The sequence below is a fragment of the Mytilus edulis genome, chromosome 3 (genome assembly GCF_963676685.1).
Source record: "Mytilus edulis chromosome 3, xbMytEdul2.2, whole genome shotgun sequence".
NCBI lineage: Eukaryota > Metazoa > Mollusca > Bivalvia > Mytilida > Mytilidae > Mytilus > Mytilus edulis.
The window spans coordinates 78,979,437-79,222,884 of NC_092346.1; the positions used below are offsets into that span (position 1 = coordinate 78,979,437).

General features: G+C 31.6%; 6 protein-coding genes across 11 annotated transcripts; 2 read left to right on the plus strand and 4 right to left on the minus strand.

The window, feature by feature from the left end:
* The first annotated feature begins 5,561 nt into the window (after window positions 1–5,561).
* On the plus strand, window positions 5,562–11,112 carry LOC139517541 (mannose-P-dolichol utilization defect 1 protein-like). The gene is made up of 5 exons (XM_071308736.1): window positions 5,562–5,710; window positions 6,688–6,753; window positions 8,778–8,910; window positions 9,845–10,049; window positions 10,776–11,112. Exons 1-5 carry the CDS (start codon window positions 5,611–5,613, stop codon window positions 10,995–10,997), a joined length of 726 nt encoding a protein of 241 aa, XP_071164837.1. The 5' UTR covers window positions 5,562–5,610; the 3' UTR covers window positions 10,998–11,112.
* Window positions 11,113–13,745: 2,633 nt separating this feature from the next.
* Window positions 13,746–39,134, minus strand: LOC139517542 (putative uncharacterized protein DDB_G0274535). The gene is made up of 3 exons (XM_071308737.1): window positions 38,969–39,134; window positions 26,151–26,223; window positions 13,746–17,191 (listed from the first exon to the last, which is right to left on the minus strand). Exons 2-3 carry the CDS (start codon window positions 26,188–26,190, stop codon window positions 15,996–15,998), a joined length of 1,236 nt encoding a protein of 411 aa, XP_071164838.1. The 5' UTR covers window positions 26,191–26,223; window positions 38,969–39,134; the 3' UTR covers window positions 13,746–15,995.
* A 20,556-nt stretch (window positions 39,135–59,690) lies between these two features.
* On the minus strand, window positions 59,691–73,835 carry LOC139517543 (mannose-6-phosphate isomerase-like). Its single transcript, XM_071308738.1, has 8 exons — window positions 73,753–73,835; window positions 71,818–71,945; window positions 68,781–68,981; window positions 68,083–68,224; window positions 66,977–67,162; window positions 65,659–65,832; window positions 65,163–65,380; window positions 59,691–64,345 (listed from the first exon to the last, which is right to left on the minus strand). The coding sequence occupies exons 1-8, from the start codon at window positions 73,769–73,771 to the stop codon at window positions 64,130–64,132; spliced, it is 1,284 nt and encodes a 427-aa protein (XP_071164839.1). The 5' UTR covers window positions 73,772–73,835; the 3' UTR covers window positions 59,691–64,129.
* Window positions 73,836–79,731: 5,896 nt separating this feature from the next.
* Window positions 79,732–103,100, minus strand: LOC139517544 (mannose-6-phosphate isomerase-like). Of its 2 annotated transcripts, XM_071308739.1 has the most exons (8): window positions 102,774–103,100; window positions 100,337–100,476; window positions 95,603–95,803; window positions 95,158–95,296; window positions 94,844–95,029; window positions 84,498–84,671; window positions 83,923–84,137; window positions 79,732–81,675 (listed from the first exon to the last, which is right to left on the minus strand). In XM_071308739.1, exons 1-8 carry the CDS (start codon window positions 102,787–102,789, stop codon window positions 81,427–81,429), a joined length of 1,320 nt encoding a protein of 439 aa, XP_071164840.1. In that variant the 5' UTR covers window positions 102,790–103,100; the 3' UTR covers window positions 79,732–81,426. The 2 variants fall into 2 exon arrangements, with proteins under 2 accessions (XP_071164840.1, XP_071164842.1); XM_071308741.1 differs by lacking the exon at window positions 100,337–100,476 and having other exon boundaries at window positions 102,774–102,940.
* Window positions 103,101–110,066: 6,966 nt separating this feature from the next.
* Window positions 110,067–124,222, minus strand: LOC139517545 (uncharacterized). Its single transcript, XM_071308742.1, has 3 exons — window positions 124,105–124,222; window positions 111,962–112,126; window positions 110,067–110,663 (listed from the first exon to the last, which is right to left on the minus strand). The coding sequence occupies exons 2-3, from the start codon at window positions 112,123–112,125 to the stop codon at window positions 110,126–110,128; spliced, it is 702 nt and encodes a 233-aa protein (XP_071164843.1). The 5' UTR covers window position 112,126; window positions 124,105–124,222; the 3' UTR covers window positions 110,067–110,125.
* Window positions 124,223–130,780: 6,558 nt separating this feature from the next.
* LOC139517546 (disks large homolog 1-like) lies at window positions 130,781–235,938 on the plus strand. 5 transcript variants are annotated; one of them, XM_071308743.1, is made up of 26 exons: window positions 130,807–131,044; window positions 133,094–133,225; window positions 133,680–133,813; window positions 134,524–134,682; window positions 151,547–151,579; window positions 156,220–156,255; window positions 160,683–160,730; window positions 161,542–161,666; window positions 181,038–181,140; window positions 184,671–184,737; window positions 185,591–185,727; window positions 188,100–188,235; window positions 189,234–189,378; window positions 212,345–212,501; window positions 212,991–213,093; window positions 213,491–213,593; window positions 214,190–214,366; window positions 214,783–214,855; window positions 215,387–215,501; window positions 218,312–218,338; window positions 222,847–222,894; window positions 223,915–224,016; window positions 226,997–227,169; window positions 230,882–230,991; window positions 231,731–231,822; window positions 232,287–235,938. In XM_071308743.1, the coding sequence occupies exons 1-26, from the start codon at window positions 131,026–131,028 to the stop codon at window positions 232,391–232,393; spliced, it is 2,661 nt and encodes an 886-aa protein (XP_071164844.1). In that variant the 5' UTR covers window positions 130,807–131,025; the 3' UTR covers window positions 232,394–235,938. The 5 variants fall into 5 exon arrangements, with proteins under 5 accessions (XP_071164846.1, XP_071164847.1, XP_071164844.1 ...); XM_071308745.1 differs by lacking the exon at window positions 156,220–156,255 and having other exon boundaries at window positions 130,781–131,044; XM_071308744.1 differs by lacking the exon at window positions 218,312–218,338.
* The last annotated feature ends 7,510 nt before the right edge of the window (window positions 235,939–243,448 follow it).

Here is a 243,448-nt window from a genome sequence, read left to right on the forward strand (position 1 = left end):
CGGTCAACCAACTCGTGATGGCGTCCGTAAAATTACGAAGGGATGATTTCAACTTCACCATTTGAAACTCTTGGTTTAATAGCTTCCTTGTGAGCAGTAACCCTCTATCAAGAAAATCATGATAGGAAATGCAAGCACGGGAATATCGTATCAATTGGGAGATATATACCCCGTATGCAGGTGCTGCTGGAATGTTGCTACTGAGAAATGGAAAGTTCACAATTGGAAAGCTGAAATCATCTCTTTTGTCGTAAAGTTTTGTTTTCAATATGGGGAATGCACCATTAACCAATTTATTTTATTAAAAAAAATTGAAAACAACACGTTTAATAATGTCATTCATGCGTCCGAACCAATTTTCTGGATTTACATCCATCAGGAACGCTCAAAGCCAAACATTTGAAATCCGAGGATGTATATGTACCGAAACCGTTGAAGAGCTATATCTGTCAAAAATACCTAAAATAAACAGCCAAATTCATCTAAAGTCAACTGTGCCTCAGGAGGTTGAAACCTTAGTTTCTTAATAATTTCAAAATTTATAAACGGACAAATTTAGAAAGGTTTGTTAAATCAACGTACTGACTAATGAGCTGATGATACCCTGGGGGACTGATAGTCCAGCAGCAGAGGTATTGACCCAGTGATGTGGAAAATTGAAAACAACACGTTTAATAATGTCATGCGTCCGAAGCTCACTGATCTTTTATTTTATTTTTTCACTTGGATGTAACATAAAATAAAAGAGGTATGAAATAGATATCAACCAAAAGATATTTTGAGGTTAATAAACAGTTTTCAAAAATCGACTTGGTTTATACAATATATAAATCGCTCAAAGTCTAAGAAAAGCTGTTACTATATTTATTAGAGACTATCATCACTTAAATCTTCATAAAGAAAAGCATTAAAATATATGATAAATGAGAGCCATCGAAGGTTTTGCTTTGAGTGTCCCTGATGAGTATATATATAATACTACATATCATCAATACGAAAAACGCTTATTATTATCCTGGTATCTTTCCCGCTGGGAACGGACCTTTCGATCTTCAGCACCCGATGCGAGCAATACACTCCTCACAGGATCAACGAGGTGGTTCATTTATGATTACATGTAAAACTTGCTGGTTAGATCATTTTCCAGATTAAAACTCTAATTTGATCTAAACAATGCTCAATTCGTCGAAGGCTGCAAAAAGAGGGACGAAAGATACCAAAGGGATAGTCAAACTCATAAATCTAAACAAACTGACAACGCCATGGCTAAAAATGAAAAAAGACAAACAGAAAAACAATAGTACACATGACACAACATAGAAAACTAAAGAATAAACAACACGAACCCCACCAAAAAATAGGGGTGATCTCAAGTGCTCCGGAAGGGTAAGCAGATCCTGCTCCACATGTGGCACCCGTCGTGTTGTTTATGTGATTAAAAATCCGGTAAATAGTCTAATTCGGTAGGTCAATAGTAGAATTCTATGTTGTGAAAAAAAGTGAACTTGCATGAGAAAAGGCAGGCATCGGTTTAATGACATTAGCAATAACACATATCTGATACTGCACCTTGACTATCTAGACTATCTATCAATCTATTATGTTTTTGTAATGAGCTTACCTGTGAAATGTTAGCAATAACACGGTTACATTGATATGACATGAACCCTGCTTTGTATCAAACGGAAAACGTAGTAAGGATTTTTAACGTACTATCCCAATAGGCAGAAACCCTGCAGGAAAATATATAATTTATTGGACCTTTTATTCGAACTCTGGATTTGTATTTCTTGAATTTCTTCAATGCGCTGTTTGTGTAGAAACCGCAAATGCATATGCCATTGATTTGTCCCGACATGTAGTACAGAGGCACCCCGGTATCCTCATCCTTTAATTGGAACAAACTGATGTATTATTCATGTATCGGATATCACAAACCATATGAAGTTTGTTTATATTTTGATAAAATATGTTTAGACTAGCACTTGTATTGCACTAATGTAAGCCCTATTTCTCTTCTTAGCCCTTTTTTTTTGGCATATAATATCTTTTCTGTATACTTTAGAGTTTGCGATGTGCAATGATCATCGCGGTTAAACTATGAAACAGCTTGTACATGTTATATGATTAGAAATAAAGTCTTGGAAAAAATTTATTCATCAAGGATATTAAAGGAAATTCTGCTTACAAACGAATAGCTGCCATAGAGGTAAACAATTTTGTGTTTTTTTTTTTTAAATAGAAAAATCAACAAACTGTTATAGATCAAGCAATGCTTGCAAGCACATCATAAAGTCCTTTAAACATTTTCCATAGGCATATAGACCCTTGTTGTACGTATAATATTTTTCTCTTATACATTCTATGCGCAACAATTAAACATAACATATTGTAGACACAACGAAATCAAAGTTTGAGAAACAAGAACAATCCAAATAAACATGTTTACATAGTAAACGTTCAAGTACAATTTATCCGGAGAGGTTTCAGAGACCAAGGTTGTACTGTTTATCTTGTCGTCTGTCTAGACCTGATACTAGGCGAGTTTATTTGTTATAAAGTGGCATTACAATGTTCAAGGTTGACAAAACATGTACAATGTATATCATACGATTATACATCACTATTAAACTTCATAAAGACAAATTGAACTTCGGACTTCCTAATTTAAACATCTCATTCATTAGATACTCACATTCAAGTAAATAGTAGTTATCTCAGGCGAAGATCATAAATATTACTAAAGTATGTATATTACAAGTACTATATATTAAGCATATGTCTGTAGTCCTAACTTCGTATCTTTCATGAAAATGACACTTAATAATGTGGAAGCGCTTTTCTGGATTTATCGCTACTAGTATTAAGAAAAATACAAAAACCAAGGATCTTTGAATATATGAGTACGTCAAAAGCTTCATGACCAAAATTAACATGACAAGAAAATATAAATTCACAGTTCGCGACTTATTTCTTGACTTTCATCCCAATTCGCCTGAGATGATAACTGCAACCGAAATTTCGCCGAATTGCGACTTAGTTAAAATCAGCTTATAATGGAGAATTATGATTTTTTGCATGATATCTTTTGAATAATTTGCCCAGCTTTTACCAGGCTTGATTTAATCCTCATGGGATGAAAAAGATCTCTTTTAAGGTCACCTGGTCAAAAGTTAAGATCACCACAATTGATAGACCAAACATGCACAAAATGTTTTGTTTCGGGATGATATCATTTTAAATTATATGTCAAACCATTACAAAACGTATATTGAGAATTACCCATGGAAATACAAGACTCCTATTTATTGTTTTGCAACAAGGTCGTAGATTAATATCAGAGTGCCTAAACCCACCGATGTTTTTGGTAAATGTTGTTTTTTGTTTCAGATGATTTCTTTTTGGTCAGTAGATCATGTCCATGATAATCATATGTCTGTTCTATGTTCCTTTAGAGTTTCAACCAAAGATGAAGAACTGGATCTTCTATCACTGTATTGGATACCTAAACTACATAAGTGTCCTTACAAACAACAAAATATTGTTGGGTCTTCCGAGTGCTCCACGTGTTTTTCAACAAACTATCGGAATTCCAATGGGAACCAATTGTGCCCCTCTTCTTGTCAACTTGTTTCTTTATTATCATCATGAGGCTGACTTCATACAGGAACTTCTTAGGAAGAGAGATAAGAAGTTAGCAGCATCCTTTAACTTTATGTTCCGCTATGTAGATGATGTTCTTTCACTAAATAATACAAAATTTGGTGACTATGTCGAATCTATCCCATCGAACTAGAGATAAAGGGTACTACATATACAGTTAAGTCTGTCTCATCTCTTGACTTACATCAAGAAATTGACAATGAGGGTCGGTTGAAAACAAAACTTTACGACAAAAGGGATGATTTCAGATTCCCAATTGTGAACTTTCCATTTCTATGTACCAACATTCCAGCAGCACCTGCATACGGATTATATATCTCCCAATTGATACGATATTCCTTGGCCATTTTTCCTATCATGATTTTCTTGATAGAGGAAAGCTATTAAACCAAGAGTTCCAAATGGTGCAGTTGAAAACATCCCTTCGTAAATTTTACGGACGCCATCACGAGTTGGTTGACCGTTATGGAATAACCGTTTCACAGAAGATATCGGATATGTTCCTTCCGCAGCGCCTGCATACGGAGTATATACCTCCCATTTGATACGATATTCCAAGGCTTGTATTTCCTATCATGATTTCCTTGATAGAGGATTGCTGCTCACAAGGAAACTATTAAACCAAGAGTTCCAAATGGTGAAGTTGAAATCATCCCTTCGTAAATTTTACGGACGCCATCGCGAGTTGGTTGACCGTTATGGAATAACCGTTTCACAAATGATATCGGATATGTTCCTTATGTCGTTACTACAATACCCGTTTCTTTCACGATTGTTACCTACCGAATTAGACTTTTTACCGGATTTGTAATAACATAAGCAACACGACGGGTGCCACATGTGCAGCATGATCTGCTTACCCTCCCGGAGCACATGAGATCACCCCCATTTTTAGGTGGGGTTCGTGTTGCTTAGTCTTTAGTTTTCTATGTTTTGTCTTCTGTACTTTTATTTGTCGATTGATGCTCATTTATGTCCTAAATAAGGGCTTGAAAGTAATAGTACAATGTATTTCAAAACAATCGTAAGATCTTAAGTCAGGAGAGAGGCGAAAGATACCAGACGTTTTGTTTTTCTTTTATTCGAGCGTCACTGATGAGTCTTTGGTAGACGAAACGTGTCTGGTGCAAATAAAAAAATTCAATTCTGGTATCTATGATGATTTTATGGACTGTCGCATTCAAACTTATATGTCGAAAATAAACAGATAACGTCATGGCTAAAAAAAGAAAAAAAGACCAATAGACCAACAATAGTACACAAAACACTACATAGAAAACTAAAGACTGGGCAACACGAACCACACCAATAATGTATAATTGTCCCAAATGTTCAGAAGCAGTTCAATAACTCGTTGATAATGAAATTATTTTCGCAAATTTTCGATTTTCTATCATTTGACATACATTTCCCTGCTGCTTCTCTCCAAAAACTCAAAGATGATTTTAAAAATTCACGAAGGTCGTATCTGTAGATTTTCGCACAAATGCTGCTTCTGTTATTTTTCATCAGTTTGCAGCAACTAATTACATTTCAATTATTGACTAATGTTATGCCAAGTTTTATTATATTATTAATGAAATCGATATTGTAACAAAATATATTATTTGTAATATTATGTTATTATGTAATGCGATATTGATTGTTAGAAATTATACTATTTGTTATTTAATGTTATTATTTAATGTGACATTGTTCAAAAATATATTATTAGGAGGTGAAAGTTTTGTTTTTATTTACCTCTGACATTTATGTTGACTTGCGTGTTTTATACATGGTCAGACGTGGTTATCAAAAAAGATGCACTCGGTGATAGCCTCATGGCGTGATTAATATTATCATTGTTTACATTGTCCCTGTTTATTCATTATATATATATATATATATGATATTATATATATAAGATAATTCATTATTACTAGATTCAGTTGAGAAACATCATAAGAAATGGGTGGATGGGATTTAACAACAACTTTGCCATCTGGGAATCCTGATCATTATTTTCAATGTTTTCAAGAGTTGGTTGAACGTCATCGGCTCCCACAACGTGAGTAGATTTGTTTTAAATATTTAAAACCATTTTAAATTCTGAATTCAGGTGAAACATAGTTATATTATAATGATATAGATAAATATCGCAATGTTTTATTTGAGTTTTATACAATCCTATTGAAACGGGGGACAATTTAAAAAAAATAGTAAAACGCATAAACCATAAACCATAAACATACTAATCTATTCTTATTGGAACTAAAGAGTCTCCAAAGATCTTTATCGTTAATCTTGCTTTAATTTGTATCCTCAAGAATAAAATGTTTTAAAGAATAATCTTTATGTTTAACATTTTTTAAAGAAAAAATATTTCAACGACATCATTGAGTCGTTGATGTTTTACTATTTATCACATTTTCCAAAAGGTGTTTGTAACCTGTTCTTTTTCCTGAAATTATGAAATTAATATCAATTCTACACAGCTGAATTTTTAAGATTTAAAAAAATCTAATAAAGCTTTGCATTTTAGTGACATTTCTGTCATTCTAGTGGGATCAGATTTTTAACCAAATTTCTTAAAATGGTCATAAATCAGAAAAATCAGTTAAAAAGGCTTTACTCATCAGATGATTATGAATTTTTTAAAGTTGCCATTTTTGTCAAATATGATCTTACCACCTTTCATTGTATTGCAGTAACATTAAATATATTTATCTAAAACTGTTATTTGAAAACTTAAACTTATACAGAAGGAAGAATAAAGCAACTTATGTATAATACGTCAAATATTTCTGTAACATTGAAGTATTGTAAACAAACTAAAATGACTATGACAAAATACAAGGGTTAATGTACAGAATTGTTGATGTACACTTAATGTATAAATAGATTCATCAGCATAATGAGTAGGTCAAAACTATTTCCTATATACTTAAACTAATATGGAAATGAACGATCTTGTTTAGAAGCCATTTTCATTCAATATTTCGTATAAAATGTTAACAGATATTCATACTAAAGATACTATTACAGGGCAATGTATGCTGACTCTAGTGACGACATTTTTTGGATATTTCCTCATTGGAACAGTTACGATCAGTAAGTAACAATAACATCATTCATTATTATGGTGGCCCAATAAGAATTATATTTTTAATTTTTTTTTGAAAATTGAGATGAATTTTTCGTTTGTGTGGGATGCCCTGTGTTTTCTTAAATTTGTAGGCTTCTTGTGTGCAAAAGAACTATTGAAATAACTCAATGATTCTTAAGAAGATTATCTTTCCTACCCAACACTCCTTCTGTTTTTAAATAACTGTTTGAATTAACCAACGATCTGCGAGGTCGACCGCTTTGAAGAGCTCACACAATGTTATGTTTAATTTGTTCTCATCTTGATTTGAATGAAGTCTTTGCCACTGGAAACTCAGTGGGTGTTTTACTTCCATAATGACATGAATTATAATAACATTATTTTCTTTTATCAAATAATGTTTATTTTGTTCCAAGGGAATAATACATATGCATGCATACCCTATGAATACTTATAACCAACTTCGATTGTAATCTGCATTATGAATGACTGAAAGGAAATTCTAGTCAAAAATTGAACGACCGGACTGACGACAAATCGGGATTTATATCGAGTAACGTATATATATATATATAGACTTCACATATTTTCCACTTTGCAGATTTTATAGTAAAGAACATGCAGTGACGTTAACTCTTTGGTTTTTTTATAGATATTCATAGATGCAAATCTACAAATGTAGGTCGTTAATTTCGGGTAATTTATTAAATGAATATTTGGTGACATTTTATTTTCTGAATGTAATAAATTATTGACTTCTCATTTTTTACTTTTCCTGAGTTTCTTCATCTATAATTCATTTTTCCTTATTATTATCGAAGCATAAATTTATGGCTCACTGGGAATATACATTAATTTTCATTTAAAAAAAGGATTACTTTCAAGCACAATAGTGCTTTAACTAAATGAAACTATGATATTCGTAGAAGAAACAAGAAACGGCATATAAGTCGTCCAAGCCATTGAACCTGATTATTTTTCGTTTCGCTTAAATGAAGCATTAAATGATTGTCTTTTTCGGATCATATTAAAATGCATTGAAATATGACACAGTAATATCATATTTTGTGAATAAAAAAATAGGAGTGGATGTTAATCTAATATCATATAAGTGCATTTATAGATTAGACAAAAAACGAGAGTGAGCATGAACTCCAAATACCATAAAAACAGATACGTTGACATCTGACGTTAATCAATTAATCAAACAAACAAGTAAAGCCTCTCTTACCTTACACCTTAATTCCAAAGTCGCATCAAGTAGTAAGGGAACATACCACAAACATCATAACACCGGATATGATGTCAGAATGTAATAAGTTGACATGTTAGATCTTTTTAGTTAGTTTTGAAAACTGAGACACTATGAAAAGGGCAACCAATTCATGGTTGTGACTAAGTATCTTTCAGATTAATGTGTTTGCTTTTCTCTTTGTTCACTTTATCTTGATATTTATTTAGTGGAGATTGAAATTAGCAAAACAGGGGGATGTTTTGGGATCTCTTTCAACTGTGATATGCTATCACATAGGGCGTGGGTAGATGGTATTTAATACTTATGAACGACAGCTGACAAAAGGAAAACCAAAACGAAAGTATTTACTATATATCATAGTTACCTAAACCAATTTCAAAACACTTAACAATTTTGTTGCATCTTTTGTATTTTTAGTTTAATGTCCGCAAGGCTACTAGTATATGAGATATATGAACTCACTAACAAGAATGATGGGCTAGTTATGGTATACATGTCTTATAACAAATAATTTCATTTTATTATCAACATTAAGACAAGGATTCTCATTAATATATATATAACATCCATTGCGGTAGACCAACAAGACTGAGTTGATCATTGATAAGAAGTACATTGTAGACAACCAGTTGGCAAATGCAAATAAAATTGTAAATATCCCATTCTAAATCGAGGACCGATCACCATAAATGCATGTTGTTTAACTGAAAGAAGAACAATTAAAAACATCTTCTTGGGTTTTCCTATTTTTAACTTATCATATTTTTCTTACAGGTCAGATTCCACAAATACTTAAAATACTCAGAAGAAGGAACGCAAGTGGTGTTAGCTTTGTTAGTATAATTTTGATGTTGCAAGCATCCTCATCGAAAGTTGCATATTGCGTTCAGCAGAACTTCACATTCAGGTATATATATCGTTCTTACAGGTCATGTACACTGCATATATGAAGTGTTGTTGTTATTAAAAAATACAGTTTTTCGTTTTTTACATTGTTGTTTTGTTTTTTAAATTGACAAGTCATGGGAGAACATTTAATATCGATTTTACGGATGCTAATGATTAGGGACACCTACAACAGTTCTTATCAACTACATTGTTTGTATTTTGTTTAATCATATCTTGTGGGGACTAATCTAACAAAAAAGAAAACAAGCAAGCAAAAACAAAAGAATATATAAAATCTATAAAGTTTTATTACAATTTATTACAAAGGAAATCTATGTTTATATTGAACATAAATATAAGTATACAATTCACTAGACATTCAGCAAAATTGTAGATTTCTGAGAAGGAATTTGAACCATATATCATATTGCAAAATTTATAAGCCTTTAATTTCAATTTGGAATATATAATGTTTCCAGTTAAGCCTGACAGTACCAAAGTTCTATCAATTTAATAATTAAATCATTATCGATTTCATTTTAGCCGTTTGAAACCTAACAAAATTATTCAATTTTTTTATTAGTTTAAAGATATTTATTTATAATGGATTCGGAAACAAGTTTTGCTCCTTATATTAATCCCTTTCCACTTTCCGGGTGCGAGTGCTGCCTTGTAATGGCATTAGCCTACTCTTTTCGAAATCTACAAGGGTGTCTTTTACGTGCAAGAGATATGGCTCTCTATAAACACGGGTCAGCCATTTATCGTCCCCTTCCGATGGACTATCATCGTTTCCTCAAGACCATACTCGCAAATGGTGTCAAGGGAGAGCCGAACATTCAGTCCCTGAAACCTCACCCTGGAACGGGAATCGAACCAGGAACCTTTGTGTTAGTAATTTTTTTTTATTAAAACCAAAGGGTTATGTTTCTATTTCGTTATGGTTTTTTCAGTGCGTGGGGAGAAAATCTAGTTCTAATGGTAGAAATGGTTGTATTGGTCCTGCTTCTACTAAGTTACAATGACAGACCTATCAGCGCAGTGTGTTTTATGCTATTCTATACTCTCATAATGTTAACACTTATTATACCACTGGTGCCAACGAAATGCATAACGTATTTAAACATTTGCAGTATACCTGTTTTAAGTATAAGCAGGGTATGTATAATTAGTCATTCGTTATTAGTACTAATATATGATCAAATGAAGGAAAAATTGTAAGAAGCAAAGGTTTTGTCCAAAACTTAAAGTAACTTCGGTTTATCTTATATTCATCATATGTGTCTGAAGAAAATTCAATGAACTTGACAAATAAAATAAGCCTTTTTTAATGCATAACAAACAGTATGAAATTAAAAAAAAATGAAACCATCTGTCAAATTTGCCTGCGTAGATGCAACACTAGCTGTAGGGGAAATCTATAATGGTATGAACAGCTAAAATGTATCATTTGAAACATTCCAATACCGAGGAACTGGATGAAAAATGACAAAAGTACTAACAGCATAAATACCAAAATAGACAATCAGACGTTTACAAAACAAAACACAGAAAACAAAAGACACACATGACATTAAAACCTATTTTTTTCATATCATGAATATAAAACCAATAAACCAATACATGTCGAGAACACAGGAAACAATCATGAATTTAGAATTAATTCTTACAAGGCTATATACGAAGGTTATTGAAAGGACACATAAGTTTATGTGTTGCCCTTGGTTTTGTTTTTAACCTGGATTTGTTTTTCTCTCAATTGATTTATTACTTTTGAACAGCAGTATACTTCTGTTGACTTTATTTTTGACATGAATATATTTATGTTTTGTATCGCTATATTTTGATGCATAATTAATAGCAATTGTTGATTTTTTTTTATAGATAATTCAGATATACACCAATCACAAAAACCATGACACCGGACAGTTATCCGGAACATCGTCATTTCTTTGTGTTTTCCAAAGTTTTGGAAGAATATCAACATCTATTTTATTGACACGTGACTGGATTCTTATATTAACCTTTGTTCAGCTATTGATATCGAACTTGATTTTGACATTGCAAGTAATATATTACAGAAGGAAAAACAGAAAATTAAAGTGATGTGAACCTGTGAACTTGATAATTCAATACTAATGTGTTCCTTTGATATATTCTTGTTAATCTTTTCTTTGTTATGCTTTTTTGAATAAAAAAAAGTAATAGTTGTTTTAAAATGTTTGTGCGTTATTTGTTTTTACCTGACAGCTACTGACACAAATAATGCCAAATATCTATTGTTCTACTGGACAAACAAAACCCAGTATTCATCCGATAGCATTTTTAAGGTTATGTTTACTCATCATTTTCTTCGGGACATTTCTTTTCCAAGTCTGGTATATGGCGGTTGTTTTCAATTTTTCTGTTTATTAATACAATCGGATGTTTGTTTCGTCAGGTATTATGGACTACTTCGCTTTTTAGTTCCCTTGGAGTCTGATATTGTTGTAAATACTCTTTACAAATGACACATTTTTGTTTCCTAGAAAATGAACCTAAATAGTAAACTTTGTTCATTGCTAATGGAAAAACTGAATGTTTACAATATTCCAATAACAACAATATCAGGTATTGAAAACTACATTATGACAAGCACTTTATACTATAACAACATGTTAGTTTAAGCTATTTAAGATGCCCTCGATTCCACTAAAAACATCAGTTGTCCACAAATCATTACAATGCATATAATGTAGAATGCTTAAAATTGAAGCCATGTAATTATTCTGTGTTATGTCAATTGTTTAACGATTCCCAGTTATCTGCAACTATATTAAACATATATTATACACGATCATTCTACCTGTAACCACAACAAATATGGACATAACAGTATAAGTGTAATCGTTCATAAAAGGTATGGAATGCACTATCATAAAGTATGTCAGTGTTTTTTTTGTATGTGTGGCTTTATTTAAGAAACAACAGGAGTGAACAGTGTATTTTTTTCAATTTTGGAAACTCTTATGCTGTGTTTCAGGGAAAAGACTCGTGGAATTAATAAGTTGGGCACCAAATTTTGAAGTAACACATTATTTAATGCTTTAAAGTTACCATGTTCTGAGGGCTACCTATAAATTATTATATGCTCGCAAGTAATTTATTAGTCGTACTTTCTAAGTGCCAGATCTAGATCCATGCTTTCATATTCGTACTTCTTATGTGCTTATTACAGATACAGGCTTTCTTATTCGAACTTTCTAAGTGCTTGTTCTAAATCCATGATTTCTTATTCGAACTTTCCAAGTGCTTGTTTTAGATCCATGCTTTCTTAGTCGTAATTCCTATGTGCTTGTTCTAGATCAATGCTTTCTTATTCGAACTTTCTAAGTGCTTGTTCTAGATCCATGCTTTCTTATTCGAACTTTCTAAGTGCTTGTTCTAGATCCATGCTTTCTTAGTCGATATTTCTAAGTGCTTGTTCTAGAACCATGCTTTCTTAGTCGAACTTTGTAAGTGCTTGTTCTAGATCCATGCTTTCTTAGTCGAACTTTCTAAGTGCTTGTCATAGATCCATGCTTTCTTAGTCGTAATTCCTATGTGCTTGTTCTAGATCAATGCTTTCTTATTCGAACTTTCTAAGTGCTTGTTCTAGATCCATGCTTTCTTATTCGAACTTTCTAAGTGCTTGTTCTAGTTCCATGTTTTCTTAGTCGATCTTTCTAAGTGCTTGTTTATAGATCCATGCTTTCTCAGTCTTACTTACTAGGGGCTTGTTCTAGATCCATTCTTTCTTCTTCGAACTTTTTAAGTGCTTGTTCTAGATCCATGCTTTCTTAGTTGTACTTCCTATGTGCTTGTTCTAGATCCATGCTTTCTAATTCGAACTTTCTAAGTGCTTATTCTAGATACAACCTTCCTTAGTCGTACTTCATAAGTCATGCTTTCCTAATTGTATACTTGTATTAATACTATAATAGATTAAAATATTACTTTAACCTTTCATATATATCTAATGATAAAATATCAGCCAGGATTGAGTATACACATGTACATGTACACCAATGAACAGAATTTCTTATATCTCATCTGGAATATCTTTCCTGGTGAAATGTTATCAAACAACGAAAATTGTATACTTGCATTAATACTATGATAGACTAAAATATTACTTCAAGCTAAGCTAAGCTTTCATATATATCTAATGATTCAATATCGGCCAGGATTGAGTATACGCATGTACACCAATGTACAGAATTTCTTATATCTCATCTAAAATATCTTATATCAATCCTGGTGAAATGTTATCAAACAACGACAATTATGTGGATCGAATCGACTATACAAGCAGATTCATCAAAATGTCACAAAATTCATCAAATTTAAACTCATATAGAAATGTTATAGCATGAAACTTTGAACTTGGCCTTAAGTCAACAGGGTTTTCCTCCTTTAGTAGACATTTCATTATTAACCACAAAATTGGTAACATTTTATTGGTGGAAGGAAGGAACTATATGTAAAACCATTAATCTATTGTAGCATTGTGAAACTGAATTTTTAAATACTGACATAAACAATAAAAGTAGTCAAAGATAAAAATAAATGGTTCATATTTGATGGCGATTGAAGATTTATTTTGTCTTTCTTATGGTAAGTGTTTCTGTGTTCTTTACTTTTAATATATGAACATCACATCCATAGACGATATTTTTATCTGGAAAACGTTTTAGTTATAGTTCTAATCGTAATTTTTAGAAACGGACATGGTGATCACTGGAATGAAACCCAGACTAACAGAAAAACACCTACTTCAAATGTTATCAGCAGACTTTGATATGAACATAGCTGGGCTAAAATAAAACAAACCCATATCGAATATTTTGTTTATTATAGAAACAAAACAATATTAATGTATCACAGCAATTGCTCCTGGTATATTGTATGCCTATATATTGTGCATTTCGTGTGTATGTGTCATATAATTTCTGACCACTTTCACCATTAGGTGCAGATTTAAAATAGAATTAAATAAAATTAAAATATACATTAATTTGCATATTCTATCCATACGTATTTACAGGTGTCTACAGAAATGATTTTAAAGAAAATGTAATAATCATGTGCCTTAATATGTCACTTTCTTATTTAGACCAAATACTTTCATTAATCTTCTGCGATTATAGACTATCCAGAATGGCATACTGAATATGGTAAAGGTTTGGACTAACTATTTACCTTTAATATTTACTAATTATCTAACATTCTTTCATGAAACCTAAATAATACTTACTATTTCTATCATTATCAGTATTATTGTTATAATCGTGATATTATCTTTAAAAAAAACAGATAGAGTTATCTTCAAGAATTGCGCATGGTTATAATCAATAAAATTTTCAGATGGAATAAGTGAAACAAACCCACACACCCTCATTACTTTAAAAGATAGTAACCTACAAATTGAACAAATGCATAATAACAGCGTTCAACAGGTTGGTGATTGCAATTTAACAGAGATTGTGAGTAAACTGCTAGCTCAAATTTAAATAAGTGTACAATATGATGAGTATTTACTGCGTTAACATACATGTATACATTAAAGTGAACAAAATTGAACAAAACGGAACAACAGAAATGAATATATAAGCGTGAGTCCCATATAAGAGAGGTGTTTGCCTTCTGTAAATGTACAGTAACGCAAAATAAAACAGATTGAACAATTATAATAGTATTATCATTGTTTGAATCCGGATTGTTTAGGATTTGTGAAACATGTTGTCTGGTCATGTCATCAAGTATCATATTAATGTTATAATGGGGTTAGTTTCAAGAATTAGATTACAGTATTATTAAGAAAGCAATGTTTCACTAGAACGATATTTGTAAGTGGATTTGAAAAAAAACTTGAGTTCTTGCCGTATTTCCTAAGATTTTGATGCAGTTCGTGTTTTCAGTTGTGTATCGTATACTGTTGTTACTTTTGTGGTCTTCTGTTCTTTTGCCATGGTTTTGTCAGTCTATTTTTGACTTATGAGTTTTGATGTCCTTTGGTAATTTTCTACCTCTCGTTTGTTACATCAGTGATATGATTTGATATTCAAAACGGTTTTAAACTTACAAGATGTTAAGTGGTCGTTTATTTTAGAATCTGTACAGCAAAAGGAGACAACATAAAACAACAAGTTTGGCCAATATAATTGCAAAATTAGAAAAATCCTTTAATCGATTCAAATATTTATATCAATGCTATTGATTCATTGACAACATAACATCTAGCAATTTTGTTATAATATGATATAAACAAAAGAGCTAGATATACATCGACATTTGTATTTGAAATTTACTTGTGGGAAAGGCTGTAGCTCATATAAGATATAAGAATGAAAATGTTAAAATGAAACAATAATCATTACGTTAGTTTTTCCGTTTCCCCCGAAATGCTAGTAGTTTCTAGATCTGTTCCATACACGTAAAACACGTAAAATTTCTTTTTGGCTAAGAAAATATTTCAATAGACTTGGGCCAACGTTCAGTTTGGAGTTCATGTTATTTCCAAGTGGTTTCTTAGCGTTTTCATACTAAATATGGATTTATTAGTTTATTAACTACTCTCGCCTCTATTCATATGTGCCTACTTAATGTAAAAAAAATAGTTTGAAAACAAGCATGAATAATTGTAAAACATGTATTATTCGACCCTAGAATACTTTTGAAAAAAGATGCAATTACAGTATGACTATGTTCAATACTCATTACACAGTTACAAATCAAGATTAAGCATCGGCGATTAAACAATAAAGAATACTAAAAGTGGAAGAATTAAATTTTTTGAAATACAAAAAAATTCAGTATGCATAAAATATTATACACTATAACAGTTTTGGCGACTACATGGACATCTTCGTTTTAACTGACTTCGTATTCCTGCCAACTCTGGAACGCCATATTGATATGGGATTGTCACCGAGATATTATGTTTAATTTTATTGAGTGTTTATTATATACCAAACACTGAAATTCAGAACAAATGCTAGCTCGAAGTTGAATCAGTAGACACTTAAGCAATAGTGTGAGGAATATCATTTTCTTGTGAAAACTGTTCAATGAAAACGTTTAGTGCTAGCCATTAAAAACTTTGTATTTAGCCTTTTTGAATCTTTTTCTTATAGGAGCTGCATTTTCATCTTCGTCTGGAATAATATCTGGCATATGTTTTTTGTCTTTATAATATTGTAGTATTTCTCCTATAGCTTCAGCTGATAATGCAGTGAATTTTCTATCCATTTTTGAATATCTTTTCGTAACATCAGGCAAAGTCGTTTTCTCGTGAAATGCAGCGCTAGATCGTGTACCATTCGATTTTCTATCTAAACTTTTATTGCTCCGTACAGTTGATGTTGATTTAAAACTGTCCCGTCTCTGAATATTCTTTACTTGTATTTCTCTTGTCGTTGGTAAGGGTTTTATCACTACATGTTGCTGATCAGAGTTATTGTTATTTGATTCTTCAGGAACGACCCTATTGTCCTTTAGATTTTCGTTCATTTTTATTTTCTTTGCGACATGTTCTTTTTTCAAATTTTCTTTATTAACTATTACCGAATCATGTTTTATAGTATTACCATTTGTATCTGAATTTGATGTGTCATCGGCAACAGCATTTGGAACATTGCTATTATTTGATTTGACGTCATCGGCAAAGGTAGAGCTCGATGAATTTTTGGATTGCGGTTCTACATCATACTTGTTTGCATTTTGTACATCTGTCATAAAACTAGTTTCCCTGTGTTTGATTGGAACGGCATTTACCGCTTTGACCTCAGGACTATTTTCTACATCTTCTAGTGGTGTATCATTTCGGTTTATATCGCCTGACATTTCCAATGCAATTGGGCTGTTTGCAACACCATTATCCTTCGCTGACTTGTTCAAATCACTACTATGTCCATCAACACTATTTGATGTTGAAGCTTTGTTTTCTTCGTTTTCTTCCTGGTTTTCAAGTAGCTCATTTTCTTTTTTTCTTTCTTCGGCTTTTTTCTTTTTTAGATGCTTCCTACATCTATCACAAAAGTAAAGACCACAACATGTGCTGATTATAAGGACGAACAGTGGAAACACTAAATACATGGCTTTATTATTTGGATCATCATAGAATTTTTCGATCGCACTCCTTCCATCATCTGAAGAAGTATTATTGGCCGATCTCTTATGACGTAATAATACGTGGAGTAATGCATCTTTATTATATAGTTCAGAGGTATCGTTTTCGATAAAAGATGCATCAGCCATCATGGGAAAAGATCTGACAAAACCTAAAAAAATATATAAATATAAACTAATTTTGCTACAACAAACAGTAATAGATAGTTAACAAATTATATGTGAATCTAAAATCAGAAGATACAGTGTTTTACATTCACACTTATGATATTTAATTTGAATTGCAATCTGCATGGTTTCTTGAAAAAAAAATGCATCTAAGATACCAGGATACTTTGGAATGTAAACTCGATGCCAAAGACTTTGGAAATAAACTCGAGGACACATTCGAACAAATAGAAAAAGATGCGATGGGGAAAACACTTTATAAATCAGGTGCATCCAGTGGCCTTTTCTTAATTTACATTCACTAACGCTTAAAGCAAAACAAAATAAATTCATGTATGATTATTAACTTTAGGAACTATATGAGCAATATGGACTTAAAATTGATAACTTTGCCTGAATGAGATATAATCTCAGTTTTTGAATAATTTGAAATTTAATCAACGAAGAATTATAAGAAGGCTATAAATCATGCAAGCTGCGACACGTTGATATCTGAGTTGAGGATACTGCGGGTTTCTCAACAGTTATGTTGCAATTTTCATTTTTATATAGTTATATTAAAGTTAAAATTCTACCGATCGTCAGAGGATCATTTGATTCCATTTTTAACTAATCTTTGATGACGTTTTTAATACCTTCATCTGAAGTTTTTGTAGTCTTCAGTTATTTTATGATTTTCTTAGATTTCAATTGATGGAACTTTAGCAATATTTTCAACTTCACGGAATGTTTCCGAGTCTGCGGCACAACATCAATATAACAAAAAGTCATTCAAGAAACTTGTCAGGCTTTTATGTTGGTTAGCCAGCCGCGTGTTGCTCAGTATTGTAACTTTTTGTGAATATTTTAAATTATTAAAATACCACATGGAGTTAATGTGATGCATACGTTACAAATGACAATTGTATATTAAATTCGAAAAATAGATGAATTAGGTAGTCCTGTTCGATGTCATGTGTAACGTATGCATCACATTAACTCCATGTGGTATTTTAATATCATAATTTCTACATCGTGTTAGCTTATTGGTTGTGTCGATTCTGTAGATGAAACTTTTCCTGTTTATTTTATATGCAAACCAATTTGGATGCTTACATTTACTGTTAATACATCATACAAAAAGTTGTATTGCATATACAGGTACTGTGGAATCTTTTCAGAGTATGGTCCAACAACATTATATATCATTGATAAGTTCTGTAAATTTGTTCACCACAAAACTGTTCAAATTATTCAAAACAATGACAATTTGTTTCCCAAATCATAGATGGCCAGATTTGACTCATTTTATGAATTTTTAATTATATATTTCTGTTTTTTTTTCAAATTTTTTAATTGTTTCATTTCAAATAACGAACCTGGTATCCTTGAATACTTTTTCTATAACAAAAAAAAGAAGAAGAAAATATGGACAGTGTCAAGGTAAGAAGATAATGAAACAAAGCTTCAATTCATGATCAATCATATAGTAATAAATTAACAGTATTAAGGCTAATTGAAGGAAGTCATTGTTTTTCTTTTTTTCGTCATGGTTAGTGAAGCGTTACTGTTTTTACTCCATTATAATATTAACATTTAAATCGATGACATTTTATTAACCTGTAAATTACCTGACATAGAAATCGACGCAAATCGCCGTGAAATTTACAAATATATACTTTCTCATTAACAAGTTACTGTCAGAAAAGATGCATTGTATCAGATTAATGCTCCCATATAAAAGTGATTTCAAGTAGAAATCGGACATTATTTTGAATTGATTAGTTGTTTTTGTTGCTTATTTTCATCAGTGAAGACATAAAGAATGTCGCAATTATCAATTAATGACGCATTTTCTTGGAAATATACTTCTGTTTTTCTGCAAAACCTCTGGATTGAAATGATCTTATGGTATTTCATTGTTATAAATTATTCATATAAAGACACAAAAAATAATTGTTGTACTAAAACTTGTCATTTAAAAAAAAAATCTAATTTCGAGTAAAAGTTTTTAGCAGCGAGAATGGTATTAACTTGTTGGCTATACATCAATTATAGCAACAAGTTAAAACAAAAACACACCAGCAACAGCAGTATGAATACGATGGGAAACAAAATTTCATTCATTTAAACTGTTAAGTGAATGTATGAATGATAGGCAGAAAAGCGAACATCGAAAGAACAATTCATCAGGATATATGCTAACACTGTGTTTCATTCAAATGAATTTGTTAGGGCATTGAATCGATATTTTTGGCGAAGTCTCAATTCGCTTAGATGTCAATATTCGTGTATTGTTTATACACTGTGTCTAAACCACACCGGCAAAATTTGTTCGGACTCGATGGTATCTAACATCCGGCACAATGACGGAACATTAATAGACAGAAGAAAGCTAGGTTTCTCCTTATTTTCTTATTTTTTTTATGATATCGAAGAATATATATACATATACAACTATTTTCTATTGTGAGATGCAATATTTTCTACAACCGTTCTATATTAACGGAGAAATAAGTCAAAATGCATGTCAAAATGACGAATTGAGTGAACCTTGCCTCGAAATTGTTTAATTTCTCGTTAAATTGTTCACATTGTACGGAAAGAAAGGTACGGGAAGATAGATATTGACACGGAGATTGCAAATTTAGTTATTATGAGCATCTCCATAATTGTATCTCTGTGTATGGAACGAAAGTAATGGGTCATGTCAAAATGGAACTGGCCGGTTTCGTCAATGTATACAACCCGGTTTCGTCATAGATTTCAAAATGCATAACCCGGTTTGGTCAAATAAAAAAAATCATAACCGCATTACATTATAATTGATTATTTAACTTCAGCGTTCAAAAGGAATTTTGTGGGTCGTTGGAAAACAAGTTCGTTCACCGGACAACGGCTTATTATTTATATGAGTCTCAGATTCAAATAAATAATAAGCAAAAACTTGAATTCCTACTGTTATAGAACACAAATATTTTAATTTACTTTGCATTCCGAAATTTTTTAACAGCATATTGAGATTAAAGTTCTCTAAATATGCGTTTTCTATATGAGTTATGGGAAAATATGTTGAACATGTTTAAACTTGAAATTTTACGGTCTTAAAAATCGAAACACACAATTGATATGTGATTTTCTCGCACAAAAGGATGGACACCTTTATAAGTAATCTAATCATTCTATGTATGTAATCTTTTCTAAAATCGTTAAAAATAAATCTTCTTAAGGATAAACGTTGATAATAAGACAACTGTATATGCATGCATAATCGACATAGAAAATGAATGTAGGATTACAACTACCATGCATTAAAATAATTTTTTTTATCCCTTATTGTAACTATACTGCTATGTCCAAATTAGTATAATAGTCTCAGGTCATCGACAAAATTCAATAATAATTATTTTGTTAACATTACTAAAAAAAAACGAGTCTGTACTGTCGCCATTGTGTTATGATGATCGTACACTGACGTTGGTCAATATATTTTGACAATATATACGGACAGACGGATTCAGTTTATTTCAAAGTGGACGTAATTCGAACAACTTTTACATACCGCCGAGCGTAGCGAGTCGAACAATATTTTGATTATTTTTTGCTTAACAAAATCGTTAAATACAGGAATCAATATAGTTTTGGCAACCAAAAGTGGGGTCGGGGCGTGCAACCTATACGTCATCTAGATTCGCCACTTATCTTATAAAGTGTATACCGAATTAAAATATTGTAAGAAATGAGAAAACAGGGACACCCGGGAAATCGGATTATGTGAGTTGGATTATGTTTATTATAATGAATGCCGAATATCAAGTTCTTTTTATCGATTTCTATACATTTTTTTCAAATATTTAGCAAAAATGATAAGGCAGACAAATATACAAATAAATCGACTTGGCCGATATCCTAATAAAACTTATTGACCTTTAATTACGAGTTTTTTTTCTTCATTTCTTTGCGTTTTTACACGCCCGTCCCAATTTTGACAGGACGTATTATTGTATACACCCGTCTGTCCGTCCGTCCTTCCATCCGTCCGTTCCTCCATCTATCAGTCATTCGGTCCGTCCGTCTGTCCGTCTATCTATCCGTCTGTCCAGCATATCCATGTTTCACCGTAACTTCAGGACAGCTTATCTTAATAAAAAAAAACAGATTATTTAAAAATGTCTATCAACATGAAAAGTTCATACAAATTCCAAGCGACAACAACCCGACCATAGAGCAGAAAACAGCCGAAGGCCACAATGGGTCTTCAATGAAGCGAGAAACTCCCGCATCCGGTGGCGTCCTTTAGCTGGCCCCTTAATAAATATTTATACTAGTTCAGTGATAGTGGACTTCATAGTAAACTGCGAATACATGTATATTTATTATATTTAAGGGATAATTTTAACTATGATACAAGTTTTGGCACACATCGCGCATTTACTATACAGGCTCTGTCATCGGACGAGTTAAGGTTTTTTCATCATTTTTGATTATTTGTACTTTTGTTGTACTGTTTGTGTCAGCGACAACCCTTTGACTCAGTCCATTCCCGAATCACACGCTTGTAATTCCATGGTTGTCTTTGGTTGCTTTATACCATATGCGTTTTGAACATAAAATAGGCAGGTAGTTTTCTTGTTTGAATTGTTTTACATTTATAATTTAGGGCCCTGTTATAGTTTGCTTTCATGCAGTTTGTGTGTTTTTCTCATTGTTTAAGGCATACGCTGACCTAAACTTGATTAATTCAACATAGAATGAAATTCAAAACAGTGTAGCTGTGGCCATTGATTGACACATTAAATTCATCCATTGACTGGGACAATTTACATGAACGTTTGTCTGTAACGACCACTGTTCACGACGTAACCACGATAGACATTTAAACTGTGGGATCACCAAAGGTTTCTTAACGCCTTTAATTATAAAATAATTCGAAAAGTTAATCCGGAATAACCTTTATGTTTTGATTTATATAATATATATAAATTAAAACATCGTGTTATTTCTGATTAATTTTTCGAATTACTTTATTTATGTGTTGAGAACCTTTGGTGACCCCATAGTTTAAGTGTCTTTAAAAAGTACATAGTGAGCAGGGGTCGTTACATACAAACGTTCACCTAAATTTTCCCAGTCAATCAATAAATTTAATGTGTCAATCAATGGCCACAGCTACACTGTTTTGAATTTCATTCTATGTGTTGTGTCTAAAAGAAAGTTGTCTCATTGTCAATGTTTATGGGTTAAGTGGTTACCGTCACTTCTTCTTAATAAGACCTAGATATAAATGACGGTCATGTTTTGCAAACCAACTTTTATTCACATTGAAAATACAAAACTGTCAGATATTGTTTTCGAAAGTTATCTTGAAGTTTCAATTGAATTTGAACTGTACAAACAATGAATTTCATTTTGAACTGTAAAAATAATGTGAAAAACATGCCTATGAAAATAAATGTGCCTACCAGAAACGGGGAGAAAGTTACAAATCTCACTGCTACATTGTATGTTATGGATGCTTAAGTGTAAAAACTCTCTTTAGTGCGCAATTAACACAGTATATATAGTAGCAGAAAATCTGGAAGGACTGCATGCATGATTAATTTGTGCAGAACAGTATAGACTATAGTCGGTTTGGGACTGTTCGTCAATGATTGAATGCATAAATGTATTAATAATTGATAGTAAATATTGTAAACTAAGTGTATATAATATAGTATAGTAAATTAGAATTATGGCACAATCAAACTGACACATCCTTTTATTTTTCATCTTTACATACTAATATTTTAAACAAAGAAAATATAATAATATTACAAAATAATTAGATACCAGTGTTTGCTATTCAGTATTTATATTCCATTTAAAATTAGTTTGAAGTTAAGTGAAATAAGGGATACGCCTTTCATTAGGAAAATGTGTATAATCATAATTAACTATGTCCAAAAGTGCCCGTTTAAAATAGATTTTAACACGCCAAGTTTACTTTACAATAAATATATATTTAAATTCTCGAAAGACAATGTTTAGATCCGTGCCAAAGTTTCTATTCATAAATTGTTTGTTAAAAAAAACCAAAAAAAAAACCGGGTGATATATATAGACGAAACCGGGTGATTGTGTAGTAACAACATTGACGAAACCGGTTTATTTTAATTTGACATGACCCTTTTCTTTCGTTCCATACACAGAAATACAATTATTGAGATGCTCATAATAACTAAATTTGCAATCTCCGTGTCAATATCTATCTTCCCGTACCTTTCTTTCCGTACAATGTGAACAATTTAACGAGAAATTAAACAATTTCGAGGCAAGGTTCACTCAATTCGTCATTTTGACATGCATTTTGACTTATTTCTCCGTTAATATAGAACGGTTGTAGAAAATATTGCATCTCAGAATAGAAAATAGTAATATATGTATATATATTCTTCGATATCATAAAAAAAAACAAGAAAATAAGGAGAAACCTAGCTTTCTTCTGTCTAGTAATGTTCCGTCATTGTGCCGGATGTTAGATACCATCGATCCGAACAAATTTTGCCGGTGTGGTTTAGACACAGTGTTATATTCAGAAGAGGTTATAATCTAAAATTTTAGATTTTTTTCCAAATTAACTTAAAAAGTAAACATATTTTAGGTTATGTGTTATTGTTCCCTGGTATCTTCCGCCTTTTGTGTTAACACTTCAACACACTAAAAACATTTTAATAATAAAAGATAAATACCACTGCAACATAGTACAGACAGACAGATGTTTAATAAAATATTAATGTTAACATGCATCTATTATTACATGCATAGAATAGTAGCAAAACATGAAAAGATGCAAAAACAAATAATGGCTAAAAATGTTGCAATTCTTTGAGGACAATTGACAAGTTATTACTATGCAATTTAAATTTTAGATCCATAAATTATTCATATGTTTTATCAAACATGCTGATACAATATCATTAGATCTGAGATAATCATTTCATCTTCGGTCTCAGTGGGAACAATATATTTATGTGCTGTCATGATATAAATCGTTATGTAATTCACAGTCACCTTTGAAGATTTTAGACTTTTTTCAATTTAAATTATCCTAATAGACAACATATGATTTGCTTTAAAAACCGGTCTATGTTATAGATTATTTAGGGACTTTTCCTGGGCTTCGTTCAACCTGCTCTTATTTCCAGGCTTTATATAACGTTCTAAGTTAGTTCACGGATCGCGATTTCGCAAGTGAGTGTTCGTGTCATTAACAGCATAATATTCAGATAGTTTCTGAATATTACACTTTGCAAACTTGGTTTAATCCGCGATTTTCCTCATAAGGAGATGCCTCCACCAAGTCCGGAATATGACAATTGTTTTCCATGTTTTGGGACTTTCCGTTTTGAATTTCCATTTGAGTTGGGTTTTTTTTTTCTTAGTCAAACAAGAATTTTTAAGCTTTTAATTATAGTAGATTTGTGAATTAAATCCAATCTGGTTGCCCTGTTTACCAATGCGGCATGCAGAAGCTAATAGTCCCTAGATTCATACACAGAGTGACTATAGAAATACAAGCCATAATTTTACAAAACCCCTTTGGTTCCTTTTAAATAATACTACACAAAAATCCTTGTAATGCCTTTCTCAATATTTGAGTATATGTAACTTTGATAATTTGTTCTTTCCGTCGACTTTTATTAGTTCAGAAGTTTTCAATTTAATCAATTTGAATATCAATTTTTAGGTCAAAAATAAAAACTCACAAATTTGATAATTGTGATTACAGAGGACCAAATGAAAAAGAAAATTGTTTATTTGCATGACTTTTCTTAACCTTAGATAGAGATTCATTCTTGTTGAAATTGGCCTCCAAACGTTTACATTTTTATTTTTGGGGGTTAAAAACGTAGAATAAGAAAAAAAATCTTAAAAAAATAGGAAGCTCTTAAAGTTACCGGCAATGTTTGTACGTATATATATTAAATTTATCAAAATCTTGGAACGATCGGTCAACTTCCATAGAATATTTTCTCGTTGATCTATTTTTAATGAAAAATACAAGTAAGGGCTGCGTTTCAATTGAAAATCAAATCTTTTAAAATTTTAAAATTTGACTAATCTGAAATACTAGTCTTTTACACCGATTTTATTTACTTTTTAATTTTTTTAATTATTCGTTTTGAAATAGAACTTTGAGTATTTTTTTCTGTGCTGCAAAATGCCGCCATGTACAAGGTATTTTAAATCTGACTTATCGGAAACATTAGTCTTTTACACCGATTTCTTTTTCCTTTTGTTATCAGTTATTTATTTATTAATGGAGTCATTTCCATTCTATGCTGCAAAATGCAGCAATGAAGAAGATAGTGACCTTTTTATAAGGTATTATGTTGTTGGTTTTACATCAATAACATTTTAAGCATATGTCAAATGACGACCACACCGTTTATCTTAGCTTTTTAACCCTACGAATAAATTGATTTAGCTAATAACGAATATTATTTTTTCCTCTCTCTGAAAACTGAAATAGTCTCTTTTTTTTAATCAATTATGACTTATATGTTTTATTTTAAAACTGTAATATTTCTCATCAATATTTAATTTTTAATTTATAGTGCATGTTATGCTTATTCCATTTAAACACCAGAACGTGTTCTGTTGGTGGATTTAAGATAACAAAATTCATTCCATCGGTATGGGTTCAGATTTCAGAGCCTTGCTAAAGTACACAATTGCACTTTCAATGACAATTTAAAGTGTTACAAAGAAAAATAAGAAACACCAGTATACAAAAGGATCAAATTTTTCCTGAAGTAAATTTCATCTAAAAACATTATGAATTTCCGGAAATACGCATGTTAATTTAATAAAAATGACACGACTCTTTTATAATAATATCGAAATAAAAGAGCTCAAGTCATTATCAATCGATATTCAATTCTCACTCGTTATGATACATATAGATATAACACTAATACTCACAAAACAAAACACTAAATACTATGAAAACTTTAAGTTCCATGACCGCTGCTATTTACTCTCTTCTTTTCATCAGCTAAAAAGAAAACACAAATATTATTTTAAACATTAACAATCCCAGGTATTTAAGCTACAAAACCTTTAGTGTCGCCCTGTCAATCTCATTATACAGATTTTCAATAATTGAAAACATTTAAATCTGTGACAAAAATATCCATTCTAAATTGACGTAAAAAACTGAATTTTAAACGAGAACTGTAAATTCCAACTTCTTCCAAAAAAAATATGCTTTTGCGTCGCTGAAATACTACAAAAGAAATGATACTCTAAACGAATAGTGCCTTTATATCTGCTCTTCGTTATACCGCGACAAAGAACAACATACCGCATGTGTATATCCGATAGGCAACTTAAGTGATGTGATAAGCTTTGATAGTGTTCTCATACATTGATATAAAGTAGCAGTTGTGTTTGGTCCGGCTTGTCGGGTACAAGTAACATTTCGTAGCTGGTTAACATCTATATCAACTTGACCCTACATAATAAAAAACACCGTACACATACTGTCAAAATAGTCATATTGTCTGGAAAAGCTATACAAATGGTTTCGAATATCAATTGGCATTTGCTTTGAATATGCGTACACTTGTTTTTGTCATTCGTGCGTCGCTTTTGTGGTACATGAAAAAAACCGTCAGGGCTAGTAAGCGTTGATGTGTGTACAATTCTTGCCCGATTTTTATGAAAATTCATTCCAATCAAAACTACAGTATTGACATGCTAGAGACACATTGATTATATTGAACATTGCATTGTTAGCACCTTTACACATACATTTCCTGTCGATTTTTATGAAGTTTAAATCAAAGGCTTATATCAGCAAGGTCTTGGAAGAGTGCCGACAAACTGTTCTTACATGAAATATAAATATATGAAGAAAAAAACTTTTTTTTAGCTATCTCGTGCATGCCGAAACTCATTGCAAAATGTTCATTTGATAGTAAATAGATTATTTTAAGTTATTGCCCACAGGCAGATAAAATATGTTTACTATTTCATTCTTTTCATTTTATTTTAAAATATTAACTTTTAAAACTCAATAAAAAGAGTTGGATAAATGTTTGTTTAAAAGTAGCCCATACTGTCCAAATGCATATATAGTCCAGTTCTAGACCGTATTAGAATACTCATATGGTCCGACTGTACGCGTACGGTCCAAATACCCATATTGTCTTAACATACACTTTGCCATTAATCCTACAGTACCTGATCAAAGTTATCTACAGTTTTTAAAGATGGGCAACACATTTCTTATATCAAGGCCACCAACGTAAGTATCAATAAATATAACCAATATCTCCCCCCTCTCTCTCTCTCTCTCTCTCTTTTTTCTCTCTCTCTCTCTCTCTCTCTCTCTCTCTCTCTCTCTCTCTCTCTCTCTCTCTCTCTCTCTCTCTCTCTCTCTCTCTCTCTCTCTCTCTCTCTCTCTCAATAATAAATAAAGAAACATTTTTAGATACTCTTTTTACAACACCAATACATTTTACACGGTTACACGGTTTTGAAAAGCAGGTCAAGAATATGACAGTTGTTTTCCATTCGTTTGATGTTTTAGCTGTTGATTTTGACATTTGATAAACTTTCGTTTTGAATTTTCCCTGGAATTTTTTGTTATTCTATTTTTTCATAGGTAAATTTAATTTCAGTTTCAACACGACAACATGATGTTGGAATGATCAACATGTTTTTAATGAAGTTTTACATTTAAATCAATCAAAGTTTATTGTTTAAATGTTCTGATCTGATCAATATGTATACCAATTAGCGAGACATTTGAGTATCGAATAGATTTTTTTTTTAGAATATCGAAACGATGGACTAGTTCTCTCGCATTTCATTTTTCAATGAACCAGTCAGTATTCAATTTAATAAGATCAAAATTTATGTTTCTAAATTAAAAATTAAATATATATTAATTAAAAGCACATGTAACATGTGTAAATAATCATCAAATATAATACGTTATAGAACGGTTATGAACTGGCAATACTGTACTGTATTCAAATCCAGTTATACCTTATTGCGTGATTTTTAGGTTTGTGTTAAGAAAATATACTTAACCAACGTGAAGCATAGATCAAACAATTTAACTATCATATCATCACAATCTAAATTTTGATTTAAACCATTTGTCCTGTTTTGATTGAGATTTAAGCCGTATTTTGGTTTATAAATGATCCTGTGGGAAATTTGTGATTATTTGAATTCATCTAAAGTGCGTTATTATTTAGTTATTGTCTTTTTATTGATGTTTAAATGTATCATTTTCAATACTTGAATTGTCTGTGGAAATTATCTGTATAATAATTTTTAATCTTTTCTGTTATTGATTTAAAGAGTTGGCTTTAGTTATTAATTCAGTCGATCCGTCTTCCCAATATTTCGTCCTAGTCTTCAAACTTTTATTTAATTTCTTGATAAAAGGAAAGGGGAGGTGCCATCTTTTATTTTATATGTTCATAATTATAAATATACTGTAAACAAAATTTGGAATTTCAGAAGTACTAAGGCTTTCTACCTCAGGAATAGATAACCTTAGCTGCATAACTTTTAGAAATTTTGGTCCTCAATGCTCTTCAACTTCGTACTTTATTTGGCCTTTGAACATTTTTTGATTCGAGCGTCACTGATGAGTCTATTGTAGACGAAACGCGCGTCTGGGCGTCTGGCGTAAAAACTATTTTTTTAGTCCTGTTTAAATCTATGATGAGTTTATTTACAACGACTGGGTCGATGCCACTGCTGGTGGAGATTTATTTCCCCGAAGGCATCACAAACCCAGTAGTCAGCACTTCTGTGTTGACTTGAGTTATCATTGATATGTTCATAATTATAAATTTACTGTAAACAAAATTCGGAATTTTAGAAATGCTAAGGCTTTTTTACCTCAGGAATAGATTACCTTAGCTGTATTTGGCAAAACTTTTAGGAATTTTGGTCCTCAATGCTCTTCAACTTCGTGCTTTTTTGGGGCCTTTTAAACATTTTTTATTCGAGCGTCACTGAAGAGTCTTTTGTAGACGAAACGCGCGTCTGGCGTAAATATAATTTTTTAGTCCTGGTATCTATGATGAGTTTATTTTCATTTTTAGTGATTTGCTTCTTTATGATAAAGATGACATGTGTTAAAGAAATAAACAATATATGTTATTAGAAAATATTCGGTATGAAGTCTAGATTAATGTTTTGACTAACAGCAGTTCCATTCAGAGTTTATTTCTGTGCATGTTTCAAAGCTACTCATGTTAAAAAAATATATATATCATTTGATTTTAGTAGATATTTTTTAATTGTTTTAAACTTAAACTATTTATTAATCCCGTTTAAATCATTTGTAATCATAATGAAACATACTGAAATAGAGGCGAAAGATACCAAAGGGACATTCAAACTCATAAGTCGAAAATAACTGACAACGCCATGGCTAAAAAAAACCAAACAATAAACAGAACACAAAACAAACATGGAACACGAAAGACTGATCAACACGAAACCCATCAAAACCTGGGATTGATTGCAGGTGCTCCGGAAGTACAACCCCGTTGATATGTCTAATTCGGTAGGTCACTTTTGGGATAGGGGCCGATATTGCACTTATGACAATTGGAAAATTTCCGTCGTCAACTGTGAAACAGATATTCCAGAACGGCCAACCAGCGCGTGAGGACACCCGTAAAATGTGATATTATTTTCTCTATTAAAGATGTATCTTGTAGCGGGTTTATTAATTGTTATATAATGGCTTTTCAGGGTCTGTTTTGGAATTTGCTCGATTTGCTCGATACAGCCATTCCACAAGGCGGAATTCGTTTGTTTGGTGAGGAAAAATACATGAGCCTTCATAATTGATATGTTGTGTTGTTATGTCAAAAGCTAACTGTAATTTTAAGAAGTTGATTGACATATAATTTCTTCATATTTTCTCTTGACGTAATGGAAAAGAGTAACTCCGACTGTCAGATATAATATATTAAAGTGTTTCACGAAATATTCTCTTTGGTATGTTTGAAATTGAAGCTTCGTTGTTTAAAGTATGTTCCAGGGTTGATATTCTCAGGGTATAATTTTGTTGACTTTTAATTTGGTTTTTTTCGAGGTTTTTTTTCGCAATTCTTTTTTGTACATATTTTCGTTGGTGTATTTGGTGTTGTCCGATTCTTTTCGACTTACGAGTTTCAATATCCATTTTGGTATCTTTCGCCTCTCTTTTATTGCGGTGCACAATGCGTTTATAATCATTTTGACAATATTCGGTAGTAACTTCTATATTCGGATTAAAAACTCACTTTTGATTTATTAAAAACATTTCATTTCATTTCATTTACGTTATGTTTAACAGGAAATTGAAACAAATTATTAATTCAAAGCGATTTTTTACCTTCGCAAACTGAAAGTTTATTTTTCATGCCTTAAATATATATTTCATGTTCAAAAAAGAGTATTTGAACTATTCCGAGATTTATGCATTGAATATTATGCTGATTACTTTTTTTAATTAATAAACATAAAACCTTAAAATCATGGGAAATGGTACGGTAGATTTATTTTTCCTGGTATAAATTCAAATAAAAAATTAGAAGAATTTGAATTCCATCGGGTTTACTAAAACAATTGTATGATTCTCCGTCAAGCAAGACAGATTGATAAAGTAACAATGTAAAAAGCCCACCACAAAAAATAGATAGTTCTGTGTGTCAATCCACCATTTTCTACATTTGAAAATGCCTGTACCAAGTCAGGAATATGACATATGTTGTCTATTCATTTGATGTGTTTTATCATTTGATTTTGTCATTTGATTAGGGACTTTCCGTTTTGAATTTGCTTCGGAGTTCAGTTTTTTTGTGATTTTCCTTCTTTTTTTGTCAACTGTGTATTTTCTTCTTTCATTTACATATGAATCAACAATGTAAACATAATTTGAAAATTGGTTATTTTTTCGTGTAATTTCTATCTACACCAATTTAGATAAACTTCATTCGTGCCTACACTTGCAACCACCACAGGTTGCATTTCTGTAAATATTGACAATTCAATTTCCTATAGGAACTCCTTTTACGGCTAAAACTGTACCACTTTTACTATGAAGTTTTGAAAAACAATCAACAGAACACAAAACAAACATGGAACACGAAAGACTGATCAACACGAAACCCATCAAAACCTGGGATTGATTGCAGGTGCTCCGGAAGTACAACCCCGTTGATATGTCTAATTAGGTAGGTCACTTTTGGGATAGGGGCCGATATTGCACTTATGACAATTGGAAAATTTCCGTCGTCAACTGTGAAACAGATATTCCAGAACGGCCAACCAGCGCGTGAGAACACCCGTAAAATGTGATATTATTTTCTCTATTAAAGATGTATCTTGTAGCGGGTTTTTTAATTGTTATATAATGGCGTTTCAGGGTCTGTTTTGGAATTTGCTCGATTTGCTCGATACGGCCATTCCACAAGGCGGAATTCGTTTGTTTGGTGAGGAAAAATACATGAGCCTTCATAATTGATATGTTGTGTTGTTATGCCAAAAGCTAACTGTAATTTTAAGAAGTTGATTAACATATAATTTTTTTTTGTCAACTGTGTATTTTCTTCTTTCATTTACATATGAATCAACAATGTAAACATAATTTGAAAATTGGTTATTTTTTCGTGTAATTTCTATCTACACCAATTTGGATGAACTTCATTCGTGCCTACACTTGCAACCACCACAGGTTGCATTTCTGTAAATATTGACAATTCAATTTCCTATAGGAACTCCTTTTACGGCTAAAACTGTACCACTTTTACTATGAAGGTTTGAAAAAAATCTTATCTTAGAATTGAAAGTTCATAAGCACTACAATATTTTTCAAAGGTCAAAATATAGGGCTGTACGGCATATTTTCAACGTTTGTATGCCCTGAACTTTTCAGAGTTTAAACTAACACTAATTTTCTTAACTACCCCTACTTCGAATATTTACTGTTAACATTCCTAAGTTATGTCTCTATGAGATGGAACACAGAGAGCATAACTGGGAACCAGTATGTAAACAAATTAATTTTCTATGAATATTTTAAATCTTCCCAAAAGAGGCGTGGTTTGAGAAACAGCTGTATTTACAAAGGGCAACCTACAGAGAAACCTTTCCGATATTGATTAAACAAGGAATGTATTTGAGCCTTTCAATTACGAATATGATAACCTTATTTCATCCACTGGGACATATATACTGTTTCAAAATTTGATAGGAAACTATTAACCTACCCGATGGTTTGATTTTCAGTTATTGTATGTACAAAATCTAATCAATATCCTATTCCCCATTAATCTGTATCACATACCAAATGTATGTCACAATTAATCTTAAATGATATTCTTCACTTTAAAAGGGGAAACCAATTAATAATTCATTATCATTGATATATTTATCAATTTACTAATGGTGTTTAAGAATTTTAAAGATGAAATATTAAACATCATTCTTTTACTTCAAACCTTCTGACCGAAAAAAGATAAATGCAATTCTCATATTGTCAAAATAGAAGACCAATAGTCATTATCTGATGATTGTGTATCATAGATTCGAAAGTTTACATAAGTAAAGTTCGTGAGAAACTTTATTTTATTTAAGGAACTTACAGACGTTTACAAAAAGAAGCTTTACGAGTTGTATTGTATTGTAACAAAAAGAAAAATTTACATCTGCTACATATACATATGAATTAGAACAGTTAAAGATGTTTAATTTTAGAACGCAAAGAACAGTTGTATATATTTAAGTTTATGAATAGTGTTGAATGATTTGTAAATAGAACATTTGATTCCAATATCAAACCGGTAACGGACCTACTACATATTAATGTATAAATCCAATAACAAAAACAACTTATTCATATGTTGTGTACCAGTTTTATAAAATTGTTTAAAAGACTGGTTGTCTTTTTTTATTTTTTTTGCCATGGCGTTGTCATGTTTTTATAAGTCGACTTATGAGGTTGAATGTCCCTTTTAGTATCGTTTGCCTCTCTTATCAATTACCAAAACAAAATCTAGTAGTGACTCAATATTGTTGCCTTTTCAATTTTCTTTTCCACTTTTATCATTATTGAAGCTACATGTATATTGTGCTTTTATCTTAAAGAATGTTTTGTTTAACATTAAAAACGTATTTATGGACAAAGATTAAACCAGCGACTTCAAACTAAATAACAGAATCATAATTTTACCTTAATATTGACTGGGGGGTCGAGCAACAGAAGTAAGTAAATGTTGGTATTGCTTTCATTTTCCTACGTGTGCATTTAAAGAAGCAGATTGAATTTGTCACTGGAACTGTAATGCATTTGAAACTCATTAAGGTTTTATGAGTCATATGTGAATATCATTTTGTAACGAATCAGAAAAAAATATGGTTTGTAATGTTATACTGGCTGTTACTGTAACAACTGTCGGTGAAATTATAAAAACAACACGGTTTATAAGTTAATATTTTAACTGCTCTTCTTATTCGGTTGAAAGTATTGGATATAACAAAACTATGTTTGTTTGAAATGAATCATTGTTTTACATCTGAACTATTATCTTATTGTAAATAAATGTATTTGTTATCATTATATTGCTATTTTCCTAAATCACTTTTATTTATTTTCTAAAGATACTCTTTTTGAAAAATCCGGTTTATAAGCTGTTAATTGGTTTATTTTTTTTTTGGCTTTTCAAATAGCTTGGGCTTGTTGAAATACGCATCCAGAAAAGTTAGTACCATCAATATAATTACGATTAGCAAATAACCTGCGCAAATTATACAATTCAATTCAATTCAATATTTTATTTACGTCTCACCTTATGTATAAAATTACACAATACATTTATAAATAAAGGCAACAGTAGTATACCGCTGTTCAAAACTCATAAATCCAGGGACAAAAAACAAAATCGGGGGAAACGCATTAAATATAAGAGGAGAACAACGACATAACACCGAAACGTAACACACACAGAAACGGACCAAGCATCAGACAAAACACCACGAGAATAACAAATATAACATGAAAACCAAATACATGAATTAGGGATAGACAAGTACCGTGCCACGTCTGATCTCAATATCTCAAAAATAAGAGAAAACACAAACGACTCAACTTAAAATGCAACACACACAGAAACGAACAATAATATAACAATGGCCATCTTCCTGACTTGGTACAGGACACTTTTAAAGGGGAATAAAAGTGGTGGGTTGAACCTGGTTTTGTGGCATGCCAAACCTCGCACTTTAATGGCAAAGTTAAATATAACATCGAAATGACAACATAATATTACAGGACTACAATACAAACAAATAGGAGAACACATTAGACAAAGAAAAACATGATTAATAGATAACAAAAAGCATAAGGTTTAAAATTCAATACGCCAAAAACGCGCCTTGTCCACACAGGACTTACAAGTGACGCCCAGATATAAAAGATCGAAAGAGAAAAAAGTACAAAGTTGTACAGCACTGGAGATAAAAAGTTGAAAAGGTTTCGCCAAATACGGCATTGCTTTTATGCCCGGGATAAGAACATTCTTATTATATAGAACAATTCATGCTATTGCAAACAGTAAATTTTATCAAATGAATATGAAAGAGATATACACAAAGAAACTAAAGTATTAACTAATTACAGAAAAGATACATTTTGTATACATAAGCCAATCTGTACAGATTTATGAGAGACGATAATCACTTAAAAGAATATGTATATGTACATAATAAATATTAAACCTAAATGGTAAAATTATACAACAAAAGTATTTAATTATTATACATAATAATAAAGACAAATAAAATTTAATTTTGTATTGGGAGAAAAGACTAAAGATATCGTACATTTTCTTACAGAGTATAAACTATGTTTAAAGTAACTCTGCTGTAATTTTCTACGATTTTGAATTAGTTTTGTGTTGCCTTTTTTTTAATTTTCTAGTTTTATAGTTGTGGAATTATCGTTTTCTGTTCGTCTGTTTTCTTTTGCCATGGTATAATCTGTTTTCTTCCTGACAAATTTTTGACTCATTGAGAGGATTTTGAAAATCATTGCGGTAATGATGCGTTTAACGAACATAACACTGACACGTTAAGGTCTACAGAACATTTGTCACTGATGTATTGATAGGTAAGTGTATCATACCATTAGGAGGAATGGATATCGTACATATAATTATTTTTTAGAAAATAACACACATGCAAAAACATAGCATAACTTTTCATGATGAAGAAAATGCTATTCAATCACTCACTTAAAAAAGGTGCGAAGGATAGACATTAAATCCCGTCTCCTCTACATTAGCAAAATTTATAAAATAGTTTGTATTTCTTATTATGTCAATTTGAAATTTCAAAGTTTATGTTTATATACTATTATTATATTCTAATTTTTATATACAACATAGGCAATATAATAAAATAGGTGATATTTTGCTTTTACGATAACATAGTTTACTGGTAAAAGTTCCAGGTCAAGTTCCAGTTCACATTAAAGGAGCTTGAAGTTTTTCTGCTTTTGCGTATTTCATTCAACATTTCTTTTCTTGAATTGTAAAAATGATAGAAACAATCAATAGACATCATGGCACCTTTACAAATTTCCTTTCGAATATCCCGAGCTACATTTAAGTGTTATATGACACATGAAAACGCGTGGTGTTGTTATTAACGCATTGGATAGATGCTAAATTTAAAAAAAAAGAGATTTGAGACAATATGATGACATTATTGACGCATGCAAGTGATTTAAGGAAGTAATTTACAATGTTTGATCGTGATATGCATGTTTTGTTGGAATGATTCTTAATTAAAATGAAAGCAAATAACGTTAAGTTAATCTTTCTAATGTCACATTTCCGTAGTGTGTCTATTCCAGTTGGAAAGTAATACATTCATTTTCGGATCAAAAGGAAAAAGGTTCAATTTAAATTTGCTGATACATATCTAATACTATGATAAGGTTACTAAGGAAAAACCGATGTAACATGTCTAAGCCAGTGTACAGTGTTATAGTTAAGTGCAGATGTCTCGTAGTTTACAATTATTACAGATTTTCAGGACTGTAGCTGACATGATATCACATACATTTAAGCTTATGCATTTATACTAGGTATCGTATATGTTTCACTCAGAAGTATTACATGTAAGGTAGATCGAGAAATCGGGAACAGTAATGTTCGTCGTATAATATTTAAAAATGTAGTACATGTATTATGAATGTGTGGCCAAATATAATTAATGGGTCATCGTATTTTCCTGGTCACTAATACGTGAGAGCAACTTAACAACAAAAGATAATAAAGTGCAATATCTTAATAAATTCGGTACAAATTTAAAGTTACTTTAGCTGGCCAAACATTTTTTCCGTAATATCAAACAGCTTAATGTATCAAATAAAGGCAACAGTAGTATACCGATGTTCAAAAGTCATCAATTGATTGAGAAAAATGAGAGAGAAAAATCCGGGTTACAAACAAAAACCGAGGGAAACAATATATAAACATATTGTTTTGGCAAAATATCAAACAAACCTTGAAAATGAACAATATACCACTCTTTCATAATGTCTAGTCTTAATTTCTTTTATTTCTATATCGATGCAATACTTCTTTCCAATAATCAACATCATATATGGGGATTTACTTTTGTTTAAAAATAAAAGCCATCACTTAAAGTAGATCGCCTTGGAACTATACTTAACAACTAACGAAATGCACCACCATTAATTCAATTTATTTTTAGTGAAAATTCTATAGCTTAAAAAAAAATGATTGAAATGAGTCCAAATGTTACCACTGCATTTCTGAAGTCATGAACATCAAATTCTGTGAACATTTTATGTTTTGTGAAAGCAAATGTTGTGTGTAATCTTTTACACCTTAGACAATGACTTTGATTATCAATTGTTTCATCGAATTAATATCGAATAATTATTTACCTTTGTTTTTACTTTTGCGATTGTAATTTACATTGTGACAATAAAAATGTCGATGACAAACGAAGATTAATCTGTTATCTCTTCATAAATTTCAAGGTTTTGTTTTTAAATTAATAGATTTATACAAATCTGTAGCTAAGCAGAATATTGTTTTATCAATATACTTATGTTATGATGGGTGCTTTGTTTATGTTGTGAAAGTTTTGAAAATGATAAATAAGGAAAATTCAGTACAACTTCATAGCTTTCCACCAATAAATATTAATTAAACAAACTATTATTATATATAACAAAATTTATCTGAAATGCCAATAGATAGAACTACTAGGTAAAGCTTGAAATCCACAAGATACATTCTGCAGATAAAATGAGTTGGCGGCTCATTTTATAACATCTTTTACTAAATTAAAAATGCAAGTAAACTCATTATATTGTAACTCATGCCACTGTAATACATGTGCTTAGGTGTGTTTTTAAGTTTTATGTCACAACTTGAGGCCTATAGAAGAGCAGCTTATATTATACTTTCATTAGTATTTGTGTTAAATTTGGGTTACTGTTTTTGTAATTAATGCTCAATTTGTTTTCGTATGTTATATTACGGCTTTTGTGCTTTATAGTAGTACTGTTTATAACTTTTAACTAAATTCACAGTATTTGTCTAAACCCCCAAAAGAGCTTATGTTCGTGTAACCAGAGAAATCAAAATAAGATTATGTGTGACTGCCAATGTCTTATTTCCACCAAGGCATATGAATTAACGTGAACTTTATATTAGCCATAACCAGATATACCCATATTAACATTCAAGTCAGTACCATTCTCCTTCCCTTTGTTCGACAATTTATATAAAATTATTATTTATATATTCTTATACATTTAATAATCAATGCACTAGTCAAAATAGTACTTATATACTCAAAGAAAAAAGTCCTACACAGAAAAATACAATTTAGTGCAGAATGGGATTATGAACTTCAGTACTCGTGATATTATACAATGCTGAATAAAAAGTCGCTTTGGTTACTTTTGATCTGTAATTAAGTAGCTGTAGTTGAAGCCCTTTGAGTCGCAGTGTTTGCCAGTATGAAATACTTCGGTGTAATATTACTACATTGTGGCAAAAATGATTCATCGTCTTCTGCATAGTTTATTGATGGTAAATTTAGTTTAATGTTAGCAAAAGGACAAGAGCGGTAATAATTTTTAGACTGATAATTACAAAATTATAATATAAATAAAATAGAATATAGTTTTATTCAACCCGTTTATGGACAATTGGAATTCAAATGTTTCCAAACAGTGTTAATTTACTAACTGTAAATAAATTCCTCATAAATATACCTGTCTAAAAATCTGATACGCCGAGCACGCGTTGCGCCTACAAAGAACTCGTCAGTGACGCTCATATAAAAAAAGTAAAAAAAAGTTATATTACTGGAAGGCAAAGTACAAACGAATATTTCAATTTACAAAAGATGTATTTGATGAACGTCCATAAAATGTTAAATGAGGAAAAGTAAAATAAGAATGTCTCTGACAACAACTTATTTGGAAACGGTAATTAATTTTGCTCCTATCAAACACTTAGTGTTACTTTGACAATTCTGTGCAATTCTCTACTTCGATATATAACAATTACAAGGAAAAATGTGTAAGTAGACTATTATTCTTTATATCAATATATTTGGGATATAGTCTGATTTCTGTGGAAAAACCTTGAAAAAAAGACAATAATAAAATGAGATCAATGATGTCAATGTAAACATTCCATTTGTTAATTAAAAGTATATATACTTACAAGTATTGGACAATTTTTTCACTGTTATGTTATATCCATCAGTATCAAAGTCCCATTCTCGATGACTAAATTTATCGTGGTAGATATGATCCCAGGAAATCCAGGTAAAGTTGTTATACTTGTTTCCACAGTGACATCTCGAATGACGGTATTAATTATAAATGATGTCAATGTATAATGACAATCAACACCGTTTGAACATCGACAAATTTGTTTTACTGAAAATTTTAAATATCCATCAGGATGCAAATTTTAAGAGATAATTTAATTTTTAATGAACTTTGTGTGGTGCATGTTGTAAACATTAATAAATAAAGAAGCCAGTTTCACGATACAACATATAAAAGAAAATAACAAAGGTCTTGAGTATCAAAAACACAATTCACAGAGCGAGTAGGAATATACCAAAAAAATCTCTAAAACCAAGATCCGGGAGGAATAGAACAAAAGCCCTCTCTAAAAACAACTAAGAATGAAATACAAAAATAAATCTTCTTTAGAATCTACAGAGCATGTCGGAATATATAAAACAAATCCTCTAAAAACCAAGAGCCGGGAGGAATATGACAAAAGCCCTCTCTAAAACTGCTACGAATGAACTAATAAAATAAAACTCCTTTGGAATCTACAGAGCATGTCGGAATATAACAAAACTCCTCTAAAATCTAGAGCCCGGAGGAATACATGCATAATAAAAACCCTCTTTAAAATCTACGATGCATTAATGAATATTATAACGAATATACAATGCATATAGGAATATTACATTTATTATCCATTCGTTCGATTTTCCCATTTGATTAGGGACTTTCCTTTTTGTATTTTTCTTGGGATTTCGGTATTTTTGTGATTTTACTTTTTAGAACCTATAAAGAATATAAGGTCATTTAAAATCTACAGAGCCTGAAAAAATATACTAAAGTTTCTCTACAGAGCATAAAGAGTCAATAAAGATCCTTCAAACGCTACAGAGCAGGCAGTTTTAACAAGGACTCTTTAGAATCTATAGACACGGTAGAAATATAAAACATAACCGTTAGAATCTACTGAGAAAGAATTAATATCAAAGAGATCAAAAGAAATCTACAGTGAATACTTATGTAAAACAAAGATACTCTTTCAATCAGTTTAATTGAAGTCTGGAGCTGGCATGTCAGTTAACTGCTAGTAGTCTGTTGTTATTTATGTATTATTGTCATTTTGTTTATTTTCTTTGGTTACACCTTCTAACATCAGACTCGGACTTCTCTTGAACTGAATTTTAATATGCGTATTGTTATGCGTTTACTTTTCTACATTGGTTAGAGGTATAGGGGGGGGTTTAGATCTCTGTTTAACCCCGCCTAATTTTTGCGCCTGTCCCAAGTCAGGAGCCTCTGGCCTTTGTTAGTCTTGTATTATTTTTAATTTTAGTTTCTTGTGTACAATTTGGAGTTTAGTATGGCGTTCATTATCACTGAACTAGTATATATATTGTTTAGGGGTCAGCTGAAGGACGCCTCCGGATGCTGGAATTTCTCGCTGCATAGGAAACCTGTTGGCGGCCTTCTGCTGTTGTCTGTTCTTCTATGGTCGGATTGTTGTCTCTTTGACACATTCCCCATTTCCATTCTCAATTTTATACTCTATGGAGCTTAATGTAATATATCAAAAATATATTTACATCAACTGATGATGAAGAAATACAAAAACGATCCTTTAAAATATAAAGAGCATAATGATATTAAATAAAGATACACTACAATCTACAGGGCTAAGTGTAATATATCAAAAATACATTAGCATTTACCGAGGATGAAAAAATACTATACAAAATCCTGTAGAATCTACAGGGCATAATGATACTAAATAAAGATACAGTAGAATCTACAGAGCTAAGTGTAATATATCAAAAATACACTGACATCTACAGAGGATGAAAAATTACAAAAATGATATTCTTTAGAATCTACAAAGAAGAATGATATTAAACAAAGATACACTTCAATCTACAGAGCTAAGTGTAATATATCAAAAATACACTAGCATCTAGCGAGGATGAAGAAATACAAAAAATATCCTTTAAAATCTACAGAGAATAATGATATTAAGCAAAGACACACTACAATCTACAGAGCTAAGTGTTGTATATAAAAAATATACTAGCATATACTGAGGATGAACAAATACAAAAAAAGATCCTTTAGAATCGAAAAAGCATTATGATATAAAACAAAGATAAACTTGAATCTACAGAGCAAGTGTAATATATCAAAAATAAAGTATCATCTACTGAAGATGAAGAAATACAAAAACGATCCTATAGAATATACAGAGCATAATGATATTACATAAATATATACTAGAATCTACAGAGCTTAGTGTGATAGATAAAAAATACACTAGCATTAACCGAGGATGAAAAAATACAAAGACAAGATCCTTTAGATTCTACAGAGCATACTGATATAAAACAAAGATACCCTGAAAGTGTAATGTATCAAAAATACACTGGCATCCACTAAGGATGTAGAAATACAAAAGAGATCCTTTAGAATCTACAGAGCATACTGAAGAAAGATACACTAGTTCTCAAATTAAAATAAGAACGATAAGTTAAAATTTACCGGGCATTATGAAACATAACAAACATTCTCTAGAATACTTTATATTTAAGAGGACCGTTTGTATACTTTTCTTGCATGAATGAATATATCAAAGACCTTTAAAATTCTACTACGCGTTTGGCAAACTGCTATATATACAATGCAAGTTTTCCGATAAAATGTTACGAAAAGGTATATTCACGACGCTGAGGTTGACAAATTACACTTTAAATGTGAGGACTGTGTCGAAACACAAAAGAGATTACCTGTGTATACATTGAATATTCTTTAAAAACTGCATTGATACTTTTGGAGGCAATTCCGCTGTATGGAACGAATATTCAGAAACATTTTTACTATAAGAAATATAAGAAATAGATATTAATAAATTCCATAATATTTTTAAGAAACTCTAATGCAAAAGATGGGGGGGGGGCGGTCATGTAAATGCAACCGAGACACGGGGTACATGCGTGTGCAAATATTTCGGGCGAGCCCTTGCAAAATTGATAGAAGTTGCAAATAATCTTAAGTATTATAGTCTGCTTCACAAATACCTGCTCGTGAATATATGTAACGGTCATTTTTATATAGGTATGAAAAGCACACAAAGAAGTGTATGTATTTTGATCCAGTTGTTTGCCACCTAAATTTTTATCTGACGGGGTCTGTTTTAAAACACATAGACATGAGTTTTATACAATTTCAACTAGAATCATGTTGCATTCTAGTTTAGAAAATTTATACTCCCGGTCACATAGCTTCGAGGGCATGACTTTTCTTCCTTTATTTCCTTCTAACTTTGTCTTAATTTAAACAGTTTCAGCTCAATTTGTATTTTCTTTATAAGGTGTTTGTGATTGATTGATTATTGATTGCATAACGTTCAGTGGCAAATATTTAATGCCTGTTTAGAACGATAAGAGGTTTGTGTAAAATATGACTCACTACTTATCAGTTGAACATTCCCGCAGAGTTTCAAAAGCATTACATAATGACTTTGCATTTACACCTTAACACCACCTTATGCAGATATTTTGTATTTTACAAATTCCTGGTAAGTTTGGTTGAAATTCGCCAACCGTTTGATAAGAAAATGACAATAGGAAAATTAACACCGATGGCCGATGGGTCTTTCCTCTATATAAGCTAACAATGCTAGGGGTTTCCTAAAATAATAGTTATTCGTGTTTATAGATGTGTACTAACCAGTTGGTTTGTTTTAGGGACAGGGAGGGGGATAGGATTAGATTTGAAAAAGGCATCAACTAAGAGCTAAACAACGAGCAGAAAGAAGAAAATGTAAAAAAAAAAATGAATTTGCGTATATCAGAGTGGCGGGTATATGTCGAACACGATAGAGGCGCTTCAAAACTTTCAGAGTCAATGGAAGCTTATGGCGACACCCGAGAGAAGAAATCAATCAGACAATAGAGCGTTGTGTGGGATTAATAAAGCCATACTTTAAACTTTTTCATGAACTGTAATACAACAATACAATTATTATCTAACTGGCTTACTATGTATATATAATCAATTTAGAATGTAATGAACTTGTATAAGTCTCAGCCCCCCTTTTTCTATCCCACCCACTATTGCACGCGTACAACTTTCAAGTCGTATGATAGTCAACAATATCACAAAAGCAAATGTCATAATATTAGGATGTTACGTAAATGTGATTTGAATTCACCAAGACGCACATGATTTAATTTTTATCTATAATCAATGTTTTGACACCGTCCCCAAGTTTAAAGTGTAATTGGTCAACCTCAGCGACGAGAATATACCTTTTCGTAACATGTCTAATTCTTTGTTTTTGTTAAAGGGTCAAAGTAAATATTTGTCAAAAGTTTAAGAACATGACACGAGCCAAATCAATTTAAATCCAGGTGTTTGGTACCACCTGAAATCCAAATAAGATAAATGATTATAACAAAAAATGTACAGAGGATAAAAAAAAACATAACAAAGATCTTCTCAAGTCTACAGAGGATAAAGGAATATACCAAAATTTCTCTAGAATCTACATAGAATAGGGAAACAAAACAACATCTTCTAGAATTTTCAGAAAATGAAGGGAAGCAAAACATCTGTTAATCTAATAAAACAAAACCCACTATAAACATGAAGAACTGATATGAGAAGAAAAGAATTCACTTCATAAAATGTTGTCCTGTTTATAAGTGTCATCAAGTCAGGAATATGACAGCTGTTATCCATTTGTTTTATGTGTTTGCGCTTTTGATTTTGCCATTTGATTAAGGACCTTCCGCTATGAAATTTCCAAGAAGTTTGCTATTTTTGTTAAAAAAAAATTCATAGGTAAATCGAATTTGAGTTTCAACACGACAACATGATGTTGGAAGGATCAACATGTTTTTAATGAAGTTTTACATTAAAATCAATCAAAGTTAATTGTTAAAAATGTTCTGATCTGAATTTGCATTATAAGTGATGGTTGCATAACAGGAGACGATAACCCTGTCGACAAAGCAGGTCTTGCTCTCTTGTTTTGGAGACCATGCAATTCCCTGGTTTTCTGTTTGTAACCTTGATTTGTGTCTTCCCAATTTAAAAATCGGTTCACTACTGTTGCCGTAATTTGAAACTAAAAGAAATTAGATTGAAACACATGAAATCAGTCGTGTGACAATCTTAAGCACATCTATACAAAGTCAGGATACGAATTGAAATGTTTTTTTCAAGCACATAATGGCTTATGAGACCTCGAACGGACAATTATTATCTCTTTGCAGCAGAACCATTAGGGAGACAAAGCAAACTAACTGATGGATGTATAAACATTGCCTTGATGAAACCATTCAAAGAATTGAAATTGTTGATATTGAAAAACACACTTCATAATGAGAAGGTATCACAAAGCGTGTTTTTTTGGTTTTTTTGTCTATTGAATTCTAAAAAGGAATAAAAAAAACATTATCAATCTATCCATAGACCTAAGTTTATTGTTATGTTCCTTTTTGAATTTTGTTTTACAAGTTTGCGTTCGAGCTTTAACCTGCTAGCAGGGTATGAAATACTGCAAACACGAATGAAAAAGACTCATCCCTAAAACTTGATGTCAATATTAAGATATTAACAAAAGCGTTGTCATATATATTTTGTATGATGTTTGAAATTTGTGTAAAATATCTGTTTTAAGGGGTTGTCTCGTAATAATCTTATCCAAAACTAATGTGAAAATACACATTAAAGTAAAATATGTCATGTTTATAACCTATTACTACGCGTGACTATCCTGCACCAAAGTCTCAAGATTATATCAACCTTTAAATTTTGTTTTAAATAAAAATAATGTTTTCTACTTGCCATATTTGGAACCACCTTTTTGGTTCTTAATGATCTTCAACTTTGCTGAAGATCTAGCAATTGTGTGGTTAGTTCAGAACCCCAGTGTATAAGAAATTAACATTTGGTGCAGTGCAATTCAAACTTAGTGTTTTTAAAGAATTTTAAAACAATTAAGTAGATGTCACGTTTCTCGAAGGTTCATCCACGAGAGTATGACCAGCCTAGTAGTCATCAAGTAGTCATTAAATATTAATGATTCGGTCATTTTCTGTAAATTAAATGTAAAATCAATCATGAAAATCTTCCGAAACACTACGTTTTCTTCCCCAGACATAGTCAGGTTTGGAACATGTTAACTTTTTTTTATTAAAGGTTGCATATGTGTAAATATTGATAATGTAATTTCCCATAGAAACTCCTTTTACAGGTAAAACTGTACATCTTTTACTATGAAGTTTTGAAAAAAATCTTATCCTAGAATTGAAAGTTCATATGCGCCACAATTTTTTTCAAAGGTCAAAATATAGGGCTGTGCGGCATATTTTCAACGTTTATATGCCCTGAACTTCTCAGAGTTTAAACTAACACTAATTGTCTTAACTACCCCTACCTCGAATAAAAGGTTACCACAAATTTCAATGTAAACAATATGCACATGTCTATTTACTGGTAACATTCCCTATGTGAGATGGAACACAGAGAGCATAACTGGGAACCAGTATGTAAACAAAATTAATTTTCTATGAATATTCAGGTTCTCCCCAAAAGAGGCGTGTTTTGAGAAACAGCTGTATTTACAGAGTGCAACCTATACAGACATTTATTCAAATAGAAAACTCTTTAAAATCAGTTTTTCTCACATTAATACTCATTTATCAGAATTATAGTCTTAAGGAAATCACTGTGTATACTCTAAGTTTTTCTTTACTATACATTTTATACCCCCTCCCCTGTTTCATTTTTTTAAAGAATTTGAAAACAAGACTTTAATTATTGCCAACTTACCCTATTTGCATATTTTCTTATAAAAATGCCTAGAACCTGTTTAAACCTGTCTTGATAACATATTGAAAGTATATCAGAATACTATAAATGTTATGGTTAGCAGTCAATCATTACAACATTCAAGATTATATAAAGTATCCAATCCAGCCTCTTTCTCCAGTCAACATCTTACTGTATGCCTATTTGTCAATTAAAGAACACATTTTCTGCCTCAAATGGTCAATTTAGAATTCTTGTCACAACGGTATTATCTGTAACCATATATCTGACAAAATTTAGCTAATATATATACTAGAAGTGATCAAACAAAGCCATATGGGCAATAGTTGTATGTATGCAGACACCAGTCTGAGATATAAATTCACTTAAAATGTTGTAGAGATTACTGCTAACATCTGATTTTTGCATAACTTCCAAGCATAGTTATTGTTTTCTATATTGCAAGAACTTTAAAATCATAAAATCATAGCATTTACAAGTTAACTTATTTGTTTTATGACCCAGTGGGGTAGGCAATTTTCTATGTTTTTTGCCCCTTGGGCCTCAAATTTCTAAATCATTCTGCTGTTTCTAGCAATTTGGAATATTTAGTACATATTCAGAATAGAATACACTATTGTAAGTTTTCTTGAGATATTTTTGTTTTTCTAGCTTGTATTTATTATGCCGAGGTGACAAAAAAGCAGATTTAGGTGTTGCGGATTACTTTTGGGTTATCGAAAGGAAACAAATACCCCATAAATAATATTCAGGAAGGATCTATGAGTTTCAATGACGGCGAAGAGTAAATATAAGCACTTCTTAACAATTTAACTTACAAATATTATGAATTAGTTTTGTATCCAGAACTTTGAGTAAACTATGCATACTGTAAACTGTGAATGTATGCTGAGTCATCATATTTAAGGCCCAGAATTCTACCAATTTTCATCAAATATTTATAAAACTTCATATTTGAGTTAATTTCTTTAAAATCTGTGAAATAAAGCAAATTTGGTTAAATTCTGAATGTTCCCCTTTTTATAGGTTGCATTTCTGTAAATATTGACAATGCAATTTCCCATAGGAACTCCTTTTACAGCTAAAACTGTACCACTTTTACTATGAAGTTTTGAAAAAAATCTTATCCTAGAATTGAAAGCTCATATGCACCACAATTTTTTTCAAAGGTCAAAATATAGGGCTGTGCGGCATATGTTCAACGTTTATATGCCCTGAACTTCTCAGAGTTTAAACTAACACAAATTTTCTTAACTACCCCTACCTCAAATGAAAGGTTACCATAGATTTTAATGTAAATAATATGCACATGTTTATTTACTGGTAACATTCCCAAGTTATGTCTCTGTGAGATGGAACACAGAGAGCATAACTGGGTACCAGTATGTAAACAAAATTAATTTTCTATGAATATTCAAGATCTCCCCAAAAGAGGCGTGTTTTGAGAAACAGCTATATTTACAGAGTGCAACCTAAAGTAGCACTGATGAATCTCGGATAGACGAAATATGCATATTGCGCAATAAATCATACACCTTGTATCTTTGATGGGTGTTTACAACAACTACCCCATTGCCACCGTAATGTACGTTTTGTTCCCAAAGATATTACCAGCCTAGTATGCAGTACTCCTGTGTTGGCAATATATATCATATTCTGTAATATATATAGTTATTGGAATCTCATTAAAGAATTAAAAGAAGACATTTCGGATGGTCCAGAAAATTCTATTCAAAGTAATGTCTGGTTTTCATATTTTCAATCTTTAAATTTTAACTCTGATAAATTTAAAGACAGATTAGTAAAAAAGTAAAAAATTTAGAAAAAAATCCAACTTTTTGTGAATTAGATTACAAAATAACCCTAAAAGAAATTTTGGATGCTATAAATAAACTAAAGAATAATAAAGCTGCAGGATTGGATGGTATTCCAAATGAGATATTAAAATCAGGGGGAAGTATATTTGCACCTGTTTTGCAAAAACTTTTTTAATTTAGTATTCTGCTCTGGAACATACCCTTGCAATTGGGCATTATTTTATTTATGTCCAATTTTTAAAGCAGGGAGTCCTAGTAAACCTGAAAAAAGAGTAGAACATCTGATCATATGTTTGTTTTAAGGTGGTACCTTACACTACAGGGAGATAACTCTGTAAAGTCAGCTAAACGTTTTAATTACGTTGTGTTGTAAAAGCAATATTAAGCTTCTCAATGATCAAAATTGGCGTTTATCAAATTGCTATATAACCAGTGTAATTCTTCTGACAAAACGGTTGGTTCAAAATTTTTGAAATTTTTATATTTTTGTTAAAGGGTCAAAGTAAATACTTTGACAAAATTTTATGAAAATTAAACGAGCCAAACTAATTTTAGTGAAAGTGTTGGGTATCACCTTAAAACCCATATTAGACAAATATACTAACAAAAAAGGGGGGGGGGGTCTATGCTTGCTTTGTGGACTTTAAAAAGACTTTCGACGGGGTCATACACTGTGGTATTAAATATAAATTATTGGAAAATAACATATCTGGAAAATTTTATACTATTTTAAAAGATATGTACAGCAAAAATGAAATGTCTGTCAAAGTGGGCAATGTATTAACACAATCTTTCAGTTCACTAGTTGGGGTAAGACAAGGGGATGTTCTAAGTCCAAACTTATTTAAGCTTTTCATTAACGATCTGCCTCCAAAATTTGAGCCAAGTCCAGATGCTGTTGATATCAATGGGCGTAGAATTGATTGTCTTATGTACGCTGATGACATTATTGTATTATCAAACACTAAAAAAGGTCTTCAAAACCGACTTGATATATTGCATACGTATTGCATTGACTGATGTCTAGATGTAAACTTGTCCAAAACAAAAGTTTTAATTTTTAACAAGCCTGAAACAATTTTGAAGGAATCATTTTATTTAGATAAAGAGGCTATAGAACGTGTTAATAAATGTAAATATTTAGGGATAGTCTTTACTTCTAGTGGTATTTTTTTTCAACAGGGGAAAGAAGAGCTATTCAAAAAATCCTTAAAGGCAAAATTTAAATTACAAAAATCCATGTCGGCTTGTAATCCAAGTATTGATACTGCAATTCATTTATATGATCACACAATAAAACCAATTTTATTATATTGTAGTGAAATTTGGGGTTCATTTAAAATTAACTCTGCTGCTTGCAAGAAAAAAGTGATTATCTATTTGAATTAATCTACATAAACGATTATTTGGAAAATCACATTTCAGATATTTAAAGTATATTCTTGGTGTAACTAAGAAAGCCTCAAATTTAGCAGTGTTTTCAGAGGTTGCAAGATTTCCTCTTTATTTTTCTGTCATTATATCTATGGTAAAATATGTACACAGGCTTAACAAGTTGGACATTAACATTCCAGCAGCACCTGCATACGGGGTATATATCTCCCAATTGATACGATATTCCCGTGCTTGCATTTCCTATCATGATTTTCTTGATAGAGGTTTGCTGCTCACAAGGAAGCTATTAAACCAAGAGTTCCAAATGGTGAAGTTGAGATCATCCCTTCGTAAATTTTACGGATGCCATCACGAGTTGGTTGACCGTTATGGAATAAACGTTTCACAAATGATATCGGATATGTTCCTTACGTCGTAACTACAATCCCCTTCCCTTTCATGAATATGACCTACCGAATTAGACTATTTACCGGATTTGTAATCACATAAGCAACACGACGGGTGCCACATGTGGAGCAGGATCTGCCTACCCTTCCGGAGCACCTGAGATCACCCCTAGTTTTTGGTGGGGTTCGTGTTGTTTATTCTTTAGTTTTCTATGTTGTGTCATGTGTACTATTGTTTTTCTGTTCGTCTTTTTCATTTTTAGCCATGGCGTTGTCAGTTTGTTTTAGATTTATGAGTTTGACTGTACCTTTGGTATCTGTCGTCCCTCTTTTGGACAAAGGATTACTTTATGATGCTTATGTTTGTAATAAAATTTTAGATGCAGAAAACATTAATTGTTGGTATTCATCTATGAAATATATACTTCAATCACTTGATATACAAAATTTAGATACAAAGCTCAATAAATTAATTAAATTTGTAAAAAGGTAAACTTTGTAATAGTTTTAAAACATTTTGGTTGGTCAAAAGATCTGAAACCTTATCACAAGGTAATAGTAAATTAGAAAATTATTTCAACCTCAAGACTGACTTTGTAAAGGAGGCTTATTTATCAATTAAAGATTTTAGTATAAGAAGAGATATATGTAAAATGAGAATAAGTGCTCATGATCTTAGAATTGAGAAAGATAGATATAGTAAAAAAATACATAGAGAGAACTCAACGGCTATGTCATCACTGCTTATCACATGGATCAAATTCTATTGAAGATGAGACCCATTTTACAGTAAATTGTCCATTATATGATGTACAGAGGAAATTATTATTTGATAAAGTTATCACTTGTTGTACTAATTTTAAAGAACTACCTAATGATAAGAAATATTTCTGGCTGTTCACAAATGAGCATTTACCAACTCTCATGTGCCTAGGAAATTACATTATTAAAGGTTTAGAAATAAGATCCAGATGTAAACAAAATATATGAAATAATTTGATATTTTATTGTTATAAGATTTGATATAATAGTTATATAAAACACATGTTCATGTTGTGTTAGTCTCTGATCCTGTCCATAACGTTATAGTATGGTATTAGTTTCTGTTTTGCTTTTTCCAATCATATTGTGTTGTAAAATGATGCCCTTTATGGGTTCTTGATTAGATTAATAAAATTCTTATCTTCTTATCTTATCTTCTTATACGCTCGAAACGCTAAGGTTTACTATCCAGAGCAGTCAGATTTGGAACGACCCCTAATTTTAGATCCTTTTGTTTTAAACAAAGCGCTTTTTTATATACTGAATGCAGAGGGTGAATATAACAATAACAAGTTCCATCCCTTCACTTTGGGAGGTCCCAATTCAAGAACCCTATCAATTGGTGTTTTTATTTGTAATTTATTTAATGTTTTCTTGATTAAGAATTTTTATTTCAGTCCGTGTTCAATTCATGTACAAAATTTCTAAATTTGGATCTAATTGATAGAGCTTGGTATATTGAAAAGACGCTTGTCTGTTTTTGAAGACAATATGTCTTTCTTTTAAGTGGTGGTGTCCTTTACGAACTTCACTTTCAACAAGTAATTACAATTAGCATTTAAGAGCTTGGCATAGGGTACGTGCAAGTGAATGGAATATGACAGTTGTGATCTATTCGTTCCGTTTGTTGATACAGTCTTATGTTTGAATTTATTCGTTTTTATTGACTCACCTTTTTGAATTTACCTTGTAGTTCAGTATTTTTGTTTTAATTTTTTAAAGACTGTATATTGACCTTTAGCCGTTTTATGTATATTTCGGTTGATGTCTCATTTACGTTTCCCTAACACTCCCTTTCCTTCTAATACCATTCTACCATTTATATATCCTGGATTCAATGCTAATTAAAAGTTCATAAATATTTTTTATTTAATTTATTTAATATTGCACTATGTTTATGGAGTGAAGTGTGGCGTGGCGGGATGCAGCCACGTGTTGCTATCATAATCTAGGATTAAGAATGATGTATTTTAGAGAGATATTGTCTCAGAGCTTAGGGGCACTCATTGACTTCGACAAGTATATTACTTAAAGAAATTATAACATACACTCATTGAAGTAATCCGGCTATTGTTCAATGAATTTTATTTTGATTTCCTAATAAAAAAAAATCAATCAATGGCTGATTCAGTTTTATTTTCTTGTATTATTTAAAAAATCACGGAGTTTTTAATCTTCGAACATTTATATTTTTATCAATTCTTTTATATATGGCTTACGATTGTTTTAAATGTGATTTCATTATATTTAGTTAATTCCATTAGGAAAATGCGGAGATCTTTCTCGGTTATCGTTAGGATCACCGTTTATATGTGTTATTTTGTCTTTTTTAAATGTACTTATTTAACTACGAAAATCACTTAAGAAAATTCTGTTTAAAATAAAAAATTCTTGTTTCTTCCTGTAAGTTGCTTAAACGATAGTGTTTAAAGTCATGCGAGTCTACAACATGACAGGTCGTGAGTAAATTAACAAGACCTTATAAGATTGCAATGAAAACACAGTTCTTTAAAGGGCAAAAATACTATGATATGATTGATACCATGAACAATCACACATTGGATAAGCACATTAAGATATGGCGGAATAAAAATAGTCTTCCTTTTTATACATATATCTTGTTAAAATTACAAAATGTATATCTAGATTGATGGTTTATTGTAGAACATATGTATGGTGGGAATTTTTGACGGGAGGCGATACTGATATGTTCCAATCAATATTAGCTTGCATAGATGAATCAGACAAAAAGAGACACATGTCTATTGTCATAGTTTTCAAAGGTACCAGGCTTATAATTTGATACGCCAGACGCGCGTTTAGTCTACATTAGAATTATCAGTGACGCTCAGATCAAAATAGTTAAAAAGCCAAACAAGTACAAAGTTGGAGAGCATTGATGACCCAAAATTCCAAAAAGACGTGCCAAATACGGCTTTGGTAATATATGCCTGGGATAAGAAAATCCTCAGTATTTCGAATAAATTCACTCTTTTGTTACAGTAAATTTATAAAAATTGTCATATAATTGAAATTCATGTCAACACCGAAGTGCTGACTTATGGGCGGTTATACCCTCGGGCAAAGACTTCCTTCAGGTTGATATAGAAATACTGACCTTTTACTTTATAATGTCAACCGGATTACTTTTTAGTTTTCTTATAGTACCTCTAAGGTCAGCGATGAAAACACTGCAATAAACTAAATCATACTATAATCACAATTTTCAGGGCGATAATGAAATGAATCGTTTTACGTAGTCGTTCCTGTCGACTCTATTTGCACACAAACATTGTTTTTACATTTAAATATATTGATAGTCATTTTGATATTCATCGACAAATTTTACCGAAGGTATCACCAGCCCAGTTGGCAGCACTTCCAATATTAAAATGAATTATCATTGGTATGGTCATAATAAGTAATTAATTGTTTACAAAACTTTGATTTTTTTTTAATGCAAAGGGTTTTCTACCTCGGGAATAGATTACTTTAGGTGTATTTGGCAAAACTTAATTATTTTGTTGTCCTCAATGCTCTTTAAAAAGTAAAATCACAAAAATACTGAACTTAGAGGAAAATCAATTCGGAAAGTCCATAATCACATGGCAAAATCAAAAAACAAAACGTATCAACAACGAATGGACAGGAACTGTCATATTCCTTTAACCTCGTACTTTATTTGGCCTTTTTAACTTTTTTGATTCGAGGGTCACTTATAAGTCTCTTGTAAACAAAACGCGCTTCCGGCGTAAATACAAAATTCCAATGCTGGTATCTATGATGAGTTCATTTGGAACATTTCAAAAGACATTAAATTTAGTTTAATTAAAAATAAAATATGATTCTCATTTTTTACAATAACACATTTCTATGGATTAAGAATTTACCTGGGGAAAAAAAGACAAACAATAGATATTCAAGAATAACGGTTATGTACTATACATATCGTTCTGACACCATATAGACAAAAACACGTGTTTTGGCAGTCACTTAACATATTTTATTACTTACTGCTATATTAAGAAACGTGTCAATCCTTTATATTTAATGATATAATCTCATGAATTGACCAAACCTTAAATATACACCCTACAATATAAGAAGTAAGATCACCGTACTATGAATTCGTCAGCTGACACTTCTTGGAAAGAATTTATAAAAGGAATGCCAGGAAACCATAATAGCGACCCAAGTTATTGTCGTTGTTGTTTGGAATCGTCGTCCTCGGAAATAACGAAAGATGTAACAACAGATAAATATAAAGACTTGTTGGTGGAACATAACAGAAAATCAAAGGTAAAAACATAGAAAATTCAAATGGGGAATATGTCAAAGGGACAACAACCCGACCAAAGAGCAGATAACAGCCGAACTAACAATAACATGTTTAAGTAAATGCAGATTTTAAAGTCAAATTTGTAAAGGATTTTTTTACCTTGTGTATAGCTCATATTTTTACACTCTTTGGCGGGTTTTGTATCTGTTGATTTTATGTGATCATTGTTTCAAGATTGGACCTAATATTTCTCAATTTATGAAACACACATCATAAAAAAATATTTTGAAAATAATCGCGTGAATTGGATACTGAATGGGTTCGAAATCTAATAGTTTTGCAAGTGATGATATGAAATATACTCTTGAATGATTTATATAGATATAAATATAATTGAATGACCTCTTTTAGATTTTATATATCAATAAAACAAAAATTAAATTGGCAATAACTTCATTTAAAAAAAAAGATCGTTTGACATTTTTTTTTTTTATAATATTCAAAGCTATTTGTATATGCCATTTATTCGTTTGTACTACTATCTGCTAGAATAAAAACTATGTAGAACTATATTTTCAATGGCCAAATCAAATTCCAAATACTAGTAATCTGGTTTCTTGCAAAAATCATGAAAGATGTGGGATCGCCATTTGACAAACTTGTTACCTGCATAATAATAATTTATATGTTTCATTGGTTTATATTATAGAAATAACTTCAAAAATTAAAAAAAAATGTTCAGGAAACTTGTATCTTACAACATACATGCCTTACTCAAATTGACTTTATTTTTCAGTCTGTAAGATTAACCAGAAAGGATCTTAAAAGACCAGATCTTAGCAAATTAAAATTCAAAACCCACAGACCATCTGGAATTAGACATTTATATGACACAGACACAGAACTGGTCTTGACATTATCTATAAGACATGCTCAGAAAGTGAGACCAAAAATTGACAAATCAACGTTTGAGCATCCAAAGAGAACTGTCATATACAATCATCCGAAAACCGGTCAAACATTCGAGGAAGACAAACCACATGTGAACAATACTATAACAAACATCCACGTTCAAAGAAGAGGATTTGGAATACTTTTACCAATTATAGTTGTAACTTGTATCTTTCTTCTAGGCACATTCTCGGTTCTGTTTGCATTATTGTTTAGACATCATAGCTAGTATCTGATGATATATCAAAACAAACAGAACTCCGCTTTTCTAAAAGTATTGACCGTTTCCGTCTCAAGTGTGAAGTTGGTCAGCTTACTCGCCAACTATACGACCTTTAATCTCTGTTTTCGTATGTACGAGCCGCTCATAAAAATCATTTTTCAGCCCAAACACTGACGAAATTTGCAATATAGTATATCAGTGAATTGATATAAGGCACAGAATCAGATACATACTAAGTATTTAATGTTTATGCATTCTCTTTCTTACAAAAATCAGCCGAATCGGAAGAAAACATACTTCAAGTAACTTTAAAGAGAGGTCGGTCAGTTAAAGACGTATCAACCGTATCGTTTACGTTGACGTATCCGCATCTGCAGATTTATCAAAAAACAGTATGTGATCTCAAGCTTTAATTTTATGTACTTTCAATGATGCAAATGAGAAACTGATTAATTTTTAATGCAAAAATTAACAAAACAATTAGGAAATATCGAGTTTTTGTGGAACATGTAATTCGACTTTTAAAGATACTCCGGATAGTTGGAACAGTTTACAGGTATGATAGGAATGAATACGGTAAAATCTTTTATTTTGTTCTCACTTGTGCTAACGTAGAACCAAATTGTTATTTGAGTTATACTCAGTACTGTTTTATTAAATGTACATGTATGTATGTATATGACATCTGAAAAAAAAACTCGTGTTTCTATTACCTCTTATGATAAGATCGCAAATGAACAATATTTAAAGTTCCTTACATGTACATGTATATAAGTAGTACATTTGATTTTTTGTGTGTGTTTATTCATGTAAGATCTTGAAATATTTTTTAACTAGATTATTAAAGGATTGTGTACGATATTCATGTACCTACCCTACATTGGCTCCTTTTTAAGGGCATGTAAAAATAGTTGATAGACCCCCTTATTAACATTTTTACAATTCACTACTATTGCAAATTTTGAAAATGAATGTTTGATTGTTTCGAACGTAAAGTGTTCGTAAGCTCGGGATCACATAATTTTTTTTGGGATAAATCTGCAGATGCGGATACGTCAACGTATATACGATACGATTGATACATTTTTAAATGACAGACCTCTAAGACAAGCTGTTCCAATCATCACTTATACATATTGCGACTTAAGTTTGAACTTCAAATATTTAATGCGTAATCTTCATATCTCCGACTCAACCTTCTCTCCGTGAAGGTATAATCAGGTTGGCCAATTAATTACAGATGACCTTTGCATTTTCAACAAAATTTTCTGATAAATAAGCTAGCAAAAAATTGCGAACATCATGAGTCTAAGTCATAAATTTGAAACACAACTTTTAATGACTAATGGATTATTCTAGGTAAATAAGACGAAAATACTCTGATCGAATGGGTTAGGTTGTGTGGTCGTTGATACAACTCAGAATTTATAAATAAAAAGCATGTCTAACAGAGTAGTCAGCACATCGGTGTTGACATGAATATCAATTATATGGTCATATTTAAAAACTTCCTGTTATAACACTTTGAAGATTTCGAAAAACTATGGATTTTCCTATCCCAGGAATAGATTACCATAGCCATATTTGGCACAACTTTTTGGAATTGTGGGTCCTCAATGCTCTTCAACTATGTACTTGTTTGGCTTTATAGCTATTTGGATCTGAGCGTCACTGATGAGTCTTATATAGACGAAACGCGCGTCTTGCGTATAAAATTATAATCCTGGTACCTTTGATAACTAATAACTAAACACAAATGTTTAATCACTAAGATAGTTATGTTGTTGTCAAGCAAACACATTTCATGTATTATGTGTACAAAAAGCATCATACAAACTACTTGATTTTAACAGTTTAATCGGAAACCTAGGATATAATCCAATGACATACTGAAGAGTAAATACTGAATATGTAATAGAATAGAAAAAAAAACCTATAAGATACTGGGTATCCAACAATGACACAAAATCCGTACATTAACAACAAAACCCAAACGATAAACCAAATAACAATAATAAAAGTCACAGTGAGACCTATTTGTATGTCCAATTTCAACTGAATGACTATGTATATAACTGCGCTTAGAAATAAACTTTAAAATAAAATTGAGAATGGAAATGGGGAATGTGCCAAAGAGACAACAACCCGACCATAGAAAAAAACAACAGCAGAAGGTCACCAACAGGTCTTCAATGTAGCGAGAAATTCCCGCACCCGGAGGCGTCCTTCAACTGGCCCCTAAACAAATATATACTAGTTCAGTGATAATGAACGCCATACTAATTTCCAAATTGTACACAAAAAACTAAGATTAAAATAATACAAGACTAACAAAGGCCAGAGGCTCCTGACTTGGGACAGGCGCAAAAATGCGGCGGGGTTAAACATGTTTGTGAGATCTCAACCCTCCCCCTATACATCTAGCCAATGTAGAAAAGTAACCGCATAACAATACGCACATTAAAATTCAGTTCCAAGAGAAGTCCGAGTCTGATGTCAGAAGATGTAACCAAAGAAAATAAACAAAATGACAATAATACATAAATAACAACAGACTACTAGCAGTTAACTGACATGCCAGCTCCAGACTTCAATTAAACTGACTGAAAGATTATGATTTCATCATATGAACATCAGGCACAATCCTTCCCGTTAGGGGTTTAGTATCATACCATCATAACATATATGAGAAAAACATAACCCGTGTCATGCCAACAACTGGTTTTTGAATAAATGTGTTTAGTTCCGATGCAAAGACCCTATAAGTGAATCAATATAAACGCCAAAATATGCAATCTTTAATGAAGCTTCACTGAACCTCTTTTCAAATTTTTATCTTGTCTGATCAACAAAACAAAAAAAGTAACTGTAAATCTATCTTGAATAAACAGATAAAATTAAGCTTGCTTAAAGCCTTGTAGACTTTAAATAATGATTGCTGTCCGGTTGTTAGTGTCAACTTTTTAGGTTCTGGGTAAAATCTTTTGAGCCATTCACAGTATCCTTACCAAACTTTCAATGGAAAAGTCCCATGCATGAATTAAATGGCTTGCGATATCTCAGCATATAAGTCCAACTAATACCACCCTTAGTTTGGAAATAAGTAAAATCACAAAAATACTGAACTCCGAGGAAAATTGAAAAAGGAAAGTCCCTTATCAAATGGCAAAATCAAATGCTCAAACACATAAAACGAATGAATAACAACTGTCATATTCCTGATTTGGTACAGGCATTTCCCTATGAATGGTCAAACTTCGATAACAGTAGACATACTGTGCTTACGTTTTTTTCAGACTTTATCTTTTTCAGTTATAAAGAAGATTTTTAACAATATTGGTAGAACTGGTCATCCTGAGCACCCGATCTCCTGGGTTTGTTTAGGTGTTCTTGTTCTAATTTTAATTTCTGTGTTGGTCTATTTGGAATATGGATTTTTTTCCTACTGTTGTCGGTCTTTCTATACATATTTGTGTTTATTGCCACCTTTATATACTCACTACCTCATGTCACAGGAAAAATGTCAACTTTTTATTGTCAAAGATCGTTTTTGGAAATCATAAACTTCTTTTAAACCTAGTAAGTGCAAATGTTAGGTTATATATCTGTAAGAGTTTTCAAGATTATACACAAGATATTGAAAATGGGTAAAAATCGTTATTAAAGAGCAACAACTCATATATTGAGTCAACTGACGATTTCGGCCATTTAACTTATTTGCAGTTTTGTCTTGCTGATTATTGTTGGTCCTTCTATTCTATCAACATAAGTATTGAGATGCAAGTCAAAATAGCAAAAAAAAAATGGAACAAAATCGTCATTATTGGACATTTTAAAATTTCAATGAGGTGTCGTTTAATGGTTTTGGCCATACTTACTTATTTTCAGATTGTGTCTTGCTTAATATCTTTGCTATAAAAGTGTCTTATATTATATTAATTCAGACAATAGAAGAAAACACAAAAATCACCATCAATGAGCAATAATGATACAGTTTCGGTCATCCTGACTTATTTGTAGATCTTGTCTTGCTTACTTTTTCTTATTTTAGTATCTATCTATCTTTTAATGTTTCAAGATATAAAGCAAAACTGAAAACAAATGGTAAAATTACACCATTGAAGGGTAACAACCCTTAAGAAGTTACCATACGTAATGCAAGTCCAGAGAGCTAATACAGATTTATATGTTTCATTTTGTAAATACAGCTTTTTCACAAACATGGCATCTTTTGTCAAGATATATAATATTCAAAGATATTTTCTGTTGTTTACGCACTGGTTCCCAGATATAATCTCCATGTTTCATCTCATAGAGACATTACTTGGAGGAATTTTACCAGTAAAGATACACATGGTAGCGGTGTAAATTGTTTTCTGAGGAATAAACACAGTGAAGGGAAAGGCAATACAGAACTTAAGAACTCGTTTTAACTCTTCAGGGCATATAAATGTTGAAAATATGCAGAACAGCACTATGTTTTGACTTTTGAATAAAACAGTAGTAAATATCAGCTTTTCATTTAAGGATATAATTTTTTACAAAACTTTATAATAAAAGTGTAACAGTTTAAGCAGTAATGAAATCAATAACTCTTCACTCTCAAGCTGCTAAATAATTATGAAGTAAAAGCTGAGAAGAGTGTGACAGACATTTGATTGGATAAGGTAAAAGTAATCTCTACTCTTACTCTGAGAGATGGATATAATAATAATAATAAGACAATATTTTAACATTTAATTGATACTGTTTTGCAAATCTAGATGTAAAATATTTCAAATCAAATAACAATCTGTTTACCAGTATTTTATCAATCTAACCTCGATCTGGAACTAATACAGATATATGTTGTGTTCAGAAAAAAAAATATACAAAGTTCGAGTAAATGCAATGCATGACTGTTTGAAGGTAAAAGAAACCAGGAGTTGCAGATAATGTCATGCAAAGAATACATCCACTTATTATCAAATATTGAAAGAAAATTCAATTCTATTCTTTAGTGGGTATAATTAATATTTAAAGAGTTCCTAGAAAATAAGGTACAAGGTACAAATCATGATTATAAAGTTAAAGATCAAATATCAAATCATTCCTTAACACAAAAGCTCAGGAATATGGTACAAAAACTTCCGTGTTCAATTGGTATCATTAAAATTCTAAATATTACGGTATCACAAAAAAAACATGTGCCCAGCAAATCTGAAATTCCTTTACACAGTAGAACATAACTTTATACAGACAAAAATTAACATTTTCATGGTTAAAACAATCAAAGTGATCGAAATCACTGGTACAAATATTTGAAGGTGTGTTTGCATAATTTCATTTATGTTTAGCCATTGTAAGGATGTTGACAACAGTTAAAGCACTACTATATATCCTTTGAAAGACAAAGTGTACTTAATCTACATCACTACGTTCTCATAAAAAAATTCTTTTTAATTGCAATTTTAATGTTTATCCATAGGTTTCTAGTACATTGCAATTTAATAGCTTGAGCAATAAATGTTTGGAAACAGAAGAAATTACAAAATAAAGTTTCCTTACAACAAAAATTTCTTTTATAAAAATCATTGAATTAATACCTTTTCCTATGTTTAAATATACAAATACTTGACACCTAAAAGAAATATAATGAGGAATAAACATAAATTTTAATGTAGCTTGCTCAGTTTGAAAGTTTCCTAAATACTGTTCTGAGCAATTCATCTATAAATGTGTAGGACTCGGAGGTGCGATGGGGACACTGAAGTGCGATGTTCACGCTGAAGTGTGATGGTCTATGCTGAAGTGTGATGGTCCTTTCGCTAAAGTGTGATGGTTTAGCATGACGTTTAGTTATTGTGACGTTTTCTAAACAACACGGATTCGCAAACAGGAGGATATTTTTTTAGATTAAGATTTATTGTGAACAAAGAAATAAAAAAAACAAAGAACGAACGATTCAAGTCCAGAACAGTTTTGAGCCTTAGAGGTAGAGGTTACAAAACTATTTATAACTAAGTCATGCAACTAATCATAGTGAACAAAGCGGCTTAAAGATGATCTTGGTCTGCAGATTAGCTATCTAGCGTGCGGTGGTATGCCGCAAACATTTTGTACAACCAATAATATGTCTGGGTCTTTTTTTCAAGTATTTTTCACTTAATTTGGTGTGAAAATTTTTAATTATAGAATAAAAATGATTAAAAGCAATCATATTTTTCCATATCAAGTCGAGCTTATTTTGCTTGATTCTTGAGATGAATTCTGCTTTGTAAGAAAACTCGCACTACAAGACTAATTTTATTGTTCTTACAGTATAAATATTCTGCAACAGGTTAGTCTGCTGAATAGCGTAAAATCAGCTAATTCTCAAGTTTTTCACAAAACTCGCATCACGTTTCGCTATAAGTCAAGCATGCATGTACTTCATGGCCTTTATTTGTTAAAAACTGTTATGTTATATAAATGGATGTATGAGTGTGTTGTGAGCAATTTCTTAGCTATGATATGACGAGAACAAGTTGTATTTGATAAAATGAGATGGACCCAACAAATTAACGTAACAATGTTACCATCGCAACTTCAGCGTGTTAATCAACGCACTTCAGCGTGACCATCGCAGTTTGGAGTACCATCACGGTTCCGAGTCCTACAAATGTAACATCAATAATACTGTAAATTCAGAAAATATTGCGAGCATTTGTTATTGAGATTTTGTCATTTTGGACTTAAATGTAATTTTAATTATAGAGAAAAATCCTGTTTAATTCATACAAAAAATTTCAAAATATGAGTTTAAATTATTGCGGCTATAACCATGTCACATTTTTTGTGATAACAAAAATCACACAAAAATGTATAAATTTACAGTAGATTAATAAAAATATGATTATGGCACTGATTGTATAAGTAAAACAAACTGCACTTACATTTTCTTTATATAGATTTTCATATTTTGTCTTAATCATTGAAAAAATATTGAAAAACCATCTTATTCCTTAATCATTCATCTTCAATGTATAATTTACAGATCAATTCATTAGGGTGTAAATCAAAAGTTATAGTTGAATCATTACATCTATAACAGCTATATATTATGCGTGGAGATGATTTAAATTGGGATTTACACAACTAAGTGCATACCGGTAGTATGAATAAAACTATTGATTAATTAACATACTGTTATCAAGTTCTAACATTCCATGAGTTGTTATCTTTCTTATATAAAAAGAAAAGTTTAGGATCACGAAACAGGAAAAATGTCAATTACCGGTACATTTTCAATAAAAAGTCTGTCCAAAAGTACTGAGCCTTACAAAAGGTTTATACCTGATTTACTGATAATGTTTCTTATCAATTTGAAAAAATTCAGACTTTATTTTACTAAGAAGTGACAGACTTTGAAACAACTTATTATACAACTATAAACCAAATATCAGCTCACTGACCGTAGGAAAGGCTTACATATGAGTACAAAACTTATTTCACATGAAATTTTGGTAATCCCTTTGTTGTAAGAAGAAGATAATATGTAAACCATAACAAAGATCAACCCTGAAAATTTTTCAAAGATGGAGCTTATAAAATGAATATTTTAACAGTTTAAAAATATCTTTAAATTTTATAGCTTTTGCAATACTTTCATTATATATATATATATATATATATATATATATATATATATGTACAAAAATCAATATATTTTAATTTTATGACAAAAATAATAAAACCTAATCAATGCAGTCCTTCAATTAATTATGCTGACAAAGAAAAATTATTGTTTTCCAAACATATCTCATATAAACTCAAAATTCAAGATTCAATCTGAGAAAATCAAACATCATATGTTTTACACATAGGTTTAAAAAAATTATAACATGCACCATAGCTGCCAATATTACTTAGTTACATGGATGTGGCAATCTTTAATATAAACAAAGTTCAAATGACAAGATATTGAACGAATGAAAAATGGACAACCTGACAAAAAAGGCAAATAAAACAGGAAAATACATTATACAATCCTTTAAATGTCCAAACAATTCATACAAACATTTTAAATTGTTGTTAATAGGACATATATTTATACATATGGCAGGGTTCTGCCCAGGAAAAATTTGCATTTTTTACACATTGTTTTCAATATTAATCATAAAAATGTTCATTTTGTGTTAAAATTACCTAAATGTGTGTAGACCATGGAGCAACAGGCTAGATATAGGAAGATGTGGTGTGAGTGCCAATGAGACATATGTTTTTGAATTGATTGTCTGTCTATACAAATCCAGGAAGCTTCTGAGGTGCAAAACATGATCAAGTTAAACTTTAAACAAAAAATTGTAATTATTTGTCAAAGTGACAGTCACTGACCGTATATCACATTGTTTATGACGTTGACAATGTGTTTCGGTAGAGTTTTATTTATGACGTCAATAAAACATACAGGTTAGCGGAAATTTTACGTCTTCCGCTCAAAATTAAGAAATGATGGTTTTACCCTAAATACTTCAATTAGAACAGTTATAAGAGTTGCAGTATATAAAGAATAACCATACATTGTCTCGAAATATCAATGTTATTTGTACTCGGCTCGAAACAGGTAGAAATGCTCGGCACAGCCTCGCTTTCTACCTATTTCTAAGCCTTGTACATATAACATTGATATTTCGAGACAATGTATGGTTATTCTATATATATAAGACTGAGGTACAGTTTGTAACTAAACACAATGGCAACAAATCAAGTGTCAACTTTCCATATTTTAAAATGGGGAACAGGGTGAGATTTTTAATAGAATCTTTGTCACATTGTTTTCCATATCTGATCAAATCTTTTGAAGTTTAATAATCAATGTGTTTTATCTGAATTTCTCAAGGAACATGATTTAAGTCACTAACACCTAGGCTACATGTAAAACAACATGTCTGGTAGCTTGGGCGCTGTAAATCATATAGTCTACAATTATTAATAAACAATTTGTCATTTTACAAGACAAATTTTAAGAGAGATTAGACTTTCACCTCAAGAGATTATACTTCTAAGAAATATTTTTTTTAAATTCTTAAAAAAGCCACTGAATCTGGAAAACTGACACCTATGCATTTATCAAAACTAACAAAAAATAAGCCCAAAATAATCATATAAAGCCCTCTATTGTTAAAAATCCCTGAGCTATTGGCTAAAGACCAGCTAATGCTCTGAATATCAACATTCCTTGTGAGTGTATATCTAGATTTACTGTCTCATTAGCAGATATAAACAGGGTAGATCCTGCCCGGACACCAAGAGGTGAGCTTAATGTAGAATTAGTGGCAATGCCTTCACCACTCTGTACTATTACAATACTAGCACTGTCTAAAGGTCGCAGGGTTGCTTTAGTACATCCACTTGATACCTGCAATAACAAAATGTTGTAAAATTAGAACAATAAAGACTGAAGAAGAGCAAAGCTCCCAAATGATACCGCCTGTACTCATATTTATATACAGTTTACTGACATTCTAAAAAAAGACTAGACATTTCAACCTAATTTTCAACAAACTTCTGGTGGTGGTCAACAATAATATCAAGCATTGTTAATATATACCTCAAGGCATTCAAAAGTTCTCAGTTGGACCACCATCATAGTTGAATATAGTAATAAGTGATGATTATAATTTGGAATAATTGACCATGCATCAAATAAATCTTTTTTCAATATGGAAACTATTGTTCCCTGTAAAAGAAATGACTTTGAAAACAACATTTGTTCATTTTGTATATATATTAAGATAAGGAGATGAAGTATGATTGCTAATGAAATAACTATCCAACTAGTCAAAATGACATGGATATAAGCAATAATAGTGCTTCAACAATGGACAACACCTACAGTTCAAATCAGAAAACCAATGGCACATCTTATATCAATACAACTTACCAAAAAAATACAACAGACAGGAACAATGATTGAATCAAAGAATCCCAACCAAGGACATTTTTTCCTTCAGTCTGTTAATACCTTTGTGATGGACAACATCAATCATTTGTCTTGACCATAACTAGCCATGTGATCATTTAAAAAAGAAATAATGTTCTATGAAAGGTTATCAAAAGGACTAACGAAAAAAAACTTTGTTAAGTAGAATTTAAACTGGTATGATTCTTATTTTCTTTGATACAAATTTAAATCCATTTAAATATACTTCCAGATAACAGGAATTTATATTTACCTCTATAACATTGACTGCAAAATCATATATAGGTGGTGTAAAGTGGATTTCCTCTATTCCTGATTGGGAATTATCTACTTTAGATGGTTTTAGTTTTGTTCTAGATATTTGACGGCCAGTATAATCTAACATTTCACACAGTGTATGAACATCTCTAAACTTTGGTGTAAGTCCTGCTCTAACTACATTATCAGAACATGCCATACATTCCATACAATCTGAAAATAAAATAAAATAATTCTTAAAAGAAGTACCTTTAGTTAGCAAGCTTAAAATAATCACCAAACATCACCAATGTAATAGGGAAAGCTTAGATTGACAGGTTGATTTTGTATGTAAAAATAGATTTTACCACTGTGTAGTGTGTGGTACAATGTTTCTACATTCATGACAGAATGTAAGGTGTGCTGATTGACTTTGTACATGTACCACTTATGACTAATTTAAATTAAAAGTTAAAAACAATCAGTAAATGTTATACACAGTCTTTCCTTACCTCCTGATAAATAAGCATGAGGATAGTCAGCCTCAAGAAAGATGGCTTCTCCTGGCTTCAGAGTTATAATGTTGAGGAAGTAAATAGCAAAAATACCAACATCTCCAGGAAATTCTGTATTCAGTTTCTGTAACATATCTGGTATCAAAATGCTGGCATCCTTACCTTCTGTGTCTACAAAAGAATCAATTGAATTTCTCACTCATATTTCTCAAAAAAATTGAAAAGAGAAGGACAATTTCCTTTCCTTCAAAAGAAGGAGGGTTGAAATCTAAAATTCAAAGTGCTTGTGAGAACTGAAGGGTATATATTTCATTCATTTTGTAAAGGAAACTAAAAATTAAACATTGCATTATATTAGGCATTGGAAGGCAATATAATGAATTGGAAATGTAATACTAGTATATTCAACTACAATTATACATAAAGGAAGATAACTCTCCTTTTAAATATTACTTTTACTACCGTAAGACATTGATGATTTTAGAACAAATTCATGGGACATGCATAATTTATGTAATTTCCTAGACTAGTAAGGTTATTCAAATAATTTTATTTTTTGAATATTTGAGCATATATTTGATTGTTAAATTTCTTGAATGTATAGAATGCTATACTAAATGCACTATGTTTTGTGTACATCAAAAAGATAAAATCTTGGAATTGATCATTACTAAACAAACCACATTAGGTTTCTGGTTGTATGAACACAATCTTTTAACCCCAAAACAGTGCAACCCTGCTTCAAATGCATGTGCTTGTCCCAAGTAAAGAACAGTAATAGTGTTTGTCTTCATTATATCTCAAAGGTCCCCATATATGCCTCAACTGCAGGACATGAAAGACATATTTAGGTTCAGTCAGACAAGTATTGCCATTCTATGTGATATACATATCTGCCAGGTAAATTCTATTTTGGACAGGCACAATTCATATTGCCTGACTAGATGTCAGTCATTCAAACTTACAAGAAAACTGGTATCTTATTTGTTTTTTTAAGTTTTGAGGACTTATGTCCTGATGGAAGATCTTTGATAGTCTAAGTTACATTTATTCATACTTTATTTGAAAAAAATAGGCATCCTTTTATACAAATTGGCACACAGACCACATCTTCTTACATCTATGTGTTCATTGTTGAATACTATGTTGCCATAGACAATTGTTGTATCATAAAAACGACGGCCCCATATTAGATGCCAGTATCAAACAAATTTTATCTCTTTCAAGTCTATGCAGTTAGAAAAGATCACACATCCTCTTGGTAATCTTAACTAAAGTATGTTTTTAATCAATAACATGCTAAAGAAGATCTTACTGAATTGTTCAACAAGCATAAATAACTTCTTTAATTCCCTCTTTACAATATCTGTTTCTTGTTGCATCAGTCCTGTAAAGCAGTATTTCATAGCTTCTCTGTGTAATGGCATGTCATTGGTTTTACTTGCTGTTATTAACTTAATGGCATTCTTACTACCAACTGCTGTTCTAAATGGTTCTATTTCTACAAATATATGTTACTGTTATTATAGTCATGACTGTAAAGCACAGTTCAATAAATACAACTTCAGGAATACTGTACTGTCTCAATACTTACTTACACCAAGCTTTTACTATATTAAATTACCCAATTGCAAAATTTTAGTATGATGTTAGTGTGTTGGCCAGAACTCTCCTATGTTTGTGTGTATTGGCCAGAACTCTCCTATGTTTGTGTGTTGGCCAGAACTCTCCTATGTTTGTGTGTTGGCCAGAACTCTCCTATGTTTGTGTGTATTGGCCAGAACTCTCCTATGTTTGTGTGTTGGCCAGAACTCTCCTATGTTTGTGTGTATTGGCCAGAACTCTCCTATGTTTGTGTGTATTGGCCAGCACTCTCCTATGTTTGTGTGTTGGCCAGAACTCTCCTATGTTTGTGTGTTGGCCAGAACTTTCCTATGTTTGTGTGTTGGCCAGAACTCTCCTATGTTAGTGTGTTGGCCAGAACTCTCCTATGTTTGTGCAGCACTTTCAAAAGGTTAACTTTGGGTTTTCACGTCTTATTTTAATGCTTTTTTTCTATAGACATGATAGATATGGACACACATAGATATACAATATTTAGATAGTTAACTAGAAATTGAAAGTCATATCCAGATAACCATTATTGAAAGCATAATATTTCTGTACCACCTTATGTTAAAGAGATATCAGTAATAATCTATCTTGATCTGAAAACTGCAATTGTAAAGTAATGCAACGCTGAAAATCAGACTTAACCAATATCTTGAAGTCAATAACATTCCATTTGAATTTCAAAAATTTTAGTTCAACATTTAACATTTGTTAATCTGATGCACTGTTATTTATCAAAGATGTCTAACTGAAAGCATAAAAATATTTCCTCTGAAGGACATGACCCTAAAATCTTCAATTGATTCTCACTTGTTAAAAAGTCTGCCACTTCTTGAATTGGTCTGAATCCACACATTGCTTTAAATGGGGTCAAAGCAATGGCCATTTCTGGTTTATGATTAGGATCTTTGTAGATGTCTGGTCTCTCTTTGTGTAGCTTTTCAGAATGAACCTGTGTGGATTAACAAAAATTATTATACAAGATAACTTTTCGGAATGCACCAGTGTGGATTAACAAAAATTATTGTAAAAGATATCTTTTCGGAATGAACCTGTATGAATTAACAAAATTATTGTTCAAACTGTTCTAAATGAACCCAAATTGATTAACTAAATCATTATAAGAGATAACTCTTCTGCTTGAACCTGTGTGGATTAACAACATCAATCAAACAAAATAAAAATACAGAATGAACTTGTATATATTAACAATATTATAAAACCAGATAAGTTTTCTGAATGAACCAATTTGGACCACTATGCTGCAGAAAGAGTGATACAGAAGAATGGATATACACACACATACATCTTTTTTTACATTTTTTGTTTACTGAAACCTTTAAATTGTTCAATTTTTCAATAAATAAATACATAACCTAATGAATTACAGAATTTGCAGAAGTGTCATTGACTTAAAGTGCTTTTATTTTGTTGTCATAAAAATAATAAGAGGCTGTAGGATAATTTTATAAAATTAGTATTTATCATTAAAATAAAGGTCAGCTTACCTTATTTGGATGGGCCTGTATCGACAAGGAGTTATTGACAGACAACACCTTGAATAAGAATGGAAGGCGGCCATTAAAATACTCTCTGACCTGTGAACCCAAACAATCTACATTCTGTTTTATCCAATCTTTTAACTTTCCTTTACACTGACCATCTTTGTATATCTCTGAAGGTCCATTAGAATGGGTTCCCATCCATAACTGTCAAGAATTAAGTTATTGCATTTTATTAACAATATAATATGTTAAGCAAAATTATAACAAACCCCCATGACTAAGACAAAATTTACTTTCTACACAAGAAAATGAAAAAGATATATGTTTTAAATATCTTTATTTATCAAGTGTTTATCATGTCATGCATGTGGCTTAGCTGTACCACGCACAAAGTTTTTATAATTCATGGGCATGTATTTACAGTCTTTAAATCTTGAGTGTGTGTTGTTTTTCTTTCTAACTTTCTTTCTTTTTTTTTTTTGATTTATTAAATGAGGCAATGGAACTTGTTTGTTTATTTGTTTGATTTTCTAAATGAGGCAGTGGAATTTGTTTGGCGACACACAAGCCCAAAGTTCTTTAAGAATGAAAAATTCAGACATGGATTTTTTATCATGATTGATTGTCGATTCTAGTGATAAAGGAGTAGGTTCAGTAAGACCCCTTTTTGACCCCAAAATATAACAGTTTTACTTAATTGAAATAATGTAAACTTTTAGTTATTTATTGGATAGTAGAATACTTCTGTGACATACATATTGGCTGTTTTTGATGATACACTGCATATGTATCAGGTACTAGCATCATTAGGTCATGTTAAATTAATGAAATCTTCATAATTTTAGCATTTGAGTTAATCTTTAGACGTTTTTTGTCTTAAATGAATGTGGCCGCATTCGTGTTCATTCTTAATATTTAAATGTAAGTTGTATTTGATGGCAATACATAACATATATATAAAGGTTGAGGATGAACACATATGCAGCCACTTTCATTTTTGACAAAAAAACACCTGAAAAGTGATATATTAATATGGCATATTTGATAGATTTATAATATTTAAGCTTGAATATGAGCGTCTTTAATGACAAAATCCGTTCAAATCTTTCACATAAATTAATTGAATCTACTTAAGTAGACACTTAATTGTTTAAAAAGTGTTCAAAATCTTTCATCAGCTGAAGCTGAAATTTGGGGCCAAAAACGGCCCTTACCCGACCTACTCCTTTTGCAATTTAGCCTTATTATTCAGGACAAGAACAAATTAGTTATAAATCTATAGACAGTAACTGCATTAAATCAGTACATCTGAATTCAACTATGTTGGTTAAAAAAAAAATATTTTCAGGGTTTTAAAATTAAGACAGTTCCTGATCAAACAAAAATAACTGACAGAATCATGTTCTCCTCTAAACACGTTTGTACAGATTGAGTGATCAGTTTTGTCTGTCATGTCTTGTTACTTTATAAGTTTAGAGGTATTGCCAAGATGCATGGATAGATAATAACTGGATGAACTATGAACTCTGACTCATAAACATTAGGGAATACATGTATGTCAGTTTCACCATTTTAACCTCTTATTTGAATTATTTTTTAATTACTAAGTAAACTTTGTCCATTACTATTAAAACAAGAGTGCACACGCTGAAATGTCTCGCCTTCTATACTAATCATTGATATTATGTTGATAGTCCTAAGTAAAAAGCTAAGCTTTATAACAACTGTACCATCAACTAAACATTAACCAAGATAACTAAACAAAGACCAATGAACTTTGAAAATTGAACCTTGAAAATGAAGTCAAGGTCAGATGAACCATGCCAGGCAGACATGTACAGCTAACAATGCTTCTATACAACATATATATTTGACCTATTACTTATAGTTTAAGAAAAATAGACCAAAACACAAAAACTTAACACTGTGCAATGAACCGTGAAAATGAGGTCACGGTCAAATAAAACCTGCGCGACTGACATAAAGATCATAAAATATTTCCATACACCAAATATAGTTGACCTATGGCATATAGTATTAGATAAAAAGACCAAAACTCAAAAACTTAACTTTGACCACTGAACCATAAAAATGAGGTCAAGGTCACATGACATCTGCCCCGCTAAACATGTACACCTTACAATCATTCCATACAACAAATATAGTAGACCTATTGCATATAGTATGAAAACAACAGACCAAAACACAAAAATTTAACTATAACCACTGAACCATGAAAATGGGGTCAAGGTCAGATGACACCTGCCAGTTGGACATGTACACCTTACAGTCCTTCCATACACCGAATATACTAGCCCTATTGCTTATAGTATCTGAGATATGGACTTGACCACCAAAACTTAACCTTGTTCACTGATCCATGAAATGAGGTCAAGGTCAAGTGAAAACTGTCTGACAGACATGAGGACCTTGCAAGGTACGCACATATCAAATATAGTTATCCTATTACTTATAATAAGAGAGAATTCAACATTACAAAAAATTTGAACTTTTTTTTCAAGTGGTCACTGAACCATGAAAATGAGGTCAAGGACATTGAACATGTGACTGACGGAAACTTCGTAACATGAGGCATCTATATACAAAGTATGAAGCATCCAGGTCTTCCACCTTCTAAAATATAAAGCTTTTAAGAAGTTAGCTAACGCCGCCGCCGTAGCCGCCGCTGGATCACTATCCCTATGTCGAGCTTTCTGCAACAAAAGTTGCAGGCTCGACAATAAAATTCTGGAGATATTGGGTTCTAAATTTATAATTTTTATGCAACATAGTTTGACTACTACTCTTAATCATTATGACTATATGTAAAGGGCAGATTAGTCCAATTTTTGAAACCATCTTCATTCTATTTTGGAATACATGTTGTACATTGCATCAATGGAAGTTACATACTGAGAAGTATGAATGGACAGAGGAACAAAAGAATAATCCAGTAAAATACAGCATCCCACCCACTCAATAAGTGCTGGTACAAATGTATAATAACTACATGTGTATGTCAATAAACTATATAGTTTACCTCAGCATATGGTTTATTTTCATCTATTTTCAAATTTTTATCAGCTGATGCAGCAAGTTGTGCTACAGCACTTGAAGATCCATGTTTTCCCCATGCATAATTCTGTACAGAACATCTTATTTCAAAAACTGGAAAAAAAGTTCAATACATGTATATTAATACATTTATAAAGTTATATTACAGGAATAAAGCATTCCAAGTTGTAAATATGAACATGATGAACAAGACATTCAAACTACCAAATAAAATGTATACTGCAAATCGTTTATTTCTATGGGTACCAGTCTTCGTGGATTAAGAAAAACTTGCAATTTCATGGATATTTGATTTCGTGGTTTTGCCAAGGTCTGCGTACCAGCCAAAAAATAATTTGTATTCATTGAACATTATAATTTCCTGTTTGCCTATACCCAACAATGCCAAAGAAATCCAAGAAAATTGGTATCCCACAAATAATCCACATAATACATAAAAGTCACAAACCCTTATCTCAGATTTATTTTACATTTATGTCCTATATAGCTTTTTCATGTTTATATCAACAGGTTGGGAACAACTCCCCAAATGAGGGATATCCCTTTAAGGAGGGACTGTCCCTCAGACAAGGGGCTTTTATACTGTGGTAGAAAAAAAAAGAAAAACTAAGCCTTTTTAACTTAAAAAAGGGAAAATTCATTATATTTGGAACATTTTTTTCTGAAAGAAGGGTTCTCTTATTTTCAATAATAAAGATGTTCATGATGGACTAGTCCGAGATTACTCTGACGTCCAACGGCTCTTTTGCCAGACAAGCTGGGGCCGTGGGACGTCAGAGCTCGTCCCATATCAAAAAGTGGATATTTGCCCACCCAAAATAGATGCGCTGCTTCGTCGCTTCTGGTGCTGATTGACGGCCTTGGAATTATATAAATCGGGTATCAATCTGTTCATTTTTCATTTATCTCTTCATTTATGTAAGTTTCACCTACCTAAACATCGATCTCCTATAAAGGAGGTGAAAAAATATTAATATTTGCATATTTTGAGTCTCGAGACCAAGAACTCTCTCGTAACTTGACGTCCATTTGAAAGTGAAAGTCAAAATGCTGAAATCGATGAGTCACTGTGAAAACTGTCTAATTATGAGAAAACAAAGGTTGGCAGGTAGGTGAAACTTACATAAATGAAGAGATAAATGAAAAATGAACAGATTGATGCCCGATTTATATAATTCCAAAGCCGTCAATCGGCACCAGAAGCGACGAAGCAGCGCATCTATTTTGGGTGGGCAAATATCCACTTTTTGATATGGGACGAGCTCTGACGTCCCACGGCCCCAGCTTGTCTGGCAAAACAGCCGTTGGACGTCAGAGTAATCTCGGACTAATGATGGACATGTTTTGTCAATATAATACCAGATAGACATATTGTTGATGCCTTATGTGTTCAAGAACATGAAGAGGATTAAGTAAGTAAGACATATTGTTCTGTGGGGAAAGTTTCTGCAAATAATATTATAGATATGTGCCCTTTTGTACTTAAAAGTTGTTTTTATTGTTTTATTTTATTATCACTTGTAATTTATCCCTCATTATGGCTCATAGAACGTCATTACTTCGAGTGGTTATCCCTCATTTGAGGTGTTGTTCCCAACCTGATCAAGGTGTATACAATTGTACATGTAGTTAAAAAAAAAGAGTAGTATCTCTGGCTTTTTTTAAGCACAACTAGTATATAAACACAAATATTTGCCCTTCATGATGTATACACGGACACGGATTTTAAGTGATTTCCGTATTCGATCAGAGTTTTATATAAAAATTGGAAAATCCTGTTCTTGTTGTGTCCTTGATCTTCAAAATCGACGATTTCGTAGTCGTATCGACTCAATCGTCTCATAGAATCGAATAGATTCGAAATATAACCAAACATTTGCAGAAATAAGTTTATAAATACCCCTTTCAGTGTCTCCCATCGTGTCTGAGCTATGAAACCTCCGAAGAGAAAATTACACTATTCGGATGCTATTTGACTTTATCATAGCTCTGTGTTTATACATACTTCTTGATATTTTCCCGCGAATTTATCACAGTTTTATATTTCCATAAAACAGCGATAGCTATAAGTATTTTTATTGTTGTTTGTAAGAAATATATAATATAGACTTGAGTACATAGATACTTAGGGACAGGACATTTTTCTTGCCCTCCCCCTTTTTTCCGGCCCGAAATCCTTTTTTTATTTTTTTGAACTGATTAATTTCAACAGAGACATATTATATGTCTCTGATTTCAATTATTTTCGCTTTTAACTTTTTTCTATATATAATTTATGAGACAGTGACTGTTGTGGATAGTAAACTTAGAATTGATAGTTAATACAATACAATATACAATACAATATTTTTTATTTTCCAAATTAAAGGGCCCATTAAGAGCATAACATTAATTACAACATGACATAAACATTACAGAGTGATTAAAGAAACATAAAATAATAATTGAAATTCAAATGCATGAAGAAAGGATCAGTGTTCAAGGGGAGATAATTTTGATATATTTTAGAGTATCTAGTTAATAGCAAATACAAGTTATTTCTAGTCGATATGTTTAAATATGTCCAACCAACGATTTCAATTTGTATAGTATACAAATCCTTGGTTCAACAGAGACATATAGATGTCTCTGGTTTATATGTCTCTGGTTCAAATATTATGATATGATATCTGAAATAGTTGACTTTAGATCACTTTAGTGTTTCGACGGACTACCAATGATGAACCACATACCGTGGCATGATTGGTGTTATAAAGTTTTTGACATCATCAATTTTGCTTACTTCTAACCAAACAGCAAATGATAACCGGCATCTCATGCAGTTGCCCAACATACCGCCATCTGCGAAAACACAGCTTTTAAGCACTTCTTCCTCTTTAAACATTGTATGTGGTCAATACAAGATTGAAGGAACAAAATTCTTAAGAATGTGGAAATATTCAGGTTAAAAAAATGTATGCGAGCATCATGATATTGGGGAGAAACTTTTACCTTTCAATGTAAAATGTAACTGCCAGAATGAAATAAGCGTCTTTCGACTTTTCTTATTGTTTGATTTGTTATTCATTATAAACATTGATGAATGGTGTAGTGAAAAGACGTTTTATCTATATAATGTCAACAATAAACAAATAATTTAAATAGACAAAAATAAATTAGAAACAAAATTAATGAAAATTAGAATTGCAAAGAATTCACTTACTAGTCTATAAATTAGAAAACTTTTCTTCTTGACTGCAGAAACTGCATTGTTCATTGTTTAAATGCATATATTCATCGAAAATGAATAATTTTGTCAAAAAAAACCAATTAAGTAGCAATGATTCTATAGTTACAACTAGACTTTCTGAATAGCTTGAATAACTTGCTTTCTTTATTCACATGGGGCTGACTTCAAACAAGAGCTCCTTAGGACGAATGAAAAGAAGCGACCAATATTTGTAAAATTCACTTTCCGCAATATAGATGATGCCCACTCACTGAATAATGCAATGTTTGTGACTATGTTGAACGCATTTATCCCGTGTAATTGGAAAAAAAGACACAACAGATGGAGTTAAGTTTACCACATATCTTGACTTACATCTAGAAATTGACGATGAGGGTCGGTTGAGAACAAATTTTCGACAAAAAAGATGGTTTTAGCTTCACAATTATGCACTTTCATTTCTATGCAGCAACATTCCAGAAGCGCCTGCATATGGAGTATTTAGTCTTAGATGCATGATTTTTTTTATTAGTTGTTAGTGGCTTTGAACTAGCTGTCAGTAACTGCGAATACTATCAGAGCTGTACTTAGTGTCTTTTTGTTGTTGGGATATACAAGTACCCGGCCACGTCCACTCTGTGTAGTACCGGTATTTCTGTTTGTATCCATCTGATGAGTTAAGCCTTTTTCAACTGATTTTTATAGTTCGTTCTTATGTTGTACTGTTACACCACTGTCCCAAGTTAGGGGGAGGGTTGGGATCCCCCTAACATGTTTAACCCGCCACATTCTGTATGTATGTGCCTGTCCCTAGTCAGGAGCCTGTAGTTCAGTGGTTGTCGTTTGTTGATGTGTTACATATTTGTTTTTCGTTCATTTTTTAAACATAAATTAGGCCGCTAGTTTTCTCGTTTGAATTGTTTTACATTTGTCATTTCGGGGCCTTTTAATGCTGACTATGCGGTGTGGGATTTGCTCATTGTTGAAGGCCGTACGGTGACCTATAGTTGTTAGTTTCTGTGTCATTTGGTCTCTTGTGGAGAGTTGTCTCATTGGCAATCATACCACATCTTCTTTTTATATATATTATATTTCGCATTTGATATTCAACGACATTCCAGAGCTTGTATTTACTTTTTATGATTTCCGTGATAATGGGTTGCTGCTCACAAGAAAGCTACAAACCCAGAGTTAAAAATTCGAAGTTGAAATCATCCCTTCTAATATTGTATTGACGCCATTACGAGTTGATTGACCGTTGTGAAATATCTGAATTACAGATGACGACGGATATGTTCCATCGTTGTAACCACAATCCCGGATTCTCTGCCACGAATATGACCTACGGAATTAGACATAGCTCCGGGTTAGTAATTACATGAGCCAAAAGACGGGTGTCATATGTGGAGCAGGATCTGCTTACCCTTTTGGAGCCCCTGAGTACACCACAATTTTTGGCGCGGTCTGTGTTGCTCAGTTATTTTGATATGTTTTGTTTTGTATACTGCTTGTCTTTTGGCTGTTTTTTCGTTTTTTTGTCAGTTTGTTTACAACTTATGAATTTGAATGTCCCTTGCTATCTTTTACCTTTCTTTTAGTAATGAAAGTTTTAAAATTCGTGGTTGAATGTGTCATGATTACGACTGAATTGGTTATATGTCCCCATGAACAAACTAACTTATTTTCGTGGATATTTGTCCTCTTAACTTTACTGTGAGCCGATTTTTTGGCGATTTTCATTACTTCAATAGTTTCGGTGAAGTAAAATAAGACCAAGGGGAGAATTTCAAACCATGAATCAAAGAAACTTAGTTAAAACCATGAACAAATAAAAGTTTCACAGACGAACAACAGTCCATAAAACACAGCACCGAAATATAACTAGAGGCTCTCAAGAGCCTTTTGTCATCCCCCTTGGTGCATATTAAACAATGGACACAGATAAATTCATGACAAAATTGTGTTTTGGTGATGGTGATGTGTTTGTAGATCTTACTTTACTGAACATTCTAGTTGCTACAATTATCTCTATCTATAATGAACTTGGCCCAGTAATTACATTGGAAAATATTTTCTAAAAATTTATGAAAATTGTTAAAAAATTTCTATAAAGGGCAATAACTCCTTAAGGTGTCAACTGACAATTTTGGTCATGTTGACTTATTTGTAGATCTTACTTTGCTGAACATTATTGCTGTTTACAGTTTCTCTCTATCTATAATAATTTTCAAGATAATAACCAAAAACTGCAAAATTTCCTTAAAATTAATAATTCTTGGGCTGCAACCCAACAACAGGTTGACCGATTTGGCTGAAAATTTCAGGGCAGATAAATCTTAACCTAATAGACAGTTTTACATCGTGTCAGATTTGCTCTAAATGCTTTGGTTTCAGAGATATAAGCCAAAACCTACATTTTACCCCTATGTTCTATTTTTAGCCATGGCAACCATCTTGCGGTTGGTTGTCCGTGTCACCGGACGCATTTTTTAAACTAGATACCCCAATGATGATTGTGGCCAAGTTTGGTTAAATTTGGCCCAGGAATTTCAGAGAAGTATATTTTTGTAAAAGTTTACAAACGACGGACGCCAAGTAATGTGAAAAGCTCACTTGAGCTAAAAACGAACACTACCTAAAACCGCGAATGGGTTTATGAGGTCAGGAAGGATATTCAACCTTTCATTTATTAAATAACACAACTACTTATAATTTCGCCACATACAAAATTACCTGCATTTGTGTTTTAAAAGCTGATGGTGAAAACACGCAAAACAGCTTTCATTCGAATAATTAACGAGATTAAACTTCTTTTAATATTTTTCAACTCGTGCACATGACATTTCAAAACTGGTTAGCACGACTTTCAAACAAAGTTTGATTGATTCTATACGGAGGAGCGCACAAGTTTGAAAGTCGTGCGAACTATTTTTGAAAGTTATGCACACTAGGTTTTTGAAACTTATGCGCACAAGTTTAAAAGTTGTGTGCATGACGTTCGAAGTCTTGCACATGAGTTTAAAAGTCGCGCACACCAGTTTGAAAGTCATGCACTAATTTTTTATACGGCTGGTGCGCAACTGATTGAATCTCTGGCAAACAAAAATACTTATATTAACATGGCACCTCTGTAAAGATTAAACCACAAAAGTTTACAAAGGTAAAAACATCAAACTTTTAATATTTACTTTAATTTCCAAGTAATATGACAACCCTACAATAAAGTCAGTTGAGTATTTTTGTTCACAGTCTTATCCGACAAGGAGGGAGGTTATGATACGAGCCCTTATTTGAACCCTGAAATTGCAAAAAAACAAAAAAGTGAAATTATTCAAGCCTATCGATAAATCAACAGGTTATAGGTCATTGAATGATTTAGGTCAAGTTTGGTTTTAATTGGCCCAGTTGTTTTTGAGGAGAGGATTTTGGTAAAAGATTACAAAATTTACGAAAAATTGTGAAACAATTACTTTAAAAGCCAATAGCTCCTTATGGGTCAATTGGCAATTTTGGTCATGTTGACTTATTTGTAAATACTACTTTGCTACCGTTTTTGTTGTTTACAGTTTATCTTTATCAATGATAATATTACTAATTCAGGTGCAGCAACACAAGAACGGTTTGTCTAATGCTTAATAAAATTTCAGGACAGATAGACTTGTTTTGATGAACATTTTCATCAGTCAGATTTGCTCTAAATGCTTAAGTTTTATAGATATAAGCCAAAAAATGAATTTCATCCCATTGTTTTTTGGTTTTTTTCCCATGGTGGCCATCTTGGTTGATGGGCGGGGTCATCGGATACATTTTTTAAAAACCAGATACCCTAAGGATGATTAAGGCCAAGTTCGCGGTTTTATTTGTGCAAATAGTTGCAGATAAGATGATTTATGAAAAAGATAACAAAAATTTACAAAAAATTGTGTAAAAATAATTTTGAAAGGCAATAACTCCTTATGGGGTCAATTGACAGTTTTAGTCATGTTAACTTATTTGTAGTTCTTACTTTTAAAATAACTTTTTTATTTTCGATTGCAGAGGGCCAAAATATTGATGGCCACCCTCTCCTTTAGTATTGAAAAATCAAATAGTGTTTTAAACTTTGACTTTGGTTCAGTCACAACTTTCAACAAGAGCCTATGCAATGAGTCACTTACTGCTGTTTCAAAGAAAGATTGAATGAATGGAATAATCCAACAAAGTTGATTCCTTTTAAATATCATGAAATAATTTAATTGAATTACACAGCAAAAAGTGCCACGCATGTTTTACGTATGGTAGAGAAAACATGTGTAAAACGTATGTTTTTTGTGCGTTTAACTTATAACAGGTGTGCAAAAACATATATTAAATATGTGTATCAAAACGCATGAAATATATCACATGTGTAAAACACGTGTTAATACAAACTCATGTAAAATACATGTTTTACATACGGTTTACATGAATTTCACAAAGATATTTTATTATGACTGATTTTTTATCTTTGGCTTATTTTTTTTCATTTTTGTAGTGGAAATTAACAATTTAAACATGAAAGACATGATTGGAACCCCTCCTTTATCCTTGGTTGGGAAACCCCTTTGAAAAAATGGGCTTTTGGCTGGATCCGACACTGAAGAATGTAATAACTTGGGGGTTTATAAAATAAATGAAAATTACAAAAACATGTCTGCCTAAAATATTTAATGTTTTAATTTTAAAGCATTTTGTTAAACTCAGCTTGAATAGACAAAATTCACACATGGTTAAAATGAAATGCAGTAAAGTATGAAGATGAATTAATGTGTGAACTGACTAAATATACATTGTGATATTTGATATGCTGTCATTTATGGTCTTTTCCTTTACTTCTCAATCTCATCATTGATGTCCTCCAGTAGAATCACGAGAGTATTATCTGACACAAGTTTGGTAAATTCTATATTTTGATTCAATGTATATATTAAAGTTCTATTCATCACAGTCCTGTTGCTACAAATGACTGGAACTGCTTCCTGGCACAGTTACTTCTCCTTTTTATTTTGCCCAAGACATTTCCCTGGGACAATTTATTCTGTAAACATAAACTAGAGGCTCTTAAGAGCCTGTGTCGCTCACCTTAGTCTATGTGCATATAACAAAGGACACAGATGGATTCATGACAAAATTGTGTTTTGGTGATGGTGATGTGTTTGTAGATCTTACTTTACTGAACATTCTTGCTTCTTACAATTATCTCATTATCTCAATTTGTAATGAAATTGGCCCATAAGTTACAGAGGAAAATATTTTGTTAAAATTTATGAAAATTTACAAAATTTACAAAATTATTAAAAATTGACTATTAAGGGCAATTACTCCTTAAGGGGTCAACTGACCTTTTCGGTCATGTTGACTTATTTGTGGATCTTACTTTGCTGTACATTATTGCTGTTTACAGTTTATCTCTATCTATAATAATATTCAAGATAATAACCAAAAACAGCAAAATTCCCTTAAAAATTACCAATTCAGGGGCAGCAACCCAACAACCAGTTGTCAGATTCATCTGAACATTTCAGGGCAGATAGATCTTGACTTGCAAACAATTTAACCCCATGCCTGAATTGCTCTTAATGCTTTGGTTTCAGAGTTATAAGCCAAAATCTACATTTTACCCCTATGTTCTATTTTTAGCCATGTCGGCCATCTTGATTGGTTGGCCGGGTCACGCCACACATTTTTTTAACTAGATACCCCAATGATGATTGTGGCCAAGTTTGGTTTAATTTGGCCCAGTAGTTTCAGAGGAGAAGATTTTTGTAAAAGCTAACGCCGGACACAAAGTGATCAGAAAAGCTCACTTGGCCCGAAGCTAAAAATGTGATTAAGTAAAAAGACTTATAGCAATTGCAAACAGTTGTGATGTTTATATTAAGATGTTGAATTTCACAAGAACTGAATGTAACTGAAAGTTAAAAGTTCATAAAAGGCAAATATAAAATGAACATTCTTATGAACAAAAAATCGACAAGTTATTATATTTGAAATTAGTAACAAATGCAATTTTCTAAAGCAGCTTAACTCCTGCGAAAAAAGCTAATCTGCATCATTTATTGAACTCATCCATAACTTTGGTTTGACAAACTAACCTTTGAATTTGATAAAAAAAATATTATAAAAACGAAGTTGAACAATAGGATTGAGATTGCTAACAATGCAATTTTCATTATACTTTCCATTTTAAAGGGGGACTATTAATTCATGTAAAAATAGTTTCTTAGCACTTAATTTTTAAACTAGAAAAAGGCAATACATACACCTTCATTTTTAAACTGAAAAAAGACAGTTTTTAACTCAAAACAAAAATTACAGTTTCTAAAATGTAATTATTCACACTTCCGTTCAGAAGACACTGGCGACTTTTGAAAACGTTTCTGAAGTGTTATAACAAGCTCTGAATATCGTCATGTCGTTTGACTGTACATCAACAGTGACTGTATGACAAGCAGCAATGAAGAAAACTATTCCCGTCTTCAGTTTTATGGGTTCGGTTAATGAACTACTGGATGCCTGGCCTTCTCCGGTATATACCAAACATATGCTTGCACTGTCAATAGCAGTAAGATGAACAGTTTTATTTCCCGATAAAATCTGAAATAAATGAAAAAAAGGTTTCATTATTTTATTGTGATATAATATGTATAAATTAATCAGAAATGTCCAACGTTAATAATATGTTTTATTCCTTTATATGCGTGTCTTGCGAATCAAATGTTGTTGATACTAGTAACGAATTTAGTCGGTGATCACGAATTACATAACAGACTGGTAAATTATTCAGTCAGGGATTTCGTTACAATAAATTACTTCAAACTTTTACTTAATTCTTTCATAGATACAAAGATTTGATTAGTAAATTTAACCGTACCTTTAGAAAACTTATTAAAAATGGTATTTCACATCCTAAATTTTACTGTAATATTGTACTAAAAGCGCGGAAATCACTATGTGATCCGATCCGTGTAAACTCATCGAACCTTCAAACAATCTTATTAGTGAAGGTTATCTTACCAATGTTATAGTCAGATCTATGAATATAGTTTACATTGGCAAAAATATCGACTTTGTCATCAGCAAATTAAAACATAACTATATGTTCAAAGGGGATGTATAAATACACATCCACGTTAATTTTCTACATAGAGGTTAACTCCTAACTATCCTACTGCCTGTTGAAACTTTTATTTTTGGCATTGAACACCTCATGTCTTCTTTGACTGTCCATGACTTTAAAATACTAAATCCCTGGGATGTGTTTTAGTTGATTTTAGTCTTTGCTGCATGATTTTTTATTTTTAAATTGTTTTTGGCTTTTTACTAGCTTTCAGTAACTGCGAGTACTATCAAATCGTACTTTCGTGTTAATTTGACCTGTTGATACAATTTGTAATGTTTTTTTGTTTAAGAAATAATTGATGCCAGCTATACTTTATTGTAGTTTTAACATGGGTAGGCATTATATTCGTGATTATTTTTGCCAGAGCGATAGCGAGGGCTAAAATAACACGAATATAATGCCTACCCATGTTAAAACTACAATAAAGTATAGCTGGCATCAATTATTTCGATTCTGATTAGGACAATTACGGTAATTTCTATGTTCGCTGTGTATAAGTGTGTCGTATTTGTGTAGGCTCTTATTGTTTCAGGTAAGGGTGAAGGATGGTACCTATTAAAACGTTTAAACCCGCTGCATTTGTTTGCACCAGTCCTAAGTCAAAAACCTGATGTTCAGTGGTTGTCGTTTGTTGATATGGTTCATTAGTGTCTCGTTTCTCGTTTTTTTTATATAGATTAGACCGTTGGTTTCCCCGTTTGAATGGTTTTGCACTAGTCATTTTTGGGGCCCTTTATAGCTTGTTGTTCGTTGTGAGCCAAAGCTGTGTTAAAGACCGTACTGTGACCTATAATGGTTTACTTTTACAAATTGTGACTTGGATGGAGAGTTGTCTCATTGGCACTCATACCACATCTTCTTATATCTATGTGATAAATAACACCACAGATTCATTTTTAAAAAATTTGTTCGTGATAACGAATTATGCAATTCATGATAACGATTCGGCTCCGTGAAATTTTAAATTCGTGATTATATTTTTAAGAAGTCCTATATATGCTTCAGTACGATTGTCACTTAAGACTGATGTAGAAAAATGAAGATACACAAATGATTTGTCCCAGGCCTTATTGATCTCTATTGCAGTACTGAAGCACATACAATAATCATCATTATTAATCGAAAGTAACATTGATTTGTCGGAAATAAAACCTTTTAATGTTTCTGCATTGCTCATTATTTTTGTTTTGAATTAACAGCTCCAAAATGTACTACAAATCTAGATTTACAGCTCCAAGGGCAGATTTATTTTACATGCTTTTGCCCAATTCTATGTTTCTTTTGGTCACACAACAGAAGAATTAGTAAACAGACACATAGAATGAAATTTGATCTCAGACATTTCTTTTTCTCACACCTTCAACCAGATTCGATTTTACTTTTAGGAATTCATATCATTTTTTTTTGCAAATAGGCCAGGAAGAAAATAACTTGCATACACGTATGACTGAACATTTTGTCAACGTGTTTTTTTTCCCTCTTTAACCATTATTATCTTGGTAATGCCAATAAATTTGAAAAGGGATGTTATAATGTGAAGTAGTATTTTTAGGGGTTTAGTTTGTGAAGGAGCTGTTCATGACAGCTTCTCTGAATTGTAGAATGTAATTCACGTCTGAGTAAAATGAAGGGCATCGTTAAACTTACTTTGCATTAATTTAAAGCATTATGTTTATTAAATATTTCATCATTTTATTTGCTTCTCATATACAGTAATATACCTTTATAACCGAAACAGCAAAATCAGGAACATGCGGTTGAAATTTTGTTTCAGATATTCCAATTTCTAATTGTATTTGATTAGACTGTAGTTTCATATTCTCAGCAGATCGCCCGGTATAGTTAACAGTATTACAGAAAGTATTAACATCTCGATACTTGAAGGTCAATCCAGCTCTGATAACATTGTGTGAACATGCCATACACTCTAAGCAATCTGAAATGAGTAATTTTCAGCCATATGTATTAAGATGATTTTATCCAACTTTCCGTCAACCTTTAAGTTAAAGTTAAAGGAGGGAAAAAAAGAAACTGAGCAACACTATAACTATAACCAAAATCTTTAATGAACTCAAAATCTCCTACTCCAATATACACACCTCTCGCTAAAACATCATACCTTGTGTATGTTATCGCCCAAGACAATTTTTAAAATAAGGTAATTTGCAAATTATTTCATAATGCTGCTGTCCCGTTTGTAAAATAACTTTTGGAAAACCAAGTAATCGAACGGAAACTTTTTTCATGTTTTTTTGCAAGTATGACAAATGGAGATGGATGATTTATGAATACGCACCACCATATATGTAAGCATGAGGTATATTAGCATCAATGAATATTGCTTCTCCCGGTTGTAAATCTACAATATTTAGGAAGTATATGGCGAATATTCCAACATCGCCTGGGTATTCTGTGTTTATCTTATTGATGATGTTAGGAATATAATATTGCACATTCTGTCCAGATAATTCTGAAAAAAAATGATAGGTATATTGAACTAATATTAAAATCTATACAAAATTCAATACGTTTAAAATTCGTTAAAACTTTGACGTCATTTTGACTCCGAATTTATAAAAAAATAGTGTTTTAACCTTTTTACAATATATTTACACAAACACTTACGCACACACTAACAAGTTCGAAGACAGGAATTTGACATGTATATAACTCATGCTGAAGCAGTTTTTGTGTCCAAAGAACACATCTGTTGATGAGATCTGTATGAGATATTAAAACGATATACAATGGGGCAGAGGTATGTTTCTGTTTAGAATTGGAAATGAAAAAATAAAGCATATTTACAATTCTATCAAAACAGTATATGACTTCAATTTACTATTTCTGCACAGCTGATTCCTTATATATCAATTGTATAGTCCTACTGAATGGCAAAGTAGATTTTTGTTTTTATGTCTATGTCAAAGAAAAGTTTAAGATTTTCTCATTCAAAATTATTATTTTTCTGACAATTAACAGAAAGTTTAACCTAAAATTTAAGATATTCAGTGAAAAATATATATAAAACATACCCAATATCAAAGGAGAAAGTCTGGTAAGGGCTAGTTTTGGCCTAATATTAGAAGTACTTCTAATGAATGAGTTTTGACATTTTTCAAACAATTAAGTGCTTAATTCTGTCGATTCAATTAGTTTATGTAAAAGATTTGTACTGATTTGGTCGTTTAAATAGGAAAAAACTATCAAATATGTCATAAAACGTCACTTTTCAGATGGTTTTTGTCTAAAGTGTAAGTGGCCGCATTCGTGTTCATTCTCAACCTTTATTTGTGATCTATGTATTATCATCAAATACTAATAATAATCAAAATTTAAATATTAAGACTGAACACATATGCGGCGACTTCCATTTTAAATAAGAAACCGTCTTAAAATTAGCACAAGTACTAAAATTGTGAAGATTTCAGTAATATTGCATGAATTTATGATGCTATTACCTGATGCATGTGCATTGTGATGTCAAAAACAGCCCTTAATTATGGAACAGAAGTATTCTACTTTCCAATAAATAGCTAAAAGTTAACATTTTAACATATTTGTATGTCTGGTAAAAAATTTTTTATGTCTGGTATAAAAATTGTATAAAAGATAATTCTATCTACATCTTTGCAGTCATTTCATTTTTTGTTTGTCATATATATGTACCATTATTATAAAGATTTGCAATGTTCAAAATGTTTATTTTTCTTTATAATTCTTTTCTCTTTCATCCTTAATCAGTAGGCTATTTTCCCAAGGAAAATGCCTCAGGGGATTGTACACCTCTTCAGTGAAGTTATTGAGAGTTCACTTTCATAATTAATCTACAATGCAAAGTCATTCATGTATAGCATTTTAAAGTGCATGGAAAGCCATGTACGTACTATGAAAATTAAAAGGGAAAAAAAACCGACTTGTCATTGGACGAGAAGGGGTGAGTATGTTCTAACTATATTTAAAACCCATAACATGAAACCAAACGGACCTAGATAAATCCAGTTGCACGTGCTTGCTATCTATTCATGTGTATAATTATTTTTATATCGGGTTATATGACTGCCAGCAGTCTTCGGAGGTCATTTCGATGGATAATTAGATGACATATGGTAAAAAATGTATACGAAATGCAATGACATAAAAGCGAGCCTATGTAATGTTTTTGTGTCTTTTTTGGACTTTTTGTAATTTAGATATTCGTTTTAGCATGTTATAAATAAGTTAAATCGTTGAACATGAATTTGGCAGTTAATGTCCCTTTAACTTCGTAATTGGTTAGGCTTTCAAAACATTTGATTCAGGCATATGTGCAGATATAAAATATCACTGATACGGTCATTTTCTGCTTATTTAACTGTTAAAAAAAACTGTTAACATCATTTAACAGAATAAGGTTTCTCTACCCATAGGCAAAGATGGCCAAATGTATTTGGCATTACATTTTGAAATTTTAATGCTGTTCAACATCGTAATAAGTACAGTGATGAAAGTTATGTAGACGAAAAGAACGTCTTGTGTATTAGAATTATAAGCTTGGTATCTTTGTTGAGCTTTTACAACCACTTGATCGATGATTGGCTTGTGGGTATGGAACGCCATGACTGTCTTCTGATGTTGATTGTTTAATATGGTCGGTGCTTTATGCATTATGTTCAGTAGTATGTATATTATGTTCAGTAGATATCCTATTATGTTCAGTAGTTATTACATTATGTTCAGTAGTTATTACATTATGTTTAGTAGTTTTTACATTATATTCGGTGCTTTGGTTATTATAATTATGTTCAGTAGTTTCATTATTATATGCAGTGGTATTTAAATTATGTTCGGTACTTCTGACGTTATATTCAGTACATTTTTCATTATGTTCAGTACTTTCGACATTATGTTCAGTAGATTCAATATTATTTGCAGTACATTATGTAATACCTTCAGTAGTCCCGCTTTCTTTATATTCAGTAGATTATTCATTATGTTCAGTAAAAGCATTGGTATTATATTCGGTTCGTTCAACTTTATGTTCAGTGGTTTTATCATTATGATGATGTAGTAAAAGTCGGGAAGTCAATAACGGAAATTGTCGGGAAAAAACGAAGGCGGATATTTTTGGCGGACGTTTTATTCATGAACACCTTTACGTGATTGAATTTTATTTAAAAAATGGAAGAAATGGTGTGGTTTACGTTTCAAAGTTGGCATTTTTCACAAGAAAAAAATAACTCCTGACTCAATTTGTAAGTTGTCGCTACAAGATTTCGCATATTTAGGTATGAATGACAGGAGAAAAATAATGGAATTAAGAATAGCTTGTGTTCATTTCAGCAGCAATATTTTGACTGAGTAATAACAAGTTTTTCATTCCCAAAGAAGCACTGGAATCCCTGCTTGAAATCAATTTAACCGTTTTAAAAATATTCCCTGTGGACTACCCCCCCTTTTTTTTTTGGTGCTCTCTATTTTCAACCCTCGAATTAAGCTTTCCAATCTAATTAAAATTAAAACCTTGCTTTCTAACCAATCTGTTCATGCACCGGACCGGCAACTTTCTTTATTTAATACGAAAATCTAAAGTGCCGTTATACTCATGCATGTTGTTTGCTTGGAGTATAGTACGCCCGCAAAGAAAGAAATAGCCTAAGTCCGAAGGCACAAATAAGAAAAAGAAAGTTTTATGGAAAAGGGTGCCGGGGTAAATCTCTGTTTTCAAAATATACATGAAATATTTGCCACTGCCCCTTTTTTGTTCTATGAATTCTAATCCTGAGTTTTCTATCTGTTACATGCCAAGAAATCCGAGCAAAAAATTCTGGTCGACCTCCTACGGCACCCATTAGTATTTAAAGATTTGATTTCATTCAAGAAATTAATTTAGGACCTCCATGTACGTGTCATTTAGAACACAGCTATATACCAAATGGTCAATATTAATCATCCATGTAATTTGCTCTATGTGATGTTTGCAGAATTTCAACGGAGGCAATTTCTTGGCATGATCAATTGTGTGTTTACTCTCCCCTTTTCTCCTTTGATATAAAGCCTTCCAATGAATAACAAAATAAAAAGAGACATTTTACCGGTTAAAGGTGATGGGTGCTTTGCGGCTCCTCATTTCTTACCCATGAAAACTTAAAATCTTTTGTATTCACCTCTAAAAATGTAAGCCAATTAAGAAAAATTATCCCCTTCTACAGTAATCCGAAAAAATTAAAGGCGACAATAAAAATACATGTAAATCTTGTAAATAATCAAAATGTTTCTGTGTATTTGGTTTTGGTTTGTTCTTCAAAATACCCCTTAAGGCCAGTGTCTTGCCTGAGTAAGAGAAACTTGCTAGTGAAGACGTGCCCTTACTCTAAGATCGATTATGAATAATAAGAATTCATGAACCTCAAGAAATCTGACGTACCCATAATTGACAATCCTGACACGAAATTATCAATTAACATTTATCCGTTTCAGATCCGTTCATCATCCATTTTATCTGTTATACTCCGGTAGAAGTCCGTTTCACATTCGTTGAACATCAATTTTATCCGTTAAACCCCAAGCAAATGCCGCCAAAGGGCAGTGTCTGGACTGAATAAAAGCTGCTTGATTGTAAAGACGTGCCCTTACTCTAAGATCCATTATGAATAATAAGAATTCATGAATCTTAAGAAAGGCTAATTGGCATTTCAGACGCGAAATTTTCAATTTGCATTTATCCGTTTAAGATCGGTTCATCATCCGTTTAATCCGTTATACGTCCGGTAGAAGTCTGTTTCACATTCGTTCAACAGCCGTTTTATCCGTTAGACGTCCGCTAGAAGTCCGTTGGTGAATTTATCTGCCAGACCTCAAACGGATGTATAACGGACACGTTACGAATACAAAGCGGAAGTGAAACGGACGAGTACCGTACAAAACAGACGCCTACCGGACGTTCAACGGACATTTCATCCAATGGACGTCAGTTCAAAGTTTTGAACATGCTCAAAATTTTCCATCGGATTAAACGTACGCTAAACTGACATGCAACAGATATGGACGGACGTCTAACAGATAAGAACGGACATGAACGGATTGAAAAAAGTTATCCGTTAGGCATTTGTTCGAGCTATATTAGTCAAAATATTGCTGCTGAAATGAACACAAGCTATTCTTAATTCCATTATGTTTCTCCTGTCGTTCATACATGTACCTAAATATGCGAAATCTTGTAGCGACAACTTACAAATAAAGTCAGGAGTTATTTTTCCTGGTGAAAAATGCCAACTTTGAAACGTAAACCACACCGATTTAAAACTGCTTCCATTTCTTTCATTTTCATTTAATCATGTAAAGGTGTTCATGAATTAAACGTCCGTCAAAAATATCCGTGTTCGTTTTTTTCCGACAATTTCTGTTATTGACTTCCCGACTTTTACTACATCATCAGAAATCTGAATGATACAACCACTTTTACTACATCATCATAATGATACAACCACTGAACATAAAGTTGAACGAACCGAATATAATACAGATGCTTTTACTGAACATAATGAATAATCTACTGAATATAAAGAAAGCGGGACTGCTGAAGGTATTACATGATGTACTGCAAATAATATTGAATCTACTGAACATAATGTCGAAAGTACTGAACATAATGAAAAATGTACTGAATATAACGTCAGAAGTACCGAACATAATTAAAATACCGCTGCATATAATAATGAAACTACTGAACATAATAACTAAAGCACCGAATATAATGTAAAAACTACTAAACATAATGTAATAACTACTGAACATAATGTAATAACTACTGAACATAATAGGATATCTACTGAACATAATATACATACTACTGAACATAATGCATAAAGCAAACTATTATTGATGCGGTCATTCTATGCTAGTTTACTGATAAGAAAACATTAACGTCATTCAAAACCATAAAGTTTCTCTACACCCATACACAGATTGCCTTTGTTGAGTTTGACACTACTTTTTTTCAATGGTCATCAACTTTGTAATTGATTTGACCTTCCAAATTAACGTGTATTTTTTATTTAATTTTGTTTTGCAATCACTGATGAGTCTTATGTAAACGAAACGCACGTCTGGCATACAACATTATAAACCTGGTATTCTTGATGAGTTTTTACAGCAACTGGGTCGACACTACAGCTGATGGACATCTCCAGCCTAATAGACATTTGCGGAAACTAGGTCTATACCTATGATTACACTTAGACTTACGATTACAGTTGACGAAAAACAAGGGGTCCTCTCAAAATTAAAAAAAAATCCCAATTGAGATACATAGTAAAATAAAAAAATAACATTTTCATCATGTAAAGTCTTTTCGACGACACACAAATGCAGAAACGTATGGTCACAACAAAAGTGAATCCAGGGAAAAGCATATGATCCCGACCGGTTCTCTGTCGTAAAAGACCATTAACATCCGCTTCAATTTGAAGTAACATTTCAGGAGTTTCACTTATAAAAGGAATATCGGGGTTGCTTGCAAAACAAGTGACCAACACATCTCTCCCAGTCCAAAAGTGTACCTCATTGCCTATAATATTTCCCTGATTGTACAAGATTGGTCGTTGGTGAAGCTAGGACTACCAGGGTAAGAATCATACGACGAGTCAAATGTGTTTTATCTGGTGGAGTCTGCATCAGGGCAGATAAAGCTGCCATGATGGTATACATGTGTTCTTCATAAGGAGGAAAATAAAATAAATGCGTGAAATACACTTATAATTTATTCATTTTCCGTATTAATAGTTTCAATCGCTTTAAAAAATCAAGCGGTATAATGTAAAAAGGTGTCGTTCGTCTTTTATACGATAACACTTTTGTATCTACAAACAAATGTTTCCTAAACGACTTTTAAAAATAGTGAATGTTTGTTTTAACAAAAACGTTCAAAATTTGCCAAATAATATAAACGGTATTTTTATACTGTTTTTGACGTGTTTTTGACGTAGTAAATAACGCGTTGTCGATTTTTTTTTAAATATCAGCTTATAATTTATTCCTAATGAAATATGAAAATATCTCGTTATAAATGATGTGTTATGTGTTTGATTAAGATTCGGATCCACTTAATATTCGTGTACATTCAAATATCTATACAAGCAAAGAGCATTTAAGTCAAGAATGAAGTAATATAATTTTATGTGATAACATATTACTAATTTATCATGTTTATATTTAAAGAAATATCGTTTAAGAAAATTGTTTGACTTGCTATAAATCTTGAATTGCATGGGTTCACATACATCCGTGTACTTAAAAAAAAACTTGGATGCTTTGATTTGCAATAAATCTAAAATTGGGTTCACAGCTAGCATCCGTGTACTTTAAAAGACAACTTACGTGCTTTGACTTGCAATAAATCTAAATTTGTGTTCACAGACATCCGCGTACTTTAAAAGACAACTTGGGTGCTTTAAGAATATTTAAACGAAATTCTTGGGGATCTATACTTTAAAATGCTTGATCTAATTTAAAATGTATATGTTTAATGCAACTCAATTTTCTTTTATTTTTTTTAAAAAGAAAACGACGAAAAGGGGCATTTAGAACCCATAAATCAAGAAAAAAAAAGACCCCACCGTGGGCAAAATTAAAACGACGAAAATACAAATAAAAGTCCACAAAAACTCCACAAAAAAACATATTGTTCATTTCTCGATGACGATAAAAAAAAATCAACGAATCATGATACATGTTTTCCAATTATTATAACGGTAACGTTTTAAATTAAATGATTGACACCTCTGACAAATAAGGATAATTTGACAAACCACATTAAGGCATTTCAACCATCTTGAAAGATTTCAAGGATCATTTATTACAACACGGGCTCGTAAATGTAAAGAAGAATATACTATATATATATATATGCTTTATATTTTAATTGCATTGAAAGATATTTGTTGTTTTATATTTCTTATTGATCTCGTTAGGCCGTCATAAAACAATTTATAGTAACAGAACTTAATGAAATTCACCAAACTGACAAGTTGTCACAGCTAGCTAAGATGGTAGGTTAGGGGAAACTGAGAGGAAAACAAATCCAGCCAAAAACAAACAAAAATTATATTCAACGTAAAAACCACGAAAAGCTACTGGTCTGACAAGTGTTTCAAACTGGTCCGAGTTGTCTTTTCACCAATAGATTCCACCACAAGCTGCCAAGAAGCCATTTTTACAGATATTTCGTAGAAATCCCGTTGTTCAACTATAGAAAACATCACAGGAGTTAGTCTTTGTTTTGAACCGACGGTTTATATTTACACTTTGAAACGACCCAAGAATTACATGGTACCTGTAAGTGTAATTGTAATCCTAATCGTAGGTGTATAACAGTTTCCGCAAATGTCTAATAGTAACTAAGCTCTCTTGTCTTGACATGAAATATCATAATACGTAATGTTTTGTAAAATTGATATTCATTCATTTTTAATTTATTTCATATTCAACTTCCCTAGGCATAGATGTCCTTTCTTGTTTGTCAAACTTAAATTTTAATTTTTGGATTTCCAATACTCTATAACTTCTTAATTGATTTTGCCCTATTATGTTAGTTTTCTGTTGTGATAACTTTGATTTATTGTGTTCAATACATTTTCCAATTGTTAAATATCTTTTGTAGTTTATATTTAAATTCGATGGCCATAGCAAAACGGGTGATACATGAATAGCAGGAGACACTTATGCTATCCACACAACGGGTCTCTATCCTTTTGGAGTAGTTTCACTTTCCTCATTTTGTTTTTGGTGTTTTTACCTCGATTTGTATAATTCTTTCAGGGCCGAAACTTGCGTCTTTTAAAAGTGAGGTAAAAAATATTCGTCTCGCTCCGCTCATCGAAAATTTTCGGCGAGGGATATAAGCTCTAGAAAATAATGACGCAAAATCGTGCATTCTGAGTGTTTTCCGGGCCCTTTCTTAATCTGTTTTAATTATTTTCTCGACAATATTCTAATCTCAAAGCAAAATATATAGATTCAGTGTAATAAGATTGAAAATAGAAACGTGGAATATGTCAGAGACAACAACCCGACCGAAGAGCAGAAAACAGCCAGACTTTAAGTCCTTAGGGACAATATCAAAAGACCGATATAAAGGAAAAAGCAAAAATCGTAATTCACATAGTTACGGGTAAACTCTGGGAAGATTCCGGAAAACTGTTGTTAGACCTCATTGCCACATTTTTGGGCTGTTTAAAATGAATATATATGTATACCGACTGATTAATGTTGAATCTGTCTGTTCTGGTCTTGTATTGTGTTAAGTCTTTGGTGTAAATTTTTTTTGTGACTTTGAAATTTATACACAGTACAATACTTTAAATACCGCTTAAGTCGACGATAGGGGCCGTCTTGACCTTGTTGTAGGGTATGAATAATACGTTTATTGTAGATGACCCTCCAATGACTGTGAAGATGAAGAACAGGAATAAGCCCTGTTCATTGATAATTTGTAATTTTTTTTTCTGTGTAGTGTGTTCGATTTTGTCTATGCACATTTACTCCATATCCCCATTTATTTTCTATCTAAGGACCTGAACACGGCTTAATGCAAGTTTAGCCCTTCAATGTAAAAGGATATATGGTAATACATTCTTTTTCTTTTTAAATGATTTGATTCCGGGAGATAAGTTGTCTCACTTTAATTTAACCCATGTCAGCTTTTTAGTTTTATTTACAGAAAAGAGAGCCAGTTTTGTATTTCTCAATATGAAGTTCAATTTTCCATGAAAAAACGACCAATGTGTCTATGTCCGGTAGCCTCGTATCTTCTCAAAACAGTTTTCTCGAACAATATCTGGACATCGGTGGACATGTTACATTGCCAAACCACACAACCGTTCACACGTCATCGTAGATCTTTCTCTCAAGTCTACGAATTTCAAATATTTTTAAAATTTAAAGTAGTTTTTAAAATTAGACAAATTTAAAGGTCCTTAAATATAATAAAACTCACGTTTAAAACAAAATTACTAATATACAAATAAAATTCAACACTAAGACAAAAGTCATAAAGAAGAGCAATCAGTGAACAAAATACAAAACCGGAAACAGATAAGACACATAACGACAAACAATAGACAGACAACACTGAATACTAAAAGTAAATGAGAAACATGGATCCCGAAAAAACGGGGACGACGTCAGAGGGTGAACAGAATTTGCTTCTTGCAAGACACTCGCCGTGAAAATAATTTGATATGAAGACAAGCTTTTGTTTCAACTGATATCATTTTTTTTTAAATTTCCAACATGAGGCATTTGCCTCAATGTAGTTACGGCCCTGTCTTTATGTACATAACGAAATGCCTTGTACGAAGTCAGGAATATGACGTCTTCTATTCGTTTGATGTGTTTGAGCTTTTGATTTTGCCATTTGAATAGGGACTTTCCGTTTATGAATTTATGAGATTTGAACATCGGTAAAAAGTAAAATAACAAAAATTCCGAACTCCGAGGAAAATTCTAAACGGGAAGTCCGTATGCAAATGGCAAAATCAAAAGCTCAAACACATCAAACGAATGGATAACCGTTGAACTGTCATATTTCTGACTTGGTACAGGCATTTTCTTATGTCGAAATCTACAGTTGTCTATAGTATCAAGCCAAATAGTACACATGCCTACCTTTGTCCTGGATGGTTTTTAAAAGTATACCAATCTGATTCTGTACCAAATGTTTGTCTTGATTCATGAGGGCAGTAAAACAGTCCTTCATAGCCTGGTTGTGTAGCACGTGGTCATCGGTCTGACTGACCTTGGATAACTTCATGGCATTGTTGCTTCCAATTAATCTTCTGAAGGGTTTTATTTCTGCGGTGATAAAACGAACTATTATATTTAAATCATACAAATGATCAACAGTGGTTATAAACGAGTTATAAGTTTTCAGATCATTGCGCTATTTATATCTAATTGAAGATACTATTAACACAACATACTTGTGAATTTTGCTACTTCTTTAATTGGTCTGAATCCACACATTGCTTTGAATGGAGTTAGAGCTATGGCCATTTCTGGTTTATGATTAGGATCTTTGTAGATGTCTGGTCTCTCCTGATGTAGCTTCTGTGCTGAAACCTTAATCGTGAAAAATAGTTTAAAAACTTCATCATTTTGTGAATCGATATTTTATTATTTTCAACATGTCAACTACCATAATTTGAAATTAAACAGAATAAATTTATTCGTAAGTAAGTGTTTTAAACACATTGATTCGGTGACAAGTTAACAAAACAACAAATAAAAACATCATATACGTCAACCGTTGCATCAAACATAAGTTATACGCCTTTAAATGAATTTTGAATCCTCTGCTTTTAAATTCTTTAGAATATTATCATAATTAATAGAAACTGGATATTCATCCCTGCTTTTCAGTAATACCTTGTCTGGATGTATTTGTATTGCAAGAGTATTCCGTATCGAAAGCACTTTCATTAGAAAAGGTAACTGTCCATCACTATGTTGGTCCATCTCCGACCCAAAAGCACTAGGATTAAGTCTCAGCCAATGTTCTAGAGATTCTTTTCGTTCACCGTTATAATAACAAACAGATGGACAGGTTGGGTGCGTCCCCATCCATAGCTGAAAAAAGAAAAGTTAACAGCATCAGTATTTTTTATGAATAAGAATAAGAATTTTATTAGTCTAAAATCCAAACAATAGGATTGTTACTAAAATACAAAACAAAAACAAGCAAACAGACAGGCATATGAATTACAAAACGATAGACATTAAACATTACAAACATGAAGCCTTGAAAGAAAAACAAAAATATAGATTATTAATATTAATTATAATACTATTTTTGACAGCATGCCTCCTCTTTAAAATTATCAATTCAAATATTGTGCTTATATATAACATTATAAGTTGAGCCATCAATTACACAGTTCATATATTGACATTATAATTGTTTCTCTCATTATACATTTCACTTGTGTAGTTAACAGTGATAAGTAAAATATCACATTCTTCGCAGGAAAATATAAAATCAAACTTGTTTTCTTCACTCATTGAATTAAAACTGGGGACAATACTAGAAATTTCTTCAAACATTTTGATCCTAGTTTTATTAATTTCTGAACATGTTATGAAATTCTATTCACCTCTTTATGGCATAAAGGACATATTCTATTTTCTAAAGCTGTTTTGTTGTATCTACCACGTTCAACAGCCAGCATACTATTACTTATTATTATTTTAGCATATTTTTTTGTAACATTTTTATCTAAATTCAATAAAAGGTACTTTTCTAGTTCATACTTTACTTTAAATTTTCTGTAAGTTCTTAGTTTATTTCCATTTATTGAATTATCATCATTAAAGAGACAATTTTTCCAAAATATAATGTAATTTTCATAGAGCTTCTTCACGACGATGCCTTTTTTGAGTGAAATTCAATTTTGAAAGTAGCATTTTAACTTTTGAAGCAAATCCATCATTTAACTGCTTGTTAGCTTTATAAACATTATATAATAAAGACTCATTTTCATTTGACTTTAAAATATGTAACCTATTTTTTATGAGAATATAACTTTTACTGCATATCTGCTGTTTTAACAATTTACTCGGATTACAGCATTAGTCCGAGTATCCCTGTTATTAGTTCCTGAATTTCAAGGAAAAAAGCTCAGTAAAAAGTAATCAGATATTGTAAGTAATAATATTTACATCCTCATAAACTGATAAAGTACAGTGTATAAATAAATTATAAAATCACGTGTTAACGGAACTTTACACCCAACATCATGAAAGTGGTTACAAAGCAATTTGTCGAAATCATTTTTATTTTGAACTAGTAGTCAACAGCTTCCACAATAAAGTACATTACCTTTTATAATGTCCTAAAACTATTACAATGTCATTATATAAATTACATTGTTTTGACTACAATCGCACGCCAATCTTTATCATAAAGGACAGTAACTAAGTAATTTTTATTGGTTTGAAATCCAAAATTACAGGATTGATACCAAGACAATACAAAACATACAAACATATAATTCAAATTCTCATACAGGATGATTTTCCTATTTCCTCAACATTGCCTGCTGAAGAGAGTGAGAGAGGTGTAGGATGGGTGTCAGCCCGAATTTCCAAGAGAAAAAAACAAGCTGAAAAACCGAAATCCGGAAAAAAATAAAGCATTTTATGCCGAATCCCATCTTCGGTAGCCAAGGGATACGATTCAGTCCCCTTCTCTCCACTGGACCGTAACCCTTGGCTAGCTAAGATGGCCGAATCCCGAAAATCAATCATTGATTCCCGAGTCCCAATAAGTCAGTGTAAATCCCGAATTCACACAAAAATATAGGCCCAAACCCGACGTCCCGAAAAGATCTGTTCAATTGTTCAGTTTATTATAATTTTCAGAGATTAAAATCATACAAAATTATTTTACACTAATTCGTCTTCAGACACGTTAATTGATATAGTATAGTCTGGATTTTGCTAGCCGGAAAAAGCAAATGAAATGCATAAAATATTGTATGTCATGGGTCACGAACGGACTGTCTTACTTTATAGGGATGCTAATGCGGAATATAAAAAATAAGGTATATTTTAACAAAACATTTACCCATTGTACCATATAACTTAAATTAACCTGTATACATTGACCCTCTTATCCTGTCGACTTTGAAGCCCGTTAGACAGTTCCACATAGAGACCTTGATGAGAAATGTAAACAACTCTTAGTTTTCACGGGAACGACGATTGTGCAAGTACTTTTTAGTGATAAGTTCATCAACGAAGAAATCTTAAAAATAAGACGCCAAGGTCGAAACTAGCTCTAGCTCACAATAAAGAAAATATGAACTGTCTTAAAGCAAGAAGGTATCCTGTATCCGAAGTTTTGTTTCGTGGACATATATTGCTGGTGGATAATGTCTCACTGACTTAAACAATGTAGGGTCTACAGAGAAATGACGATTAAAGGGTTCGAGCTACAATGTATGTAGCATTTGTGAATAAAAATATAATCTTTGTAGAAATCTGCTGTCATTTCAACTTGATTCAAACTCAATTATGTATATTTTATTGTTTTATGAAATAAAAATAACTCCATCCCTACTCCTATAGATATAAGACGTCGTAGGTTCACATCGTTTGCATTCAACATAAAAATATCAAATAAAAAACGTAGATGTTATAGCAACTATATATATAGGTCACGGTACGGCCTTCATGAATAAGCAAAACCCATACCGCGATAAGCAAGCCATAAAAGGCCTAGACATAACTAAAAGCATATTCTGATCCCCAATTAGCTGAAAAAATTATTCTGGTCAAGCAGATGACAAAAAAAATATTCTGAATCCAGATTTTACCCATACCTATTAGTGTAAAATATTGTAAAAAAGATAATTTTATTGATAGCGTTGAAGAACTTTTTTTTTCTGACTCAGACAAAACAAAACATACCCCCCCCCCCCTGAATTTAAATGGTTGTTCCCTAATGTAATTTGTCTTTAGGATTCAAACAAATTAAATTTGGTAAGCGATGCATTATTTTAGATATTTAGCTTGCACAGAAGAATATCCGACGAAAACGGTATTTTTCTATCAAATTTTTGTTCATAAAAGACATAGTGAGTTTTAAGTAAAAATTAACATTTAAGACTAGTGTGTGAAACTTGAGGTGTGAAATGCATTGCCTCTTTTGCAGAAGTATATTCACGCACGAAGCAAAAATGTATAAATTTCAATCGACAAAGAGAGGCATGTTTTTACTGACTTTTATTGCAAAAGATAACTTTCCCTTTATACGCAATATTTTCAAGCAAGTACAATGTAATCTTACATTCGTACAACACTCCTCTGTTTTCATATCTAAATAAGATCAATGGATCTCGTAAAATTTACGACTACAGAATAGTTTTCACAGTTGAATAGTATTTGAAACATCGGTACAAAATATATCATGCTGAAATTTTCTTTCTTATGCACCTATTTTCCCCCCTTTTTTGGAAGAGGATGCATTTTTTTTTTATAAATAAAATGTTTGACTAAATGTCTTGAAAAATACATTGCTTGTTTTGAAATGGAATGGAAAAAGTAGGTTTTTTTTGTTTTCTACTGAAAACTATTTTTAATTTAACAGATTTATTTTGAATCCATGTAAAGTGTCCGATATGGCGTTCAAAATACGGTTGTCAATCAATTTAAGAAGTCGGGACACACGGTGATTGGTATCCTATGTACAACGTGTTGAAGAGCGGTGATGCTCAAACACATCAAATGACAATGTTGTATAAACAACAAAAGGGGCTACTACATAATCAGATTGTTTAATCCTAATTCAAAATAAAGTTGAAATTGACAAGCATAACCACTGTTATGATGTTGGGTGTAATTTGCTTTCTGAAACAGTGCTTGAATCGATCGTTGACACAGACTGTGACGTGTCAGTTACTTTTTGTACTTGACCTTTATTGCCGGATTAGTTTTTTACGTGTTTACTAATTCATTGTACCACAACTAGAGCAAAGAATCACGTGTTTGATGTAGCTCTTTCTATGTAAAAATATATCGCGTAATAAATATATTGCGTAATAAGTTTTCGATTTCAGAAAAAAGAAAGATATTTATGGCATTTAATATATAAAAGAACGTTTGGTAAGGAATAGAAAAAGAAAGCAAATCATGCAGCTCTTTAAATCAACATCTCAAACGTGTTCTATTTATAATAGCAGAGACATATATACGTGTATAAATGTCTCTGATAATAGTTTGTCATGGCATTGTCAGGTTTTTTTTCGACTTATGCGTTAGAATATCCCGTTAGTAGTATCTATAGTCTCGATCCTTTCTTAAAAATATAATGAAATCCTATGTAGAAAGAGATTAAAAAAAATATCCCAAACCTTTCTGAAAAAATAGTTCTTCAAGAAAGAATTGGAAGCCATTATTGTAGATCAATATGGTGAAGATGTCACAAATACTCTCAAACTCGGTTGACTCGAAATTTCGGATGAGTCGAAATTTTCCTGCGGTCCCGAAATTTGATTCATACCATTTCAATTCAATTATAAATGTATGTATTTCGACTCCTGATAAGCCGAAATTGGATGAGTTCCATCTTGTAGTCTTTCTTACATCTGAACTTTTACATACCTCCGCATAGTGTTCATTTTCATCAATATTAAAACTATCATCTGCAGATTTTACAAGTCGAACTACCATGCTTTCACTGCCTAATTTCCCCCATGCGTTATTTTGGAAAGAGCATTCAAGCTTTAGAACTTTCAAACTTCCTGTAAATTTAAGAAGGGAAATGTATCATGAAATATCATAGAAGCCGAAATTCTGGCTAACGTTTTGAAAACACAAGAACCATTCCATCCTGATATTTGTGGAAATTAACTTGCTAGTACGGTGATCAAATCCGACAAATATTATAATTAATGGACATACATAATATAAAATAATATTCCATATGGTTAGAAAGTTTCAATATAAAAATAAGAAGATCTAGTATGATTGCCAATGAGACAACATTCTACAAGAGACCAAATGACATAGAAATTAACAATTATAGGTCACCGTACGGCCTTCAACAATGAGTAAAACCCATACCGCAGAGTCGGCTATAAAAAAGAAGAAAAAAACTAACGCCCTGATTTATGTACAAAATAATGAACGAAAAACAAATATGATATATGTTGAACAAAATACGGAAAATGAAAGAATATATTTTCAAAAGTTTTAGACATTATCTCTAATTAATCATAAAAAGCTTCTACCAAATTTTCATAAAATTCAATAAAGGTTTGACACAGTAATTGATATGTAACAAACTTTAACCCCAAACTGTATGTACTTGAAACTGTAAAAACAAACCAACACGAAGTCCATTTATCAGTAAAATACGGAAAAACAAACCAACACTAAGTCCATTTATCAGTAAATTACGGAAAAACAAACCAACACTAAGTACATTTATCAGTAAAATACGGTAAAAACAAACCAACACTAAGTCCAATTATCAGTAAAATACGGAAAAACAAACCAACACTAAATTACTATGCTTTTGGTCAAGGCTAGTGCAAAGCAGTAGTAACAAATTATCTGGGATCTTGTATCAGTTAATGTATAACTTGCATAACTCAGGCCAATACTCATTTAAATGGTTATCTTCCTTGAAACAAATTTTAGATGATACAGAATTTTCTTTTGTCTGGAATCCACAGGGTGATATCAAAAGTTCGGATATTAAAAAAGAAATAAAACAGAGATTGGTTGACCAATTCGGACAGAGCCTATCTGCTGATATGACAAACTCATCTAGAGGTGTGTTTTATGCTTCATACAAAACAATGTTTTGTTTAGAGCCATATTTACTCAATCTTAAAGTGGCAGATCGATACATCTACAGTAAATTTAGATGTTCAAACATCAAAATCCCTATAGAAGTTGGTCGGTGGAAAAATACACCAAGAAAAAATCGTATATGCTGTCACTGCGATTCAAATACCATTCGTGACGAATATCATTATTTTTTTGTATGTTCCAATAAACAAATTATGTCTTTAAGAGAAAGGTATATACCTACATATTACATAAAAAATCCTTCCCAATTGAAATTTATTGGTCTATTATCACACTGTAACGTGCCAGTGCTAACAAAAGTGTGCATGTTTCTAAGACATATTGAAAAAATATTTTCATAATTCATAGCATGTTACAATAATTTCTAACCACGTTGCAATTAAGAATTTTGCAAACAAATCAACCAAATATATTTCAGTTTTATTGTATGATATCAATTATTAATCTATTGTGTGACTTTCTTGTAAATGTATAAGTATGTATGTATTTTTTAATGTATAATTGTTATCCTCTTGTAGCACCATACGTGTGCCTAAGTTGTAATAAATTGTCTTGTCTTGTCTTGTCTTGACTAAGTCCATTTATCAGTAAAATACGCAAAAATGAAACTAAATATTTTCAAAATTTTACTCTGGATACTGAATTTTGGTTATTAATGTCATAATCAGGCTTCCATGAAGGTTTGTCAAAGCGGAAACGTTTACCTCAGACTGATTATGAATATTAACTGTAAAATAATCTAAGTCCATTTATCAGTAAGATACGGAAAATTAAAATAAATATTTTCAAAATTTTGCTCTGGATACTGTATTTTGGTTATAAACAAACTTCTGTCTAAATTTCATAAAATTCCATGAAAATTTTACAAAGTAATTGATGTCTGATATAAAATCACAGGCTTGACAAAAACTGAGGAGTTGCTTGAACTCTAAAACGAAGGAAACGTCTCCTGTTATGAAAAAGACCCTAGAGTATCTGTCAGAACATAAAGTTTTTCTAGCTCATCTCTCAAATAAATTTTAAAGAAACAAGATGGGTCATGCACGACATTTGCCATTTTGTTTATTGAAAAAACATAATTTTCTGCCAGTGAGAGAAAAACTTAAAACACAAAGTGATGAAATAGTCCAGACAATTAAACGATTTAAAGCACCTTCAAGTCCTTAAAGATAAACTATAGTCATTGTTTTATTTGCATGTACAGATTAAGAAATTCACTTACCTCCTTGATACATCATTAATATCCAGGGCTGTTACGCTGCGATACGAAAGGGTTCAGTACACGCCATTCATCGCGAAATAGAAAACTTAATGCTTAATTATGTTATAAAGTATTTGGAATGCTAGCATACTGTGATTGACTTTATGGGCCGATCTCAATGTTAGTATATCGAAAGCGACAGATGCCCTCTTTTTATATATGCTTAATATATATATTTTTTTTAAATATAAAGACGATTGTAAATACGATACAACGTATTCAGCCAACGGTGATGACTTTATTCATGATTTTTATATACATTTAAACATTAAATGCCTCGCTAATCACAAAAAGACCTTTCATTGATCATGTCAGATAGGCGAGTGAGATTTAAAAAAAAACTCTTAGTTTAGGACTTTAATGCAACCACCTACACACACCGCTGTATTATTATATCATTCAAAAATTTATTATCCGTACTGTCTGTTTTACCCGGTCGTAAAGTGAATCAGGAAATAAGTCATCATGGGTTAATAATGTTAAATGTATGTTACTTAATTAGCCTAGGTTTTGGACATGTGTGGTATGCACAGAATGTTGTCTGCGAAGAAGCATTTATTATTTTATTCAAACAAAGGCTTATTGAACATTTTCTTCAAGAAAGAACTATGTCAGTTTTTGATTCATCATCAAAATGTACTATCTAGAAGTCCTAAATGTATTAGATTTTTAACTAAGTATAGACTGTGTTCACACAAATTAAATATTGAATATGGTAGATTCCTTAAAAAAGCAAGAAATGAAAGATTATGTATCTTATGTAACTAGGGTGACATCGAGGATGAGTTTCATTTTATTTTAAAATGTCCAAAATATGACAATATTAGAAAAATGTATATAAAAAGGTATTATTATACAAATGCATCTGTTTTTAAATTAGTTCAATTATTGTCAACAAAGAATGTATCGGAATTATCTAATTTAGAAAAATATCTGAAATACGCCACAGATATAAAATGTTCATGACAATCTTCTGAATGATTTATACTATGTAGTCTTGCCTCCGATTATATTTAAAATGTTCTGTTATGATATACATGTACATATTTATGATATACCTATAAGCTGTATTGCTTTTGGTTTGAAATAAACTATTAATGTATAATGACAAAGAAATCGTACGGTGCAATTTCCGTTAAACTATACGGGATCCTCAAATTTTGTGTTTCGTCAAAAAGGGGAATACTTAGAGAGTGTCATATATCTGTTGGGGTCACTAAAATTTCACAGCTTTTCACAAATTGGGTTTTTCTCATTGTTGAAGGCATTACGGTAGCCATTAATTACTTACATCCACTTCATTTGAACTTTGGTTTATAGTTGTCTCATTGGCAAACATACCTTATCTCCTTATTTTTATATACAAACATCTTTCGGAAAGATTGGTTTTCCATTATGAGATATTTATTGTAGAATACTGTGTAATATGTTTAGATTTATAATTTGACTGGTACAGAACATATTTAAAGCCTATATAATCTGTCATGTTTCATCAAAACTGCCCAAGACGTTTCTTAATTCTTGTCTGACAATGTTATCAAAATCTATGAGGATTTTTGGAATCATACAATCTTCCCCTTTTTTCGTTTGGACTTTTTTTTCTATTTCAAACTGTTCCGTTTGTTCTGAAGGTAAGGAAGCAATCATTGCAAGCAGCTGTAGTTTCATTTTGTTTTCGTCTTTGCAAAGTACTTCTTGTGTAGATATTAGGATTTTGGATAATTTTAACGGACTCGGATATTTGCCAATCTTAATAAAATCATTTATGATCAGTGCTATCAATGTTTATGTGCGACATGTTTTGAGAAATTGGATCTAATCCTATTATATTTCTCTTATTTCCTGGATAATTTCTGTTCTCGTTTTGTATATAAATAAGGCCGACCCGTTGTTTTTTCCGTTTGAATTGTTTTACACTAGTCATTTTTGGTCCCTTTATATCTTAATTTTCAGCGTTGAACCTATGATTACTTACTTTACTAGATTGTGTCTTTGATGGAGAGATGTCTTATTTGGTACTCATACCTCATTTTCTTATTTCTATATACAAAGTACGTTTAAGAAAACCAAAAAAGGCAACATGGCACCCACTATGATCCGGAGGATTTAAATGATTGAAGATATTGCACATAAGTCAATAGGACAACAGCCGAACGATAAAAATACCTCTTAGGTATATTGTGGGATAAAATTAGCAAAAGTTTTCAAAATATGTGAAGCCATTTACCGTCCCCGCTTTTTATAACATATTTTTTTCGGAACACTGAATATTATGTATGATGAACTTGTTAATCAGGTCCTGATAAAAAGTTTACACATCCAGTGCAGATAAGTCTGCGTCTGTCGTTACATCCATATTGCCGGGCAGCCTATAACGCCACAAAGGCAACATGCATGAAATTAAGTAGTGTTTCATTGCAATGTTCTTTGTGTTTTTCGAGTCAGCAATGTTTTTGGAATGGAATTATACAGGTTTGAATAGCTCAAATGATTTTATACTGGATAGTGGTCATTTCATTGGAAATTTCACTATTTCACTTCGTAAATATTAATGCACAGGTACAATGCAAAACAATGGACAAAACCTGTTCATCTACTTTTACAAGTCGAAAAAGAAAGTTCGATCGTGGAGCCAGTGAACAATTTTTTTTTTAATCTGAGCATGCAAATGGAAGAAAATGTTATAAATTTACATTGATCACATTCGCTTAACAAAAACATTTTATATGAGAGTCCAAGACCAGAGGCGGATTCAGGATTTCAGGTTAATTATCAAACTTAATTTTCGGCAATCGGAGCGAGGATAAAAATGTTTGGAGGTAAAATTATTGAATTATTCTTCTGAAGGGGGTGCAATGTAGATATCTCGAACTATTTTGTGGTAAAATTATCGAGAAATTAAAGTTTCAAGCTGAAACCGCCTAAATCCAGCCCTAACAACAATCTAAAATCACCATACTTAACAAGAAATCTGTGAGCTTCTATTCTTTGAGACTATCCCCATATATTTCCCATAAAACGGGACTGAAGACAATTAGGATAGAGACAGTCCTCAATCCGGAGTACACAAGCTGACCCTCCATATAAAAAAAATCTAGCGAATGTTATGTCAATGGTTGCTGGGAAAACTGGTGTTGGTTTCATATTAGTCAATCGAATATATTCGGGGGGGGGGGGGGGGGGGTGCAATAATCACATTATCGATTTGTATGCGTCCTAGTGGATCCTCCGAACCAAATATCAAGTGACTGACTGGACGAAGGGACGGACAGAGGTAAAACAATAGGCACTGGCTACGGTTACATGGAAATGTATCAATAATAAAAATATTATTGTTACATTGGAGTCTAATTGCCGGAATGCAAAGTTGGGTAAGGAACTGATAAATTACGAATGAAACAATAATTTTTGAGGCTACGGTTACATTGTGTTATTGTTACATGAAAAACAGCAATGTATGTACGCTAGAGTTAAACTTAAATCTTCTATAGTTTTATTGCTTAATTCTTTCATATGTACTAAATAATACTGGTAATAATGAAAAATAATAAATATTATTATTCAACAAATGGTGTGTAAATAGTTTATGTATTCATGGTTTTGATGTTCTTAACGATACTACTCCAGATTAGGAGTGCCCCAAAGGCAAAAACTATAGTGCAATGGTTTCACTTTTTAAGTATTTAACTGCACACATACTCTTATTACTGTCATTATACTTAAGCTTTTAGCAATGGATGAAGAAATTCCTATTACCAATTTTGTTTAGGGTGAAAAATTAAAAACTTGGGATGCGTTTGAAACGAAACTAAAACAATACCAAGACACAAACTTCACACAGCCAAGGATATGTATAGTAAGAAGCCTTCTTACTATACAAATCTTTGACACAGCTATACAAACGCAGTTCTAAAAAAAAATATACATCAAAAGCAAAGTTTGCTAACTGTGAACTTAAATACAAGGAACTTCTGTTTATACTGCAATCAGCTATTTTACTATACAGATAAAGCTATACGTATAAACGTTAGCTTTATACGTCAATGACCTCAACTCACCTATAAGCCCCGCCTACTTACAACGTCACGTCACAACCATGACAACGTGTAGTAACAATGGTCAAACTTTTATGAATTTAAACCTGTTATGTCTTCAAATTGGTAATTTATATACCATGTTTATCAAATGTTATTAATTGAATTCATTTTCCCTTTCTAATTCCTTAAATTGTCAATGCTTACCGCCTAGACTACGCTCATAGGGAAATACCCAAAATGGTACAACAAGGGGGAAATTTCTAACACTTTTTTTTAATAATATTTCTTTCATATTTTTATTATTTTTTATTTTTTTTTATCGATTTCAGTATAAAAACAATATACGTATAGTGTCTTGAAATATGAAATTTATTTGTATTCGGCACGAAACGGGAAAATGCTCGGTAGAACCTCGCATTTTCCCGTTTCTAAGCCTCATACAAATAAATTTCAAATTTCAAGACACTATACGTATATTGTCTAAATACATGTATCCATGGAGGACGTTAGTTAGTTCATCAAAGATCTTCAAAAATTTGTAGGACTTAAACATGCTTTAAAAACCACTTACTGGATACATTTGTAGAAACTGTCATTGTAAATAAAAAAATAAAGAAATTGTATTTATAACTGTATGTATTGTAAATATAAAATAAATGTCTTAAACTTTTATTATTAAGTACATATTAATAGTCCCATCGTACATTGCTGTTTTTCATGTAACAATAACGCAATGTAACCGTAGTCTCAATAGTTATTGTTACATTCGTAATTAGTCAGGTCCTTACACAACCATGCATTCCGGCAATTAGTCTCCAATGTAACCAGTGCCAATATAATATGTCCCTTTCCGCGAAAAACCTCCGAGTTATGATGGCAAGGTCTCCTACAAATCGAAAAAAACCAACAACAATCTCTTAACCCTCTTGCTGCCGACCGTTTTTCAAGGTTGCATTTCATATGCCGGAAAATACGACAGCTCAACGTCTGTGACGTAACATGCCAAACAACCACGTCATTCGATATATGACGTCACGACAAAATGACCACTACATTTGGGACCAATTGGAGAAAAACATGACCCTGTTTATTCTTCTGTATTTTAACTGAAAGAGATACAGCATTGATAAGAAGCTTGCATAAATTTATCCATGGACATATGTGTCCCTCCGGCACTGCCGGTTTGGACATATGTGTCCCTCCGGCAGCAAGAGGGTTAACACCCTTATAAACTTATGCACTAAGGGATTCATATTGCATACTAGTATATGAGTTTATAAAGCTGCAGCCAAAAATAGAAGCTGAAGATCATTCGAACATTTTATTTTGATTTTGTGTTTCTATGCAAACCAATCTACAATCAAGACACCAGCACTTGTTGTAAAATTATCTATATAGCAATATCAGGTAATATCTTATCTAAACCTTAAAAGAGACATGGTGCTGGTAGTTGTGACATAAAATATACAGAAACACCACAAAAAATAATTAACCCTTGTTTTGCACAACGTCAATGTGTCTAAGTCAATTGTATGATGGTTTCAATAATGTGAAATGAAACCGGTTAACTTAAGCATTACTTTAACACTCCATAACAAAAGCCCAGCCAAACTTGGTTAAGACGATAGAAATGTGAAGAGTTGACAGATAGACCGGCAGACCGACGGACGCAAAGTGAGAAAAGACAGATCACAATAGCTCACCTGACCAGCGATTTTTATTGTCCTTTTATGTTTAAGTGATGCACTTGTTTTGTGTGTAAAGAATTTTAAAGATTAATTGGTCTTTTAATTTTATTCAAATTCGTGTTTGGTTTTCTTCTTAAGTTTATATTTTTATTCTCTGATATTTCCCATTATCTTCTGAAATTATGTTTTGAAGATGAATGATTTAAAACATATTCATACCAAACATTTTAAATTTTACACTTGATTTATAAATACCATTGAAAGTACAACATCTAACAAAAGATAAAAATTGCCACCCGTTCTCAGATTGAGGTGGGTTATGTCTGTTATTTGATTTTGTAAGGTAAACAATAGAAATCCCTTAAATATCTTCTCATGACAAGAAAAAAAAATGGTGAAACTGAACTTCGGAAAACAAGAGAAGATTTCTAATCATATAAAACGCTCGTGATAGATTTTTAGAAAGTTCGAAAAGCAGTAAAATTTAAATTTCAGAACTTAAGAACTACAGAGTTTCAAGGAACCAAAACTTTATTTATGATTTTAGATATTGACTTTAAGAAGCTCATCTTTTTGCGTATAGATTGAAAAAATATTTTTTTACGAGTAATCGTTTTACATGTAGTTTCTTATTTTCATTAACATCAATAGAACAAATTTATAATTTAAACCAATCAAATCATGAATAAATGGAGTCAAAATAAAATAAGAAAGATCTGAGACATATTTTGAATGTCAAACTTTGTTGCATAAGAATATATCACCCATTTTGAACAGCACAGCATTTAATTTCATTCAAATGTGTACATCTAAATCTAATAATTTATTGATTTATGACCAATTAAATAACAAGTCTCATCATGTTCATATAAAGCAGAAATTATAACTATTTGAAAGAATTATCTTTTTTTTTGCTATTATTTCCTTGTTTATAGTTTTTAGCTGTATTAAATTAATTACTATGGATATAAGTTGTTGAATAAGAGGTAAAACAAATGTCTGTATTGAGCACCCTTAAGGATGTACTTAGGTGAGGTTTTGGACTTTGTGTCAAATGTTCGGACTCCTTGGTGTCTTTCCATACAATACAATGTAAAATATTTTGCCCCATAACACCCATTTATTTTTTCATATAAGATTTAATAGCTCATGAAAGGACATTTACCAAATTTTTAGAAGATTCTTGATTTTCTTTCTTTTGTTTCGGACCCAAATAATACCAATGCAAATCTAAGGTAAAAGTCTGAGTCAGCCTTTTCCCGCCATGTTTTAAATCTCAAAAATCTCGAAAAGGAGGTCCATGACCTATCAAAATTTTTAGATTATTTTTTCCTTAACAAATGCTCTACTTGCTTATAGTATCAATTTTAAATTCTTGATTTATTTATTTTCACCTAACCTCACCTAAGTACATCCTTAAATAGCATTTACAGGTAGATACAATAAGACATGTAAGAGTTTTTGTTTTGAGGTTTTCAGAGGAGCCCAAAAATGAAAATTATTTTTATAGGTCTAAGATATTCTAAACATTATAAAAGTAAACTGTTTATTGAAACAAATACATTAACAAACATTAACACTATACAATCTATTTTTTAAGATCAGTCACAAGTTCTCCCTCCTCTGGTGGACGATCAAAACTGTGACCAAAAACTCGTTCATATACATCCATCTCCTTCTCAGTTAAAAGTACACCAACTAAAAAATTAGAAAATAGTAACACACTTAATGTGGCTCCAAATGGAAATGTCGTTTTAATCATTTTGAACACCTGAGATCCTTGTGAGATACTAGGCACAGAATATGTATAATGATTTCTAGCATGTATAATGCATAATAACGATGATATAACTATAGGGTACAAGACACCTCCTACTATTTGTAAGGTTCCAGCACGTGTGCCTAAACATAAAGAACAAGAATTATAGCCTTTGAGAATTGGTTCAGTAACTAATTGACTATGTAAAGCATAGGGAACCACAGCTCCAATGAAACCTGTCATTCCATATGTATGTCCAAGGGATAAGTTTTTTAGGCTGAACACTTTACGGTAATGGTGATTGATAACTAGTGCAGACGCAAGTCCAGTTGATCCAGTAACAATATGGTTAAATGCTAATGGCCATCTGAAATGATAAAATTAACAAAATTAACATGTTGATTACTGATAACCTTTTTCTTACTTGAAAAATATATTTTGTTACTTCCTTTTACCAACTAAATGCTCTTTTGTAAGCTTGTCTCATACTGTACTATACCTTGGTAATAACTTTTTGTTTGTTTTATTAGTAGTGATGTGTATGTGAGATACCGCATAAAATACTAAGGAATAGAAATTATCAAATGATATAGAATTATTCACCTCTGCTCAGCCTGTAGGAATCACAGTTGTCATGTTGTTTTACCCATGCTTCATGTAGGAGAAGTGTATACTGAGATATCTCAATGCTTAGTTCAACAGGGTTGTATACACTGTAAAGTGCTTGTTCATGTGTTGTTAACTTTGTTTGTCCATCTGCACTTGGTATCCTCTTTAAAATGTTACCAGAGTTGAATAACATTTTCAAGAGGCCTATATGATATTTATGAAAGCAAATATCAAGACTAATGGGTGCAAGGCAACCCATAAATAGATGTGAATATCAGAGTTATTCTAGTTAATGACTACTATCACATCCTTTGAATATATTTTCGTTAGTTACACTATAAATCTACCAGTTTACATGTATATATTATTCAGCTTTTTTGCATTTTTTATTTAGTTTTAGTGGTATATTTTAAAACGAAATTGTCCTGTAAACTTTTTTTTCAACAGGTTGACAAGAATTTAATATATGTATTGTGATTGTCTGTACATTTATCTTTTACATCAACAAATCCTCCTGAATGGTTTACTACATTTCAAAAGAAATTCAGATATTATTTAGTACTCAAATAAGTTTTCAGTTTTTCCATATCAAATCATGGAATTCCAAGAATGTACAAATTGGGGCAGTCCCCTTGAATTAGCCTCTAACTGACAATGAAATTTCAGGACCTTTGCCAGTGTTCACCTCATATGCTATCTTAATTGTAAATTGTTTTCCATTGATGAAGATTCAGAAATTAATGTGTGCGATCATTATTGTGATTTTGGAAGAATCAATAAAAATAGGAGATAAATTATTGGGATTCCACAAAATTCTGCATACAAATAAAAGTATCTTATGTCAGAATGCAAGTAATGCAAGTTCTTATTATTGGGAGACTCACTTAGTTGCATTATCCACATTAATAATAACCTCTGAATATTATCTAAATTTACGATATCTATAAACCATGTACTTTGACAAACCAATGCAAAACTGGGACAGGAAACTTTACTTGTATATTATATGAGCTGCCTTAACCTATCATCTCATCTTATATTTCTAGACTTACGTACATTTGTAATTTGTTTTCATGCTTTTGAATTCTTCTTCTCATGACTGTTAGCAGTTCAATTTGTGAAATTGGAATGGCCCCCTTTGGAATATCTTCAAATGACACTGCTCTGTACAGCTGTCTAGGCTTACCAAGTGCCGTTCCTTTCAAATCCTCTGTCATCATTCTTCATAATAAAAATAAAAATTTGGATCAAGGATATACTGTATTTTTCCAGGGACATACTGTTTTGTTTTTTCATAACACAGAATGTAATAATTAATGAATTGTTGATTTGTTTAATGATAATTAAACAAGCCCCAAAAAAACTTTTTTTGTTAAAAAGATGTAACAATTGTAAGGTGGGTTTCAAAATTATTAAGAAAAGTTATATAATGAAAAAGGATATGGTATACCAATTATTGACACTAAAAATTCCATCATACATGACGTATAGTGATGTTTAGCTTATATCATGATCAATTATGGGTTTTGTCAAACTTTTTCATCTGTACAAACTATTGTAAGGTACTCAAAACCACCACCCAGGATCAATTTCAAGCCAAGTGATTTTGTTCCTAAATTATTATGCTGTGCTTGGACACACTGTCTATTTACTGACACTGAAAAGACTAAAAATGTATAACATCAATTAGTTGTATGAAGTTTAAGTCATTTTTTTATTATTCCATTAAAATGTTAAAAACAAGAATGTGTTCAAAGAACACGGATGCCCCACTTGCATTATCATTTTTCATGTTCAATGGACCCTGAAATTGGGTAAAAGGGTAAAAAAAATCTTCTTTGGCATTAAAATTAGAAAGATCATACCATAGGGAACAGGTGTACTAAGTTTCAAGTTGATTGGACTTCAACTTCATCAAAAACTACCGTGACTAAAAACTTTAACCTGAAACTCACACTTTCATTTTCTGTGTTCAGTGGACCGTGAAATTGGGGTCAAAAGTCTAATTTGGCTTTAAAATTAGAAAGATCATATTATAAGGAACATGTGTATGTTTCAAGTTTATTGGACTTCAGCTTCATCAAAAACTACTTTTACCAAAAACTTTAACCTGAAGCGGGACAGACGAAGGAAGGATGGACAAACGGATGCACAGACCAGAAAATGTAATGCCCGTCTACTATCGCAGTTAGGGCATAAAAATGTTCTAAAGAATTATGACACACTATATTGGATAGACACATAAATATTATTTTATCAGGCCCAAACCATTCAGTTACTCCAAGGACCTCCATGGATAAGGTTTAACCATGAATTCAATGGAAACTTTCCATTAGAACAAAAGTCTAACACAAGCCATCTACATTTTTTCATTCAACAATTATTTCAATGATGAATATGCAAATTCCTCAGAAATATATCACAAATTTATCATAAATCAGTCTTGGTATAATATAGGCTTTTTTTTTAGCATTGATAAATCTTGTAGGAAATTACAGGATTTAGACCATTTGTGCCATGCATTCCAGTTTTATTATGACGATATATATAATAGAAATCTGCTTGCAATTATCATTCTATCATCTACATGTATAGTAAGTAGATTTTCTTTTATTGACAATCATGAATTTGAAATGTACCCATGAGCAATTCTCAGATGAATACTTAAAATAAATTCAACTTGTTAAAAAATGCATAAATAAGACATTAGTTTTCTCGTTTGAATTGTTTTTTCATTAATTGTCATTTCAGGGCCTTTTATATAGCTATGTGGTATTGGGCTTTGCTCATTGTTGAAGGCCATATGGTAACCTATAGTTGTTAATTTCTGTGTCATTTTGGTCTCTTGTGGAGAGTTGTCTCATAGGCAATCATACCATAGTTCTTCTTTCATATCTTCTTTATTTTATATCAGGTAGTTTTGGCCACATTAACTGAAATACTATATGGCTCAGAAAACTACACTTAAAAATCTCAGCATTAACAGTCTAACCTTTGGCTCTGATCACCCATATTGGATATAACACGTCTTCTCATTGGCTGAAATTTTTTTGTCTGACATCTCAGACATAATTTAAGTCATAATATTGTAAATTCTAATGCAACAACGTTTGTAACGTTCATTTTGATTGGATAACGTCACTTTCTTACATGGCTATGGGACGTACGCGCAAGCGCAGAAGGCATATGACAGATTTTAAATTTTAAATACATGTTTTAACGTTGTTTTCTGTCAGTTTCATTAGAACGGAGATAACAATATTGTATTTTAAGCTCCGACGGCATCAATTTGGGATTTGATGGTCGCAAATACCCGTTTACTGTCTCCGCTAACGCGTCGCCAGTAAACTTTATTTGCGACCATCAAATCCCCAATTGATGCCGTCGGAGCTTAAAAATACAATACAGTTATCTCCTAATGTTAGCGTCTGCGACGTCATCAATGTTTTTTTTCATGAGTATTTTTAGAATTAAAATAGACAAGAAATGACAGTAATATTTTTTCTGCTTAGAAAGAAATAATCTCCAAAATGTGGGTCACTTTTAAATAACCTGTGACCTTGTGAGAATCTCAAATTAACACATTAACCAAAACATGATTAAAGTTTATTCAACACAAAAAAAATGTTGTCCCAATCTGAGCCTTCACGCTTAACTTTTGATTTCATAAGCCAGAAGCTCAATTTATTTACCATTTTAGTTTGGTTCTGTCGGCTTGTAGAGAAGAATTTCACAAGCCTGAAAGCACAAGCAATGGCCGTAAGACTTGTGGTTAAGCGTGGAGACTGAGTGAATCTCACTTTAATATTTTCTGGGAACAGAATATCTAACAGGAAATGAATCTGATACTTTAGTATAAAATTCAGTATACTAAAGTTAAAAAGTGAACAAGGCCAACTCCATAATTTCAGTTCTTAGAAGAACATTTAAATACTTGGGAATTGAGACATTCATGCCATTAGGGAGCTACCATTTGATTTTTATGGGGGGCTAGGATGAAATTTGAAAAAAATAGGCAGGACAGGAGTTTTGAGTAAAAAAACTAGAGGCTCTCAAGAGCCTGTATCGCTCACCTGATTCTACTTGGGTTTTTGAAATCATATAAAAAAATATAAAATTTGGGTAAAAGTGACAACACAACCTCATTTATAAGGAAAGGAACATGTTTAATTTCATTCAAAAGTCCCCCACTGGCGGCCATCTTGGATGATGGATCGGCTACAAAGTAACAACACTTGGTCAGCACCTCATAAGGAACATTCATGCCATGTTTGGTTTTATTCCATTCAGTGGTTCTCTAAAAGAAGTCATTTGTATGCATTTCCCATAGGGTCCTATGTTAAACTAAGTCCCCTGCTGGCGGCCATCTTGGATGATGGATCGGCTACAAAGTAACAACACTTGGTCAGCACCTCATAAGGAACATTCATGCAATGTTAGGTTTTATTCCATTCAGTGGTTCTCTAAAAGAAGTCATTTATATGCATTTCCCATAGGGTCCTATTTTAAACTAAGTCCCCCGCTGGCGGCAATCTTGGATAATGGATCGGCTACAAAGTAACAACACTTGGTCAGCACCACATTAGGAACATTCATGCCATGTTTGATTTCATTCCATTCAGTGGTTCTCTAAAAGAAGTCATTTGTATGCATTTCCCATAGGGTCCTATGTAAAACTAAGTCCCACGCTGGCGGCCATCTTGGATGATGGATCGGCTACAAAGTAACAACACTTGGTCAGCACCACATAAGGAACATTCATGCCATGTTTGGTTTCATTCCATTCAGTGGTTCACTAGAAGAAGTGATTTGTATGCATTTCCAATAGGGTCCTATGTTAAACTAAGTCCCCCGCTGGCGGCCATCTTGGATAATGGATCAGCTACAAAGTAACAACACTTGGTCAGCACTCCATAAGGAACATTCATGCTATGTTTGGTTTAATTCCATTTAGTGGTTCTCTAGAAGAAGTCATTTGTATGCATTTCCCATAGGGTCCTATGTTAAACTAAGTCCCCGCTGGCGGCCATCTTGGATGATGGATCGGCTACAAAGTAACAACACTTGGTCAGCACCCCATAAGGAACATTCATGCTATGTTTGGTTTTATTCCATTCAGTGGTTCTCTAAAAGAAGTCATTTGTATGCATTTCCCATAGGGTCCTATGTTAAACTAAGTCCCCGGCTGGCGGCCATCTTGGATGATGGATCAGCAACAAAGTAACAACACTTGGTCAGCACCTCATAAGGAACATTCATGCCATGTTTGGTTTCATTCCATTCAGTGGTTCTCTAAAAGAAGTCATTTGTATGCATTTCCCATAGGGTCCTATGTTAAACTAAGTCCCCCGCTGGCGGCCATCTTGGATGATGGATCGGCTACAAAGTAACAACACTTGGTCAGCACCCCATAAGGAACATTCATGCTATGTTTGGTTTTATTCCATTCAGTGGTTCTCTAAAAGAAGTCATTTGTATGCATTTCCCATAGGGTCCTATGTTAAACTAAGTCCCCGGCTGGCGGCCATCTTGGATGATGGATCGGCTACAAAGTAACAACACTTGGTCAGCACCACATAAGGAACATTCATGCCATGTTTGGTTTCATTCCATTCAGTGGTTCACTAGAAGAAGTCATTTGTATGCATTTCCAATAGGGTCCTATGTTAAACTAAGTCCCCGCTGGCGGCCATCTTGGATAATGGATCGGCTACAAAGTAACAACAATTGGTCAGCACTCCATAAGGAACATTCATGCAATGTTTGGTTTCATTCCATTTAGTGGTTCTCTAGAAGAAGTTATTTGTATGCATTTCCCATAGGGTCCTATGTTAAACTAAGTCCCCCGCTGGCGGCCATCTTGGATGATGGATCAGCTACAAAGTAACAACACTTGGTCAGCACCCCATAAGGATAATTCATGCTATGTTTGGTTTTATTCCATTCAGTGGTTCTCTAAAAGAAGTCATTTGTATGCATTTCCCATAGCGTCATATGTTAAACTAAGTCCCCCGCTGGCGGCCATCTTGGATGATGGATCGGCTACAAAGTAACAACACTTGGTCAGCACCTCATAAGGAACATTCATGCCATGTTTGGTTCCATTCCATTCAGTGGTTCTCTAGAAGAAGTTCAAAATGTAAATTGTTAACGACGACGACGACGACGGACGACGGACGCCAAGTGGTGAGAAAAGCTCACTTGGCCCTTCAGGCCAGGTGAGCTAAAAAGGCAGGATGAGACACTTTGCCAAAAAAAAAGGCAGGATGACAATTTAGGTAAAAAAAGTCAGGATAAACTAATAAAAAAAAGGCAGGACCGAATAGAGTGAAAAATAAAAAGGCAGGACAGAGATTACAACTAAAAAAAAATGCAGGACAAAACTTTTCATCCTAGCCCCCCCCCCCCCCCCCCCATAAAAATCAAATGGTAGCTCCCTTATACAAAACCATGGTCAGAACCCACCTAGACTATGTCAGCTCAGTCTGGTCCCCATACAAGAAAAAAAGATATCCACAAAATAGAAGGTGTCCAAAGAAGGGTAACAAAACAATTACCAGGTATCAAAGACATGAGCTACCCAGACACTTAAAAAACTAGACTTACCAACATTTTCTTAAAAGAGAATAAGAGGGGATATGAATGAAATCTTCAAAACAATGAATGGATACTACGACAAAGAAGTAAGTTCATTTTTAAGAAAGGCAGACAATTCTCAACAAAGATATAGTAGCAGGACCAACAGTAATAAAGTCATTCATCAAAGATTCCAATCCAATATCCCTAAACACTCTTTCTCTGTTAGAATTGCTAAAACCTGGAACAAACTACCAGATAAAATAACAAAGTCACCATCCATAAATGCCTTTAAATCAAAGAGCTGATAGCTCTGAGGTGGAAGAAGGTGAATAAAAGGTTACTTGAATTACCATAAAGCAGCCCCACTAACCCAGCCTGCTTTGTTCCAATATCGTTATGACGTAAAAAAAAAAAATTGAAACAAGAATGTGTAATAAGTACATGGATTTCCCATCTGTACAATCATTTTCTATGTTCAGTGGACTGTGAAAATTAGGTAAAATCTTTAATTTGGCTGTAAAATTAGAAAGATCATATCATAAGAAACACATGTGTACTAAATTTCAAGTTGATTGGATTTCAACTTCATCAACAACTACCTCTACCATAAACTTTAACCTGAAGCAGGACGGACAGACAGACCAAAAAACATTATGCCCATAAATGAGGCATAAAAATAGTAAGACTTGCTACATACCCGCCAACTTTTGAAAGTTCCCATGGGGGTTTTTAGTGCACGACAACAATTTTAAAGGTTACAATTTTTAGGGAAGTATTTTGCACAATCTGGATTGTCTAGAAAAAGTGTCATATTTGTATGATGAAATTACATGCCTTTTTCTTAAGTCTGTTTGCATGATTCTAGTTATTGAAGCGGTAGAAAAGATGAACATGTAGCTAGCAGACCAGGGTTTATTTTCTTGTGTAAGAATATTAGATGCTTGTTAAATTTTCAATTTTGAATTATGAACAAAGATGGACCTTTAACAGGTTGGGAACATCCCTCCAAATGAGACGTAATCCTCATTGGAAGAACATTACAACCCACTGTTAAAAAATGACCCCTTTATATTCATATTATTTGATGGATTTCCGCAAGAATTATGAATCTATCAAGTATAAAATGTTTGTTGGTCTTTGTGAAAAAATGAAAAGTAAATTGTTCTTTAAATAATTTAATAAATTGAATACAAAAATAAAATATGTTACAACAAGTATTATGTCAATAAATTAGTGAAAAAAATACTATTCATTATCTTTATGGTAGTACTTGGTAGTACTGCATCATTGAATTTTGTCAATCAGCCATGCTTTTATCCTAAAAGATGTGTAAGAACGATTGCAGATGAACAGTCCCATTTTACAACTAGATGAAAACAAAACAAGTTCAAAATCTAGCATGTTAGAATAATCTTCAGAGAAAATGTTTTTGATTGGCTTATTAATTGATCATGAGAAACACAGAATTTGATTGGCTGAACACGATTGTCTAAACTTGGGATCTCAACAGGGGCGGATGCAGGAATTTTCGAAAGGGGGGGTGCTAACCCAGGGCAAAGGGGGGTGCAAAGGGGTGCAAAACATATGTCCCGATACAAATACATTGATCGGCAAAAATAAAGGGGGGGGGGGGTTCCCCGGAACCCCCTCCCCCCTGGATCCGCCACTGCTCAATAAGGAACAGATGATTTTCACTAAATCGTGTTTTACAGTTTTGAACGATACCCTTAATATCAATATTTTTTAATAAATGCAAGGAAGTATTATAAAACGTCCTTGATAAGAGTAAAGAGAATGAACACAGGGCCAACGTACTAAATGGGCGAAAGAACTCAGAACAAACAGACCAAGGGTGAACATGTAAACAGGGCGAGATGTCCTGATACCAAATTCAGGCATGGGTACTACAAATATCTACAGTAAAAACATGGGTTACAAGTAAACAAATAACGTTCATGTAGTTGAGATGAAATCTATAAATAATTTACATCAAAGGGTACATACTTACGATAGTGATTGTTTTTCAATTCTAATTTACAAATAAAATGATTCAGATGCTTAATCATGTGTAAAAATCGGTGTCAGGAATCAGTTGTTATGAAATTGTAATACAGAGAAACGAATGCGGCATACGGAGGCTCAATGAATTTAAAGTCGGCACCATTGGCCTTCAGAAGACTTGAAGTCTTCTTCCACCAAAAACGATTAGACAAATATTGGTCAGACGAAGAGATATATTATAATGACTACAGAGCAGAGATATCCAGAAGTCATGGACAAAACAGTAATAGAAAAACATTAAATTACAGGTCTGGTGAAGAGGAACCTTGAGGGATCCACCATTTTTTTACTACCCTGTTTGCATTCTGTAACTGTCTGTGATTTAATGAATGGGATTATAACAAAATTGAAGTGACAGATTACAAGTTGGATACACTGGCATCACTTTAAAACTTAGTTTGAATGACATTTTATTGATATTTAATTATCAGAAATTATAAGGATATTAGCCAGTCCATTTTTAAACACATGTCCCTTTCCGTATTGTTTCTTTCTTTACCATGATCTGATGATAAAATCGGCTACAATTATAGGTATATCCAGTCCCATTATATATTTTCATGATATTGTTGAAACAATGAAAAAAAAATTATAATACACTTACCAAAATCAATTGCAAAATTATTAAACACAAAACTGATAAAAAATATGTAACATGTAGGGTGCAAAAGTGAAAAGGGTCGAATGTGAATGGTCGCAAAGTGTTTTTTGGGTTTTCGGAGAACAGACCCAGATTCAGTTCTTTAGTGACACTGTGTGCATCACTTTTTTGAGGTATCAGGTCCGTTCTCGCCCAATATACTTTCGCACCCTACACGTTCGCACCTCGCACGTTCGCACCCAAGGTCCGTTCGCACTCTACACGTTCGCGCCCAATTTTAATTCAAATTCCAGTTGAATAATTGGAAAATCATCATTGTTGTTTTTAAAGGGAAATTCCGCGATTTTTTACTTATCATCTAATTATGTTCATCTTAACATAAAAAACACATTTGCAAAGTTTTAAATTTATATTCCTTCTAATAACGGAGAAAATCAAGTATTTGTAACTTTTTTGGTTGAATTCTCGAGTGGGTCGTGACGTATTAGCCCGATTTATTGAATTCTGGGAAAAAATAAAAATCTGTTTAACTCTTATAGCTTATCGACAATATACGTAATTAAAAGCGCACAGCTGACGAATGGTCGAAGTTATTAACCACAATATAAGAATGAACGAAAATGAATATGCATATACCGTTTTGTATTGATTGAATTAAACTCCTATAAAATTATCTCTAGTAAATGTTTTTGAATAAATTTAATTAATTATAGTTGAGATTTTTTTCATAAAATATTTATTGAACATTTTTACTGATATTGAAATGAAAATATTTCAGTTCTATTTACCGTTATTGTTTTGATAATCATTTCAATGCAACTAATGTGTGAGCAGAGTGTGTATATTATTTTGTAAAGGTCACTGTATATTTCTCGGCTTAAGGTCAATTCGTTTACCTTGTAGCTATTTAGCCGCAAGTGTGAGTTCAAGCGTACACAGGTATAAATGTTGTTATTTGGCAAGGATAAACAGAAAGGATTAGAAAGAGTATGCTGTCACGATGTTAATACACTAAGATTTAATACACAATGAGAATAAAGATACAATAATTAAATTGTGTAAATTAATTGAAAATAAAATTCAGATTCGTAATTCCGAAAGTGTATAAAAATAAAAGGAAACAATTTTTGATTACTTTCTTATCGGCAATTGGCGTAAAGATTCAAATATGAAGCAAAAAATAGTAGTTTTAATCTTTTATAAAAACTAAATGCAATGTTACCCAATTTGATATACCATTGTACATCTGTTTGATATCATTGACTTTACCGGAATTTCTTAACTTGTATTAAAATCTGGCTGTGTTTAAATGCTAATAAAACTATTGCAATTTTAAAGTTTTTAATTGACAAAAAAATACAACATACAACATGCATGATTTTTTTTTAGTTTCTTTTTAACATTTTATTCTTACATAATTAAACTAAATTTGACAATCATTTACACGAACTATTTGTGAAAAGAATATGAATTATCTAAGCTAAGGCATTATTTCTTTTGAGGATTTTTGACGATTTTTTCTTAAACTCTATGATAATATTTGTGCAATGTTGAACATGATAGCCGTCATTAATCCAAATAAGTAATACAGTAGTTGTAATAAAAGTTATATTTTAGTCATGCATAACTGATATTGACGAATTTATAATAGTTCGTCCATACATCGTTGTTCTTGAAAAAATCATTATTAGTATACATGTAAGTTTCCTGACGTATAAGAGCCATTGAGGATGTGCTCCAGAGAAATCAGACTAGTGGCGTTTCGTTCGTTTGTTTGTTGGGAAAGGAGAGGAAATGCAACTGCTTGTACAGATAAACGACAGAATTACCATACAAGCATTTATAGTCAACACAATCAGAAAGAGTTCCCATCGATTCAATGAACCAAAGCAAAAGTTATACATCGACCTGTATTTAAATCAAATTGGTTCTCTTCTTCTTCTGGTATACAATAGTCTATCGACATTCGATGATTACATACTGTTGGCATACATGTACGTGGACTAGTCTATTTACAACACTTTTACCCCTATGTATTCAAAATATATGTTTTTTTCTTATGTTCAATGTATACATGTATATATTTTAAATTGCGCTATAGTTCCGTAACTTTCTATCCAGTCGTATAAACGAATCGTCGGCAAGTGCGTACATTTTTTTAAATCAATATTTCTGGTCTGTTCCAATCTGTCCTTCACTATTGACAATGACTTTATATTAAATTTTCCCAAATTCACCCTTGGAAAAAATATTTAAATAGATTTCTTATTTTTTGGGTATTATTTATATGTTTATGAATTATATTCTTTACACCAGAAATGTTATTTATAAACAAGCGTATGAGTTTAGTAATGACAAGTAAGACAGAGTTGTATATTATTCATCTGATAGTTCAAAATGGAAAGTTATAAGTTATAAGTTATCAGCCATGTACACTGATCAATACCTGCAGAAGTGAAACGATGCATGAACTTGCAAGCCCGACAGGAAATCGCTTGAATACCTGGACGTGTCACCTCACACCCCTCACAATACCTTTGGAAGTAATACCTTTAGCCATGCTGGTGATCAGATGAGGGAAGATCAAAATATATTTGTTTATTACTTTAAAGAATTATGAACAAATTAGATTTTCGAAAACAATTTTCACGGAACACTTATTTATGATTTCAACTTTGACTTTTCACCTAATTCCAATATCAACAGTTTAAAAACAACAGACCATGGTAATTTCAAAAAAAGGAAGAATATTTTTCGTATCAAGTTAGTTAGTCGGATAAAACAACTGACGATTGACAAGATATCGACACGCAATTACGACTACATCGGTTACTGTAGTTTTGTTTCTTTGTGGTTTATAGACATATCGTTTTTATTAATCGGGAAAGAAGACAAAATGGCGGATCGCAGAGAATTGATACTCTAAATTTAAAATCGATAGTGATCGCTTATCTAGCGGAATAAAACTTTAATATCTATGAATTTGAGCATTTTTACACAGAATGAACATAATATCAATTTTTGATTTTTTTGCGAAGTTTCCCTTTAATTGCTTTCTTGTAAATACTGAATGTATTTATAGCTTGGTATGAGTAAAAGATTAAAGATTATAAATGAAAAACACAAAAGATAATTGTTTTTAACAGCTTGGTCCCTTTGATCTGAAACAATGAAACAATAAAATATAGCAATACACTATTATAACCAAAACATGATAAAATTTATTCAAGACTAAAAAAAAAACATAGTCAGAATCTCACTTCATTTTGAAACAAGTCAATGAAACTAAGTTATAGTAATACACTAACAAAAACATGATAAAGAGTTATTCAACACAAAATAAAACGTTGACAGAATCCCACTTTATTTAGAAAGAAATATTATTTTTTTAACAAATTACACTATCCAAAACTTGATTAAGATTTATTCAACACAAAAAAATGCTTTATCACTTTATTTTGAGACAATGAAAACAATAATACTTATAAGAATACTACTTGATTACAAAGTTAAAATTGGGCGCGTACATGTAGGGTGTGAACGGACTTTGGGTGCTAACATGTAGAGTGCGAAAGTGAAAGGGGGCGAACATGAGTGAGTGCGAACGTGAATGGGAGCGAACGGACCCGGATTACTTTTTTGAAGTTATTTCTTCATAGACAGAAAAATATTACAGTAACTTCTTACGGAAAGGAAGTTTTAACCTGTAAATGCTGTGGACAGAGGCGGATTTAGGGGGGGGGGGGGGGGGGGGCAGGGACCGCCACTTATGAACACTTCTAGATCCGCCACTGGTGGATTACAATGATTCGATATAAATGGACTACGGATTTAGACCCTTTTTGGACGAGGATGCATGTTTCTGTGACTAACCTGAAGACAAGCCCATGTGGCTGAAGGTTTAAAAGGCTGACAGCTATATAAGTCTAACAAATCTTTAGTTTTATATTATTTTTACCTATAAAACAGAGGAACTTTGTTGTATATTCAAAGTATGACCTTTACAACCTTTTAAGTTTCATGCTTCTATGTGTTTGAAGAAAACTCCCGAGGATTTCCCCATGTGTTTAGTACTACTGCAAGTTACCAAATAATTTTAAGAAAAGCTAAAGCACTGTAACGTACGTGTAACTGTGAACACGTACGTTACAGTGCTTTAGCTTTTCTTAAAATTATAAACTTTAAACAACAATAATGTTCAGCAAAGTAAGATCTACAAATAATTCAACATGACCAAAATGATCAGTTGACCCCTTAAGGAGTAATTGCCCTTTAAAGTCAATTCAGTTTTAACGATTTTTTCTTAATTTTTGTAATCTTTTGCAAAAATCTTCTCCTCTGAAGCTACTAAGACAAATTTAACCAAACTTGTCCACAATTCTCATCACTTTGCGTCCGTCGTACATAGGGTAAAATGCTGTTTTTGGCTCATATCTCTGAAACCAAAGCATTAAGAGAAAATCTGCTGTGAATCATATTGTACATTAGGTCAAGATATATCTACCCTGAAATTTTCAGACCAATCGGGCAACTTGTTGTTGGGCTGCTGCCACTGAATTGGTAATTTTAAGAAAATTATTGCAGCTTTTGGTTATCATCTGGAATATTATTATAGATAGAGATAAACTGTAAATAGCAATAATTTACAGAAAAGTAAGAGCTACATGTACAAATAAGTCAACTTGACCAAAGTGGTCAATTTACCCTTTATGGAGTTATTGCCCTTTATAGTCAATTTTTAACAATTTTCATAAATGTTTACAAAATATTTTCCACTGTCACTTCTGGGCCAATTTCATTATAGATAGAGATAATTGAAAGCAGCAAAATTGTTCAATAAAGTAAGATCAACAAACACATCACCATCACCAAAACACAAGTTAGTCATGAATCCATCTGTGTCCTTGTTTAATATGCACATAGACCAAGGTGAGCGACACAGGCTCTTTAGAGCCTCTATTTCATTTTATGAAATTCACATTTTTTTCATAACTTTTTAATTTTAACTTTTTTATATTAAGCCATGGATTAAGATAAATACAAGCCACATTAAGTTTATGTGAGAGAACGCTGAAAGGAGGACTTCATGAATGAGAACATCCTTAAAGTTGTCTGTATATTAGTTTGAGATATCCGGTGGTAATTTATTCGAATCTATGATTCATTGTTTGGCTGAATTAAGAATGACAAATTTGAAACTGTCTTTAATTGATACTTTGAACTTCATCTTGTCTGTTTATTGATGGGTAGGTCTTGTTTTAGACTGCATTTTATAAGTATATTTTTGCGGTGGTATTTGCTTCATTGTTGATAACTTTGTGAAAAATCTTTTGACCCAGTTTAGATTTTCTAGCATTTCAGATACACTTCTGGTTTTAAGCCAGTCATGATATCGTGCAGCTCTTTTTCCAATCTATATATATTTTCTGAGGTGCAGCAAAATTGTAATTTTGGTCTTACTATAGTCTGATAAGCTCTGTTTCCTTTACTAATTTAAGTTTATTTTTAGATTCCGTCTGATGAATGGTATTGATTGAGTTACCGTTTTCAGTGCTGCTGATTGTTATATGTATGTATGTATGTGTTTTTTTTTTTTTTGTTTTTTTTTTTTTTTATGTCTGCAGGAAGTGTAATGTCTAGATATTTTGCTGATTGTTCTTGTTCTAGGAAATAGCCATGCGTGTTGTAATAGAAATTGTTTTTTCTTTGTTGAGACTCTAAGGATGTTACATTTGTCCGGGTGGAATGATATGTGCCATACATTGCAGTCTTCCTCCTTTTTATGCCCCACCTCCGATAGGAGAGGGGCATTATGTTTTCTTGTCTGTGCGTCCGTCCGTCCGTCCCGCTTCAGGTTAAAGTTTTTGGTCAAGGTAGTTTTTGATGAAGCTGAAGTCCAATCAACTTGAAACTTAGTACACTTGTTGCTTATAATATGATCTTTCTAATTTTAAAGCCAAATTAGACTTTTGACCCCAATTTTACGGTCCACTGAACATAGAAAATGAAAGTGAGAGTTTCAGGTTAAAGTTTTTGGTCAAGGTAGTTTTTGATGAAGTTGAAGTCCAATCAACCTGAAACGTAGTACACATGTTCCCTATGGTATGATCTTTCTAATTTTAATACCAAATTTGATTAATTTTACCCAATTTCATGGTCTATTGAACATGGAAAATGATAGTGCGAGTGGGGCATCCGTGTACTTTGGACACGTTCTTGTTTTATTGCTGCTTTGATGTCTTCTTAAATTGAAGCTTAATGCAATCATTTTGGTAGGTTATATGCCGATAGATAATGCTGTCGTCTGCAAAGAGTCTTATTTTACTGTTACCAAGAAGGTCGTTAATATCATACTAGAACATGGAGAACTGAGAGTATTGGTGCTATTACAGTCCGCTGAGGAACTTGTCTATTCAGTAGACTCTTGCTTCGTAAATTTTTATCACATACGTTCATTTGAAAGACATGCGTATGACTTTATTCAGAGAAAGATCGAATCAAATAAAATCAAATAACTCAAATAAAATGTATACTAAGTCGGTTAATTAAAAAGCATATATAACGCTTGGGAAGTTTGCCAGTTGTCATGATTTGTGTACATTTGTTTCTATCAAGGCTAGAAAAGTTTGCCAGTTGTTATATTTGTGTACATTTGTTTCTATCAAGGCTTGAAAAGTTTATTGTTGGGTTTGCCAGTTGTTATATTTGTGTACATTTGTTTCTATCAAGGCTTGAAAAGTTTATTGTTGGGTTTGCCAGTTGTTATATTTGTGTACATTTGTTTCTACCAAGGCTTGAAAAGTTTGCCAGTTGTTATATTTGTGTACATTTGTTTCTATCAAGGCTTGAAAAGTTTGTTGTTGGTTTGCCAGTTGTTATATTTGTGTACATTTGTTTCTATCAAGGCTTGAAAAGTTTATTGTTGGGTTTGCCAGTTGTTATATTTGTGTACATTTGTTTCTATCAAAGCTTGAAAAGTTTGCCAGTTGTTATATTTGTGCACATTTGTTTCTATCAAGGCTTGAAAAGTTTATTGTTGGGTTTGCCAGTTGTTATATTTGTGTACATTTGTTTCTGTCAAGGCTTGACAAGTTTGCCAGTTGTTATATATTTGTGTACATTTGTTTCTGTCAAGGTTTGAAAAGTTTGCCAGTTGATATATTTGTGTACATTTGTTTCTATCAAGGCTTGGAAAGTTTGCCAGTTGTTATATTTGTGTACATTTGTTTCTATCAAGGCTTGGAAAGTTTGCCAGTTGTTATATTTGTGTACATTTGTTTCTATCAAGGCTTGAAAAGTTTATTGTTGGTGCATGATTGAGGATTTGTTGCATCTTATATACTTGTTTATACTCAATTGAATTATAGTATGGAGCTAAGCAATATTTATACACTTTTAACAGACGATTATATCAATTAATGGTAAAAAATATATAACAATGGAACAATATCAAAATGAAACCTTTAGCATGTAGTTTTATTAAATTGAACTACACTTGACTGTTTCGGAGATCCGAGAAAATATTCAAATATCTGAGTCACATCAAACATCTTCACATATAAATAAAACCTTTGTTGTGTACAACATGTACAAATTTTAACCAAAAGATATCTTCTTCATCTTCTTGTGCTTCTTCAATATCTTCTTCTTGCAGCATACGTGCCTGTTGTAATGCACTATCCAGTTTGTATACAGAAATCTTCAAATGGAAATAATTACAGTACATGACTGTATGTTTCATTTTGATACGTTATTCCTATTGTCTACCAGCAATCTCACGTCATTCAGAAATCAACCTTAATTTCCAAATCATCGGAAATATAACATTCGTGATGACAAGAGATACTTCTATTAAGTACACAGGTAAATAAAAGAAAAACTTTAACAGTCGTGTTTTCATGATCCTTCCTCGCTTCATACAAAATGTACTTCGGTCAACGCTTTTACACCTCTAAACATTTATGACATGCACAGCTGTAATATTCTCTGTGTGCTTCTTGGTTCAACGGTTGTCTGCTGCCAAGAATGCTGTTCTTCCATTTTCTTTTTCTGGTGGATGGAACCAGCAACTGCTTCGAATTTTTAACGGGTTTAATTTGATCAATTTGCATCCCGCTGTGTGAGTAACGTTGCCGTGTTGATTTTTTTGTACCACTTGTTCTTTCGTTATTTCTGGAACGCATGGTTTGTGCCGTTTATACAGTGGCGCCCTATCAGGAAGTTTTGTGCTGTTTCATATCCTCCGAAATCACACAGCTATGTTGTAGACCGCCCAAGTGTATATTCATTGTGGTCCAGATCCATTTATCCTTATGTCATAATTGTTTGTAATGTGACTTAGCTGGATATTAAGAATATATGTCATTTACCATTTGCATAAAAGGGTAATTAGCTGTTAAAAGTTTTAACTGATTTGACTCAAATTCTCATATTTAAATTATACATACTAAAACGTATACCCAAATAATAAAAAGTTTAAACTACACAATTGACGATGCACGGACTCGATCATATGTATCAATATTTCATGTGTATTTTAGTCTAAATGCCATCTAATCAGTAAGCATCGAGGTAATCTCAGAAGACTGCCGACGATCATATAACCCGATTTAACTTAAAATAGATAGCGAACTGAGTACTCGTGCAATTGTATTTTTTCAGGTCTGTTTGAATTAATATCGTAGGTTTAAAACATATGTTTATAATCGTTTTTACCTGTATAACAATTTTTTTTTTAATCCAATCAGTCATTTTTATATAACTTAGACCGTTGGTTTTCCCGTTTGAATGGTTTTACATTACTAATTGTTGGTGCCCTTTATAGCTTGCTTTTCGGTGTGAGCCAAGGCTCTGTGTTGAAGGCCGTACCTGGACCTATAATGGTTTACATTTATAAATTGTTATTTGGATGGAGAGTTGTCTCATTGGCACTCATACCACATATTTATAATAGTCAGTCAGTGAATAATTAAAAAAAAATAAAAATTGAATGGATGATTCCTAGCCATGAAAATTTGTCCTGCTCATGTAACTGTGATGATTCCAACAATGATGCAGATAACAATGTATCACAATTTTCAGTACTCTAACATTTCATGAATTGTTTCTAGAACAGTGAATAACGCCAAACCTCTCCCATTCCACCAATATTTATGTTTTTGTTCACAGTGATAAACAGTTACATATTTTTAATCAACTTTCTTTGCTCAAGATTAAAAAAAAAAGCAATATTATCTGGGGGTTACTTTTTCGAGAAACTCCACATCTCATTACCATATAATACACCTAATCGCTATTTATTCCATTCCGGATAAGTTCTAAAATTACACAACTTTTTCATCCAGTTGAAGCTATCTTGGACCCTGTTTAAACAATTCACCATGCATGATACTTTTTAATGAGACCTGTTTAAACTACCGTAAATACTTCAAACAAAATATTTTTTTTACTTCAATTTTAATTTCGAAAAAAGTGGATCATACTATATCAAAGTTTCTTGATGATCACTTTCTAATTTTTTTTCTCCCTCAGCTCACTACTGGTGACCTCCATTTTTTGGCCGGTGACCCAAACAGGAAGTTGTATAAATGACTGTTTTTCCCGGAATGGACTAAATAGCGATCAGGTGTATAGAATTGGCTTCTCTGCTAAGGCAGCAAGCATTTGATTTTCTGGGGGGGGGGGGGGGGGGGGCTATGTTTTTTTTTGGAAAAAAAAGTTTGTTTCCATTTTTTGGAGAAAAAAAATCATTTGTTTTTGATTCTGAGAAAAAAAAAATGTTTGTTTCACCCTCAGCTGCCACTATATGTAATGCTAAAATTGAAAGAAAAAAGATGTTTTCGACTTGTCGCGAAAAAAATCACAGGTGCTTGAGGACAGGATCCTGTATGAGCCCCAAATAGTCCCTCCCCCTTTTTTAAAATTTTTTTTTTTTAATCATAAATCTCAGATTTTTCTATATATATCCCTTATTTGTACCATATATATACTAATATACCATATTTATACTCTAAATATGCATGTTTACTATCAATAGTATAAATATGGTATATTAGTATATATATGGTACAAATAAGGGATATATATAGACAAATCTGAGATTTATGATTAAAAAAAAAATTTAAAAAAAGGGGGAGGGACTATTTGGGGCTCATACAGGATCCTGTCCTCAAGCACCTGTGAAAAAAATAGATTGTTTTTCGCAGCAGGCAAAAAAAAAATTGTCCCCCCCCCCCCCCCCCCCCGAAAATCAAATGGTTGCTGCCTTATCAAAAATACGAAAACATGTTTTTATCTAATATAAAACATATTTATCGTTTAAGATCAACTGACTCTTATGCTCAGAATTCATTTGTTGTCATGTTTAAAAGAAGTCGTGTTGGTATTTGGGTGAGTCTAAACGCGGACCTCTAAGAGGACACCTCCATGTTTCGTTCTTTCGGAATTTCGGATTTGAGCCTCAGGAGGAATCAATTTTTTAAGATTATTATATTGGTTAAGCTCACCGTTCATTGTAAACACTACAAAAAAAATCCATTTTGAAACAAACATTTTGAATTTTCACAAAATATAAAAACATTTGGAAATTATAAATAGAAAATAAGTATAACAATCCTGAAATAGCGGATCCCTTTAATCACGTGATTTATTAGTTTTGAATAGCCGCCATCTTTGCTGTTTCCTGTTTGTGGTCGTTTCCTGATTATCGTGAAGTGTCGCCAAACAATAATCCTGCATAAAATTAAGAGATAAAAATCACTGCAACAAATGTGTTTGCCATAAATTAATCACATCCTAGCGATTGCTTAAATAATAATAGACAGAATCTTGCAAACCACGAAGTGGGTGTGAGCACAAGAACACCAGCTTTTCGCAAGACATGCCGGTCAGAAAACAAGGTGCATTGCATTCCTGTTTATCATGAATATGTATATAATCAGTGTATAAAAGGCACATTGTTATAACCACGTTATATATTACAATAGTCACTATTGTAATATATCTGGGATATCTGGTCAACAAATTATTGCTTATTATCTTTTCAATCACATAGACCTTATGTCAAAAAAGAACAACTGTAGGTTGAAATTCATAAATAAAACAGTCTTAATGTGCAGTAAATATATGGTATTGTGTCCGTTAGCCCTGATAGGATGCTTGCCCAGGGACTGTTCACCCTGAGTCTATTTCCCCATAGAGTCTGTACGCCCTGGATATTAAACTTCTCCATTCTTTTATTGAAAAATATTTGTATGAGGGTGTCAAAGTTGAATATACTTATTCAGATATTTATATGGTATATAAATTCTAGTATAAATGAAAACACATGAAAATATTTAAAATTAATGGCGTGTTTGTGAGAATTGTAATTGTTCTTAATACTATATCTCTCACTGCTTGTCATAATAATTAATTGTCTTTGATGGATGAATAATAAAAACAACATTTTGTTTTGATAATTTAGTCAGCTTGAAATTTGAAATGAGTAAAAACAATTGTGTAGGAATTGTAAAACATAAGTTCATTCATTATAATATAATATAAATTGACTGACTAGAATTATTAAAATTGTAAAAGATATCAATATTAAAAGATAAATACATTGTATTCCAAAATTCTACTATGCAGACTAAAGGAAAATATTTGGTTGCAGCAATACAAATATTTTAGCAAATTTTTCCACATAAAGTAACATACTTTGTTCATGTTCAAATATTATATGAACATGATAGTGCAACTAGACAACAATATAAAAAACAAAAATCTGGGCAAACAGGTATAAGTGCAAACTAACCCTGGTTCTAAAATTACAACAACAAAAAACAGTCTTCACGCTGAACTGCTAAATTTACAGGCCCGCAGCTTAATTTTTGAAATTTTTTAGTTAGTTTCTGTTGGTCTGTAGGTCTGATTTTTTCAGGCCTGAGAGAAATTTTACCAGTTTTACCAGCCTGAGCTGCCACTCGGCGTGAAGACTGCAAAGGCTTTTGCTTTACTATAAAAGTTAACATGCATCTTCTTGATGAATTAACTCAAATAATTCATTTGCTCCCCATGAAAGATTTTCTCTACTGTGAGAACCTGAATTCCTTTTATGATTAAAACATGTTCTCATCAATGTTCTCTGTGTGAGAGAGTCAATCAGCAGAAATACAATGTTATTGAGGTAGATAAAAAAAAACAAAAAAAAGAAACATTTAAATTGAGTTATAAATCTAGTGAAAACAAGACCTACGTGTATAATTGTTAATTTCTGTGTCATTTGATCTCTTGTGGAGAGTTGTTTCATTGGCAATATTAGTGAATCATACCATATCTTCTTTTTTATATGCACAAACTGGCCAAACCATCGCCTCGATTAAAAAAAATTGTACCATTAATAATATATATGAGAAATTAAAAAGTATATTGTCTGTGAGAAACTGTTCTCAAACTCTCTCCCACTTGCAAAATAAAATATCCCATTGTAACTTGGCCCATCTGCGTTCTTGATATGTTCTAGCTATAGTCTTTTAAATTTATACACACCACTTAAAAAATGCTTAAGTAACGGCTCGTGTAGTAAATTTAAATCTTATACTATTTTAGTGTTTTAACTTATTTTCAAATTCAACATTTTATAACTAAAATGAAACAAATTCAGGAAATATGCCTGACTTTTTTTCTGAAATTGAATAGTCCTTATCTGATTTATGAAAAATTTACATGCACATGCAAATTTCTCAAAATATCTAATTTTTTTGTTACTTCATGTAAGTGCTAGTGATTACATACATGTATTCAGTGAAAGCTTCATCTTTTGGTTTACGCTTTCCTGGATACATGTACCTGAGGCTGATTGTTTATGTCTTTGAAAATGAAGAGGTTACTGCGAACAGGTGAATGTTGCTTTCGAACAAGATGTTTAATACAATTTTGCATTTTTCTTTTTTCTCTTCTTTTCATAGATGCCCACAGGGCTTTAGAATTGTTAGAGGACTACCATTCCAGGCTTAGTCTTCCACAAGACACCCAGCTCAAGGTTGCTATAGAGAAAGTCATAAGAATTTTCAAAAGTCGCCTATTTCAGGCACTTCTTGGTATGTAAAATTAATATTTAAGGTGGAAGTTCTTCTTTTATTTAAGACAGAGTGATTGGCTCAATTTTTGGAATACAACATTTTTACATAAGGTACATGCACATGATCCACATTAACTTAGTTTGCATGATACGCAATGATTAAGGCCTTTATTATTATCTACATGTATATAAAAACTGAATATTATTGCATTTCAATAACAAGTGATTTGCACAAAGTTACTGATTTAGTATTAGTTATAATTACTGCATTACAAATTTATAATAATGGTTTTATACTTTGCTTAACAAAGCAAGGACTGTAGTACTGAATTTGGCATGTACAGAGGCTAAAATTATGTTCATGGTTTTAACCTATTTAAATGTTACATAATGTACTATCACATTAGAATAAAAAAAAAATGTATCTGGTATAAATGGAGCTAATTGAAAATGATACTAACTTCTGTTTTCAGACATACAAGAGTTTTATGAGTATACATTGTTAGATGACTCAAAATCTATACAACAGAAGACATTGGAGACCTTACAGATAGCTAACAAGTGGGAGAGAGAACCACCTATCACCAATGCTCTTCCTAAACTTGAGGTTGTTATTGTACCTAGAAATGTTAATTCATGATTTTGCAGAAAGCTCAAATATTAATATTATAATCTCAATATGTTACCCATTTAAGATGATATGAATAAGAAGATATTGTACGAGTGTTAATGAGACAACCTTCAATCCAAGTCACTATGTATAAAAAGTTCACAATAATAGGTCTAAGTACAGCCTTAAACATGCCAGAGGCTTGGCAAAATTGAGACAAAATTCTATCTTATTTGTTTTACATAATTTATAGAAGTTGATTCAAATTAGCAAAGCTGTCTTATTAAGTGAAGGGCATATGCATAGCTACACAGATCAAATTGTCAAGTGTGTTTTACAGTTGCATTTCAAATAAAATTTGTATATGACAGCAAAATTTTTGCATAAGTACATGCATTTGTTGTCAGCAATATTGTCAAAAGACTTTTTGTTTCCTGACAATATCTTGAATATAAGTGTATAGATTCACACCACAAAAGTAAGGTTGTGATTGATTTTGGTGATCATTAAAATTTCAAGCAGGATAGTCGAACTCAGAAATCAACCAATCAAAATACAGAAATTTGTTGTTTCAAGCAAATATTTTGTACTCCTGAGTACTGTGTAAAGTAAAATAACAATAAGCCCTAGAGATCAATCTACAATTCATTTTATACCAATAAATATCTGACTTTCAGAAGTTTTATTTTGCAAATTTATGCTTCTAGAAAACTGTGTCACCTCCTGATGAAGAGTTACCTCCCCCTCCACCAGAGTTACAAAATAGACAGGTTGAACCAAAGACATTAGCTTCTGTATCCCCTGTCAAACCACCAGTTGTTAGCACATACCATGAAGATGACATTGACAACACTCTTCCACCACCAGTAAGTAGAGATATATCCTTGTACACAAGTTACTCACCATTATCTTAATACATGTATCAGCAATTCCTAAACTAAAGAGTGCTTCTGGGGAGCCAACATAGTCTTTTAATGTAACTGTGTGCTGTATCTATTAGGTTATTGTCCCTTCTTGAACTCATTGTGTGAAATGATGAGGGTCTGAACTTCCGCTCCACCTTGTTAGGGCTGTCATGTGTACAGTTTTTGCATATCATAGGTTCATTTCAGTAATGTCTTGAACAAGTTTGAAAATCAGTGCTGATCAATTATTGTATAAAAAAGTTATGTCCCTTGGAAAGATTGATTATATGGAAAATTGCAATATCAGCACTCTCATGTGTACAATTCTTGCCAGAATTTTTTGCAACTTATAAGCAATGTCTTTGACAAGTATAACAATCAATTATTTTTAAGAGTTATACCCCTTAGATATTAATTATATGGCAAATTACCTAATGAGAACTTTTATGTGAACAATTCTTTCCAGATTTTCATGAGATTTCATCAATGTCTCTGACACAGGGTTGACAAAAACCCGGGTTTTATGAGTATTGCCCAGCCCAGTGAGAAATACTGGGAAAACCTGGGTTTTACTGGGTTTTAGTGGGTAATACTGGGCAATACTGGGTATTATAAAATATATGTCTGAATTTTAAAGAGGATTCAGTGATAAACACAAATGCAATACATTTAATAAGATATTTATACCCTATTTGGTTTGTTTAGCATCTGTCTAGATTGGCAAACTGTAAATAGAAAGCAAATAAATAATTTTTTTTTTCAAATGAATATAGCTCCTATTAAGAATTAACAATTACATGTATTAAAGAAACATCACATTTAAATAATGTACATGTACTGTCACTAATTAATAAGTAATTATTCAGATTATAACACAGATTTGTTTGTGTAACAATAATCAGTCCTTTCAATTTTATAAGTGGTAATGGCATGACCCTGTAGGGTGCTTATTTAGCAATATGAATGTATAACAACCAAAACATGTAAAATTAACAATTCACTTAAACCCTGCAATAAAATGCATTTTTCAAAGTTTGGATTATTGAAACAATACTTGGTAATTAAAAGGTATCTTTAAATGTGCAAATCTTGTATTCTGCCTACATATAAAATTAATAGAGAAGAGAACGAAATGACTGTCAATGGTTATGTGTATAAAAAGTATATATTTAGCTGTTATACTATGAAACTATAACAAGTCTTTACTATTTTGTGTTAAAATAAGCTTAAAAAAATCATATTGCCCAGTAATGCCCACTATTACCCATCTTTGGGAGTATTGCCCAGCCCAGGAAAACCTGGGTTTTCCCGCCCGGGAATTCCCAGGTGGGTAATACTTTGCCAACCCTGCTCTGACAAATATAAAAATCAGTGCTGATCAACTATTTTTATACCCCATGCAACGAAGTTGGGGAGGGTATAATGTTTTCGACTGGTCCGTCAGTCCTATTCTTGTCATCGCAATTCCTCTGAAACCACACAACAAAATTTCATGAACCTTTGTAGATAATAAGGACATACATACTATGTAGATGTTCATATCAACAGAAAATTATGATTCAGCTTTTTTTTTAGGAGTTAGGTCCCTTTTAACTTATTTGCACCAAAATACTACTGCAACATTTTGTCATTGAAATTCCACTCTGAAACCTCACAACAGAATTACATGAAACCTTTTAGATAATAAGGACATACTATGTAGATGTGCATATCGACAGGAATTATGATTCAATTTTGTTTTCTAAGAGTTATTTTATTTGTTTAGAGACAATGTGGGGACTTTGGGTATGTGAGCACGCTCATTCAGGTTCTTTAATTTTACGAGTTATGTCCCTTGTATATATTTATTATATGGAAAATTGTGTTGTTAGCAGTCTCATGTGTACAATTCTTGCCAGAATTTTATTAACATTAAATCATAGGTTTATATCTGCAAAGTCTTTGACATTTTCGAATATCAGTGCTCATCAAATATTTTTAAAGAGTTTACCCCTTAAAAAGTTTAATAAAAACTTGCATTGCATTTGCTCTGATTCTTTTATTTCTCATAGATAGATAAGATAAGATAAGATCAGATTTATTTTATTAGAGTGTCACCATCCATTACAATATCTGTATAAAGATACACATAAACAGGGTTCTCGCTAAGGATTTTTGAAGGCGAGGCCAGGGACTCGTCATTTTTGGCCATGATGAGTCCAACAGCAAGAAAAAAAATTTTTTTTTGCAATATAATGTGATATTTTAGTCTCCATTTCCTAACAAAGCAATGCAATGGCTTTAAATTCAGATCACATTTAAACTTTTGCTATTAAATGATGATATTTGTGTCCAGTTGATACAAAATATTTCAATCTTGATGCATCTGTGGACTCAGCAGTTTTGAAAATGGTGAGTCCAGACATATTTTGATGAGTCCAGGACTCATGTACTCACCTAAGTGAGAACCCTGATAAAGTCATTAGAACCTAACATTTAATACAAGGATGTCAGCCGAAATATATACTTAAAAGGACAAATTTGTTACATTTAAAAAAGTATTTTGTAAATAAAAAAAAAACATTTATAATTTCTAGATGACATTTTTGTCAACAAAACATATAATAAAGGGAACTAGCTAAAATAGGATTCAATATTCTTATTACACATAAGATAACGAAGTTTTTCAATATCACATAAATACTCAAAATCAACATTTAAAAGACAGGCTTTGGCATATAATTCATGTCTGATATCAGAGTAAAAACAACAATTAAAAAGAAAGTGTTTTTCATCTTCAATTTGGCCATTATCACAAAAAATACATAAACAGTCTTCTAGAGGTTCTTGTGGTCTAGCACATCTACCTGTTTCAACTTTAAGTTGTAACGAACCAGCTCTGAAAAGTGACAAAATACGTCGGTGGCATCTATTATTAACTACCTTTACCACTACCTAAGTCTCTGTACCAATACAATTTTTAAGCAATCTATAAAACGTTAATTTATTACCATTGACATTATTTTTATCATTCATGATGCCAAGATTCTTTTTCAAAAGTTTGTATAGAATCCCATGCATTACTCATTAATTTCATAGATATTTATAAATTGTTTTAAAGAACCTTAACATGTGTTTTATTTAGTTATTGCCCTAGGCCTTGTACCTTGAATAGATAAAATATGTGCAAAGCAGGGGACATAAGAAATCTGTTCTTTTATTAGTTATTCACATGCCAGGATGTCTAGTGTTTTGACTAAAGCAATTTAGCATGGCGCAGCACATTGGCCTTTTTTCCTGACGCCATGTCCTATTTTTTCTGAAAAATTTGACGCCATGTGCCCTTTTGTGTTATCTGGATCGAGATCGGGTTGCAGTAAGGGTTTTTTGCTGATTAAAATGTGACAAGCATTGACTTAAGTGATATGACTTAAGTTGGTTGCATGTTATCACTTCGGGTACTGGTTACTCAAGAGAGTATATAAAATCATTCTAACTTTCGGCAAAATATAAGTTTGTTACTACATTTATAGAATGTGATGAAATTTCCCTGAAGTAAATTTGTTATCCACATATATTGTATGAAAAACATCATATTCCTTTCCACATAGCTTGTCATACATCGTTTATTTTTTTTAATTTTTCATCGTCCACCATTGAAATATTTGTACTAAACTACTGATCAGAACCGTAAACAGCTATGACGGAAATCCAGATTATTACGATAAAGACTACGGACACATGAATAGCACAGTTGACAGAGGAATATAGACCCCAAAAAGAAAAAGCTCAGCTCTCGGACTATTATACTAATGTCATTATATTACCTACCAGCTTCACTTTGTAAAATTTATATATCTATTTTAACATGTTTAATGCGAAAAACTGAATATGTGTAACTAACAAATTTAATTATGCCCTATTAAGTATAGTCTACACGCCAAGTGCCCTGTTTTGTATAGTCTACGCCCCCTTTTGTTAAAAAAAATTACCATGCCCTTGTTGAGTTCTAGATAAAACACTTATATCATAATTTTGTGTTTGTTTCAATACTGTAAATTCAGCAATTGTTCAACGATGAACAAAATAAAAAAATAGTTTTTGCGATTTCAGGAAAATACTGCATACAATTAAGCTTTCAAAATTAAAATTAAAATGCAACTTTATGTTCAGAATGATGTACAAAAATATTGTCATATGTTCAGGATTGGCTATAAAGCACTAAAGTTTGCTATACATATTAAAATTAATTTTATAGCTCTGTCATGTCTGTTGTAAAAAGGAAATTGATAGTGAGTCTGAGATATATCTAAATTGCCTGTCTTTAATCAAATTGTTACAATTAGCTGTGTTAAGTTTTTTGATTAGTTCACATCTGAATAATAACTTCTTGACAATCATTTCCTTCATAGCCATACAGTACATCTCCGTTGCAAGAATAGATGTAAGGCTCTGTCCTTTCATTGGATTTTAATTACTTTGGAAATTTTACAAATGATTGTTTCCTGATGAGAATGTTAATGTAGAAGTAATTCTGATAGACCCCATTTGTTATTCCACTGATAAAATTAAAGTAGTGTATTGGTGTTTTTATCAACTCTTTTAAAAGATGGTATGAATGTTTTTCCTTGCCAATTAGTTTCCACAGATAAAATTAAAATAAAACTTTGAAGAGCTTGATATACATGTACATGTAGTCTTAAAGTCATTTTTATCAACTGTGCCTGTGTTGGCAATGTACCTTTGCTTTTCTCATCAATGGCATCATCTGGCATAGATCTATAATTTGTTTTAAAAAAAAAATCTTCAGAAACCAGGTGAATCTTGGCTATAAGACTGAAATTTAGTTCATATTATTGTAGAGCCTTCGACTTTAGTCACCTGACCTTGACCTTATTTCATGGATTAGTGATCAAGGTTAATGTCAAGCGATTAGGTCCATTTCTAACTTCTTAAAAGCTTTATATTTTAGAAGGTGGAAGACCTGGATGCTTCATACTTTGTATATAGATGCCTCATGTTACGAAGTTTCCGTCAGTCACATGTCCAATGTCCTTGACCTCATTTTCATGGTTCAGTGACCACTTGAAAAAAAAGTTCAAATTGTTTGTAATGTTGAATTCTCTCTTATTATAAGTAATAGGATAACTATATTTGATATGTGCCTACCTTGCAAGGTCCTCATGTCTGTCTGACAGTTTTCACTTGACCTCGACCTCATTTCATGGATCAGTTAACAAGGTTAAGTTTTGGTGCTCAAGTCCATATCTCAGATACTATAAGCAATAGGGCTAGTATATTCAGTGTATGGAAGGACTGTAAGGTGTACATCTCCAACTGGCAGGTGTCATCTGACCTTGACCTCATTTTCATGGTTCAGTGGTTATAGTTAAATTTTTGCGTTTTGGTCTGTTTTTCTCATACTATATGCAATAGGTCTACTATATTTATTGTATGGAACGATTGTAAGGTGTACATGTCTATCGGGCAGATGTCATGTGACCTTGACCTCATTTTCATGGTTCAGTGGTGAAAGTTAAATATTTGTGTTTTGGTCTGTTTTTCTCATACTATATGCAATAGGTCTACTATATTTGTTGTATTGAACGATTGTAAGGTGTACATGTCTAACGGGCAGATGTCATGTGACCTTGACCTCATTTTCATGGTTCAGTGGTCAAAGTTAAGTTTTTGAGTTTTGGTCTTTTTATCTAATACTATATGCCATAGGTCAACTGTATTTGGTGTATGGAAATATTTTATGATCTTTATGTTAGTCGCACAGGTTTTTATTTGACCGTGACCTCATTTTCACGGTTCATTGCACAGTGTTAAGGTTTTGTGTTTTGGTCTATTTTTCTTAAACTATAAGTAATCGGTCAACTATATATGTTGTATAGAAGCATTGTTAGCTGTACATGTCTGCCTGGCATGGTTCATCTGACCTTGACCTCATTTTCAAGGTTCATTGGTCTATGTTTAGTTATCTTGGTTAATGTTAAGTTTATGAGACAATTGTTATAAAGCTTAGCTTTATACTTAGGACTATCAACATAATATCAATGATTAGTATAGAAGGGGAGACATTTCAACGTGTGCACTCTTGTTTTCATCTTCAGATCATGCTATTGAAATCAAAGCTTATGCCCCTTTAAATAAATTCCATTGAAATTTAAGGTTCCAATCTCCTTAACTCAGAAAATATTAAATTGTGAAGGCAAAAGATAAACTAGAAAGAAAATGTAAAATAATAAAAATGATTTATTGAAAATCAACCAATTTTCTTAGAATAAAATCTCAGTTCATCATTTTATCATGAAACAGACAGTTTAATGGCTGTAGCTATTATCTTTTCCTATTGAGTAAATGGTTTCTCAGCACTAATAACTGGTTTTGATGATTGAAACTGGATTGAATGTTCTGCCATATTACACGGAAAGAACATAAATGTGTACTAAAGCCATGAAAGCTGTTAAAATTATTACTATTCAAACAAGTGGAAAGCTTTATTTGTAAAGTATGGATTGAGAAAAAAAATATTCAGGAATACAGTAATATATATTTTTTAAATTTTACAAGTATGGAGAAAATGTAAATACTCCTCCCTAATCCTGCCTGTAGTTGTGATTGCAACAGCCTTTCCTTTATAACATATACTATGTACATGTATACCCTCCATACTTTTATATTACCGCTATAGCTGTCAGAACTATGTTGACTGCAGTGACATCAATCTTGCAACTCATGGTCCATAAATGCTTTCCAAAAATTAAAAAATCTGTGCAAAGTAGCCTTAGTTTAGTTGTATATGGACGTATTTAGTGGTAAATGGTATAGGACCCATGTTTTTTTCTATTATCCTAAATGCATGCATAGTAAGTTCAGAAACAAAGAAGCAGAAATTTTGAAGACTTGGCTTTCCATTTATAATTCCTAAGCTGAGTAAGCAGTACAATAAAGACAAATTTATTTCCAGTCAGCATTGATGGGTTGCTGTAATTACAAGACAATTTAATCAGCTTTAATCCTGTATAGATGTAATTGCAATAAAACCATGTCTTTAAGTGTACACATCTGCAATTTACCCCATCTCAGTATAGGTGATGTCTTTGTACTCTGTGTTTTTACTGCTTAAAGTTTCCTTTTGTAACTGGGCTTTCACATGGTACTCTATAGTATATATTTCAGTAGTTGATCAAAGTGAACAAGGTTTTTGTATTTCTCATACAATAGTTAAAAGTAAGCAAAAACAATCACAAATATCTGTTATAAATATTTTATGACTAATTGTACTTCTTCAGCTATTTTTTTCCACAAAATGAAGAAATAATTGTTAATATAAGGAAAGGCAAGTATAGCCAAGAAAGTATTGGATTGAGTTATAATGGTAATATTAACGGCCAGTTCAGAATAGAAAGATTTATTAGTAGGATGACAGTTCACCGAACTTTAATATTTAACAAATCACAGTCTACAAATTCTGATTAGGAATTTTATTCATTGCTTGGAATTCGGAATTTCTTAAGATATTGTAATTTGAAAAATTGAAAAAAATGTTTTTTTGCCTCATTTATGCAGAAATTAATGATGTTTGCTCAGTTTCCTTTTGTTTTCCATAAAAAAAAAGTTGTTTGAAAATGGATTTATTTGAAATTTATTTGGAATTTCCAACATTTGACAGTTATTCTTGTCATGAGAATGTCTTGTTTTCTGAAGAGTTTGTAAAAATTTCATGGCAGGGAATATTGGAAAATTGACAATATGAATATTGTTACATCAGTTTCTGGACATGCAATTAATACAGAAAGCTATTAGATCCTATGACTATCAAATACGCTGTTCTAGGACACTAACTTTGTTAATACCATGACTAAATGAAGACTTGAAAGACAATTAAGAGAATGTTTTTTGTAGTTTTGACAATGTTTATGGATTTGCAATTGGATTTTTCCTTTTCTGTGTGATGGAATGGAGTGTCATTGAGACTCCAAGCTATTAATTAAAATGAAGGATAGCTCGGATTCAAAGAATGCAAAGTACCTTGGATCAATCTTTTCTTTCTGGGTGTTCCGTTCCAGAAACAAAGGACGATCTGTTAGCTTTAAGAAGTATGTAGATACAATTATGTATGATTATGAGGATGGTTCAATGAATTACATATTGGTAAGTCTAAGTGGATTATAATCGAAATATCAGTTATTTTATTTGTTTCATTGAAGTCTGTTTTCATTTAACTGCCTTTTATAAGGATTTTTTTTTAACAATTAGAAATGAGCTTTCATTTTTAGTGCAATTGTCACTTTGGGTCATGTGAGCTATTGCTAGAGTCAACTGGACATCTGTTGTTTTAGTCTGTCATCATAGTTTTTCGTTGTCATTAACTTCGACAATAACCTTCTCATAAACACTCGAACCAATTTCAACCAATTTTATATCTTTATCTTGTAAGTTGTATAAATACATTTTTTTGTTTCTGTCCATCAATTCACCTTATAATATTGCTATTTGTCCGCCGTTACTGGACATCACAAAAGTACCTGTAAATTTTTGACGTCACAATAGAAAATATGATGCTACAATGGAAAAGTGATGGTTGTATATAGGACATCAAAAGTTCTAGCAGATCAGATTCTGAGGTCAAGCGGAACAGATATCCAAATAGCGATAAGGCTTATCAACATGACTACTATTGCTAAATAAAACATAATGGTACAATGCATTTATTAAAATTGAAAATGGAAATGGGGAATGTGCCAAAGAGACAACAACCCAACCATAGAGCAGACAACAGCAGAAGGTCACCAACAGGTCTTCAATGCAACGAGAAATTCTCGCACCCCGAGGCGTCCTTCAGCTGGCCCCTAAACAAATATATACCAGTTCAGTGTTTGTTTTTTGTTTTGTGAATTATATTAGAAAGGAGCAAAGACTGGCGTCCAGAATATGAACTAGCATTCAATGAATTAAGTTATGTAAAAATGATAAATCTGTTCGGCTAGTATCTTGATAACCAAATTGAATAAAGAAAATCGAAAGGAGCAGAAATGCTCCAAATGTCAATTTCTACCAACTTCCTGTGTTCCATCAAAAATATCAGAATTTTCCCTTACAAAAGTATTGACTTTGTCATTGCTTTATTAAGGATACCCATTTTGTATTTGCAACTCCTCATAAATCACTGCTTTCAATTATTGAATTTTTTTTTCAATCTTCACCAATAATCATGATAATGCTATTATGAAAGAGGGACGACAGATACCAAAGGGACAGTCAAACTCATAAATCTAAAACAAACTGACAACGCCATGGCTAAAAATGAAAAAGACAAACAGAAAAACAATAGTACACATGACACAACATAGAAAACTAAAGAATAAACAACACGAACCCCATGAATTATTAACCCTTTGATTTATTAATATATAAGAATTGTTATATATTGCAATTGACTTTGCCATTGCTTTGTATGGTGTTACCAATTTGTATCTACAAATCCTTAACGCTTATTATACAATTTATTGAAACCTCCCAATCTACCATTTAATGTGATTGTGCACACTCATATTTTGATCCCAATCATAATTTATATTTTCATGGTTTTCCTCATCAAATGATGTGCACACTACAGTATTCATTTATACCCCCTTTCTCTTAAACACCTCATCAGAATTTAATGAAATTTTCTCAGAATCCTTGCTATATAATGGCATAATGCACATTCTATTTGATTTTTAACTCAATTATTTTAAGGTTTCTTATATTACACAATCATATACTCTTGCAAGGGAGTATCATTTTGTGATTATTGCTCATAGTACCTTCATAGTAATTTCAGGATGTGCATGCAATATAGATATTTCTTTCTAGTCTATTAACTTCAGAATATAATCTTGCTGATGGCTTTGCTTTGTACTTAATACTATCATTTGTTGCATGTCTGTCTAAGAAAAGGATCTCATAATATCTCAGTGTGAAATAAATCAATTATAATATTCTTGTGATTTTTCTGTCATCTAAATGCTAACTCATTATTTAATTTGTTGGAGATTTTCCTTGAAAATGTCTAAAATCTTTTATAGTGTTTATAAAGTCGATTATATCCATTGATGGTACAAAGGATTATAGAAAACATCCTGAAAAAGAGTGGTAATGTTATGATCAATTCGTTAAACCCTCACTTACTGAACATTGCTGAAGGATGTTTTGATAATCAAAGTTAACTAAGATTTGGAATGATATATATTTTGATTTAAGCTCCTGTCTCATAGAGCAAACGTTTTCATGCTTTTGGTTTGCTGTCATCATATACACATTTATTTTGAGAAAAAAAGGGTTTAAGTTTACGAAAAATGATATTGTAATTTAAATAACAAAGAGAAATTGCAAGCTACTAACATTTTCAAACATTAGTACAAATTGAGTTTTGTGCATAAAAGCTAAATGTAAAAGGAAATAGAGATAAGGTGCATGAAGTCACACAGATATTTAGAGACATGTCTCTGATTGCCTTAAAAGCAGCTGAAAGTAAAATGATTAATGAAGAAGTATTGGTTTCTAATGAATAATCCATAGTGATACTTCATGGTTTTAAAATATCTGTCTTTTTCAAAAAGATGATGTTTTATACATATAAATGGCTTACAGAAGATGCCAAATGTAAAGCTTGTACTAGTTATTGTAGCTTTTGGTTCTCTCTTAAACAAACTTTATCACCTTATATCTTCAACATTTGGTGACCAAAATTAGAGAAGTTGCATAAATTTCCTAGACTCTTCCGAAACACATGATGGATGAGAATGTTTGTATTGATAGGTCAATATTTGATATTGATGATAGTTTTAATGTGCCATGCAGCAAGGATGTAAGTGTCCATAATGGCAAGTTTCTTTGAGATGTCAAAATTATGACAGAAAAGCCATTTGTTTTTAATCCATTATGAAGAATTGATACCTTGGATAATTATCTGGTTGACAAACTGCATCCTTACTGTAAACAGAAAGTGTCAACTGATTTTTCATGTGTCAAAAAGTTATCTAATTGTTATATATCTACCTTCACTAAAGCCTATTAAAACTTTGAGGCTATGGAGATTCAAAAATTCTAAAGTCGTTAATGAAGATGAAATCAAATAGAGCGAAGTGTCAACATGAATATGATTACTCTAAAAGGGATTTAAAAAAAAAACCCAGATCATACACAGTGATGGTATTAAACTACTAACAGCTGCTTTTATAAAAGTAAACACGAAATCCAAAAACATACCAATGTATTAACCAGTCAAAAGAGGATTGTACTTTCTAAAGAAACCGAAAGGCTTACAAGTCCTTGCATAGTTCATAGCCAGTTTTAATTCCTTTCAACCAAAATATTTGACAGATTTGGACAAAAACATGTTAGATATTGTCATTTGATTCTACTAAAATTCCAAATAGTAGAGTTTCTTTTGAGTTGATATGGACTCTTAATTTTATGGAAAGTGACATAAACATATAGACTTTTTTCGAGGGGAAGGGAGGGAGGTCTGAAGATGCATTTAGGGGAGATTAATTGATAGCAACCATTTTAAAATATGCACTTAAATTTTCAGCCTTTTTCATAATTACTGAAACAAAAAATCATGTAGTAGATGTTGTAATGGCTACATACACTTTTTTAATGCAATTATTATGTTCTTCTGGAAATGTTTGCAACATATACCCTCTGGATTTTAGTGGATTTAATTATTTAAGAAGTTTTAATAATGTACAAGACCAAAAGACAAGAAAATTGCTTTTTATACTTGAAAATTGAGTTTCAACATATGCTGTCATTCCCATCTGAAACCTCATTGCTTAATATTGGATTGTCTGACTCTTAAGTATATGAAGACAGTCGTTAGAAGGCTATGATTAAGTGTTAAAAGGATCTGTAATTGACTCAAATAGAACCAAAGTTGACAACATGATTTCTGAGAGTGAATATAAGAACTATTGTACAGAGATCACAATTGGGTTATCATTGTCTGTAAGAATAGCCAATGTCTTTAATGGACAATTCTGTATTCTTTGATGTGTTTACAGTGGAACTATACCTTATAGGACAAGTTTGTGAAAAGAACATGGTCTTTTCTTTAGGGAATAATTTTATATTCGTATTTCCACTGTATTGAGTAATAGCTTTATATAACACAGATTTTATTGAGATCCGTGACAACATGTATTAGGTTTGGTTTTACACCAGGCTTCTAATCAGGCTGTGTTTAGTAAGTCAGTTTGATTACTTTTTGAAAATATTGAAACCAAAATCTGATTCTTTTTCACAAATATACTAGACTTTCAATGATTAAAGTCAGTGATATGGACCCTTTTAAATCTATATGGTGATCTCTAGATGTCTGTTTTATGGATGACTTGTTGATCATTTATATCATTCATACCAATATCTACCCACATCTCCTTTAAATCTATATGGTGATCTCTAGATGTCTGTTTTATGGATGACTTGTTGATCATTTATATCATTCATACCAATATCTACCCACATCTCCTTTATATCTATATGGTGATCTCTAGATGTCTGTTTTATGGATGACTTGTTGATCATTTATATCATTCATACCAATATCTACCCACATCTCCTTTAAATCATTGATACCAATATCTACCCACATCTCCTTTAAATCATTGATACAAATATCTACCCACATCTCCTTTAAATCATTGATACCAATATCTACCCACATCTCCTTAAAATCATTTTTTTTTCATACTGAAACAGTTGCTTGCTGAATGATTTATCCAAATAGTTATGATTGGACATAAGTCACATATCATATAATTTTATTGAATAGTTTAGAAGAGGACAGCAATGCTATTTTTGTTTATGTGTGCAGTAAAATGGAGCAGTAGTGATTTGTATATTTGTATATATTTGTAGTGATTTGTTATTCCCTGTAGCTCGTTTCAATAGTTCAGTCCACTACATGTCCCAGTAATTTAATCATACTCCTACAGCTCATCTATTCTTGTCCAAGTTTTACATGTCCAATTATAGTTATGGTTAGATAATCAGATTTAGCAGCAATCAAAACATTTTTTGTTATTATCAGTTGTCCATCCATCATCTCTTGTTAGATTGCAGATCTGAGATTTGTTGTACACACATAGATTTCTTGATCTACTGGGAACAATGGTCAGTAATTGTTATTGGTTCACAACATCTGTTTTTTTGACAGTAACATATACTAGTATATAAAAAGATTAGCAGGCCAAAAATTATTAATAAAAAGCAATTTTGCTTTTAGCTGATTTATAGTACACAAATTTTGGAACAATGATTAAAAAAACCCAAAGAAGAATGCAAATAGCTTTCAAATAGAATACAAGTTGTCACATTGATATGGTATTTCACAATACTTATTACCGTCAGATCAAGTACACATTTGGGTATCATCACTTTTACAGTTCCTGAGTTATGTCCCTTTATAACATTATGTGCAAGCGGGGGTGTCAGCTGTGTCCCAAGTTCCCCATTTATTTGTTCTTAAAATAGTTATTCCTTCAGAACTTTATGTACAGCTATGAATAGAAACTAAAAGATTTTTTTTTGTTTTATTGAAATTGTAGAAGCACATCATTACAGCAGACACTGTAACTGTATTCTTCATCAATAGTGTAGTTTTTTTAGTTGACTTAATTTTGTCCCTTGACAATAATACTACCAGTATGTTCACAAATGTAATAAGGTATTGTGTTGTTCTATTTGTACAAGACCAGTGAAATACTTTTTAGAACTATTCCCATGTGTATAATTTGATTGTTGAAGTTGTTGGATCAATTTCCTTTTTTTAGCCCAGTTAAATGGCTCAATAATTTGATCAATGGATAGGTTTGAGAGTTTTTGGATTGTGGTGATATTAAAAATCATTAGTTAAAGATTTTGGCTTAGATTTTTTTCAGTAGAACTAGTTGATTTTTATTGTGTTGCTTATCAAGCCTTTGTTGATACTGATCAAAAAAGAACCAGAAAAAAATATGAAAAAAAACCCCATATATTAATGGACATTAACTTCTTGACAGAATTTCATGTAAACAGTTGAAGCAGTTTGGTTTTATTTGAAGTATCAAACTGATTTCAGCTGGCCCCTTTTAAAACAATGGCGTATACTTGTTCAGCAAAATGTACACCACAACTTGGAAACCTATAAATGAACTAAAATTTAAAAACACAAGACTAATTACCCGGTAAGTTGATGTACACCTCTAGCTTAAGGTGGTACCTAACACTACAGGGAGATAACTCTGTAAAGTCATCTAAACGTTTTAATTACGTTGTGTTGTAAAAGGAATATTAAACTTTTCAATGATCAAAATTGTAGTTTGTCAAACTGCTATATAACCAGTGTAATTTTTCTGACAAAACGGTTGGTTCAAAGTTTTTGAAATTTTTATATTTTTGTTAAAGGGACAAAGTAAATATATACTTTGACAAAATTTAATGAAAATTAAACGAGCCAAATTAATTTTAGTTAAAGTGTTGGGTACCACCTTAAGTGATAGTTATGTTGACAATAATTTATCTTACAGATATTGACAATAACATTATGATAAACTTGACTTTGGCAGAGGACCTACGTCTCATTTAGTTCAGCCTCTCAGGAGCACTATAAAGATATATGATATATCTGCTGCAAAAGGGGAAAATAAAAGGGTTTACTTTTATCTCAGAATTCATGGTGTTGATCTCTTAAAACATGATTTGATATGAGGGGTGTCTTGTGCATTGGTCCAATATCCTCATAGCAATGATGGTTTCCATCTTTGTTTAAACATCTGCGTTCCAACAAAAGAATCAACACATTAGCTGAAATACCTGGAGACCCCAAACAGAGTATGAACTGTCGAAATTCTAATAGTCATACTGGATACTTCTAGGTATCAATTCTTAAATGATCATTCAAAATCTGAATTCCAAAGTAAAGACAATTCACAAGTGAGAGAATACAATTTTTTACTTGTATGCTTTATTACACAATACTGTGATACCGCTGTGCTATTACTGCTAAAGGAAAAGTCAGTTTATATGATACAATAACATAACACCTTTATATAATGATTCACGTAACAGTAACGGAAAATTCCTTTTAGTATCTAAATATCTTTTATAAACACTGGTTCTGTAATTAAAAAGAAAAATTAGCCATAATTTGCTTGACATTGACATTTTAAGTTTCAGCTAACATAAAACAAATCAAATATAGAATTAATATTTATGTTGTTTTCCTGCAGCTTGTACAAAGATGTATAATGTGCTTATTTCACACTTCTGTCATTTAACAAATTTCTAGATAGAAATTAAAGGCAATGAGTGTTGACAACATTTCACACATCTTGTTGTAATGTCCTAATATCGTAGTCTTATCTACATTATGATTTCGTTTTAATAGGGTCTATGTGGAGTGGGATTTTTTGACAATTGAGTTATTAGTCCATTATTTCTGTGAAGGTTTTTGTTGTGCAAGATTCTGTAATTATTTATAAATGCACTGACTTCTTCTTGTCTGTATTCAGTTTTATGATAGTTACACAGAAATATCAAATTTCAGTTTTGATGCATCATGTACAAGCTCTTTATGATGGGAAATAACCAAGTCCATCCTTACAATGTTTTCATTAATGTAAACTTTGTAAACTTCTTTTTTCTACATTTGCCTTTTTATTACTTTTGTTCAGGTAAGAGCATGCTTAAAATTTCTTTTTTTTCAATTTTGAACATTTTTCTTTTATGTTGTCTCATAATTTAATTTGATGTACAACTAAATTTTGATTTTTTTCATGATATTTTCCATATCCTTTTGAAGTGTTATTGTTATTTAGAATGATATTATTTATGCATGTTTAACTGTGTCAGGAAATGTTGAGGTAATTGTTATTTTAGCTAAAAAAAATTCACAACCATTACGTTAATGTTTGCTCTTGGTCAGCATAAATAACTATTTTGACCAATTTTAAATGTTAAAAATGTCTCTTTTGCAAATAATCCCTCCCTAAACCCCCAAACACCAGGAATGGGGTATAATAAGTGGCTATCTCTAATCTGTGTGTCAAATTTTCTTTTAAATCGTATAGTATGTGTGAAAATAATCCAATTCCAGAAATGCTTTTAAAAAAATTGCAAGTATTTATAAGTTAGTTAGATATTTAGATGGACAGGATACAGGATAAGTTACTCATACATTCAGAGAGGGAAAGGGGAGTGTTTGATTTCGGTCTCATCTGTTGCTGAAGGCGAGGCAGGTGTTGCTTTTCTGGTGGCATCTTTGACAATAATATCAACAATTGTTTTTTGCTGGTCAGTTGATAGGAACTACATGTGATAGATCAAAGTTATTTTCTTTAAATTTGCATTGCTATCTGCATAAAAATTGTTTGACAACTATTTTGAGACCAGCGCTCACTAGGTCATAAGCAATTTTCAATGTATCTACTCAAGTTTGTTTGATAAGAAATACTTGGGATAGATCAATGGTATTTTCTATAAAGTTGCATCGCTCTCGGTTTATGTCAGTTTTGAGGCCATGCCCTGGTCATGTTCCAGGAACTTTGAATTTACATGTCTAATAAGTAATGTTGCTGTCCAATAGAATATAGTTTGAAGAATTTTCTGTTGGTAGGCAAGATATATATCAGTGTCCACATTTAAGAATAAGTATCACTAAGGCATTTATTTGAGTAAAAAAAAAAAAACTTTATTCAAATATTGTGTATAAAAAGAAAGATTCATCAAATATTTTTAGTGAGAATAATAGTTTTTAATATGAAAAAAAAAATCTAATGTCATTTATAACAATTTTCTCTTTTTCTTTCAGCCTCAAGGTTCAGATGCTGGTGATTCAGAATATGTAAGTTTTATAGATTATATGTTACACTTAAAGTTGTTATGTTACAAGGCAAATGTTTTTGGTCCCTAGAATAAGAATGTCACTTCTGTGCTGACATGAATTATCATTGATATGGTCATATTTATTAACTAACTGTTTACACAACTTTGATTTTTTGAAATACTAAGGCTTTTCTTCCTTTGTTTATGATACATGAGAAAGTCATATATCAGTATTAAAATTTGGAACTTTATTTGTATTAGGGCTTCAAACTTCTTGATTTGGTGGAATGTGAACTTTCCATCTCTGTGTTGTAATATTCCAGAATTCCCAGCTTATAGAGTATATATGATAGGTAATACCATATTCACTGACTTGTGATTCATAACATTTTTTACTGGATAAAAGATTTTTGCTGACAAGGAAGCTCTTGAACCAAGAGTTCCAATTCTATTGGTTGAAGTTGAAGTCCTCCCTTTGAAAGTTTTATAAACACCATCATACTTGAATTATCTGTATCACAGTTGACAACTTGACCATATGTTCCACTCGGCATAGCCACCATCTTCTCTTATTATTTCTTGATTATGAGGTCTTAAAATGCTTCTTGTCAACAAATCAGTAACACAAGAATTGCTACTAGAGGGACAGGAACCCTTCTAGCACCGACCATGCCTGAATGGTCAATTTTAGTTAACCCTTTCCTCCATGGATTTTTTTTCTCTAACATACTTGATTTGCATAGGATTTTTTCAATAAAAAAAAATCATCAGGTTTAAAGTATTAATGCATTGTGAAAACGAATATTTCATCAATGAAATTCAAGTCAGATATTCTTATGAATGTCCTTTTCATATTGGATACAATTTTTTTAAAGTCTGATGCAGACATTTTGTAGTCAAAGTGTTTCAACTGAGGTACTACACAGGCGTCATTATGGAGGAAAGGGGGTGGCGTCAAAAAGCGTCATTATGGAGGAAAGGGTTAAGAACAGAATGCATCTCAAGCACACCCTCTTGGAAACAATAGGTTTCAACGTTTGATGTTAGCATATTTTTAGTAGTGGATAATTTTAAATGCTTATACTGATCAACATTTGAAAATTAATAATATCAGGCCATGATCTTTATTTATTTTCCAATATTAGAGATTTGGTCATTATTCATTCACAATTTTGCAAAGTGAAAAATACAATTTCATTTTGCACTAGTCCTTTTAATTGAAAAAAGTCTATCTTGAAATATTAGAATTACAACTATCTGGTTAAAAATTTGACAAATGGATAATGCAAGAAGTGATACTGTTCCAAGGGAGTTAACTCAAAATAAGACCAGGTTTACTAATATTCACAAGTAAATATTCACATATGCAGTTCTAAAGAAAATACTTTTATCTCTCGAAGACTTTTTTGTTTGTTTTTTGTTGCAAAGTAGGGGTTGTTTTGTTAATTGAGGTATACCCTACACATTTATATTTATATCAAGTATTTTGATTCAAAAAGATATGTGAAGAGATATTTCAGGAATGAATTGGAATATTTTTTCTGTCTATGGAGAAATAACATGAAAAATGTGATACACACTGAATAACGCGCGTAGCGGGTTATTTACAGTGTGCACCACATTTTTATGTTTTTAGAATAAACTGAAAACATATAATTTAATTCAAAATTCCATTTTAACCTGGCGTAAATCATGAAAAAACATTGATAATGTCATGGTCACATGACAAAATTGTGTCTATGGTATGATAAACAAAACGATGTCAGCCAATCAGAAGATGCGTCACATCCAAAATTAAATTATTTAAGGAATGACTGTAATATTTTTTCTGTCTGTGAAGAAATAACATACAAAATTTGGTGCACACTGAATAACGCGCGTAGCGGGTTATTTAACAGTGTGCACCACATGTTTTATGTTATTTCAAATAGACAGAAAAAATATTACAGTCATTTATTATAATTTAATTCTAAATTCCATTTCAAACCGTTATTTAACTATGATGTTGATACAATACAGAAAATACAATGGTCGATAGAGTATTTTTTATATTGCCATCTAGACCATTTTTTAAAGTGCATTATATAATATATTTTTGGTATAGTCTGAATTCCTGGCTAGTTCTTTGTAAATTCTAAATGTTATTTGTAAATTATTCACTTATACAGTTTAAATGAACCTGAATTTCATGAATGATTTTCAAAGGAAAAACAATTATGTAACAAAAAAATTCTTTGATAGCTCTCCGTCTTGGTAGGAACTATTTTTATGATTGTTTGTCAGCAAAGTCAAATTAATCATACTATACAGTATACTGAGTAATTTTGAAATGTTTGACTAATATGTTTTTCTAGAGTTATAGAACTTTGACCATTTTTGGACTTTTGAAGTATAATGACATATTTTGAAAAATACTGCACTGAGCCCATATTCCTGTAAGTTTCCATACTAAATAAAAGTGTTTGTCATATTATGTAGTCTACCACTCTATATCTCCATTATGCTTTTCAATTTTTGCCAGGGTTATAGGACTTTTAGTTGTTATCATATCTTAATGTTACTTCCCTGTTCTAGGAAGGGAGGTTATATTGCATCTGTCTGTCAGTCAGACTGGTTGTCCAAGAAATATTTCCTTTACAAACAAATGTTTGTCACATGTATATTACACCAATACTACTGAACAAAATGACTTTATGCAGTAAGCAGTACACCAGTGATGAGTTGTTAAGGACAACACATGATTTTCTTTTTCTTAGCAATTTTCAAAATGTTAAAATTTCCATGAAATTGGAAACAGTTATTGGGGAAAATTATAATAATATTGCTCCACATTGGGGATGATTAAAACTGTTTATTCAAATACTCAGCCCTGTCTTCATAGCAAGCTATTACTTTTTCTTATGGATAAAAAGTATAGGGAATGTGTCAAAGAGACAATAACTTGACCAAAGAACAGAAAACCGCAAAACATGAGAACTTCCCACACCCACAGGTTAGCTTCAGCTAGCGCCTTAACAATTAAGTATACCAGTTCAGTGAAATGAAATGTCCCATTTAACTCTTTAACATACCATTGAACCAAAATTAAAGAAAAGAAAAAAGTCAATTTGGTTCATTTTTTCCCCAAAGTTGGTCCTTGTTTGCAAATAGCGTCTATTTTGACATTTTGACATTTTTTTTCATGACCTAGAAGTCTGAGGGTTTCTAATAGATGCATCCAACTGAATTTTTCATGTAGAGTGGACCCAAGTGAACACATATATCACAACAGTTGTTAGGTTTTAGTGAAACTGATCTGGGTACATTAGTCAAAAGAAGGTCATTTGCACCAAAATTCCAATATTTTCTGATTTTTTCCGATTTTGTACTTTAACTAGACCTGCAACCGGAAGTAGTCATGGCCTAGGTGTATTTCGATAATAAAAAAATTCCGTAGTTATATGCCTTCTGGTTTACAATACTTGACAAAGTTTCAGGCCTCATAACGTCGTGTTTCAGACTGCAATCGAATTTTGTATTTGAGCTCAAAATAAACATTATAAGTGAGAAACATGACAATCGATTGTGTAAGGTTGAGGAAAAATGCATACATTTCAAATTAAATGGCATAACGATGACCTCCAAATGTATGGAGCGCCATTGGTGCCAAATAACGGTGGTCTGGGTTCTGCCGTAATATTTGGACCCCCCCCGCATTGTAAATATTTGTAAATATCAGCATCAGCCTTACCTTAAAAAAAAGTATTTTGCCATATTAATCAACTCATCCCAACATGTTGATAAAAAATCGAATATTCAAAGACTGAAAACTAATGTATTTTAATGTAACTTTAGGAGTCATTGTATTCAAGTCAATTTTTTTTTTGAAAATCCCTGAATCACTGAGTTACTGTATATTTAATATGAAGGTTCCTACAATCTTACTTTCAAACATTAACATTACATGTAAGATGAAAGTAAGTCAGTGCAGTAATTGAAAACCCTTGATCTATATTCTCCTGTTAATACCATTTAGTTACCGAACTACTGATGTTTAGTCAATATCTTTGTCTATGATATCCTAGCAATAATATTGAATTTCCCTTTCAATTTTTATTTTGACATTTGGTTAATATAAATGATGAGATTTTCTGAGAGGTAATTTGAGTATAACACTGCCAGTACTAGTAGGGTTTGTTTGTTGATTATTACTGCCATGTTGTTTATAGCTGTCTTACTAGAATGGAGGTTATATCAGATGGAGAAGAAATACATATAACTGAAGGGTAAAGTCTTGTCAATTATTTCTCGCCTTTGTCTTAGATGTTAATCTATCTTAAGTAGAAGGATCTTTTAAAAAAAATATATTTAAGAAATGAAAAGTTAAATTTTTTTTGAAATTTTACACATGTAATATTTAAACAGCTTGAAAATGTGGTTTTGAAACTGAAAATTTTGATTAAACATGCCATGTACATTGAATAACAGTTGAAGTTTTGTGCCTTTATCTTATTGGAAGATGTTCGGGAATGTTTACATTTTTTTTCTTATTCAGCACCTACCAAATACTTGTCATTAATTTTATTAATGCAGCATTTATCTTTTGGGTGGTACTTATCTCTCTCGTCAAATTCCGTTTTATGATGTACATGAGATAGGACCATCTGATTTTACTTGCAGTTGCAGCTTATTAAAGGAATATGCCGCCTGGCAAAAGTAGGTTGTGACCTTTATTACCAATCTATACTTTTTTGGTAAAATTAATTGACATTATATCTTGTCTAAAAATTTAAGATAAAAGCTTGCATGTCAACCCTTCTTCATTGACTTCATCTGAATATTTATCAACAACCATATATCTCAGTTGTCTGATACACAGATATGTATAAATAACAAAAGTATTGATCTGTCATTTCAGTCCTTTATATGCTCTAGCAGTCTTCTTATGGATGATCCTTTCCAAGAATGAATATTTTTACCTACATGCATGGTGGGTGAATCTTCATGATTTGAGGAAATTATTGCTTGCATTGAAAACATAAATTCTGACTAAAAACCTATCTCTCAGTTTCTACACATAGTTTTCAGATCTGTCAAGTTGATGTTTACCGGTACTAAAGCTAATTTTTATATCAACTATGTTTTGAGAATATTGAGAGGGTACACAAGTTTCTTATGCTCTGCAATATGAATGGTAGATATAAGTTATTATTTAGTAACTATCAATAAAGTACATACTTTGTGTAATGGTGGTACTTAATGTACTTATATCTAGAACTAGGACTGTTGTTTGATGCAGACATCATGTTCTAACAGTTATAAATAAACACAATGTAGTGTTATGCTCTATTGAAAGGTATGAAAATAATTATTCAACCTTTTATATAACTCATGTATGCTGAAATCACACATATATTTATATATATTTATATTTTGAAAGATTTTTGAGATCTTTAGAACATGGTTTATTGTTACAAATGTAAGAGTTGTTACACAGTTTATTTTTGGAATGATCAAGAGAAAAAGATTCTCAAACAAACAGAAATATTTTGTTTTGCCACCTGACAAATCCATTACCTAAGTGAAGATCAATACCATCCAATACATTTAGCATGCTATCTAGGAAATAACTTTCATGTGGGTTTTTTCCTCACATTATTGTCATTACATAATGTTTCATTTCAGTCATTTTAATTTTGAAAGTAAATAAATGATGAGTAAAAAACGAACATCTGAAATCAAAATACAATTCTAATGTGATTTGTTTGTTTGGTATCATTATGCATCAGTTCTGAATCCACAATGATGATTTAGTATTGTGAAGAATGAGCTACCTTATTAAGTAAAATTGAGAATGGAAATGGGGAATGTGTCAAAGCGACAACAACCCAACCATAGAGCAGACAACAGTAACTTGATTCTTATATGGAATGGGAACCTGGAATTCATGGTTAAATTTTCTTGAAAACAGATCTGATGGTGGTTCAGGTTGCTAGATTTTCAGTTTTTGGGATACGATTGCTTTCAAGCAATCTGTAGACTTATAACAGTGGCTCAGGACAATGCCCGTTTTATTCTAAACATTAAGGACCATCTCAGATTCTTATGATTGTCTTGGTTTAAAAGGTAAAAACAAACAAAGGGATTGAACTTAAACAACTTTCCTATAATGTTTTTCATAATCTTCATGTTTGATATTTCCCTTGACTTATATGCGTGTTTTTAACAACACGGAAAATCAGAATCAAGCAGTATTTATATTTAGTGTTTTTTTTAAATTTAGAAACATGTCAGAGGGAATCCCCCAGTTGTGATAAAAATGCAAGAGTTCTCTGAATTCCAATATATCTATTTCTGTCATATAAGAACTGAAGTGGAGTTTTACTTATATGTCACCGTTATTTAACTGATATTTGATGAACTTCCATAAGAAGTAGAGAACCATTTAGGTTTAATATACGTTCTTACTACAGGGTTTGTTTAGGTAATTATCCGCATGCGTAATGTTTTCTTGACTTCAATGGGTACAGGTTAAATAGTTGCTCTGGATTCCCCACTCGATTGATTAATTTATAACTTATGGGATTCTTTCTATGTATGTCTGCTATTGAGGGTTATTGTTGTTGCATAATTTTAAAATCATATGCATCATTTAAATTAAAATAAATGTAGTCCACATCGTAAAGGTTTACTTTCAACACCCCTTCAGGCAAAATGGAGTCTTCTATATTGTCGTTTTGAGTTGTCTCCCTTCCAGAAGTCACTTCCATGAATGTTGAATCAAAACAACACATTAAGAAAAATAACCCTTTCTGTCGATAAACGTCATATCATATTAAAAACCGATCGCAATTTAAACGGAGGAATGTGTACGGAAAGGAGTCATGATCACTGACCCAATTGCCAAAGGAAATTAGATATTTAAAGAGTTAGGAATGTGGTGTTTCTCCTAGAATTAACGTAGGAAAATAGGTGATAAGATACGAAGTGAAATACTTCTCTCACTCTGAGTCTCAGTGACTGCTGTGGAAAGTAAACTTAGAATTGATAGTACAAAAATAAAACACAATAGGCCTAAGTACATTGTTCATACACTTTTAACCGGGATGAGCTATTTTGTAACTATTGAGATTACGTAAATTACATTTTACATGTGCAGTTGAATTAGTTTTGAAAATAATTTTATCCAGCTACATGTATACATGTGTCAATGAAAACAATGGCAATCATATCCCTCAGAGCAATCTTCTCTTTGATTCTGTAAAGTGCTTTAAGGACTATTGCTTGTCTTTTCTTTAAATGATGTCTTTCTTTACAGTTCTTCTATTAAAGCATGCAAAACAAGCAGTTGATTAACTTGCTATATTTGTTTGGATGTTTGTAAACAACAGGTAGGTAGTCTATTTCAATCTGTTTACTATTTACTGGAATATGATTGGACAATAAACACTAATTAATTTCATGTCAATTCTTATTGTCCAATCAAATCCCAGTACATATAAAAACAGACAAAACTTCCACCTACCTATTGTTTGCAAACAACCAATCAAACATAGCAAGCAAGTTGATCACTGTTTTGTTTTGCATGCTTTTATAGAAGAACTGTAACTTAGGATTTGAAATTGTCCCTTTGGTATGGTCTAACATTATTAATTTCAAAAAATGGTTAATATAGGCCCACGAGGACATGAATGAGATATAAACCTCCTTATATATCTATGCAGTATTTTAGAAAGTTGTAGAATCATCTTCTAAGATCATTATTCTTATACTGTAACAATTTAATAAAGATAATGAAAGAGGCTTTAAGAGGCCTCTTATTTAAGATTCTTTTGGAAATTACCAGTCATATTTTTGTATACCCCTCCATATGAGTTTGTTTTGCTAGTATTTCCTTTCTTCCATCTGTACCTCTCCTCCATTCAACGAATATGCTCCTTTTAATTATGCCCCACCTACGATAGTAGAGGGGCATTATGTTTTCTGGTCTCTGCATCCGTTCATCCGTCTGCCTGTCTGTTCGTTCGTCCGTTCGTTCGTCCGTCTGTCCCGCTTCAGGTTAAAGTTTTTGGTCAAGGTAATTTTTGATCAAGTTGAAGTCCAATCAACTTGAAACTTAGTATACATGTGCCCTATGATATGATCTTTCTAATTTAAATGACAAATTATAGTTTTGACCCCAATTTTACGGTTCACTGAACATAGAAAATGATAGTGCAAATTTCAGGTTAAAGTTTTTGGTCAAGGTAGTTTTTGATAAAGTAGAAGTCCAATCAACTTGAAACTTAGTATACATGTTCCCTTTGATAAGATCATTCTAATTTTAATGCCAAATTAGAGAATTTATTCCAATTTCACGGTCCACTAAACATAAAATGATAGTGCGAGTGGGGCATCCGTGTACTGTGGACACATTCTTGTTTTCATAATATATTGAATGATCTTAATATTTTTGTCACACACTCCTCCAATCTTACAGAATTGAATGACTTTGTATCTTAGCAGCAGCTTGACAGTGATGAGTTGTAATGTGTAAATGCTTTTTGGATTTGATAGACATCTACATCCTGCTTTCTGATATTTGCAATTACAAATAGAGGCCGACTTAGCTTGACAACACACACAACTTCTTGTTTAATCAAAGAAGATACATTATCTGAACTATTTGATTCTTAACATTTTCAATGCATAAAAGATTGTGAGACACTGCTGTTAATCACATTTTTATGCTTCAAAAAGGCCATCAGAAATGTGTTTCTTGCCAGTGGACTTATAAAGACAAAACTCAATTACTGGTGAAATTCTTTTTTAAGTGTCAGTTGTGCTCTTTATCATTTCTAAGCACTTACAAGCCAAAATGTCTTTTGTAATTTTGCATATTTTTTTTTAGAATTTCATGTCTGTATATCTGATGAAAAACATTGTTAGTCAAAACTGCAATGTTTTATGAAAGAACATAGATTCAAAGCTGCAAATCAGAGACAGCTTGGAAATTTCTGATATTAAGGCCTTTGGTCTTCCTCTTATAAGGAACTGAATTTAAAGTAACTTATGCCTAGAAAGATATTCTGTCCATTATAACATGTAAATGCATCCAAATACTCTTGAACTTTATACATTTATATATATATATATGTTTACAGATGAATGGTGAAGGAGATTGGGAATATGAAGAGATACCATTGGAAAGGGTAAGTCGTAAATACTATATTATCTGTAAACAATTCTCTCGTTATTTATTTTTTTTTTGAATTGCTCAAATATTTGTTCAAATCTGATATAAATCACATACAAATTCACCAGTTTAAACAAGCCTTAGAGAATTTAGAAAAGATTAACCAATTGGAAGAAATAAAGGTGAAATGCTTACATGCGATAAAAAATAACAACTGTGATTTATCATGTATATAATATATGATATCAGAGTTAAAAGTTGTTAAAATCAATGAGTGTCTAAACAATAGTCTGTTGAAATGGTGCTGTTATGATGTATTGGTTCAGAAAAGAAAAAAATATTATTACTGAATGATATTTGATACATTGTAAGTCTTTGTTCATTTGACTACTACCCATCTAAGACTATATGTTTAATGTTTTTGGGGTTTCCCTATGCAAATCACAGACTTTGTTATTGCTTTAGAAGAGATTAATTTTGAATCAACAACTCTGCCGAAATCCTTTATTAGGATTTATTAAACTTTCTGAGAATCTTTACCATCTTATGCACCGTCTATTGTGTTTTTTGTCTGATCAGAGATTGAAATAATCAAAGGTCCCAATGACCCCTAAAATTTGGTGTGCACTACTAAAATTGATGCTCTTCTTGGCTACAAAATTAAGCTGTGGGCTACCAAGCCAAAATTTAACTACTAACTGGGTTAGGGGTTTGTATCATTAAGAGTATCTTATACATCAACTGTATACAGGGTGCATCTGAACTCCTTAATGTCTACTTTTAAATGTTTAATTAGCACTTGTGAGAAAATATAACCATTTTAACAGGGAAATACTGGTCTTGGATTTAGCATTGCTGGAGGGGCAGACAACCCACACATTGGGGATGATCCCAGCATATTTATCACCAAGATTATACCAGGTGGTGCTGCAGCTGCTGATGGAAGACTTAAGTAAGTTTTTGATAATTTACAATAAGAAAATTCTATTGCCTATGTCAGTGTAAAGTAAGAAGGCTTGTCATAGATTGTGGCTATTTGGTTGCTTGTTATAAAATAAATTGCAACTGAACAGCTTTTGGATTAGTAAAGGATGTCAAAACCTGGGGAATATTGTCTACTATTAAAAGAACTATCTCTGTTTTTGTTTTGTTTAATCTCTGTTTTACATTGTCAGTCAAAAAGAATTATTTTACAGTTTTTTTAGTTTTGTGATTTTCTACATTTTTTTCCAATTGTGAAACATTGACTATCTGGTTTTATATAAGTAACAAATTTGAGAAAGGTAGGGGTACTTAAGGAATCTATTTATGAGATCTGCTTTAATTCTTTCTACTTGTGAAATAATTTTGATGGCAAAGAAATGACAAGAGCTATAACCTATAAATTTGTATGTAAAGAGTCAGGCGCGTAGCAACCTATACGCTAACACGCAGTTGCGTGCACATTGATTTGGCATGCAAAATAAAAATTTATAGATTGAATGTTAAAGGAAACACCTATGTTTTCACTTTTTATGCCCCACCTACGATAGTAGAGGGGCATTATGTTTTCTGGTCTGTGCGTCCGTCCGTCCGTCCGTCTGTCCGTTCGTCCGTCCGTCTGTCCCGCTTCAGGTTAAAGTTTTTGGTCAAGGTAGTTTTTGATGAAGTTTAAGTCCAATCGACTTCAAACTTAGTACACATGTCCCCTATGATATGATCTTTCTAATTTTAATGCCAAATTAGAGTTTTTACCCCAATTTCACGGTCCACTGAACATGGAAAATGATAGTGCGAGTGGGGCATTCGTGTACTGAGGACACATTCTTGTTTAATTGATGAAATATCATTAAATAACGGCATTTGGTTTCAAAATAAAAGTTTCATTGGAGATTATGACAAAATTGGACAGTAACTTGTATCTTTTACTAGATTTGAATTTGTAATACTCAGTCTAAGACATGTAGTTTTTGGAGCACATATTACAGTGCACGGTTCATTAGTTTGGAATGAGATTTACCAATCGGCAATTAGAATTATCAGAACCCCTCGATATCGTTGAAAATATGCCGAGGCAATGTGGTCGACAGACTACCAGAGCCAATCACCCTGCAAACACGCCAAAACAGTATTGGAAAGTCTCATTATTTTTTGCGTTCATAGACTATATGATATGATAAGGGAACTGGAGAGTGGAGTCGCATCTAGTATTATCAGAAAATCACACTTTTGCGCTGTATCTGCTCCATCGTGTTGTAAGAAATATAACAAACGAAAAAATCTCAACAGTATCTGAGACATACGAAACTGACTTGGCATGTGATTTTGACGAATTCAATTGGGAGGTCGCTTGGGAGGTCGCTTGATGCTGAACACGTACGCTGGTTCATAACATCTCCCGAGTGCTACCATGGAGATCTATCAGTGTACTAAGTATGTTAAAAACAAATGTACGATCAACAATGAACGACAGTTACTAGCATTACTGCATATTCATCGGGATTTCAGTGTGAATATTGACAATTAAAGTAATACAGAAGTTTGTTTCTGCCTAGACCCGAAGAGCAGATTTTGGACAATTTTGAGTAAATTCTGTATCACAAATATGTGTTGTTTATGTATTACTCTATTCAGAAGATTTATTAATAGTTTTACATTCATAATTTTTTTATAAGTCCTATCTACATATAGCTCCTCTTTTAACAGTCCTATGACCGAAAACTGAAAAAAAAACAATTTTTCTGCATAAAAGGGTCCCAATAATTTTTCGCCTTGCTCCACTCCGCAGTAGTTGCTTGCACATCGTTTCTTTCTAGCTACGCCCCTGAGAGTACCTGGTAGTTGGTTTTTTTTGCCAGAATGTAATTTCACTTTTTACAGACTAAAATTTGCACTTGAAATAAACTGATTTTACTGTATTACACTGTTTTTCAAATTAGAAATCAAACATATAAATTAAGCAGTTCGTATGATCAAAGCCAATTACCACAATAAGATTGATGAAATTTATTGTAATTGTTCAATAAATATCTGAGAACCCTGCCAGTTATCTAATCAAATTATCTTTTCTCTTTCAGCTTAATTATTTCTATGTTAGCTTTTGTTTTTTTAACTTCTGAAAATAAACCTTTTATGTAAGCAGACCTGACTGTTTACCCATGTTTTTTATTGGATAAAACAGCTTGTTTCGTAATTATTGATGGACTATTTCTATTCTATGTCAAGTATTGAGTGATTGAATAGGACAATAAATTGTCCTGATCATAGAATGGGATGCCCCACAAAATAGGCACTCTAATCAATTGTCCTGATCATAGAATGGGATGCCCCACTAAATAGGCACTCTAATAAATTGTCCTGATCATAGAATGGGATGCCCCACTAAATAGGCACTCTAATCAATTGTCCTGATCATAGAATGGGATGCCCCACTAAATAGGCACTCTAATCAATTGTCCTGATCATAGAATGGGATGCCCCACTAAATAGGCACTCTAATAAATTGTCCTGATCATAGAATGGGATGCCCCACAAAATGGGCACTCTAATAAATTGTCCTGATCATAGAATGGGATGCCCCACTAAATAGGCACTCTAATAAATTGTCCTGATCATAGAATGGGATGCCCCACTAAATAGGCACTCTAATAAATTGTCCTGATCATAGAATGGGATGCCCCACTAAATAGGCACTCTAATAAATTGTCCTGATCATAGAATGGGATGCCCCACTAAATAGGCACTCTAATAAATTGTCCTGGTCATAGAATGGGATGCCCCACTAAATAGGCACTCTAATAAATTTAATTTTGATTGAGAGAAATTTATAAAAAAAAAATCAACTGAAATCTGACAATGTTGGGTATCTGTAAATCAGTGGTAGCACAGATTTAAAGAATTTAGTTCAATCCTACATCACTAAAGTTTGACTAAATAACAGTTTTGAAATTTTTGAAGCAAGAATACCCTTTTAGACAACCATTTCAAAATATCTATGAAAGTATAATAAAAGCAATTTAAGCACAGATCAACATAAGTAAGACATCAGTCCACCAAAACACTAATATCATTATGTACCAACACATAATCTACATTTCAGATAGAGGTTGGCATATAGTATTTTAGTATAGACAGTTGACTATAGTTGAAGACCATATGTTGATCTCTAGAATTTTTGTCTGATTGACAAAACTGCCAGATATACTTTTATTCATACTAACAGATAAAGACAACCACAGTCATTTGACAGGACCATAGTTACCTGAATCTTCCAATTAGAAGAACAGGACAAAAAAATGCTAATAAGATTTAACTTGTATGTGATAATATTTATAGCACAGAGGACAATAGCACTATTTCATAAAAGATGAAGTACTAGTTAGATAATCATAGCTCACAAAAGAATGTGCTTTGTTGCTGCAAGCAATCTTTAGTGTTGATGTGTTCTTATAACATGCAAGCTTTTAAGTTATAAAATAGAAGAGTAAAGACATTGTTTCTTTGAGAATATTTTTTTAAAGGGAGTATGGTATTTTCCCATTAATTTTTTTAGTGGAACATTTTTGAAATTTTGTCTTTATTTGTTTGTTTGCTAACTTCTAGATTTTATATCACACAGTCATGGTTTTATAAGGCATAAATGTTAAATTTACTTTAGAAGGAACCTGCATATATTTGATTGCCTAATATTTGAACAGGTGGTAATCACTTCAGCAGTTGTTAATTGGTTAAACATGCTCTATACCTACGCAGTTATGTTTATTTATATCTACAACTTATTCTCCAACATGTTTTTCATGTGTAGAGATGTTTTTTTGAATTGCTCATAAATGTTTCTGTTATTAATGCACTGAAAGACGCAACAGTTTAAAAAGAAAGAAATGAAATTTGTTTTTTTTTATTTGTTAGAGATTCAATTTTAACTCTAAATTTATTTCATATTTTTCTGCTTAGGGCTTGAAGGTGGAATCTTGATATCCTTAAGGCTTCAAATTTATATAACTGGTCAGCTATGTTTAGTGCACGGATAATTTTAAGCCAAGGCTCTGTGTTAATGATCATACTTTGATCTATAATGGTTTACTTTAATAAATTGTGACTTGAAAGGAGAGTTGTCTCATTGGCACTCATACCACATCTTCTTATATCTATTATATATCTGTGTGACTCTGACAGTCAGGTATTATCTGACCGTTTACTCATTTTATTGTTCATTGGTCAATGATAAGTTTTAGTAAGACCCCGTTCACACTAGCATTTTTTTTTATAGATCTAATTTGAATCGATCTAAATAAAACCAGTTAGCGTTCACATTATCTTTAATCATAACGATCTCTATCGGTTTAATCTGAACCACTGCGTTCACACTACAATTAAAAACGCAATCGATCTAACCTTTTTACCCGTAAAACTGTAAACATGGGGTATAAATAGACCTGATTTATCAAATTCATGTGTTGATATACTGATACACACACTTAAAAAAAATTGGATAAAGTTATTATTTCTCTTGAATCACAAGTTAAAAAAATTTGGTACTGGTGTTATTGCAGTTTTCTGGAGAAACGAAGTTACAACACGACGCCAGAAATACTGTGGTTCCTGCAAAGAAAATAAATCAACATAAAAGAAGACACAGATTTCGCAAATCTATGCTACGGCCAAGACAACATATTTTCAGTTTGTTTTAAAGGTCTTTTAACAGAGAAATATAGGCTAAACAACAAACCTCTGAGATAGTTTTGCCGCTATACATGCGGATACGTTATTTTCTATTTAATCGTACTAGTTTAAACCGATCTCTGCGTTCACATTTAAGTAAGATCAGTTTTCTTCAGATTGATTCAAACAAAAAATCCTCTTTTGGTGTTTTAGTTTAGACCAAATCAAGATCGATTAAAAGCGTTCACATTAGCCCTTAAACCGATCTAAAGTAAACCAGACTAGTTTAAATATATAAAAATGTCCTAGTGTGAGCCTTAGTTTGTCAGTTTATCAAATACTATAAGTAACATGTCAACTATATTTGGTGTATGGAATGATTGTAAGTGTATAGTGCACATAATGGTTTACTTTTATAAATTGTGAATTGGATGGAGAGTTGTCTCATTGGCACTCATACCACATCTTTTTATATCTATGTCTGTCTGGCCTGGTTCATCTGACCCTGACCTCATCATCATAGAACATTGATAATTTAAAGTTTATGTGTTACTTTAAGTAAAACCTCCATGTTACAAACTTTCAACATAAATTCAATGATAAGTAAGACAGTCCAGACATTTCAGCGTGTGCACTCTTGTAATATAAGGTATTCATTGAATATTGTGAAAAGTTCCACCTCCATATGGATAAGTGACAGTCTACATAATAACATCCTTGACTTCAGCAAGGGAACTGGTTTCATTTTTTTGTGCTCACAGTATGTCATCATGTTTTAAATAACCAGGCTAGCTAGACTCTTTAAGTTGATACTGATATTTAAATAACCAGGCTAGCTAGACTCTTTAAGTTGATACTGATATTTAAATAACCAGGCTAGCTAGCCTCTTTAAGTTGATACTGATATTTAAATAACCAGGCTAGCTAGCCTCTTTAAGTTGATACTGATATTTAAATAACCAGGCTAGCTAGCCTCTTTAAGTTGATACTGATATTTAAATAACCAGGCTAGCTAGCCTCTTTAAGTTGATACTGATATTTAAATAACCAGGCTAGCTAGCCTCTTTAAGTTGATACTGATATTTAAATAACCAGGCTAGCTAGACTCTTTAAGTTGATACTGATATTTAAATAACCAGGCTAGCTAGACTCTTTAAGTTGATACTGATATTTAAATAACCAGGCTAGCTAGCCTCTTTAAGTTGATACTGATATTTAAATAACCAGGCTAGCTAGCCTCTTTAAGTTGATACTGATATTTAAATAACCAGGCTAGCTAGCCTCTTTAAGTTGATACTGATATTTAAATAACCAGGCTAGCTAGACTCTTTAAGTTGATACTGATATTTAAATAACCAGGCTAGCTAGACTCTTTAAGTTGATACTGATATTTAAATAACCAGGCTAGCTAGCCTCTTTAAGTTGATACTGATATTTAAATAACCAGGCTAGCTAGCCTCTTTAAGTTGATACTGATATTTAAATAACCAGGCTAGCTAGCCTCTTTAAGTTGATACTGATATTTAAATAACCAGGCTAGCTAGCCTCTTTAAGTTGATACTGATATTTAAATAACCAGGCTAGCTAGCCTCTTTAAGTTGATACTGATATTTAAATAACCAGGCTAGCTAGCCTCTTTAAGTTGATACTGATATTTAAATAACCAGGCTAGCTAGCCTCTTTAAGTTGATACTGATATTTAAACAACCAGGCTAGCTAGACTCTTTAAGTTGATACTGATATTTAAATAACCAGGCTAGCTAGCCTCTTTAAGTTGATACTGATATTTAAATAACCAGGCTAGTTAGCCTCTTTAAGTTGATACTGATATTTAAATAATCAGGCTAGCTAGCCTCTTTAAGTTGATACTGATATTTAAATAACCAGGCTAGCTAGCCTCTTCAAGTTGATACTGATATTTAAATAATCAGGCTAGCTAGCCTCTTTAAGTTGATACTGATATTGTTAATTAAATCATGATGGCTTAATTTCTTCAAGTGATAAAAATCATATATATTATATATATTCTGTGTCAAACTAATATTCTATTGGTAATTTACAGAAATGGTTTCCTTAGATATATTATGTTTTTTTTCCGATAGAAATCAGGGGGGTAATGAATAACTTCAATAATATGTCCACTCTGGGGAGAGATGTGGTGAACATTTGGTATTAAAAATGTAGATAAAAATAGATCTCCCGAGTAATGAGACAAATGTCAGCTGTCATGGATGAATCATATCTGATTTAATCCAATTAGAAAATGTTGTACTGTTATTGTCTTAATCATAGTTGTGTTCTCTTGGGATTTACATATTAAAGGAGTAAACTATCATATAATATGAGTAAACCAATACTTGACATGATCCAGATTTTCCAGTACTTTTTTAACATTAAATAGATCTATTGTCCTGTTGATTCTTTCTGTTTTGCTTGATAAAAAAATATTGCACTCACTCTGCCATTATTGATTTGTTAACAATTTTTTTTCTTCCAGTCATTTTGAGGTTCAAATATTTTTTCGCACACATTATAAAAGAAAATCTTTTATGTTTCTAAAATATTTTTTTTATTTTGAAGATGTGAAAAAAGTACATTGTGTAGCTATAACATACTGGTTAGTAGCTGCTGATCTAAATATTAGGGAATTGATGTATACTTTTCTTCTAAAAGTCAAATGACTGTATAATTTTAACATTGCCCTTTATTATTTATTCAAACTCCACACCGAAGTTCCTAATATTATAGCACTTGGATATTCCATTAGCTCTATTCTGTAAAATGTGTGGTTTTTGTCGAGCCTGCAACTTTTTTCACTTGACCTCGACCTCATTTCATGGATCAGTGAACAAGGTTAAGTTTTGGTGGTCAAGTCCATATCTCAGATACTATAAACAATAGGGCTAGTATATTTGGTGTATGGAAGGACTGGAAGGTGTACATGTCCAACTGGCAGGTGTCATCTGACCTTGACCTCATTTTCATGGTTCAGTGGTTATAGTTAAGTTTTTGTGTCTTGGTCTGTTTTTCTCATACTTTATGCAATAGGTCTACTATATTTGTTGGATGGAATGATTGTAAGGTGTACATGTCTAGCGGGCAGATGTCATCTGACCTTGACCTCATTTTCATGGTTCAGTGGTCAAAGTTAAGTTTTTAAGTTTTGGTCTTTTTATCTAATTTTATATGCCAAAGGTCAGCTATATTTGGTGTATGGAAATATATTATGATCTATATGTCAGTCCCGCAGGTTTATTTGACCATGACCTCAATTGCACGGTTCATTGCACAGTGTTAAGTTTTTGTGTTTTGGTCTATTTTTCTTAAACTATAAGTAATAGGTCAACTATATTTGTTGTATGGAACTTTTGTTCGCTGTACATGTCTGCCTGGCATGGTTCATCTGACCTTGACCTCATTTTCATGGTTCATTGGTCTTTGTTTAGCTATCTTGGTTAATGTTAAGTTTATGTGACAGTTGTAATAAAGCTTTATACTTCGGACTATCAACATAATATCAATGATTAGTAAAGAAGGCGAGACATTTCAGTGTGTGCACTCTTGTTAGTTCAATTCTCTATTGTGAATATTAAATCCCCCCCCCTATTTTTGAAATAAAGTTCCCACTCAAGTCTTATCTCCCCTGATCTAGAGACATCACAGTGCAAAGCAGGGATTAATCAATAGTTTTGTACAATGTTGAGTATTTAAATGTGCTTCTCCCATGATCTATATTTAGTGACAAATCAGATGACTTAATAAGTAAAATCAAGTATTTCTGTATTTTTTTTATGTCCCTCCTACTATGAAGTGATACCCTCTTGTCCATCTATATGTCCTGAAGTAAGTTAATAACTAAAATTTAAGTTTGCCTCAACCAAATGTTATGAAACTTACATACACAATGCATATTAACACAAAACACAGATCAATTTCAGGTTCAATTTGGGTTGCATCACTTTAACTATTCTTGAGTTATGTCCCTTTATAACATTCTATTCTGCAGTCATAAAGTATAAAACATATAACATGAGTTTCTAGGAACATTGGTTATAACAATTAACTCTGCCAACCAAGTTATAGAAAATAGATCAGAATTAACGTCAAGATGGCCTGATATAGTACATGTGAAAAAAAATATTATTGAGTAATGAAGACACATAAAGATAATTAATAAAGGGTACCTACCTCTTCCCTTAGTTTTAAGTACACTGTATGTATATATGCCATAACAAAAAGTACATAAACAATTGACATTAAAATTAACATTAAAAGTCACCAATAAAATTATCTATTTGAACATAGAATGAGACAATGATACAAGTCTCATCAAATGATAGGACATACTGTTCTTTAATAATGGTACTAAACTGGTAAGAAAAGGTGGGTGTTTTAGCAGACACTTCCTAGTGACCATTTTGTGCCATCCAGTATCCAGTAGTAGTTGATTGCATCTAAGCTTATTGCTATAGTTTTGAATAATAAATCATTGGTAACAGTTTAATAAGTTTAAGTGGTGTTGGTCCGAGACCACAATTGTCGTCTCTTGATTTTCGTTGTTCACGAATATAGTCCCTAGTGTTAACAGTGGGCTACTTGCCAATAATTTTTATACCCCTTCCAAATTTATTTCTCCGAGTTTAATGCCTCAAATTGTAAGTAGGGGGGTGAAATTACACTGTAAAAAAATTTGGGTCCAGAATTTTACAGGAAAGTAGTGATTTGGTCTAGCTGAAAAAGGTTAAAAATTAGCACTTCGGAAGCTGTCAAAAGATTTCAAGACACCCTAAACACAAAATTGTCCATATTTTGAGTTAGAGGCGATGAAGTTTTCTATAATTTTGATATAATTTGTCCCAAAAGTAGTACAACACACTGTAAAAGTTTCATTGGGAAAGCGCAGGTGGGATTTTTTTTATTTTCATTTATGTTCTAAAAGAAATGCACTACGAATTAATTGTGTTCTCGGACCTAAGAGGTGAAGTCTGTAAATATAGAATCTGTACTTTGGCAACTTCCCTAAATGATTTGGTGGTGTCACTTTGTCAAATAGCATGAAACTAAAGGATTTAAACTTTTATTTTATAGAATTTCTGCAAAAATGACCAACTTTGGCATTTTATGGTCAAAATAGGCATTTCAAGGTTTTTTCAATATTGATGCATACATGGCATCCTGACTTTCTATCTGACAGGTTTTCATGTGTCAATACTTGTGTTTATATGCCTTTATCTAGTACTTTTACTTGTTTATGGACTCAGAATCTACAGAAAAGAAGGATATTTCATATAATATGTACAAAATGTGTTGTATAAATGACCCTTGTCTAACGCCCTGTTTGGATGAAGTCAAAAGTGGGGTTCTTGGTACATAAAATTTGAAGTCTATAATAAAGACCTCACTAAATTTGTATCAAAAGCACTTTACAATGTCTAATGTACCTGTTCCATTTCACATAATATCTTTCTTTTCTTCTGTAGGATAGCAAGTGGTTTAAATATAAGCCTGTTGAGACTAAAATTGCATTCAAGTTTTTCATTAAAAAGGCAAAAATCTTTGTATCAGACCATACTGTCTGTAAGAAAAGTTAATTGCAAGAGCCTTTTTGTGCTCAGATTTGTTGTATCATGTCACATGAGTATAGAAATGATAAAAAGGGCACAATTTTTTATTTCTTATAGCCTCAATATGCATTTTTTAATGTAAATATGTGGCACGGCTTAAATTGACCCTTATTTTTTCCAGTCTTGCTTGGCTTAAGACCCTTTTAAAGTAATATGATATGCTATTTGTAACTTTTCTTTCTATTTAAAGTACATTCAATACATATGTAAGGATTATTTATAACCAAAAAGCTTCACAAATTTAAAATTGCTGGAATATATTACATCTTCATGTAAGGCCCCCTTTCATTGAAAAACCTCAAATTTTAGGCCCAGGCTGATATAAATTTGACTTTTGAATAATTATGCTAAGTCTGATAAATCAAATGAGTACTCTATTGCTTTAAGTACATAATAAATGATATATTAGGGCATTTGAAAAGTATTTTTTTGCAACATTTGAATTTTCAAAGCCCAAAATGTTGATAGTTGAAATTTTTCAATTTTAACGTCAAAATTTAACACGCAAAGATGAGTATAGAATTTAACATAGTGTCTATAATATATATCCTATTGTTATGAAACTTTGCAAGCAGTGTTATAATTAATTAAGCTTTGGTCATACCAAGTTTTTATAAGATTTGTCAACTCTTTCTATCCTATTAAGGTCCGAGACCACAATTGTCGTCCCTTGATTTTCGTTGTTCACGAATATAGTCCCTAGTGTTAACAGTGGGCTACTTGCCAATAATTTTTATACCCCTTCCAAATTTATTTCTCCGAGTTTAATGCCTCAAATTGTAAGTAGGGGGGTGAAATTACACTGTAAAAAAATTTGGGTCCAGAATTTTACAGGAAAGTAGTGATTTGGTCTAGCTGAAAAAGGTTAAAAATTAGCACTTCGGAAGCTGTCAAAAGATTTCAAGACACCCTAAACACAAAATTGTCCATATTTTGAGTTAGAGGCGATGAAGTTTTCTATAATTTTGATATAATTTGTCCCAAAAGTAGTACAACACACTGTAAAAGTTTCATTGGGAAAGCGCAGGTGGGATTTTTTTTATTTTCATTTATGTTCTAAAAGAAATGCACTACGAATTAATTGTGTTCTCGGACCTGTTATTGGAAGTTTTATTTCATAAATGATAAATGGGTAATGTACATATAATTGCTGAAGGAACAGTAATGGAGCGGGGCAAATTACCACTGGAACTCATCTATTTAGTATTGATCTGGTCCTGTACAACCCAGTGATTGGTCTCAATGGTTATTTTCCGTATCATGTTTTCATGATGTACCATGGATTGATGTTACAAACATAATAACATATGCCAAAATTCTTTTTTCACACCTGTAATGAGTTTCGTCTCATGATGCATTCTGGTTGATTGCATTATATGAATTTAACTGCAGTGCAGTATTTATCTAAATGAAACAATTACAGATGCTTCAACAGCTAGGTTTCTGATATGTTACAATTCACACATTGAGAAGTATTGACATCAGTTTTAACATTAGAGTATCTCATCTGTTATGCCTCTTAAACCTTTGTCTCTATGATATGTGTCCAGAAAGTGTATATTATTTTTATAAGACCGCAAATTTTTTTTGGGTTCGTATAATGCAGCTTTGCTATGATGTTGACATTATCATCGTCCGAACACACACATTTGGTTTTTGGACAATAATTTTAGTTTAAGATTGAATCTCTATGAAATTTTACAAGAAAATTCAACACCACAAAAAGGGGTAAAAAAAAGCATGTTGTAATTTCTGGACAATAACTTGTGTGTAAGTGTATGGATCTCTCCGACATTGTACCACAAGGTTCCATATCACAAAGAGAAGGTTGTGATTGAGTTAGGGGAAAACTTGGGGGTATTCATATATTTTTTTTTCAAACATTTTTAAATTTAAATTTTTGGTTAATTTACCAAAAGAAATCTTCACATGCACAGTATTGCACAATAGATTTTTAAGATCTTTGACCACGTTTATTTTGTGTCAGAAACCTATATTATGTCAACATTTGATCACAATTCAAATATAGACGGTATCAAGCTTGTATATTGTGTCAAAATTTGCCCTTAGTGTTCAGGGTTTGACATATGCTTTTGTATCAGGCTGTGCTCAGTGAAGCATTTTATTAGCTGGATTTTTGTGACAAAAATGTCGGTTATTGGTTTGGGGATGTACAGTGGGGGGTCTGGTGGCCGGGCAGGCGGCAGCCAAATGTTGTCCGTGCATTTACTCATGAACCAATCAACCAAAGCTTTTAAAATTTTAATATGTTGTTACTCAGACAACAAAATGGAGGTCAAGTTCAATAATGACGATTTTGTCTTTTACCGTTCAGGAGTTATGGATCTTGAAAGATTGAAAATGGTGTTTCCAGTCCTGTCCCTGCTTTTACCATGAACTGTTCAACCAAAGCTTTTAAAATTTTTAATATGTTGTTACTGATGACAAAATGGAGAGCAAGTTCAATAATGACGATTTTGACTTTTACTGTTCAGGAGTTATGGTTCTTGAAAAATTGAAAAATGGCGTTCCAATAGTGTCTGTGCATTTACTCATGAACTGTTCAACCAAAGCTTTTTCAAATTTAAATATGTTGTTACTGATAAAAAAATTGAGGTCAAGTTCAATAATGGCGACTTTCACTTTTTCTGTTCAAGAGTTATGGTTCTTGAAAGATTGAAAAATTGTGTTTCCTGTCATGTTGTTGCGTTTACTAAGAACTGTTCAACCAAAGCTTTTCAAATTTAATATGTTGTTATTGATGACAAAATGGAGGTCAAATTTGATATTGACGATTTTGACTTTCACTATTCATTAGTTATGGTCCTGGTGATATTGAAAAATGTCAGGACACAAATAAATGTTAATAAATCTGGTTTGCTGTCGCTCTGACAGCCTCTTGTTTCCATTGGTCACCTACCTTATTATACACCCTATATAGCAATCTTTAAGGTTGTTCATTAGTTTGTTCATTGTCTAACAAATATTTTCGACACTCTTTTCAAAGAAACTACTATACAAAATTATTCATATTTTTCAAAAATGACACTCAGACATTTCCGTACAAAAACTGAACAACTGTTCAAGCAATGCTCTCCAAATCTAATATGTCGTTACTATTGCAAAATGGAAGTGCAGTTAGGTATTGATGATTTTCACTTTTGTTCAGGAGTGATATCCCTTGATTACTTTAAAAACAATTGACACTGATGAATGAAAGAAAAACCCAGTTTGCTGTCATATTGACAGCCTCTTGGTAATAATTGCTATTGTAACTATGTACATGTACTTACGACTTCATAAAAGTTATAAATTTCACAGTGACCTAAGGAGCTAGCCTATGTAGGTTACTTGAATTTGAATTGCTTATTAATTTTCCAACATAAAAAATCAGAACTGGAAGTAGTACACAATTTTCTTGATCAAATCGATGCACCATGATTGCTACAAAAATATCAAAGGAGTGAAAATAGTTTTGTCTTATAAAGTGCTTTTATTGATGTTAGCTTATGCCATTCAAATGAAATTACTAGTAAAATTGCAAAATTATGGTTAACTGCTATTCTTGTATTGTTTAATATTTTGAAAATTACTGCAAGCGTAAAGTTTTGGTATAATCAAAGACCACCTCAAAGATGATTGTGTAGCCTTGGACAGAAGGAAAAAAATGTTTTAGATTTATGACTTAATGCAGCTATTTTTCCTGTCAGTTTTAGCTTTGACACTTTTATTATTTCTAGTCATGTGAAAGTTAGTGGGTTATTCAGCCAACTGTTGTCTGTTTCCAAAGGTCCTAATGATAGTTTGGTTCCTTGGGTATTTGCTGGAGTCACAGAATTTATAAGTGGTAGGGCAATGACTTTAATGTACAGTTGTATTAGCATTAATTTAGCACATCTCATTGGGAATTACTTGGCCCAACCCCCTCAGTCATGTTATATTGACCTTGAAACTTTTGCTCAGTTTACATGTATAAGTTTGTGGTAAGGTAGGTCAGTTCAAGGGGAGCCACTAGTGGTAGGTTAATAAAATTTGGTATGATTGTATTAGCATTGACACATCTCATTACCATGGAGATTGTTGACACTGTATTTTCAGTTCATTGACTGAATGTTTTGCATATCGGTACCTTACATGTTAAAGTAGTGCTATTTTGATTTCAACATTTGCATTTTATTATCAAAATAGCAAAAAGGCAAGACATTTATCTGTGTAAACAGATTATTATAAGTAATAAATGTTCTTCAAAGAGAAAGCTTTACCTAAGATAAATATTAATTCATTTCGGCTATGAATTTTCTCCAATAAAAAATTCAACAAAACCATGTTAAGTTTGTAATACCTTAATAACCTTTGCAACTATTGTCTTACCATACCTTGCCATACCATATTTAGATGATTATTATCTTGTTAACACTGTCATACTTTTTAACTTTTCAGAAAAGGAACATTTGAACAAAATTTTACTACATACTGACATTTAATTTCAACTTTTGCTGAAAAGGAATTCCTTCCAATGTACATTTTCTCTAACAGAATTAAGCTGAAAATTTGAAATTTGAAAATATAATCATCAAATACTTGCATTCTTCAAAGATTTAACTTTGCAGCATAATGCTATACTTAAATTAGAATACTCAGTGCATAAGTCCAAGCTTCACTTAAAAACTATTCATATCAGCTCAGTTCAACATAGCAAATCATTGAAAAGAAAGAGGATCTTATTTAAACCTTTCTAAGTGTAATGCATAATTGATGCATATTTTAAAATTTATGACTAGGGACCTTTTTTCTAATTTCAACATCTAATTGTTTGTCATCAGAATCGATACTTGCTAATCATGTATAATTTTATAATTAATGTTTACAGCATTTTGAATGCTGTATTTATTTTGACCCGAAAATAGTTGTATGATTATATACCAGTGCATATATGTGAATATGTTCTGATGTCTATAGAACCTAGCAATAAAACAATACTACCATTATAAAACATTCATAAGAAAAATTGGATTATGGGGTGTATTGTATTCTTCTTGGGATAATTGAATATAATATTCTTTTTTTAAGTTGCATGTTGTTACTGAGGAAGGAGAAATAAACATTTATGAAGTATAAAAAGTGTCGATATTGATGAGTCCCATTAATGACGTTCTCTCATTTGTCACATGTTACAAATTGTTTAATATGTAGAGGCAATTGTAGATGAAACATTTATTATGGACAAATGGTTTTGTGAGTTCAGAAACATAGTATTGTGTTCTAAGGAATTAAACTAAAAATGGTTTTATATCCTGGACGTCAGATTTTTGTCTCAAGGTCTGAACCTGTGCTTTATGCAATTCAAATTAGAAGGTAATAAATTTGATATTATACTTTCTTATTTTGTTTTTGTGTGGTTTATTGCATTTTAGATATTTTATATTTAATTTGTTTTCAACATTGAATAATTAAGAAAAGCTGTTATTAGGATAAATGAATATAATTTTTAAAAAAATACTGTGGATTCATTTATTTTCGAGTCTATAAATTTTTCGTGGATTGAAGAAGCATTGTATTTTCTTGGATAATTGACCAAAAAATAATGATGTCTGCAAATAGCTTATAGATAATTATACATCATTGAACATTTAGACTTATAGTTCACTATTAAAACCAACTTATAGCAATAAATTCAATATATAACAGGATAGTTTTTTTCTGTGTGCTTGACACATGTTTTTGAAGAGTTAAAAAAAATCTTCTTTTTTTGGATATACCAATATATATCTCTATCAAATGTGAGTCAGTTTAAAATGAAAAGGTTTTATGAAGAATTTTTGTTTAAGTCCATAGATATTTGTTATCCTTATTGGGGATAGTTATAACTTTATATCCAATGGACTATATAATGAGAAATCTTATCATGCCCCGCTGTAACACAGGGGGCATTAAGTTTTACCCTAGTCCATCTGTATGTACGTCCAAAAGTTGTTTTCCGTTCTCTTTAGTTTGCCTGAACCAAATGTTAGGAAACTTCTACAAAATGTTTATTACCAGAAAACAGAAGTTCAAGTTTGAATATTGGTGGTGTCACTTTTACCCTTCTACTTCTAGAGTTATGCCCCTTTACAAATGGAATAATGTTGAATGTTTTGTTTCTGTTCTCTTCCTTTATTTAGTTTGCCTGAAACAGAAGTTATGAAACTTCTACACAATGCTTATTACTAGAAAACATAGACCAAGTTTGAATTTAGGTGGTGTGCCTTTAACAGTTCTAGAATTAAGCCCCTTTACAAATGGAAAGATTCAGCTTCTCGTTTTCTAATTTAAGTTTGCCTTAACCAAATGTAATAAAACTTATAGACCACGCTTATTACTAAAAAATACAGATCAAGTATGAATTTTTGGGATGTCACTTTAACCGATCTTGAGTTATGCTTCATTACAAATGGAAAAATTGCTGAATTTTTATTTTCCATTCTCTTCCTGAAGTTAGCTATGAAACCTGTACATTATGCTTATTACCACAAAACTTAGATCAAGTGCAAATTTGGGTAGCTGAACTTTTATCATTTTTCAGTTATGTTACTTTATTACTTTATATAATATGCATGTTACTTTATTACTTTATATAATATGCAAGTGGGGCCATCATCTGTGTCCCATTGACGTATTCCCCATATATTTTTTTTTTTTTTTTTTTTTAGACAAAAACCACAAGTCTTAATTTTGTGTCCTTACAATTTTGCTCTTTTTAGAAAAAAATGATTCTGAGACTTCTCATACAAAGTTGAAACTGTTAGCGTTTGCAAATAATTCTGATAGTCTCCTTAGTTATTGAAAGAAAGAACAAAACTACATCCAATGCCCCATGGTATTTTAAGGACTTTTCATTTTTTTCAAATTAATATACAATAAATTAATCTAAAGCATTTAAGTCTGTGTTGAACCAAAATTTTTCAAACTGTAAATGAGGGGCTCACTGTGCCATTGGATTAGTGTATGTAAAATGATAGTTGCCAATGGAAGAATGATAGATATATATATTGCATGACAAAAAGTATTCTTATAATTAGTTAACTGATTTTCATCAATATTTTATCCAACTGCAATATTTTAGATAATGAGTCTCCAAATTTAAAAATTGTTAATAACAAAGTAAATAGAAACACATTTGAAAACATATTACTCTAATTGTATGCCTTTTTGTTCAATTTCATTATTGTAGAAATAGATAGTGGTATAATGTGTATGGCACTATTTGTGTTAGGATTTCATTTGTTTAGTTTTAGAAAAGCAATGCCACTTGTGTATACAGATGGAATATTCAGCTATCTGAAATAAGTCTAAAATCAGTTAATGTTATTTTAGTTATTGACATTATATTGATTTTTTTTTAATTCTTCACAAAAAATATTAACTTTTGAACAAGAAAAACAGCTTTTTGTAAAATTAATACCTGTATATTAGATACCAAATCAGCTGTATGGAAAGAACAATAAAAGAATAGGAATCCAACTGACCTTAAACATAGAGTGGGGCGCTCATATTCGCCGTGGACACAATTTCACCATTTTATGATTTTGAGGTGTAAAAACTTCAAAGGATGGTTGAAAGGGAAGAAATATGCCGTTAAATTATATTTTTATAACAAATATGATTATTTTTGAAAATGAGACTAAATTTCGGCACTTACGGCAAAGGACTGAAAAATGGACAACGATTTTCAGCTAATTTCCTGAATGAAAAAAAAAAAGCGATTTCAAAGAAGCATTCCTTAGTAATTCTTTGACTGATTGCCCTAAATTTCATTTTTTTACACCTTTCAAATGTCTGCTATTCGTCTATAATGAAATTTATTTGATAAATATTGTTTAAAGCTGCAGTTATTTGGTTTTAAATAGATATGTAAAAACGGCGAATATGTGTCCCCTGTTGACAAAAAATTAGGAAATTTCATACACCCTTTAATCCAACTTTTCAGATGATTTTACTCAAAACAAACACATTTTCAAGCTAAGAATAGGTTGCATTTGAAGTTATCTTCATATAGAAATATCAGTTTACTTCAAAACCATAAAGACCTAACAATAAACTGAAAAAAACATGGAAAGATATGGCGAAAATGATCACCCCACTCTAGCAATCTTAATCACAACTAAACCAATTTATTTTTGTGGGAAACTTTTTTCTCAATTAGCGCATTTAAAAGATATGTTTTTCATGCCCCTGCCATAGTGGAGGGTGCATTAAGTTTACTCTTGTTTGTCTGTATTCTTGTCTATCCCAAAATTGGTTTCTGTTCTCTAACTTGGATGGCATCACTTTTACCTGTTCTTGAGTTATGCCCCTTTATATATTTAAACGAAGGAGGCATTTGTGGCCCATAGACACATTCTCAATTTATTCAAAAATGCTTTAATGAGGAATGTATACATCATGATGTGATTGTTATAAGAATAGCAACCTATAAATTACAATTCAATGATCATGGATACAGTGTAAATTTTAAATAAATTTTGGGTGACCTAGTTTGCCAATTAATATGAAACTTAGTTTATGAAAGCACATGTCAAAAGAATGGTATTGCAAATGATTTTAAATATAGTTAAGGTAGCTAAGTGTCTTATGTTTATTCAGCAATGATTGAAAGATGCCAGGAATCAGAATCAGTGGATATGAAGAGAAAAAAAAGTTGTCCTACAAAAGCATATTAGCAGATTGGAAACTCACACATCAGTATTTGTAACCTTTCATCAGCTTAGCTACATAAATCACAAATCCTAGGACATTCATGCCAGAAACAGTCAAACCACCCAAAGATCCTTCTAAGAAAGAATGTACATTGAATAACATCAAAATCATATCTTTGTCTTGAGTACAGCCATTCGTTTTTGATGCGTTTTGTAGTTTGATTTTGCCATGTGATTATGGACTTTCCGAATTGATTTTCCTCTAAGTTCAGTATTTTTTGTGATTTTACTTTTTATTGTACAGAATAATTTATTGAGAAACAAGTAGATGGAAAAATTGTATATTTTGTTCTTACTATATTTTATTTTTTATTTGTATTTCAGAATGAATGATGTTATAGTGAAAGTAAATGAGACAGATACATCTAGTGCAACACACTCTGAAGCTGTTGATGCTTTAAAACAAGCTGGAACTAGAGTAGTATTGGTATGTATTATTATGCCAAGGCTTTAAAACAAGCTCGAACTAGAGTAGTATTGGTATATATTATTATGCCAATACTTTAAAACAAGCTGGAACTAGAGTAGTATTGGTATGTATTATTATGCCAATGCTTTAAAACAAGCTGGAACTAGAGTAGTATTGGTATGTATTATTATGCCAATGCTTTAAAACAAGCTGGACCTAGAGTAGTATTGGTATGTATTATTATGCCAAGGCTTTAAAACAAGCTGGACCTAGAGTAGTATTGGTATGTATTATTATGCCAAGGCTATAAAACAAGCTGGAACTAGAGTAGTATTGGTATGTATTATTATGCCAATGCTTTAAAACAAGCTGGAACTAGAGTAGTATTCAGGGCCGTAATTAGGGTTCGATTTCATGGGAGGCAGGGATTTTGGGTCGCCAATTGAGGCCCCAAGAAAGGAGGGTTAGGGGCACAGCCCCCCGCCGATTTTTTTCCTCAGTAAAATGGCTAAAAATGACCCGTTTCCCTTCGATGTCCTTACTTTAAGACTCATCAGTATTGCTTGAACCTGGAAGCATTTTTTATGCAAAAACAAACTGAGATTGCTGTTCGGGGTGAGCCAAGGCTCCGTCTTGAAGGCCGTACTTTGAACTATAATTATTAACATTAAATACATTGTGACCGCCGATTTTTTCCCCCCCAGTAAAATGGCTAAAATAACACGTTACTTTAAGACTCATCAGTAATGCTTGGACCTGGAAGCAATTTGTTTTGCAAACAATTATCATATTTAAAGATATTTTTGTTAGAAATCAAAGTGGTAAGTTAAAAAAAAAAAAACATATAAAGCAGCAAATATTTTTTCATCGAGGACCTTGAATTTCAATATTGTTGAAAGCTGAACAGACATGTATAGAACTACAACGAATGGGAGTGTTTGACTACTAAGGCATTGACCATAATGTTCTCGTACGATCACAAGACGTACTTTCTGACTAGACACTTTAAAAAAATTACCCAACAACTGATTCAACCAGTAACGAATTTCCGATATCATAAAAGATTCACAATACAAAGGGAACTTCCTCTGCTTAATTGAGCTCCTAAATAAATGTGATTAGTTAAGTTTAATTTAAAATTGTCGAAAGCAAAGTTTCATATATGCGTTCTCGTACAACATAGGAAATATGTACTGAATAACAGATGGATGGCCACACGAAAAAAAAACTAAAACAAATACTGAAATGGTTCACTTTCGATCAAAAATCCGGAAAGTGACAGATATATCATGTATCATGATAGCTACTGTTAAAACAGTAAACGTGTGTTGTTTACAATACAAATTCATGTTCTTTCTGTACATATTGTGAATATTTCATTTTTTTTACTTTAAAAAAAATTTGGTGTAGAAAATTCAGGGGAGGCAACTGCCTCCCCTGCCTCATAGGTAGTTACGGCCATGGTATTGGTATGTATTATTATGCCAAGGCTTTAAAACAAGCTGGAACTAGAGTAGTATTGGTATGTATTATTATGCCAATGCTTTAAAACAAGCTGGAACTAGAGTAGTATTGGTATGCATTATTGTGCCAAGGCTTTAAAACAAGCTGGAACTAGAGTAGTATTGGTATGTATTATTATGCCAAGGCTTTAAAACAAGCTGGAACTAGAGTAGTATTGGTATGTATTATTATGCCAAGGCTTTAAAACAAGCTGGAACTAGAGTAGTATTGGTATGTATTATTGTGCTAAGGCTTTAAAACATTTTCATTTACTGTTTTACATTGTTTACTTGGTATAACTATTGCAAGCTAGAAATAACCAGATATGTAAAAAAAGAGAGGAAAAAGAAATTGTTAATTAGACACCTACAAAATGATACCCAAGAGAATTTAAAACAATCAGGACAAAAAAAATGAAAAGCTTTACAATACATGTAGTATTAAAAGTGATATGAAAAATGATATGCATTGCTGATGTTTGATTTTGATGGGCATCATGACATCAGTAATGAAATGATAGGAGATGCCATGCAACATGGCACTGTTTACATATCTTACAGATCATATGTATACTGTATGCTAGACAATACCAAAATCATAAATCAGTGACAGTAGACAAATTAACTGTATAATAATAAGACATTTTGTGTAGATATGCTAAACAATTGTCAAGATATTATAAATGTTGGATAGACTTCTTTGCTTTTTCTACTTTATTTACATTGAAAGTCAATGTTATTTACATTTAAATACAATGTAACGAAAAGAATATCAAATCCTGAATTGCATTTTTTTTTTTAAATCAACTCGTGGACAAACAATGTTGATAATGAACTCAATCACTACTAACATTCATGGATTAATGTGTTTTAGTTACTTGTGGAATAATTTTCTACATTTGAATTTTTATACAACCGCAAAAACAATTTTTGCGTCGTATAATGGTATCATGTTGTTGTTGTCGTTGTCCGAAGACACATTTAGTTTCCGGACAATAACTTTTGTTTTAGTAAATGGATCTCTATAGATTTTTACCAGAAGGTTCAATATCACTATAGGAAGGTTAGGATTGATTTGGGGGGTTATGGTCCCAATAGTTAAGGAATTAGGGGCCAAAAAAAGGGGACCCAAAATAAGCATTTTGTAGTTTTCAAACAATAACTTGTGTTTAAGTGTATGAATCTCTCTGAAATTATACCACAAGTTTCCATACCATGAAGGGATGGTTAGTATTAACTTTGGGGGGTTATTGCTCAAAATGTTTTGGAATTAAGGGCAGAAGGGCCAAAAAGGGGGAAAAACTAGGTTTTTCTGGTCAATGGACAATTAAAACAATTTAAAAGCAGTGTAAGGGAGGTAATTCAAAATCATTTAACATACAACGTTGAGTATTTTCAGATTACACTACTTGTAAATTATGTATAAAGAAATGTAAGGTTTCGGACTAATTGCAAAAAATGGGGTAATAAGTAGTTTTCAATTTTTTTTCTTCAAATTTCTCAAATTCCAAATCTTTTAAAAGTTTGAAGAAAAAATCTTTAATTGCATAATATTGTGCAATAGATTTGTAAGATCTTGACATTTGTTTTGTGTCAAAAACTAATATTGTGTCAAAAATTCACAACCCAAATTCAGAGCTGTATCATGTGTATCAAGGTTGAATGTTGTATCCATACTTGCCCCAACTGTTCAGGGTTCAACCTCTGCGGTCGTATAAAGCTGCGCCCTGTGGAGCACCTGGTTGGATTTGTTATTACATGTATAGAATTTGTATCTCTTGCAATTATTCGTGTAAGGCTATGAACACTTGAGAATTTTTTATTATGAGATTTATTTTATTTTGTTTTGAATTTTAAAAAAGAAGATGTGGTATGATTGCTATTGAGACAACTCTCCACAAGAGACCAAAATGACACAGAAATTAACAACTATAGGTCGCTGTATGGCCTTCAACAATGAGCAAAGCTCATACCACATAGTCAGATATAAAAGGCCCTGAAATGACAATGGTAAAACAATTCAAACGAGAAAATTTTCTTTTTCAGTATGTAAAGAGATTAAGAGCACCTGCTGAAAATATTATGGAACTAGAATTAGTCAAAGGAAATAAAGGTAATAACAGTCATGATATGTTACAGAAAACACCAAAATACTACAATAAAAAGTCAAAAATAGCTATTCTTGTTTCAAAATAAGGAACCTTCTCTTTTGAAAAACAGTGACCATACTGAAAGAAAAAAACGGTCTCAAGATGTTTTAATCAGCCGGAAATGCTAACTAAAAAGAAATATTTTCCAACGAACTTTAACAATGTACATTGTTCAGGAGCAACAGTGCCATAATGTACTTTGCTTTAAGGTCACATTTATAACTCTACTGGTAATATACAACTGCTAATGGACAGTAGGTCTTGAATGTGTCCTTCACCCAGTCGTCATTGTTTGGCATTGATAATGATTTATTGTTTACAGTTTTATAAATGCCAAGATGATTCCTTTTTGTAAACTACATATCTAAGGTAGCAAGCAACCTTCTTGGATATCCTGGCCTTGATCATTTCTGATCAATAAAATAGAACTGAACTTGTTTATAATCAATATATTCATCAACAAGTTCATCTACATAAACATTGCATCACTAGGGACTGCCATTATACAATTTACAGAAGAAATAACTTAGTTGTCATGACATGTATATGGAAAATAAAATGGTTAATACATGTTATTATGAAATGAACATGACAGTCAAGGTTAATGATTAAATCCAATTGAGATTTCATGTTCTGTCTTTAAACAACAATAAAAACATAGATTAATTGTTTCTTGAAGGACGAAGAATGGTTCCAAATTATTTGTGTTTTTAGTGCTCTTTATTGGAACAAAAATTATGTAATTCCAAATTATATGATGTGACGAAAGCAGGGATGAAGCGTTAAATGAATTTATAATAAGAATATATGTTGTAGGTCTTGGTTTTAGTATTGCTGGTGGAATTGGTAATCAGCACATCCCTGGTGACAATGGTATTTTTGTAACAAAGATTATTGAAGGTGGAGCTGCTGAACAAGATGGCCGTCTGGCCACTGGTGACAGACTTATAGCTGTAATTATTAGGGCTTACTTATACAAATCAATCACACTTAATTAATGAACAACATGGCTGTCTGATCATTGGTGACAGATTCATAGGTGTTAATTTTAGGGGTTACTCTAAAAATAACTATTACATGTAATGAACTGATGGCTGTCCTACAACTGGTGACAGATTATTAGGGGTTAGTTTTTGTGAGGTCTGCTAAAAAAAGTGGCAGAATGTGAGAGATAGGGATCACATACTGGTGGAAGCTATTATAAGTTAGATGGTTCGCTACTGACCCCATACGGATCCATAGAGGGTTAGTAAAATTCATAGGGGGTGAGGCCGGAGGCCAAACCTATGGATTTTATTCACCCTCTATGGTCCGTAAGGGGTCAGTAGTTAACCGTATAACGAATTTATCGCACGCTGGATTTTTTCTGCTGCGTTACGTTGAAAAATAAACAATGAAACACAACAACATCGATAGATGACGTCACCATTAACGCGTCATGAACCCCCTATGAAATCTACTAACCCCATACGGTCTCATAGAGGGTCACCACGTGACGGCTTTAAACCAATCACAAAGTGATATTTTACCCGCGGTGCGATAATACTTTATAGAGGATAAAAAACCTTGAGGCATAATACTTGTATGTGTTTACTTTATTTAAAGAAGTTTGGGTCTGTCATATATCCATTGTCCTTCACCTCATTTTCATGGTTCAGTGACTGCTTAAAAAAATGTAGTTTTTGACCCCGTGTAAAGTATTGTGGGGGATATAGAAAATACATGGTGTCCCTCCATCCAGTCTTGTTATTGCTCTCATTTCTTGTCCCTTGAAATATTAAATACATGTATCTGATTAGTCAATTATCATATTCCTATAAAACTTATACACTAGGTTAATATCAGCAAATTCTCGGTTTATAGTTAAAAAAAAAAGAAGAGTTATGCCCCTTAGAATTATAAAATATGTGCAACACGGAGGCATTGGAATTTTGTTCTTTTATTGTCATGTATATATCCGCTTATAATAAGTTAGAGGTAAATTATATTTAGTATATGGCAACTTGAGATGTGGTACGATTGCCAATGAGACAACTATCCACCAAAGTTCAAATGAAGTGAATGTATTCAATTATAGGCATTCATACAACCTTCAACAATGAGAAAAACCCATTTCGTATTCATGTCTGTCAGACAGGGTTCACATACCCTCCACTTCATTTCATTGATCAACATTGATGTTTTGTGATTGGGGCCATTTCTCAGATACTATAAAGTAGTTGTTAAACTATATGTGGTTTATGGAATGATTGTAAGGTGTACATGTCCTTCTGACAGGGTGCAAGTTTATGTGATACCTGTAGTGAAAATTAAAACTTTTATTTTTAGCTCACCTGGCCTGAAGGGCCATGTGAACTTTTCTCATCACTTTGCGTCCGTCGGCGTCGGCCAGCGTCGTCTGTTAACTTTTACAAAAATCTTCTCCTCTGAATATACTGGGCCAAATTAAACCAAACTTGGCCACAATCATTATTGGGGTATCTAGTTTAAAAAATGTTTCCGGTGACCCGGCCAACCACCAAGATGGCCGCCATGGCTAAAAATAGAACATAGGGGTAAAATGCAGTTTTTGGCTTATAACTAAAAAACCAAAGCATTTAGAGCAAATCTGACATGGAGTAAAATTGTTTATCAGGTCAAGATCTATCTGCCCTGAAATTTTCAAATGAATCTTACAACCTGTTGCCCCTGAATTGGTAATTTTAAGGAAATTTTGCTGTTTTTGTTATTATCTTGAATATTTTTATAGATAGAGATAAACTGTAAACAGCAATAATGTACAGCAAAGTAAGACCTAAAATTAAGTCAACATGACCAAAATGGTCAATTGACCCCCTAAGGAGTTATTGTCCTTTATAGTCAATTTTTAACAATTTTCATAAAAGGTAAGTTTTTACTAACATTTTCCACTGAAACTACTGAGCCAAGTTCATTATAGATAGAGATAATTGTAAGCAGCAAGAATGTTCAGTAAAGTAAGATGTACAAACACATCACCATCACTAAAACACAATTTTGTCATGAATCCATCTGCTTCCTTTGTTTGATATTCACATAGACCAAGGTGAGCGACACAGGCTCTTTAGAGCCTCTAGTTAAGACTTTCAACAAGAATTTCAATTGTTACCAGCATTTTCTATTAACTATTTCTTAACCAGCCTGATGCAACACTAGACAATTAATCTGGAGAAAAAAACAAATGATTTGTCATATAAACATACAACTTGTCACAATGATTCAAAATGAAGATGAGAATTGTATGATTTCAGGTAAAAAAATCAAACTTAAGGCAATGTAACACATGATAAGAATTGTATGATTTCAGGTAAATAATTCAAACTTAGACAATGTCACACATGAAGATGCAGTGGCAGCATTAAAAGCTACAGCTGAAGTTGTACGATTAACAGTAGCCAAGCCATCTTATCAGCCTGAGCCTACAGAAGAACAATCTCCACCCTGTAAGTAACTGGTTACATGTCCGTCAAATAGGGTTCAACAGACCATAACCTCATTTCATGGAATAATGATCAATGTATAGTTTAATTGTTGGTTCAGTTAAAGTATGTGTCTGACAAATCCAAAAGTGCTCATATGTTACAACTCATTACTGACAAGAAAGAAAACTGCTCAAATTATTATTTAATAGTCTTTCACATTTAAGATATCCTTTACTTGAATTGATTCTGCTGACAAAAAAATTCAAATACAGGTAAAAGGATGATTGCATATTATTACTTATCTATATCCATTGCATGAAATCATACAGACTTAGAAAAATTGCAATTATACTATTGCAAGTGCTTGTCTGAGTATTTTTATTTATATTTATGTTCATATCGTGTCATAGGACCTATTTAATTCTTAGCAGATCATCTTAATGGTTATCTAGATTTGAACATTTTTATAACGACATAAAATGATGATGTCTTAAAACAAGTTGATGCATTGTAATTATTGTTAAAATGGAACTAGCTGTCAGAATTTTTGTTCATCAATTTGACTTAAATTCACATATTTCTAAAACACATATCAAAATTACATAAAGTCTCTAAATAAACAGTTAACAATGCATATACTAAGACATCTACGCGATCTGCACGTCTCAAAAACTGGTGGAAAATAAACTTTAAAAAGACAACAATATTCTTGATTACTACAAAGAAATGCTTTACTCTGGTGTATATGTTTCACCCTCTTACGGTGGTGTCTTCAGTACAATTTAATAATAGGTAATAAGTGGTAAAGTACATAAAATGTGGTTACAAAATGTCTTTTTTACCTTTTTGTAACCCTATATGAATTTAATAAGGAATGATTATGAATTTTTATGCTTGTCATTCAGATTACAAATACAAGATCCAGATCCAAATATGGTCAGTTTAATGTCTAGGCAAATGGAGTCTGTCTTTCTGAACTCTATAAAATGTTTTAAGTAATGGGTTTTGTATTATTGCAGCACCAAGGAGAGCTAACATTGCTGTAGTAGCTCCAACATCAAGTCCTGATAACAGGATTGCCTCTGATAACAGGTCACATTCAGATCATTCACCTCCTACGCCTCCTGGTAAACCAAACACACACAGTTACGAGGACCTTCCCAGGTAAGATCATTGTTGTAAGGAATTTGATTGAGTTTGATTGGAACTTATTAGAGCTTGAGATCTCTTCTGCAGCAATAAAATAAGCATTTAGTGTGGTGTGAAGTAAAAAAAAACCTTTTGGGCATGAATTGATATCTATTGTCAGCATGTCCCTATATGATATTCTCTGAAACAGACAATCTTGAAATATTTTCTTTCTTTCAACCTTTCAGGACAAAATATAATGAGTATTATATAGCATTATAAAGCTATTAAAAGAAAATCACTTATATATGAAAGCATGTAAAATTAGAACACACTTTCAAGCACTTAACAAAAGCATCTTTCTTTAAAGATATGAAATTTGGTCAAAACAAATATCAAGAATTATATCAATATTTGAATTTTTCCCTTTTCAACAGAACACTAGTTTGTCTTTCTGTTATAGGTCAACAAGTTTTTCCTATAAGGTGTTTTATTATCTTTTGTTTCAAAAACACATCAGATATTTTGTGGCTTGTTGGAATTTTAGATGTTAGAATTGACAAAATCATAGAAATTTTGCATGTCTAAGATTTTTATATTAGCAGTTCCACCTTTTACGAATTTTAGTCTTTGCTTCACATATTTTGTTTTGAGTTGCATTTAATTTTATTATTGCATGCATGAAGACAGAATAAGATTGGATTTTGTTCTTTTTGAGGGTCAGTCTATGACCATTTTCTATCATACTGTATCCTGAAGTTCTGTTTTGTCTGCTGCAATGAAATAAATCTGTTTGACCTATAAAAAAAATATTGATGTACGATAAACAGCTTGTATGAATTTCATTTATATTTATTCCTCTCTTTAATATAAATATTAATATGCTTCTGTACAAAGGGAAATATTTCAATAATATTTTTCGTGGTTATTGAAATTAATGATGCTAAAAAATCTCATTAGGTTATTCCAGATATTAGTTGATTAATTTATGAGTTTTTATTTGTAATCAATATTATTACAAAGGAGCAACCTTTACTTTCAAAACTCAAGTTTGGAGTTCCAAATTAACAATTTTTTAGTGTCAAATGAAAATTGTTTTATTGATAGCTTGAAGATGCGAGTAAATATTGTTTCTGAAGAACTATTAAATGAAAGTTTTAACGTGAAAACAATCATAAAATTGTTTTAGAATCCAAAAACTATCATGCTTTAAATAAACATTCAAATTATCTGGAATAAGCTAAAAGTGGAGTTTAAAACAATATATATAAACATGTGTAATTTGCTGAACTTTCATTATTGAAGTATACTCGATAACAATCAATATTTATAAAATAAATATAATAAATAATAACCATCATAAGAAATGCAACACTATATAACCTTCAGATATTCTTGGATAATGCATCAAATGGATTTGTTATTACATGTGTTTCAGTCAATTGGCATTTAATTCTACATACAGACGAAAATTTATGTTCATTGTTAGATGAAAATTGAGTTTGAGTTGATCTAAAGTTTGAACATTTCTAGATATAAACTGAATTTGGTTAGAATTGAACAATTGAACATAACAAAAATCCAAACTTAGGATGAACCTCCTCATCATTCACCATCTTTAAGGTGAAATATTTATGAAAACCTTTGTATGGTTTACCATGTTTAGGGAGAAATATTTAGGAAAACCGTTTAAAGAAATTAATTTAGAAAAATCTCAATATCATTCACCATATTTAGGGGGAAATATTTAGAATTTTCAACTGATTTTGAACTTTGAGTACATTCGTCAGCAGTTTATTTCATTAGTTTTGCATTTCTTCTGAGGCTTGATATATAAGAATAATTAATATAAAGTGAAGAAGTAATTAGTTATGATAGATAATTTGTGGCACAACTGTCACTAATTCACAATCATAGGAAATAGTGATGTAAATTTATATATGTTGTATGGTAGGATTTGAAATTCCTGATAAAAATTATAAAAAAATATCCAAATTGATATGATTAAAAAATCTTTTGTAATTGTTTCAAGTACTTTTATTTATTTATTTGGTGAAGGTTTTATTTAAAGAAGTTTTTTTCTTCTTTTCTTTGTAAGGAGTAAGAAGAGTCAACGATAATAAAGGGAGACAACAAGATAACTGGTTCAACTTGCCATAATAACCTGTGCAATTGGCTATATACATAATATATATATATGTCTGCTTTATATAATATACATATAAATATTTAAATTTTATGCATTTATGTCAAAATATCATTTTTATTGGTTCTATTAAAATCTGATAGATTTCTTGTCTGTCTCCTTTTATCATCAGCATTGTGTTTTATACTCTTATCTACCAAAAATTGAAGTATCCTCTGGTTTTTATTTTACAGATATGTCCAGTGAAACAACATAACTTATACATAAGAATGCATTTGTAATGGGTGATGTATCCAAACTGGATTATCTCCTATTTACCAGAGACTCAGAGAAAATAACTCTAAAAATGTATATCATCACCCAGTACAAATGCATCATAAATATGATATTTAACTAAAGTATAACTTATGTTGCTTCTCTGGAGGTCTCTAATAAAAGTCTGTTTCACATGAGTTCCAAGTATACACTTTTTACGAAATTGTGAAATATTAAATAATAATTCACCATTATAAATAAATAAAGTTCTTGACTGTTGAAGTTGAATTTATAGTTGAGTTATCTCCCATTGACTATAGAAAGCTGATTAAATGTGATTTGTAGCTTGTTAAATTTGTATTCCATACACATATTTTGTACTGATTAAAATCTTCATATAAATTATATAATTTAAAAGACATACATCAATTTGATATAATGAATTTCAAAGAATACACTTATTAGAATAAGTTATATTTTTTCTGCATGAAATTTCTTTCCTTCCTTCCTTCCTTGATATTGCTAGAATAGATCTCTGAGTTGAGGAATCTTCCATTTAGTTAAAAACATATATGGTATGCAGTGAAGGCTCTTTACAATTGTGATAACCATCTATAAAAGCAGATTTTAGAATTTCTCTCAAAACTTTCCCTCAACAAAATCATTCAACCATAGTTGAGATGTTTATGTGCCTTCACTGGGTCCCATGAATGTTTGGGAGAGATCTGTTTGCGCCAAATATGAGTCCTTTTGTGCCACAACTTTTTTCTCCAATGCTAAGTTTGCGCCACCTGTTTTAAAATCACATGGTATCATTTGCGCCAAAAATAAAACATGATTGGGCCAATAAGAAGAAAAATGAACTCCCTCCGCCTTTATTTGGACTTCAAACTGGCAGTTTACATGGCAAATATTTCCTTTTCTGAAACATACTTTCTTCTTACTGCTGCTGCATGGGTACTTACCAATTTAATGTATGTAGTAGCTTGTAACTTCACTCTATTGTCCAAAAAGACAAACATTGAAGGATGAAATGCGGAAAACAGATCATAATAATTCATATGGAATGCTTCTGCTCCATTACTGGTACGTCTTGCGGTAGAAAGAGTTTCAGCCAATATGAATGGTGGGAACAAAGCACTGTGTCATCAACATACATAATCAGCAGAGCTTCTATTTTCATCTTTTGGCATATCTCGTTTTAAATATTCAGCAAAGCAATAAGTTTTCTTCTCTCTCTGTACATGGACTATATAATGCATTGCAAGTAATTTCTCTCCAGATGCTCATCTTTATGGTGAAATATCTGCTATCAAATGATATTAATCATTAATATTTATGATTGATATGTGTACAGGTAAAGTGGTGCAAATGAGTTCCGAATATTGGCGCAATTGATACATTTGGAAAACAAAATTTGGCGCAAATGATACCCCCGAAAAACAGCAATTGGCGCAAAAGGATTGCTGCCGAATGTTTTTATGGAACAGACAGCCTTTAGCATAGTGAGAATTTATTGCTGTTTTTGACTGGCTTCCCTTAAATCATCTGTAATATACAAAAGGATGTATATATATATATATATAAGAGATACAGTATTACATGAAGAAAATGGTAATTTGGAGGCAAGAGATGACCAAGAACTAGTGGGTGAAACTAAACAGTACACATCTGCTGTTTGCATAGGAAATAAGATAGTATGAAAATACTTACAAAATGTAACAAAACTTCGTGTGTATTTAACTTTCTTCTTTCAATTTAATATCTTTTGAAGTTTTAATCTGTTACAACTTTAAACAGTTTAATAAAAACTATTTTGATTTATATGCCCTGCCTAAGTGTGTGTTTGGGGGGGGGGGGCATGAAGTTTTAACCTTGGTCATCTGTATGGCGTCACATTTACTGTTCTAGAGTTATGCTCCTTTACAAATGGGAATTGTTTTGTTTCTGTTCTGTCAAATAAGTTTGCCTCTACTAAATGTTATGAAACTTATACACAATACTTATTACCATAAAACTCAGATCAATTACAAATCTGATAGCATCACTTTAACTGTTCTTCATTTTATGTCCCTTTATAACTTTATATAATATGAAAGCAGGGTCAACATCTATGTCCCATGGACACATTCCCTTTTTATTCAATATTGATTGATTATCTCTGTTTGGGTATTTTAGATTGTTCTGTAATTATTGCAGGTAGCATTTGTTTCTTAAACACATTTTTCTGGATGGTCAAACATCAAAGGTTTTGAAAAACAATAAGTTTTATATGCTATTCTGATCGTAATACCAACAAATTGATTAAATTTAGAACTAATTGAAGAAAATCTACTTGATGCTTTATAAAATCATACGATTTCAACGACTCATTTGAGTATGTGACACAACAAGGTTCAACTGTATTTTATTGAGCAAATCTGTAATCCTAACAAGACAAATTAACCAAGGAATATGTTTAGTTAGCACCATAAGGTTATCAGTGAAGGACAGCAGTCCACACTGTTGTGAGCTATACCGGTAAGCCTAATAGTTATGAACCAAATATCTTATACAAATCAACAAATGAATAACTAATCTCAACATCAATGAAACAGTAACAACCGCTGAGATTTTAGTAAGTATACCTGACTTGGGACATGATCAAACATTGTTAGAGGTTTTACTAGGTTTTATACATTGTGGTACTTGTACTTTATATAGCTGTTGACTTTTATATCTTTGAGTTGACAGAAAAAGGACACAGTTAGAATATACCTTAAGACTATTATATAATGTGTGAGTGGATGTAATAAAGTAACAGTTAAATATGTGTCAAAAATAAAACAGAACACACCAAAATTGTGTCAGTTCTGAAGAGACAAAAACACATTTATGCAGAAAAAATTACTAGAGAACCTGATATCAAGAATTCTACATAACCCCTGAAAGCCAAAACACCAAATTAGTTGATGAAATCTTAAAAATGTAAAATATCAACCACATTTTATTTCTTTAGCAGCTTCATAATTTGGTGGGTGCACTCAACTCCAATCTTAATTGACTAGGATTGTCAGTTTTCCTATTGTCAGCGGTTTTCTCTGGGCACTCAGGCCTTCTCCAACATTAAAAACTGGCTGCCACTAAATAGCCCAAAAGTGGTGCTTAAAAGTGGCTCGAAAACACAGAAATCAAATCAAATCAAACCAATATTTGTGAAATGTAGTATTATACACATAGTAAATTTATACCAAATTTATACAACCAGTTGTAAGTCATAGCTCATCTCGTATTTAAAGATAAAAAAGTCAATTCTAATAGTAAATGTCAGGAATTGGTTAAACAAAACAAACTTACGACTAAGATTAATTATAAGTATACTGAATTGTTCTTGACTTACGATCAATCTTAGTCGTATTTTTTTTTTGTGAAACCTAATCCAGATTGTTTGTGTAACATTAAAAAGTTGAAGCCATAGTTGTGTATATTATGTAACTATTGTTGAAGCCATAGTTGTGTATATTATGTAACTATTGTTGAAGCCATAGTTGTGTATATTATGTAAATATTGTTGAAGCCATAGTTGTGTATATTATGTAATTATTGGGTCTTGTTTGTGACATTTTGTCTTATAGTCATAAGAAAAATGTTTTTAAAGTAAAATGCGTACTCCCATTAAATTTTGATACTTTTATTAAAAAATAAAAAATAAAACAATAATAAGAAGTATAATTCATGAATTATTTAGGAACTAATTATTAATGTGAAACGGTTCAAAGATTTAATGAATGGTATAAACATGTATATCCATCTTACATAGTTGTCTTTTTAATTTTAAGTTATATTAATGTATATAGTCTATTCCCCATTTCCATTCTCAATTTTATGATAAAATTTAAAATACTGATAAATACTTTCACAAAATGAGTAATGTAATATTAGTGTACTTTTAGGACACTAAATTAAACTTTCTAATTTCAAAGATCTATTATAATATTCATATTATACTTTAAATTATTAGTATAAAAAATTAATATAATTTGCATGTTCCAACAATTAAATATAAGATTGATATATTATAAAACATATTATGTCATAATGATAACAGAAGAAAGTAAAATTGAATGACATTTTCTCCTTAAAGTCATTTCTTTGTCACTCATAAGTCCTAAGTAAATCCAGCTTACTTATCAAGGTGATATATCAACAGCTTTTATCCATTAATCATATTGGACCTCTTAAGGCAGATAACAAATTTACAATAGGTAGTGTAAATCATAGTCCAGTCAGATCATTATTGACTAAAATTTGCCTCAAGGTGTTTAATATTTTCTCCCGTAAATGGGATTATTCATTTCTCCTTAATGGACCCCCTTTTGAATTTAAAACTTGGGTGTTTGTGTTGTGTTTGCCTATGAATACCTAAAGTAATTATCGATCGGCTTGTTCAAACGTGGATTGTTATACATGAATTTTGTGCATTTTTAATAGTTGTTACAGTTGAGAATTAATTTATGATTATTTCCTGATCTGCTTAAAAGATGTGACCTTCATTAAATGTGACGGGTTTAATTCATTTCCGTCTTCATCAGGATAATCCACCTCAGGTCATGTCAACGTTTTAATCTAACTGTTTTTTACCATAAACACTACTGCTAAGAAATTGAATCAGAAAACGGTTTGAATATGCAGTGAATATCGTATGTGGTGCATTTGAATGTTTGTGTGGTAAGATCTTCACTGAGGTTAAATGCAAGTTGGAATATTTATTAATGAATACAAAATGGTGGACTAAAAGACAAATGGCACTGTGAATTTACCTGGAAATCTGATATTTTTGAAAACATATAATGTTAAAGAAAAAGGAGCCTTACTACTATGATCCCCATATACCCAGGTAAGATGATCTAATTGGACAAAGGTACAAGGAATAGTTCATAGAAGCATGGATTACAACATGCATATATATTGACTAATGTATTGTGCTATGCTCAGATGCTGCATCACAAACAAAAACATTTTATGTGCATTGAAACCTTATAGAATGGGGGTATTGTATAATATCCATTTATAATAAAGGGTTTATTGTCAACTATAAATAGAATAGACAAATTTGAATTTTAAATTGTACTGTCATAAATGAGACAAAGATTCAAATATATTTTCAATTGTGTGGGTAGATTTATATATACATGTATATGTTTATTTGATCATGAAGGAGGAATGAGCATATATTCACTGACTGTTGATTTGGGTTTTTTAGGTCTCAATATGTTTGTGTGTTGTTTAGATTTCATGTACTTATTTCCTATATGTCCTCCACTGCTTCTTGTTCACTTGATAGTTGGAATACTTGTCATTTCTTACCAAGTGTGAAATAAGTTTTTATCACTTCTCCCTTCCTTCCTGGATATTTCTATTTTTACCTATTTCATATGGTTTTGTGGTTTTGTTTTTCTAATACAAAACATTAAATTCACTGCTTTTGTTATATTTGGTTTAGTTTCCTTATATAGTAGGCTATGTTTAAATTGAAATTATCATTGAAATTTCACTTGTTAATGGTGTAGTTAAACATGTTATTGGGAAATGGATTTTGTTTTAATTGTTTACATAGTAGAGCTAAAGTTCTTAAAGTAAAATTAGAACTAAGTAAGTAGTAATATGGGGGTAAATTGAATCTAGAAAAGTTCCCTTGGTTCCCCAATAGAATAGAGTCCTAGTTTGCTTATTAGTAAGTAGATCTGTTTAAAATCATGTATTATTTAAAATACTGTATACTAAACTTGTATCAAGGAATTTGAAAACCAAGTGGATTTATACGATAGTAGTAAGTTTTACAGCTGATTTGGCATCATAAAACTTTGATAGTTGCTTATTGACAGCCTTAGCAATGTAGGAATCAGGAAACTTGGAAAGATTATTATGGAATTGGATGTGTGTGATTGCCCTGTTTTAAGAGAGGTCTTCAATGCTTATTTCAATTGCCATTGTTGAAGTGGTCTATTTAGATTGTCTTTATGCCCGATGTTTTAGATAAGTGTTTCACATCTTTTGTAATCTAATGGACAAAACTTGAAATGCTGTTGAGTTATTTTATTGTTCATCACTGTTCAGTGTTATTTTGAGGACTATGGGGTAACAACTTACTGAAGAGACATGTATTGTCGAAATGCGCATCTGGTGCAAGAAAATTGGTACCGTTAATTTTATTATGGTTTACTTGGGACACTGTTAAATTGGTCTCTGTGAATGTGGTTCTGTAACTAGGTTATTAGATAACAGCTGGTCAACTGTCTCTGTAAATGCTGGGGTATATAACTTAGTAACTGGTTGACAAATTCCTGTATTGCTGAATGGCTGATTGTCAGCTGTCTCTGTGAGTGTTGAGATCTTTAACTTGGTGGCTGGTTGACAACTGCTTGTATTGCTGAATGGCTGATTGTCAGCTGTCTCTGTGAGTCACTGAGTGTTGAGATCTTTAACTTGGTGGCTGGTTGACAACTGTTTGTATTGCTGAATGGCTGATAGTCAACTGACAATGTGAGTGTTGCCTGTTGGGGTCTATAAGTTGGTGTTTGGATAACAACTGCCTGTTAGTGAATGGCCAATTACCAACTTTTTCAGTTTGTGTTGGGGTCTACAAGTTGGTGACTTGATTGACAAATGCCTGTGTGTCTGAGTGGCCTATTGTCAACTGTCTCTCAGTGTTTGGGTCTATAACTTGGTGATTGGTGACTGGTTGACACATGCATGTGTGGCTGAATAGCCTTTTTATAACTGTCAGTGTGGCTGAGTAGTTTCAATAATAGATTGTCAACAGTCTTTTTTGTTAAATTAAGTTATTGGTTAATAACAGCTGTAATGCTTAGGGTGGTAAATGACAATTGTTTTTGTGAATGAGATTTAAGATAGAGATTGACAACTTATTCAATGGCAGATATACAAGATTGTTTCCAATTGAGAAGTTCTGGTTTATACATATCTGTATACATGATGGCATTTTTAAAAACAACTATACTTTTAGTTTCATGAGCAGTATCTTACTTTAGAGACTGACAGTTAAAGAAAAAATATTTCTTCAAGGACTAAATATAAAACAGTATAAAATGTATTGATCACAAAATCTGTTAAATTAAAAACAAATTTTTAAGAGGCAGACATGGTTGATGTTAACCAGTTAAAGAATACTGATGATATTAGAAAAATGTATATTTATAAGAAATGCATGACCCTAATACCATAGGTACTTCTGTATACTTGCTATATATGATATTATTTAATCAAGAAGTTCTCTTCAAGTGTATCAATGTGATTTACAAGTTGTAGTGATGCATGAAATATTAATTTGGTTACACCTTGTAATCTAGGATCAGTATAATGAAGATTTTACAGGCTAAAAGACCTATTGGGAATACCATATTTGGTTTTCAACAATCTTTATAGGAAATCCTGCTATTTCATTTAGAAAATCTGACTTTTATATCCTATCAGTGTTATGTAGATTAAACGCGACTCTACTTACTCCTTTAGTTTTATGTTATATGGTCTCTATTCATGAATTGTCTATGGAAATCTTGACAATGTAAGTTACTTATTGCCATTTTTACAACTAATTTTATTGCATATCTGTCAAAACATTTTTGACATACTAAGATTAACTGTAAAAAATGTTGTAAAGACATCAAGGGCTTCATTTATTTTTACTGTAAATATTGGCTCATAGTAGAGTGTTAATTGTAAAAAAAATGTTTTAAAAATAACAACTTTTTTTAAAATATTGGTATATTGTAAATGATATCTGAAGTAAAAATAAATAATTAAATACTCCAAAAGAGTGTTTTATATTTGAACAAGCTGACAAAGCAGCCAACAATTTTTAATTGTTGCCAAAACTATTATACAAAAATACTGAACTACCGGTAGATTAAAACGTCATATAAATTGATACTAACTGTTCATAAAAGAATTTGAATCTGAATATTTGTTGTAGCAATCAAAATTCCATTAGATATAATCAATTAAGAATTTGGGAATCTAACATGTATCAAACTGTATGTTGTATGTGAAAAGCAATGGAAATTTTTCAATGTGTTTAATGTACAAACTAGGCGTTGACACTTGGAAAACTTTACCAAAAAGCTTTGAACACTGCTAATTTGTTAACACTTATAATGTATTGTCTTAAAACACTTTTAATGTTTCAATAGTAATAGTTTGAACCATTTCAAATTGACATTTTAAGTAACAAAAGCAATCGACTTTGTTAATTTATGTACTTCACTTTCACAAAGAGAATTTTCTAGTCATGGATATCACTCAGGTTCTTATATACTGAAATTGAAGGTGCACTCATTTTATTTGATATTCAAATTTTGTAATAGAAATTTTATTAATATATAAATCAATTTGTGGTAAATTCTTTAAATACTTGTAAATCAATACAGGATGAACTATTGTTTATTGATGTTAGTCACACCAGGGTTAGTAAGTTCTTGTAAAACAAACCATTATCACAAAGTTGTAAGAATATATACAACTTTTCTTTGTATCATTTAGTCCTTTTGTTTACCACAAAAGTTTGTATCATTTTAGTCCTTTTGATTTATATTGATTCCGTACTGATCATGCTGTTATGACAACCATATATTTAGTGAATTGCAACTGATACATGGTTAGTTTAACAGAGCAAAATTTGTTTTAAAAATGATAAAGTGACAATATTTATCATTCAAAGATCAAATTCAGATTCTTTGGACCTCAATATTATGGACTCAGTTATTCACCCGTATCATAAAATTGCATACATTTGTATTAGTTGAAGTGCAGATGTTTTATTTGGACTTCCTCAGAGAACCTAGAAACTTACTTTATTGTACCTGAATGTAATAATTCTGGTCCTAACAAATTTCAGGAGCATATAGTTACTGCTTTGTCAGTTTGTTCTTCAGCCAGTGTATTTGAAAAGCGGTTGCAAGATGATTACTTGGATAACTCCTTGTTTAATTTAAAAGAAACTAATTCAGAAGGTAGATGTGGGGGAGGGGAATATTTCTTCAATTTTTTGGTAAATTGGTCAAGGATATGGTCACAGTTACTCAAACTAGGGGGAAAAATGAAGAGAGCTCATCATTTGGCAGTGCCAGCTTTTATCTTATAACAGTGCAGAACAATGAGCACAAATGCTATTAGAGGAACACTTTTGAGAAAATCTACTGGATATTTTCATATTCTATGAAAGAGGTAGAAAATAATTCAGGGGCAAAACAAAAACAAAAAACAAAAAAAGATGTAGAAGAAAAAACAAAAAACAAAAAAACAAAAAACAGTGAAAAGACACTTTGATACTGATTTAATTTTTGTAAAAGCATTGCTACCTTGACTTGTCATTTCAAGTTTTTAAAATATGCATTATTTGAAAGGTTTTATTAGTAACAGCTTCACTTATTAATTGAGCCTTGACACAAGTGCATATAAGATGGGACTTGTGTTATAGAAACTAGCAGTTAAGATGTGGGCTTGTGGTATAAAAACTATAGCAGTTAAGATAGGGCTTGTGGTATAGAAACTATAGCAGTTAAGATAGGGCTTTTGATATAGAAACTATAGCAGTTAAGATGTGGGCTTGTGGTATAAAAACTATAGCAGTTAAGATAGGGCTTGTGGTATAGAAACTATAGCAGTTAAGATAGGGCTAGTGGTATAGAAACTATAGCAGTTAAGATAGGGCTTGTGGTGTAGAAACTATAGCAGTTAAGATAGGCTTGTGGTGTAGAAACTATAGCAGTTAAGATAGGGCTTGTGGTATAGAAACTATAGCAGTTAAGATAGGGCTTGTGGTATAGAAACTATGGCAGTTAAGATAGGGCTTGTGGTGTAGAGACTATAGCAGTTAAGATATGCTTGTGATGTAGAAACTATAGCAGTTAAGATAGGGCTTGTGGTATAGAAACTATGGCAGTTAAGATAGGGCTTGTGGTATAGAAACTATAGCAGTTAAGATAGGGCTTGTGCTGTAGAAACTATAACAGTTTAAGATAGGCTTGTGGTGTAGAAACTATAGCAGTTTAAGATAGGCTTGTGGTGTAGAAGCAGTAATATTGTTTATATACATTTAAAAGTTTGTTGATCCTAAAAATTGATTTAAATGCTTCAATTTTAAAGAATGTGGTTTTGTTAATGTATTAATAATTTTCTAGGCGGACATGAACTTATCACTTTTTGGAATTATCAAAAGGAAGTTTTATTGTTTTTATATGTTAACTTAATTGAATAGAGAATATGATAAGGAAAAAAATTGTAAATACTAGTACAACAGAAATTATTGATACAATTTAGTATTTTCTGATCAATAATATTAACTATATTTGTGTTGAGGCAAAGACTAGAAATCTGACAAGGGACTCATAAATATTGTAAATGAGACTAGAGACCAGTAAAAAGCATTAATGATATATATCAAAAGCAGTTAACTGTTAATGTTCACTTGGGATAGGTCAGAAGGAATAATTTGACAGGAGTTGTATTATTCCATCTGTAAATCTTCCACTTGGAAACAAATGCATATTTCATTGTTAGAATGCTGAAAGAAATGGTATCTGCAAGTGGTTTATATTCATACACAGTTTTAAGCTTAAATGCAAAAATTGGGGAAAATCTGAACAGTGAATTATTGATTTCTAGACTTTAAAGATTTTAACTGAGTTTTTCACACACAAAAAGCTATTACATGTACTATGGGTTAGTACTGGGGGTAGGCTGCTTCAGCTGGATTGTGAAGTAATAATATCACCACCATCTTGTACTTTTTTAATTAAAATATATTTCTGCTGATAACTAAATGGAGGACAAATTCAATATTGACAATTTTCACCTTTTAAAGTTCTAGAGTTATTGTTCTTGACTGATTGGCAATTGGCTTTTTATCTCGCAACTACATAACTAGAAAGACACAACCTGACAGACTTCTACACAAATTAGTATGAAATTCAAAACAGTGTAGCTGTGGCCATTGATTGACCCATCAAAATCATCCATTGACTGGGACAATTTACGTGAACGTTTGTCTGTAACAACCACTGTTCATGACGTACCTACGATAGACATTTAAACTGTGGGGTCAACAAAGGTTTCTTAACGCCTTTAATTATAAAATAATTCGAAAAATTAATCAGGAATAACCTTTGTGTTTTGATTTATATAATTGATATAAATCAAAATATCGTGTTATTTCTGATTAATTTTTCGAATTACTTTATTTAGGTGTTGAGAACCTTTGGTGACCCCATAGTTTAAGTGTCTTTAAAAAGTACATAGTGAGCATTGGTCGTTACATACAAACGTTCACCTAAATTGCCCCAGTCAATGAATGATTTTAATGTGTCAATCAATGGCCACAGCTACACTGTTTTGGATTTCATACTATATCACCTACTTGTAGGTTATTTAGAGACAACAACAAACAAACCACAAAAACAGGAAGTTATATCATGGGCACAGAAAGGGACACAACATGTGCATTGTCTTTCACTTGTTGTACCAGGTACCCAAAAATTTGCAATATCTGATTCTGATTATGTGTCAGTGTTACAATACGAAAATAAATCCAAAGTTTCTAACATGTCATTTGACAATATATGTTCTTATAAGAACTTTTGATCTCATTGATAATATTTGGGGTATCTTGTATCAGAGAGTGTCATTATTAAATTTAGTCAGGGTCGTCAGAGGACCAAGCCTCAATTGAAGTTACTGGAGCTCTACAGGAAATTGGTAGTTCTATAGCAGGGATGGAGATCTACAATACATCTGAAGCATACAAATGCATTCAAAAGTGGTGTTCAAGATGACATTGGTGAAATGGGGGATCACAAATAAACCGTTTAAGGGATGTATTATGGTTTACTTCTGTCATTCAGTCTGTCTGTGTCTGTCCGTTGTCAACATGTCAGACAATAACTCAAAAATGCTTTAACCAATGTGCGAGAAACTTTGGTGAACTGTTTGTATCAATAGACCTAAACTACCTTTCATTTTTTATAAATTTTAGATTTTATGTTTCCGAGTCGGTATTTTATTCAGAAAAAAGGGGGGATTTTTCAGAAATAACTTGCAAGTGCTTTGAACAGTTTTCATGAAACTTTTAACTTTGGTGACTGTTTTATATTAATTTATCTATTATAATCACCTCCCTTTAGTTTTTTTTTTATAAATTTCTATGACATTGAGGAGTTTGATGATGGACAATTAAATAGACAAAACCTTCCTAAGAAAGTAATTCCTTAGTTTTGTCATTATTATATAATACTAGAACACACCCATGATATCGCGGGTCTGTGACTGAATTAAAGTATATAACTATGCGCAAGCCTTATTTTAGTATTATTTTATATCTGATAAAGTCATGCCGATAATAAGATACACAGTTTTCTCTGCTTTCAAATCTTTCTGTTTGAACCCGTCGAACTGGAACTTATCAATTATTGGTAATATTAATTATTTGGATAACAAAAGGTCCTGGAATGGAGTAATTTTTAATCAACAGCATTGTCCTATGTTAGTTATAAATAAAGTTGAATTATTTGATTCGCTGTTTTATGTCATGCCCGCTAACAAATTGAAAACGGTTCCTATATACACCTTATTTTTAGTCCATATTTTTAGTATTCGTATTGTTATCTTAGAAAGTCTTACTGATTAAAATACTACAATAGGTAACAATTTGACAATGATTGAATTTAGTAGTGTCAACCCTGTGATTATGATCCTTGTAGATAACATAATCCTAAATACACCGTTTGGTGGTGCACCTGTTAGATGCGGAACGTACAGATAAGGTAATAGGTAACAGGTGAATATACTATTGGTATCGGTATCGGACTCGATCCGGAACTTCTTAATTATTGGCAATATTGATTACGTGGAAAACAAAAGGGCCTGGAGTGGTGTAATTTTTAATCTACACCTTTGTACTATAATAGTTATATATAAAGCTGAATTCTTTGATTCGTCGTTTTTACGTGATGACGGCTGACAAATTGGACCTCGTAATTTTAGTATTATAGATTATCTAAGCTGCCAGACTACTGTCATCTTTTCTTACACATTTTTCCAGTAATCAATAGACAATGTATTATTTATGAAAATGCCTTAAGTCTGTAATGTCTTTTTCGTAAACCACCGAGAAAATTCTTAGCTTTGCATTCAATATGAACAAAAAATCTGTGAAAAATTGAAGAATTTGTTATTTTATAATTGTCTTTTATAATTATCAGTGGGTCTTGACAATTGTCTGAGTGCAAGTGTTCCCTAGAGCATACTGAAAACAATCCCTGTTAAGTATAACTATTAATCCAGAGGTGTGCCAAAGGTATTATGTGGTAATTGAATCAGAAAGGACAAGTATGAAGCATGATGGCAACAAAACACATATGGATAATAAATGGTGTATACAGTTTTGTTTTCCATTATTAAAACAAATGAATAATGATATATATAATCAGATAAAGGATAGCAAGCTAGTCCTATTGAGGAAGGTGGGATGTCTTAATTAAAATAATAGAATAATAATTTGTCAATAAAAAAAATGAAGTTTATATGATGCTTCTTTTTTATTTACACAAATATACTATAAAGTATGGGTCACAGAGCTTTTTGTTTAGCTACAGGTTATGCTGAATCGTCTGATTTTGTACAAATTATATATGGAAAAATCAAGTTTGTGTAAATTGGAAAAAAAAGGAGAATTGAAATTAGAGTTTTGGAACTAGTTTACTGGACACAAGACAAAATACAGTGAAACTTCAGTTCAGTTTTGGCAGATGTTTGGATTAATCACACAGCTCATAACATTTGATATGACTGGACTGATAATGTTTGTTTGTTTGAGCCAGGTGTTGGTTTATCCAATATTCAGTTTAAAAAGGTTTCACTGTATTTTAATTTCAAGAAGAAAAATAATCAATGATCTTAGTTATCTCCCCTTATAGGGTTTTAAAATATTTAAAAAAATGATTGTCAATTTGAGAAAAGTCAATTTCAAAAGATAAACTTTATTTTAGATGAAAAGTCAAACTAATGCCTCGTTTTTTCACACGGACATTTAATTTGAATTGAATTGGAACGAATGTGAATTGAATTTGCTTATCGCGTTCACACACTCTTCTTTTTTAATTCCAATTGATTCAAATTATCGAATTCGCATTAGAAATACACTTTTGTGAATATGAATTAAAAGCTAACGTCGTTTGGACAGTAATGCGAATTTAAAGAATTGCAATTTGAATTAGAATTGACGTTAGGACGTAAAACGTTTCGATTGCGAATTAAACTAATTTGAATTAGTTAATGCGAATCAAATTCAAATTACGTGTGAACTCAGCAAAAGAATTCCTTTCCAAAAATTTGCATAGTTCATTAAATATCTTGTGCAAATTCTTTTGTTCTTCTATATTGGAATGCAAAATGCAGAGGCACCCATTCTACCTGATAAAAAGATAAAATTGAGAATGGAAATGGAAATGGGGAATGTGTCAAAGAGACAACAACCTGACCAAATAAAAAACAACAGCAGAGGGTCACCAACAGGTCTTCAATGTAGCGAGAAATTCCCGCACCCTGCGGCGTCCTTCAGCTGGCCCCTAAACAAATATATACTAGTCCAGTGATAATGAACGCCATACTAATTTCCAAAGTGTACACAAGAAACTAAAATTAATATAATACAAGACTAACAAAGGCCAGAGGCTCCTGACTTGGGACAGGCGCAAAAATGTGGCGGGGTTAAACATGTTTGTGAGATCTCAACCCTCTCCCTATACCTCTAACCAATGTAGAAAAGTAAACGCATAACAATACGCACATTAAAATTCAGTTCAAGAGATGTCTGAGTCTGATGTCAGAAGATGTAACCAAAGAAAATAAACAAAATGACAATAATACATAAATAACAACAGACTACTAGCAGTTAACTGACATGCCAGCTCCAGACTTCAATTAAACTGACTGAAAGATTATGATTTCATCATATGAACATCAGGCACAATCCTTCCCGTTAGGGGTTTAGTATCATACCATCATAACATATATGAGAAGAACATAACCCGTGTCATGCCAACAACTGTTTTTAGAATAAATGTGTTTAGTTCCGATGCAAAGACCTTATCAGTGACTCAATATTAACGCCAAAATATGCAATCTTTAATGACTTGACAACAGTATCGTAATTATATCCCTTCTTAATAAGTCTATTCAAAGGTTTTGTAAGTTTCTGAGGTGAATACTGACAACTTTGTGCTTTATAAAGAATATTTCCATAAAAAATTGGATATGAAATACCTGAACGTATTAAAAGTCTGCATGTTGAGCTATATTTACGAATGATGTCTTTATACCGATGATAAATTTTGTAAATGTTTTGACTAGTTTGTGATATCGAAAACCCTGGTGTAATAATTTTTCAGTAATACATAAATTTCTCTCGTTAAAATCTAAAACATTGTTACATACACGAGCGAATCGTACAAGTTGAGATATAGAATACATATTATAAGCAAATTCCTTCTAAATAGCCTAATTGAGTTTGCTTGCACTACATTTCTATGTTGGGCCACACCAATTTGATCCCTTGTTCGACGGACCCGCCCACACCTATTTTTTTCAAAACAGAATTTTTTTATTTTTTTTATATTCCCGCTTCCCGCATCTGGAATTGTAATCATGTCCATTTCCCGCACCGTTTTTTTGTGTAAATATTATAAAAAGATATCAACCTTTGTCAAATTTATCACAGTCTAACCTGTATATAACGATTTTAAACATAAAAGCACCCCACCACACTGTGTAAATATCTGTGAGAATATTTGTTTCAGCATGAAACCTGGGAGTGCTCTGATAAAAAGTTATAACAGCGGGTATTTCCGTGAAGAACAAAAAATTGGTGTTCTTTCCCCCTTACTTATATTCCCTATCAGAAAATGATCGTTGTTAGAATAAAGTACAAAGAACTTCTGAAGGATTTGCCTTCAACTGCAATTATATTGTATGCTGGCGAAACAAATTTATCCATAGCCGCTGCATGTTTATGCACCTGTCCTGATTGATTCAGGAGCATGTCGTTCAGCAGTTATCGTTTGTTGATGTTGTTCATTGGTATTTTCCCGTTTGGATATATAAATTAGATCGTAGGTTTTCCTGTTTGAATTGTGTACGCTAATAATTTTGGGGTCCTTTACAAAATAATAAATCCGGGTTTTTAACGGACAAATCAGGGATTTGCTGTCCGGCTGTTTATAGCTTCCTGTTTGGTCTGTATCAAAGCCCTGTGTAAATGGCCGTACTCGACCTGTGTTTGTTATTATCAGGTTGATAACAACCCTCCCTCAGACAAGGGGTCATTTTACTGATGTAGAAAAGAAAATAGAAATACCAAGGATTTGTATAGTTCTTCTATACAAAACCTTTGAACACTTAGAATTTTGTACTCAAAAAGAGGAGAGTTGCATCATATTTTAAACAAATTTTTCTTAAAGAGGGGTCCACTTATTTTGAACAATATTAAACTGTTAAAGTAAATGTGTTTAACATGGTTAAAGTCCAGGAATATTACAAAAATTCTTGGACATGTTTTGACCATTTAATACCAGATAGATATATAGTTCTTTGAGAAAATATGAGCCCTTTTGTACAAACAAATATATTATATTTTATATTGATCCCTCATAAAACATGTAAAAGGGATATTTATAACATTAAGGGGTTGCCCCCAAACTGATTATGATTTGGATGGAGAATTGTCTCATTGTCAGTCACACATACATAGACCAGATTTAATTATTTCTTGGTGAACAGGGAAAAAATACTAAAGAAATTAAAGAAATGTCAAAGTACAAGTGATAAATCAAGTTTTAATATGTCAAAACCTATTATTTTATCTTTACAAAAAAAAATTATAATCGCTCGCCTTTACTTTGCAAGCTTCGCCTCAAAAATTTGCAAATTAAATATTTTTTTATTAAAATTTTCAAATCGCTCGCTCGCCCCAAATTTTGGAGACCAAAAATCCGTAGAACAAGAAATTAAATTGGTGTGGCCTTGTATTAAATGTCAATTTTTGTAATTTTACCCAAATTGGAGGATAATTTTACACAAGTACATGTATCATAATTGGTTTATTTTTTGGAAAATTATTAAAATAAATTATATTTGACATTTCAAAATAGATATCAACTTCCCAGCATTAATATGATACCCATTTCATGATATTTAAAAAACATATATTCACAAAAGCTTGAAGGATGAGGGGAAGTTTTATGTAAACGTAGATTGTAATGGTCCATTAAATTATCTAGTTACATCATCTAGGTTTTCCACACTTATTATTTGTATTTTAAAATGTTAAGATTTTCAATATTTAATAACATTTTAATGGGTTTATTGTTGTATAACTTTATATGATTCATGTAACTAACTGTCAGCAAGTTGTGTTATGTAATACACTTTGTTTGATTTGCGATTTTAGAACATTATAAATATTTTAAATTTCAAACATTAAAATGTACAAAAATTTCAAATCAAAGAAATCAAATTATGATTTGCAATTTTGGTACATTTTTTAAAAATGTTTTTTTTTTTTTTTTTTTTTTTTTTTTTAAAGAAGCATATATACCTGGTATAACTCTTCTTTTTTTTTCTTTTTTTTTTTTAAATAGTGCCTTGCTTTTTGAGGCAATCATTTATTACTAGCCTCTTTCCAGTCAATATTAAGGTTGAAACTATGGACAGATCAAAGATGACAGGATCAGAAAGTCAATGTTAGGGCATTTCCATAAAAAGATTGTGTCCTAACTGTAGTAAGATCAATATATAAGTTGACTGACATCTTATTAGCTGATACTTATTACTGCCTGTGTTTTCATTACAAATGATAGTATTATGGTTACAGAAATTGACATTTCTGACCAGGGAAAGGGAGAAACTTGTTTATTGCATTTACTGTGGCACTTTGCTCATGTACATGTGTATTAAGTTGTTTTTGTTTTGTATCAGTAAATGAGTTTATTTGAATAGACTTTTCTTGTAAATGAGATTATAACAGAGAAAAAAGATAGCATCCAAAGCTGGTTTAATGATTTTCCCCAAAAAAGATTTTTACAGATAATGTCATTGTAATGATTGGGGGAAAAGGGGGGGGGGGTCCCGGGGGTGTTGTAGTAAGACCTGCTCTTTGACTTAGAAAGAAGCAAGACAGCTGAAATTTAAACAATCTGTAATATTTTTCATCCGATTTTATAGAATCAATTATTCCTTCGAACTTATTGTGTTTTTGACACAGGAAGGAATTGTACTTGAGGTTTTCTTTTGTGTTTCTTTATTTAAAACTACCAGTAATTAATTTGCTATTTTTTATACGACTGCAAATTTTGAAAAAAATTTCATCGTATATTGCTATCACGTTGGCGTCGTCGTCATCGTCGTCGTCGTCCGAATACTTTTAGTTTTCGCACTCTAACTTTAGTAAAAGTGAATAGAAATCTATGAAATTTTAACACAAGGTTTATGACCATAAAAGGAAGGTTGGTATTGATTTTGGGAGTTTTGGTCCCAACATTTTAGGAATTAGGGGCCAAAAAGGGCCCAAATAAGCATTTTCTTGGTTTTCGCACCATAACTTTAGTTTAAGTTAATAGAAATCTATGAAATTTTGACACAAGGTTTATGACCACAAAAGAAAGATTGGGATTGATTTTGGGAGTTTTGGTTTCAATAGTTTAGGAATAAGGGGCCAATAAAGGGCCCAAATAAGCATTTTTTTTGGTTTTTGCACAATAACTTTAGTTTAAGTAAATAGAAATCTATGAAATTTAAACACAATGTTTATGACCACAAAAGGAAGGTTGGTATTGATTTTGGGAGTTTAGGACCCAACAGTTTAGGAATTAGGGGCCAAAAAGGGACCCAAATAAGCATTTTTCTTGGTTTTCGCACCATAATGTTAGTATAAGTAAATACAAATCTATGAAATTTAAACACAAGGCTTATGACCATAAAAGGAAGGTTGGTATTGATTTTGGGAGTTTTGGTCCCAACAGTTTAGGAAAAAGGGGCCCAAAGGGTCCAAAATTAAACTTTGTTTGATTTCATCAAAATTGAATAATTGGGGTTCTTTGATATGCCGAATCTAACTGTATATGTAGATTCTCAACTTTTGGTCCCTTTTTCAAATTGGTCTACATTAAGGTCCAAAGGGTCCAAAATTAAACTTAGTTTGATTTTGACAAAAAATGAATCGGTTGGGTTCTTTGATATGTTGAATCTAAAAATGTACTTAGATTCTTGATTATTGAAGTTTTTTGGTCCAGTTTTCAAATTGGTCTACATTAAGGTCCAAAGGGTCCAAAATTAAACTTTGTTTGATTTCATCAAAAATTGAATCCTTGGGGTTCTTTGATATGCCAAATCTAACTGTGTATGTAGATTCTTCATTTTTGGTCCTGTTTTCAAATTTCAAATTCTACATTAAAGTCCAAAGGGTCCAAAATTAAACTAAGTTTGATTTTAACAAAAATTGAATTCTTGGGCCTCTTTGATATGCTGAATCTAAACATGTACTTAGATTTTTGATTATGGGCCCAGTTTTCAAGTTGGTCCAAATCAGGATCTAAAATTATTATATTAAGTATTGTGCAATAGCAAGTCTTTTCAATTGCACAGTATTGTGCAATGGCAAGAAATATCTAATTGCACAATATTGTGAAATAGAAAATTTTTTTTTGAATTAGAGTTATCTTTCTTTGTCCAGAATAGTAAGCAAGAAATATCCTATTGCACAATATTGTGCAATAGCAAGATTTTTTTTTAATTGGAGTTATCTTTCTTTGTCCAGAATCAACTTAAATCTTTGTTATATACAATATACAATGTATATACACTTTTTACTACCAACTGATAAATTTAAATAATCTTTACCATTCAGTGATAACAAGCAGTTTTTTTACATCTTAATATTTTATGATGTATTTAAATGAGTAGTTATTGTTGCAAACTCCATTAGAAATTTGAATTGATATCAGTTTTGAAAAAGGGAAACGGGGATGTGAAAAAAAGGGGGGGGGGGTTAAATTTTTCTCATTTCAGATTTCATAAATAAAAAGAAAATTTCTTCAAACATTTTTTTGAGAGGATTAATATTCAACAGCATAGTGAATTGCTCAAAGGCAAAAAAAAACCTTTTAAGTTCATTAGACCACATTCATTCTGTGTCAGAAACCTATGCTGTGTCAACTATTTAATTTTAGATTTAAAAAGTTTGAAGAAGAAATCTTTAATTGATTTGTAAAATCTTGGCATTTGTTTTGTGTAAAAAAAAAACCATGTAATGTCAAAAATTTGATCACAATCCAAATTCAGAGCTGTATCATGCTTGAATGTTTTGTCCATACTTGCCCCAACTGTTCAGGGTTCGACCTCTGCGGTCGTATAAAGCTGCGCCCTGCGGAGCACCTGGTTGCAGTTGTGTTGAGATTTTTTCCATCTGAAGTCCTTATTTAATGAAGACTTACATAAAGCTTAAGATGTGTTTTGCCTAAAATATTAACTTCATATAAACTTATTTTATTGTTTCAGGGAACCTAGAAGAGTAAAGTTAAAGAAAGGATCAACAGGCTTAGGTTTTAATATAGTAGGAGGAGAAAATGGGGAGGGAATATTTATATCATTTATACTGGCTGGTGGACCTGCAGATCTGTGTGGGGAACTCCGCAGAGGTGACCAGATTCTTACAGTAAGTTACGTGTAATGATGGTATAGCATGTGTATATTTAGGATCATGTAGGATCATGATTTTGTAACAAAAAATCGCTGTAATGCCCATACATACATACAATATAGTTTGTGTTGCCAGTGAACATATACATCACTAGTTTTGATATATAGATATACACACAAAATATGATTGGAAACCATCAAACTCAAGAAAGTTAATTTTAGATATTGCTGAATTTTTCGTCTTTGTTTTCTAACTTTAGATTGCCTTAACCAAATGTTATGAAACTTTTACACAATGCTTATTACCACATAATTCAAATCAAGGTTAAAATTGGGTGGCATCACTTTTAACGTTCTTGAGTTATGACTCTTTATAAACATAAAAACTGCTAATATTTCTTTTCCGTTCTCTAACTTTTTGTTTTTTGAAGGGTTACTTTCTCATTGTTGTATGTCTTATATCTCCTTTTATTAATCATAACTCATTAGAATTAAATTATTTTAGGTTAATGGAGAAAACATAAGTATGTGTACACACGAAGAAGCGGCAGGTATATTAAAAGCAGCCGGAGACACTGTGGTGTTAGAAATACAGTACAGACCAGAGGGTAGGTATTCTTTAGGCTCAAAATGGGGGAAATGGCCCTGTGTCAGGAACTTATCTATAATGCTGTTGCCCTGAACAAAAGTTTAAACCTTCATTTATATTAATTATTGAGTGGTTCTGATAAATAGATATTTTGTTGAATAGTGTTTTTTAATAGAATGTTATGTATTTCAAAGTTGATGTTTCAATCAACTTGCCTTTTTCAACAAGAATCAGTCTCTGATCACATGAGCAGCCTAGTATGAGTAATATTGATAAAGGTGTAAAGGAAACAATTTAGGTAGTGCCAGACCCTTTTTCAAAAGTAAGAATTGTTTGGAGATATTCCAGAGGGAATTATTAAATTGCTTAAATTGTTGTTATAGTAATGTATTTTCAGAATATGTGTTTTTCTTCAGAATATAACAGATTTGAAGCTAAAATACAAGATTTACGGGAACAGATGATGAATACAAGTACTGGTAGCTTACGAACAACTCAAAAAAGAACTCTGTTTGTCAGGTAAAGGAGAAAAGTTGTATATCATGCACATTTAACAGCATAAATGTTTCTTAAGTTAATGCATTATGATATAATGTTAATACAGTGTAAGGCACATGAGAAAAATTTGATTAAAATTGTGAAAGCTAAATCATATACATTTTTTTTTTTATCTCTAAACATCACTAAAAGCTTACTTGCTAGCTGAACGTTGAAGTCATTACTTGGTTAGGTATATAACCCTCCTTTAAGACTAGTCCAACAGATAACCGTTCTATCTGTCTGTAGGACTAGACTACTCTGAAAGGAGGGTTGTATACCTTACCTAATAATGACTTCATGGTTCAGCTGGCAAGCAAGCTAGTCAAAGACATTACCTTTACCTTCACACTCAATACATTTTGCTGTAATAAAGTCTTTGAGACAGGACTAAACAAAGCATGAATACCAAACATTGCAATGTAGAGGTAATTGAGTCTTAAAAAATGAGTGCCTTTCCATATGATAAGAAAGCTTGAAATTGCAGTCTATAGAAGGCGATAAAACAACAGAATAGCATTGACAAAGCTTTATTATTCTGTGATGTTGTAACTTCAACTTGCTTTCCTTCTTTCCAGGGCATTATTTGATTATGACCCATCAAAAGACAGTGGTTTACCTAGTAAAGGTTTAGAGTTTCACTATGGTGATATTTTACATGTGACAAACGCCAGTGATGATGAATGGTGGCAGGCTAAACGGGTGATGCCTGATGGCGAGGAAGATGGAATGGGTATTATTCCTAGTAAACGAAGGTAATGACTGCAAGTTAATGATCCATTATCAAAATAAAGAAAAAAGACACATTTTAAGCATATTTGGCCCTGTAAATTCATCAAAAATAAAACATTGTATGATGGAATTATTAATTACAAATTTTTCGCACAAGAAAATGGCTAAGAAACGGTGAATGTTAGCTAAGCTATGATGAAACAATTTGAGTGCCACATATTTTTAATAAAATGTTTCAGACTAGAATTTTCAGATTTTTTGCAAAAAATAAGCTATACATGAATTTGAAGATTAGAAACATATACCACAAAATAACTTTTTTTTGGTGCTTTTTCAGTCCATGAATTAAAGACTTGCAGGTTTCAAAAGAAAAATCAATATATTGTTTATGGATGTTGAGTAGATTTGGTAGAGACAATTTAACAATTTTGTATTACAGGGTAGACAGAAAAGAACGAGCTAGATTAAAAAATGTGAAATTTACTGGTAGAACTACTTCAAATGTAGATAAAGTAAGTGTAAGATTACTAAAACAACAGTTATTTTTGAAAGGTAGAAATACTAGAAGACTGCAGGAAATAATAAATAAGTGAGAGAAACAAAAGGGTGATTTGAATAGCATCTTGAATTTTTTTACAATTAATCAGTTGGTGTCATTTATTCAAATACATGAATGATTTGCAATTCTACCCTATTCCATACTGATATGCATCTGTTCTTTCTTCTGGGAAGCCACCTGTACAGTACCATACAATTTTTTTCACATTTTTCTTACGTACATTGTACTACAAAGTAGAGCTACCTAAAATTTGGTGTCAAGTTTCATTTGAGCACAATATACTGTGATGAGTTTTCAGATTCATGATGTATCAACATCCTGATAAGTGGACATTTATATATTCTTACAGATAAATGCCATGTATGAAATTTTGTTGCCTTTTTCTCATGACCTTTGTGTTATAAATATTGCAAGGTTGATTGTTAGTAAACAATTTCAATTCTGTTTATTGTCCGTCTAGTGTAATATATTATATTTTTCACAGCAACAGAGTTTATCAGCTAATGATAAAAAGAAGAAAAACTTTTCCTTCTCCAAGCGGTTTCCATTCATGAAGAGTAAAGATCAAAGTGGTAGTGAAGATATAAGTGCTGATGAACGTAAGTTTACTATGAGTTTGACATGGAGTGAGAAGTCTCTTGGAATTTCATTTATTAAAGCAAAGGCAAAATATCAGGAACTTTTTTTTCCATCCATGAAATTATGCTTGTTTTGTCTGATTTAGATAGATAGGTAAAAGACGATCAAATTAATTTTTTAAAGCACACATGTTTTTTGGGGCGTTTTATATTTCATGTTTTATACTCTAATAGAGTTTGGATCGTTGTTTTTTTTTCTTGTTTTTTTCGTTATTATTATTATTCATATTTGCAAAAAATCCTGATAGAAAAATTGCATTGGTTGGAATAAGCATAGAATTATTTTGCATGAAATATAGAAGGAATAAGGATGTATATAATTTATTCTTATAGTAAAATATGTATTTTAAAGATCAATTAATAGTTTGAATCTTGTAATATAAATCTCTTTTAATATTAAAATGGATTGGTAGTTTGAATCTTGCAAGTACGCATGCAATTCATTTGTTTTACAAGAAGATTAATCTGTTTCATAAAAATGACAAAAACCTACAATGAAAGAAAATAGCATAATGAAGAAATTCAGCCTTCAATTTATTCAAAAGCATTTCTATTGATTGCACTTTGCTATAAACCATGAATTTTATAATGGTAAAAAAAATATTATTATAGTTAAGAATTTCTATATTAAAATACATGTATACATGTATATATAAATATGTTTATATTTCACAATGATAGTATCCTTATATGAAATAATACTGTACATCAACATTTTCTCATAGTAGTTTACATGGCATCCATCATCCATGTTTGATAAAACATCTTTAAGTTGTTTGGTTTCTTGATAGTTAATATAAGTATTAAAGAGTGGAATTTGTAGCATAGTACCAACTTGAAATGACATGTATGAAATATTGTTTGTTTTACTCCAGTTTAATTTGCCTGAATTTTGTTTTTCTTCCTTTTAGCTGAAGGTAACAATAATAAAATCAGTAGATACTAATGTCATCATGCTTGTCTTAATAATATCTTGCTTTAATGTGTCTTTAGTAGAGAAAATAATTCACTTGACTAATACACTTATGCTTGTTTGTGTTGTATCTTGTGCAAGTGTTAAGGACGGTAGTTCTTTGCAATTTATAGAAAATATGATATATGAGTTTTAAAGCTACAAATAATTAGAGTTATGAAATTACGAATAATTAAGACATTCTGAAATGTTGAAAAGTTAGATTTATTTCAATATTTAAAATTTTTCAAATGATAAAAGAGCTGAGCTTTTATATTATGCTGATTTACAAAAGATTTTATTTACATGTAATACATAAGCTTTTCTTAACACATTTGACTATAAAACTTAAACACAATTTATTCTACCAAAAACAGATGATTTTCTTTATTGTCAAATATTTCTATGAAAAATAGTTATTCATTGTTAACCATTGTTTTGATGTTAGATCTTTTATAAGTTGTAGTGACATATACATGTACTATGCTTTATATTGTATGCCTTCTGTTGATAAAAGTAGTCTTCACATCAAATATGCATTTTGTGCATATTATTTCTTTGCTTGAAAATTTCATAAAATGATAATAATGTATGTTCATATTATTAGCTGTTAATAAGCACAATATATACTTATACACACATAATATGTTCATAGCATGATATTAATGGTTAAAATACATAATGAAATAGTTAACATTTTTAGAAATAATGTTGCCATTACTTAAACTAATATTGCTTAGTTTAGAAACTAGTAGATTGATGCTGCATTCACCCGTAATTCAAATTCAATTCGCATTAACTTATTCAAATTAGTTTAATTCGCATTCGAAACATTTTATGTCCAAACATTAATTCTAATTTGAATTGCAATGCGCGTCAAATTCCTTTATTGTCTGAACGACGTTAACTTTTAATTCATATTAACAAAAATGCATTTCTAGTGTTAATTGGATAATGGGATTTAGCCAATTCTAATCAATTCGAATTGAAAAAGAAGAGGGTGTGAACATGATTCAAATTAAATGTATGTGTGAACGAGGCATTATTACCACAGTAAAAAAAAAATGTATACAGTTGTCTGCTTCAATAGTTTAAATCTGTATTATTTTGTTCAGCTGTCAAGGCACAATAATAGTTCCATATTGGAAATTTACTTGAGCTTATTCAGATTTCTACACAATTTTAAGCAAATATGATTGACTCTGTTTCAGCTTGTTATTTGCCAACTAATACTACTGTATAACAATTATAAAATGAACAATAATGAAGTAATATATTTTGCTCACAGTATAATGAAATATAATTGAATCATTTACACTTCAAATCATTCATTGCATCATTAATTACATTTATTTATAACCTTCTTGTGTTTTCTATACTGCACTTATGTTCTATTGAATCTTACCACACTAGAAATGGTTGGCATCTTTTATCCAAATAATCATTCAGGCAAAGAAAGAAAATGTTTCGAACTAACTGCTTCTGCGGACCAAAAAAAAACAATAAATGGAAACTTATAAAAGTTGTCAGTTCACTGTTTACTTTGCCTATGCAGTATAGAAAACACACCAACAAATAAACAGCTTTAGAATTATGTCAATAATAATGCAAACTAGAAGTCATATCATTTGTGACTAGATTTGATTGAGAGAGAAAAAAAACTAATATATCATCACACATTTCTTGGATAATATGTTTGCATTCACTTAATAAACAAAGACTTGATTAGCTGTTTTGAAGTTGGAAAGAAAAAAGTTCCTTTTTAACATGATTCACTAACTCATAACATGATTTCTTTCATTTTTCTATTTTCTAATAGGAATGGGTGAAAATGAGACAAACGGGAGTAAGTAAAGCACCCTCTCTCTCTCTATCTCTCTATACAGCCGTTATAATAATCAGGTCACCACAAACATCAGCATGAACAAACAAACTTATTGTATTGCATGAATGTTAGTCACAGCAAATTTCATCTACAAAGTGTCTGTTGCTGAGCTGAATGATTTGTTTCAATTTTCAAATAATTTCTGTTTCAACTTTACAGATTCCATTTTTATTGTGAAATTCTGTCCAATATGACATAACAAGTTGATAGTTTTTTGATAATTTTTTATAATTATGATTTATTTACTAGGAACAGGAAATATTATCAATTAAGGAAATGATTTAATGTAATGTAAATAACTTAAAATCCTGTGTGTCAATTTAAGCAAATTTTCATTTTGATAAACCGTACTTTCAATTAATCTTATATTAGCTAAAACAAAAAATAGAAAATTTACATAAAATTAGTTTTAAAAAATGCATTAAGGTATTTTAGGAAAACTAAAAAAAAATGTATTGATATATTCAGTTATCTATGCTAATGATGACTAATTACTTTTTGATCAGCCAATGTAGAATGTTTTGGGGTATTTTCTTCTCTTCTTTTATCAAGTCAGTTTGAAAAGTACATTGCAATGTATACAAATACTTGAAAATTAAAACAAGACAAACAGCTTAAAGCAACTTTCCGTGGTGAAAATGAAAAAAAAGTATTTATTATCTACGTTGCATGAGAGATGAGATAAATGTCATACTTAGAGTCTAGATTATAGTTTGCTTCTAACTTTGATCTATCAGTGAACACTCTAACTAGGGATGTTGTCTAGCAACTGCACATAACTTCTGGTACCAAATGAAAATTAATTGATGTTGGTGATTGGTTGAGTTAATTGGTTTATGGTTTAAAGGATAACTAGATGATAAATGGTAAAAGCAGAACTAAAAATGTTAGCTGGTGAAATCTACTGACCATTTCAGGCTTTTAAAAATATCAAGTGGCAAAAACCAATAGATGAGCTTAATAACACCACAAGCTTATGAAATTCGCTTAGAAAGAAAGAATGAAAAAAGGGATATTAAACCCCTCCCCTTTAGGTACATTAACAGTAATTCCTGTACTAAGGTTGAATAGTAAGTTGATTCTCATAAAGTCGGTACAATATTACCATCAGTTAAAGTGTGATCTTTCGTAGAAATGTATTGTTCAATCTCACTTGAAAATGGTAACAGTTAAGTCAGTTTAATATACCTAGTGTTCTTGTCATTCTGGAGTTTTTCCCTACAATGAAGGAGATACTACACAAATATTGATTATTGAATAGATCTGATCATGATAATTCACATTGGTGCATTTCCTGTACCTGTCACAGTGCTTATTTTATTACATCACAGTAAGACAAGATTGGTCAATTATATCCTTTACACCAATAGGTCCGAGATCAACAGGTGTTACACCTTCATAAAAAGAAACTTGAAAATTGATCTACATGTATACATTTGTTATATAGATTGGTAAATCAATACCATTCTGCAAAACATTTATAGATTTGACAAAACAGACAAGTGGGGTATATGTATTAAGTGGCATACTTTTTGTAAAAGTATCATAGGTCACTGCATGTTTATGTTGTCTTAAAATATGTTTATATATATATATATATATATATTCAGTTTTCAGAAATCCAAATTTGTACAAGTAATGGGGACATTAGGTTTTAACATTTTTTTACATGGTAGATTAAGTTAGTAAATTGCATCCTGCAATTTAAATATTTAAATATAAATTGCTATATCTTTTTGTTGTGGATTTTATGATTCCTTTGAAGTACAAAATTAAATCGCCTATAAAAATACATATTTTTTTTATATACCAATCGAACAGGGAATTTTCAGAAATTAACAGAGGCCTACATCCTTATGTCATAGTGAAAAGCAAGGAACAGTATTCACTATTGCTTATGTTAAACTGCTTTCAGAATTAGTTTGCTAGTGATTACAAAGTTTTATAAAAAAAAGAAAAAGTAGATGTGGTATGATTGCCAATGAGACAACTGTCCACAACAGACACAAATGACATTAAATTTTTAATTTTAGAATGTTAACAATTTCAATATGAATGACTCAGATTAGTGAAAAAGGTGTAATTTCTTAAAAAGCGAAATATTTCAAACTGTAGCTGTTTTTTTCCCAAAGTTCATCACAAAAGCAATTTATAAATATTGCTTTCACTGATGCTTCAACTTTTTTCATTCAGACTTTCAAAACATTGAGAATTAAATAAAGATTTTCGTGACTTAAAGGATATTTAATTGAGGGAAATGATTACAGACATATGTTTCAGAATCAGGACTGGTTTTTATACGCCCGTCAAAAGTTTGACGGGACGTATTATGGTATACAAACGTCCGGTGTAAACATGTTGCACCGTAACTTGAGAACGACTTATCTAAATTTCATGAAACTTAATATAGTTGTTTTTTATGATGGTCAAATGATCTGTATACTTTTTGGTGAAAATAAGATTTAAACTTTTTGAGTTACAGCACTTTGTAACTATTAAACACAGGGGGGTGTTTTTTTTCACATGTCGCACCGTATCTCAAAAAGGATTCTTGATTATTGCTTAAAACTTTACACACTTCTTAGTTATATTAATCTTAATATCTGTATACTTTTTGGTGATGATTCAAAATTTCATTTTTGAGTATTTGTTTAAAAAGGGGGAGGGTTTTATTTTACATGTCGCGCCGTATCTCAAAAACAATTTATGATTATTGCTTAAAACTTTACACACTTCTTTGTTATACATGTACTAATCTAAAGATCTGTATACTTTTTGGTGATGATTCAAAATTTCATTTTTGAGTTATTGAGTATTTTGTAAAAAGGGGGAGGGGGTTTTTACATGTCGTGCCGTATCTCAAAAACGATTTATGATTATTGCTTAAAACTTTACAAACTTCTTTGTTATATTAATCTAAAGATCTGTATACTTTTTGGTCATGACTCAAAATTTTATTTTTGAGTTATTGAGTATTTTGTAAAAAAGGGGAGGTTTTTCTTTTACATGTCGTGCCGTATCTCAAAAACAATTTATGATTATTGCTTGAAACTGTACACACTTCTTTGTTATATTTATCTAAAGATCTGTATACTTTTTGGTTTTATTCAAAATTTTATTTTAGTGATATTTGTAAAAAAAAAAACGGGGGGGGGGGGGGGGGGGGGGGGGGGGGGGGGTTTCACATGTCCCGCTGTGTCTCAAAAACAATAAATGGTTATTGCTTAAAACTTTCTCAGAAACTATTTATGATTATTGCATAAAACTTCCACACTAGACGTCGGGCGTATCATGCGCTCATGGCGCAGCTGTTTATTTATCACATTTGTGCTTTACGCTTACACTATTCTGCTCCATGTTATTATTTCTAGTAGACCTAGTAACATATTATTGAAGCATTAGATGGGTTTTTTTTAAGTATGAAATATGTTTGTTAATGGGAAATTTAGCATCGTCATAAAATGTGGATAATTGTTTTCAAGTAATTTTTTATGTTCATTGTTTACCATAACACAAGCAGAATAAGTTCTAGTGTGTGGTGGGTGCTTTACTTACACATATATGTAATAAATAAGAAAGTGGTCAAGTGTTACTGATTAAGAAGAATAGCTGTTATAATTTGAATTATGAAATTGGTTTCTACATTTTAATCACTTTTCATTCATCATTCACCTAGCAACACTTCATATGCATTTTTACAGTCAATTTATTTATATAACATTAACATTTCCTCAATTCATCACTTTAATATCAAAGGATAGTTAGTTTAGTACACAAACAATTGAACCAAGAAAAATTAAATCTATGTTCAGTTTTGTGTGCTAATCATGTAAAAATTGTTGTCCTAGATGTCATGATAAAAAAAATCATTCATATTATTCTTTGATTAGATAATAACACTTGTCAACCAACAGATCTAGGACAGCATCTTCCTCTTTTCCTATTCAAAAGATGAAATCTCAGTCTTTTGACCGTACACATATGCTAGTGAAGTCAAAATCTCTCTCATAGACAAAAATCACTCAATTTTCACTGCATTACTAAAGAAATACTTGTTAACATAGTAAAAAGATATTCCAGGTTGTCAAAAATTATGTTTTAACTTTTTGAATCTATGTAAAGAGAAGGGAATGATATTTCATAAGTATTGGAATTTTTTGAGAAAATGGATAGTCAATGCTGATTCATTATGATATATATGTACAATGTAATTAAAAACCATTATATCAAACAAGATTATATAAGCTCACTTGACATTAAGCAACCTACAATCAATCGATCAATCAATCAAAACCTCATGTTTTTGGTACACAGTTCACACATGTAATTTAATAGGAAAAAGTCTGACCCATGTATTTCATGCATTGATCATTGGTGTGTGTACTTTTAGTTATGAGTTTGATATTAACTCTGTGTTTATTGTTTCAGAAGTTATGAGTTTGTTATTCACTCTGTATTTATCATTTCAGGAGGAGAGGAACCAATATTATCATATGAAGCTGTTGTACAACAGGAATGTAAGTATTTTGAAGTTGCAGGTTATAGTATAATTCCACTTTCATCTATTTAAGCTGTGTCTATCATTTTCAAACTTGTCACTTACATTACAGCTCTGTATCATTTTCTACAAGGTATATCCTGTAATGCATAATCAATTTCCTGTTTGTTGAATACCTAAACTTCCTCTGTAGGTAATGTGTATATATATATATATGTTTATGTATATTGAAAACCACCTCAGTTGTCCCAAGGTAGCTCACTTGCTTTAAAGTGCTATAAACAAGGAATTATGTGAATCTGGAATAATTTTGAATTCTGGAAAATTGATGAGAAATTTATGATAAAAACAAACCCAACTGAATAGGGTTAGGCATGCACACATGGCTAAGGGTGGTTAGTTAGTTCATACTGAAATGATAGTGAGCATAAAATTAACCTTAGCCATGCGTGCATGGCTAACCCTATTCAGTGGGGATAGTTTTCATCATACATTTCTAATCAATTTTCCAGAATTCAAAATTATTCCAGATTCAAATAATTCCTTGTTTGTAGGTTATGAGGTTAATCCTGAGCTGAGTGGAACCAACCACTTTATAGCTGGTATTTACTGTTTAGATATTTGATTTGTTGAATGAGTGTGTTTTCAAATCATTTATCACATACACAGTTGTTGTGATTGAACAGTTTGCTGTTAGGATTTATCTTTGTTTTCAAGAAGATAACTCCTAAGTCCTGCTGTGTTTACTTTTAAGTTATTTTCATGTTAAGTTTCTAGTTCACCTGGTTCACTTGGATCCAGTCATTTGTTGTTGTCTATCTCCCTCGATGTGGTCTTAGTCCTTACTTGGTTAATTGGTGAAGTTTATTATTTTTTCTCAACTTTAAAATTGGGCAGTTATTTCATTTACTTCAGAAAATTTACTGTTAGATAAAACCTAGTAATAAATAGATAAGCAATAGAATCATTCAACTAATAACTAATAAGTTATGTGGACTGACTGAAAAGAAAAATTATATATAACTTTTCTATTTTACAGTAAAATACACACGACCTGTGATTATACTTGGTCCACTGAAAGACAGAATAAATGATGATTTGATATCAGAATTCCCTGATAAATTTGGCAGCTGTGTTCCACGTAAGTATTTTAAACATAAGTTAGAGTAGGGAGCACATATTCGCCAGGGACACAATTTCGCTGTTTTATGATTTTTAGGTGTTACATCGTCAAAGGATGGCTGAAATGGAAGAAAAACACTGGTAAATTTTTATAACAAATAGGATTATTTTTTAAACTTTGACAAAATTTCAGTACTTACCACAAAGGACCAAAAAACAGACAACAATTTTCAGCCAAATTTCTTGAATGAAAAACACGATTTCAAAAAAGTATTTCTTAGTAATTCTTTGACTGATTGCCCTATATTTCAGTTCTTTACACCTTTGAAATGTCTGCTATTCATCTATAATGAAATTAATTTGACAAATATTGTTTAAAGTTGCAGTTATTTGGTTTTGAATAGATGTGTAAAAACAGTGAATATGTGTTCCCCTTTGACAAAACATCAGGAAATTTCAAATAGCCTTTAATCTAACTTTTCAGATGAATTTATTTTTTAAAGAAACCTTTTCAAGCTAAGAATATTTTGCTTTTGATGTTATCTTCATATAGAAATATCATTATACATGTACTTCAAAAACATAAATACCTGAACATGCACAAAACATGGAAAATTATGGCGAAAATAAGAACCCCACTCTAAGGAATTCTGATGCACACAAGAAGAATCAGTTTCATAATTTTTATACGACCGCAAAATTTGAAAAAAATTTCGTCGTATATTGCTATCACGTTGGCGTCGTCGTCGTCGTCGTCCGAATACTTTTAGTTTTCGCACTCTAACTTTAGTAAAAGTGAATAGAAATCTATGAAATTTTAACACAAGGTTTATGACCACAAAAGGAAGGTTAGGATTGATTTTGGGAGTTTTGGTCCCAACATTTTAGGAATTAGGGGCCAAAAAGGGCCCAAATAAGCATTTTCTTGGTTTTCGCACTATAACTTTAGTTTAAGTTAATAGAAATCTATGAAATTTTGACACAAGGTTTATCACCACAAAAGAAAGGTTGGGATTGATTTTGGGAGTTTTGGTTCCAACAGTTTAGGAATTAGGGGCCAAAAAAGGGCCCAAATAAGCATTATTCTTGGTTTTCGCACAATAACTTTAGTTTAAGTTAATAGAAATCAATGAAATTTAAATACAATGTTTATGACCACAAAAGGAAGGTTGGTATTGATTTTGGGAGTTTAGGTCCCAACAGTTTAGGAATTAGGGGCCAAAAAGGGACCCAAATAAGCATTTTTCTTGGTTTTCGCACCATAACTTTAGTATAAGTGAATAGAAATCTATAAAATTTAAACACAAGGTTTATGACCATAAAAGGAAGGTTGGTATTGATTTTGGGAGTTTTGGTCCCAACAGTTTAGGAATAAAGGGCCCAAAGGGTCCAAAATTAAACTTTGTTTGATTTCATCAAAATTGAATAATTGGGGTTCTTTGATATGCCGAATCTAACTGTGTATGTAGATTCTTAATTTTTGGTCCCGTTTTCAAATTGGTCTACATTAAGGTCCAAAGGGTCCAAAATTAAACTTAGTTTGATTTTAACAAAAATTGAATCCTTGGGGTTCTTTGATATGCTGAATCTAAAAATGTACTTAGATTTTTTATTATTGGCCCAGTTTTCAAGTTGGTCCAAATCGGGGTCCAAAATTAAACTTTGTTTGATTTCATCAAAAATTGAATAATTGGGGTTATTTGATATGCCAAATCTAACTGTGTATGTAGATTCTTAATTTTTGGTCATGTTTTAAAATTGGTCTACATTAAAGTCCAAAGGGTCCAAAATTAAACTAAGTTTGATTTTAACAAAAATTAAATTCTTGGGCCTCTTTGATATGCTGAATCTAAACATGTACTTAGATTTTTGATTATGGGCCCAGTTTTCAAGTTGGTCCATATCAGGATCCAAAATTATTATATTAAGTATTGTGCAATAGCAAGAAATTTTCAATTGCACAGTATTCAGCAATAACAAGAAATCTTCAATTGCACAGTATTGTGCAATAGCGAGAAATCTTCAATTGCACAGTATTGTGCAATAGCAAATATTTTCAATTGCACAGTATTGCACAATAGCAAGAAATATCTAATTGCACAATATTGTGCAATAGCAAGAAATTCCAATTGGATTTCAATTGAAGTTATCTTTCTTTGTCCAGAATAGTAGTTAAATCAACTTAAATCATTGTTTTATACAATATACAATGTATATTCACTTTTACTACCAACTGATAGATTAAAACAATCTTTACCATTCAGTAATAACAAGCACTTTTTTTACATTTTAATATTTTATGATGTATTTAAATGAGTAGTTATTGTTGCAAACTTCATTAGAAATTTGAATTGAGATCAGTTTTGAAATAAGGGAAAGGGGGATGTGAAAAAAAAATTGGGGGGTCAATTTTTTTCATTTCAGATTTCATAAATAAAAAGAAAATTTATTCAAACATTTTTTTGAGAGGATTAATATTAACAGCATAGTGAATTGCTCAAAGGCAAAACAAAAATTTTAAGTTCATTAGACCACATTCATTCTGTGTCAGAAACCTATGCTGTGTCAACTATTTAATCACAATCCAAATTTAGAGCTGAATCCAGCTTGAATGTTGTGTCCATACTTGCCCCAACCGTTCAGGGTTCAACCTCTGCGGTCGTATAAAGCTGCGCCCTGCGGAGCATCTGGTTGTAAACATGTAATAACATTTTAAAATGAAAAATTTATTAGAGCTAACTTAAGTATGTTCTTTAGAAATTTGATATTGCATATTTAAATGTAAAATAGATATCTTTACAACTGCTACAGGAAAGAGCTGCTCACAGGAAATTTTTTATTGAAATATTTAAAATCAGTTTTTTGTTTTTTTCATTGTTCTGTCAAAAAAATCATAAATGTATCAACTGAAAGTCATTGTTATTGAACATGAAAAATGAATTTCCTGTAAAAGCATTCTCACATGAAATATCAAACTTCAATATGTACTATCTTTTCAGATACGACACGATCAAGACGTGACTATGAGGAAGACAGTAGAGATTATCATTTTGTAGAATCGAGAGAACAAATGGAAAGGGATATTCAAAACCACTTATTTATAGAAGCTGGCCAATACAATGATAATTTGTATGGTACAAGTGTAGCATCAGTTAAAGAAGTAGCTGAAAAGGTTCGTTTTAATTTTAAGTAGGAATAATGAAATTTGGAATATAATGTCCGCTTGAAAATAAAGTTTATAGTCCATGTAGAAGCAGCAAATGAGAATGGTCAAGTCTTGGGTTGCACACTATTTTTATCAAGCCCTTGGCCTCATGTTTTTCAGGAAAGATGTGAGAATTGATGTAGTTGGAATACAAAAACCTTCCTACCAGATTTTATCTTTAGGTCGTATGTTTGTGTTAATGGAGGTTTTTAAACACATAAAAAAATATTCTTTGTGAAAATTTCTGCTAAGGTCTATCAGTCAGATTTATAACAGTTCTTACAGTTTCATCTAATTGAATTGATTCTATCCATTAGGTTTTTCCTAAACAGAGCTTTTTAGACTTATAGATTCTGCAGAATTTTCCCATTTTCAAAATAATTAAGGGCTAAAGAGACAAATGTTTTTATACGACCGCAAATTTTGAAAAAATTTTCGTCGTATATTGCTATCACGTTGGCGTCTGCGTCGTCGTCGTCGTCGTCGTCGTCCGGCGTCCGAATACTTTTAGTTTTCGCACTCTAACTTTAGTAAAAGTGAATAGAAATCTATGAAATTTTAACACAAGGTTTATGACCATAAAAGGAAGGTTGGTATTGATTTTGGGAGTTTTGGTCCCAACATTTTAGGAATAAGGGGCCAAAAAGGGCCCAAATAAGCATTTTCTTGGTTTTCGCACCATAACTTTAGTTTAAGTAAATAGAAATCTATGAAATTTTGACACAAGGTTTATGACCACAAAAGAAAGATTGGGATTGATTTTGGGAGTTTTGGTTTCAATAGTTTAGGAATAAGGGGCCAATAAAGGGCCCAAATAAGCATTTTTCTTGGTTTTTGCACAATAACCTTAGGTTAAGTAAATGGAAATCTATGAAATTTAAACACAATGTTTATGACCACTAAAGGAAGGTTGGTATTTATTTTGGGAGTTTAGGACCCAACAGATTAGGAATTAGGGGCCAAAAAGGGACCCAAATAAGCATTTTTCTTGGTTTTCGCACTATAATGTTAGTATAAGTAAATACAAATCTATGAAATTTAAACACAAGGCTTATGACCATAAAAGGAAGGTTGGTATTGATTTGGGGAGTTTTGGTCCCAACAGTTTAGGAAAAAGGGGCCCAAAGGGTCCAAAATTAAACTTTGTTTGATTTCATCAAAATTGAATAATTGGGGTTCTTTGATATGCCGAATCTAACTGTATATGTAGATTCTCAACTTTTGGTCCCGTTTTCAAATTGGTCTACATTAAGGTCCAAAGGGTCCAAAATTAAACTTAGTTTGATTTTGACAAAAAATGAATCGGTTGGGTTCTTTGATATGTTGAATCTAAAAATGTACTTAGATTCTTGATTATTGAAGTTTTTTTGGTCCAGTTTTCAAATTGGTCTACATTAAGGTCCAAAGGGTCCAAAATTAAACTTTGTTTGATTTCATCAAAAATTGAATCCTTGGGGTTCTTTGATATGCCAAATCTAACTGTGTATGTAGATTCTTCATTTTTGGTCCTGTTTTCAAATTTCAAATTCTACATTAAAGTCCAAAGGGTCCAAAATTAAACTAAGTTTGATTTAAACAAAAATTGAATTCTTGGGCCTCTTTGATATGCTGAATCTAAACATGTACTTAGATTTTTGATTATGGGCCCAGTTTTCAAGTTGGTCCAAATCAGGATCTAAAATTATTATATTAAGTATTGTGCAATAGCAAGTCTTTTCAATTGCACAGTATTGTGCAATGGCAAGAAATATCTAATTGCACAATATTGTGAAATAGCAAATTTTTTTTTAATTAGAGTTATCTTTCTTTGTCCAGAATAGTAAGCAAGAAATATCCTATTTGTGCAATAGCAAGAATTTTTTTTAATTAGAGTTATCTTTCTTTGTCCAGAATCAACTTAAATCTTTGTTATATACAATATACAATGTATATACACTTTTTACTACCAACTGATAAATTTAAATAATCTTTACCATTCAGTGATAACAAGCAGTTTTTTTACATCTTAATATTTTATGATGTATTTAAATGAGTAGTTATTGTTGCAAACTCCATTAGAAATTTGAATTGATATCAGTTTTGAAAAAGGGAAACGGGGATGTGAAAAAAAAGGGGGGGGGGGGGGTTAAATTTTTCTCATTTCAGATTTCATAAATAAAAAGAAAATTTCTTCAAACATTTTTTTGAGAGGATTAATATTCAACAGCATAGTGATTTGCTCAAAGGCAAAAAAAACCTTTTAAGTTCATTAGACCACATTCATTCTGTGTCAGAAACCTATGCTGTGTCAACTATTTAATTTTAGATTTAAAAAGTTTGAAGAAGAAATCTTTAATTGATTTGTAAAATCTTGGCATTTGTTTTGTGTAAAAAAAAAACCATGTAATGTAAATAATTTGATCACAATCCAAATTCAGAGCTGTATCATGCTTGAATGTTTTGTCCATACTTGCCCCAACTGTTCAGGGTTCGACCTCTGCGGTCGTATAAAGCTGCGCCCTGCGGAGCACCTGGTTCTTAAATGTGTACATAGTTATACCAGGTTATACCATATATAGATATAAGAAGATGTGGTATGAGTGCCAATGAGACAACTCTCCATCCAAGTCACAATTTGTAAATGTTAACCATTATATGTCAAGGTATGTTCTTCAACACTGAGCCTTGGCTCACACCGAACAGCAAGCTATAAAGGACCCCAAAAATAACTAGTGTAAAACCATTCAAACAGGAAAACCAATGGACTAATCTATAAAAAAAATGAGAAACTAGAAACACTTATGAAATAAACTCTTCATAGATAGTAGGATTGAAATTTTGTATTTGTGCCAGATGTGCAATTCATCTACAAAAGATTCATCAGTGACCACATCAACAAACGACAACCACTGAACATCAGGTTCCTGACTTAAGGGCATATGATACAGTTTTGATCCTGTATTTACAAGTTGATGAAAATTTGCATATATTATAGGCTATTTTTAACCTGATTAAATCAAATATGTAATAAAAAATTTACCTTCATGTGCTACTTTTTGAGTTAAATGAGGTCGAAATTTTGTATATTTGCTCAAAATTGGGATTGGAGGCCGTAATTTTTCTTTCGAAAGAAAGGCATAACTCTTTTGTTTTAAAAGATAAACACAAATTGCTTTCTGTTAAATAATTTGTAATTTCTGTATTTTATAAGTATTCAAAACATTTATGCATTTTTTGTTTAGAAATAACTCATATTTATCAAAGGGTCATGAATTGAGAAAAAACGTCAATTTTTGCTGTATATTTATCAATATTAAAAAAATTGCACTATTTACAGTTTTATCAAATTTGGTCCACATAATCTCCCTGCAAAATGAAACAAAATAACATTTTAAAAAATGGGGGTCCATGCACTCGTTTTTAAATTTAATCAGTTTGAATGATAAAAATCAGTCGAAAAATGCACCTTTTCCCAATATGTCACAGTTTGACGTCGCGAAAATGACATTTTACGTTAGCAACGTCATTACCTCCCCTGTAACTGTCTCGTATGCCCTAAAGACAGTCGCAAACAAATGTAACGGAGTCAATGTTTTAGTAGGTATCAAGCTTCATCTTTACCTATGCCATATTCAATTATGTATCTGCAGTTAATTTTTTTAAATTTCATGTGTTCACCTCTTTGGTTTTTTTTTTTCAGGGAAAACATTGTATATTAGATGTTAGTGGAAATGCAATCAAGAGATTACAAGTCGCTGGACTATACCCAGTAGCAATCCTTATCAAACCAAAGTCTGTAGAATCTATAATGTAAGTCAGGTTAAAACATTAATTTAATTTAACAGATATTTAGGTTTTATGAGTGTTAAACAGATGCTATAGAAATATATATATGAGAGACAAAAAAAAATTAAAAATAACTTTCGGAAACCATAAAAATAAATAATGAAAAGGTTTAATCAACTAGTGTTAATGTCCCTGTCACTGATATTCCATCCTTCAGTCATTCCGTCATTCTGTAATCATACTGTTGTCCTGATTAAGTTTTACATTGCTATGAGATAACATTATTGTTGTTGATGACTTACAGATCCAGTTTACATTTTGTTTCATGTTTCCAGTTTTTGGTGAAACAACCATTAGGACTTAAAAAACATATATGCAAATTGTTTCAGGGCTTTTTTTCCATTCTCTTCTATAAACAGTATTCGTTTTCTGTTGTCAAAGTACTAGGACTATCCCCTTTTCAGAAGTAGATACCCATTAATAGAACTTTTTGGCTAACAAAGGTGGAATTATCAGACATGAGAAAAAATGAAAAAAAACTAAATCTGCCTGCTGAATATCATTGCAACATATATGTACATTAAAGTGCATTACAGTGTCCTCTTACCATTATTTAACCTCAGTAACAATAGTCTTTTCTAGCTAAATTTTGTGAAGTTTTTGTCAAAGGTTTCAAGATTTCAGTATGTAAATTTTTTTTGGATACAAAAAGAAGGAAGTTCTTAAGAATTTTATGGCACATATTATTTTTATTTTATTTCAGGGATATGAATAAGAGGATTACAGAGGACCAAGCTAAAATGACTTTTGAGAGAACTCAGAAATTAGAACATGAATTTGGGGAATATTTTACGTGTATGTAGCCTTTTGATATTTCAGATTCATATCTGAATTGTTCATTTAACAAAAACACACCCTAAATAAAAACACAAAACATTTATCAGAGCTATTCCATAGATTATTCTGTATAGTTTGCCTGGATGGTGGCTGTAATAAATTGTGCTGTTGACTTCAAACTTTTTTTTTCAAATTATTAAGGTACGTTATCTTTATGATATCTGGAAAAAAATCTACTTATATTATTTCTGTAACTGTGTACCCATGTAAATGAACCTTTTACACGATTCTTTCATTATGCACTAGCTATATACATTTTTCAGTACTTGTGGTTTTCTGTATTTCCGGTTGTAAAAACAGACTTAAGTAAGCACCTTGAAGCCACAACCTCTCCAATGCTACCAACCAGCTAATTACCTTGTTATGCTTGTTTCAATAAAAAGTAAAGGTTATATTCTCAGTTTAATTCTTTTTCATTTTAGCTGTTGTACAGGGAGATACAGCTGTTGAAATCTACACAAAGGTCAAGGAAGTCATACGAGACCAGTCAGGGCCAACAATTTGGGTTCCAGCAAAGGACAAGTTATGAAAGTAAATAAGACCTACAAAGGCTTAACATTACTAAAGACCCAAGGATTGTTGTATGAATGGTTGTAAACTGATTGACACAAACTGCCACATAGTTTGTAGTTGGAAAATTGTGATAAATTTTAGTTTTTACAATTAACCAATCAGTAGTTTTCTTATTTCCTGATTGTTCTAAGAACAATTAAAGACATTTTTGATTGGTTTTAAGCAAATGACTGGAAAAATGATTGGTGTTAAACATCATGTAGTTCCTCTACGGTTCTTACTATTTGGGGAAATGCCTGTACTCTCTTAGCTTTTAGCATCTGTTTGAGCTAACAAATTCAAATCTTTAAGACATTGACACAAACATTCTTGCAAAAAATATTGACATCTTACTTGGAATTTATTAACATTTTTTGTGGCATTACAGTATATAACCTAGGGTATGCATGATATTTGCAGAAGACATCTGTTCAAAACTTTTACTTCACACTATAGAAAAATCCTAAATTTAATTAATCCAGTTGAATGACATAGATTGAGACTTAGTAACGGTAATTCAAATTTTACAGAGTAACGGTAATTCAAATTTTACAGAGTCATGACTGATTCATAATTTCTACGCTAGATATAAAAAATTTGAAACAAAACTTGGATTGAATAAGGATCAGTAAGTTCTTACATGTGAGCTTTTGTTAAATTGTATAAAAAATTATGTGAGAAAGTAATATTTTCCTTCATGTTCTTGGCAGCTTTTTTGTCGACAATCACATGAAATGTCCCAAAAGATACATATAAACAAGATGTTTTGTCCGTCCAAACCTTCTTGCATTCAAGAATCTCTGAAAGCTTGTTGTCCCCTATTTGTGTCACATCAATCAGCCTATTGAATTGTTCATTATTTTAGTGACAAAATTAACCAAAACACTAATGAAAATAGCATTTAATTTCTCATTGAAATCAAAATGCCCTTTATCTTGCAATATGACCTGGAAAAAAAATCTGTCACCCCTTCCTTTAATTAAAAATTTGAATTATCTGTCCTTGCTTAAATACTTGAAAGGAATTGTTCCAGCAATATCATGTGTACCCTCATCATTAATTGTCAGTTGTAGATTTTCTGGGAAACTATTCCATAAATTATTTGTAGTTTTTAGCATGTAAATTGACACAATTTGGGGAATTTTAAATTGTGATTTTGTTTTTTTGTACAAATGTATATTTTGTTTCTATAGTTATTTTAGCTGTAAATTTTATCTTTTTTATTGATTTTAGGGTGTAATTTTACAATATAATGAAATAATTTACCTCCAAATTGCCATTTATACAAGTAAAAAATAGATGATTCTGTTTACATGTTTGTTATGATACAGGTATTATTCAAGAAACTTTAAATCTAAGGACATTTCTTATTTAGAAGACTGAAATTGTATTAAAAAAACATATTTTACTTACAAAAATTACTGCCTTAAGTAATAAAGAAAACAGATCTTGCTTATGCTTTAACTAGCATACTTTTTTGCTTTATACCAGATTGCTTTCAATATTTTTGTTAGTAAAAGGTTTTCTTTTCTGCAGCTTGAAATACCAAATACTTTGGAAATCATGATATGTTATATGTGTTTAAAGGTTTAATTCCATTTGTATTACATTATAAATTCTATTTATAGTTCCATTCTGTTTCTATATCTTATTCACACATTTTCTTATCTTCTCACCTGGTTCTATCTTTTACATATTTTTTAATCCTCAGGTACACACAAGTTTGTTAAATATTTTTTGAATTAACATCATCTTCTGTGTACATTAGTGTGTATACATTAAAATGTTCATGCCTAGTGTGCATATAATAATTTTGTACATGTTAAGTGTGCATGAATTGAATTTTTAAAGAATATGTAGAATTTTGTATGTTGATATTCATTGCTTTTTTCATATATTTATGTGACTTTTACACCATATTTTAAAACCTTTGTAAAGAACTTATGATTTTTCAAACTGTTTGTCATAAATTTGGAATGTCAATATTTTATAATCTAGTGTGTAAGAATTTATAATTGGTAATTGAGTAAATCATATCATGAATACTCCCAATATTTCAGGATGCATAATGCTAACATAACAGTAACTATATAGTACCCAATCATATTTAGGCAAAAAGAATGAAATAGTTCAGAAATTTAAACTAGGATATATTATATCTTTTATTGGCAAGAACTTTTATAATTTAACAATAACACAAAATATTTGCTTATTATTACTTGAAAAACAGAAAACATTTAAAGGATTTTTTTTTATTATAAAATATTAAAATGTTATATCTATGTACGTTTCTCTCTAAAATACAGAAAAATTTCACAACAATCAAACTAAATATTTATCTCAGCTATTTAATATGCTTTTCATTAAATGGATGATTTCTTTTTGAATTTGAAGCAGGCTTCTAGTTGCTGTGTAGTGTGTTATATACAAGCCATGTATATTTCTAGCTTATCATTTGTGTCACCATGTGAGTCTTCCTTGTTCACCAATGCACTATAGAGAAAGCTGTCAGATAATTCTCATGTACAAGTTAGTTTAAAGAGATGTCTAGTTTGGAAATATATTGGAGCTTTGATGCTTTAAACAACTTTTATTACAGTATTTTCATAAAAATATATTACAGGTTTAGTTTAAATGAATTTTTTAAATGACTCCCATCATGTGATATCAAATGTAAATTCACTTCAATTCTGCATGTTAAATTAACATGCACACTTGCTCATAGATGTAAATTCATGTCTGAACCTAGTCCATATCATGATATTTCACTGTTCATAATTTATATCATAATTAACTCATCAAATTTGATAGGAAGCAAAAGTTTAGTAGGAATGTAATGTTTGTACTATTAAGAATAAATATGTTTAACGAATAGATAGATGTTTTTCATCTCACCCGTCATTAAAAGTTACATAAAACTGATACAAGCTTTAAATTCAATACTCAGATACATGCTTTTGTCTCCTTCTGACATTTTCTTTTGCGAAGGAAATGGAGTAATATGATTAAAGTTGACATGATATTCTTGTTGGAACGCTTTTTCTGGAACCTTTAGATTAAAAAAATACAATTTATTTGTAATATTGAAGATCTGAATTGCTTGCAGTATTATATGGTCATGTACTTGTGTGCTTTAGTACAGTTACTTTATTGTGTTTTGATGCCACCTTAACACACCTATTTACAGTCAATAAAATAAAGTGCAATACATAACAGCAATGAAGCTTGCATCCACTATTAAAGTTGATAATTTTAAAGGTATACAGGATATGGAAAATTAAACCCAGTGAATATTTTAAAAAAGACATTATTATTTATTTAATTGGTGACTGTGAATTCAGATTATAACTTGTAATTGAATTAATTTGTATGTAATTGGCATTGTGAGACTTTATAGATTTTTTCATGTTACAGAAATGTTTCTGTAGTATGGAAGTATGGTGATAGCAAAGATAATATATAAACATTATATCACACTAATCATTCTTTCTTAAGAACAGTATAAAAAAATATCAAACAAAATAGTTTTCTTTTCTTCCTGCCTTCAGACATTTTGTTGAAGTATAGTCGGGGAAAAATCATTTTTATTAAGTTTTCCATAAAGAAGAATTGTTACCAAATATGGTGAAATATGACAAACAGGCAAGTGGCTGCCAAAAATTCCTTGCAATGATTTATAAAAAGATCAACCAATATTAAAAAATATGTGGTATGATTGCCAATGAGACAACTCTTCACAAGAGACCAAATTACAGACCAAATGACACAGAATTTAACAAATATAGGTCACCATACGGCCTTCCAACAATTATCAAATCCCCATACTGCATAAGTCATCTATAAAAGGCCCCAAAATGACAAATGTAAAACAATTCAAACATGAAAACTAAGGGCCTAATTAATGTTAAAAAAAAATAACAAAAAACAAATATGTAACACAGCAACAAACGACAACCCCTGAATTATAGGCTCCTGACTTTGGACAGGCGCATAGACAGGCAGGGTTAAACATGTTAGCAGGATCCCAACCCTCCCTCTAACCTGGGATGATGGTGTTACAGTTCAACATATGAACAAACTAAAAAATCAGTTGAAAAAAGCTCAACTCGTCAGATGGATACAAACAAAAATACATCTTAAAAAACAGAGTGGATCTGGAAGGGTACTAGCAGTTACTGGCAGTTAGTTCAAAAGCCATTAACCACCAATAAATAAATTCATGCATCAATAACTAAATGATCAATCAGTACACATTCAAAATATTTCGCTTTTACCGATCAGAAGTTACGGTCCTTCATTGGTTGGAAAATGGCATCTTATTTCTTTTCAGTACAAAGACATATCCAACCAATTCTCAATATGTTGGTCTGATGACAAAATAGAGGTCGAATACAATATAACAATTTCACTTCTACTGTTCAACAGTAAAAGTCCTTGATATATTTGAAAATGGCACTGTGTGTCATTTTTGTGCAATAACTTATAATTTCTTTTCAAATTTAATGACATTATGTATCGAACTATGTTTGCTTTTACAGTTGAGGACATATGCTCCTTGATAAATTGGAAAAAAAGGCACATAATGCGGCTGGTCAACAAAGCATAAAACGGGAGATACATAAGAATACATTAATTTCTTTCCTACTAGCTGCCCTCTTAACTTCAACAATGGTTACATTCAAAATACATAAAACACAGTTTGCTGTCAATTTGACAGATCTTTCCTTATGAACTGCCCAGGACATTGTATCATATTTTATATGAGGTTAAAAAAATGGACAACAAAAGAATTTTTTTTTATGAAGGTATAGCAATGTAGTTGTCTTTGTTTACTGAAATCATTTGGTTTCCAGACAATAACTTAAGTATAAGCGTATGGATTTGTATGAATTTGTACAACTGTTCACAAGGTTCCTTACCACAAAGGAAAGGTTGGATTGAATTTGAGATTAATGGCCTTCTACGCTTTGGAATTGTGGGTGGAAAGCAATTTTGAAACTTTGTTTCTATATAAAATATTTGTAACTGTATGTACAACCTTAATCTCAGCTTATCTGGAGAAATTCCATAGCAATTAACAAGACCCCTCATTAATTTTTGGGGCCAGTTGGTCAAAGGTTAAGGTCACAGTACCTGTAACAAGACATTTTTCGGTTTATTCTGGGAGTTTCTTTTCTAGCCATATATCAAATCTTTACACTTCTTTGAAAGTCAGGAAGTGCGAAATAGACTCAATTTGTTTTAGTTGGTTTTATTTTTTATTTTTTCAAGTTTTATTGCTGCCAACCATGAACTTCAAAACTGGATCCAAAATCTGAATACATATTTAGATTCAGCATATGAAATAACCCCAAAAAATCTATGTTTGTTGAAATCAAACTAAGTTTAATTTTGGACCGTTTTGACTTTAATGTGAACAAATTTGAAAACTGGGATCAAATTCTAAATACAGTTATATTATCAAAGGACCCAAGAATTAATTTTTATGGTACCGACAAAGAATGGCCCGGCAACAAAGTTGTCAGTGAAATAGTTTTACCCTTGTCCATCATTCGGTAATTCTGTCATTCCGCAACAAACCAGTATACAGCGTTTTTTTTTTTATCTAAACGCCTTGAGATGTTGGGATGATTTATGGTATGTGAGCTAACCATGATGAGTTACAGATCAAGTTCCATTCTGCTCCGTTAATTTTCGCCGAAATTATGGGCTTTGGACTTTGATAAATTGTTGAAAATCACTGTTATACAGAGTTTTTTTCCTAACCCCTTGAGATATTGGGCTGAATTTTGGTATGTGAGTTAACCATGATGAATTACAGATCAAGTTTAAGTATAGTTTTGCTCAGCTCATTTTTTCCAAAATTTAGGGTTTATGACTTTGAAAATTGTTGAAAAGCACCCAGTTATATGGACTTTTTTTCTATACGCCTTCAGATTTTGAGCTGATTTTTTATATGTGAGACTACCATCATGTTTGTGTCTACATGTGTTGTTGAAATTGCTGTTTTGAGACTGTTTGAGACGGGGCCAATCGTGTTGTTTTGACACATCTAGTTTTTTATGAAAAACAAACAGTTAAATTTTGACCCTTTGGACCTCACTGGGAACCAGTTTTAAAACATAGGCCAAAATCCAAAATCTAAATAGTTAGATTAAGCATAAAGAAGAATCCAAGACTTTGAATTAAACCCCATTGAAATTGGTCAAGAAATAAGTAATGTATACAAAGTACTAAAAAAGTATTGTTTTGGCCCCCCAATTCCTCAAGTTAGGACCATAACCCACAAAACCTACACCATGGATCCTTTGACTTCTACTTAAGTGATTGTCTGAAAACCAGAAAATCCTTGCTTATTGGCCCCAATTACCTAAATGGCTTGGGCCAAAACCCTCAAACTCATTCCAATCCATCATTTGAGGTATGAAACCATGTGGTACATTTGCATTGAGATCTATACACTTATACTCAATTTATTGTCTGGAAACAAAATATCTTAGGACGACAATAACATCAAAGACAACATAACCATACAAGTATACCGCCACAATATTTGCTATCAAATGGGTGCTCCTTTCTTAAATTTTCGACTTATGTTGGTATTTGCAACTGATATTTTTCTGTGTGTATAAATAGTACATGTACTTGTATATGAAAATTGATAAAAATCTATGCACTTTTCCATAATGTCAGCAATCAATTGAGATGTCATGTTTATCATGTAAACCATCTTTATCTTTAAAGGAGTATGGGCATTAAGGCCTAGTTTTGGGCCATGAAAATAAAATGTTTGATAACCATTTTAAATTAGCACATAATGAAATGCAAGAAATATAAAGGAAAAACATACAGATTTTTATCTGAAGAAGTCACAATTACGTCATAATATGTATGGTTTTCACAAAAACGATGAAAAATACAGAATTTATGCAGTTTTCTGTCTCTTTTTTCGTTGTGGAAACATCCTGCGCAGCTGAGAAGCAACAGAATAATTTAACAAAAGCTTTATTATAATCTCAACAAATATAAAGTCGTTTCTTGGGTGAGCACATACTTTTTCAATCTAAATTATACTTAAAATTTGATGAAAAAACAAGGAAAATCATGAAATTTTACAAAATATCCACTAAGGTCATGATTTGTTGCCATGGTAACTTGTTCAATGTCAAATTTGTTTTGTTTTTCTTAGTACCTAATACCTTAGTCAAATTTTCAGTAATTTAAGAATATGTATGATAACTTTTAAATTTGCAGTAATTTTTGGGCCAAATAAGGGCTTTATTGCCCCTACTCCTTTATAAAATAGACATTGAACTAGTGAACAATTTGCACAACACATAAACAGAACAAGAGAGCACATGCTGTAATGTCTAACATTCTTTAAGGTGGTACCCAATACTACTTGGAGATAACTTTGTAAAAATAAGCTAAACGTTTTAATATTTTGTTAAGGAAATATTAAGCTTCTCAATGATCAATATAAGTGTTTGTCAAACTGCTTTATAACCAACAATTTTTTTCTGATAAAGTGTTTGGTTCAAATTTTTTGAATTTTTTATATTTTTGTCAATTGGTCAAAGTAAACATATTGTCAAAATTTTATGAAAATTAAACAAGGTAAATTAATATTAGTCAAGGTGTTGGGTACAACCTTAATAATCATTGATTTTATGTTGATAGTCCTAAATATAAAGCTTTACAAAAACTATCAAATAAACTAAATATGATCCAAGATAATGAGGTAAACCAAACTGGAAATATTGTTATACATGTACACCTTAGTCATTCCATACACCTTATAAGCTTAAATAAAGTTGACCTATTGCAAATGGTATCTTAGACACAAACTTAACCAGGAAAACTTGACATTGATCAATGAACCATAAAAATGAGGTCATTGTCAGATGAACCCTGCCAGACAGACATGTACAACTTACAATCATTACATGGGTTGAAAATAATTGACCTGTTGCATATAGTATCTACGAAACAAACCTAACAAGGAAATCTTAAAATTGACTAATGAACCATGACCTCAAATGATAATTTCCAGAAAGACCTATACACCTCACAATCACTCCATACACCAAATATAGTTGACCTATAGCTTATAGTAATAGAAAAACAGACCAAAACACATAAACTTAACTTTAAGGTCAGATGACAATCTTTCACTTGGACATGTACACCTTAAAATCTTTTGTCCTTTTTCTAAAAAAAGGTCATCAGAAGTGTTGATAAATATTACATATCAACTTCACAAATTATACATGATGGTCTTGAATTCTGGGTAATGATAGTCTTTTTGTTGGTGATAACCATTAGATGTGGCTTGGTTCTTGTACATCCAGTAATTGTGTTATTGTTCAATGATTCCTGTCTTTAATATTGCTTTGTGTGCTTTGTTTTTATGTTTCTGTTAAATATTTGATTTTTTTTTTTAAGTGGACTGTTGTACCCCTATTATGACATTTTTACCTAATATGTCTGTTTGTTTTGTTCACACATCATTGTTAACATATTTGAAACTTATGCGACTGTCATACAAGTGAGAGGTTAAGCTAGCTATAAAACCAGGTTTAATCCACCATTTGCTACATAATAAAATGCCTGTACAAAGTCAGGAATATGACAGTTGTTATTCATTCATTTGAGGTGTTTGAGCTTTTGATTTTGCCATTTGATTAGGGACTTTCTGTTAAGAACTTTCCCCAGAGTTCAGTATTTTTGTGATTTTACTTTTTCAATACACCAAATATAGTAGACCTATTGCTTTTAGTATCGTAGATGTGGATTTGACCCCAAAAACTTGTCACATGTAGTTTCTAGTGGTGGAAGAAAACCAGGACCAGTTCAAACAGAAAGATTATGAAAGTAGGGAAAACTGTGCACCTTATAAGCAGACTGACTTTTATCAAATGACAATTTGAATACTAAAATTCCATACTAAAAATAAGTTGTAGGTACTTTAATTCAGTTATGACGTATGATGTCGCAGGTGTGTTCTAGTAATATTATTAGTTTCAAGTCATATTGATTTCACATATTTTAGATCTTCACTAAATTAAATGTACAAATTTTTTTCTTCTAATTACCAAATACATGGAGAGAAAATCTAATGACCAACTTGTATGATATTGACCCCATGAGTGCATTACTTTAATATGTCATTTTCTTTCTCATGTTCCCTTATAAAACTTTATTCCCCCAGTGGATCCTTGATTTAGCATTTGCAATCAAACAGCAAATTTCATATTGAATCAACACTAAATCATATCCTCACAATATAGATTCAATCTATTTGAACTCTTCTATTTTAACAACCATTGTACCCAGAGAAGGCACTTCCAAAATGAAGTGACCACCTTTTAAGGTAAATTAGTGTTCTAGGCAACCACCCATAGTTGAGATTTTAAAGTGCCTTCCCTGGTCACAAGGTCCAATGTGTGTTTAAATGGAATAGCATAATTAGGCTGAATTTCATCCCAAATACCCTGATCAATAAATCATGGATAAACAATATCCTTAGGTACAGTGAAGCAGGTTATAGTCGTTGGGTGTAAATTTTCGCTTATTTTTGCGAATAGAACAAAATACGACACATAAATTCCGCCAATTTATTGATGCACATGCAAAGGTATTGATAACAAGAATGTGTCCATAGTACACGAATGCCCCACTCGCACTATCATTTTACATGTTCAGTGGACCGTGAAATTGGGGTCAATACTTTATTTTGGCATTAGAATTAGAAAGATCATATCAAAGGGAACATGTGTACCAAGTTTCAAGTTGATTGGACTTCAACTTCTTCAAAAACTACCTTGACTAAAAACTTTAACCTGAATCAGGACAAACGGACGCACAGACCAGAAAACATAATGCCCCTCTACTATCGTAGGTGGGGCATAAAAATAATAACTGCAAAAATACTTTGCATACCTTATTCAATGAAAATCGTGAAATTTTACACCAGCGAAAAATAACCCCCCCTTGGTACTTAAAATTTATTGATTAACTGGTCTCCTCGTGTAAAATAGTTGGCCTTTGGATAGGCCGAAGTTTTAAGTTTCAGGCTCTCAATCTTATTTTCCCTACCTAAAGTACAAGGCAAGTAAAATATATATTTCAGCCCAAGAAGAGATTTCATTGTTTGACTATCAAATTTCAATTTTGGATAATAAACAACTAATCACAAAATGTTCAGGTCATTTACTGTCATTCCACAATCACCTTTGTGGTATTTAAATACCTATTGCCTGACCAGTATAAAAAATTGTCAACACAATTTGTCCATTTAAATTGTATGATAGGTATTGTGAGAGGTCATCAACAGGTGGTCATTTAACTACCCAGTAAAAAAAAATCACTAAAAGGTAAAATTTAAATGACTGATAGATAGCTTGCTTTCCTCATGTATCATGACCAATGTCCTGAATAGACTATTCTATTTAGAGATGGGGCATTTTAGGCCATTTCTTTTTGTGTCTCTTTACAGTGAAGATGGAAATTCAATCAGTGAATTTAGTTTATAAAAAAAGGAGATATATGTTTGCTTCATGGTGTTTTAATGTGGGATATATTTTAAGTTTCTGATTCCTGATATGGAATTAAAGTGTTTGTGAAATGGATTTTTTTGGATACCCCATCTAATTGTGAATAATTCTACAAGATGAATTATGTGTGGCTTAGTGTTTTATAATGGGATATATTTTCATGTTATATTACGATTCCTGAAATGGAATAGTAGTAATGCTAAGTTTCATTTAATATTCAGGATCTTCTTCAATCGGAATTACTGTGAAAAATTTATTTTCAATATATCAAAAAAGTACAAATGGCTTAGTGAATAGAAATTTCAGTGCTTTATTCTTCATTATGAAAGTGGGATTTACCAGCAATGATTTATTTGTGATTGTTAGCAAAAAAAAAAATTTACAATAATTATCTTTGTTAGAAAGAACAAATAGTGTATCAAAGTTTCATTTAATATTCAGGATCTTCTTCAATCGGAATTATTGTGAAAAATTTA

Coding starts and splice junctions, on each gene's coding strand:
- LOC139517541 (XM_071308736.1), top strand. CDS start 5,611: ATGGGTGGATGGGATTTAACAACAACTTTGCCATCTGGGAATCCTGAT. Junction 5,711..6,687: donor ACGTCATCGGCTCCCACAAC/GTGAGTAGATTT, acceptor ATACTATTACAG/GGCAATGTATGCTGACTCTA. Junction 6,754..8,777: donor CATTGGAACAGTTACGATCA/GTAAGTAACAAT, acceptor TTTTTCTTACAG/GTCAGATTCCACAAATACTT.
- LOC139517542 (XM_071308737.1), bottom strand. CDS start 26,190: ATGGAACTTAAAGTTTTCATAGTATTTAGTGTTTTGTTTT. Junction 17,192..26,150: donor AGTATTTAGTGTTTTGTTTT/GTGAGTATTAGT, acceptor ATATTTTTTTAG/GTTTTGTCAGATCTTTTCCC.
- LOC139517543 (XM_071308738.1), bottom strand. Junction 68,982..71,817: donor AAAATAAACCATATGCTGAG/GTAAACTATATA, acceptor AATTCTTGACAG/TTATGGATGGGAACCCATTC. Junction 65,833..66,976: donor TATGCTTGTTGAACAATTCA/GTAAGATCTTCT, acceptor ATTCTTTTGTAG/ACACAGAAGGTAAGGATGCC.
- LOC139517544 (XM_071308739.1), bottom strand. Junction 95,804..100,336: donor AAAATGAACACTATGCGGAG/GTATGTAAAAGT, acceptor TTCTTTTTTCAG/CTATGGATGGGGACGCACCC. Junction 84,138..84,497: donor TCATGCTTACATATATGGTG/GTGCGTATTCAT, acceptor TACTCATTTCAG/ATTGCTTAGAGTGTATGGCA.
- LOC139517545 (XM_071308742.1), bottom strand. CDS start 112,125: ATGATGACAGAGGATTTGAAAGGAACGGCACTTGGTAAGCCTAGACAG. Junction 110,664..111,961: donor CATGAAAACAAATTACAAAT/GTACGTAAGTCT, acceptor TTATCATTTCAG/ATGGCCATTAGCATTTAACC.
- LOC139517546 (XM_071308743.1), top strand. Junction 181,141..184,670: donor CTGGAACTAGAGTAGTATTG/GTATGTATTATT, acceptor TTTCTTTTTCAG/TATGTAAAGAGATTAAGAGC. Junction 214,367..214,782: donor ATTATTCCTAGTAAACGAAG/GTAATGACTGCA, acceptor TTTGTATTACAG/GGTAGACAGAAAAGAACGAG.